The sequence below is a fragment of the Lepidochelys kempii genome, chromosome 15 (genome assembly GCF_965140285.1).
Source record: "Lepidochelys kempii isolate rLepKem1 chromosome 15, rLepKem1.hap1, whole genome shotgun sequence".
NCBI lineage: Eukaryota > Metazoa > Chordata > Testudines > Cheloniidae > Lepidochelys > Lepidochelys kempii.
In genome coordinates, this window is record NC_136394.1 from 6,347,485 (window position 1) to 6,631,284 (window position 283,800).

At 47.6% G+C, this 283,800-nt stretch overlaps 7 protein-coding genes and 1 long non-coding RNA gene across 24 annotated transcripts; 3 read left to right on the plus strand and 5 right to left on the minus strand.

Moving 5' to 3' along the window:
• Window positions 1-5,604: 5,604 nt before the first annotated feature.
• On the minus strand, window positions 5,605-17,921 carry DRC10 (dynein regulatory complex subunit 10). 4 transcript variants are annotated; one of them, XM_073312403.1, is made up of 5 exons: window positions 17,742-17,921; window positions 16,234-16,988; window positions 11,344-11,577; window positions 9,793-9,864; window positions 5,605-8,558 (listed from the first exon to the last, which is right to left on the minus strand). In XM_073312403.1, the coding sequence occupies exons 2-5, from the start codon at window positions 16,954-16,956 to the stop codon at window positions 8,286-8,288; spliced, it is 1,302 nt and encodes a 433-aa protein (XP_073168504.1). In that variant the 5' UTR covers window positions 16,957-16,988; window positions 17,742-17,921; the 3' UTR covers window positions 5,605-8,285. The 4 variants fall into 4 exon arrangements, with proteins under 4 accessions (XP_073168504.1, XP_073168500.1, XP_073168503.1 ...); XM_073312399.1 differs by having other exon boundaries at window positions 16,234-17,107; XM_073312402.1 differs by having other exon boundaries at window positions 17,108-17,921.
• A 306-nt stretch (window positions 17,922-18,227) lies between these two features.
• Window positions 18,228-88,012, plus strand: TPCN1 (two pore segment channel 1). 6 transcript variants are annotated; one of them, XM_073312388.2, is made up of 28 exons: window positions 18,228-18,429; window positions 19,342-19,499; window positions 48,715-48,839; window positions 51,920-52,096; window positions 53,392-53,505; window positions 54,058-54,188; window positions 54,791-54,879; window positions 56,390-56,424; window positions 57,322-57,380; window positions 58,212-58,311; window positions 59,497-59,613; window positions 60,311-60,435; window positions 62,137-62,185; window positions 62,411-62,474; window positions 64,111-64,155; window positions 65,280-65,336; window positions 65,426-65,479; window positions 70,115-70,187; window positions 70,565-70,672; window positions 73,370-73,441; window positions 74,476-74,565; window positions 75,095-75,210; window positions 76,167-76,213; window positions 78,324-78,392; window positions 78,850-78,934; window positions 81,183-81,319; window positions 82,562-82,642; window positions 84,979-88,012. In XM_073312388.2, the coding sequence occupies exons 2-28, from the start codon at window positions 19,400-19,402 to the stop codon at window positions 85,093-85,095; spliced, it is 2,436 nt and encodes an 811-aa protein (XP_073168489.1). In that variant the 5' UTR covers window positions 18,228-18,429; window positions 19,342-19,399; the 3' UTR covers window positions 85,096-88,012. The 6 variants fall into 6 exon arrangements, 5 of the variants coding, with proteins under 5 accessions (XP_073168489.1, XP_073168488.1, XP_073168490.1 ...); XM_073312387.2 differs by lacking the exon at window positions 18,228-18,429 and having other exon boundaries at window positions 18,445-19,499; XM_073312389.2 differs by lacking the exons at window positions 18,228-18,429; window positions 70,565-70,672 and having other exon boundaries at window positions 18,445-19,499.
• A 1,022-nt stretch (window positions 88,013-89,034) lies between these two features.
• Window positions 89,035-106,534, minus strand: SLC8B1 (solute carrier family 8 member B1). 6 transcript variants are annotated; one of them, XM_073312394.2, is made up of 15 exons: window positions 104,657-106,533; window positions 100,404-100,556; window positions 99,978-100,030; window positions 99,202-99,260; window positions 97,677-97,781; window positions 96,928-97,095; window positions 96,627-96,734; window positions 96,451-96,513; window positions 95,870-96,000; window positions 94,831-94,972; window positions 93,820-93,941; window positions 93,215-93,368; window positions 92,109-92,189; window positions 90,632-90,696; window positions 89,035-90,139 (listed from the first exon to the last, which is right to left on the minus strand). In XM_073312394.2, the coding sequence occupies exons 1-15, from the start codon at window positions 104,855-104,857 to the stop codon at window positions 89,942-89,944; spliced, it is 1,803 nt and encodes a 600-aa protein (XP_073168495.1). In that variant the 5' UTR covers window positions 104,858-106,533; the 3' UTR covers window positions 89,035-89,941. The 6 variants fall into 6 exon arrangements, 3 of the variants coding, with proteins under 3 accessions (XP_073168495.1, XP_073168494.1, XP_073168496.1); XR_012155007.2 differs by lacking the exon at window positions 90,632-90,696 and having other exon boundaries at window positions 90,057-90,139; window positions 91,025-92,189; XR_012155009.2 differs by lacking the exon at window positions 90,632-90,696 and having other exon boundaries at window positions 90,123-90,139; window positions 91,677-92,189.
• Window positions 106,535-109,761: 3,227 nt separating this feature from the next.
• LOC140898524 (uncharacterized) lies at window positions 109,762-117,518 on the minus strand. Its single transcript, XR_012155010.2, has 3 exons — window positions 117,437-117,518; window positions 114,557-114,616; window positions 109,762-114,022 (listed from the first exon to the last, which is right to left on the minus strand). It is a non-coding gene; the product is annotated as an uncharacterized LOC140898524 (long non-coding RNA).
• On the plus strand, window positions 116,985-132,190 carry PLBD2 (phospholipase B domain containing 2). 2 transcript variants are annotated; one of them, XM_073312396.2, is made up of 12 exons: window positions 116,986-117,393; window positions 122,129-122,222; window positions 122,723-122,878; window positions 123,590-123,690; window positions 125,041-125,255; window positions 125,651-125,745; window positions 126,114-126,274; window positions 127,496-127,591; window positions 128,234-128,305; window positions 129,048-129,200; window positions 130,173-130,335; window positions 130,658-132,190. In XM_073312396.2, exons 1-12 carry the CDS (start codon window positions 117,173-117,175, stop codon window positions 130,823-130,825), a joined length of 1,695 nt encoding a protein of 564 aa, XP_073168497.2. In that variant the 5' UTR covers window positions 116,986-117,172; the 3' UTR covers window positions 130,826-132,190. The 2 variants fall into 2 exon arrangements, with proteins under 2 accessions (XP_073168498.2, XP_073168497.2); XM_073312397.2 differs by lacking the exon at window positions 127,496-127,591 and having other exon boundaries at window positions 116,985-117,393.
• Window positions 132,191-135,279: 3,089 nt separating this feature from the next.
• Window positions 135,280-149,179, minus strand: LOC140898523 (L-serine dehydratase/L-threonine deaminase). 2 transcript variants are annotated; one of them, XM_073312406.2, is made up of 8 exons: window positions 148,820-149,179; window positions 145,071-145,231; window positions 144,260-144,299; window positions 143,591-143,730; window positions 143,294-143,385; window positions 142,093-142,320; window positions 141,213-141,337; window positions 135,280-136,302 (listed from the first exon to the last, which is right to left on the minus strand). In XM_073312406.2, the coding sequence occupies exons 2-8, from the start codon at window positions 145,221-145,223 to the stop codon at window positions 136,274-136,276; spliced, it is 807 nt and encodes a 268-aa protein (XP_073168507.1). In that variant the 5' UTR covers window positions 145,224-145,231; window positions 148,820-149,179; the 3' UTR covers window positions 135,280-136,273. The 2 variants fall into 2 exon arrangements, with proteins under 2 accessions (XP_073168507.1, XP_073168506.1); XM_073312405.2 differs by lacking the exon at window positions 135,280-136,302 and adding an exon at window positions 137,464-139,026 and having other exon boundaries at window positions 148,820-149,176.
• Window positions 149,180-159,528: 10,349 nt separating this feature from the next.
• Window positions 159,529-185,048, plus strand: LOC140898691 (serine dehydratase-like). Of its 2 annotated transcripts, XM_073312874.2 has the most exons (9): window positions 159,540-160,245; window positions 163,209-163,305; window positions 168,646-168,831; window positions 169,310-169,349; window positions 170,551-170,690; window positions 173,192-173,280; window positions 175,804-176,031; window positions 180,736-180,860; window positions 181,661-182,048. In XM_073312874.2, exons 1-9 carry the CDS (start codon window positions 160,085-160,087, stop codon window positions 181,852-181,854), a joined length of 1,260 nt encoding a protein of 419 aa, XP_073168975.1. In that variant the 5' UTR covers window positions 159,540-160,084; the 3' UTR covers window positions 181,855-182,048. The 2 variants fall into 2 exon arrangements, with proteins under 2 accessions (XP_073168976.1, XP_073168975.1); XM_073312875.2 differs by lacking the exons at window positions 180,736-180,860; window positions 181,661-182,048 and adding an exon at window positions 184,735-185,048 and having other exon boundaries at window positions 159,529-160,245.
• A 19,025-nt stretch (window positions 185,049-204,073) lies between these two features.
• Window positions 204,074-217,785, minus strand: LHX5 (LIM homeobox 5). The gene is made up of 5 exons (XM_073312572.2): window positions 217,613-217,785; window positions 214,756-214,979; window positions 212,546-212,823; window positions 209,591-209,756; window positions 204,074-205,304 (listed from the first exon to the last, which is right to left on the minus strand). The coding sequence occupies exons 1-5, from the start codon at window positions 217,783-217,785 to the stop codon at window positions 204,937-204,939; spliced, it is 1,209 nt and encodes a 402-aa protein (XP_073168673.2). The 3' UTR covers window positions 204,074-204,936.
• Between the last annotated feature and the right edge of the window lie 66,015 nt (window positions 217,786-283,800).

A 283,800-nucleotide genomic window follows, 5' to 3' on the forward strand; every position in this document is an offset into this window, starting at 1 on the left:
GGTCTTACTATCTCCTGCTCTATGGATTTTTTATAATCCCCTGAAATGTGGGTTTTTTTTTAATTCCTCTTGATATATGGATTGATTTGACTCCTTCTGGATATAGGTTTTTTTTTCATTGATATATGGCTTTTATTACTTCCCAATGATATACAGGTTTATTTATTCCCCTTTCATATAGGGGTTCATTGTATCCCCTGATATATGGGATCTTTTATTGAGATGCTAAAACATCATTTTTACCACATCTGCAAGAGGCTAGTGGGTCAAGCAACCATTTGCACATAAAACAGGAAGCTTTTCACAAGACCAACCAAGTCACTGCACATGCTGCATCTGCTGCCACATGGGAAGAACCGTAACTCCTGATGTGGTACTTAAATGTAAAGAGAAGAACCTTTTTACCAATTCTGCAAGAGGTGGAGGAAAGGGAATTTGAACCTATGGTTACATACAACTTTGCAAACAGCAAATGTTCCCACTAGTCAATGGTATCCCTAGCTCGGGGTAGTGCACACAGACCATGTACATCAGGGAATCCCCTACTCGTACAACACCCACAGTAAGGGATTCCTCCATAGACACACTAACCACCCATTTACACATCCCAATAGAGCAAACGCCCTCTCCACTTCCACAGCAAATTAAATCTTTGACCTCTTGCATACAGAACAAGAACCATACCACTCTGACACCAGCCACCAGACACTCAAGCCATGATTGGATATGTGAGAAGTGTGGTGTTAGTTTTGAGAGTCACTATTAGGCGGGCCACTAGGAGGCACAGTACAAGGAGATGTGCCTGTGTAAACAGGAAATAAAGACATTCACTCAAACCATGATGTCCTGGCTTCCTAGGTCTCTGTAATCACTATCTGGTGGTAGTGTGGGATCAGATGAAGATCCAACAGATCACAGAACACCCCTGTGAAAAGGGAAACAGAAAAACAACCCCTTCATCCCGGCCAGAACAGACAAAAAGCTATACAGAACATGCAGTAAAACACAGAAGAACCTAAAAACAGAGGCCCCAGAGAGAACCATTAAGGGAGTCTAGGCTCAACAGGGTGTCAGGACAGGAGAGTGAGGAACACTGAAGCTAAGACTAGCACTCCAGCAACCCCAGTTTGCCTCTTTAGAGGGTCACACCACCTTGAAACATGCAAAAAGGCAGGGGCAGGAATCTGTAGTCTTAAAATAGTAGAGGCGGTTACTTCTCACCCAGCCTTTTGCTGGTTATAACAGGAAGAACTAAATAAATCATGGCGTCTCTCTCTCTATATATACATACACAAGAGGTTACGGAACGTGTCCGTAAGAGCTGAGCTGGGATGGGAATCTGGGAGTATTGTAAACAAAACAGGAAGCTTTGCCACGAGACCAGCCAAGCCACTATACAATAGAAGTCATCATGGGGCTGTGTAAAATTTGAAAGGAAAAAAGCTGGGAAGAGGGCATCCGTTTTGGTTTTTTTAAAATCACTTCTGAGAGACTGGATCTGAGACTGGTCCCTTGCACATGAATCAGTGGCCTTTCCAGTGGTCCATCAACCAATTGCACCCCGTCCAGTGGCATTCTCACATGGATAGAACTGTGCAACACACACACACAGAGCTTTGAGCCATGACATAAAACCCTACAGACACTGCTGCTGCCCTGTAGGGGTTAGACACATGCAAGAGGTGCACAGACCCTGCCATCCTGTGGTGAGTTAGGGATATAACATCAGTGTCTCTGTGGAAGGGATGCTGCAGGTGGGATGGGCTGTGGGCAGTCAGTTTCTCTGGGAATATGGCTATGTGGGGGATTTGTTTTTTCCATAGACTCATTTATTAGAAGGCCAGAAGGGACCATTGATCACCTAGTCTGAACTTCTACATAACACCAGACCACAGAATTTCCCTGAATTAATTCCTGTTTGAGCAAGAGCATAACTTGTAGAAAAACATCCAATCTCAATTTAAAAATCAGCAATGACAGAGAATGGGATATTCTGAAGCAGGGACCCCTTAGTCTCTCCTTTTGAAGTAGTCCTCTGTGGCTAAATAATTAAAGTCATTAGGAGAGAAAGGAGGAGAGAGTGTGAGAGTGCACAAACACAAGAATAACCTTACAGCGTGGGGGCTAGCACACTGATGTGGGAGACCCAGCATCCAGTTCCCCTGCTCCATTGACTTTTTAAAAATGAGTTATTGTCGCTTTCTGGGGTGTAATACCGACCAGTGAGGAGTTGTCACTGCCTGGCCTGTAACCCTAAGTGCCTCGGAAGGCTCAGTCGCTGTAGCGGCCTTTGTCTGGATGTTCCCAGCCAGACACAAGCCTGCATTGAGTGTCTGTGAGCTAAGCAGCTCTGATTCAACAATTCTCATTCCAGTACATGCCTGCTTGTTTCCCGCCGGCCACACACTGGTTACACCTGGCAAGATGACGCCAACACACTCTGAGTCCCAGATTTTCCCCAAACCATGGACTCTGCAATGTCCAACCATCTCCTGGACCAGAGAGAGAGATTAAGGTTTGTTTGTTCCTTTAAAGATACTGTACCCAGCAGCTTGCCACATCAACTGGAGTGAACATTCACTTTCAATCAAACAGAGCATTGGGTTGGTTTAGATTAAAAGTAAAACGAGTTTATTAACAAAAAGGATAGGATTTTAAGTGAGTTCAAAAAAGAGTTAGAAATGGGCACAAGCAAATAAAATGCTTTCTAGAGGCTGACTTAACAAAACTACAGTCTTATGTTTCTCTTCCCCTCTCTTTATAGTCCAGTGAACCTTGAAAATGGATTCTTCTGAAGGTCACCCCCACACACACACCCAAAGCAAAGTTCATTCAAGCTGTGGGGAAGGTGACATGAAACACAACATAGTGCACCCGCGGAGAGAGGTTCACAGTCAATGAAAACAGCCCCATCCCCTGCGTCACTTCCAAAGGAACCAAGCCCATGTCCACAATCCAATGAGGAACTGATGTCTCCAGAATCAAGGGAACAGTTCCAGGCTGAGCAGAAAGCAGGTAAAAGCCTCCAGTGAGCTTGGACGGCGACACGGAGCAACCCACCACCTCTCAGCTCTTCTAATCGATCCAGGTTTGTTGTAGAAAGAGGACTTTTATTCAAGGAAACTCTCTCTGGTGGTCAAGAGGAGGACTGGCATCCTCAAAGACAGGTAGTAGTTCCAACTAAGTATCGGGCCAAGCTCTTGAGCTTAGCCCACGATCATCCTAGTGGCCATGCTGGGGTGAACAGGACCAAAGACCGTTGTGGGGGCTTCATTCCACTGGGAGGGAATGGGCAAGGACATTTCTACTTATGTCTGGTCTTGTGAGGTTTGCCAAAAAGTGAAAAAAAAACCAAAACCACGTCAAAGCCCCTCTCCAGCCACTCTGCATCATTGAGGTTCCCTTTCAGCAAGTAGCTGTGGATATTTTGGGTCCTTTTCCAAAAAAGACACCCAGAGGAAAGCAGTACATACTGACTTTCATGGATTTTGCCACCCGATGGCCGGAAGCAGTAGCTCTAAGCAACACCAGGGCTAAAAGTGTGTGCCAGGCATTAACAGACATTTTTGCCAGGGTAGGTTGGCCCTCTGACATCCTTACAAATTCGGAAACTAATTTCCTGGCAGGGACCATAAAAAGCCTGTGGGAAGCTCATGGGGTGAACCACTTGGTTGCCACCCCTTACCACCATGAAATAAATGGCCTGGTGAAGAAGTTTAATGAAACTTCGGGGGCCATGATACATAAATTTGTAAATAAGCACTCCAATAATTGGGACCTAGTGTTGCAGCAGTTGCTCTTTGCCTACAAAGCTGTACCACATCCCAGTTTAGGGTTTTCACCGTTTGAACTTGTGTATGGCCACGAGGTTAAGGGGCCATTACAGTTGGTGAAACAGCAATGTGAGGGGTTTACGCCTTCTCCAGGAACTAACATTCTGGACTTTGTAAACAACCTACAAAACACCCTCCAAACCTCTTTAATTCTTGCTAAAGAAAACCTAAAAAATGTTCAAAAAGAGCAAAAAGCCTGGTATGATAAACATGCCAGAAAGCATTCCGTCAAAGTAGGGAACTAGGTCATGGTCTTGAAGGCACTCCAGGCCCATAAAATGGAAGCGTCATGGGAAGGGCCATTCACGGTCCAAGAGCACCCGGAAGCTGTTAACTATCTCATAGCATCCCCCACCTCAAACCTAAAGCCTAAAGTGTACCATGTTAATTCTCTAAAGCCCTTTTATTCCAGAGAATTTGTTAGTGTACAGCCAAGGGAGGAGATGACACTGAGTGGCCTGAAGGTGTCTACTACAAAGAAAATAGTAATGGTGGCGTGGAAGAGGTAAACCTCTCCATAACCCTTGAACGTATGCAGCAACAGCAAATCATGAAGCTGTGCACTAGCTTCGCGCCGATGTTCTCAGCCACCCCAGAACGGATCAAATAGGCATACCACTCCATTGACACAGGTAATGCTTGCCCAATTAGAGCAAAACCTTACTGGGTGTCTCCTCAAGCCAAAACTGCTATAGAACTGGAGATCCATGACATGCTACAGCTGGGTGTAATCCTCCCCTCTAACAGTGCATGGGCATCTCCAGTGGTTCTAGTTACCAACCAAATGGAGAGATACGCTTTTGTGTGGACTACTGTAAGCTGAATGATGTAACTCACCCAAACAACTATCCAATGCCACGCACAGATGAGCTATTGGAGAAACTGGGACGTGCCCAGTTCATCTCTACCTTAAACTTAACCAAGGGGTACTGGCAAGTACTGCTGAATAAATCTGCCAAGATAAGGTCAGCCTTCCTCACCCATGTAGGGCTGTATAAATTTAATGTGCTCCCTTTTGGGCTGCAAAATGCACCCTCCACTTTCCAAAAACTGGTAAATAGTCTCCTAGTGGAATTGGAAAAATCTGCAGTTGCCTACCTTAATGATGTGGCCATCTTTTGTAATTCATGGACAAAACACCTGAAGCATCTAAAAAAAGTCTTTACGTGCACAAGGAAGGCAGGACTAACTGTTAAGGCTAAAAAGTGCCAAATAGGCCTAAACAAAGTAACTTATCTTGAACACCAGGTGGGTCAAAAAACTATCTATCCCCCTACAGACCAAAGTAAATGCTATCCAAAAGTGGCTTGTCCCAAAGTCAAAGAAACGGGTCCAATCCTTCTTAGGCTTGGCCAAATATTACAGGTGATTTGTACCGCACTACAGCCAAATCACCACCCCACTGACAAACCTAACCAAAAAAAACCAAAAACAGCCAAATGCAGTGCAGTGGACTAAACAGTGTCAGAAGGCCTTTAACCAGCTTAAAGCAACACTCATGTCTGACCCAGTGCTAAGGGCCCCAGACTTTAACAAACCCTTCCTAGTAACCACAAATGCGTCCGAGCATGGTATGGAAGCAGTTTTAATGCAGAAAGGACCGAATCAAGAATTCCATCCTGCTGTGTTTCTCAGCAAAAAAAACTGTCTAAGAGGAAAAGCCACTGGTCAATCAGCAAAAAGAAATGCTACGCCATTGTGTATGTGCTAAAAAAGCTATGCCCATACGTTTGGGGGTGGCATTTCCACCTACAAACCGACCATGCTGTGCTAAAGTGGCTTCGTACCGTCAAGAACAATAACAAAAAACTTCTTTGGTGGAGTTTAGCTCTTCAAAATTTTAATTTTAAAATACAACACATTTCAGAAGCTTCTAACAAAGTGGCTTAATGCCCTCTCCCATAAAAGTTTCTCGGAATCAACTGGTTAAAATCGTCCTTAAAATGTAAAAAATATTGTTAGTTTTTATATAATCAGTAGTATATCTAAAGGTGCATGTGTTTTATTAATTCTGTTTTCTCCTAAAGCTCCAGAAAGAAATCACAGCCAGTGTGGAGCAGGCTGTCCAGCACTGTTTATGATTTGGGGGGGCGTGTCAAAAACATACAGCTAAGGGTCGCATAAAATCCCTCCTTTACCTATAAAGGGGTTAAGAAGCTTAAATAACCTGGTTGGCACCTAACCAAAAAAACCAATAAGGGGAGAAGATACTTTCCAATCTGTGGGGGAAGGTTTTTGTTTTGTGTTTCTCTGTGTTCTCTCTCAGTGAGGAACCAGGGCAGGAAAAATACATCTCCTAAAGCCATACCTAAACTAAGCATCTAAAATTACAAATTGTAAGTAATAAAAAAAAAAGTGTTAAATTATCATTTGTTTTAGCTTGTAAATTTTCCCTGTGCTAAAAGGGACATTTATCCCTGTTTTTTGTAACTTTAAAGTTTTGCCAAGAGGGAAATCCTCTGTGTTTTAAATCTAATTACCCTGTAAAGTTACCTTCCATTCTAATTTTACAAACGTGCTTTTTTACTTCTTTTTCTTTATAATAAAGTTCTGTTTTTTAAAAATCTAATTGGTTTTTAGTGTCCTAAAAACCCAAGGGTCTGGTCTGTGCTCACCTGGTTTACCTATTTGGTTGGTAAATTAGTCTCAAGTCTCCCCAGGAAAGGGGCTGAAGGGGCTTGGGGGGATATTTTAGGGAAACAAAAACTCCAAGTGGTCCTTTTCCTAAATCTTTGTCTAACTCACTTGGTGGTGGCAGCAGTACCCATCCAAAAACAAGGATGGATTTGTGCCTTGGGAAAGTTTTTAACCTAAGCTGGTCAAAATAAGCTCAGGGGGGTCTTTCATGTGGGTCCCCAGATCTGTATCCCAAAGTTCAAAGTGGAGAGGGAACCCTAACAGGAGCTGGCCTGGGCTCCACTGGCCTCTGCTCCCCCCGAAATAGAAGTCAAACTACTCCTATGCCCAAGGGTCCCCCCCTCCCCGACATAGAGCCCTGAGTCTCCCTCCTCACCTGGCTGGGCCATGGAGATTTTAACAGCATGTTGGGGGGTGCCTCAGAAAGAAAAAGGTTGACAGCCCCTGCGCTAGATAGCCTTGAGGCAAACTACAAGGGAGCGAGGGTGCACGTGGGGGCTGAACGGAGACTAAAATCTCCCAGTAGAGGTGCAGGGGTGCAGATACACCTACCCATAGGGACACTCATCTCGCAGAGCCATCATTACTGCAGAAAGTGAGTAACTTCCTCTTTTTCTTGTAACCATTCCTGACTTTTATGCCGCATTACTTGTGTTCACTTAAAATCTCTCTTTATAGTTAATAAACTTGTTTTACTGGTTTATCCTAAATCAGTGTGCTTGGAGAATTCCACCTGTGGTAACAAGATTTGTGCATACAATTTCTGTTAATAAAATGACAGACTTTATAGGAGCTTGTATTGTCCAGGCGAGGGCTGGGCAGTATAAGACGTACAGTTCTGGGCAAAGTCTGAGACTGGGAGCATGCTGGGGTCACCCTGCAGTGCAATTCTGGCTAGTGAAAGCCTGAGTGTGACTGGCAGGCTGCAATTGCACACACACATAGCTGGGAGTGACTTACATGCTAGAAGGGGTGTGTGAGCAATCCAGGAGTGCAGGCAACAATAGCAAAGCAGTGTAACACGACCCGCCGGATCGGCAGGTAGCGATTGATCCAGCGGGGATCGATTTATTGCATCTAGTCTAGACGCAATAAATCGACCCCCGACTGCTCTCCCGTCAACTCCTGTACTCCAGCGCCGCAAGAGGCAAAGGCAGAGTTGACTGGGGAGCAGCAGCAGTCGACTCACCGTAGTGAAGACATCCCGGTGAGTAGGTCTAAGTACGTCGACTTCAGCTATGTTATTCAAGTAGCTGAAGTTGCGTAACTTAGATCGATTTCCCCCCCACCCCCAGTGTAGACCAGGGCTAAAGGACACCACAAGTTAGAGGGCAGAGGTGACACAGCTACTACCTAGTCTAGATTGTACTTTGGATATGTCACATGGGACCATTGCTGGGGTCTGTACTGGGAGTGGTGCTGGGGTCAGTGAGAATTTTGCCATTAACCTCAGGAGGAACTGGAGTGGGCCCTAAGTGACTTGTACAAGGTTGCACAGTGCATGTGTGGTAGAGCTGGGGATGGAACCCAGGAGTCCCAGCTCCCAGTCCAGTGCCTTAACTACAAGATCATCCTTCTTCTCTTAAATTCAGACCAAAAGCAATTAAAATATCCCACCTGGAAGTCTAACATGTTGGCTGACATTTATTTATGACAGAATCATTTTTACATGCCAGATTTGTGTATATACAAACCATAGACATCCTGGAGAGGTTGTTTGTCTGGTTGAAGTGAAGACACCCTAGATAGCTGAGGTCCAAAGAGAAATGTCTACAATGCTGGGAAGAGAGAGCAAGGGGAAAGGATGGAACTAATTTATTTCTTGCTCTTCTTGCCTTTTCCCTTCTTCTTTCTCTTTGACTTTAACAGTGACCTGACCAAGTAGCCCTTCCAGAAGGCCTGAATGTGGATGGCAGCACGGACCATGATAGCCAGTTCCCTCTCAGCTCTTTCCTTCTTCTCTTGGGATAGCCTCCTCTCCTCCTTGATCTGGGAATACTCTTGTTCAAGCACAGCATACTTCTTCTTCAGCTCAGCAAGCTGGGCCTTCTCTTCAGTATAGACAGCATCGACTTCCTCATACTCAGTCTGGTAGGACAGCAAACACCAGACTTATAAATGACATTCATAATATCACCCTACATTTAGTATAGGTAGCATTTTTCCAGAAGGGTTCCAAAGAGCTTTACAGACCCTATACGAATAGGGATTGTTTCATCCATCATAAATGCGTGCAGGGTCACTTGCAGCCCTTATTCTTTTCATCTCTTGGGATGGAATTTTCAAAGAGGTCTAAAAGGAGGTGCCCAACTCCAGTGGGAGCTGGGTTCCCAATTCCTTTAAGCTTCTTTAAAAACTGCAGGCATGGTTCCAATTGTTACCATCCATTGCCTTGCAGGCCAGGCAACAATACTCTCAACTTATTAAGCAACTTTTTATCTATGGTATAAACACAATCATCTGGATGATGGTGGTTTATTGTCATTATAACCCATCTGTAGGGATGAAAATAAGCAGTATGGAGATAGCCTGCTTGCATGACAGGGTAAGGGGAATCAGCAACATTTGTGTGTCAGACCTGCCAACCCCAATTTATCAAATTCTGCCTCTGCTCTCATGATGATGGCTTCATGAGCAGCCAGGAACCAGCAGGGCTTGGTGCCACAAGCCATCATGTTCTGAGCTCATTTCTGCTTCCGATTACAAGGTTGACAAGGCAGGGACCTACTATTAAGGCCAATCAGCAACAATTTTCCAGGTCCCTCTCCTTAGGCCCTTGCTTTGCTGTTAACCAAGCACCCTGTCTTGATCTGGATAATGAAGCAAACATCCACTAAAATGCCAGGAACATGAGAGGAAATAGTGGATTCTGGGAGGAGTTAGGCAGTGTGGACGTGATTCTAAGACTGTTAAGCTTAATATGGAAGATAGACGATGGATTTGCTGTCACTCTCCAGACTCTGAACTACTTGACTAACAAGTTAGTAGAGATGTGGAAAGAGCACTTGGTTTGTACACTAGGTGGAGCCAGTAGGGCTGAGGAAACAAACATAACAATTCCATCCAACACACTGAGGAAACAATCATCCAGTGCTAGAACAGGATAGGATTTTGCAGCTGACATGACCCTTCTCAACAATGCCTATACAGCAGAGAGCAGCTGAACACAAAAGCAGGGCAGAAAAATGGTTACTTGCCTGATAGTAACTGTGGTTCTTCTTTGAAATGGCTTGTCTGGGTACATCACATGCACCCCTTGCATGGGATCCACATGGACAAGCCCTCTCGAAGAAGAACCAACTGTCTTGACGACTGAGAGTACCTGTTTTTCTCCCATGTCAGCATCATATTTCTGGATCCAGTTCTCGATTTCCATCTCCACTTTGTATTTCTTCTAAAATAAATGACACAGGAAAAAATGACATTTACAGGCAGCTGAATATAGAAATATAACATGCAGTATGCTGGGATGAAAGGAGCTGTTCATTTGAATCCCAGCAGCTAGTATGCTTGTGATGCCTGCTCCTTTTGGAAAGGTTCTTCAGTCCAAGATGTCTTTGACTCTGGGCCTCTAATGGAGAGCAGACATCATTCACCTATAGAATATGGGCATGCTTGGTCTACAGCAAATGGCTGGGATTCAGTTGCAGCACAGAGAGACTATACTGACTATAATGATGGGTGCGGTTAAAATACAGAAATATTTTGGACTGTTGGAAAATGAGCTAAAAATGACTTAACCTCACTGTTTGGTGGAATCCTAGAGAGTTACTGAACGGTTTCCTTCAAGCTGATGGTACCTGCACTCTGTAGAACCGCTCAGATTTTAAGGCCAGAAGATTATCTAGTCTGACCTCCTGTATATTACAGGGCAGAGAATTTCACACAGTTAAGCTTACCCAGTCACTGTTGAGAGACCCAGTTCCCTATTTGACCACCACCTCTTCTGATGGATGGGATAAGAGCCAGGTTTTTGACAGGCCCTGATGACCAGCTCCTGCCTTCATGTGAGGTGGACTGGCCTATGACTGGTCCAAGTTCTTCACACATGAATTCCTCAATCCAATTAAAACATTGGTCATAGGAGAATAGAGCACATAGGAAGGGAAAGGAGACTTCAGTGGTGAGAAAGTGTGTTCTTTGTCTTCCCCTACTCTCTCAGCATGTATAATTGATTGAGCTGAGCAGCTTTTAACAGAAAGCAGAGAAATGACCTGCAGTGAATTTGAGCTGGATGACAACGCAGGCCTAATAATGGATGGGGCTGCTTGGATTTCATACTGCTTTGTAAACTTTCATTTGACACTGCCCCTACACTATAAAACCTTATTCTACCTTGGACTGTACAGTGTTTTGAAAGACCTAGAGAAGATATATAACGTAAACATCCTTTAAGTAGATGTGTTCTGCCTGCAAATTGGTCTCTGCCCATTTGGACTGAGAACTGATTAGAAAAGAAAAGGTGACGTTTTTTAACGCTATAGATTTTTCCTGCACAATTCTGCCACTCTCCAGCAGGAACATTTTGGGACTATGAATTCTGACTGCTTCATTAACCTACTAGAGCACTATCTCACCTGTGCTATATATTGAAAGTGTTTTCAGAGGCAGGCTGGCATCCAGTATGTACATGTCTGGTGGGAGCTATAGGTGACTACGAATAAGACCCTTTGCTGGTGGGTTGCTGTGATGCTGCTTTCCAGTGAAATCAGTGGTATGTTAGATCATAGCTGATATGCTCAGCAGCACAGCAGATACATTCTGCCAGGAATGTCTGTTAGCAGTTAAGTGGTTAAGGTTAGCAGACAATATGAAGAACTCACAGCACTTTAACAGGTCTGCTTGCTTCTCTAGAACTCCCCTCCCTTGGTACCTTTCTGAGAGCCAGCTCTGAGTCTCTATTGTCTATGATGAGAACATTGAGCTGTGCTCTTAGCTGATGTATATCTTGCTGTATCTTGGCACACTTTCCCTGGGAACTTCGCAGCTCCCCTTTTTGGAGTTTCTCTGCTTCCTGCTTGGTGCGTTGGATGTGGCTTTCAGAGTACTTCTCCAGATGAAGTAAGTGGCTTTTGAGATCCTTGATTGCAGCATTCTTTTTCATAATCTAAACCCAGGAAAAAGAAGCACCATAAGGAACTGCAGGGTAGGTCAAGGGGTTTTCAGATCAAACCTACAGGAGAATTAAGGCTTAGTTACAAAGACACCAGTGTCCTAAAATAAGTAACTGCATTCCAGTGACAGCGAGCACACTGCATTTGCACAGAACTCTGAAATCATTACTGGTGCAACTCCCAATGACTTCAAAGGGAGCAGAGTTAGGCCAATACTGAGGCTCAGTCTACACTAGAGCTTACTACAGTCTAACTTACGTTGTTCAGGGGCGTGAACAATCCACAACCCTGAGCGATGTAAATTACACCATCCTAAGTGCTGGTGTGGACAAGCATAACTACCACCTCTCACAGAGGTGGATTTATTTTGCCAGTTGGAGAGTTCCCTCTGGTTGGCAATGAGTGTCTTCACCAGATGTTCTGCAGCTGCGCCGCTGTAGTGCTTCTAGTGTAGACAAGCGCTGAGTGAAATCCCCACCCTCACTGACTCTTTTGTTGGTAGTTTAGCAGACAGGCCAAGGAGTGAATGGGCAGCACTGAAGAACACTGGCTGTGCATCACAGGGAAGCTGGCACAGCTGCTATCCATGCTGGACATGATCCAAAGCCCTTTGAAGTCAGTGGAAAGACTCCTACTGAATTCAATGAGCTTGGGATCAGGCTTATTGTGCCTGTTCTGTGGCCAGACCGGGCAACTAGTCCTATTGGCTGTCTAGAACAGACGAAAATACATCACAGACAAGTGAAATGTATTTCCTTGCTAGCACTGGGCAAACTGCTAAACTGCACTTAAAAATCATGAGTGTATTGAATTACCAGCATGCCTGACCTGAGCTTGAAAATTAGAACCCATCCCCTGATGCCTCAGTTCCTCTGTAGATACCCCCCATGTGCAAAAAAAGGATGATTATCTTGCCTGACCTACTGCCTTGCTAAGTACACTTTGTCCCCAATCATTCAATTGGACTATTTCCAGTGGACCTTGTGGCTTGTGCAGAGCCCCACTGAAGTTAATGGGGCTCTAAATGCACGCAGGGTCTGCGCACGTGGATCCGATTGCAGGATTGTAGCCTTAAATTGTAAAAGAAAAATAACTAGGTGCTACTCATAATAGATCCCTATCAAATCATCACAGAAATGTACCAATTCAAGCCCAAAAGCTACTCAGCTATGCTTCCCTGCAATGATGATAATGAAAAATCTGACCTATCACTTACCCCACAAATATATTTCTCACTCCAGATGAGTGGTTGGATATACTTTTGCAAGGCTCTATTAACAGATTACACTGGATGTCAGATCATTATGCTGGATTAATAGATTACGCTGGATCTTAACTGGTTTTGGTCTAATTAAAGACTACAAGAGTATTGCTATTTTTATTGTACTCTTAATTAATTTTAAGAGAAAGAGATTAAAATTACTTTTTAATTAATCCCTTCTCTGAGCAATGAGAATCATGAGTGCTGCATAATGAACATCCTCATGTCAAACAGCCTGGCTAGAATAGCTGCTCAATGTTCTTCCTCAGAGCTTGTGTATTTACCTTATATTTGGAAAGTCAAGCAGAAAGAGAAGTGATTTTGGTTGGCATGCACGTGTGTGTGTGTGTGTGTGTTGTCACCCACTGATTGGAATGCAGTAATGGACATTTAGATTGTGGTTTTAAATAGTCACTGTGGAAGTCTTTTGGACAGAAAGGAGTAATTTGGAAACTGCTCCCAGCATTAAAACAAACTAATATACATATATGTTCCAGAAGTTTAGTAGAAATGTTGGGATTTTTCTCCAAGGCCCTTTCCACTTGGTTCCCAAGAAATTAACTCAAATATGGACTCATCACTGAGGGTTTTTTTTAACTGACACACAGCAACACTACGCTGAAGTGATCAAGCTCAAATGCAGTGGGGTAGGTATGGAGGTTTACCACAGCTTCAAAGCACATAATAATAAATCACATTATACACATATTTGAAAACAAACTAACGAATGTGCATTACATTTGACATTGCATCATGATTTATAATTGGCTTACTAATTTTTGTAACCAGCCCCTGTACAGATCCAGAACTGCTAGTAAGCAAAGCTGCAGCTGTAACATAATGACAGGTTTCAGAGTAACAGCCGTGTTAGTCTGTATTCGCAAAAAGAAAAGGAGGACTTGTGGCACCTTAGAGACTAACCAATTTATTTGAGCATAAGCTTTCGTGAGCTACAGCTCACTTCATCGAAAGCTTATGCTCAAATAAATTGGTTAGTCTCTAAGGTGCCACAAGTCCTCCTTTTCTTTTAGCTGTAAACTTATCACACATCACTCTTCTTACTATGTCTTTATCTACTAACTACATGTTGTTTACAAAAAGAAAAGGAGGACTAGTAGCACCTTAGAGACTAACCAATTTATCTGAGCATAAGCTGTAGCTCACGAAAGCTCATGCTCAAATAAATTGGTTAGTCTCTAAGGTGCCACAAGTCCTCCTTTTCTTTTTGCGAATACAGACTAACACGGCTGCTACTCTGAAACATGTTGTTTACAAGCCCACTTGTGAACTTATGCTTTGTCCATTGCTAATCTGTTTCCTTACTTCAGTTTTCTTTCATTGTTTATGCAAGGCCTACAAGATAGACTGGTACTTAGGGTTGCCAGGCATCCGTTTTTGACCGGAATGCCCGGTCAAAACGGGACTCTGGCGACTCCGGTCAGCACCGCTGACCAGGCTGTTAAAAGTGGTTGGTGGTGCAGAGGGGCTAAGACAGGCTCCCTCTGTCTCCCAGAAGAAGCTGGCATGTCCCTATGGCCCCTAGGTGCAGGGCTGATCAGGGAAGCTCCGTGCACTGCCCCCACCCCAAGCACTGGGTCTGCAGCATCAATTGGCTGGGAACCTGAGCCCGCTCCTGCACTCCGAACCTCTCGGCTCCAAGTCTGGAGCCCCCTCCTGCATCCCAAATCCCTCATCCCCGGCCCCACCCCACAGCCTGCACCCCCAGCCGGAGCCCTCACCCCCTCCCATACTCCAACCCCCTGCCCCAACCCGGAGCCCCCTCCTGGACCCTGAACCCCACATTTCTGGCCCTACCCTGGAGCCTGCACCCCCAGCTGGAGACCTCACCCCCTCCTGCACCCCAACTCCCTGCCCCAGTCCAGTGAAAGTGAGTGAGGGTGGAGGAGAGCGAGCGACGGAGGGAGGGGGGATGGAGTGAGTGGGGGTGGGGCCTCGGAGAAGGGGTGGGGTGGGGGCAGGGCCTCTGGGGAGGGGTGGGCAGGGCAGGGCTGGGGCAGGGACTTTTGGTTTTGTGCGATTAGAAAGTTGGCAACCCTACCAATATCCCATATGAAAATGGAAATGACTAGTTAAATAATTAGGGAGGAAGGAATAGTTTGTGTATACGGTAACGATGGACTGGAAGTCAGGAGATCGGGGTTCTTGTCTTGGCTCTGCCCACCAACCTGTAGTGTAATCTGAGCCTCATTTTCCACAGCTGTAAAATGAAGAAACAATACTGCCTCAGAAGAAGATTGTGAGCCTTAGGGCCAGATTCTTGTAGGTATTTTGGGGAATACCCAGGGGTCAAAGTAACTTAAGGGACTTACCGGTACGCAGGACTGGGGTCCTGAGCAAGATTGGCGGGGGGAGCTCAACCAGAATGGGCAGCGGATTGGGCAGAAGGGGCGAGGCCTTTAAATCCCTGGGCCCTTTAAATCACCGCCAGAGCCCTGGGTCTCCTGGCTGCTGCCGCTACCCTGGGGCTCTGGCGGTGATTTAAAGGGCCCCAGGCTCTGCCTGCGTTAGCAACAGCCGGGAGACCCGGGCCCTTTAAATCACCGCCGGAACCCCATGGTAGTGGTAGTGGTGGCTGGGAGCCCCGGGGCTCTGGCGGCGATTTAAAGGGCCCGGGGCTCCGGCCGCTGCCAGGAGCCCAGGGCCTTTTTAAATTGCCAGTTGGGGAAGCTGCCTCCTGCCGGTAGAGTTTACTTTCACCTGAATACCTTTGGGGATGTGGGCCTTAGTTCATTAATGTTCATGAGGTAGAGAGATACTATGATGAAGGCCATAGAAAATGCCTGTAATGAATATGTTAAATAGTGAATGTGGAGTCAGTATTAAAAATGGATTTTTTAAAACAGTTTTTTAGAACTGCCTGTCACTGTTTCACTATCCAGTTACAGGGAATGGTGCTAGTGCTTCTCAGTGAGAGCTGACATTATGGCCGTGACTACGAGGGGCCTTTGTGACTCCTTCTTTGCCACGGTGGCCAATTAGAAGATATAGACCACATATCAGCAGGCCACACGCTGGTTCCCTTATGGATTTGCACAATGCCCTTCCTTTAGCTATGGAATGGTTCAGACACATTGACTAACATGCTTGACTTCACTGTCACTTTAACTTCAATCGCAATTGAGCTGGCCAATGAAGATGGCATCAAAACATGCTAGAACCATGTTTGAAAGCCTCTATCTAAATAGGCAGTGATTCATTTTAATTATATTTAGAATGTAACATCTATTTCTAATTCAGAAAATGTTTTAAGAAATATTTCAGCGACTTCCACTTTATGAGAGGCAACAGATTATATTTTAGTTTACTTGCCTTTCCTTCAATGATCTTCCCCTCTAGCCTGAAATGTTTAGTCTTACTACCACTGTACCTCATCGTCTCGACTCTGGATTGCCGCTGCAAGTTCTGTCTCTAAAGCTGCGATGGTTTCAGTGTTTTTCTTATCCCGGAGGGAGATTTCTTCCATGAATTGAATCTTTTCTTGTTCTTCTAAGGGACTAGTCAGGAGTTTCTCAAACAAGAATCCCCGGAACGCTGAAAGGTTTTTAATAAACATTTCAGCTGATAAATCCCTAGCATAGGCCTCATCTCTCACGGCTTGAGAAGCTAGCGGGTCAGCCTGAAAGAGTCTCAGAATATTTCTGATAGAGCTTTTTACAGCTTGCTGATGCAATTGAAGACGGTGGATTTGTTCCTCAGTTCCTACAAGGTCCCCTCTTCCATCTTCCTGCTTCAGGAGACCTTTGCTTTGAAGCTGGGTAAGTAGCGCTTCCATGTTGTTTGAAAGTTGCTCATGCTCCTTAAAGGTATCCATGAGCTCAGATCCCAGTATAGTGCTTAAGCCATCCAGAAATTCAGTAATGTGAGTGATCAGACTGATCAGTTCTATCTTAAAGATGGTCTCATCCAAAACAGATATGATCCTCTTCGTCTCAACAGTGGTAAGTTTTGAACGACCTGGATCCAAGAGCTTTAGGGGGCTTGTTTTGATCGCTGACTTTTTTGGAGTCTGACTGTTTCCCACGGAGGACTTGCTGCTTGAATCAGTAGACTCATACGGCAACTGAAGCATGGTAGCTACCTCTGTTGCCATGTTCTCAGCCAAATACTTACAAGTTGAGGGTTCTAAAGTGAAAGGGAGCAAAAATCTTCTATATGGGTAGAGTCACAGAGGACATCTCAATCAAACAACATCTAGATCCCCCCAGTGCTTCAACTGCATGCTCTTCTTTTGCAAAACTTACCTTAAAAAAAGTTTGATTTCAGCATTAGCAACACAATATAATTTGGTAAAAATTGAGAATGTTACATTATAGTGGAGCTGTCTCTAGGTTTAAAAGCACATTCAGGATATTGGGTCCTTACACCTAAGACAGCCTGTCTCTGTGTTGGAGGTGAAGCTGTATGTTAAGCCTCGGTGGCACTGAGACAGAGTGATGAGCTATTTGTTCCCCGTGCTGAAAGGTGGAGGGAAAGCTCCTGAGAAGAGACTGGGATGGTGGTGGGGATCCCTGGTTTCTAGGAGATGGGGGGAAGCTCTTCAGTCTCTCGGAGTCTGGATAAAGAGGCTCCCCTGGTCTCTCTGAAGGTGGGTTGAACAGGGGCTTGACTTTCTGAGCACATGGCCAAGTTGGGCTGTGTGTGGGTCTCTCTTGGGGGGGCGCTGGCCTCTCTGGGGGTGGGATCAGACTGTGGCGAGGGGCTCCCCAGTCTCTTTGGAGAGGGAAGCGGGAGAAGGGTGAAAGGGCTTCCCTGTCCTCCTGGGGGTCCCTCAAGGAGCGGGGGGGAGGCTCCCCGGTCTCTGGGGGGGTCGGGCTGGGGATAAGAGGCTTCGGTTGGGGGCCGGGCTCCCCATCTCCCGGGGGAGGTTCTGCTCACATCAAAGCTGCCGCCGCCGCCTCCCTTCCCATCTGTTTTCAGCGTGTCTCTGTTGCTATGTTACCCATTCCCTAACCTTTAACCCCGAACACAGAAGGTGGGGACAGATCCTTACGGATTCTCTCCCCCCTCCGTAACCAATCGCCGCCCTTGCTAGGCACGCTTAGTCCCGCCCCTTCCTTCTCCAGAGAAAGGCGGGGTCTCCAGTATGTGCCTAGCCTTCTGACCAATCAAAAACATCACCGCTCACCTCTACTTTGATGGGCGAGACCTCCGTCCAATGGGAGGACAAAAAGGGAGAAACCCGGATCCCCTTCCATGCACCGCGATAGTTGAAGGGCGGGGCAGAGAGGGTGCCAAGGGGCGATTGGCGGCTCTCTGGGATGGGGGAGCTATCAGAAGGCAGCCTGACGGGTGGTGGCCAATGGGCGGTGCCGGTGGGCGGGGCTTGGCTCGGCTCTCAGTCAGCGGCTGAGTGAGGCGAGTTGTCGCAGCGGCTGGGGGTAGTTTGGCGGGTTCGGTTCTGTCGCTGGACTCGCCGGCTGACGCTCGGGGCTCCCCGGGCGGCGGGGGCGTGAACCTTGGCTCCCACGCGCGGGGCTCGCTTGGGCTGGGCGCGGCGTGAAAAGTGCACAAGGGTCGCCGGGGACGCGCGGGGAGGGCGTCGCTGAGGAGGGGCTCCCGCCAGGTGTGTGTGTGTGTGTGTGTGTGTGTGACGGGGGGGGGGGCCCTGTAGGGCGCGTGCAGGGCGCGTGCAGGGCGCGAGGGAGTTGCTGGGGCTGGTGCGGAGTCAGCTCGGTGGAGGTGATCCCTGTGACTCTCCTCGGCAAGGTGCAAAGTAGCACACCCCACCCCCCGTACCGTGCTGCTGTCTTGCTGGTGCACAGCTACCCGGAAATGCACATTTGCACTTTTTGTCCTGGGAACATGTTACTGTTTGTGTGAGCTGACCCGGCCTTTCCTCTCCCGCAGCCCCAGCCGTCACTGACTTACCCGCAGCCTCAAAAAAAGAAACAAACCGTAACAACGTTGAGGGGCGGCATCATTAGTAAGGCACTTTTAGGGTAACTTCTGGATTCTTCTTAGGAATTCACAAGTGTTGTAGTAGAGGAAAAGTGTGCGTGCACACTCATCGGACTCCAGTTTTCCCATTCCCCCCTTGGAGTTCAGAGCTTTGAGATGGAAGAACAGAATAGTTTTGGATTTGAAGCCATGTGTGAGAGTGTTATATTAACTATATATATGTAGCTCCTGCCTATTCTTTATTATTAATAAACATTGTGGGATTCACCTAGAATTATTTTCCTTCTGTTCTAAATTAAATCATGAGTATTGCAGCTAAGATCATGAGTATTGTGGTTACGGATAAGTAGCTCAAGTTAGATAAAGTTTTTTTGTTTTAATAGCCAGTGGCTGGATATAAGCTTATGTTGTTAGTGCATTTACTGTTCTGCACCACTCTTTGGAAACAGCTTGATAGATTCTTTTTGGCCTGAGATCCCCTGGAAATGGGTGTATCTTTCTACATATTTTTAAGTCTAGAAGATGCACCTGATGGAGGACTTTCTGAGGAATATTTTTGACAAAGTGTTTTTGAAAGGTGAACTACAAAAGACATTATTTAAAGTTCTTGGAAGAGGAGCCTGAAAGGAAATAGAATGGATGATGACGTTCCCCTCATTCTCACTTTGGATGAGAGTGGAAGCAACACTTCAACACCCAACGAGCAGCTGGATCGGGAGGACCTGCCTAATGAAAGTAAGACCACTTTATGTTTCTTTGGAGCACACAGTTTATTTTCAGTTAGCTGCTGTAATTGTGGTTTGAGGGGTAGGTCTCCCACCCCCCTCTCCCCCATCCATAGCGGTTGCTCTGTATTCTTCCTTCTGGAACCTGAAATCTTACCAAAAAAATTAATCACTCGCAGTATTAGGAGTAGCCTCAAAGAAACCTATTAGGAAATTTTTTATTGTTTACTCAAAACTCTCAGAACTTTAGTGAATGTCTTGGGTGATCAAGGAGTAGATTTGGCTTTATATGAGTCTGTGTGTCATGCAGCCTTTGATACTTTCAGGTAATAAATTGGGACTTTCTTGCCCATAAAATGAAGTTTCCATTTCCATATCTCTGCTCCAGAGTCATGCCTTTTCTTGGCACTCACACGATGTGCCATGCCATTGGACCAGGCTGACACAAAGCAGTTACAATCATGTCATTTGACGTTTGCCCAGGAACATAAGGTCCTCATCTGTAGCTGCTGTCTTTATTTTTCACTCTTTTGGTTCCAGTCAGGAAATGGATACCTCTTGATGCACTAAGGAACCTAAATAAAGGATTTAGGAAGCATCTTATCTTAACCATCTAATACACTTTTGAATAAAAATCAGCTCTCTCCCAATTAGCCACAGTTATTTGGTAGCTTAATTGGTTTATGACAGGAAGAAAGAAAAACAACTCACAAAGTCATCACTGTGTATTTAATTTCCTGCTATCTTTAAGCTCTCTTTCATTGTGAGGTGACATCTCCTGTTCCTACATACTTAATCACGACTAACTTTTTTCTCAAATTTCCTATCACCAAATTTATTTCAACAATCACTCCCATTAAATAAAGAAATGTCTTTTGACTTCCACATGAATCCAGGAGGCTGAACAAGTTTTGAGATGCCTCTTCTACTTCTTCTTGCAGTTCAAATAAAGAAATTAATCAGACCAAATAATTGTACTCATAGCTGGGGACCCAGTATTCTAAGCTGTAACAATTTTTTAGTCCCTGGCTTGCAGTCACATCTGTTCCCTTAATTTCCTCTTCCTTTACTCTCCTGAACTCTAACCCTCTGTTCCTGAGTGCATTTTGAGATTTCTCCTTTGGCTAGGCTGCTTGAGTTTTCTTTCTGTAAATCTTGCTTCATTCCTGCTCTGCACAGGTCTGTTGTCGCCACTTAAATTTACTTCCCTGGTTGTTTTTGTTTTGTTTTTTTTTTGCGGGGGAGAGGGGTTGAGTTTTTTTTTTTTTTTTTTTAAAATAGAGGAGATAATGCTGCTTCTGCCTTTTGGCTTGTTTGTATCCCTTCCTGTGACTGACTCCTTTTTTTTGTTTGTTTTTTGTTTTCTCTGGCAGAAGAAAGTATGTATCTGTGGGTCTTAGTGTTAGTTTAAAACCAATAATACTGGAACAAAGCAAAAAATTGAGAATAAGCATTTTATATTAAATAAAAAAATGAAGATACCCCATATTTAATTTTTAAGTGTATAAAACTTTAGGGATGAGTTCTGTGGAACCTACAGGTCCCCCACTCTTCCTGAGAGCTCATACTGTTGTGCTTTAGATGAGACCAATTTTTTTATATTAAAGAAAAACTATTTTAAATTGATTAAAAATAGATAAAATTGATCCATAATTTGCTTTAAAAGCAAACATTAATGCTCCATTCTTGCTATCTGTAGTATGTGCATGGGCTTCTGTACCCATGCAGAATCCCATGAAGTCAGTTGGACTCTGCACATCCTGATTGCAGAGTCTGCGCACTATCGCTTATAGGATCAAGACCTAAGGCATAAAGTCCATGAAGGGCTTGAAAAGTCTGTTTAACCCTGGCAAGTGGGAAGCTTAACCTGATGAGGGAAGGGACTTACATCATCATTTACTGCAGAAAATTTGGTTTTCATTAAAAAAAATATTCTAGCCCCTATGACTGCAAAGAGAATTGTGAAATATGATATAGTCTGGTTTCTCTGAGTCTACAGACCACTCTAGTACCTGCCTTTGCTGCTGCTCAGCTTTTTCCAGTGAGTAGGCCAGTGAAATCAATAACACTAGTTAGTTTCACAGCTGTTCTTCAGAACCCTGTTGATAACTCTAAAGTTGACTAGAGATGTCTGTTTCACTTTATGGATGCTTGGGGAAAGCTGTGAGTAGAAGCAATCACTATTCACAGGGAAAGAGGACCAAAAAAAGGAAAGAGGTCTTTTGTTTCCCTCCTTGTTTTCTGCTCCCTGCTTTCTTTTCAGTCTCTGTCCACCTCCATGAGTGAATTTAGTTCTAGCAACTTTAGCAAAACTAATAGAATTCTGAGGAATTGCATGACAAGGCCTACTTGTCATTGATTCTGATCTCAGATTTCTAAGGGCCTGTCTGTAGTGTAAATACAACCATGTTGGGGGGCTCAATTACTTTATAGTTTGTCTTTCAAAACAGTGGTTCTCAGCCTCTTCTAAATTGGGACTGTCCCATACAATGTAGACAGTAGTCCTGGACGTTCCCACTAACTCAGTGGTTCTCAAATTTTTGTACTGATGACCCCTTTCACATAGCAAGCCTCTTAGTGTGACCCCCCCCCTGTCAAGGTTCCTTCCCCACTCTGAACTCTAGGGTACAGATGTGGGGACCTGCATGAAAAACCCCCTAAGCTTATTTTTACCAGCTTAGGTTAAAACTTTCCCAAGGTACAAACTATTTTACCTTTTGCCCTTGGACTTCATTGCTGCCACCACCAAGCGTCTAACAAATATATAACAGGGAAAGAGCCCGTTTGGAAACGTCTTTCCCCCCAGAATCCTCCCAAACCCTACACCCCCTTTCCTGTGGAAGGTTTGATAAAAATCCTCACCAGTTTGCATCAGTGAACACACACCCAAACCCTTGGATCTTAAGAACAATGAAAAAGCAATCAGGTTCTTAAAAGAAGAGTTTTAATTGAATAAAAAGTAAAAGAATCACCTCCTGTAAAATCAGGATGGTAAATACCTTACTGGGTAATCAGATCCAAAACATAGAGAATCCCTCTAGGCAAAACCTTAAGTTACCAAAAAAAAAATACAAACAGGAATATACATTCCATTCAGCACAGCTTATTTTATCAGCCATTTAAACAAAACAGAATCTAACGCATATCTAGCTAGATTACTTACTAAGTTCTAAGACTCCATTCCTTTTCTGTTCCTGGCAAAAACAACACACAGAGTGAACCTTTGTTTTTCCCCCCAGGCTTTGAAAGTATCTTCTCTCCTCATTGGTCATTTTGGTCATGTGCCAGCGAGGTTATCCTAGCTTCTTAACACTTTACAGGTGAAAGGGTTTTTCCTCTAGCCAGGAGGGATTTTAAAGGTGTTTACCCTTCCCTTTATATTTATGACACCACCCCCAATAAATTAAAAATACTTTTTTATATATTTAACACCATTATAAATGCTGGAGGCAAAGCAGGGTTTGGGGTGGAGGCTTACAGCTCATGACCCCCTGCATGTAATAACCTTGTGACCCCCTGAGGGGTCCTGACCCCCAGTTTGAGAACCCCTGCTCTAACTGTATGGATAGAGCAGGGTGGTTGCAACCTTCTGGCACCTAGCCACAACCTGTAGGTTGAGAACCCTTGTTACAACACTTCAGTTTTACTGTGTAGATGGGATATCTCCATGGTTTGGGAGTATGGGTTAAACCTTGTTATAGTTCTGATCTGTCCCAATGTTGTAGCATAATTCAAGTATGTAGGTGCAACACAGGTGCCATCTACTTTACAACACAGAACCATGGTTTATCTGTTTTAGGCCCTTGTTTAACTCCGTTGTACCTGGGCCTTCAGACGTGGGGGATTTTTTGGTAGTGTTGATAGTCCATAAAAAGTAGACTGCAATATTTTGTAAGTAGCTACATGCCAGTTTTCTCAAAACCATGGTACAAAGCAAAAATCGTAACTTAAATACAGGGGTGTATTTCTTAAAATTGTTGCAGGAGGGGTGGGCAGGAGGGACCCTTTCTTAATTATTAAGAAAATTAAATGAGGAGACAGAAGCTAGATTTCCTTTTTCAAATAAGAATTTAAAGACAAATTATCTCCTGGTCTATTTAATTCTTTAAACACTGAATACAGGAAAACCCTTCTGTGAGGAGTACATAAAAGGTTTATAATGACTGCGATTAAGGAAGGCAGGGTTTTATATTGTACTGAAGTATCATGTCTTCCAGGATGCTATCACTTTTCTGCCTCACCAGATTGTCAGAAGTTTGCAAAGCTGACTAGAATTTTGATCCTAATGGATACAGTAGTGAGGTTTTCCCACAATGCAGACAGCAGTCTGAACAAAAAGAATTGCGAGGCTTGATAGTAAGTTCTTCAAAACTCCAGCAGTCAAAGGAGACTGAGAGGGAGAAAAGTGCTGTCATCACTTGAGTCTGTTGCTTAAAGAAATTATGTTGCCCTTTCCTAGCGCATCTTATTTGAGGAACTCAAAGCGCTGAATAAATGCTAATTAAGCTTCACAACCCCTTTGTGAGTTAAATGAGTGTTGTTACCCTCATTTTACTGTGGGGAAAACTAAGACACGGGAATTAAGTGACCTTATTCAAAGTTACACAGTCAGTCACTAACAGTGGTGGGGAAAAAATAGCCCAGGACCTCCTGACTTTTAGTTCCCTGTTTTAAACACTTTGCTGGCCTAGTGGAAAGAACAGTGGACTGGGGCTCAGAAGATATAGGTTTTATTCTTGCTTCTGCCACTGTCCTAGTGGGTGAAATCGGGCAAGTAACTTCACTACTCTGTGCCTCAGTTTCTCCATTTGTTAAATGGGGATAATGATACTGCTCTCCTTTGTAAAGCATTTTGAGATCTACTGATGAAAAGTGCTATATAAGAGCTCAATATTATCTTAATTTTAAAAATATTCTTCCATCATATCTCAAAATCTGAGAGAGCTTTTTTTATATAAAAGCCACATGTAAAGCCTTGCAAGTATTAAACAGCATCTCTCTTGAGCAGCTTGGAATTATAGGCAATAAATGGTGCATACATATGATTTACCCCCATTTTAGTTCAGGTTCAAGATATACTCTTCTGTGTGGAAATTCCTGTTGCATCAACTAGGAATGCAGGTCCAGTGCATTCAGAGCAGGACATACAGTACCTATGTTATATAGGCAACCATGTTGTACTATGTTACCACAGTACTTCCACACTGGTCTATTTATAGCAAATAGGAAAAGTCATTTTTATACTCTGGTTTGAACAAGAAAAACACTGATTGCTACTGAGGCAAAAATAAATTCTAGTAGACATGTCAGCTGCCACTCTAGGTTTTGAATGAAGCTTCCTGTCTTCAGACAAATGTAATTTTGCAAAAACACTCACACCTTTGCTGAGCCTTTCTAAACTTGGGCTCTACTTAAAGGTGAATCAAAGGAAACTTTAGAAAGCCTGAGCCATTCTGTTCATTTGTAATGGGTGGAAAATAGAGAATTATTACCCAAGCTCACTTCTAAATATGTTCTGGGCCACCCTGAAATTTATGGCATAAGACCTGCCAAGGAGGAAGCTACAGATACTTCACTGTGGTGCACAACCCTCCTGCATGAAGATTATAACCGAGGAACTTTGGATTCATAAGAAGCTGTGCTGCAGTACGCACTTCATGAGTGTTCATCGCAGGCCTCAAAGTATTGGAGAAGGTGCTACCCTTCCATAAGAATATGGAAATAAAGGAGTTCTTTTTATCAAGTACTGTCTGGTCTTAATATTAGAAAAATCCCATCAAGGAATTAGGAGAATGTAATGAGGCTTTCAGCAAAGTTGTCAGACGTGCCGTTCGCTGATGCGCTGTTCAAATAATTCAGAACGTTTTTAGCGTATAATTATGGAAGGGCACATCATGTACAATAAACCAGTTCATTTTGAATAGTCTAACTACGTTGCCACTTGTAGGCACGTGTCCAAAACACTGGGCTAGAATCTAGCCGAGGAATGATTGACATAGTTCTGCTGAAATACACAAGCATTCAGGGATGTGAATATCCACTTGCTGACTCCTATAATCAGCATAAAGCTTGAAGGAACACAAATTTCCTTGTATAAATTCTGGTTCAAGAACATATTTGTGTCATCAGTGAAAGAAAAAGGATTTCCCCCTCATACTTAGCAGGGATACCATATCTGGACAGCTAGTGTCTCTTTCGAAAATATCCTTATTTAATAATGTAACTTGTAGTTCAGCCAATGGATAAGAGTTCCCCAGGTGTGAAATTGCACCACATCCTCTGATGTTCCTAGTGGGAACGAGTAGGCAACAGCTTCTTGGCTCTTTTGGAAATACTATAATCTCCAGCAAACTATCTGTGCTTGTGTTAATACTCTGTTCATTGAGGAAACAGATTCCCTGTCAAGGAGGTCTTTGACTTTGCTGGCTTTGAAAGTAAATGGATACTAAACGTTAGTTTTGTGGAAGACTTAGAAACCTTACCAGGAAACGAAGGTATTGATCCTCCAAATGGCAGTGAGAGATTTAGAAGATGACATTGCAGACTCAGCACACAGATTATGTGGAAATTGATGACTGTGACTAAAGTAATGGGGAAGAAGTGAGGGCAGACAAGGTGGTTGCGTTTGACCTGGTAATTTAAGGGATCTCTGACAGCAGAACCTTAAACTTCCTACATACCATGCAGTATATTCTCCTACAACATGCCTTCTTGTGCCACTGATCTCCTCTTAAATAGCTCCAGTAGTGGTGCTTCAGCTGCTTCATTTGGAGATAAATCATGGCTTGAGCAAAGGACCGGGAACCAGAATTTAGGAGTGCCAACCTCAGTTCTGCCACAGATTCCTTCTTTGACCTAGGATAAGTCACTTTAACCTCTCTGTGCTTCAGTTTTCTCATCAGTAAAATCTGTATTATACCTACCTCACAGTGGGCCTGGGAAGAGTCATTAGTGTTTTATGAAGGACTTATTTTTTTGTAGTGCTGAAGTATTTTTATTTTTCTATTTATTTAAGGGTGAGATTTTTTTTTTTTTTCAAAAGTGCATAGGGCAGTTTGGTGACTAATTCCCATTGACTTTCAATGACCGGTATCAAACTGATAAAAATCTCTTCCCAAACTCACAACTGTACAGTCTGAATGTCTGCTGGGGTTTTTATAATATGCGTCTAGCCCAGATAACTTATAATGGAACTCTTTTTTTTAGAAGAGCAAATTGCTCCTGAAGGAAAGCTGTCTCCAGTATGGCTTCCTAAGACAGTGTCTCAACCTGGGGTTCGTGACCCTAGTGGAGGTCGCAGTGAGGGTTTAGGGGGGTTACAAACAGTCAGCATTAGATAGGTTTGCGGGACTTCTGGCTTTTGCGCTGCTTCCTGCCAGTTTACATGTTTCAACCCTGGGCAGCGGGGCTGAAGCCAAAGGCCGAGCTAAGATAGGGTAGAGGGTCTCAATTTTTTCAAGTAGCGGGGTTGCCAGCATTAAAAGGTTGAGAAACACTGCTCTAGGAGATGGAAATTACAGCAAAAGAAATCAGCACACAAAACGTCAGAGTACTGATTTTTCTCTCAGCACTGTTCCCCTCTCACTGTGATTATTGGTGTGATGTGCCCGTGCCCTGTAAACTCAGATGAAGTCTGGAAAGGTTGATTTCCAACTTGCATTCCATTCAGGAGCTGCTGTGTGTCCTCTGATACTGGAGAATACACAGTTGTGTGCTAGACTCCTAACACATCATCCCCTTGTCTCTGCTTTAGTGAGACAGCAGTGCTTTGGTATGGTTTGGTAATTATGCATACTTGCTGTAGTAAGAGAGAGTAATATTGTTAATCTTTTAAATATATACTCTCTCTTGAATTTACAATGGTGTCCATGCATTACAAAGGCATCCATGGGCAAAAAATAATTAAAAAAAAAAAAAAAAAAAGGTAACCTATGGCCACAGTGCATCGTAACTATAGAAGAGTAATTCAACTTAATCAAGTACTGTGATGGATTGTCTTGCAGTTAGCATGAACGCATTGTGCTTGTCTTGTTTTTTCAGTTGGGGGGGGGCTTGATCTACATTAATTCAGACATTTTGCCTTTCACAGTAGGGCACTTTGTTGAAAAAGAACAGCTGCACTGTTGAATGTAGTATAATTTTCATAAATAACTGTCTTGTCTGTCCCCCAATTGTATTTTGAATGGTCCAATTTCCCCCTGCTCCCCAACCTACTTGTTCTGCACAGAAGTAGGATGGACAAGATAATTTCATGGTGTGTTATACAGGGTTCCATTATTTACTCCTGGGGGAATTCTGCGCCACTGCACAATGCTGAATTTTGCAGAAATTAATGTTGTGTGCGCAGAATTTCCCTTTTTTCCCCAAAGAAATGTGTTGCAGAGCTGTTGGCCGCCATTAGGGGCCACTGGACCTGGCAGAGCCCAGCTCACAAATAGAAGAGAAGGTCAGAGGAAGGGAACTGGAGGGTTCCCCGCAGCTGCAGTTCCCAGCATGCCCTGAAGGAAGGCGGTGGTGACATGCAGGAAACACCGTGCTAGCCCGGGACTCTGTATCAGGCTGTTTCTTCTTCTGGATCCCTGGACTCTGGAGGGAAGGGGCTGTGAGTAGCTGGGCCAGGGGGGACCTGTGGCTGGGCTCTGGGGAATAGGTGGTGTGAGTGTCAGACCCCCCAGCTGGGCTCTGAGGGGTAGGGGGAAGAGAAGCTGGAACTGGGTTGTTGTAGGGGTTTCTTTAACCCTTTACTCCTGGGGAATTTTTGTGTGTGTCTGTATTGCTAGGCATACTTGCTGTCAGGTATTTTGAAATAAGTTACCAAAATTGAAACTGGCATGATTATATAGTGTTTTGACAAATAAAATTTGCAGCATTTGAAAATATTGTATGCTGAATTTTTAATTTTTTGGTGCAGAATTCCCCCAGGAGTAATTATTCTAAAGTAAAACCCTTCTCTTCACCACTCCACCCCCAGAATTATAAACACGTATCCAGTTTTATACACACATAACATAAGTCATTAAGGGTATGACAAATGGGGATTGAAGAATCTGGAAGCCACTCATTTCCCCTTTTGTGTAGAAGTCGACAGTGACCTTGATGCTTTGAGAGAGCCATCTGCATCTTTCTTCAGCACGTCTTCGCTCTGCGTGATACGAGAACAGAAAAACAGGCTAAGTGTTTCCTTCCCGGGCTGATGGCTTGTGTTGAGGGATGCATAGAGACGTGCATATGTATAGTGGTGTCAGAGTATTTGAACAGGTGGTCCTGGAACTATAAAAGGTTTTAAAGAGCTAGAAAACATTCAGACTGTGGTTCTGAAATGACAACAGGAAACCCAACAACAGTTGGAAACAAATAGTTATTAGCTTTTCATGGCTTCCCAGGGAAGTCATCAGTTTGTTTTTCCTCTCTTTTTTTATGGTTCCTGTGGATTTTTAGAGCATTTTAGAAGCAGGATGTTTGGTATGGCCAAGTTTGCTTACTGGCAGATTAAAAAGAACAAAAGCTGAGCATACTGAGTTAACTCATCATAACCAATATGATGCTCCTCAGAACTTCCTTTACCCTTGGTGTCTTCACCGAGGGATCCTGCCTGCTGCCCTCAGCCCCCCCTGTGTTGAAATCCCATTTTATCCATCCGAATGCTTTAAGAAGCGTTGTATAAACTAAACAGCAGCATCTGTGTAGTGGTTAGAGTTCTTGTTGATTGCCTTTTCCTTATTGCCTCTGGGGTTCTAAGCTCACATTCACCAGGAGTAGAATTTATGAGCCAGAACACTCAATTTCTGATCCTCTAAACTGGGGAAAATGGAATGAGTTTGAGGGGTCTCCGTTTTCTCTGACAGGCTCTGGCTTTAGATCTGCACCTTCCAAGGGTTTCCATTTGTTTATAGCATGATTGTGCAATATGTTTTGTATTATAGGATGAACACTTCCTTTTTATTAATCTGAGTAGTTCTTTAGGTACAACTTTATGTGAACTGTGGAGTGGCTCTGGGATTCTATTGGTACGCTACTGAGCATTTGAATGAAAAGCTCAGACTCCCACATGCCATGTAGGAGACATGGGAACTCTTTTCCTTTGGGAAAAAAATAAAATGTATCTGGTTCAACCCCAAGTTGCTCTGCATTGATGGTGGATGACTTCACAAATGACAAGGAGGTGCTCTTACAAACCCAAGATCAAATCCGAATTTTAAGTGGCTTGTGTCAAGGTCATTGGGGAAGAAAAAAACCACTGCTTACTACATGTGAGAGAGCTATGACCTAGTGAAACCTATTGATAACAATGCTTTTATTCTTGCATAAAAGGAAATAAAAAATTATGGACCATATATCAATACAATTAGATATGAGACACTCAGATGATAAGTGCCTTAGAAATATAAACAAAACTAGCCCCAGGTACATGGTTATATGTTACGTGCTTTTGTTTTTTCTGTAAATCATAATCTGGTAATCTCTGCTGTCCTCTGTGAATTTTATGAGAACAAAATGCAGTTTGTGGCATTTACTTTTACCAGCCACAAAACGTGCAGGGGAAAGCTGCATGCAAGAAGATAGCATAACCCATTAAATGAAAGGCATGGAATACATAAATGCTTCTGTGCATTGGGTTAAATGAGGGCGATGCCCATAAAACTGAGACGTGAGCACATAATTCCATATGTAGGAGCAATGAAAAAATCTCCAGGGTCCAGCCATTTTAGTGAGTTTGGCCTCGTCCTATTTCTAAATGCAGATTACATTGCCATTTAAGAGAGAGCCAGACATGTAAGGAGGTAAAGAGAAGCATTATCTCCTCTAGAGCTAATTCCAATCCATCAAATGCAGTCACTGGGCTTCAGAAGGCATAGGACTATGTTGCACTATTTCTAAGCAGGGGGAGAAATCCTCAGAAGAATGGTGGGTCTTAGTAGAATGGTATTTCCCCACACACTCCTGCTTCCTTCATTGACCTGGCAACCCTGTTTGAGGGTATCCATCTTTAGTGCTTTCTTGAATAGTAACTGAAGTATTGAGCCATAGTCTAATCCTGCTTGCTTTATTCATGTAAGTCGTCCCGTTGATGTCGGTGGGATTGCTTGCCTGGGTGAGGTGAGCAGCATTTGGCACCACAGTAGATAATGCACTCACAAATGTGTATCTTGAGGAAGGCCATCCATAGCCAAAATGCTGTCCTCTTCACTTAATGTTCCTACGAGGTGAAACTGCTAAATCGAGTTGATTATTTTATTAATTTGTCAACAGTAAGTCATCACTGAAACTTGAAAGTACTACTCGTATTGGACAGTCACACCTCTTTACTGATGCATGGTTGGGGCAGAGAAGTAGTGTGATGGTCATTCCAGAACAACTGGAAATGTGACAACAAATATTGCAAACTTGCTGAGTGTTACGTGGCCATGTCACTTTATTCTTTAAAAAGAAAAGGAGTACTTGTGGCACCTTAGAGACTAACAAATTTATTTGAGCATAAGCTTTTGTGCATCCGATAAAGTGAGCTGTAGCTCACAAAAGCTTATGCTCAAATAAATTTTCGTCTCTAAGGTGCCACAAGTACTCCTTTTCTTTTTGCGAATACAGACTAACAGGGCTCCTACTCTGAAACCTCACTTTATTCTTTGACTCTGCTTTGCAACCTGCATGTGCATTAAGTGTTCTGCTTTTGGGAAAGTAAAACCAGCTAAAAAACAAACAACATAACAAATGGCGGGGAAAGGGGAAAATTTCTAGTACTGAATGTAAAATAGAAGCTAGGAAACTAGAAAATTGGTAAAGCAAAAAGACACACAGAAATCCATGGCCAGTAAAGTTAAGGATAATATGGACGAGTTTAAGTATATTAGGAACAAAAGGAATGCTAACAGTGGGATTAGTCCGTTATTAAATGGAAATGGTAGAATTTTCATTAATGCTGAAAAGGGAGAAATGTTCAGTAAATATTTCTGTTCTGTATTTGGGGAAAAGTCAGATAATGTATTCAAATCATATGTTGTTCTACTTTTCCATTCCAACAATAACTAAGGATGTTAAAGAGCAGCTATTAAAGGCAGATATTTTTAAATAAGCAGGTTCAGATAACTTTCATCCAGACATTAAAAGAATTGGATGAGAAGCTCTCTGGAATGTTAATGTTGGTGTTTGTGTGTTTTCTCACCCAATATGTCTTGGAACACTGGGGAAGTTCCAGAGGACTGGAAGAAAGCTACTGTTGTGCCCATATTTAAAAAGAGTAAATGGGGTGGCTCAGGTAATTATAGGCCTGTAATCAGGAATGGCTGGTACAGGACTTCTTTATTAATGCCAATATACATGGATTTATGGAAAATAGATCTTGTCAAATTAACCTTATTTTTTTATGCCATTACAAGTTTTGTTAATAAAGAGAATAGTGTTGATGTAATAGACTTCTGTATGGCATTTGACTTGGTAGCATTATGATATCTTGATTAAGAAACTAAAATGATATAAGATCAACATGGCACTGGCTTTTGGCCCTATGTTGTTGAACATCTTTGTCAATGACCTGGAAGGAAAACAAAATCATTACTGATAAAATTTGCAATGATCCAAAGATTGAGGACTGGTAAATAATGAAAAGGACAGGTCACTGATACAGAATAATCTGGGTCACTTGTTAAGCAGGGTGCAAGCAAACAGTATGGATTTCACTATAGCCATATTTAAGGTCATACATCTAGGAACAATGAATGTAGGCCATACTTACAGGATTGGGTACTGTATCCTGGGAATCTGTTGCTCTAGAAAAATACTTGAGGGGCATAGTAGATAATCCGGTGAACACAAGCTCCCAAGGCAATGCTCCCAAAAAGGTGAATGTGATCCTTAGATGCCTGAACTCAGTGCTCCCCAGTTCACGTTACTTCTGTATTTGGCACTGATGTGACCACTACTGGAATACTTTAAACAACAGCATTGGACAGCATTCAAGAAGGATGTTGAAACATTTGAGAGGGTTCAGAGAAAAGCCACAAGAACCACTAAAGGATTGGAAAACCTGTCTTTTATTATAAAAGATTCAAGGAGTTAAATCTGTTTACCTCATCAAAGAGAAAAGTATTGGGTGACTTGATCACAGCTGTAAGTATTTACATGTGGAACCAGAAATTTGGTAATAGAGGGCTCTTCAGACTAGCAGACAAAAGTATAATGAGCCAATGGGTACAAAGCCCTGGCTGGGATGATTTAACTGGGAATTGGTCCTGCTTTGAGCAGGGGGTTGGACTAGATGACCTTCTGGGGTCCCTTCCAACCCTGATATTCTATGATTCTAAGTTGAAGTTTGACAACTTCAGACTAGAAATAGCGTGACTGTTTTTTTAACAGTGATGGCAATTAACCATTAGAACAATTTATCAAGAGCTATTGTGGATTCTCTATCACTAGCAATTTTTACATCAAGATTGGATGGTTTTTCTAAATTATATGCTTTAGCAACCACAGATAAGCAGAAGTTAATTCAGGGAAGTCCTATTACCAGAGTCACACAAGAGGTCAGATTAGATGTTTATAATCCCTCATGACCTAAAAACAATTTATAAATCTTGCAGTTGTGGGTGAGCCTCTGGAAGACAGAATCTTTACTCCCTGTTAAATCTTGTTGGAGCTGCTCTTATGCGGTTCCTCTTTATTTTCCTTAAGCAGCAGTTTAGTGAGACAAGAAGTCAGGGATTCTCCTTATTCCTTTGTATGCAGCCTCATGAGATATTAGCAACTTCTCTTCTCCAGTTCTGCCAGAGTAGAGAAGGAAGAGGAGGTGATAATTGCTGTGTTCCACAAGTATTTGCACTCCGGAACATATTTTTAATACCACAGAGCTTTATCACTATAATTAAGGGTTTCAGAGTAGCAGCAGTGTTAGTCTGTATTGGCAAAAAGAAAAGGAGGACTTGTGGCACCTTAGAGACTAACAAATTTATTTGAGCATAAGCTTTCGTGGGCTACAGCTCACTTCATTGGATGTATTCAGTGGAAAATACAGTGGGGAGATTTATATACATAGAGAACATGAAACAATGGGTGTTACCATACATACTGTAAAGAGAGGTTTCAGAGTAACAGCCGTGTTAGTCTGTATTCGCAAAAAGAAAAGGAGTACTTGTGGCACCTTAGAGACTAACCAATTTATTTGAGCATGAGCTTTTGTGAGCTACAGCTCATGCTCAAATAAATTGGTTAGTCTCTAAGGTGCCACAAGTACTCCTTTTCTTTTTACTGTAAAGAGAGTGATCACTTAAGGTGAACTATTACCAGGGGGAGAGCGGGGGTAGGGGGGGAACCTTTTGTAGTGATAATCAAGATGGGCCATTTCCAGCAGTTGACAAGAATGTGTGAGGAACAGTGTGGGTGGGGGGGAAATACACAAAGTAAAACTATTTCCCCATGTTTAATGACACATCCACTCCCAGTCTTTATTCAAGCCTAAATTAATGGTGTCCAGTTTGCAAATTAATTCCAATTCAACAGTCTCTCACTGGAGCCTGTTTTTGAAGTTTTTTGTTGAAGAATTGCAACTTTTAGGTCTGTAATCAAGTGACCAAGAGATTGAAGTGTTCTCCGACTGGCTTATGAATGTTATAATTCTTGACATCTGATTTGTGTCCATTTATTCTTTTACATAGAGACTGTCCAGTTTGACCAATGTACATGCCAGAGGGGCATGCTTTGTAAAATTGAGTTTCGCTAGCAAAGAGATCATTTATAAACAGGTTCTTTTGGATTCAGTTTTTACTGATTAATGCAGATTTCCCCACAAAATTTTCAAATTTCAGATTTTTCCAGTCTCTATTTTTCTACATTTCTTTTTTCATTGCCAGTTTTGGATTACCTCTTTCTGATTTCATCTTAAGAAATAGTCAGTGCTGACATCTGAAAGCATTACATTAGAAGTGAGCAACACAACTGGAGAGAATATCTAACATTCATTTTAACTTACTGTAGTAAAGACATACAGTAGTTAGGGGATTCAGATACGGTCTTTCTGGATTCCTGTCTGATGCCTATTAAAAACTCTGTTCATGCATTCTTTGACTCACCCTTCTGCATTTGCACCATTAGAGGGAGCTTGCCTTTCTCCTACTGAATTCGGTAGGTTAGCTATATGCTTAAGTAGTAGTCTTGGAAACATGGATCTTACAACTTAAGTTGATTATTCCCCCCCCCCCCCCCCAACCCCGTTGGAAACAAATTTGCAAACCCTGCCTTCACCTCAGGAGTTAAGATTAGTCAGTTGTAAGAATTTATGTATGTATTTTTGATGTGGTATCAGAGGCCTAATAGGATTACATAAGCATACTACCATTCGAAAGAACAGACAAAATGACCATCAAAATCACTTTGTGGAGACTAATTTATTTTTTATTGTGGTTTGAGGGTTCTCCTTTTTGCAGGATTGATTTTGATCTTTTATGGCAAAATAAAGGATCTGAAACTTACAGTAGTTTGGGATTTTAAATATATGCAAAAAGGATCTAGTTTGTGTTTTTTGCACCCCAACATGTAGAAATAAGTGGGGCTCTGTATCTTGCTAGTCAGAATCCCCTGAATTAAAACAACATGACTTCAGCAACTGGAGCAGTGCAGAAAGAAGCAGGTACTTCATCATCAGACTTTGGATGTAAGAGTATTGAAATCTGCCCCTTCTTATACTAGTTAATCTCCTGTGTGATGTTACATCCAGAAAGCCTCTGTGTAGGAATTGAATGCCAAACTGGAAAAGGTTCTGTGGAAAAGGGCTAGGTATGTGACTCTTCCAGTGTGGCTCTGTGAAGGCAATATAGATGGAAAGCGAGAGCTACTGGTGATAAGTAACCTATTTTTTTTTTAATGGGATGCAATCTTTCATAAATTGTCTCCTATAATTTTGCTGACTGCCCAGTTTTGATCCCAGGAAAATCGGATCACTGTTGAATTTTCAGACACACACACACCCTAGATTCACAGGAGCCATGCGGGGCATATAGAAACGCTTTCCCTCCTTCATACTTTATATACCAACTATGAATGAACTCAGCGGCTCTCAAACTGTAATATGTGTATACCAGTGGTCCATAGAAAGCTTCTGATTGGTCCATGGAGCAGCTTCTGTCATAGTGAAGCATCAGTCAGAGTTCAGCCAATGATGCCTGGGGATAGTAGTAGTCTAGGACTCTTCAGGATTTCCAGAGGTGTTTTGGACCAGCTAAATGAAAGAGGGAAAGCGTTTCTGTATGCCTCGCATGGCTCCTGTGAATCTAGGGGGTGTGTGTCTGAAAATTCAACAGTGATCAGCTTTTCCTGGGATCAAAACTGGGCAGTCAGCAAAATTACAAGAGACAAACCACAGAGTGACTCAGAGAGAGTGAGGGAGCAGGCAACAAGTTGGGATTCTGTATTAATAAGCATCAGTGCAGCACGCAAAATGAGGCAACAAACAGCACAGATGCATAAGGGGGGTGTACGTGTCTTAATGCAGTGGTTCTCAAACTTTTGTATTAGTGACCCCTTTCACACAGCAAGCCTCTAAGGGCCCCCTCCTTCTTATAAATTAAAAAACCAAACATTTTTATCTATTTAACACCATTATAAATGCTAGATGCAAAGTGGGGTTTGAGGTGGAGGCTGGCAGCTCGCAATCTCCCATGTAATAACTTCACAACCCTCTGAGGGGTCCCAAACCTCAGTTTGAGAACCCCTATCTTAATGCAATAACTGAGGTTGCTTGGTTAAGTTTTTATTTTCATCTTTGCTCTTTTATGCTGTCCTTTCCGTTGGTTTTTCATGTGAAAATGCACTGTACTTGCCACAGGGAAATGGGTTTGGATAGGAGATGGTTTGTAAGAAGATCTTTCTTACGTTTTTCATCATTTGAAATTGTTTACAAGTCATTAAACTGTTAATTTAATATTAAGATGTAACGTGTATATCAGATAATGTGGTATCTCCTACTGCAATAGTGCACTAGGAACACTGTTGTACCAAAAATGAGAATTGTCTTTGGTTCCCTAAACATGTTAATGTTAGCATACCAATATTTTAAGTGTGTGTAGCACAAACATTACCACAGATACCATAGACGTATCTAGTCAAACAGCGCAGTTTCTGTTTGTGTTGTGTTTGAAATGAGGAGTTAGGCAGCATGGTTTATAAAAGAGGTGATAATATATTTAAAATAGCTTTCCATGCTGGGGAGGGGGTCTGTTAATCCTTCAGCATGTGTATTCAACTCCCATTTAAAATTTTCGTAATCCAGTCGTTTGGATGTTAACTTGAGTGTGCCTCATGTTGAGGTAATTGTACTGTGGACTAAATACTGAGGCAGAAGGCGAGGCTGCTTTATAGTCCTGGTTACAGTTGTTAACAGGAAGTATCATCCAGTTGTTCTATGCTAAAATATCTGAAAATTTAAATATTTTTGGGACAGCTGCATTGAAAGAGACACTGAGGTGACTGTATTATTTTGTTGTCTATAGAGGGTGTGGGGAGTAGCTAATGAGAGAGCAGGGATTTACATACTTTGTGGCTGCTAACAATTGTGATTGGCTGAAACCAACCATTCTTTTTAATGACACAGTGTCTGCATATCAGGCTAACCGTTCAAGTCAACCTATTATTTCTCTTGAAACAGAGTGGCATGACAGTGACTGTCATTGGGGACACACTGTATGTTCTGGGCACTGAAATTATAATAGTAAGCTGTTTAGGCTACTCTGGAGACTTTAAAAAAAAAATCCCTGCTCCAGAGGGGTGCCATGCATGCTTATTGCACTTATTATTTAAGGTGCTCAACCCATAGGATTCAGGTACCAATATATGAATTTAAAGTACATCAGGTCTTCTCACATGGCTCTCATCCCCTGCCTCCCAGTAACAAAGCCACTGGCTCAAAAAACCAAACCAATAAAAAACCTCAGGTGACTTGCTTCCCATAGTGCCCAGCCATTATTGTTCCTCCGTCATCTGGTATGAGAGAGCGAGCCTGCAGGACAGTGGTATGAGAGTGCTGATATGTTCCCTGTAGGTAGCAGGGTTTGGGTTCAGCTTGATCTCTGAGAGTGACTTCTACCTTCGTGGGTCTTACCTGTTTGGAGCTGGGTACCATCAGCCACACGCAGTATTCCTGTCAAATGCAGTTGCCACAATGAGTGGGAAAGAGGATGTGTGCAATAGGCCATTTCTGTACTGTTGGGGCTCTAGTATATGCAGAGCTTTAAATATGAGGTCCAAAATCTTGAAATTAGATGTAAAATTTAACTGGCAGTCAAACATGTGAAGCACTGGTGAGTTGTGCTCTCATTGGCGCGCACTACCTATACGATGGTCAACTAAATGTCAAATTGGCAGTGCTTTCCAGATGGGTTTCAGTGTTATCTCCCACAGGGTGAGACTAGTCTTGAAATGTCAGAAGTATAGACTATCATGACTCAGTCAAAATCTGAGAAGGGCGGGTGCAGTCTCTAAGCCGGAGAGTCCAGGAGCAGAGATAAGTCCATCAAGATCAATGTTGGCATTTGGAAGGTAGACTTCTTCATGATGCTGATGTGACTTCATCACTCCTGATGCTTCTTCCTTTCAACAGCCATCACCTCTGTTTTTTCCTGGATTGAACTCTTCTTTTATTCAGGTCTCTACTTCAGGCTTTGGGGTAGAAGGGCATCTCTACTGTTTTGAATTTAAGAAGGTTAATTCACTACAGTCCCATACTTTCTTGCAGTATCCTTCTGTTCAAGCACATGTGATGTCACTGGAAGGACCAGTAGTGCTGATCCCTCTACTGGTAAGGGCTTTCAGAGAAGAACTGTCTCTGACCTCTCTCTGAAGGAAATGAATGAAGCCTGCCTAATGCAACCACATCCATCCTTACCAGGCCATCAGGGGAGATAAGGCCACCAGTAGAGCCAACAGCATTAGCCAGGATGTATGAACTTTGTCCTTAGCCACAAGGAGATTGCCCATCGGAACAGCCAGTGCTGTCTTTGTGCCTAACTGCAAGGGTTCCAAGATAGAGAAGAAAATTCAGGTGTTTCTGGAATTGTTTCCCTACTTGAGTGACTGTCATTTAGTGCTGCTGGATGCTGCCCTCCCTCAGTGAAGCACTCCTGATCTGTCTGCAGCTGATTTAGACAACCAAATATTCCAACATGATGGAGGAATGGTGGGCCAAAGTAGATAACTGAGCACTGGCAAATGGTAACAATGTAAACACGGAAGATAAACCTCAGATTGAATGGAATTTTTAAGTGGGCGTATGTACGGAGAATGGTAGGTTAGATAGCAATCAAAAGCCCTGTTAAGGCACACCTCAGTGGTGCCCCTAGGACAGGGGTTGGCAACCTGTGGCACGCGAGCCGATTTGTAATTGCACGCTGCTGCCTCCCGGGTCCCAGCAGCTGGCCCCGCCTAGCCCGCTGCCGAACCCAGGCCGGCAGCGGGCTGAGCGGGGCCATCGGCCAGGACCCTGGCAGGCAGCAGCGTGCCATTAAAAATCCTGCCTGCCCTCGCCCGCTCTTCTCTGCCCCCAGCCCCTTCCCTCAGCATGCTGGGTTCCTGCCCCTCCTCCTCTCCTTCCCTGTTGCCAATCAACTGATGGCCCTTGCGAGGGAGGGGGAGAAGCGGAGCCCCAGCGCGCTCGCTGCTCTGGGGAGGAGGCGGAGATGAGGTATGGGTGAGGACTTGGGGAGCAGGGTTGGAATCAGGGCATATCCCCTCCAGCCCCCTGTCTGTGAGCTGCTCTAGGCAGGGGGCTGGGAGCACCCCCACAACCCTAGCCCACACCCCCAGCCCTCTGCCCTGACCCCTGCACCCCGTTCACACACACCCCAGCCTCTTGCCTTGCACCCCTCACGACTCCAGCCCTCACTCCAGCACCCACACACATACCCAGCCCCCCATGCCCTGACTCCTGCACCCCCTCACATGCCCCCAGCCCTCTGCCCTGACTCCTGCACCACCTCATATACCCAGCCCCCTCACACCCCATGCCCTGACTCTTGCACCTTGCACATTCGCACCCCCACCCTGAGCACCAAACGGGAGCTCCATCACCTCCCCCACCCCTACCACATTCCCCCTTGCACCAAATGGGAGCTGCCCCGGTAAGCACTCCACACCCAAACCTCCTGCCCCAACCCTGAGCCCCCTCCCTCATTCTAGCTCCTGGCCAGACCCTACACCCCAACCCCCCAGCCTGTTCCTTCACCCCCAGCCCTGTGCTCAGTGCACTCCCACCCTCAGCTCAGTGCAGAGAGAGAGGAAGAGAATGGGCTAGAACCAGGGAGAAGGTAGGTACCTATTCTATGTGGGCAGGGCCAGGATCCCAGACCACCAGTGGGCCGGCAGCCGGGACCCGGGCCGGCAGCCGGGACCCGGGCCGGCAGCGTAAGATCAGCATTTTAATTTAATTTTAAATGAAGCTTCTTAAACATTTTGAAAACCTTGTTTACTGTACATACGACAATAGCTTAGTTATATATAGACTTCTAAAAAATGTTAAATGTATTACTGGCACGTGAAACCTTAAATTAAAACTCGGCACACCACTTCTGAAAGGTTGCTGACCCCTGCCCTAAGGGGTGGCCTTACTGAGTGGCCTTAATTCATAGCCAGGGTTTGTAGTTAGCTGGGGAGCGAACTAGAAGCAGCTAAGGCTATTTTGCTTCAACACCTTAAATGGTATATTACACCCAGAAAAGAGAAAACCACAGGGGAAGTGGTAAGCAGAAGCCAGGCATGGAGCTCTGGGGAAATATGAGAGAGACTCTGTATGGTTTGTATTATAACTTTATATTTATCAGTTTGCTCATTGTGGAGAGGAGGGGTTTAGAGAAAAACAAACCACCCTACATCAAAGAAATGCAGTTGAAGACTTTTGCCAAATTGATATCAACTTGGATTGAAATCCAGAATGGGGAAGGAGATTTGTCCCAACCCACAGGGGGACTTCCTTGTTCATTGCTCCACTCCTGGTTCTGTCATATGGACCAGCATACTTACTGCTGGTTTACACATGGCCTTGTGCTGGCATTGATCCATTTCTGAAAGCAGCGTACCTCTTACCCAAATCTCAGTGGCAGAAGTTGCTTACACTGCTGACCAATAGTTTTCTTTCTCTCGTGGCAGGGAACTTTGTTTAATAAAAGGAGCTGTTTGGCATGAGGAAAGTTTTCTTATTTGTGTCCTTCCTTTCTGTCTAATTTTTTTTTATTTTTAATGATGGCATATGGAAGCTATTTACACTGGAGCATGCTGTGCTCTGGTGAATGAAAATGTTGGAATCCCTGCAGTATCATTCTGGATGCCTTGTGTAAGCAGACCAGCTGGCTTTTATTTATTTATTTATTTTTATTAAGGGAACTTCTGTGATAAGTTACATCAGTGTGGAGGAAATATTACCATTTGTGTGAGAAGTTCAGCTGGTTTATTTCTTTGCCCCCTTTGTACTATGAACTTCACAAAAAAATTGCAAATGTTTTTGGTTGGGAGAGAGGGTTCTTTACATTGATCACTTAGCACTTTGCAGAAAGTACACTTGTGGGGGTGAGCAGATTCTGATGTGTGCCAAGAAAAGAAGGGGAAAGTGCAAATGAGTCATTGCTTTATAATTAGAATTAATTTAAGAAACTCTTCATCCAGTGGCTAAGCCTTCTGAAAAATCAAAGCATCCTGTTTCTGGTATGGTGGGGATGAACTTTTAACTGAGGCCTTGAGCCACTGTCCACATGGGAACAAGTTGTTTTATTTGTGGGTTTTGTTTTGCAGAGAGTAAAAGGGAATCTAGTTTGTTTAGCTTTTGTTAAAACCTTGAGTAAGCTCTGAAGGTGAAAAGAAACTTTCAGACAACAGAGAGGGGAGAACTTAAGTTGTTTGACTCTTCTCCATCTGCCTACTTCCATCTCCAAATATCCTGCATCTGCATCCTGAGGCAAAGGCTGACATGCAGTGGTGGAGGCAGCCTGCTATCCACTTGGAAAATTGCTAGAGTCCCGTGGAGAGATCCTCTTATCTGACTGAGCCTGACACGAATGGTAAATGCCGTTGGGGCTGTTCCACAGCATGGTCTGAGCAGAGTGAAGAGTTGCATTAGTCTGTGTCATTGTTATCGGGGGAGCAGCTGAGGAAATAACCTTACCTGGATGGCTGCCAAGCAAGAGTCAGAGAGTCACATTTTAAATTTATTATTATTTTAGACAGATGATACTAGTGCCTTTGGATTCTAGATCAACCTTCTGGAACCCAATGGGAATAAACAGATAGAGTAAATGGAGTTCTGCAATGGGACGCTTCACTAATCAGTTTTCCAGTCTATGTGAGACTAGCATGGAGATGTTTGTTTGGGCAGAGAGAATCCATAGCAGTCTCCAAAGTTTTTGTTTCTGACTCATGGCTCTGAGACCTGTTGTGGTATTTGCACTTGTTCCCCCAGGAACATCTCATTTGTATTTCAGCAGTGAGCATCTTGTGTATGAAATGTTGGAAAAGTTTTTGTTTACCCAAGTGCTGCCTTTTCTTTCCATTCAAAATGTTGGTGTGATTCCATTCAAGGAAAGGTTTCTCTTTCAAAAAAGCATTATTTTAGAGATTAAAGGAAAAGCTTCTAATGCTATAAACCTGTGGCTAAATTGATCTGACCTTAAGTTTTAATGCTCTTAAATGTTGTGGGTATTATCAAGTTTTGGTGGTGGTGAAATATTTTTGAAAAAGAGAAATGAAATAAATCAGTTCTGATATTTTGAAAGCCTTCCAGTCGTTTTAGGACTTGCATCAAACTGAACAAGTCTGAGTGAGTGGATGATCAATGGCTCCATGTCTAGTTGGCAGCCGGTGTCAAGTGGAGTGCCCCAGGCGTCGGTCCTGGGGCCGGTTTTGTTCAATATCTTCATAAATGATCTGGAGAATGGTGTGGATTGCACTCTCAGCAAATTTGCGGACGATACTAAACTGGGAGGAGTGGTAGATATGCTGGAGGGCAGGGATAGGATACAGAGGGACCTAGACAAATTGGAGGATTGGGCCAAAAGAAATCTGATGAGGTTCAATAAGGATAAGTGCAGGGTCCTGCACTTAGGACGGAAGAACCCAATGCACAGCTACAGACTAGGGACCGAATGGCTAGGCAGCAGTTCTGCGGAAAAGGACCTAGGGGTGACAGTGGACAAGAAGCTGGATCTGAGTCAGCAGTGTGCCCTTGTTGCCAAGAAGGCAAATGGCATTTTGGGATGTATAAGTAGGGGCATAGCAAGCAGATCGAGGGACGTGATCATCCCCCTCTATTCGACATTGGTGAGGCCTCATCTGGAGTACTGTGTCCAGTTTTGGGCCCCACACCACAAGAAGGATGTGGATAAATTGGAGAGAGTCCAGCGAAGGGCAACAAAAATGATTAGGGGTCTGGAACACATGACTTATGAGGAGAGGCTGAGGGAACTGGGATTGTTTAGTCTGCAGAAGAGAAGAATGAGGGGGGATTTGATAGGTGCTTTCAACTACCTGAGAGGTGGTTCCAGAGAGGATGGTTCTAGACTATTCTCAGTGGTAGAAGATGACAGGACAAGGAGTAATGGTCTCAAGTTGCAGTGGGGGAGGTTTAGGTTGGATATTAGGAAAAACTTTTTCACTAGGAGCGTGGTGAAACACTGGAATGCGTTACCTAGGGAGGTGGTAGAATCTCCTTCCTTAGACGTTTTTAAGGTCAGGCTTGACAAAGCCCTGGCTGGGATGATTTAATTGGGGATTGGTCCTGCTTTGAGCAGGAGGTTGGACTAGATGACCTCCTGAGGTCCTTTCCAACCCTGATATTCTATGATTCTATGAGGCACCTGGACACAAGCCCAAACTGCAGTTGGCCCACGTGTCCTGGTGATATTTCACGGTGGTGGCAAATAAGAACGGTATTAATTTACCTGTCTTCAGAAAGTAGCCATGTCCCCTCAGCCAGTTGATACCAGCAGTTAAGAGGATTCCTGCAGCTCACCCACTACCCTCAGTTCCAGGTCAATTTTTATAGCTTCTCAGAGGTCCCTTTTTATTCCTAACATCCTGCCATAGGTAAAATGGACGTTTATTGCTAATGTGTTCATTTTTGAGTTTCTACTTCTGTTAATATTTTGTTGGCAGGATATATTTTCAGAAATTTTGTCCTTACAGGTGTTAAGCAAATTATAATAATATATTTAGCAAAGACCTATATTAATGCAGGGTTAGGATTATGAATTTAAACACTTAAGAAATGCAGAAGTAGTAGGTGCCAGTTACAAAACTGTGTAGTTAAGGTAACAAACTAGGGTGGAAATGGCCCACCTTGATTATCATACACATTGTAAGGAGAGTGGTCACTTTAGATAAGCTATTACCAGCAGGAGAGTGGGGTGGGGGGAGGTATTTTTTCATGCTTTGTGCGTATAAAAAGATCTTCTACACTTTCCACAGTATGCATCTGATGAAGTGAGCTGTAGCTCACGAAAGCTTATGCTCAAATTGGTTAGTCTCTAAGGTGCCAGAAGTACTCCTCTTCTTTTAGGTTTCCATTATAATTCTCAAAAAGAACAGGAGTACTTCTGGCACCTTAGAGACTAACCAATTTATTTGAGCATAAGCTTTCGTGGACGAAAACCCACTTCATCGGATGCATGCAGTGGAAAATACAGTAGGAAGATATACACAGAGAACATGAAACAATGGGTGTTATCCTATGCACTATAATGAGAGTGATCAGTTAAGGTGAGCTATTACCGGGGACGGGGGGGGGGGGGGGGGGGAACCTTTTTGTAGTGATAATGAAGATGGGCCATTTCCAGCAGTTGACAAGAACATGTGAGGAAGGAGATGGGAAATAAACATGGGGAAATAGTTTTACTTTGTGTAATGACACATCCACTCGGTCTTTACTCAAGCCTAATTTAATGGTGTCCAGTTTGCTAATTAATTCCAATTCAGCAGTCTCTTGCTGGAGTCTGTTTGTGAAGTTTTTTTGTTGTAATAATGCGACTTTTAGGTCTGTAATCGAGTGACCAGGGAGATTGAAGTGTTCTCCAAGCCAGGAACCTATCCTTGCAACAAGGCCCGTTGCCAGCTGTGTCCACATATCTATTCAGGGGACACCATCATAGGATCTAATCACATCAGCCACACTATCAGAGGCTCATTCACCTGCACATCTACCAATGTGATATATGCCATCATGTGCCAGCAATGCCCCTCTGCCATGTACATTGGCCAAACTGGACAGTCTCTACATAAAAGAATAAATGGACACAAATCAGACGTCAAGAATTATAACATTCAAAAACCAGTCGGAGAACACTTCAATCTCCCTGGTCACTCAATTACAGACCTAAAATTTGCAATTCTTCAACAAAAAAACTTCAAAAACAGGCTCCAGTGAGAGACTGTTGAATTGGAATTAATTTGCAAACTGGACACCATTAATTTAGGCTTGAATAAAGACTGGGAGTGGATGTGTCATTAAACATGGGGAAATAGTTTTACTTTGTGTATTTCCCCCCCACCCACACTGTTCCTCACACATTCTTGTCAACTGCTGGAAATGGCCCATCTTGATTATCACTACAAAAGGTTTTTTTTCTCTCTCCTGTTGGTAATAGCTCACTTTAACTGATCACTCTCGTTATAGTGCGTAGGATAACACCCATTGTTTCATGTTCTCTCTGTGTGTGTGTGTGTGTGTGTATAAAAGATATGATCTTCCTACTGTATTTTCCACTGCATGCATCCGATGAAGGGGGTTTTCGTCCGCAAAAGCTTATGCTCGAATACATTTTTTAGTCTCTAAGGTGCCACAAGTCCTCCTGTTCTTTTTGCGGATACAGACTAACACAGCTGCTACTCTGAAACCTGTCATTATAAACCTGTTTCCTTTGCATGCTGATAACTTTTCTAAACATTTCACCATTCTGGGCTTGAAATTTCCATTTTAGTCTGTGCTCCAAGAGAGAGGGGTGGGTGGGTGAAACTGGGGAAAAAACCCTTCATTCATTTGGGTCATGGGATGAAGTTTGGACCTTATGCTGGGCAGAGTTCCCAATGAGGTCTTTGCTTTGTTTGGGCTGGGGATTTGAAAATATAAAGTTTTTTATATTGACTGAAAAATGTATATGTGGTGAGAGGTGAGCATATACTGATGAAACCATGGTCCCTTTGTAATTCCACTAAACATTCTCTCTGACCAGGATACTTCGAGGCTTCTGCTGTCAGCCTAAAATTTACATAAGGGAGTTCACGTCTCCTTGAAATATGCACGCACAATCCTTTTAAAAATAATAATTAACCAGATCCCACATTTAAAGGTCTCTCTGAAATTTTTGCAGATTATAATCTTTCATTTAAAAAAATGCTGCACCTGTTATGCGGATAAATAAAAGACTTTGGGCTTCAGCATTCTGTAGCATTGCATTCACAGAGGCTTCAGTGGAGGAGAGGATTAAATAGTCACCAAATTCATCCACATCTTGAAAAAGAAAAAGAATAGATAGACAGACTGACTGACTGAACATTGCATGTTTAGATCACTTTGAAGTCTGGGATCCAAAGCTCTTTATGGTCACTCTGCAGCTGTGTTTATGTTCATTTGATTCCGGGTTAGAATGCAGTTGTCATGCTGCACTGACACAAGGGCTGTCAGTCCCTTGCATGCCATATCCTTTCAGGCAGCTACTTTCAATGACTTCTCCTTGGTGTGCTCCAGAATATTTGTCAGGTCTACCCCGGTGCTTCCAGAGGGATACTACAGGAACTGAATCTTCAGTTTATGGGGTTATTCTGGCATTTGAGAAGGACGTTGCTGCAAAGTGCCTCAGCAAATCTGCATGAACGTTATAGCAAGGAGAGAAGAAATGAAAGCACAGTCACAATTTCCCCTTACCCCCAGATAAGGTCTCATAATTCACAGTCTATTCTGGTCAATTTCATGGCCATAGGATTTGAAAATTAGTTAATTGCATGGTTTAAGATGCTTACATCTGAAATTTCAGGGTGTTGTAACCATGGGGGTCCTGACCCAAAAGAGGGTCATGGGGTGGAGGGTGTCCAAAAGCTGTTGTAGAGGGGTCGCGGGATTGCCACCATCACTTCTCTGCTGCCTTCAGATGTGGAATCTCAAGGCAGCCTCCTCCCACCCCTGGAGTTTCCTGTGGCCACAGGAAGTTGCTGGAGGTTTAAGTGGGTCTGATATCCCCCGTGCTGGGAGCACCCCTGCCAAGAGTTCCTAGCTGCTAGCCCCAGCTAGGGTGAGTTGGGACAGGACTTGCTCTTCCCCTGCGTGGCCGCTCTCTGGAGGAGATCAGACCTACCTACACCTCTGGCAACCTCTTGGGCTGCTGCCTAGTCCCAGAGCTTTCTGCAGCTTCAGGAAGTACCTGGAGATGGGTCTGATCTCCCTCAAAGTGCGGCCATGCTGGGGAAGAGCAAGTCCTGTCCCTCCCCAGCCCAGCTGGGATTAGCAGCTAGGAGCCCCTGGCTGGGGCACTCCCAGCAGCATTGGGAAGATCAGACCCACTTCCGGCAACTTTCTGCAGCTTGGGTAGGTATCCAGAGGTGGGTCTGATCTCCTCCCTGGAGTGGCTGTGCAGGGGAAGAGTAAGTCCCATCCCTTCCCAGCCCAGAGGGGACTAGCAGCTGGAGCAGGGGGCATGGTAGGAACCCTTCACTTGGCACACACCCCAGCCCTGTCCCTCCCTTACAATAGCTAGATTTCACAAGGGAGGTCTGATTTCATGGTCCGTGACACTTTTTCCACAGCCGTGAATTTGGTAGGGCCCTACTCATAACACAGAGATTAAGAACTGCTGCATAGCAACTTTGAAACAACAGGACTGGGGCTTTTGTAGAGGAAAATCCTTCTACTTCCCATGCTGGGACTCAGCAAAACTATTTTTATGTGTACCTCTGTAAGAAAACTACCAAGGAGGAAGAATGCCCTTGTAGTTAAAGCATAGGACTGGAACTCGGAAGAACTGGGTTCATGTCTTTGTTTTGCCATGGCCTTCCTGTATGACCTTGGGTGAGTTATTTAGGCCTAACGTTTAAAAAAGGTGACGTGAATTTTTGGTATCTCTTGTTTTGGGTATCCAAACCTTAAAGGAACCTAATTTTCAAAAAGTATTGACTGAGTAGCCACCATTCACCTGGACATCTGCGATCACTGATTACTTTTGAAAAATTAAGTTTTAGCCTCTCTGTGCTTCCGTTCCCATCTGTAAAACTGGGATAATGATCCTTTTGGACGTGGGGGTATTGTCTTTGTGGTCGTGCAGTTACATCCTCAATGTCAGCAAATATTTGGTTTTCACACATGCCCACTGACAATGTCACTGTCATAGGAAGTTTGCTGTGTAGTGTCCCATAACTTGTTTCCTTGCTTTTTAGGATTTGAATTGGGGGAAAATATTGCAGTTATCCCTAATACCCTTTTTTATACAAGGATTTTTGTCTACGGAATCTTAAACAAATGATAGAGCACTCTTCGTTTCTGTGCTTCTTTAGAGATTAAAAAGACCCCAAAAGTTTTAAAGTAACCTAGGACATAAAGATAGACAATTAACTTTCTCTCTTAGGCTATAAGATGGGGATATTGATATTTACTTGTATTGCAGGAGTGTTGTGCAGATGAATTAATGACTACAGAGCACTCTGAAAATATAATGCTGTCTATAATGTTAAGTATTATGATTTAGTTTCTGTTGCTTGCTGTAACCCGTTACTCTTTCTGAGTCTTCCCTAGTATTCGGTCTAAAAAGAAAGTTTTGCGGTATTTTTGTTTTGTTTTTTCTGGGTTGTATGCCCCCAAAGAGGCTTTCAGAAGTTTGTCATCTCCTCTTAATTTGTTTCTCTTGATGGTAGAGGTATGAACCTGAAAGCATTAATATCATGAACCAAGAGACCTTCTTATGTTAAATGGGCAGGTGACTCTGTTTTGATTATTATAAGATGCTCATGTTCAAACATTCAGAAGTTCTTAACTGCTGAGTTCAAGAGTGCTGATCATAACATGCTAGTTTTTGAAAGCTGCTTCTTGGGAAGAATCGATTAGCCAGTGTCTACATTGTCACTTGGTATTCAGGTGTCACTTGATGCTTGTCACTTGTCTTACTACATGATACTTGACCTGCTTGTGTTCCAGAAAAGGCTGGTGCATTCTCCCTGATCAAACTGGGCCTACTTAATTGTACATACCTCTCTCTTTCTCTCTCTGTCCTGTCCTATGGATACAGATGGAGGCAGCTATGACCTTGTTAATGATGTGTCTAGCCCAGCAACAGGGGACTACCATTCTCAGCAAAGATCTGCCAGACACAACTGGGAAATGAACTACCAAGAGGCAGCAATCTACCTCCAGGTGAGGCCTGCTATTCAGTGTTGTGGTAGAAGTATCCACCCTGTGTTTGAAATTGCTCATCAAGGGCTTGTGAACAGGGGAGTAACCCTTTGACGTGTAAATTGGTAACGTGGACTTTTAAATCATGATCATTATTAAATATAGAAAACTGCATTTGTGAAGTTTCCTGGTTGCAGGGTTGATTCTCTAAATGGGAGTGTCTCCTTACTGTTAAAAAAAAAAAAAAGATGAGGACTTGGGAGATTTAGGTTCTATTCCTAACTGTGCCAGACTCACTGTGTGATCTTGAGCAAATCATTCAACCTCATTCAAGTCTAATGTGAACTCATGTTTATAATGGAAGTTCACAGAGTTAATACATTGTCTGATTATGGCACATACAGTAGGCTAAGCCCTCCAGATCGAAGAATTATTCTTCTTGCTGTCTTGACCAATTACCATGTTGATGATGTCCTTGAAATGAAGTAGACATAACTTAAATAGCACTCAGATTGTTTATCCAAATTAGCAGCTTCAGGCTAGAGTTTGCTATCTGAATAAGAGGGCTTAGCTGCCCAAGAATGTCTTGAATTGCATCCGATGAAGTGAGCTGTAGCTCACGAACGCTTATGCTCAAATAAATTGGTTAGTCTCTAAGGTGCCACAAGTACTCCTTTTCTTTTTGCGAATACAGACTAACATGGCTGCTACTCTGAAACTTGAATTGGTTAGTTACCAAAAGACAAAATTTGGCTCTTTTTTTCATTCTGTAAGTTTGTTTGGGTCACGCCTGGATAAGAATGCCCTACTGATGTAAAGCTAGCTCTGTCTCTGAGTGGGAGCTTGAGTTTAATCTGGGTTAGGTTTTTTCTGTCCTGTTTGCAATGTGGATCACCGAACTGACTGTTATATATAAGTTAAACAGAACATAAGCTTGAACTTAACTATTGAGAATTGCCTCTTTTCTTGTGAGATGATTAAATGGAACAAAGTTGTTACATAAGAATGGCCATACTGGGTCAGACCAAATGTCTGTCTAGCCCAGTATCCTGTCTTCTGTCAGTGGCCAATGCCAAGTGCCCCAGAGGGAATGAACAGAACAGGTAATCATCAAGTGATCCATTCCTGTCGCCCATTCCCAGCTTCTGGCAAACAGAGGCTAGGGACACATTCCCTGCCAATCCTGGCTAATTGCTGGACCTATCATCCATGAGTTTGTCTATTTCTGTTTAGAACCCTGTTACAGTCTTGGCCTTCACAACATCCTCTGGTACAGAGTTCCACAGGTTGACTGTGCGTTGTGTGAAGAAATACCTCCTTTTGTTAGTTTTAAACCTGATGCCTGTTAATTTCATTTGGTGACCCCTAGTTCTTGTGTTTATGAGAAGGAGTAAATAATACTTCCTTATTTACTTTCTCCACACCAGTCAAGATTATGTAGACCTCAGTCATATCCTCCCTTAGTCGTCTCTTTTCCAAGCTGAAAAGTCCTAGTCTTGTTAATCTCTCCTCATATGGCAGCCATTCCATATCCCTAATAATTTTTGTTGCCCTTTTCTGCACCTTTTCCAATTCCATTATATCTTTTTTGAGATGGGGCAACCACATCTGCACACAGTATTCAAGGTGTGGGTGTACCATGAATTTATATAGAGGCAATATGATATTTTCTGTCTTATTCACTATCCCTTTCTTGATGATACCCAACATTCTGTTCGCTTATTTGACTGCCGCTGCACATTGAGTGGATGTTTTCCTGAACTATCCACAATGACTCCAAGATCTCTTTCTTGAGTGGTAACAGCTAATTTAGACCCCCATCTTTTTATATGTATAGTTGGGATTGTTAGCTCACATTTATAGTGTGGATCACCTCTTAATGGAAAAACTGTCTTGTGGACCTGACCTCACTTCCCACTCTTGACCACAAGTACCAGCCTCCCATCCATAATTGCTTAATATCCTCATAGTAACTGCAGCAATTGCTTGCCTTACCTAGAAATGTAATGTTAGAGATGTACTTAACTGTCCCAGTTGGAAAAAACTAGCCAGCACCAAGTGACATCTTCAGACAAACCAGCAAGTGCTCTGCAGGTCACCACTGGTCCACAGTGAGAACCTCTAGCTTAAACAATAGAAGTGGCTGTTTGATGGTCCTATATTGAAAGACTGAGACCTATTTAAACGTAAGCTCATTGGTACCAGAGCAGTCTTTTCCTTACGAGCTAAAGTAGTAGTAAAGCCACTGTTGTAAATCATTTGCAAGCAAACTGTTGGAGTGTTGAGCATTTATGCTCAAATAAATTGGTTAGTCTCTAAGGTACCACAAGTACTCCTTTTCTTTTTGCGAATACAGACTAACACGGCTGCTACTGTGAAACCTGAACTTTTATGTTAAGATCCTGAAGCAAGAGGGAATGACACATCAGCATATAGACTGCCTTAATTTTTCATGATCTCCAGCTTCCCACATTCCTTTCCAGAATGTACTGGACAGTATTTGTGTTCTACAAAAGGATTTTCCTTGCACAGTCATTTTGCAAGGTCAAGATAAGAAACCATGACTGTTAAGCTCAGGGCCAGCTGGTTATCTGAGTTCTTTAGAGTTCTGTCATGGAGAAGTTGATCAGTTTGATGTGGGAAGTCACAAATGTGGAAATAATTAAAAATAAACAACATCCCAGAGTTTTTCAAGTGCTAGCTAAATTTCTTTGGCTATCCTGCAAAATGACCTGGGCACTTCCTTTTCCTAAGAAACTAATAGCTTTCTAAGTTGGAAGCTCACAGCTGTTAATGTAATCTGTACTACTGAAATATACACACAGAAAAAAGTGGGTTTGCTTTGTGTATAATATATGCCATGTCACCTAGTGGTTAGAGCATTGCCTCGGGATCCAGAGCTTCTGAGTTCTAGTCCTATTTCTGCCACTTGGAGAAGACACTTAACCACTCAATGAATCAGCTTACCAGTCTGTAAAATGGGAATAACACTACTTCCCCCACAGGGCAGTTATGAAACTAACTTGATGTATGTAAGATCAGATGGAAGGTGCTCTTGTAGTGTAAAACATTACTAATGTTGCTGCTATTATTTTCTATAGGAAGGAGAAAACAATGATAAATTCCTCACCCACCCCAAGAATGCCAAAGCACTGGCTGCCTACCTCTTTGTACACAATCACCTTTTCTACCTAATGGAGCTGACCACGGCACTGCTGCTCCTGCTGCTGTCCCTCTGCGAGGCCCCTGCTGTCCCCATTCTTCGCCTTGGCATCTATGTATGTAGTTCAGTCACAGAATGATGATGTGAGTGGATGGGCACAGAGAAAGAAGGCATCAGCACCAGAAATACTATGTGGTTTGTTTAAGGGCATGGGGGGAGCAGAAGCAGTGTTGTTTTCACTGGATGTGGAGAGATCAGGGTCCCTCAGGTCAACAATCAAGACACGACATATGTATGATGCTTTTAAGGGTCACCATCATCCCAGACCTATACTACCCATGATGTATTCAAACTGAATCATTAGCAGCTCTTAGAATGCGAACATTTCAGATCCTTGTCTCCTGGCATGTTTGAGAATAGCGTTCTAATCCCAGCTCTTGCTCAGATTCCTCCTGTGATGTGGACAAGTAGCTGAAGCTCTGTGCCTCAGTTTCCCAAGGTTTATAATGGATATAAAGATATTTACCTTGCTTCTCCGTATTTGTGAGAATTAATTTTAAAGTGCTTTGAAGCTTTATGGTTAGATTTTTTCAAAGGCCCAGCCTCCCTTTCTGTGAGTGTAGTGTGTTTGCAAAAATGAATTATGAGTGCAAATCAGAGGGTTTGTGTCACTACCTCTTTGTGGCTACAGATCAGATAGTGAGAAGTGCAAACACTCTGATTTGTGAGTGCAGCTTGCACCTGCAAACAGAGAAGCTGACCCGAATAATTAAGTGCTAAGGGTTATTACCATGGTTGTTCAGGGTTCTATTTCTGATCATCCATTACTTTTTCATATATGCAAGCTCTTTTTCCATCCAGCTCTTATTCCCGTACTGCATTGTGGGGTATATGCAGACTTGGATCTTTCAAAAAGAGCCATTACTGAGTTACAGATTTGCAAAAAGTGTACTGAGGTAATTACATGGAAATAAATACTTACCATACATCAGTTGCTCATCAAAAATTGCAAAATCGTTTTCACTGAATCTTTTATCACACATTGTTTCTGGGATAAAACCAAAAAATAAAATTTCAATCAAAAGTAAGCCTTTTTAGAGAAAGTGCTAAGTGATGTGAGGCTGGATTTTTCCAGTGTTCAGCAGCTGTTGTCAATTAATGCTGAACATTAATTTAACCCTTAGAATATTAGTGCCAGGCTAACTTTAAGAATGTTTAAAAGACAGAGGACTGTTTGTTCTGATGTTTTCAATATATATTCAGGTCTTCTATCTCTGTAGGAAAAGCCTGACTGCTACAAAGCAGAGGTTTGTTACAGAAGCCACAAGCTTCTTGAGACGGGAGGGTAAAACCCTGGTTTCTGGAACCAGTGAAAATGAGAGGTTAAATTTATTGGTGGTCTGATTGCAGATCCACGCCACCCTGGAGCTCTTTGCATTAGTGGTTGTGGTCTTTGAACTTTCCATGAAGATGAGATGGATGGGCTTCTACACCTATATCAGACACAAAAGAACCATGGTTAAGGTAAGCTGCCTGCCCCACTGCCTGTCTTTTTCTTCAGTATTCTTTCTCCTTCAGTGTCTTCTGTAACCACAGAACCAGAAGAAATATTGGGCTATTAAATATAGGGCATTTATTGAGTTGTCTCCCAACTTCCATCTGATATTACGTGAGCTATTGTCCATGTCTGAATTTTGGGGTTCTTTTCACTTCCTTAAAATCTTTTTCCCTGGTTATTAGTCACAAAACACTAGAACACAACTGGTATCCATGTGTACTGTCTATGAACTCGTACCACTCTGGATACACTTCCACAACTTCTGTTTCCTTCACTCTCCGAACGCTATTCCATTGCCTGGCTGTTAAGAAATGGCATAAGAGTAATGCCAGCCATGCTTTCTATGTCTGTGCCTAAACACTACAACTCTGCTCTTTTGCTTTTCTTTATACTGTCTGTCAAATGTACAGTTCAGCCAACATTACTAATCAGGAACAGGGAGGGAAGAAGAGGAAGTTACCTTTGTAATGCTGATCACTTCCTTTTTTTTTTTTTTTTTTTTCTCCCTCCTCTTGCAGACCTGTGTGCTGTTAGTGCAGTTTGTAGAAGCAATAGTGGTTTTGGTGCGTCAGACCTCGCACGTCAGGATAACAAGAGCTTTGCGGTGTATCTTCTTGGTGGACTGTCGCTACTGTGGAGCGGTCAGAAGGTGACTGGCTACCTGGCCGGCTGGCTACCTGGCCGGCTGGCTGATTCCTGCAGTTATGGCTGAGAAAGAGATCAAACTAAAGCTTTGTGGTTGTCCAGGCTTTTTTCATAGAGACTTCATATTTACCCTGGAGATTTGTAAGAGTGCAGAATTGTAGCAAGGCAGTCTCAGAAATGTTACTGTATCTTAGAATTCTCTTGTTTTGGCCCTATTGGGAGGCTGTATGTCTTAACCCTGCAGAAAGAAATTGACACAGTGAAACTAGTATCACGTGTTACCTGAAAGCTGACTGCAAAGAAACTAAATATGGCTTGGAAAATTACTTGATGTTCTGGGGACCATGTAGCATTGTACTGCTGCATGGGAGACCTGGGTCTAGGGAATGAGTTTGAGATTCTTATTTCTCAGAGCTAACAGAACTTCACAATGTGCTAGAAATCCTGAGCATTCCATTCCCAATCATTGAAGTGAGAGATGGAAAAAGACTGACTAGATTCTCCAGTTTATCTGCTTGCCAATGTAGAACTGAGCCATCCTCACTTTCTGGTGCACATGCACAGGTTTCAGTTTAAAGTATGGAGTAAATGTTTCCTCCTTTTCAGAAATCTGCGGCAGATCTTCCAGTCTCTCCCTCCCTTCATTGACATCCTCCTCCTCCTCCTTTTCTTCATGGTGATCTTTGCCATCCTAGGTAAGTTGCCTTTGTGTAAGGTTAAGCTGTCTGCTTTCTTGTATGGTACCTTGCAATAATTATTGTCCATGTGCCACAAAAGAGCAAGGGGAATGTAAAGCTGATTGGACGTAAGATGTTTTGACAGGCTCTTCACTTCCTTTCTGTCTGATTCATTTCATAATTAGCTGGGAGGTGAGGACAGGTGAAGAGTTGGAAAACATAGGAATTAGGGATTTCAGCCCCGTAAGGTAACATCACGAGTGACAAGGGAAATAAGTAACTTTGCCAAAAGGAGTTCTTGTATGCTTTGTGTGCGACTTCCAAGTTCTGCTTAATCAACTTCAGTCTGCAAGTTCAATTTAAACTTCTGAAAATTACTGTCTGTACTGTGCCTTGTACAATACCATCCTCGGAGAGTATCAGAATTTGCTTTCCGGAGGGGTCATTTGAAAGTGTGTTGATAAGTACAAGGAGTCTACAGTATTGGAACTGGCACTGTGTAACATATACAATACCTTTTCACCTTCATGGTATTAGAAAACTTAACAGTTGCGTGACTAAGTATGCCAAGGATGGTGAACTTTTGGCATGCAATGCCTCTTCTGCAAAACAGTCACTGCCCAGCCTAAGGGCCAGCCAGCGTGTCCAAGCTTACGGCTTGCCAGGTCTTCAGTCAAATCATGGGACTTTGTGAAATGAGAGAACGCTCTCTGGGTCTCTTGACCCTTTGTAGCACCAGCTGGGAAAGGATATGAAAGTAGAGGGGATCTTCAACTATGGGAGCAGGTGCCAAATCTTTGGACTGAAGAACCTCTTGCTGTTTTGGAGAAGGAGAGAGAGGAGGGGAGAAAAGGGAATAAGAAAAGCAGGAAGGAGAAGGAGAGGAAGCAGAGGTTTGAGAAAGGGAAGAGAGAATAAAACCAATCAAGATGGAATAAAATCACTAATGAAAGGGGACAAGAGGAAAGGAATGGCAGATCAGGAAAAAAGGATTCACAAACCCAAATCCTGCTCTCTTCTGCAGAAGCATGTTAGTGAGGCTGGAGACAAGGGCATGGGACACCTTTTTCTCTCCCTCAACCACCTTCTTCCCTGATGTCCTCTGTCCGTCATCTTCCATGCTGCTCCTTATGTTTAGAACAGTGTTCCAGATTAATCTGGGGTGGGGACCGTGGGCCTGATTCTCACACCTTCTTGTCCTTTACAATTGTATAAAAATGTGTGTACAATGCTACCAAATTAGGATTCCCCACTCACTTGAACCCATTTAACATAGGTATAAATGCTGATACAAGGTGCCTGTGCAATGGAGAATGAGATCCTATATCTTCATCCTCTCTAAAGCACTGCGCACATGCATTATGCTGCATACAGATATTAAATAATAACAGAGTATTTAGCTGATGATCTGAAGTTTCATAGCCATGATTTGAGGACAGGGACTCTTCGTTATTCTGTTGCTTGAAATTAATGTCCTTTTTTTTTTTTTGTTTTTCCCCCTTCCCATTTTCTCCTTCCATTTCTTTAGGTTTTTATCTGTTTTCCTCTAACCACTCAGATCCCGTAAGTAAACAACAAATACTTCAGACTTCGCTTTTTAAGACCCATTTGGTCATCTTGAAAACCAAATTCAAATAGTATATATAAGGTATAGATATAGTTTTTCTCCTGAATGGATTGTCTCTGGTTTTTAACTGGAGTTAGCACTAAGAAGGGCAGAGGGCCATGACTGACCATTTATTTTTGTAACGTAGTTAACCAAGGATCAGAACCAATGGGAAATAGTAAATGGTCCCCCCCTCAATGTCAGGAGATCCAAAAGGGGACATTACATTTGTCACCCCTCTTCTTGATGTCTCAGTCCAATCAGGGCCATCCAAATCTCCCACTACCCACAACTGCATCTATAGTGCAGTGCACCACACCTGTGGGCTGGCATATAAATGTCCTTGATGTACTTTGCTGCTCTGCTATTAGTGCTTCTGCCTGGATAGGTAAGTGAATATACCCAATAAAGAGTTGTGATCCCAGCACAGCTGCTGGCAACCTCTTGTGATACACCAAAACTTCTTGTGATACACTTGATCACAGATCTAAGGAAAATAGTACTTTTCCATCCCAAGTGGGAGGCAGTTGGGTCTGCAGTGAAAGAGTGGTATAAGAAATCCTATTCTCGTCCTCCCAACTTATGCTGGCCTTACTGCTCAACAGCCACAGGTTCCAGCTGCCAAGTCTGACCACAGGGTGATAAAAGTATTGGGAGTAACCTACAGGAATGTTCAGACAAGCTTTCATTTTTTAACTTTTGACATGCCACACCTTTCTGTTTGCCTACAGAAGGGGCATGCAATTACATGTCAAGAACTACTAAGAAAGGTCAGGAAATTAGTTAATTAGTTAAGGAATTATAACCTTGACAGTGTCAATGTGGGGCTGGTTTGTATTTGTTTTCTCTTTCAGTATTTCAGTACCTTAGAGAACAGCCTTGTGAATCTCTTCGTTCTTCTGACCACTTCAAAGTAAGTCCATGCTTCCTTATACTTTCCCTTCCCATCATCTATGGGGAAAAAGTCTCACAGCAAATCTTTTATTTGTGAAACCTCTGGGGCTGCAGATGTGACCTCTTCTTTGTAGCATGAGAGCGATGTTTCCCGGTGGGGAACCTGTACTTCATTGCAGCCTAATGTGCAATGACCTGCCCCGAAGGAACTGCTGTAGTTCACCATTAAGTATTATGAAGCCACTAAAGGGGAAGGATGGTCTCACTGTTAAGGAACAGGTCTAAGAATACAGAGGTCTGAGTTATGCTCCTTTGTCTGGCACTAACACATTATACAGGCATGGGAAAGTCACTTCACCTCTCTCTGCCTCTTTTTCCCATCTGTAAAATGGGGATAATGATGCTTGTGCATTTTCTAGGATGATTGTGAGGATTAATTAACTTGAAATCCTTGGAATAAGATCTCTGTAGAACTGCAAAATATTACTGTTGATTAAAACATAAATAAACCATAGATACTTTGTAAGTCCCTGTTGCCCATCAAACTTTTGGGATGTTTAGGGATACATAATCTTCACTGCATTTCAAACGCTTGCAGCTAATGTATACGCAAAAGACTAAGTCTAATATACAGACTAACACGGCTGCTACTCTGAAAGGTAATGTATAGGTTCATAATCTGTATATTGTGTATAGCTACTTAGTCTGCATAACTATATGAGGATGGTGATTTGTGTATGCATATACACAGTTCCTGTACATAGTATGATCATCTAGTCAGTGTGAAATGCTGCATGAATGAGACTATTGTGATTGCTAATAAGTTGGCTTGTATGTTTTGGGGGGGCAGTTTCCCTGATGTGATGATGCCATCTTACTCCCAGAATCCCTGGTCCTGTGTCTTCTTCATAGTATACCTCTCCATTGAGCTCTACTTCATTATGAATTTGGTAAGTTTCTTACTGCAGCTGGGACTCCCCTTCCTCTCATTTTGATATTGCAGTAGAGTTCTTCACCTGTCGCAATGGTTTGGTAATAGAGTGCCTGTTCTCTTTTGTGTTATAATGATTTCTTAACAGGGTCTATCTGATTAAAAACAATTATACCTGTAACAAGGTCTCTTTGGTAATGTTCAGCCATCTTTGCAATCTCTCGTAACAACACTGCAATGACCTCTTCAGGGATTTTTGATCATTTAAGATGTCACATCGGTGGTCTGCTCATTGTGATAAGGCCCCTTTTGAAATCTCTTGTCATAACGGGGGTATCGGGATCCCTATTGGAATTATCACCTAGTAATAGCATTTTAATATCTTAACCAACCTGGAACCCTTTTAAATTGCCAATCAGAGTCTGAAATGGTTAAAACTGGTAACTCTGACAGGACTTTAATTGTAGCAGCACTAACATTAGCTCTGCAATCCATGTATACGTCCTCATATGTCACCTACACATAGTTAGATCTCCTTAGTGGGTGCTTGTTTATAGGTGTGTCTGCGTATTGAAAGATTTAAATAGGGAGCACAGCTGTAGCCATAGAATAGCATGAGTCTATTAATTCAGTCGCAACTGGAGCTTTCAGGCTCACTTTGGCTTGTCCAAACCAATACAAGGCTCGGGAAATCCATCTACAGAAGCTGTATGCTGTATTACCTTGCAACACTATCTATTGATGAATACTGATGTCATTACATCTGGGCCTTATAGAAGCTAGCCAGTTGAGGGTATACTTGACAAAGCTTCAGTTGAAGGTATAACGGCAGAAAGTAGCCCTCTTTCCCCTCTTCTTCTGAGCTTACTGTCCTGGTATGAACAGGCATTGTACAAACTTTTTTATGTGACTCTCATTAATGATGATAGGAGCAGTGTAGCCAAATACCTATGCACCATTTTAAAAATGTAACTGTGGGTGTGTGCTCTTGTTAATCCTTTGGTGTCCAGGTTGCTTAGAGATTCTTATTAACTCTACTATACCCTGTATTAGCACAGCACCTAGCAAAATCCATACTGCTGGCATCTATTGTGCCTCTCTGTGGTGCTTATTCATAAGTGTCCAGATGCAATGTAGCATAAGAGGCCATATGCTGTAGCAATCAAAGCCTGACTTCCTCTTTGTCTCATCTGTTTCTTTTCAGCTTCTTGCTGTGGTGTTTGACACTTTCAGTGATATTGAAAAGAGGAAGTTCAAGTCCCTGCTGCTGCACAAACGCACAGCCATACAACATGCCTACCGCCTGCTTGTCAGCAAGCAGGTAGGGAATATTCTGTGTATGTGCAAGAAATACCCAGCCTGTGTCACTGGAACCGGTTACTGACGCCCACCAGTAGCTCATCGGAAGACACTGAGTGTTTAAAGAGGTGGTGTCCCACCAGCAGTAATTGATGACAAAGTTCAGTGTGATCAGAAACCTGAAGGATTCAATAGATAGAGGATGGCTAAGTGACAACTAGCAGGAATGTTAAGCCTATAAATATATTTTGCAGATTGTACAGAACCAGGGAGAAAAGGAATGATTTAGCATAGTGAATTGAGGGTATAACGAAGAGTAATGGAATGAAATTCAAAAGGGAAAGCCATAGGTTAAGTATCAGTAAAAGTATCCTGGCAGTGAGCTCTGTTAGACAGTGGAACAGTTTTCCAAGGGAAGTGGTGGAAGACCTAATACTTGGCACTTAAACTGAACAGAACTTCAGTGCAAGATTGTTCTATGTTCTTCCACTAATCAGGAGATCAAGTAGAGGAGCTAATCCCAGGAGACTTTCCCTATATCTAGGTTCTAGAGTAATAAGTGAGTGTGTGCCTTCTAGAGGTGGTAGTAACAGCACCTTATCCTGACATTTAAATCTTGCTTAGAAGCAGTCCTAAGAGAGAGTTAAATACAGTGGCCTATATGTTCCTATGCTTCCTCCTACAGCATCACTTATGGCAACCCCTTTCTGTGTTTCTAGAGACCATCTGGTATCTCCTTCAAGCAGTTTGAAGGGCTCATGCGGTTTTATACGCCTCGGATGTGCGCCAGAGAGCGTTATCTCACTTTCAAAGCACTGAATCAAAGCAATACAGCTTTAGTCAGGTAGGAGCTGGTGCTGTAACCGAGAAAAGGGGTGGCATTTTACAGGATTCATGACACTCTGGGTCCATACCATATGTCAGAGGGAATGGTGTGGATTATGAAGGAAAATCAATCCCAGAATACAGGCTTAGATGCAGCCTGGGGTCGGGGAACACTTCTGGGATTCTTGCCTTCTTAGGCTATTGGAGGTGAACTTGGGCTTGGAAGGGGCGTCAAAGTGATAATCCCCTGCTGCTTTATGATCTGCTCCTTGATGACTGGCTTTCTCTTCTGCCCTGTTGGAGAGACAATACTGCGATGACAGCCATTAAGCAGAGGGAGATAGGTGAATGACAGAGGTCCTTGGAATAAAAGAGTGGGGAAACAGAGGACCCTATTTGGACATGAGACACCCAAAGAAAGGAGAACTTCTGCACATGCAATGCAACTTTAGCTTAACGCTTTCCCAGGTAACCAGCAATTGGTTATGTCCCCTGGCATTTCACTAAAGCACCACTCTCCTGGAGTTCCTAAAAAGACTGCAGAACCCTGCATTAAAATTCAGAGTAATTATTGCTGAATCATGCTGTTGGGTGAGTCCAGTTAACTCCAACCTGGGTATAAAGAGATGAGTGTGTCTTTGGGCGAGAGAGACCTAGAATGATAGGACAAGGAAACCCCGAAGGGAAACTCCGGGCATAGCTAAGCTTGGGGTGAAATCTTTGCATGATGCTAATCTGGTGGTAGATAATGGTTTTCATTTCCCAATAAAGCTAAACCCCCAGGAAGGGAGTGAATCTGGATGCTAGTTCAGCATCTGTGTGCTCTGTTGAGGATGGGGTAGGTACCAAGAGTCAGATTGTTCAAAGTGTTTAGGTGCCTAAAGGTGCAACTAGGTACCAAGTAAGATTTTTTCAAATCTGCGTCTTTAGGCATCTAAACACCTTTAAAAATCTGGCCCAAGCTGATTGTCAGTCGTTTTCATTTCATATGCTTACAGGGTTCTCTTATCTCATGTCTTTGCACCAGTTTTATTGTTGCTCAAAAGTTTAAAACTACCTTTTTAAAACAACCAACCAAAACCAAGCAGGAAAGGAATAGTTAGTAGTAAATGAGGAATTAAAATGTACTTCCAGGATGGTTCAAGTCCAATTATTTGTAAATGGCATTTTACAAACCGCACAACTGATCACCCAGCTATCAACCATGAGGCTTATGTAAACCTTAATATCGGTGATATCTTACTGTATTTATTTATATGCATGTAGTACATGCAAGTAAACACTGTACCCCTAAGACCTTACAATATAAGTGGAAATTCTGATTCCATTGAAGTCCATAGCAAAACTCTCCTTGAGTTCAGTGGAGCCGAGATTTCACCCTAAGACTGTATCAGTCTTTGTCAGGCCTTGCTGCAGAAACGTGGTAGTCTTTACTCTCTCCTAAGGCTCACTTGCATTTAAGAAAACCTGAGACACAAACAATGGAATAGCTGAACGTTGATTTTTTCATATAGTTTGAACAAGGAGTTAACAAGAGAAATTAAGGGGACTTCTCCTGAAAAGAAGGTCTGGCATGGAAAATGTTCCCCCATCCCACAATCAGGGGACACAGTTAGGCACTTGATACACTTAAATAGTGAAACATTTGGTACCCATGATGGCAAAATCCAAATACCACAGAGATTTTGATCTGATTCACCCTTTTATCTTTCTCTTACAGCCTACAGGATTTCTACAATTTCTATGAAGTTGTTGGCTTAAAATGGAAGGCAAGTGTTAACTGGAAGAGAGTGTGAGGAGAGAAGGGGATGAGGACTGGAGGGAAGTTGGAGGTGAAAGAGAAGGTGGAGGAGAAATAAAGACTATGTGGAACAAGACCAAAATGACACGGGGAGAAGATGGGTCTTGTTCCTTTCTCTTATGGATGTAATTTTGACCTACTTAGATAAATCTCTGCTCATACCTCCCACTGATCAGGTCTGTTCCACTTCCAGGCAAAACGAAACCGCGAGCACTGGTTTGATGACCTTCCACGGACAGCGTTTCTTATATTTAAAGGTAATTTGCTCTACAGATCACTTGACGATTACCCTGTTCTGTTCATTCCCTTTGAAGCATCTGGCATTGGCCGTTGTCTGATGACGGGATACTGGACTAAATGGACTATTGGTCTGACCCAGTTTGGCCGTTCTTATGTTTTAAATTCTACATGTGCAGAAGCATGTACCTGTTGGAAAATCATCTCTTTTCAAAAAAAAAAAAAAAAAAGGCCTTCTGAAAGAACACATTCTCTCTACAGTACCCCAAGCGTAAATACAGTAACAGTCTAAATGTTCCAGATAAACTGCTGAGATGGGCACAGTCGCTAACTGCCGATCCACTCAAAGGGCACAGAGCAGCAGCCGTGTTAGTCTGTATCCACAAAATGAAAAGGAGGACTTGTGGCACCTTAGAGACTAACCAATTTATTTGAGCATAAGCTTTTATGAGCTACAGCTCACTTCATCGGATGCATTCAGTGAGCTATTATTAATAATAATAGCTCACCTTACCTGATCACTCTCGTTAGTGTGTATGGTAACACCCATTGTTTCATGTTCTCTGTGTATATAAATCTCCCCACTGTATTTTCCACTGAATGCATCTGAGGAAGTGAGTTGTAGCTCACAAAAGCTTATGCTCAAATAAATTTGTTAGACTCTAAGGTGCCACAAGTCCTCCTTTTCATTTTTCAAAGGCACAGTGTTCTGGCCTGTTGGAGGACATCTGTTACACAAATATATATTCTGTGCACTGACCCGGAAACCAACTAGATAAAATAAGGAAAGCTTCTTAGCAAATACCTTGTAATAGACTAAGTCTTGAGCCCACCCATTGCTGGATTCATCTTCTGGTACAGCATGCAGGAGAGTCTGATGCAGCGCTCCAGCTTGCTGGGGCTGGCCGGGTCTAGGAGATTCGTTTGTCAGTATCCAAGGCTGCAGCTCTCCTCCAACAGTAGCTGGCTGTGGAGTGGATTTGCAGTCTCCCAGGGGTTGCTGGTCTTCATAATCTCAGGTGGATGCAGCATTTGCACAGAGCATGTGCAGCTGCTGTAAAGGAGAAAATAGAGGTTATAATGTGGCCTAGATACAGCCTTAAATGTAATATACCCTCTACATGCCATTATTGCAAATGTTCCAGTTTTTCTTTACCAGTTTGTATCCCTGGATAATTTTTTTTTAATATATATGTATATGTTAGTGAGGGACAACTAGCCTGAACCAAGGATAGTGCAGGCAGCTACTGGTACAAGATCCCTATGCAGCTGTGCTAATGCACTTTAGCCCCACATTAGGACACTTCCACTGTTCCAGGACTGGGCAGTGACTGACATCTCCATTTGAACTGTGCACTAGTTTCAAGATGTGGGCAAATTTTGGAACTGCAGTAGAGTGAGAACTGTCACATCACTGTCACTTGAGTTGTGGGTCAGGATTTGAAGTCAAGGCATAAGAAGTGAAAGACATGTAAGTGCACTATTGCCCACTGTGCTACCTATACCCCGTACTGAGAATGAATATGAAAAATGAGCCCAGTTAATGTCAGGGAGGTTATTGAATAGATATGGAGGAAGAAGAGGGAGTATTTGAGTTTATTTTTAAGTATTTTTTGTAACGAACATCTATTCGTAATATTTCCCTTCTTCATACAGGCATTAACATTCTGGTGAAGTCCCGAGCATTCCAGTATGCCATGTGTAAGTGTGAAAAACAAAATCTCATGATTTTACGTACTCGGCTTTCTTTGTTCTTCAGGGCAGGGATTCTCTCTCTGTGTTTGTACGCTGCCTAGTGCAATGGCACCAGATCTCTGATTGGAGACACAATGCACATAATAATTCCTGTGCTTGTCTGCAATCAGGGAAGGAGTTCTTGTATCTGTGCGTGTAGGATTCTTATAAGGACTAGTTTATACATTACTTTGAAGTGTGTTTTATGGGACTGGTTTCTTCAGAAGCTGGCTATTGCACCCTCTGAAATGCAACAGGATGTGTGATTACACTTCACATGGTTTCAGTTTTGACACTGCAGCTGAGGATGTTAATGCAAGAACCTGACTTGACACACAATGCTCCCATGGTTTGCTGTACTTCAGAAAGTGCAAACAGCTTAATTCCAAGGGGTATTGCTTGGAATTTGTACTGAACAGAGCTGTCAAGTTTCTCTAGAGAGGAGGGCAAGTTTGACTCCTGGTCCCATTTGTTATGCTAATCTCTAATTTTGATTGATTTTTATTCTGTAAGGAAGTGCCCTTTTTGCTGATTATGATGGTAGAATGAAGGGAGAAAAAAGGAGTGAAGGGGAGATTTCCTACATCTTGGATCCTCTGTGTCGCAATGCCTTAATGGTGGGCGCTACAAGAAGGCCTGTAGGAGCTTTGTGACGGTGCTGTATCCTTCCTGCATTGTAACTGACCTAGGAGCTATATACAGTCCTGGAACAATTCTGCAAAGATGGAAAAAAACTGGAATATTGAAGTAATACTAGGGCAATGTAGGGAATAATGTACCAGGAAAAATAACTGCATGTCAGACTGAGATTCAACAATACACTTTTTCTTCCGAGGATCTCAAAGCATTTTATATAGGTGGATAAATTATTATACTAATTTTATATACTGGGAAACTGAAGCATAGAATGTAGAGGGCTTTACCAGTGAATGGGATGTGTAACCTTGGGAGAGCTGGAAACAGAGCTTGGCTCTTCTGATGCCTAGTCCTGTGCCCTAACCATTAGCCCACACTGCCTGCCTAAAGGTTTAGAAGATTAACATCTGATTATCCAGCAACTTTTGATTGCAGCAGTGTATTTTGTTTTCCAGATACTGTGGTAGCTGTGAATGGGATCTGGATTCTAATTCAAACCTTCATGCTGCAAGGTAGGTGCATGGTTCATGGTTCATTTCTTGACTTGTCTTCCATAAGTTTGATCAGCCCTCTGAGAAGGTGCTGTTTCTGTGCCTTGCAGGTGGGAACTTCTTCCCCAGAGATGTCCCGTGGAGTTATATTGTCTTCCTCACGAGTAAGTTGCTGTGCCAGACCAGCACTGCCTTGTTCCATTACATCTGGGAAAGGGTATATTGGGGCTTCTCAGTTGCGCATTTTTAGTCATTCAAGGTATTAAAGGATCCATTTCCTTGGAAGCCATTTTTCTCAGTGCTTGGGATCTGTAAAGATTTTATTGGCCTTGCTTGCTTGTAAGAAATGCGTCTGGTGACCTTGGTGCTGAAGAGGGAACTTCTTGCACCCCTGCTATCTATGTAATGAGATGCATCTAAATGGGAATGTAGTTCTGACTCAGCCCTTAGTAACATTGCCCCAAAACCACACACACATCTGGTCTTCCATTTTCACCCCAACCGTAAACTGTTGGACATTTACTGACACCCGTCCACAAACACAACTCACATTACTGTCAGTGCAGACTGGATACATTGCATAGCCCTCTTGGTAGAATTATCATATTGAAAGCGTATCTCAAACCAAGACCCTATTTATTTCCTGCTCTGTTAATTGTTATTTTGTGGAATCCTCCTCCTTCCTTTATTTTCACCTGGAAGCTCCTTCCATTCTCCTCCATTGTACTGCCCTTCCCTAACTTTGACTCTGAGCTGTCCTCCTTCCATTTTGGAGGTGGTGTCTCTTTTGAGCCTATCAGCACCACTTCAAAGAAATCAGAGGGGCTCTTGAGAGATCCGTATACTGCTGTCCCTCCCACAGAGGCTGTCTTTCTAGTACTCCTGAAAAGAACAAGTCAAGAGTGAGCCTGATCATAGATCCCTACATGCCAGTGTGTTGCTCGGCCATGGAACTCATTACTTTTCCAAGTTAGTTCATCCTCCCCTATAGGTCGTGGTTGTTTTTCACTGCTGCTGCTGAGCAATTCTACTGAACAGAGCTAAAGCTGACAAATGCAATAAAGGTGACTTTGGGAGAAACCAAATACACGTTTGCTAACCTCTCACTTAACAGCATGGAGAGCTCTTTGGCTACAGTTGCCAGCAGAGGAGTTATCAGAAAAGTTGGAGTTAGAGAAAATGTCCATTCTTTGTTTTATTAAGATGTGGTGACTTATTTTTGTTTTCCCTGTGGCTGTCCTAATTAGTGACATCACATAAAGTCAGAAAACTAAATATTGACAAATTTTATAGGGCTTGTATGCTAATGCAAGAAGTCTAAATACTAACAGGGGTGAACTTGAGTGCCTGGTATTAAATGCGGATATTAATAGAATAGGCAAACAGAAATTTGCTGGAACAATGATAATCAATGGGGGACACAATACTAGGGTACAAAATATATAGCAATGACAGAGTAGGTTGTGCTGGGGTGAGTGGCACTGTATGTGAAAGAAAGCATGGAGTCAAATATAGTAAAAATCTTAAATGAGTCAGACAGTACCATAGAATTTTTGTGGATAGAAATTCCATGCTTGAATAATAGAGTATAGCAGTCGGAATATACTACTGACAATCTGACCAGGATGGTGACTCTGATTGTGAAATATTCAGGGAGGTTAGAGAGGCTACAAAAACAGAAAACCCAATAATAATGGGGGATTTCATTTATCCCCATAGTGACTGGGTTCATGTCACCTCAGGATTGGGTGCAGAGATAAAATTTCTAGACGCTATTAATGACTGCTTCTTGGAGCAGCTAGTTCTGGAACCCACAATGGGAGAGGCAATTCTTGGTTTAGTCCTAAGTGAGCACAGCATCTGGTCCAAGAGGTGAATATAACTGAACCACTCGGTAATAATGACTATAATGTAATTAAATTTAACATCCTTGTTGGGAGGAAAATTCCAGAGAAACCCACCACACTCGCATTTAACTTCAAAAAGGAGAACTAAACAAAAATGAAGCTAGTTAAATGGAAATTAAAAGGAACAGTAAAAAGAGTGAGCTGCCTGTAAGCTGCATGGAAGCTTTTTTAAAATACCATAATAGAGGATCAAACTAAATGCGGTTCCTCCCCCCCACCCCAAAAAAAAAGGTTACAGGACCAAGAAATGCCACCGTGGCTAAAGAACATACTAAAAGAGGTGGTTAGAGACAAAAAGACATCTTTTAAAAGTTGGAAGGCAAATCCTACTGAGAAAAATAAAGGAGTATAAACTCTGGCAAGTCAAGTGTAAAAGTATAATTAGGCGGGCCAAGAAAGAACTTGAAGAGCAGCTGGTTTTTGCTAACAGCAAAAAATTCTTTAAGTACATTAGAAGCAGGAAGCCTGCCAACAAGGGCCACTGGATGATTGAGGGCCACTGGACAATCTAGGTGCTAAAGGCGCAGTCAAGGAAGACAAGTCTGTTGCAGAGAAGCTAAATAAATTTTTTTTGCATCGGTCTTCACTGCAAAGGATGCAAGGGGGATTCCTAAACCTGAGCAGTTCTTTTTAGGTGACAGATCTGAGGAACTGTCCCAGATTGTGGTGTCTATAGAGGACATTTTGGAAGAAATTGATAAATTAAACAGTAATAAGTCACCAGGACCAGATAGGTTACATACCACAGTTAGTATTTCTGCAATTTCACATTTGAGTTCCTTCAGAACTGTTGGGTGAATCCTATCACTTAAATTAGCCTCTGTAGCAGGTGACTGGCAGATAGCTAATGTAATGCTGATTGATTGATTTTTGATTTATTTTTAAGGCTCCAAAGGCAATTTCAGGCCAATGAGCCTAATTTCAGTGCTAGGCAAATTGGCTGAAACTATAGTAAAGAACAGAATGATCAGACACATAAATGAACACAATATGTTGGGGAAGAGTCCACACAACTTTTGTAAAGGGAAATCATGCTTTACCAATCTTAGAATTCTTTGAGGGTGTTAGCAAACATGGACAAGGTTGACCTAGTGGATGTAGTATACTTGGACTTTCAGAAAGCCTTTGACAAGGTCCCTCACCAAAGGCTCTTAAGCAAAATGGGCAGTAATGGGGTAAGAGGTAAGGTCCTCTCATGATCAGTAACTAGCTAAAATACAGGACACAAGAGTAGGAATAAATGGTCAGTTTTCATAGTGGAGAAATAGAAATAGCAGGTTCTCCCAAGGATCTGTACTAGGACCAGCTCTGTTCAACATATCCATAAATGATCTAAAAAAAGGGGTAAACAGTGAGGTGGCAAAGTTTGCAGATGACACACAATTATTCAAGATAGTTAAGTCCAAAGCTGACTGCGAAGAGTTACAAAGGGATCTCACAAACCTGGATAATTGAGACACAAAATGGCAGATGAAATTCAGTGTTGATTAAATGCAAAGTAATGCACCCTGGAAAACATAATCCCAACTACACATGAAAAATGATGGGGTCTAAATTTTCTTTTACCACTCAAGAAAGAGATCTTGGAGTCATTGTGGGTAGTCCTCTGAAAATATCTTCTCAATGTGCAGTAGCAGTCAAAAAGCTAACAGATGTTAGGAGCCATTAGAAAAGAGCTAGGTAATGAGACAGAAAATACCATAATGCCACCATATAAATCCATAGTATGCCCACACCTTGAATATTGTATGCAATTCTGGTCACGCCCTCTCAAAAAAGATATATTGGAAATGAAAAAAGTACAGGATAGGGGAACAAAAATGATCAGGGTTATGGAATATTTTCTGTATGAGGAGAGATTAAAAAGACTGGGACTGTTCAGTTTAGAAAAGATTTATGGGGGAGATGATAGAAGTCTATAAAATCATGAATGGTGTGGAGAAAGTCAATAAGGAAGTGTTATTTACCCTTTCACATAACACGTGACTCCGGGTCACCCAATGAAATTAATAGGCATAAAGTTTAAAACAAGTACCTCTTCACAGAATTCACAGTCAACCTGTGAAACTTGTTGCCAGGGGATGTTGTGAAAGCCAAAAATAGAACTGGATTCAAAAAAGAATTCAATAAGCTCAGGGAGGATAGGTCCATCAGTGGCTCTTAGCCAAGATGGTTAGGTACACAACCCCTTGCTCTGGATGTCCATAAACCTCTGACTGCCAGAAGCTGGAGATGGATCACTCAATAAATTGCCCTGTTTTGTTCATTCACTCTGAAGTATCTGGTCTGGCCATTGTTGGACGACAGGATACTGGGCTAGATGGATCACTGGTCTGACCAAGTATGGCCATTTTTATGTTTTTATTCCCAGATATATAGAAATACTTTGATCACTGAACTGTTGCCTGATGTCCTAATGTTCTACTAATTCAAGAACTTCACAAAGTGCCATCTTGGCAGTGTATGAAACCAGCAGCCTTCCTTCACTCTGTTTGAAAATATCTCCCATGGTCCCATGAGCTTGTATATATGATTCTTTATACATTCCATTGAGGCTAAATTGGGCAAGTAAGTGGGAGTGAGTATGTGCCCTGAAGTTCCTCCTGATGACTGACTAACCTTTCTTTAAGGCATTCACTCTTGTCCAAATGTTTGGCACAGTAGCTAAGTTGAACTCCATTCAGCAGCAGTGGGGAGAGATCACCACCCAAGTACAAGGAGAAGTTGGGAAGTGGGGTCCACTTAGCATCCCCTTGAGGATAAACATGAAGGAAGGGAATGGGAGCCTATTAAACCTACAGTCAACAAACCTAAGAGTTCAAGCTGTACATATGGAATGGTTATGGTGGGGCTCATTTAAGGGTTGATATTAGATGCTCTCTTGTTTTGCAGTCTATGGGGTAGAGCTGCTCCTGAAAACCACTGGCCTGGGACCCATTGAGTATCTGTCTTCTGGATGGAATCTGTAAGTGTGCCTCTTGTGAACAGTGAATGGGGGCTGGAGGCATAACACCCAGAGCTGTTGTGCTATCCTGCACTGTGACAGTGTCACTTGAGCAGTCTGAATTTGAATCAGTTGAACTTGGTGGGGATCTACTGAGAGAGAACTCAGAATTACAGGATTTGAGGGACATGGTGATAGTTGCTGGGATATAGTTGCCTTCTTTCAAAAACAGCCTTAGGCTGATAGGTTAGAAAACTTCATTTCAATGGAGGTTCTTCAGACAATTCCAGTACCCCTCCACCTTTCCCTTTGTCGTCTTTTGAACTAGAGTGCCAGGAGCACTCTGCCCCTCGCAAGGCTAAACCGGGCCATTTCTGCTCTCCCTCTTCCTTTTCCAGCTTTGATTTTTCAGTCACCTTGTTTGCATTTCTGGGTCTCCTGGCGCTGGCATTTAACATGGAACCATTCTACTTCATCGTTGTCCTGCGACCCCTTCAACTGCTGAGGTGAGACAGAAAAGGCATATGGGGAATGGGAAAATAGCCAAAGCAGCAGAGCTAGGGAGACTTGTTTTTCTTCCAACCCAATCAAGAGCTCATCTCATTGGCAGGATCCAACTGGGAGGGTTGCATGGGTACATGACCATATCAGAAAGGAAGTGGAAACCTCTCTGGGTAATGAGATTATCTTGAGTTATCAGAATTAATTATGACAAACTTTGGAAGGGATATTAAAGCTCATGCTTCAGGGTTTAACCCAGCCTCTGTTAGAATCCAGGGTGGGATGTGATGTGGGGGCAGATTATCTCACATCTGCTTCTGTAGGGGTTCTTATACCTGTCTCTGAAATACCTGTTGCTGGCCACTGTTGTTCAGGATCCTGGGCTAAACAGACCTGAGGTCTGATCCCGTCTTTCAGTTCCTGTGTTCCTATGTGCAGAGTGCTGTAGCTCCCAGAAATGCCAATCACTGAGGCAAATTGTTGTCTACTGGTTAGAGCAGGTTGCATGAGTTCTCTTCCCAGTTCTGATACTTGCAGTGACTCCTTGGTCAGGTAATTTATCTTCTGTCCCTCAGTAAAACGGGTATGATAATGTCTGCCTCAGAAGGTTTTTGTAAAGATTCATTCATCTTTGTAGAGTGCTTTGAGATCATCAAATGGAAGTTCTATAGAAGACAAAGTATTCTTTTACTAAAGATGAACTAATACCTAGTTCTCATATAGCACTTTTCATCAGTAGATCTCAAAATGCTTTACGGAGAAGGTCAGTATTGTATTATCCCCATTTTACAGATGGGCAAACTAAGGCCCAAAGAGGAGACATACTTGCCCAAGGTCAACCAGGAAACCTGTCAGAGCTGGGAATAGAACCTGGGTCCCAGTTCAGTTCTCTATCCACTAGGTCATACTGTCTAGGATCCCCACTTGCTAATGGAGCACATGTGATGATTTAAACAATTGGGTTAATTACATTTTAAAAGAAACCATTTTCTCCTTTACTCATCTGCCAAAGCCTGCACTCGGAAGTCTGTTTTTCCTCTTGTATTGGTTGATGTGTGAGGAATGCAGCTTTCTCCCATTGATTGTTGCAGGGGAAAAAACAGAACTGAATTTGTGTCTTGGTAAGTGAGCGCACCTTTAGAATGTGTTCTGTAAATTCCAAGCATACAGGTGTTAATGATGTAGGAGCTCGCCATTTATAAATGTAATTTATTTATGTATGATGCTTTATAGGTAAAACACTATCCTTATCCTGAGAAGCATAATCCTGCAAACACTTATTCATACAGCTTGTCCTTCCTCACATGAGACAGAGGGGCTTACCCACAGGAGTAAAGACTATTTGAGTAAATATGGTCTGGATCAGGAACTGGGAGTCCTTACCTCTCCACGTTTTAATGTGTCTAAAGTCTAAGTATCCCAACCAAGTGAAGGGAAGCAGTGTGTGGTGGAAAATTAACCACTCATTGTTTTAGGAATCAGAATTGCCTGAGGCTTTTTATTTTATGCGAGCATATATGCAAGGAGAGTCAGCATAGCTGCACGCAGGGTGGCAAGTGGCTCTGCTTTCCATACACTTCAACGAACTTATATAGGGTTTTCACTGGCATTTTGAACAATACACCTCTGCATGGGTACTTTTCCAACAGACCCTACCAATTATGCCTTATAAGGACAATATCCTACGTATTGCATCAATAAGCAACTTTTCTAGGTTGAGCAAGCTTTGAGGTTAAACAATAGGCCAAGTGCGGTTGACTGTAGGCCATGGGTTGTATATTGCAATATTGCAGTCAGGGGTTTTTTAAGCAGAACCGGTTGGATAGTCAGGGGCTTTTAGAAATTGCACTGCTGTCATAGCATCTCTTGGCCACCCACACAGTCAGACTGGTCAAAGTTCGGCTAGCTTGACCAAAGTCCAGGCCCACTCAATTTTGCCTCCACAAGTGTAACCTAGTGGATAGAGGATTGATACTTGGGAGATCTGTGTCTGAGTCTGTCACTGACTTACTGTGTGACCTGGGCAAGTCATTTCCTCTGCCCCGTGCCTCAGTTTCCCCATATGTTAAATAGGGATAATGATACAGACCTCCTGTGTGAAGTGCTTTGAGATCTAGTGATGAAAAGAGCAGTGTCCCACTCCACCTCTGGGGAAATTATTGGTGAATAATGGAAGTGCAAAACAATTCATAGATTCCAAGGCCAGAAGGGAACATTGTGATCATCTAGTCTGACCTCCTGTATAACACAGGCCATAGAAATTCCCCCAAAATAATTCTTAGAGCAGATCTCTTAGGAAACATCCAGTCTTGATTTAAAAGTTGGCAGTGGTGGAGAATCCACCACGATCTTTGGTAAGTTGTTCCAATGATTAATTACCCTCACTGTTTTAAAAAAAAATTATGCTGTATTTCAGATCCAAATTTGTCTAGCTTCAACTTCCAGCCATTGGATCATGTTATATCTTTTCCTTCTATCAGTACTCCTCTGTCTAAATGCAGGTGCACAGTCCCCAGATTCTCATTTAGTAGCATCACAGCGAGGAATGCCTCCATATGGACCCTGGCTGTGCCTGTATTCAAAATGCTTCTCTCGAGGCTTTGTTTTGCTGCTACATGCTACTTGTCTTTATGCGGCTAATAACAAAACAGGAAGGAAGTGTCTTCATGTAAGTAACCACTGGCTTTTCGTCCCTTCTTCAGGCTCTTTAAATTGAAGAAGCGCTACAGGAATGTCCTGGACACAATGTTTGAGTTATTCCCTAGGATGGCAAGGTATTGCACAGCCCTCCTTGGAGGGGGAAAAATGGGCAACATCCCAAAGGAGCGTGTACTAATATGACACTGCCATTTCCAGGGTAATGAATACCTGGGCTGGGGTCACGGTAGGAGCGATCACTTTTTTCTTTCTTTGCAGTGCAGCACAAAGAAATACATAGAGAGTTCTCTAGCACACTAGGCCTAGCACCTGATGCACAGTAACCCCTTTGTGCTGAGCACAGGGGCAACCCCACTTTGGAACTTGTTTGGTTTTTAAGAAATGATGTTTTTTGTGCAAAGAAAGTTTCACAAAGAAGATATATATACCCAGTGTTGCCTCATGTCCTTGGTACAATAGGGGACCCAGATGGGTTACAATTATTTCAAAATGATGTGGAATGCCCGTTTAATTCGTCACTGAGATAAGTAGCCATTGTCAGTCTATGACATCACAGTATCTTATTCCCCTGCTGCAAAACTAGCTAGGTGTTCAGACATGTTAACGAACTATCCTTATTCTTGAAGCTGTTCTGACATCACTGCTGATGGTCAAGGAAACAAAGAGGATACAGCTATGTTGGCTTGTGCTTCATTAGAGAAACTGGGTGGTGGGGTCCTACACTGGGGTTTACGGTAGATGGTAGAGATGGAAAACTGCTTAGAGAACAGCCAGTCTGAGTGACTTTGCTTTTTTCTCTGTCCTACCAATTGGCGAATAACAGAATTAGGCTACGTCCACACTGCGCTCCTTACAACGGTGCAGCTGTGCTGTTTCAGCCACACTGTTGTTAGGCACGCAGTTTAGCCGCTCTTTGTCACCAGGACAAATGCTCTCCTGACGACGATATCAGATCACCCCAAACAAGGGGGGATAGCGTCATCGGCCGGAGAGCATCTCCCACCGACAAAGCGCTGTCCACACTGGTGTGTTTCATCGTTAAAACTTCTGTCGTTCAGGGGTTGTTTTTTTCACACTCTAGAGGGACAAAAGTTTTAACAATGAAGGTGCAGTGTAGACAAGGTCTTACTTTTGTTTCTCTTTCCTCCAGCCTGGGCTTAACCCTACTTATCTTCTACTACTCCTTCGCCATTGTCGGCATGGAATTCTTCTCTGGGGTTGTCTACCCAAATTGCTGCAAGTAAGTACCCAGCAACCACCTTCCTCTGAAACAGCCTTGTTAATAGCCTGGTTCAATGCCAAGCCAGGAGCATCGTGTGTCATATCTGTATTTTCCTATCAAGAAAAGGCCAGTGGATGTGTGTTTACGAAGAGTGGTTGTTCTGAACTGAGATTCACCGTAAAAGGGAGACTTATCACTTCTCTTGCTGAGACTCAGTGCAATGATCTTTACTTACAGTTTGAGAAGGGAGAGGGGTAGTATTGTGCTGCTGGGTATTTGAATCGCTGCCTGAAGCAGCTGGGCTGGGCTGGTTGCTCTATAATGGCACCACAGCAAAGCCCCCATGTAATAGGTATGATGCTGCAGTGCCCTTGCCTGGGGGGTACCACTTTAGAGAATGGCATTCAAAATGCAACAAGTGTTGGCAAGAAGGAAAAATAGCCTCCCTGCCCACAGGTCTCTCAGCATGCCTGTGTCTGTCAGCACCTGGAGCGTTGCACATCTTTCCAGAGCACCTCTCATTGTATGTTCTGGCTTCTCTAATCAGCACGAGTACAGTTGCAGATGCCTATCGCTGGGTGAATCACACGGTTGGAAACAAGACAGTGGTGGAAGAAGGTTACTATTATCTCAACAACTTTGACAACATTTTGAACAGCTTTGGTAAGAGGAATATTTACATCTTGGTTCTTATCTTAATTGTTGTAATACTCCTCGCATCTACTGCTGCTGATTGCAGAATGACCCTGTGTGAATCTGGTGCTTCTGTAGGGGTGAGACTCTTAACATAGCTTGCATAAACACCTGCCCATGCTTCCTTCTAGTCCCCAGAATTCTACCAATGCATGTCAGCCCTGGTCCTCAGTACCCCTTCCCATTCTAACCCTGCCACCTGCAAGTGGCTCTGCCAAGTGACCTGTAACACCCCTGCTCTGGATCCCTAATCCTACTTATACTGTACACCTCAAACCTGCAGCAGTATCGTTCTGCTGTCCTGGGTTCTGCTGTCCTGGGTTCTGCTGCTGGCTAAGAGAATCCAACTGTGTGGTGATTTTACAAGGTAAACATATCCTGGAGACAAGCATGAAACCTGCCGACTTGTTTTGACATGTGATCTGAACCAGTTTTGAATCCATGTTTCCAGAGATGAATAAAGAGAGCAACTCCACTATCCTGCTGAGCCTCTAACACTGATCTTGTCACTCTGTTGTTTTTTTTTTTTTTCTGACTTTAAACATGAGTCTGGCCTGCTGGAGGAGGAGGAGGATGATAGTGGTGATTTTTCTTTTTTTTTTCTTTGTGGATCTCTCAAGAGTGTTGCTTAGTGTGGCCTGGTATGGCAGACTCTGTGCTCTTTGTTATACCATTATAACACTAGAGTCACTCCATTGTCATCAGTAGGGTGACTTCAGATTAACTGTGGTATGACTGAGAGTAGAATCTGTCTTCTGTCATCAGCACTCAAGTATTTCAGTCTCTGTTGGCTATCCTGAATGAGGTATCTTATGAAGAAAGTGGGAGAAAGCACATAATAGGGGAAACAGAGGAATTGAAATGACTTTGAAACTGGTCAGGCTGGCTAAAGCACTTCTTGTTTTGTCCTTTCTGTCTCCATACAGTTACGCTGTTTGAGTTGACAGTTGTCAATGATTGGTACATCATCATGGTATGTAGATCTCGGGGTACTTAAATGTATTCTTGTGTATACCACAGAATTCTTGCCAGCAAGGTAAAGAAGTATGGGCTGGATGAATGGATTATAAGGTGGATACAAAGCTGGCTAGATCGTCGGGCTCAACGGGTAGTGATCAATGGCTCCATGTCTAGTTGGCAGCCGGTATCAAGTGGAGTGCCCCAAGGGTCAGTCCTAGGGCCTGTTTTGTTCAATATCTTCATTAATGATCTGGATGATGGTGTGGACTGCACCCACAGTAAGTTTGCAGATGACACTGAACTGGGAGGAGTGGTAGATACGCTGGAGGGTAGGGATAGGATACAGAGGGACCTAGACAAATTAGAGGATTGGGCCAAAAGAACTGATGAGGTTCAACAAGGACAAATGCAGAGTCCTGTACTTAGGATGGAAGAATCCCATGCACCGCTACAGACTAGGGACCGAATGGCTAGGCAGCAGTTCTGCAGAAAAGGACCTAGGGGTTACAGTGGACAAGAAGCTGGATCTGAGACAACAGTGTGCCCTTGTTGCCAAGAAGGCCAATGACATTTTGGGATGTATAAGTAGGGGCATTGCCAGCAGATCGAGGGACGTGATTGTTCCCCTCTATTCGACATTGGTGAGGCCTCATCTGGAGTACTGTGTCCAGTTTTGGGCCCTGTACTACGAGAAGGATGTGAAAAAATTGGAAAACGTCCAGCAGAGGGCAACACAAATGATTAGGGGACTGGAACACATGACTTATGAGGAGAGGATGAGGGAACTGGGATTGTTTAGTCTGCAGAAGAGAAGAATGAGGGGGGTTTTGATAGCTGCTTTCAACTACCCGAAAGGGGGTTCCAAGGAGGATGGATCTAGACTGTTCTCAGTGGTAGCAGATGACAGAACGAGGAGTAATGGTCTCAAGTTGCAGTGGGGGAGGTTTAAGGTTACATATTAGGAAAATCTTTTTCACTAGGAGGGTGGTGAAGCACTGGAGTGTGTTACCTAGGGAGGTGGTGGAATCTCCTTCCTTAGAAGTTTTTAAGGTCAGACTTGACAAAGCCCTGTCTGGGATGATTTAGTTGGGGATTGGTCCTGCTTTGAGCAGGGGTTTGGACTAGATGACCTCCTGAGGTCCCTTCCAACCCTGATATTCTATGATTCTATAGTCAGCACCAGGGTTTTGTCATCAATTCTTAATCACTCTGCAGCGCAAGATTCTCTTTAACACAGATTCTTTTTCATCACTCTGATGGAAAGTGGGTAACTTTTGGCTGACATGGATGGGATGAGAGGGTGGCACTGTTAGCTGCCTGCCAGGAGCTGTCCTCCCCAGTAACATCACTCAGATATTCTGACAGACAGGTTGCCACTGGCTGGCTCTGCGCTGTACCTTTTGGCTGTTATACAGCATGTGACAGCTATTGAGCAATTCTGAATGGTTTAGGGAGAAGATGGAAGGTTCTGAATGCTGCCCTTTTACCTCATGTATTTCTCAATTAGGTTTCTCATCAGTCGTCTTATTTCTTCTCTCCTCCTCCCTGTCTCCTCTTTCTCCCCCTACCCCCATCCTCCCACCTTGCTATGTATGGTTGAATGGCAGCCATTCTCTGTAATGCTACGCAGGAAATCTGCACTAGGAATAACCTCAGGATCCTTGATCTAATTAATTCTGAATGCAGCATGACAGACCTGTTGTACCTTTGGTGTAAGGGTGTTAGTGCCCTCACTCTTCAAGCACTTCTGTACTATAGCTTGTTGTCGCAGGCACTATGCTGTATATTGGTAGCTAGATATGTAGCGAGATAGCTATCTCTACGCTTTTCTGTAGCACTCGTCACCATTGTGTGAGTATTTACACATCAAAGTAATATATGGGAATCTGTGTTCAATCCTTTAGGGGAAGGGCTTCTGGCCCAGGGGCCAGCTGGGGCTTTGAGTATGGTAGAGGCAGTCCCTGGGGTTAGATACGTGAGGTGCACTACTTGTCCTGTATTTCATGAGGTACCGATTTATATTTGGGGGTGGGGAGGCGTGCTGCTTTGTCTGCTCTCAAGGGGACTAATGCAGCTTCCCTCCTCTTTGCCTGCCACTGAACTCCTGCCTCTCTTGTCCCTAGGAAGGGGTGACCTCACAAACCTCTCACTGGAGCCGCCTCTACTTCATGATCTTCTATATTGTGACCATGGTAGGTCCTCAGTGCACTTTTGATGGAAAATCTCTAAATGCCAGCAGCAGTCTTGCTATGCTCTAGTGGAAGAATCCGCAGCCAATTAGGGACGTTCTCTTTATGAAACGTAGCTCAGAACGACGCATGTGTCCAAATCACTTTTACTGGCTTTGATATGGCAAGAACTACAAGTGTTGCCAGAGTAGACTCATTATTATGTAGCTGAATGTGAGTTATAGTGGTGTGTAGTGATAACTCCATCTTGTCATACCGCCCATTCCCAGTTCACTGGCAGGCTGTTACACAAACACATCACCTAGACTCATGGATTAGGATTTGTACACTCCCTCTGCTGAAAGGAGGGGTGAGGGGAAGCAGCAAGAATTCAGGTGCAGTTCAATTAGAACCAGACTTGGAAGGATGCTGCAGTTACAAACCCTGTGACGCTCTCTACTCATTCTGGCTCCCTTCCCAGGTGGTGATGACGATCATTGTGGCCTTTATACTGGAGGCTTTTGTGTTCCGCATGAACTACACCCGAAAGAACCAAGGTTCAGAAGGTCAGTGCCAGGCCTGGCCAGCCTGCTGGTCTGTATAACTTTGCTCCCAAAGTCTGGCTTGTGTGTATGAGAGAAAACAACTGAACAGGAAAGGCCTGATTTTATAACCTCCTCACGTGCACCCACAATTCTGTAGTTGCAAATAACGGCAGTTACAACTGCTGCCATTGGATATCCAGCTATCTGAGCTGGGTGTAATCGGGTAGCTTGATATTTAAATACAGCAACTGCAGTTATTTGATTTAAATATCAAGCTACCCGATTACACCCAGCTCAGATAGCTGGATATCCAATGGCAGCAGTTGTAACTGCGGTTATTTGCATTCCCAATTGAGTGCGCACAAAATAGGCTATGAGGTGTAGATCCTTTTTTTAAAAATCAGACCTTTTGGCCCCAAACATCCTCGGAACTAGAAAAACCCTCCCAATCCAACATACCTGCCATCACCTTATTGATTGTTCTTTTCTAACTTGTTGATAAGATGTGGCTCCTCTTGCCATCTCCCAGTCTGAAGAGCTTAACACAGTCTCCCACAGTATTCTTGCCAGCAAGTTGAAGTAGTATGGGCTGGATGAATGGACTATAAGGTGGATAGAAAGCTGGCTACATTGTCGGGCTCAATGGGTAGTGATCAATGACTCCAAGTCTAATTGGCAGCCGGTATCAAGCGGAGTGCCCCAAGAGTCAGTCCTCGGGCGAGTTTTGTTCAATATCGTCGTTAATGATCTGGAGGATGTTGTGGACTGCACCCTCAGTAAGTTTGCAGATGACACTAAACTGGGAGCAGATGTAGATATGCTGGAGGGTAGGGATAGGATACAGAGGGACCTAGACAAATTAGAGGATTGGGCCAAAAGAAATCTGATGAGGTTCAATAAGGATAAGTGCAGGGTCCTGCACTTAGGACGGAAGAATCCCATGCACCGCTACAGACTAGGGACCGAATGGCTAGGCAGCAGTTCTGCAGAAAAGGACCTAGGGGTTACAGTGGACGAGAAGCTGGATCTGAATCAACAGTGTGCCCTTGTTGCCAAGAAGACCAATGGCATTTTGGGATGTATAAGTAGGGGCATTGCCAGCAGATTGAGGGACGTGATCATTCCCCTCTATTCGACATTGGTGAGGCCTCATCTGGAGTACTGTGTGCCGTTTTGGGCCCCACACTACAAGAAGGATGTGAAAAAATTGGAAAACGTCCAGCAGAGGGCAACACAAATGATTAGGGGACTGGAACACATGATTTATGAGGAGAGGCTGAGGGAACTGGGATTGTTTAGTCTGCAGAAGAGAAGAATGAGAGGGGATTTGATAGCTGCTTTCAACTACCCGAAAGGTGGTTCCAAAGAGGATGGATCTAGACTGTTCTCAGTGGTAGCAGATGACAGAACGAGGGGTTATGGTCTCAAGTTGCAGTGGAGGAGCTTTAGGTTGGATATTAGGAAAAACTTTTTCAGTAGGAGGGTGGTGAAACACTGGAATGCGTTACCTAGGGAGGTGGTGGAATCTCCTTCCTTAGAAGTTTTTAAGGTCAGTCTTGACAAAGCCCTGTCTGGGATGATTTAGTTGGGGATTGGCCCTGCTTTGAGCAGGGGGTTGGACTAGATGACCTCCTGAGGTCCCTTCCAACCCTGATATTCTGTGATTCTATATGCCTCTAAAGGAATAAGTCAACACCTTGACTGGCCCTGTTTGTTCCTGTACAGCCAGCTTTGTGCTATGAAGCTTCAGAAGAGTCTCACAAAAATGATGAAAGGATTGGGGAGCAAGCCTTATAGTGATAGTCTCAGGGAGTTTGATGTATTTAGTGTAATAAGAGAAGGCCAAGGGTTTACTTGATTATGGTTTACAAGTACCTACACGGGCAACAACAATTTGATGATGGGTTCTTCAGTCTAACAGACAAAGATATAACAAGATCCAGTGGCTGGAAACTGAAGCTAGGGAAACTTTTAACAGTGAGGGTAATTAGCCATTGGAACAATTTACCAAGGATTGTGATGGATTCTCCCTCATTGGCAGGTTTTAAATAAAGATTGGATCTTTTTTCTAAAAGATACGCTCTAGTTCAAACAAGAATTAATTCAGGGAAGTTCTCTAGCCTATGCTATATGGGTGGTCAGTCTAGATGATCACAGTGGTCCCTTCTGACTTTATAATCTCTGAAAACCCCGTTAGGATTATTGCCCTTGCTGATTAAAACTGTGACTCCCAATGTCTTCTCCTTGTTTTCTTTCCCTCCCTCTGAAGAAGACAATGGCATTGTCCTGGAGAAGGAGATCTCCAAGGAGGAAATGGCAGGTGTAATTGAGCTCTTCAGACGGAATTGTGCTGCCTCTGAAACTGCTCCGCTGCAGAAGGTCGTTGCACAAATGGACAAATATGAGGTACGGAGAGAAGCTGGGATTCAGGCCACAATGCCTGCACTTCTGTGGTGCAACATCCTGGGTCACAGCTGTGGGATTTAAAGGAGCTCTTCTGCTATGGTGCAGAGAAAGCCAAGGGCATATGTGGAAAGAGGCTCTTGTTAGAATCTGCTCTGTTGAAGGGACTCTGGATTGGTGCCCTGCAGATGAGCACTTAAAACTCATTGCACTGAAGAAACTGCAGTTGAATTCCCAGGGCACTGGCCTGAATTCCCACTGTATTCCTGAGATTAAGACCTATCTCACCATACAGAATAAACATTGCTAAGAGGCATCCTGGCCAGCTCACCCCACTGGAAGGAGCATTCTGGTTTTTGAGAGTTCCTAATACTGCAGTTACTGTCCTATAATTCACCTGTGCTGCCCAGTCTGTTTTCTACCTGACCCACTACTGTACAGCTGTCCATACAGTTCTGAAGCATTGTGCCATAATATAACTGTCAGTTCCAAGTTTCAAGCTTACTTCTCTGAAGATGATGGCAATTACTTTTACCACTGGTATCACAAAAGGGATATTGTAAAGCCTGAAAATGAAGATACCTTGAAAACTGTCCCACGCTGTAGCTCTTCCCTTCGAGAGCTCTGTGTCTCATGATGCTGGGAAACTTTAAACTGATTTTTGTAATAGCTGGAATTTGCCCCTTCCATCCCACCCCTCGAATTGTAGACACCAAACTTGCTGTACTAGATGACAGCACGTTTGTATCAGTTGGCTTACTGTGTCTCTCATTGCTTGGGTATTGAAATGTTGAGCAATTGTACACATAGAAAAAATTCAGAACTGGAATCTTGAAGGTTACATCTGCCAAAGAGGCAGTTTTCAAGATATTAAGTCTAAAAATGGCTCTAACCTCAACCATGTCCATTTAAAGAAACATCTAAATAACTGTTTAAATAAGAAAGTTAAACCAGTAACTGTAAGGATATTCTTAATACTCCTCAATTATAAATAACCCAAAATGATCCCACAGTAACTTAGGCTGTTACTCTCTGCTTGTGTGAGTTGAAACTAACAAGACCCCTTGAGTAACCTGGCGGGTATAGGTGAAATGAGGAAAGTTTAGTTAGGCACAGTCTCCCTCAGGAAGCTTGGGTTCTCATCTCACCACTGATCTAGCTGTCACCTAGTGGGGCAGGGAGTTGTTGGAGGACCTGGGTTCTTTTTCCCATTTTATTAATATCTCTATACTTTTGTCTTCTCAGCAAACATCGATGCTGTTTCTGGGACGGAGATCAAGGACCAAAAGTGACTTAAGCATGAAAATGTACGAGGAGGAGATACAGGTAGGAAACATCGAGTTGCAAACGTCCTCATAAGTTTCTGATTAGTAATGGACATTTTCCATTGGTTAGAATGTTTAATCATTCTTTAAATGTTGGGAGTCTGCCACCCAGAAGAACCAGACAGCCAGATGCTCTGCAGAATATATAGTATTTAAAGGGCATCTCACAATATTCATAACCTCTTACATTTATGTAGCCCCTTAAAGGCCAAAGTGCTTCACAAACTGGTGCATGCCACTGAAATGAAGTGCTCTCCAGGGTGAAACGCAACACATATTTACCAGTGCCATCAACACCACCTGGCAGTTCAGGGCAGGAGGTGAAAAATAAGGATTAGAAACACCTAAACTGTGTCTACACTACGCAGCTTACAGTGGCACAGCTGCTGGTGCAGATGCTCTAAACTGATGGGAGAGAGTTCTCTCATCGACTTAATTACTCCATTATGCAATTACTTAATTACCGCGAGTGGCAGGAGAAGCTCTCCCGCCAAAACAGCACTGTCTACACCGACGCTTAGGTCGGTATAATTTATGTCACTCGAGGGTGGCTTATTCACACCTCTGAGTGACACAAATTATACCAACGTAGGCTGTAGTGTAAACATAGACCTAGATTAACTGATTAAGCAGTTCCTGCTAATATCCTTCAAACATAGGAGGTCTCTGCTGCAAAGGACAGTTGTTTTCATGCTTCTGTCTTTACCAATTTCTTTCTTGTCAGTTATTAGTCTTATTTACTCCATTGAATAGCACCGTGATAGGGTACCCTTGTCCATCTCAGATGGACAGACCATGGTCTTCATGGTTATGGAGGCTGAACTCCCCTCTTTACCCTGAGGTGCTCCTACCATGCCAATCCTGAGCATATTGGTGAAGAAACCCCCGCAGTCAGTCTGTTGAGCTGTGGGCATAGACTATTATACCACTTGAGCCAGTGGGGGTGGCATCATCCTTCCTTCTCTTGAGCCTGCCCTCCCCTGCCCAACCACTCCTGGGTCAGTCGGAGGGGGCTCACTAATGAGCAGTGCAAACTGTAGGTGCACTTCCCCCATTTTATTTCCTTGGAGGCTTAGTATGAAATCACAGGGCTGACTGGAAAACAAGCATTCCATTTGATGAAAAATTAACAGTTTGAAATGGGTAACAAATGTTGATCTAAACAAAGACCTTTCAGAAACGAGAGAGCAAGAGACTGACCATGCGCTCCAAGCTAGCTAATAGCGGTGTGATTAGGGCATCTCCATGTTCAAGGTCCTGCCCTGCCTGATTGAGCAAGGACTTGAACCTGGATCTCTCATGTCCCAGGTGAGCGCCCAAACCACCGGGCAACTAGCTGTTCCGAGGGTGTTTGGGCACTCGCTCTCCCCAGTGGAAGTTTAGGCGAAACCAAAACATTTCCACAAAATTTTGGTTTCAACAAAAGCCTTTTGCTGAAAAGCTGCTGACTCGCTCTAAACATGAGGAGCCTTTTCAAACACTGGTAAGCTCATTAATACATAGACCAAAGGAACTGATCAGGTCACTGGAACATCCCATGCTGTGCACTGAGGAGTGCACCAGAAAAATCCCTCTCTGGAGGGAAGGGGCCTTTAACTCCACAGGAATTTGTCATGACTAATTTGATGATGATGGATACCAAAGGAGTTAATCTCTGCATCTTTCTGGTGTCCCTTCTGTTGCTAGCAGTGGGATGACCTGTGGCTCCCACAATGAGTGTAACCCTGGAGCTATTCTTTAATGTTGGTCAGAATCTGCTGAGACTCTTCTAGTTTATAGTGAGTGAAATGACCAGTCTGTCCTTAGCAAATGAATCTTAAATGACTGCAAAGGAGGCATGTCACTGAAAGATTAAACGTCCTCACCAGGATTTCCCAGTGCATCCTGCTGTAGCAAACTGCATATGAAGTGATGGGGTGATAGTTAATGCTTTGGACCCAGGAGCTGAGAGCTCAGTGCTTCCATCCTGCAAATGTTACAGCAATGCTCTAGTTAACCCTTTCCTGACAGCAGCTCCAGTTGTATCCAAACTTCACAGTGGAGGAAAAACAGATGTTTATAGAAGCCTGAAAAGAGACAACTAACTAAGCCCTCGCCATTTACTACTGCCAAAGCATCTGAGATGTATTGCACCCCTGGGTTCTCTTGTGTTTCACAGGGAATCATAGAATCATAGAATATCAGGGTTGGAAGGGACCCCAGAAGGTCATCTAGTCCAACCCCCAAGGGGGAAGGGGGAGAGGGTGGCTGTTCAGGACAACGAGAGGGGCATGGGGGAGAATAGAATGGTATGGTGAAGAGACTTCTCTCATTGGGTATGTTCTTCCCTCTGTTCAGGAGTGGTATGAAGAGCATTCCAGAAAAGAAGAGTATCAGTGGCAAGAAGATGTCTTCCCATCCGGCAACCCCATGCCATCCTCGGGCCTCAGGCAGCGCTCACAGACAGTTATCTAGGCCAAGCTAATGCAAATCATCTTTCTATGCAATAACCCCATAGTATTATTTTATAATGTATATAGATATATTCAGTATATCAATCAAATTTGGAGTTTAAACATCTCTTCCCCTGGAACACATCATGAGTTGCTTTGAATAAATGAAAAGCAAAGACCCAGAGGACTCAAAATAGGACTGCTGGAACCAAAAAATAAATATATAACTCTTCAGCAAGACCCTATGCTGCAACTGTAACTAATGAGCATCTAGTACAGAATACTCAGTTGTTCTTCCTGGCCTATGCTTCCCCGACACGGGCCTACAACTAGTCTTACCAGTCGGAAGCCATGGGTGAGGGATATTTAATCCTTTGGAAGAAGGAAATAATACTGAACCCACCTGCTAATATTGAAGTCCGGTACTTAAAATATATTTTCTTTAACCCATTAATTCTTAAGTAAAAGGATCAGGGGGCAAGTTTGTATTTCCCTCCCCATCTAGTATCCAGCAAGATGGGCTTGGATGAGAAGTTACCACTTTAATCTAAACCCATTCTGCCTCTTCCTAACTACCTAGGCTTATTGATGGTTCTAGAGACACTCCCAAGAGCGGTTTCATTCCTGAATAGCTCATTCAACCTCTTAAATCTGTTCTTTGGAGGAAGGCTGTTGGACTGAGCTCCAGTAATTCTGTGGATCCTTACTAAAAGTTATGAGACTTGACAGAGTTTGGGAGCAATGCCCTTGCTGAAGCGATCAGAGTTCAGTACTGATGTCTGTGCTACGCAGTGTCTGTGCTATGCAGGCTGGGAGCCATTTGACAAATCCCAAAACTCCGGCGATCTGATAGTAGGTGAGATGCAAATTCCACAGGATGGTGATTCTGAGCCTTTGTCATTCCACCCTCCAGTTTATAAGCGGAAGATCTTTGCCTGGTATGAGAATGAGACGGGCTTCTGCAGCACAAGGTTGGTGACTGAGCTTCATGTGGGGCTGCGTTGAGAAGTGCTGGGGAGGCATGTGTGCATATGCATGCACACCTCTGTGCAATCACCACCTGGGTAATGTCGCCTTTGCTTTCCCAGTCAGGTTGACGTGACCTAGGGTGACCAGATGTCCCGATTTTATAGCGATGGTCCCGATTTTGGGGTCTTTTTTTTATATAGGCTCCTATTACCACCCACACCCTGTCCCGATTTTTCACATTTGCTGTTTGGTCACCCTAACATGACCACAAGGGAACTTTTCTCCTTGTTTGCCTTCTCTCTGGCAAAAACTTTGCCAGCTCTGGGAACCACTAATTTAGGAATCAGGGCCAGTTTGGGAAGTTTTTCTAATGGCAGAACTGAACTTAGAGATGTGGAAAACAACTCTTCCATCCGCCTGCCCTTCTGTATCATACATAGAGGCAGCCTCTGTTCTCTGCTCTGTCACTAACCTGTTCCGTGACCATGGACAAGGTCACTTAATCTCTCAGTGCTTCTGTTTCCACACAATGGGAGGAACGAAGCTCGCTTGCGTAAAGCACGCCAAGGTCTGTGGATGGAAAGTGCTAAGTATTATAAAAGCATGTAGTCACGGCACATGTGCATTGGCAGATCAAAGGAGAGGTTGCCATGGCATCTTACCTTTGAAATTTGCTGTCACCAATGGGTGCGCCCCTCTAAATGAAGGTGAGAGCTTTTGGGAATCCTGTTGGCAATCTGCACTCCAAAACTATTGCATAGGAGACTGCCTCCCTCCTAAAGCAGACGGCATTAATCCTAAGGTAATACCCCCTTGTCCTTGGAGTTATAGACCCACTGTGAAGGACCATATTGCACTAGAGAAGGGAAGGGAAAGAGTTTCTACAGCTGGCTGCACTGTTCATTTAGGAGCTGCTTTGTCATTCCCATTATGGCCTGTGATGAGATTTTTCAAAAGCATCTTAGTCTTAAGAGCCCAGTTCCCGATGATTTAAGTCTCACATGCTTTTGACAGCCTCCCCCTTGATGGAAGTGGTTCAGAGAGGTCTGACTAAGTGAAGGAGATGGTAGTCACCATGCCTGCATCCACTGCATGCTACTTGTCCTCACTGCTGCATTATGGAATTCATCGGATACTCAGATGAAACACTCTGCTTCCTTTTTGTGTGCAATGGGCTCCATAGTTATGACGTGACACCTGAGCCCTGCCGAGCTTCCCTCTTGAGAAATGGCAGCCATTTTCCAAATTGTGTATATCACATCCAGGACACTCCCTAATGAGCAGCACTGGAAAGAGCACATCTGTTGTTGCTTCTACGCATGGAATCCTAGCTCTGGTGTTTCACTCTACACTAATCTCTAGATGCTGCAAAAGCACAACTTCTATTAATTGCTGGCAGGATGGAAAGCCCCAGGATTGTAAGGGTTTAAAACAAATGCAGCTGTTAGGGAAGTAAAAAAAGATGATTTTCAAAGCCATCATTCAGGCCTTTTTGCACTTCTGGGGGGCAGGGGGACTATATAAAGGGGGCATGAACCTGCAGAACATGGAGTGGAGTTTTCAAGAGCGCCCTCATGTGATGAAGCGTGCACAGGATTGCTGAAAGACTAAAAGTCCTACTCTGCCTTCTGTGGTTTTATTGCTGAGATTTTGATCTGGCCTGAAATATGCACTGTATTTTTTTTTAAACTGAGGTGGTTTGTAGAGGTTACTTTTTCCAAATGACTTAACAGTCACAAGGGAAAAAAAAGTTCGAGTACGGGGCATCCCCTTCCAATTGTCCTCCCCATCCCTGTCTTAGACATTGACTTACCGTAACTACAAAGACAATCATTTTGTAGGGATAAGGGAGGAAACGCTGCAGGATTTTGTATGCTGGTGGTTTGTTTATAAGTAACTTTATGGACATGTCTGTACAACAGCATGTAGATTTTCTGGCACATTAATAAAAACATCCTCTGCTACATAGACAGCTGCCTCTGCTGCTCTTTCCTGTGTCTGTTTCAATAACCAGTTGGTTTGTGGGTGAGCTATTGCCAAACTGAGAGGATCCCTGTCCTCCTTAGATTGCAGTCACTAGGCCCCACTCTAAAAGCTGCCATAAACTTCTGCAGCGATACATTTGAAATGCGAAGTGACCCTAGGATTTTGTAAACTGGCTGCTCCCTTCCTCCAACCCATGAGTTGTCCCTTGTGGTCTAGAGTGAAATTTTCAGAAGTGCCTAGATTCCATTTTTGTATGTGACTTAGGAGCCCACGTCTCACTGACTTTCAGTGTGATTTAAGATCTTAAGTGCCTGTCACTTTTGAAAATGGGCTTTTTCAAATATCACTTTTAGATGGTTTTTACATCTTGTGCAGATTTGGCACCTGAGAACAATCCCTTAGAATGTTGCAGTTCAATTTTCTGGGCATTTGAAGCTGCCACAACTCCAACCCTTAAGCAGGGTACTTTTATTCATGTTCCCCACTATTTCCTCTCCCCTCGTGCTGTCTCCACTCCTTGGGTTGCCTGTGTGTTGATGGATAAGTTTATTTCACCAGGCTTCTTGCCATCCCTGTTGCACAAGGCCCAGTGACTAACCCTTGTGGTCACTCAGTCCAAGCACAGTGCTGACACAGGATTAAAGAAAGCCATGACAATGCAATTTCCTAGGAAACCAGGAGGATTGTTTTCTTCTTTAATGGCAAACTAATCCACACGAGTGACTGCTGTTCAGGGGCCCTTCACTACTGAAGGGAGACTATTGCTACTTCCCATCAGCACTAGAGCAAGTTAAATGTACTCACAGCACAGCTGGGTATGGTACAAGATTCTGCCACAGCGCTGCTTCATTTGCCTTCCCTGTGTATGTCATTCCTGCTGCAGCCCCTGTAGTGATGTATTTCCCCACTGCTCCATGGATGGACAGATGAACTATAATAGCTCCTGTGAGCCCCAGTCATGGACCACGATCCCACTACGCTAGGCGCTGCACAAAGAGTCACTAGGCAGAGATCACTGAACATTTTATTTTGTAACCCTTCCATAAAGCATCTGAGCCTAACCTAGGTTTCCAGAGGCTAAAAGGGTACATCTCAAAGCCACTGGAGCACTGAGAAGTCTTTCAAAGCTGCACTGAAACAGTAATTTCACGGAGTCGCTTTATTGTGCCATGAACAATGATCACTTGTCCTGGGGGGAGGCTAAAAAACCTGCCCATAACCCCCCTTTCTGTGCAGCTGCAAAATGCCTCTTAAGGCAGCAGGGATTTAAACTGATCCCCATTTAAAATGCAGTGCAAAGCCTTCCTTTGAAACCAATCTTTCTTTAATTAACAACCCCCCCATCCTCCATTCTAAATCTAAATAATCCCTTTCCTTAAAAAAATCAATTGGAAGTTAATACTGGCAGTGGAGTCCCAGGAACAACGTCCCGGCAGCCCTGGGTTGAGCTCTCATTTGGCTGGGTAGCCCCTGGGCTAGAGGCTGTATAAACCAAACAGCAATGTAGCCTCAACTCCTGCTGCACCAGTTTCCATTCCTGGGGTGGCAGGGTCACGGGAACCTTAGCATACAGGATCCAAAGCACGCGCCCTCCAGGTGGGAAGTTCCAACTGTCCTAATGCCTTCAGCGTAGAGAAATGGCCATGTTTCCAGAGGTGTGCTCACCAGGAAGGGAGCTGTCTCCCTCACCTACCAGTGGCATGTCCTTCAGTGATTCACTGGGAATAGAACTGGCCCAGCCAGCGAATGTGGAAAGTCTCAAGCCAGTTGCTTGCCTGCATCTGGCTGTCGCACCATCACCTTTTGCCCCTTCACAATCAGCAGGTTGGTCCAAGCCCTGCAGCTCGTCAACTCGCTCCCACCATTCTCGCCAGAGGTGCTAAGAAACAAGATGGCGTCCGACAGCAATGCCATCAGAGGGTGGTGAGCCGGATCACCTTGAACTCCGTCAGCAAAGCTACTGTGAGGAAGGCCAGGTAGTAGAGGAGGAGGCAGACACCGTACCCTTGGCCCAGCTGGAAGCACTGAGCTGGCACTAATATGAAAGAAAACACCAGGCTCAGCCCCAGTGCTCCAGCCAGAATCCAGACCAGAAGACCATCCAGCTCCAGCTGAGAAATGAAAGGCAAGAGTTAATTTTTAGTGCCACATGGTTACTTCAGGGGCCAGTACATCAATACAGTGCATCAGCCCTCTGGGTTTCTATACCACCAGCTAACCTTGTACAACCAGGAGCCGCCCGCCAGAAGTAGGTGCCCTCATGAGACTCCAAAAACAGGGGTCCCGAAGTAAATCCTAAAAGGGCCAGGATAATCCTGGTCTCCAATGAGGGGCCCGCTGCTCTGACTCTAAATGTGGAAATGGTCTCTCCCTCCTCTCTCAGCTGTGTCTGCACCCACAGCTCCCCCATAAAGCAATGGGTGTTCACCCCAGTGTACGGCTACGCGGGAAAATTCAGCGCGACCATTTCCCACCACAGTAGCCGAAGCTGTAGCATGGACACTGGTGGTGTGAAGCCAGTGCATCTGAGCAGGGGAGTAGAAACAAGGCAAGCCCGCTCCCGGCGCACAGGAGAGCACGGAGTCCGAGAGAGCCAGCCCTACCTTTATCACCAGCTGGCCGCTTGTCATCTGCAGCAGACAGCCCAGTCCCACTCCCACCAGCATGTCTGTGGCTAGGCTCAGGGGAAACCCCGCACGAAACGGAATTAGACACTAGGGGGAAAAAGTGGGCCCACAAACAGCTGGATTGTCTGGTGAGAAATGGGCCTGACCAGCCTAACCTGGCGAAGGAGGGAAGGAACAGACAGCTGAGCCCTGTCTGCACTGATTCCCTGGAGAAAGGGCTTGTTTCCCCACAGAGTCCTACAGGCCAGGGCCTGCAAATGGCTCAGAGTCCTAGCTACAGGCTGGCTGCACCCCAGCTCTCAGCTGTTACAATGATGGGGGACCCTACAACTGCTCAGTTCATCTCTCAGGTAGGAGTAAAAAGGGCACCTCTAGTGCTGAGTCCGGATGGCTCCTCCTGGGGTGCACAAGTTCCTCCCCTGGGCAAATGGGCTCTGCTGAGCCTGGGTTTTCCTTTCCTAGCCAGAATCCCTGATCGCAGGGGGGCTGCCTCATGGAAGGCTGCGAACAAAAGCAGATGCTGAATGTGTATCTTTCAGCACAGCTAGGGGAAGCAGTGTGTAGACCCATAAACTGGGGAAGCCTAGGGTCTGGGTGCCAGGAACTCCTGGGGTCTAATCCTGCTCCTGGCACTAATTTGCAATGTGGCTTGAGCCAAGTCTGTCTGTCTCTCTCTCCCCTCCCCCCACCGTTTTTCCATCTCTGCAGTATGTCCACTGCTGCCTACTGGCCATGGGTACTGCGAGAGTTAACAGTCTGTGTGAAAACTGGAAGTTCTAAGTCCAACTTAATCTGTGGTTTACGATTGGCTCAGTTTGTGACTGTTGAGCAGGGATGGCAGGTGGGTCATTGCACTAAAAATCAAAGCTCAGCCCATGCTAACACCAGGCAGAGTTCATGTAAGTTTCCTCGGCACAGTTCTGCCAACATGCCTCAATCGTACGTCCCCAAGGCTCCTTCCTAACCTAGTCTTCACTGGAAACAAAGCTCGTGCATCTAGCCGCCCTACCCACAATCACACCTCCTGTGAGGGGTCCTGGACCAAGTGTAGTTGCGTGGGACTTCTATACATGTCAGCATGCAGAGCTACAAACTCCTAGGAGATGAGCGTGGGGTCTGCACCAGTCCGTGATCCTGACCCCTGTAGCTACAGAGCTAGATGGAAAAGAAACAGGGAGTTGTAAACTGTTGTGCAGAGGAAAATCCCTAGGTACAAGTTTAACACCTAGCTTTTATCAGCTCTCAAAGCGCTTTGCAAAGGAGGTCAGTATTGTTATCCCTGTTTTACGGATGGGGAAATAGAGGCACAGAGACTTGTCCAAAGTCATTCAGCAGGTCAGTGACAGCTGTGGACAGAACCCAGGATTCCTGAGGCCCAGTCCAGAGCTCCATCCACTAGGCCATTCTGCCTGATTTAGCAATTGCCCAAAGGAGCTCAAGCTTGAAAGGATACTGAAGATGATCCCCCCAAAGCAAGCGGAGAAGGCCATGCGGGGGTATCCGTGCCGTGCCATGGTGAGGTCCGAGAAAGTGTCTGCAATAGAAGAACAACGAACATTGTCTGCATGCCCCAGTGTTGCAGATGGCAACCTCTAAGCTCATGAGACCCAGTGCGAGGAAGGCTCAATCTCTAGAAGTGGGCTTCTCCTGAGGTGTCCCTAAGTGGGATTTGGATGTGGCATAGATGTTTTTGTGGTTAAGGACTGACCCTCCTCAGTTATGCACTTCCCAGCCATGCTACACAGAGGTGGGTATGTATCCAAACCTGCATTGGCAAAGTCCTGGGGGAGATGAAGCTCTCACCTCCTGGTTTAGATGCAGGTTGCACCAGCAAACCCTGACTCTTGTACCTGAATTGACGCAACCTGCTGGGAATGGAGCCCTAGCACCTCCGTGGAGACAAGCAGAGGACACAGGCTAACAACTAAATGATCTGCAGCACTGAAAGCTGCTTCCCTGCCATAACCTCCTGCTGGAAATGCCACTATGTGGCTACCGCCATCAAGAGCAGCGAGATCAATACAATGGCAAAGTCCTGGATCTCCCAATACATGGCAGCCTTCATACCCTGCAGCACAATATGCACTACGGGGAACCGGTCGCATGCTACAGCTGTGGTTAAACAAGATTGAAAGGGCGGGAGTAACCCTAGAGTGGGGAGTGTGGCAATGAAGCCTTCCTACCTTAAACACAAGTGACCCCTCTCCTCCTGAACTGGAGCTAGGCTGTAGGGGGCAGGGCTGAAGGGGACGCCACGTGTGTGCAAATTAGCTGGCGGCTGCTCTTGGTGTAACGGTGGCAATGGAAGCCACAAAAATATTGCCACTGGGAGGCATGAATTCCAGGCTTAACCCACCATATCCTCTTGCTGGAGAACAGGGGGGTGTGCTGCCAAGGTCGCTGCACTGGGGTTTGGACACAGCTGACTACAAGTCGGACCCAGATTAAAGTTTCTGCTGCTTGGCCTGCTCCTGGCTCCAGAACCAGCAAATCCTGGCCAGGACCAGCCAGCCTGTGCTGGGCAATCCCCCTCTCTGCTGCACATGTGGATCCACTCACCGCCAATGCTGTTCCCCCAGGCCAGCAGCGTCAGGCCCAGCACAGTGTTGCTCAGCTGGAAGACCACACCCAAGGTCTGCAGGACATTGACCACCTCTGTGGCGACTGTGTTAATCCACAGGGCACTGACCAAGAAACCCAGGAAGGTGAACACCTGCCAGGAGAGAGAGAGAGAGCAGGGCCACAGTGTGAGATCAGTGCCTCCAGGGTGTGCGGAAGAGCCTCCAGGCAGCTCTGTAATGCCCTCCTCACCCCAGCACTGGGGAATAGCCTGGCTCCCTCCCTCCCTCTCAATGGGCAGTTTACCAGCTAGCACTGACTTGCAGTCAGGCTGGGGTCCAGTCCCAGCCTGGCTTTCTCTACAGGCAGCCACAACACAAGCCCAGCTCCAGGCACGCAGTCTGTGGCTCTTCCCAGACGTGGGCTGGGTGGAGAGGGGCAGATGGGCATGGGTAGGGTCCTTGTGGACACAGAGCTGAAGGGCAGATGGGGGACGGTGTCCCTGCAGCCACAGAGCTAAAGGGTGGGGAGGAGTGTCCCCCCTCAGCCACAGAGCTGACTGTCAGGGTGGGGCGGATGGAGGCTGTGATGCCAGGGGTCCTTACACAGTGATACTTGGGTGGTTCCTCATTCTTTGTAGTGCAGAAGACAATAGCAGCCAGGAAAGCACCAATCAGGAGTCCCAGGCCCCAGACTGGGAAGACCCCCTGGATTTTATACAGCCCATCTGCACAGGAGTGGGGAGAGAGAAAGCCACGATGAGGATCAGCATGTCCCAGTGCTGGGAAAGCCAACTGCCCCTCAGAGACCATGGTGGGACCCACCGAGAACCCAAGGAAGAAAGCGGGGTCTCAGTCCTCCGCTCAGCTCAAGGACAAGCTGCCCAGGGGTTCCACGCCTCTGGACTTGTGGCTGGTCAGAATCCTTCGTACAAGTTAAATTAGCCTAAGAGCTTATTCTGGTCCCCCAGGGGCAATTCTGCTGGCGAGGACTGCCAGAGCACAGTGCGCTTCCCTCACCCCACCTCTTCCCCCAACACCTCCTGCATGGGTGGGGGTGGTCAGAGCAGCTGCAGCAAAGCCAAACATACCAGCAGGTGAGGATTTCCCCCAGCACTGAAATGCAGCCACCTCTGGGTGTGTTGGTGTGGTGGGAGGAATGGTGCTGATAGAAACAGTACACAACTATACTGGATTGGGGACATCATGGGTTAAAACCTCTCATCTTGAACTTTTTTTCTTTTTTCCCCTGCTCCGGCAAACAGCTTCTGCTCTCCTAGCAGCCCCTGGCACAATGCTCAGTTCCTCTAGCTCAGAACCGAGAAAGACCAAGCGGCACCCGGCAGAAGCTGAGACTCGAGAGGTTCTGTAACTGATCTAACCCATCTTCCTCCTGCCCACCCCATCCACATGAGAGGGAAGTGAGCCCAGCCTAGACTTCCTGAGCGATCATTCCAGCGGCCTTGGCCCCAGACACGTGGTACAGCTGCTGAGCTTTCTCCCTTTGATTTCCGCTGCAAAGCCAGGCGAGCTGCACCGCCTACAGCTATGGAATGCCCACCCATGGGACTAGGGCTCTGCCATGGGGGTACTGCTGGGAGCATGCTAGGTTCTTACAGGCTCCAGATTTCAACGTGAGGATGCAGACCAAAGGGCTGGTGATCAGGTGCAGGCAGTTGAGAGGTCTCTTCCAGTTGTGGTCCTCCTGATCGGGATCCACCACAGGCACCGTGAGCAGCATCACAAACTCCACTGGCATCTGGGAAGAGACCGCCCCCAAGGAGGCAGCTTACATGGGGTTGAACTTTCAGGTGAGCTTTAGAGAGCAGCCTTCTCCACGTGGACCCCAGCCTCACAGAACTCCCACTCTCCAAAGCCGGAGGTTTGTGGGGTGAGCTCTCATGTGGCCCCAGCAGATCTCCACAGAAACGGTGGCCAACATTTTCAAAGGCAGATCCCTGCCAGCCTAGTGCTGGCCTGTTCTCGGGGAGGGGGGGCCTCCCTTTTTGAAAACAGGCCATTTTACAGAGGTGCCCAACCATGGATTTTGGCTGCCTCCCTTTAAGTACCTAAGTTTCACTGTTTGAGCCACGACTTCTGCACTTGGTCTTCACCTGCCTGGAGAATTCTCTCAGCTAAGAGTAGTTTGAAGAGCTCAGTGCAGCCCTGGGGGACCTGGCCAGGCTCCTGTCGAGTGACGTAGATACTTTGCCGGCGAATGGGGAGTGAGGCCCTAGAAAGCGATTGGTGAAGTGATGGGAGCCAGGAGCCTTTCACTTCTATCCCCAGTTCACATCCAGGCCAGCTCCGAGAGATTTGTCTACTGGACCAGCAATCCCATGTTAATGTCCAGCAGACACAGGGTATGCTGCTCTGAGGATGCATCATAGCAGGCTCCTGACAGCTAGCCAGATTGCTCGAGCATCCAACCTTCACAAGCTGCACTCTGAGAGGTTGGTCCCCTCCCTGTGCTGAAGGGAGACCTAGGATGATTCTCTGCCCACATTGGGAGTGGGCTGGCAGAACGAGAGAGGGGACCTGTTGTGTCCGCAGCAGGGACGTTCTGCTTCTCTGGGTGTCCCATGTCTACTGCACCCCAAGCCCAGCCTCCTGCCCCACACGCTAGAGGAGTAATGAGGGGCTACAACTAAGGCACCTTGAAAACCTTGAGGAATCTCCAGTAGCAGGATTTCCTCCTCCACTTCCTGCGATCCAGAGGGTTCACGGACTTGGTCAGGATCTGTAGTGTCCCCTCCTCGGAGGGGAGCAGGGGCCGGTATTCCTCCTCTGCAAGAGAGGCGCAAAGGCTGAGCTCGGTTGGGTTTCTTTAGCTTCAGAGACTACAGGGACCCTCGGCGCTAAGCTGGAGCTGCTCCCTATATCATACCCGGGTCTGTGACTGCACCAGCTCCCCTGGGAGTCTCTTCTTCTGCCCAAAGTTTGCCAATGGGAGCTGTGCGTGCTCAGACCCTTTGAGGACACAGGTGTAGGTGCCAATTCTTCAGCCCAGCTCTGGCCTGGGACCACTCTGGCCTGACACACAAGGATAATCCATTCTCCCTGTTCACCAAGCCCCAGGCTTCCCAGTGATTGATCACAAGCATGGCCGGCCGGGGAGCCACTGAAGTCACAGAGATGCTCATGACCCACTTGGCCAACTCATAACGATGGAGGTGAACAATGCTGAGCATGTCCCCGCTGGCCCCTGCAGCCCCAGCTAGCCAGGAAAAGACCTACCGTACTCCCTACTGTGAATGCTGGAGGAGGGGGACTCCTCATCTTCTGGGTCGGACACATGCTCTGGAGGAGACGAGAGAATAGGGAGGTGGGTATGTTTGAAGGAGCTCGAGAGCGTGAGTGGTTTGTGGGGACCTAAGAGGCCTGATGAGTCCCCTGCATAGCAGCTCCCTTACCTGGCTGTCCAGAGCCAGCAGTGGACAACCCTTCCCCACGCTGTCTCCTGTGAATCCAGGTGCAGATCACAACTGTTAGAACGTAGAAGATGTACAGCCCGAGGTAGCCTGGCCAGAGGGTGAGAGAGGGGGGGAAATAGCTTCACTTTCAGCCTCCCCTGCCCATGCAGCCCCCCTCAGCCATGAGATCTCACTCTCCACCAGCTGCCCCTTGCACTCATCAAAAGCGCTCCCACTGGTGGTGGTGATGGCCACAGGCTCTCTGCCCGCCAGATCTGCCTGCTGCAGGCCGGTGACTTACTCAGCGCCCCCGCCAGGGTGATCCTCCGGAAGTACAGCATTGTGAAGGTCAGGAACACGGCCACCATGTAGAAGACAGTGTCCCTGAGGAACGGCCTGGAGGCCACCGTGAAGGGCTTGAGCAGGGCGATCCCGCCAGCCACCACTGTGGTCACAAACACGCCTGCGCCTGTGAACACAATCAGGGCCAAGTCAGCACCACTGGACAGCTGGCAGGAGACCCTCTTCCACCCGGCTCCCTGGCACTAAACCGCTGGCTACCTCCTGCTGCACTGGCAAGTTTGTGTGTGGGCAGCTGGAGAATGGAACACACCTGGCATCAAGCCCAGGATGGAGGGACTGGGTTGCAAAGCCACGACGGAGTTCCTGCTGCCTCAGGGGACCAGACCTGTCCAAGTGAAGAGCTGACAAGCACTCTGACCCTACAGCACCACCTGCTGGCCACGCCCTGCATCAGCACCAACAATGACCTCAGGAGGTTATCCCGCTTAGTAGAGAGTGGAGCTGGCGGGACAAAAGTAGGGACACCATGCCCAATGCATAAGGATAGTCTATGCTGAGATGCTCGGGGCGAGGGAGAGTTGGTTAGCAAGGCACCATGCAGCAGGCTGGTGCTATGAAATCATCGGGCCTGGAACGGACCCAGGGAAAGTACCCCAGGAAGGAAGCTAGGCCATGGGCAGTAGAGGGTGGAGATGTGCATGGAGAGGGACTGGGGGTCCTTGAGGAGTAGGAGGTGCTGGTCCATACCAAAGAGGGCGCCGATAGCCAGCCCGGCAGTCCGGGGGTCAGAGAAAGCCACCACCGCACTGAAGACATCAGGTGCTCCGTTCCCAAAGGCCAGGAAGGTGACACCATGGAGACAAGAACGTCAAGGAATCATAGAAGATTAGGGTTGGAAGAGACCTCAGGAGGTTACCTAGTCCAACCCCCTGTTCAAAGCAGGACCAACACCAACTAAATCATCCCAGCCAGGGTTTTGTCAAGCTGGGTCTTAAAAACCTCTAAGGATGGAGATTCCACTACCTCCCTAGGTGACCCATTCCAGTGCTTCACCACACTTCTAGTGGAAGTGTTTTCTAATATCCAACCTAGACCTCCCGCACTCCACTTGAGACCATTACTCCTTGTTCTGTCATCTGCCACCACTAACAGCTGAGCTCTATCCTCTTTGGACCCTCCCTTCAGGTAGTTGAAAGCTGCCATCAAATCCCCCCTCACTTTTCTGCAGACTAAATAACGCCAGGAAGGGCTGTCACTTCATTGTCTCCAATCTTTTCCCCTCCCTCGCTCCCACCATGTGCAGATCAGCAGGCCCCGGGCACACAGGGAGTTGCATTGAGGACAGCTCTGCTGCCTGCTCCAGCAATCCGGGCCCTTCCTGAGCAATGCCCATGGGGGGAGGCAATCTAGTCTAGCGTGCAGCACAGTGGACTGGGAACTAGGAGCTCTAGGTTGCACGCCCCATGCTGTCACTGGCCGACTGGGTGACACCGGGCAAGTGACTTCTGTGCCTCAGTTATCCCTTCTGTAAACTGGGGATAATGCTGCAGCCCTCCTTTGGGAAACGTATCTCTGGATGGAAGCTGCAACAGAAGTGCAGGGGACTGGAGCGTGACACTGCCACAGCGATCAGAGCTGCACAGCCCCTGGCCTGGCTCTACATGAGAGTCTGGAAAGCGCTGCCCTAGCTCTGCTTCCATGGGAGTCCAGGGCAAAACTCAACCCTGGCTTCAAAGGGAGCAAAGCTAGAGTCAGACCGGCACTGAGGCCTTTTGCAAATCCCCTGCCCCCTTACGATCTCTTGGCCGTAGATCTCTGAACTCTTTGCACAGGATGGTGAACAGCAGCAAAGACTTCATTGCACCTGGACTCCTAGAGGCCACCCACTCTTACATACCAGCTCCTGGCTCACAGGTTAGTCCTTGGCCTAGCCCAGGTAATGAAGGTTAATGTTCTAATGGGCTCCCCCCAAACAATCATTTCCATGGCTTGGAAAATTTATCAAACAGCTCTTTGGCCAGGTGGCCCCTTCCAGCACAGCCCTGGCACGAATGCCCCCCTCACCCATAACACAGCAGAGCCAGGGCTGGTCTCCCACTACCTCCCTCTCTGTCCGTTCCCAGCACATTTCACTTCCTCAGGCGCTTCCCCCACGTTCTTGCAGTTGCTCTGTGGTTGAAGCTGGCCCTCACTGGTTTCCCTCCCCCCAGCCCACAGAAAGATCAATTCTCCTAGCCTTTGTGCCCCTGGGAGTGGGGTGAGCGGAAGGATACTGCTACGTTGTGGGCCAGTCTCAGATTGGTGGAGATCGCAGATAAGTTGGGGCAAAAGCTGGAAAGAGAAGGCAAATGCAGGTCCAATAGAATGATTCACAAGTCCTGGAGCCACCGTGGGGACAATCCAGTCTGTTCAGCAACGAGTGAAGGCCAAGGCTTGTCACAGGCAGGCGCTGGTTACCCTGGCTCCAGCCAGTGAGGGGTAAACAAGGTGCTGGAGAAAGCTCCTGTGCCCCAGTGCATAGACTCCCGTGCTGCTACTCCAGTACCAGCCTCCCTCCACCCCCAGCTCTGCTGATGCCCCTCAGTCCTAACCTGCAGCCCCCTGGCATTGCCGCCTTGCAGCTTAAGTGCACACCAACAGGCCCGAGGGTCCTCAACAGAGCCCATCAACCTCATTTGGACTGTGACTTAGTTTAAGGGCCCACATCTCCGTAGGTGACTGCTGACAGAGCAGGAGGTCAGACACTGCCAGCAGAGCACGGATCTGAAATCCCTCTCTCAGGCAGACAGAGGCACACCAAAGGGGGCCATGCCTGGGAAATGAGGGTTTGAGGCAGCTCTTGCCACTACTGCATCCAGGATAGGGGTTGCAGGGAGCATAACCACACTGCTGGCCACTAGAACGGGTCAGTTTCTAGCCCTGCTCGGGCCTTAATGTTGGCTAGACAGAGAAGTGAAGCTGTCCGGACTGCGCGAGGCTGGGGGGAGTTCTCTGCCCGCAGCACCCCGCTCCCTCTTAGGGGAGGAACCGGGCCGAGCAGCTACTCACAATTTCTCAGCTGTCACTCCGAGGATGAGAAACAGATACAGCAGCCAGAGCACCTGCAATAAGCCAACGGCGAATTAGCAAAGGGCAGGACAGGGGCAAAGATGAAACTCAGGGACTTCTGAGTAATCCCCCCAAAACAGCAGCAGGAGAAAAGGTGGGCAGGGAGACGCTACTGATGTTCGACACTTAGCTGGACCCAGCCTCTCCTTGTGACTCTCCCTGCTCACCCCTGGGTGTCCATAGGACGAGAGGGCAAGGTCCCACCATGGTGTGTAATGCCCTGCCTGTCTGTAACACTCGCCACCTCCTTGCCAGTTGGTGAGTCACTTCCTCCCTCCAGATCTCCCTTCACAACCTTCCCTCAATCCCTCCCTGCAGGGCCTCCCCCTCTCTATCCCCCCGTCCCCCCAGCGCGAAGATCCTTACGTATAAGGTCACCACCAGTGGCAGCAGGGCCGAGGGGAAGACGCAGAAGATCCCGTCCAGGTAGTTGAGGAAGCCACTGTCCATTTGGCAGTCCGGGTTGGTCTGGATGAAGTGGCACCACTCAGAGCTGTTCCGGGTCCGCACTTCCCGGCACTGACAACAGAGAAGGAGTCATGAGTCAATTGCCAGCCACACGCTCTGGAAAGCCAGCGTGCAGCTGAGGCCTACCCTCAAAAGCAGGCTGGCTGGCTGCCTGGGCACTCTGAGCTGGTAGGCAAATGGCTGCAGGATGGTGTTTGTTGCCCTGTAGCATTATGCTCATTAAGAGGCAGCATAGCCTAGTGGGTATGGTACTGGCTTGTGGGCTCAGGAGACCTGGGTTCTATTCCTGGCTCTGATTCTAACCTGCTGCGTGACTTTGAGCAAGTCACTTCCTCTTTCTGTGCCTCAGTTTCCCCACCTGTAAAATGGGGATAATGATAGCGGCTTCTTTTGTTAAGTGCTTTGATTTCTAGGGCAGAGGGGAGTGAACCTGGGACCTCTGAATCTTAACCCATGAGCCTCTGCTGCTGGTATGACGTATTATTTGTATTATCGTAGTGCCTAGGAGCTGTCCCAGTCATGGATCAGGACTCCCTTGAGCTAGGTGCTGTACACACGCAGAAAGGAAAGACAATCCCCGTAGGGGGACAGAACACCACCCTGAGTGGGTGTTGGTCATACATATGCCAGAGAAAGGAACCAGGTCTGTAACTAGGCAACGGGAGGAACTGAGCTGCACTCAGGTTCCCCGACATCGTGGTATTTCTAGGGCAGACTGGTCCTGATGAGACTTTTTCACCCTCCGAGCTCCCGTTTGGGTAGAGGAATTTCTTAAATTCTTCCAGCACTGGCCTCGTAGGGTCATTACACACACCCACGCTCTCTCTCTGAGGGACTGTTGTGCCAGCCAGAACACACTGAGTGTCTCTGGGGCAGCCCTTTGGGCAACACCAGGTAGGGGCAGGGCATGTTCCTCGCTCTTCGCATGTCAGTGGAGAGTGTGAACACGGGGAATGCTGGGGTGTTTTTGCCTATCCTGGAGCATGCAATGCCCCTTTGGAATACAATGAGCGACTAAGGGGAAGCCAGAACTTTGACATTGTGACATGAGTGCAGTCTGCCTGGCTTCTGGTGTTTTAACCACCCTGCCACCTAGAGACCTGCTGGGTTAGAAAGTCCTCAATGTAGACAAGATAATCCAGGCAGAGCTGTGTTTAGAGCCTGCATCCAGCCAGAAACTCCTGCACAAAGATAAAGGTGACCGGGGCGTTAACCTCCCAGCCTCCTTATTCACCATTTAAATACAATTCCAGCATCCTTAATCATCTGATCCCATCTCAGAAACACCCAGCTGATGTGCGGGGTTAGGCAGGCCCAGCACTGCCTGGCCTGACTGCACTCCCACACGTGCGGGGAGCAGCCAGTCACATATCGGTTTGATTCATTCATAAGTTATAGGGTTGCTGCAGTCCTGAGGACTAAGGGCAGAAACCAAGCCACCTGGTTCAGTCAAAATGGGGCAGAAGGCCTAAAAGTGAGTCACCACGGCGACTGGGTCTGCACTGGCAGTCTGCTATTACAGGGTAATACTTTGCTCTTACTTAGCTCCTCCCATCAGTAGATCCCAAAGGTTAGTATCTTTATTCCCACTTTACAGATGGGGAAACAGACAGCTGGCCTCCACTATAAAATTAGATCGACCCAGCTCCCTCACTTGGGGGAAGAAGGGGTTCACATCCTTGAGTGATGTAGTTACACTGGCCTAACCCTTGGTGTAAGCAGTGTTCAGATGGCAGAAGAATTCTTTCATTGACCTAGCTACCCCCTCCACTGGAGGTGGATTAACCACAGCGACCGGAGCACCCCTCCCTTCTAGGCAGGGAATGTTTACACAGAAGTGCTGCAGCTGTAGCATTTCAAATGTACATAAGCCCTGAGCCACAGAGGGGAACTGACTTGCCCAAGGTCACTCAGCAGGTCAGAGCCAAGAACAGAACCCAGGTCTCCCGCATCACAGCCCTCTATCCACTTTGCCACCCGCAGCGAGGTCAGCACCACTGGGCTTTGAACCCCTGGTTTTATCGTTTCAAACCTTACATTTGGCCCTGTAAGCCATCCTCTGTGGCTTTATAGAGCTGCATGAATCTTGGTGTCTTTGGTCATGGCAGGGAGACCTAGGGAAGACTAAAGAAAGTACACGCCCGGTCCGCTCTGCCTCATGCCCATCACCACAAAGGAAGAACTGCACTGATTTGTTTTCAGCTGCTGAGTTAAGCTGCTCTGGGGAGGGAAGGCTGCCTACAGTCAGTAAGTCCTGAGCTAGTGCTAGATGCTAATGAACTGAATCAAACTGGATAGCCCAAGGTAACTGTCAGAAGAGATCAAGCTCCCAGGAATTCCCATAAGTCTGTGGATGCTGCTGGCATCCTTTCCAAGTCTTTCCTCATCAGAGAGGCCAGGATGAATGCACAGCTCTCTCCCTCTCTGCTCCACAAGGACAGTTTCTGCTGGGGATCTTCAAAAACCATCAGGAGCCATCAGCCGTAAGGCGATGGATGGATTTCTAGCCATGTGCTCAGCCAGCAAGACCAAGAGTTTGCAGAATGCCATCCTGCCACAGCACCGCTTTAAAAGGGGCAGTGGTCTTGCAAATCCGGAGAGCTAGACTCGGATCTGTGCTTTCCAGTGGCATAAAGCGTTTGTCTCGGGCCTGGCTCTGTCTTGAGATAAGAAACTTTAATCCCGTCAGTTTGATTACTATCTTCCTTCCATGTTAACACCCTAGGGATTACAGCAGTGGGTGTTCTAGGAACCCCCAGATATAGAAACTAATGCTCCATACCCTCCAAAAGCAGCATGTAACCCCAGCCTTTACAATTGCTTTTACTAATGCTACCCTGGATCTCCCCGAGTCGGATTGTCTTGAAAATTGCCACATGTGCATGTGGATTTTACCACATTTGGAAAAATCCTGTGCTTGACAGAACGCTGGTGGTAACTTTAGCTACCCCCACCGCCGATAACGGAGGAACAGCGTTCACTTCCGCTCACCAGCAGTTTCAGAGCAACTTCCTGACAAAAAGCACATGGAAAGACTGTGGCAAAAGGCCCTGGCTTGCCAAACAAGCATTAAAAAAACAAAACGAAACAGGATCAGCAAATTTCTGCAACTGATAGCCTTGGACCAGTGTGGGGGGAGGGGCTGGATACACAGCCCCTAGAGCCCTAGACTACCTGCCCCAGCACTGGCCAGCCTGGGGAATTCATAACGCTGTAATTCATGGAGATGTATTCCTATGACCAGGTTAATGATGGCTAACGCCAAAGCATTAATGTGCTGTTGGGAAGCAATTGCATTGCTCCCCAGCAGCCTGTCTCAATCATTTCCTCTCCTTAATGGCATAATATTACACCGCACTCTAACAAATCGGTAAATGGAACCTCTGCTTGGCTGGCTGCTCCCTGGGTCTGACATCAATATGGTGAATCAGTAGGGAGTGCCTAAAAACACTGTGACTGAATCAAGCAGGACAGGTAAATATGTTAATGAGCTTTGACCAGAACCAGCTTTCCTTCCCTCCAGGCCTCTCTACACGGGCATTGTGTGCAGGGGCAGGTCACTCACCCTTCCCTTGTATCCTATCACTCATTTATTTACAAGCATGAACATTGACCTCACTTCTCTTATTAATACAGATGTGATACATGCAGTGCCCAGTCAGTATCCTGCCGGCTCACTTGCCCATGACAACTTCTGGATAGGTGCAGGCACAAATGTCTTTCCTCAATTTGTCTTCGAACTGCAAATGCTGCCCTTGCTTCCAGATAATCTCTCCTAGTCTCTGCAATCCAAGTGCAGCACGGCTGATGCACCAGGATAATAATACCAGCTCTTAGCTAGTGCTTTCCATCCGTATATCTCAGAGCACTTTACAAACAGGTCAGGTTTTAGAGACCCAGTGAAGACCTGTAAAAGTCCCACCCCTATGTTTTGCTGGGGCAATTTCGTCCTCTGGAGGAGACACATTAGGTACCACAGGGAGGGATGTATTATACATGCACTAGAAGTTATTCTCCGCTGAGGCTCTGCTGATTTACACCAGCTTAGAATCTGGCCCCAGATCTTTAACATCCTGAGGAAGTTTTCTAACACTTTTCTAGTGCTCTGTCAATGTGAACTATCCCTGTACCCAAACATCTCAGATACTTACATCTACAGGCCTGCCCTGGTGCTTGGCATCCCGGATGCCATCAGACTCCCTCCGGATTTCCAATAGGGGGGGCATTCGGCTCCCAACACCCCGTGATCGTGGTGATCCAGCGTCAGGTCCTGAAGTACCAGCACCGCAGCTCAGCATCCAAAGCACACCCAGAATGCAGAAAGCCCTCCCACTCGCAGGCCACAGGGCCATCCCGATGCAGCGTGTGGGTTCACTGCACCTCGTTCTCACCCTAAAGCCAGACCCTTGGGTTAGGACACCTCAGCTTCTCTTCCTGGATCAGTTGCCGCCAACATCTGTTTCCTTGGGTGTCTCGGTTTGTTTGGTAAATTTTGCAAGCTGGGACGTTTCAGCCGTTGATGGAAATAGAGAAGTAACACAGGGGCTAATGAATGTTTTTTACTGCTGCAATGCCTGGGATTCTTTTATGCACCGCTTTCCTTGCGGAAAGAAAAAAGGCAAAGAAACTAACGTAGGCAGAGCTCCTTAACTCCACTTTCAGCATCCATGCAAGAGCCAAAGATGAACAAATACAAACACAGGGAAGTTTTTTGTTTTTTTCTAAATACTACAGCAGAAGTAAAACAGGCAGAATGTCCTCACCATCAAACCAACACTGTCTTTTCCACAGCATGCCAGGAAAGGCAGCTGGCTCCTGTCTGAACAGCACCAGGATCCTTTTGCAGGAACACAGAGCGGGCTGGGGGGGCGGAGTCACAGCCTGGCTTCCCTGCCTTGTTCCTTCTCATTTGAAGTTGGCAGCGACTGGGGCTTCGGCACCTTGCAGCACAGGGGAGTGCTGTCGGGCTGGGTGTTTATATACAGGCTGCAGAACGCCTCAGGGAGGCGAAGGATTAAAAGGAAAAATCTGGTCCTTCCAGCTTGAAAGGTGTCATCAAAGCCTATGGGATTTTCTTCCTTTCCAGGGCTTGCCAAATCCCACCCTCAGCACGCCGGGGAGTAAACAAGGCTGGGGGGGAGGGGGGCGGCGGCGGTTGTTTCAACCATCCATGACCCAAGTCGCCCCCACTTCAGGATAAAACTTGGATATTGCAAAAGCTGAACCGGGCCACCCCTGAGCTCACTGGCTTTGGAGCCTGGGCCGCGGCCACGAGGGCACCCGGCCCGGGGAAGCTCTGGCACGTTTAAGCCAGGCCATAAACTTTGCAAATACGAACCCCCAGGACAGGAGCGAGCCTCCCTCCCTGCAATGGACTTCGCTTCCCCCCGCAGAGGCGGCTCCCAGGGGCGAGCTTTCAATCCCTGCACGCTGGCTTCCTGCGAGGGGCCGGTGGTTGGCCTGCGGCGGCTGAGCTGGGCTAATATGTGTCCAGGCGGCTCATTCCCCGCGAGCAAACAAGCAGCTACCCCCTCCGCCTCTTTCCTCCCCAGACTCTGCCAGGGCCAGCCTCTCTTAAAGAGACAGGCTCCTTTTTCCCCTTGAACAGACTGAGATTTTCCTCTCGCTTGGTGTCGCCCCCCCAGATCTCCACAAGGACTTTGAACAGAAATATTTGGGGGGAGTCATGCATCTGGAATTTAATAACGTTCCTCTTTACGCCTCCCCCATTCCTCTTCTAATAATCACCTTAGCCACCTCAGCCTGCTTCACAAAGGTGGGTCAATATCAACATCCTCCTTCTCATGAGGAAACTGAGGCACAGAGAGGGGCACTGGTGACAGCAGGTAGGTAGCCAGTGACAGAGCTGGGGATGGCATTTGAGCAGATTGGAGATGCACAGGGAACAGTTTTCCCATCCAGTCACATTTCTGAGATTTTGGAAATTTTTCCCATCCCAACATGGGACGAAATATCTAAATTTTGAAAATTTTCATAGACTGAAAATCCCCCCCAAAAAGTTGGTTCAGGTCAATCCAAATGTTTTGTTTGGATTTCAACCATTTTTTTTTAAATACTATAATTAGTTTACAGTTTGAATCAGAATGTTGTTTCAAACTGGAAAACTGAAAATTTTCATGTAGAAAATGTTGAAACGGGACATTCCAATGATTTTGAAGCTTTTTATTTTTCAAACATTCTTCAAGTTGAGAAATTTGTCAGGACTGACCATTGCCCACGAAAGGTTTTGGTTTTGGCAAACTGGCTTTGCCGATGAAAAATTCCCAACTGGCTCTCGCCCTGAGCTTGCAAATGGACAATGGGACTGCTCATTTGAGTAGTTAACGCACTTGCAGGATCAGGGCCTCTCCTACTATACCGGGTCATATTTTAATGAAACCTTACAGTAAACAGAACCTGCTCATAAGGGACTCATAGTGAAACTCCTTTGTTAGGAAGTTAGAATAAAAACCCAGGCTTGCTTCATTGCACTGCAAGGAGCAAATTGCAGCTCTGCTTTGAGGGAAGCTGTGCAAGGAAAAGTCCTGTCAACACTACCCCTACAGATGAGCCAGGAGGGCTTGCTTACAAGATGCTTGAAAGCTACATAGCCAAGATCAAGCTGCAGTCAAACCCTTAAGAGTCCAGGCTTTATTAGCCCGATCATGGCAGTCCAGCGAGGCCCAGTCTATGCTACGGCTTTTAACTGAATTGCATCCAGGATCCGTTCTTGTTGCCGTGACAGAGGAAGGGGGTCTAGGAGGACTCCACCATAGCACATGGTAGGGCAGTTATATTGGAGTGCCTTGCCTCCAGCCTGATTGAATCCCTGAGGCCTCAGCCCATCCCAGCTTGCCCAAGCATGGTGGGTGGCTGCCTCTATATGTGTATACACCAGTATATGCAGTACATTCTATGATTATCCTGATATTCTATGATTCTATTCTATGATTCATTCCCCATATTAATTACCTGTAGGAGTCCCAGTGACGGCCCAAGGCCCCATTGTGCTAGGCGCTGCACATAGCCACAGATCGATACAGCTTTATGGAGATATACAAGGGGCTGCTAAGCTGTGGAATATGTGTGGTGTTCAGGATCCACTCCGGGCACAATGTGCTTGAACAAAATCCTCTTTCTTCAGTGATCCAGTTCCCATGCCTCTGCATAACAGAACATGGGCTTCGGCAGCACCCTTCTCCCCACATTTCCCAGCTAGGAAACTAAACCACAGTTCTCAAGACCCCAGTATGAAATAGGAAGGAAGATTTGGCGTGTCTCATTGAAATGCACTCAAGAAGCCCTGGAAAGACTGCCTAAAAATGCATCCAACATGAGAGTGTCTCCGTGTAAAGGGCAGGCAGGGGGGATGGGTGGGATAATGCCAGTTGGCAGCCAAGCATTTCCTTAATCCGCACCTTTGTCAGGCCAATAAAGTTACTGACACTGAAAACTGTAGAGCCCTTCTGTGAGTCAGCCCTGGTTCCCATCCTCATTCCCCCTTGGAGCTGTACACTCCTTTCTCCCTTGGGCCAATTTCCTGCTCTCCCCAGTCCTTCAGCTTGTGGAATTTTCACTTGGCTTGCTTTGCACTGCTTTAAGGGCTCTCTGCTTCTGGCTCTGCTGTCTCCCTGAACTCTAGAGGGTGTGGCTGTCAATGTGCGGGGACAGCCTGTCTGAACTAGAGAGGGGTTGTGATTAAGTGTTGTTGTCGCCTGGTCATTAATACATGCCTCTCCCTATCCCCCTCCACCCCTCACACAGTGCCCTAGTTTTCACAGGTCTGGAGCACATTGAAGAAGCCTGGAATTACTCCAGATAAAATGCAGCATAGTCTCCTAGTGCTGCAGCTCCTCACTTCTTCCTGCATCCAGGTCTGGGTTGGGCAGCCCAGTCCGTTCCTTTGCCCACTAAGGGCAGTAAAATGCTAAATGATAAGTCCCCAAACTCTACTGTGACCCCTAACCTGGGCAGTCACTTGCAGCTAGAATTCCAGATGACTTAGGGGTACAACAGTGCATGCAATCTGTGGGCACGATTTACTACGTGGCTAATTTGCAAGCACAATTACTGTGACCAGATGTGCAAATCAGATCATTTCACAGGATTCTGATCATTTGTGCATCCAATTTGCAAGCTGCTTAGGAACACAGGACTGGAAGGGGCCTCCCTGGGTCATCAAATTCAGTCCCCTGCTAGGGCAGGCAACCACATCATGTGCTCAGGCTTGATAGCTGCCCGTGCAAATAAGACCTGTCACGGCAGACACATTCTGCATCTGTGGCTCCATGCATTCTGTGACAGGGTATCCATTAAGCCTTAGGGGGACGAGAAGACCCTGCTTCAGGGAGGATGGTGTGAGCACAAGCTTAGAAAACGGCCAAAACTGGAAGAGAGGAGGTAGTCCCAGGGACTTAGCAGTGGGATGGAACATTGTCACTTTAGAGGCCAGGGATGAGGAGCCCTGTAGTGCAGGGTGGGAGCAGGACTCCCCAACCTTCCAGCCAACTGGGCGAGGCTTTCAGAAGGATCGTACCATATATGCCACCTTCCCTCTGAAAAGAGTGCACAGGGATGGAGGAAGGAAGGCTGAGCCAGGAGGCTAAACTGCTGCTGAGCAGGAGAAGGGGTCCATGGAAGGCAGGAGCGTTGGTGATGGGTGTGAACTATGGTGCTGCTATGGTGGACTTAGCGTTTGGGACACTGAGGATTATTTTGAATTACTTTGGGCTACTGACCTGAGAGAGAGCCCTGCGAGAGCCTATACTGCACTCTCAGGGACCCCCAAAGAGATGGGGGGGGCGGGGCGGGGAGGCCTGCGGAAACACCTCTGTCCACAAGGGGGTGCCTGACAAATGGCCACTCCGTAATGCCTACGTTTGAAAATCTGGCTCTGGGTGGGCTGTCCTGGCTTCTGACAGATAGACAATGTCACCATCTATTAAACTTTAGCGATAGCTGGATAGCTTGGCTCCAAGCGTGGGGGGTGAGGGGGGTGGATCTGAGTCCACCAGTGCACATCACAGCTTACAGAGACTTTGCCTGTCTGCATGAGGCTTTGTATCCGTATAGCTACACTGGAGTGGCTATAAATGGGATGCTCTCTGGCTGATTGTGTGAATCATGGCTAGGGAGACCAGATGTCCCGATTTTAGAGGGGTCTTTTTCTTAGATAGGCTCCTATTACCCCCACCCCCGTCCCGATTTTTCACTCTTGCTTTCTGGTCACCCTAACCATGGCCTCTTTGACTATCACACAACTAGCAATCCAAAGGCCTCCTTCCAGCTGAAACCAGGTCAGCAGCACATCCCTGCCACTTTCCGCTCTTCCAACTTCCCCAACGTGCCTCCAACTTCAGCACACGTTCTGCTCTTCCAACTGCCCCAGTAACGCTGTGTCTGCAAACCTGAGAGGTGCTGAACTGAGCCTCCGTGACAGTCACATGCAGGATACACACGCACCTGGTGCAGCCACCGGATAGGGGCCTCCACCAACTGGTTAAACCTAGTGCCCCACTCAACCCATCGCGTGCGATTCTTCCCTGAGGACGGTAAGTAGAGCTTATCCAGATCCTTCCAGGACAATTTGGGATGATTCCAACGTTGGCTCTGAAGTTCTTATGAATCAAGACTGACAGAGATGCCCACACCAGGAGGAAGCATTTTCCAGCAGTTAGAGCAGGGGACAGAAAGTCAGGACACTGGGTTCCATTCCTACCTCTGGGGAGCAGCAGCAACCCCAAGGGATTGGAACAAAGTTTAAGGGCATGGTGATGACAAGGGGCCATCACTGATTGTGTCTTCAGCCCCTTTATAGAGCAAATGGGTGGAGCTGGGGCAGAGGCGCTATTAGCTAAATGTTAATGACTATCATTGATGTCAGGCCTATCGGCCCCAGTTACATTGTGCTAGGTGCTGTATGGACACAGGACAAAAAGACAGCTCACATGGAGAGTCACGGGTTTCTGGGAGCTCCTTACATCAGGCACTGAGACTTGATGGTGAGGTGCCTGGCAAGGTTTGCATTGCATCGGCATCCACACAGCAGCCACTAACGCCTTCTCCTGTCATGCACTAGGCTCAGCATAAATTCTGGGATGGTTTTGCATGAAAGGTCACAACCCAAGCCCTGGTTGCTGTTCTACTCGGGTTCATGTACTACACTCATCCCCGTGATAGCTGAACCCCGGAGACCATGCTATCAGGATATTACACATTGGGCTGCTTAGGCCATACCAAACAAACAAGAGGGCATGTGACAATGCCTGTAGAGACCTTTGCTTTAGAATGGTCCATAGCAAGTATTGGACCCAGCCATCTATCTCCTGTTCAGGGGCAGAGGCGGGGATGGGGTGGCATGTTCTTTATGAGCTGATTCACCCCAAATGGCACCTTCTTTTTCTTCCACATAACAAGGCAGAAGGTCTTCAGCCAAAGGCACCAATTCAGGGATCTTCCAGCAAGAGGCACTGCAGTCATCTCTGGCCCTGCCCCTCCTTCCTTGGCAACCAAACCTAAACCATCTTGCATCTCCAGCCTGCCCTATTCCCACCTCCCCAGTCTGGGAAGAAGATCGTCCACCACAATTGATTCTCCTGCTTTGCCAGCGTGAGGCCAAGTCATTGTGCTTGGCTTTGATTTTGTGCTTCCTGCTTCCTCCCCCGCCCAGTGCTCACGGGACAACACTGATCAGATAAGAGACCTCTCAGCCCAGCCAAGGGAGCTGATAGTGGGAAAACAGAAGCCTGACTGTTGGCGACATGGACTAGGTGACCTTCTGGGGTCCCTTCCAACCCTGATATTCTATGATTCTATGATATTCTATGACATAAGAGCCTTAAGAGCTTAAAGGGTCAGTTTCCCACCTTGTTAAACTGCCCACTAAAATCACATGCCTTTAAGGGGAAAAACTGAGCAAAGAATGAACCCAGCCACCCTGGGGCACTGGGTTTGTTGTGTTCAGGAAAGTTACAAATGCCTTTGCCGTACAGCTCAAGCCTCCTTGAGAGCTCAGAACTGCAAAAATGTGCCCTGGTGCCCATCAGAGAGAGCTCACAGCAGGATCGCCAACCACTGACGTGATTTCAAAGCAACACCCCTTGCTCCATGCCACGGGCATCACAAGGCAATGTCAGGAAAGCTTTCTCCATGCTATGCAGTTCTCACCCCAGGAAAGAGGCACAGATTTTGTGCAATATTTCCTGTTCCTGGGCAGCTGGACTGGGACTCAGGACACCTGGTTCTATTGCCACTGACACAGGCAATTTGCCCCTCTCTGGGCCTGTCTGTTTCCCCTCCCACCTTCTGTCTGACTTGTCTCTTTAGACTGTAAGCGCTCCAGGGCAGGGACTGTCCAACGCTGTATGCTAGCACAGTGGGATCTCTATTTTAAATGGGGCCTTTAGGAGCTTCTGGAATAGAAATAACAAATACTAATAAGGCTCATTAAAAATAGGCTAGCAGGCCTGAAGGGGCAGGATATGACCTAGGAGTCTGAGGATAACTGGAGTTGAACTAGAACAGTGATTCTCCATCAGGGGTACGCAGAGCTCTTCCAGGGGGTACATCAACTCATCCCGATATTTGCCTAGTTTTACAACAGGCTACAGGAAAAGCACTAGAACAGTTAGTACAAACTAAAATTTCATATGGACATTGGCTTGTTTATACGGCTCTATTATACTATACATTGAAATGTAAGGACAATACTTATATTTCAATTTTATAATTACTATTTTATAGTATTTTGGTGTGCTGTCCCAGCTCTGCTGGTATTAATTTAGTAACGTAAAGCATTTTTTATTACTTTATATTAACTTTATTTTAAAACTTTGCTATGTGGTAATAAGGAAAGCCCATGTCTCAAATATTAGTTAGTGCTTAGGATAGAAGCAAAGCCTGCATTTTTGTTGCTTGGCAACCATATCTTTAAGAAAGTTAGGCGTAATTCCAGCTGTTGCATTTCCGAAGGGTTAAAATAAATAATTTATGGGATTTATTTAAAGTAAAATTTTTCCCTTGTTTTCTCTTTGTTGTTTTGTTCGGTTTTCAATTGTTTTATATTCTGGAGGTTTTTGTAAAAACTATAACTTTAAACTTTTAAAACAAAGAGAGAGAGCAGACGTGAGGAGAAGTGGGGGAAGGGGATGAAGAGCAACCTAGGAAGGCAGGGAGACCTGAGCCAAGAGAGATTAACTGTATTAAGGTGTGTTAAAATACAGGCAGCAGCTGCAAGTTTAGCAAACTGAGAAAGGATGTAAAGGAAAACTTAACCGATATGTAGAAATATTTGAGAAAGAAGGGTCTATTTGTAGCTGGGAACGTGCAGTGTGGTTCCGTGGGACAAAGCAGTTTGGAACTTGCACCCCAGGTTTTTATAGTAATAGTGTGCTGTGACACTTCTGTATTTTTATGACCGATTTTGTAAGCCAGTCATTTTTAAGTGAGGTGAAACGTGGGGGTCTGCAAGGCAAATCAGACTCCTGAAAGGGGGACAGTCGTCTAGAAAGGCTGAGAGCCACTGGACTAGAAGGTGAGGAGAGCAAGGTCTTAAAGGGCCAGTGTACTTCCAAGGGACCTCCTGAGGCCAGGGAGTGGGGCTGAGCTCCCATGAACCCTCTTTGGCTTCTGTAACAAAAGCCTGACATTTTTTGTTTTGCTTTCTCAAGTGCCTATACCAATGGCAGCTGCATGGGGAGGGACGCAGCTCTCAGACAACCAGGTCCCAAACGACTGAGGGCTTTAAAACCATTCCACTTGGAAACATACTGGAACCAATGCAGATCCCAGAGCCAACGCATGCTGGCGTGGGCAGTGTTTGTACTGAGTCCATCCAGCAGGGGGCCCTGGAAACCCCATCTCAGCTGCATGTGAGTCAGAGAGCGAAGGTCACAAGTCATCAACTGTCCTGAAGCACCAAGTGTCTCCCCGGAGTGGATACAGTCTCTGCATGTTTTTTGTTACAGTTGGCAGGGCTGGTTCAAGCAAATCTCGGGCGCTCTTCAAACCACCCGATCGCACTGCAGTGGCAGGAGCCAAGATCAATCATGGGGTAAAACACAGCCCTATTGAAGTCAAGGGCAAAACTCCCTCTGTTTTTTTAAATAGAGCCAGGATTTCATCTATTGTGCCACCCTCCCTGCCCAAACTGCTCTGCCAGGGCTGCTTGGAGTACTTGGTACGTATCACCTGGACCCCCACCTGGACCCTCCATGGTATCACCCCATCAGCACAAAGCCGCTTGTACGCCATGCCTTGTAGCACTGGATCTAGGTAATAAAACCACCCGTTCTCTGGTGGGTGAATCTCCCATTACCTGTGGGCCTTCTTGCGGCTGACCTGGCTCTGATCCGTGCGCTTGTACTGCATCCCTGCCCAGTCTGGACCTTTCGGACCCACTCACATTCATCCTTACACCATGCCCATCGTACCCATTGAGATATTCCCTCAGTTGCAGAGTTGTCTTGCTCAGGGGCTCAGAGATTGGACTGTCTTTAAATGTCATGGAATCTGCTGATCTGCAAAGAAGCCAAGAACCAACCCTGATGACAAGGAACAGCCCACCTGTAGGACAGCCTTGCCCCTCGGTCCCTGGCAACTCAACTCTGCCACTGGCTTCTCCCTGCTTGGCCTGCTCTGTTGCCAACCCCAAATGGTCAAAAATCACGTGTGGGGCTCACCAACAATCACAAGATTGCCTTTAAAAGCGTGAGATTATGTAAAAATACTAGATTTGCTGTTCTTTCATTTCCCCTCTGCTCTTTGAGCCAATAGGGGGCACCTGGGTCCAGGGGCGAGATGTCTAATAAGCTGGGGAAGGCTGTGCCTCCCCAAACACCCCCGCATGACCCCACCCATGCTACTCCCTGAAGCCCCCTCCTGCTTGCCCTGCTCCTGGTGCACTGGGACTGAGGCGGGTGGGGGGCTGGCGACCACGGGGCTGGGGGCTCCGGGCTCCAGTTGTGGAAGGGGGCAGCTGGTGATTCACCCGCCGCCCATGCTGGGGCCACATTTTGAAGCTTTCTCCACAGCCACGAGGGCTAGAAACTTACTTTTGCTTTAAGAACAAAGGCTGAAATCATCACACTTCCACTTGACTCCAGGAGCTGGGGCTTTAAGGAAAACAATAATGATCATTAGACTCATGACAGAATCATGAGAGTTGGCAACACTGGCACCCAGTTTCCCTGCAGTTGTGCTTGGTGCAGCAGAGAGACAGGGTGAGTGAGGTCATATCTTTTATTGGATCAACCTGGGTTGATGAGGGAGACAAGCTTTGGAGCTACACAGAGCTCTTCTTCAGCTCTGGGAAACTAACTCAGAGTGTCACAGATAGTTTAGCATAAGTAGTTAATACACATTTCGAGGGACCATTCAAGATAAAGTGTCCCATTAACACCCCTGTCATAGGGAGAAAAGGAAGGGTGGGGAGAAGCAGCTGTTGGGGTTATTAGTGGGTTACAGATTGTTCTACTAAGCCATGAATCCAGCGTGTCTATTTGATCCGTGATTTGTAGTGTCTAGCCAAGTTATGAATTTAAGCTCCCAGGTTCGTCTTTTGAAGGTGTTGTGCAGGTTTCCTTTGAGGATGCGACCGGATAGGTCAGATGTAGAGTGATTGCTTTGTGAAAAAAGTGTTCCCCCACAGGTGATAGGAGAAGATCTTGGAGAAGAGAAGACTGAGAGGGGACATAACAGTTTTCAAATACATAAAAGGTTGTTACAAGGAGGAGTGAGTTTAACGTCTGAGAACAGGACAAGATGCAATGGGCTTAAATTGCAGCAAGGGCGGTTTACGTTGGACATTAGGAAACACTTCCTGTCAGGGTGGTTAAGCACAGGAATAAATTGCCTAGGGACGCTGCGGAATCTCCATCATTGGGGATTTTTAAGAGCAGGTTAGACAAACACCTGTCAGGGATGGTCTAGAAGACAATACTTAGTCCTGCCTTGAGTGCAGGGAACTGGACTAGACACCTCTCGAGCTCCCTATGAGTCTATGTGTCTGTCTTTTATCATTTCCCTTTGTGAGTTCATTTGAGAGCATCATGATTATCTGGTATCACCAACACAGTTGTTATTGGGGCATTTAGGGCACTGGATGAGGTACACCACAGGTTGCGATCTCTTGAAAGATGTGAATGGGGATGTTGATCATCGGAGCAGTAGAAAGATGTCTGCAGGTTTTGCATCTGTTGTTCTGGCAGGGTCTGGTGCCGCTTTGAGTTGGGGTGTCCTGGTCTATGGGGAGCTTGCGTCAGATGAGGTACTTCAGGGGTTGTTTGAAGGTCAGAAGACAAGGCTTTCAGGATGGGGTCCCCATGGAGGATGGGGTGCTGGTGTTTGATGACACCCGCACTGGGGCCCATGCACTGGAAGATGATGTCTGTGGGGGTGCAGTTGGAAGTGCAGCATGCAGAGGCAGCATGCCAGCCTAACACAGCCCTGCCCGGCATTCGTTCAGCACATGGGGCTCTCTGGCCCTCATTCTCCCTGGCACGTACTTCAGGAGGCGAGGGTCGCTTTACCGCCCACTGCTCGGTCCTACCTCGACCAGGTTCTGCGGGACAGCGCCCGCCGCACACCCTACACCCAGGCCCTCTGGACCGTCTCATCAGGCCCCTGCCCCGTGGACCCACCTGGCCATCCTGCCCCTTCACCGTGAGCCGGCTGCACAAATTGCAGCTGGCTCATTTCCGGATCGCACCAAGGAAACAGCTGTACACACTCATGCTCCACACCCTTCACGTCCTCACCCTCGTGTCCTGCCTTGACACGAAGTGGCGGGACCTCCTGCCACCTCTGGAGGGTGAGAAATCCCGGTGGGCCGGCCTATATTCCACCCTGGTCCCAAAGCCCGCCTGGGGTATCAGTTGGTGGCTCCTTCATGGAGCTGTGAGCGTGGGCCTGTTCTTGCCGCGGTTCACCCCCGTCCTAGACACCTGCCCTTTCTGCAGCGTGAGGGAAACCCTGGCGCACGTGAATCTGGAGTGTGCCAGGTTGCAGCCCCTATTCTGGCTCCTCTTAGATATCCTATTGCATTTTTGGCTGCACTTTTCCCCTCACCTCCTTATCTACACACTCCCTATCCGTGTCCCCACAAAGTTGTGGGACTTCCTCGTCAACCTACTCCTAGCACTGGCCAAAGTGGCCATCTACAAGACCAGGGAGAGGAGGTTGGCCAATGGGGTCTCCTGTGACTGTGGGGCCTATTCCCGATCCTCCATCTGCTCGCGAATCCGGGGGGAGTTCCTCTGGGCAGCGTCCGCTGCCTCCCTTGACGCCTTCGAGGAGCAGCGGGCGCTGCCCGGGGTTCTCTGCTCGGCTTCCCCGACCGGTTCCCTTTGTTTAGCCCATGACCGCACTCCCCTCCCTGTTATACCTTCAGCTGCCCCCGGCGGTTAATTGAGATCCGGACCTTGCGGCTCCTCCCCTTAGGCTGGGGGAGGGTCCTTTAGCGGTGGGCGGGCGATCCCCAGGGGCCAGCCCTGCCTGGTGTCCACCGCTCCGGGGCCTCTGCCAGCTCCTCCCCCGCTCGCCCCAGGCGCCGCGCTTAAGGGGCCGGGTGGCTTTAAGAGGGGCGCCCCAGCCCCGCCCCAGCCGCCCGTCCCGGCTCCCGCAGAGCTGCGTGGCGGAGCAGGCCGGCGGCTGCAGCAGGGGCTGGGGCAATGGCAATGGCAATGAGCGCCCGCCGCCGCCCCCGCCCGCCCCTGGCCCTGCTGCTGCTGCTCCTGGGCCTCCTGCCGCCCGCCCGGCCCCTCTCCGGGCCCGAGACGCGCCGCAGCTCGGTGCTGCTGGACCCCGCCTCGGGCCAGCTGCGGATCGTGCCGGGCTGGGACCCCGCCGCCGTCGCCTGGGCCAACCTCACCGACCGGATCCAAGACACGGGGTAGGGGGGCCCCGCGTGGGGGGCTGGGGGGGTGTATACATACACTAGGTCCCGATCCTGCGCCGGGCCAGTCCCGATCCGGCGGATCCCGGGGACGGCGGGCGAGCTCAGACCCGGCTGCTGGGAGCGAGCGAGCCTGGGTTGGGGTCTCCATTGCCGATGGGTGGGGGGCTCCCTCGCCGCTCTCGAGACTGGGGTGCGGCAGGGCGCGAGGGTCGGGTCCTGGAGCTGCCCTGCCTGGGTGAGTTTCTGCTCAGGGGCTGTTTTGGCTGGTTTCTCTGGCCCTCTTCCATCTCCCCCCCCCCCCCCGCCCCGCCCTGTCCTCACAAAAACATCTGTCAACAAGATCTAACTGTATCTTTTCTCCTCACCCTTTCACTTCTGCTATTCAGTGACGCTGGAGTGCCCCTAACCAGGGGCTCATGCCATTTCTGCCGCTTCTGCAGCATCAGGCGTGTTTGCGCCACCTTCTTGCAGTCCGGTAGCCAGGGCCTTTTGTTCCAGTCTCGATGGCCCCACACGCATATGATTTCATTTTCCATTGCGGTTATTGCATTCCACTTGTTGCAAAACCCTTTGCAAATTGCTGGCGGAGGAGAAATCCCCTCTTGCTGTTAAAGGGGGAGTAATGCGGCATGTCTAGCATCCGTGCAGTTTCACCCTTGAGATCACTTTGTGTATGTCTACCTAGTATAGAATCATGGAAAATCAGGGTTGGAAGGGACCTCAGGAGGTCATCTAGTCCAACCCCCTGCTCAAAGCAGGACCAATCCCCAATTAAATCATCCCAGCCAGGGCTATGTCAAGCCTGACCTTAAAAACGTCTAAGGAAGGAGATTCCACCACCTCCCTAGGTAACGCATTCCAGTGTTTCACCACCCTCCTACTGAAAACGTTTTTCCTAATATCCATCCTAAATCTCCCCCACTGCAACTTGAGACCATTACTCCTTGTTCTGTCATCTGCTACCACTGAGAATAGTCTAGAGCCATCCTCTTTGGAACCCCCTTTCAGATAGTTGAAAGCAGCTATCAAATCCCCCCTCATTCTTCTCTTCCGCAGACTAAACAATCCCAGTTCCCTCAGCCTCTCCTCATAGGGATAGTAGCTGGGATGGTGCTTTCCGGTGTAGGTAGATGCGGGCCCTCGCTGCGCTGGAGCAAATGAGCTAGCAATTGCAGTGTGGCTGGAGTGGCGCAGGCGGTGGCTTTGGCTAGCCGCCCAAATACAGTGCCTGGATCCCTTGCGACCCTTGCAGTGCATTCTCGCTCCGCTAGTCCAAGCTGCCTCCAGTGCCACACTGCTACCTTCAGTGCACTGGCTGGAGCAGAACGAAAGGCACTGTCTACCTGCAGTAGGAAGGATCCTGCCAGCTGCGGTGTGGGTAAGGCCTTGCGGGCACTTTCCATCCACATGCATGCTTAGATGGGGGTGTGCACATCCCTCTGCGTTGCTTGTGAAAGGGACACTGTTGAGTGGCTCTTCCTCCTTGTGTTTTGGACATTATTACTCCCCTTGCCCTAGCATCAAGAGGCTCCACTTAGGATTGAGCCTGTCTTAAAGCTTTATGCTGCTGCCCAACACCTGGAGCCCCACTGTGCCGGGTGCTGTACAAGCACATGTTAAGCAACAGCCCATGCCCTGAAGAGCTTATGATCTAGAACAGTGCTTCTCAACCAGGGGTACGTGTACTCCTGGGGCTACGCAGAGGTCTTCCAGGGGGCACATCAACTCGTGTAGAGATTTGCCTGGTTGTACAACAGGCTACATAAAAAGCACTAGTGAAGTCAGTACAAACTAAAATTTAATACGGACAACGACTTGTTTATACTGCTCTATGTACTATACCCAAATGTAAGTACAATATTTATAGTCCAAGTGGTTTATTTTATACTATGGTAAATATGAGACCCTCAGCAATTTCTCAGTAATAGTGTGCTGCGACACTTCTGTATTTTTATGCCCAGTTTTGAAGGGAAGTAGCTTTTTAGTGAGGTGAAACGTGGGGGTCTGCAAGACCAATCAGACTCCTGAAAGGGGTACAGTCGTCTGGAAAGGTTGAGAGCCACTGGTCCGGAATAAGAGTCTGAAAGGGGATGGGGTAAAGATATATAACTATATTGCCATGATGATTATTTTGAAACTGAAGCTGCTTCAGCTTTTCTCCTCAATTTGAAATAACTGAGTACAGGAAAGAAGCAGCCGCCTTTTTGGTACAATCATTGCTCTCAAAACTCTGGTTCTGCTTATGCTAGTATCAGACCCCTGTTGCTGCGTAGTGCCTCTTATTCAGGGAACCTCTTAAAAAAAAGAACAGGAGTACTTGTGGCACCTTAGAGACTAACACATTTATTTGAGCATGAGCTTTTGTGAGCTACAGCTCACTTCATCGGATGCATTCAGCTGTAGCTCACGAAAGCTCATGCTCAAATAAATGTGTTAGTCTCTAAGGTGCCACAAGCACTCCTGTTCTTTTTGCAGATACAGACTAACACAGCTGCTACTAGGGAACCTCTGTCATTCCAGCGCCTGGCAGGTTTTGAGTGAGCATCACTAATTAGCCACGGGTGTTTGTCTGAAGTGCATTATGGGACATCAGCTAGCTGAGCAGAGTCACAGTGTGGGTCTAGCAGAGCAGCAGGCTGCAGACAATAAATGCCCCTTCAGTGCAATTAGCATGGTTACGGAGGCAAGAGGCTACTTCTCATCTTCTGGGTTAGGCTGGACATGTTGGGCAGTTCCCTCTCCCAGGTCAAAAACTGGCCCAGAGAGCAATAAATACCTGCATTTCACTAGCCCACCCCAAGCCTGTCATTGGTGGCATTTTCCTTCACCCCGTGTAGTAGAAATAGTTGTGATGCTTCACCATGCGCAGGTAAAGAGCAATCCCGCTGTGCCTCGGCTGAGCTGTCTTATTTCAGGTTTAAGCAAAGCAATAAACACAGTCTCTTTAGATGAGAGAACAGTCCCTGTTGCTAATCCCAGGTATTCAGAAGTCATGTTAAACCCTCCAAAAAATCACGAGTGGCATAAAAATCATGAGATTTAAAAATAATAATAATAATAAATAACTTTAGGGTTCTTTTTATTTGTCTTCTGGTGTCGTAGCCCTGAGGCTGTCACATTTTCAAGCTTTTCTCTGCAACTGTGAGGCCTGGAAACTTACCTTTTAAAATAAATAAATAAAATAAAGCGGAGACTCTCATGATCATGTGACTCCAGGAGCTTGGGCTTCACAAAGAGCACCCAGTGTTGTTGGAGTTGGCAGTACTGCATTTGTTGCTCCCTCTGGAACTGTCTGCAGCATGCAGTGACCGCTGTCTCCCAGCAGCAGCCACTCTGCTGTGTTTAGATGTAATGGTGATGTACCTAGGTCAGTTGGAAGAAGGAAGTTTGGATGCTGGTTGTGGCAGGGGTGTGGCATTCAGGTCTGATTTGCTGTGTGACCTTGGTCAAGCCTCTTCTGTGTACCTAATACTGGAGGGGTTAAGGTGCGCCTAGCACTCGGAAATACTTAGCGCCAGTAAGGCCTGGATGAGTATTGTGCTATCGAGTCACCAGTAATGGGATCCTGCTGATTACCAAGTGGAATCCCATTTAGGGTTGACTCCCCCCCCAGTAGGGGAAGCTCACAGCACCAGTGCCCCTGCGGTACCTGTCCTAGGGGCCCTCTGTCTCCAGGGCAGTCCAGCTGGCACCAGTGCTGTTTCTTTTAGAAGTCACTCTCCATTGGGCGGGGCCCGTTAGCCAGCCGCAGTGGAGCAGTGCATTATCTTGGTGTGAATATCTGTCTGCTTGAGCCAATCGGAGTTGCTGACTCCCTCCTGCACTGACCTTCAGTATTGCTTACTGATCTCAGCAGGGCTGACTCTGGGGCGTGAGCTCTTGGCCCTGTTCTGTAGGCCGGGCTGAGAGGCAGGAGGCTCCAAAGTGATCGAATGAGCTTTGGGCGGGGGGGAGCTGCTGTCCGCTCTCCAAAGTGACCCAGTAGCTCTGTGGGTACTGAACGTCCCAGGTGCTGCTGCCTGGTGGGTTTCATTTGCTGTCAGAGGCTGATCCACCCGTGACCTATCCGGGGACTGGAGAACTGTGCCGCAAAGGGGTGCCTATGAGACAGATGGCCCTGAGCCAGCTGCCAAAGGCCCTGCTCCCTTGTATCTCCGCTGGCCCCTGTGGAGCGCCCCCCAGAATAGACAACCTCTGTCCACTGCTAATCTTGGGGGGAGGGGTTGAATTAGCAAAGGTTTGTGTCCCTTCCAACCCTGATATTTGACGATTCGAAGTGCAGAGTAGTGTGTGTGGAAGACCCTGCAGTGCTGGATGCCATGGTAACGCCAGTACCTATGTAAGGGACAATGGTTGTGCAGATCCTTTAAGGGAGAGCAGAAGCTTGTCTGGTCCCCCGTCCTCTTCTGTTTCCCCTTGATGTCCCCCTTATGGAGAAAGACCCTGGTAAGCACCTCCCCTGGCTCCAGGGTGTCTTTAGCCCCAGCTGTGTGGTGGCACAGGGATTCTTGGGAGCAGCTCCAGACGGCAAACAACAGAGAGGCCCAGAGAGTAGTTTGCTTTGTCTGACTGGAGCCTTTATCTGAAGGACGCTTCAGATAAAGTAAGATACAAACACAGCCCCCAGGGAGCCCGGGTGGAGGGAGTGCATTGCCATGGGCCGCATGGGGACTTTCCATTGTGTGTGATCTTTCCCCTGGTCGTTCAGTGTCCTCTTTGCTTGGTGCAGGTGGTCCTTCCTGGAGTTGGCCACCAGCGAGAAGTACAATGACAGCCTGCAGGCCTATGCTGCAGGACTGGCCGAAGCCTCTGTGTCTGAGCAGGTAAATGCTGGTGCATGGCAGGGGACAGTCAGACCCGCAGATCCTGGAGCTCTGCTAGAGTTGGTCTGCAGAGCCCCCTTGTGTCCCAGTCCTAGGCTCCCCCCACCCTGCTATGCCACTGGACTTCAATCTAGACTCAGGCTCAGTTTAGTCCATTCCTGGGCCTCTCCGATCCGTGGTGCTGCACGTTAATGGCTCACTTGTGCCCAGTGGAGGCGAGGCTGAGATTCTCAAGCTCGTTTCACTTATGAGCTAAGCTTGGCCTAGACTGAAGCCTGTGGAAACACAGGGTGACTGGGGTTGCCTATCTGCGCTCCCCCCCGTTCGGCTTGTCCCTAGCTCTCCAGCCATCCAATCGGAGATGCCTTAGCGAGGAAAGCCTGACTTTACCCAGAGGTGATGGAGAACTCGAGGACATTAAGTGGATAGAAAGGGGTGAGCAGGCTGGCTCTTCAGATTGGCCTGTCCCATTGTTACACTGTGCCCCCTTCTTCCTCCAGCTCATCTACATGCACTGGATGAACACCATGGTGGGCTATTGCGGCCCCTTTAAATACCAGACTGTCTACTGCGAGAAGCTGAAGAGCTACATTGAGACCAACCTGGCCTGGATGGAGGAGCAAATGGAGAAAGGAGATCTGGAGTACTGGTACCAGGTGGGTGTGTGCTGCTAGGCGGCAGTGCCTTGCGTATATATGGTGTGCTGGTGAAGTTAACCCAGGAGTCCTGGCCAAATTCCAGCTGGGGTGAGTAGATCCGTCTTTTGTAACTTTCATCTTTGGAGCTTCAGTTCCCCTCCTACAGGACCTTATCTGGGCAGCATGGTCTGGGTAGCTCTGTATGTGCATGAGGATGGATTTGGGGGCAAGCCATAGAGAGCTTGATCCGTCGCTGAGTTCTCACTTGGTCCAGGTTTTGGAGTGGTAGCTGTGTTAGTGTGTATGAGCAAAAACAACTAGGAGTCCTTGTGGTACCTTGGAGACTAACACATTTATTTGAGCATGTGCTTTCATGGGCTAAAACCCACTTCATCAGATGCATGGAGTGAAAAATACAGTAAGCAGTATATACACATAGCACATGAAAAGATGGGGGTTGCCTTACCAAGTGGGGGGGTCAGTGCTAATGAGGCCAATTCAATTGAGGTGGAAGTGGCCTATTCTCAACAGTTGACAATAAGAGGTGAATATCAAGAGAGGGAAGATTACTTTTGTAGTGCTAATGAGGCCAATGCAGTCAAGGTGCACAGTTGGCCATTTCCAACAGTTGATAAGTCACACCATGTGGGGTGAGATCTCAGACCCTGGCCTGCTCGCCAGTGCCTGTGCATGGGGGGCCTCACCATGTGCCTGTCCCTCCACCGACAGGTGCGTCTGGCTCTGCTGCAGCTCAAGGGCCTGGAGGATGGTTATAACGGGCGAGTGGCTTTCCCGACTGGACGGTTCTCAGTCGCCCCGTTTGGCTTCCTGTAAGTCCCTTTGGGCATGAGGGTGGGAGCTGGGTGATTGGACTTAACCCTGGCGGTCCTGGCTGATGGCAGGAACAAAGGGGAACTGGAGAGATGGGGTGGAGTGAATGGGGCAGGTCCAGCACAGTGGGGCTGGGGGAAGCAGATGGGTGTTGGCCTGGTACGTGCTCAGCAGCTGCAGTTCACTGGTGGCTGTAGGGAGGAGCTGGGGCTGCATCCCATAGGCATGCAGCAAAGGGACGCTGTAGGTTTTAGGGACCCATTATTACCCGCATTTTACAGAGGGAAACTGAGGCACAGAAAGGTGCTGTAATTTGGTCATCTAGTGAGTCGGCAACAGCACTGGCAGTAGAACCAGGAGCTCTGACTCCGTGCTTCTGCTCTGAGCTCTAGATAGCTTCCCCACCACATGATCTTTAAAATACAGCGTCCTGGTTGGATATGGTGACTTGTTGCTGTACCCCCTGTCTCTGCAGAACCCCCAGCCCCCATCTGCTTAGCTTGCTGACCCCCCCAGTGTGCCCTGGCTCTTGTTTGCCCTGCAGATCCAAGGTTGCTGAAGAAGCGTGAGGCCAGATTTGCTACTGCCTCACATATTGCGTGCTGGGTTCTGAAAGCAGGCCCCTCCTGGTCAACCTGTCTCCATGCCTCAGTTTCCCCATCTGTAAACCAGGGAGAGGAGTTGCCTCCTCCCAAGGTGCTGAGAACAGCTTGTTAATGTTAGCATGATGCTTTGGTGACTTCTTTGGGCCGACTCCCCAGCATGGAGAGGACCTCCCGTTTTAATTAAAATATAATGCAGTCCAGCAGCTCTTTAGAGTACCTCTGCCCGGACCCTCTTAGCCCTTCCTACCCACAATGCATTTATACCCACACAGCAGGGCAGATTGCTCCCAAATACATATATGCTCCAGCCTTGGTCTCTAACAGCGTACTGTTTCATTAGCCTCTGAGGCTGAGGCAAGGCCTGAGTCACTGAAGCCAAAGGTTGGAAGTTCTGCCCCCCATGCCCTGTGTCTGCAGTTGCGTCAGGCTGCAGTTTTATGGCAGTCACTAGGCTTGCAGCTTATCCATGGTCAGATAAGGGAGTCCTGGCTGCAGGGAGAACCTGTGGGGACAAAGAAGGGATCATTACGGCCATCACATGCAAATGGCCAGGATCAGGAGGGTAGAGTTTCCTGCTTCCTCCAGCCTGGGGAGTGGGCATAGCTGAGGTAACCAATAGCAGGATTCCAGCCAAGGTGAGGGTAGGTGGCCCGAGGGTCTGCTCTGCTTTGGCAAATCCAGGGGCCTCCATCTAAGCTGCCTGGGATTGTTATGAGCCCATGTGTCTCTGTTTCCCCCCTCCAGCTTGTTCCAGCTGGGTGGGGACCTGGAGGACCTGGAATCAGCCTTGAACAGAACGGAAAGGAAGCACACACTGGGCTCAGGGTCTTGCTCCGTGCTCATCAAACTGCTGCCGGGGAACCAGGAGCTCTTGGTCTCCCATGACACCTGGAATACTTACCAGTCCATGCTGCGCATCATCAAGAAATACATGCTGCCCTTCCGGACCTCAGCCCACAGTGCGTAATGCGGGCGGGGGCCTGGGAGATAGCTGTGTGGGCTGTTGCCAGGATTGGTGCTCCTTAGCCCGGGGCAGGAGGAGGGAGGGCAGGACGAGGGGGTGATAAGACAGCAGCAGTAAGCATGTATGTGCCTCCCAGGAAGCGGGATTGGCTGTCCCATGGGAAGGGCAAGAGAGGTAGCCACCAGACTCGAGCTTCCAAAGCCCACTAAGATGGTGTGTAAGCTTCCCTGCTCCTTATGCAAAGAGAGAGGGGTCCTGCTCCCCCTGCCGCTGGATCTTGCTGCCACTCCTGGGGTGGAGTTTGCTGTGGGAAGCTGGCAGGGCCCGTCTCTGGAGGTGATGGGGTGTGGCGGCTGCACCCCGATGGCTCCCTGCCATTTGCTTCCCCAGGTGACGACATGATCTCGGGGCACATCCAGACATTCTCGTCCTATCCCGGCACCATCTTCTCAGGAGACGACTTCTACATCTTGAGCAGTGGCTTGGTGAGCAGCTGCTGCCTGGATCCTCCTCCCCTGCCTTCCCTCCCCCATGTTCTAGCTGTCCCTGGGTTCTGCCAGCCAGGGGTTGAGTCTCCTGTCCCACTGCTGCTTTGGGATTCAAGGGGGTTGTATGCAGCAGGGCCCTGGGTCACTGTCTACACCAGGAATCCTATCATCTCAGTGCAGAACCCAAATCTTCCTCTGCCTATGTACTGCTCTACTACTGCACTCTTCACGTGGGCAATGGGGCAGGTTGCCCCTCCAGTTCTGCCTATGTCACTCTCCTGCACCATTGCCAGGAGCCCAGGTCTGGCCTCTGTTAGGTCACACGCACCCTTACCTGGGTTTGCTTATGACTCTGTACCCTGCAGGTGACTTTGGAAACCACCATTGGAAACAGCAATGCTGCCTTGTGGAAGTACATCCATCCGGAAGGGAGTGTCCTGGAGTGGCTGAGAAATATAGTGGCAAACCGGCTAGCCAGGAGCGGGGCCGAGTGGGCTGCCATCTTCCAGCAGTTCAACAGTGGCACGTAAGTCAACTAGCAGTCATCCAGACCGTCCTTTGTGTCCCCCTCTCCCCTCCCTTTGGCAGCGATGGGATGGGTGAGTTCAGTCAAGCAGGAAGATCTAACCTGTCTCTGACGTCCAGTTATTGCACAAGGCACTCTGTGGTGATGGCACAATATCATGGGACATCACAGTGACCTTGTGACATGCTTTGGCCGTGTGGTGTTGCATGTTAGTTAATGTGTTGTGTTTTGTCACATTGCATGATGTCAGTGGCACTGAGACCAAGCAGCAAAGTTTAGGGAGTCTCTCCTCTTATACAGACAGAAGCGGCTTCTGGTTTTGAAGGAGGAGGACCCGAGTTCCATCTCTGTTGTTGCTTTGAAACTCGGGCTCTGTGAGGTGGCCAGGGACAGTCGGGAGGTCCTAGTCACCATGGATTTGTAACAATAACTGCGTCCATTGCTCCTGCCACAGGGAAGTTTGCTTGGCTCTCAGAGCCACCTGCAGGCATTGCTTATGGAACAACAACTTCTGATGTGTCTGCAGTGTGTTCTGAAACCAGCCCCAAGTGATGTCCGGACCTGACATGGCGAGGGGATGAGAAGTGGGGGCGAATGAGTGAAAATTCCAGAGTAGGAGGGAATCTTTGTTTGAAACCTTGACCTGTGTTCAGTTTTGATCCTCACTTTGGTGTCAGTTTGTCCACTGCAGTCACGTGAGAGTTGCCTACACTGTAGCCACACAGAGATCCTTCAAACCGGAGCATAACAATGGCCATTCTGGGTCAGACCAATGGTCCATCTAGCCCAGTATCCTGTCCCTGACTGTGGCCAGTCCCAGGTGCTTCAGAGGGAATGAACAGAACAGGACAATTATTGAGTGATCGACTGTCATCCAGTCCCAGCTTCTGGCAGTCTGAGGTTTAGGGACAGCCAGAGCAAGGGGATGCGCCCTTCACCGTCTTGGCTAACAGCCATTGATGGATCTGTCCTCCATGAACTTATCTGATTCTTTTTTGAACCCAGTTGTACTTTGAGCCTTCACAACACACCCTGGCAACAAGGTCCACAGGTTGACTGTGTACATTTATTAACAGTAAGGAAATCACACACCAAAGAGTATAGTTACCTTGAGTAGCCACATGGTGGCAGCGTAAGTACACCAGGACAATTACTTGACATTTACTACCATGGTGCGAGGGCACTGAACTCCAAACGCGTCCCCTCTCGTCTCTTGTCCAGGTACAACAACCAGTGGATGATTGTAGATTATAACACCTTCCTGCCAGGCAAAGCTGGCCTCCAGCAGGGGGTGCTCACGGTGCTGGAGCAGATCCCGTAAGTGCCTTCAAAAGGGAACATCCAGCTGTAATGTTATCAAGCTGTGAACTCGCTCCTTCTCCTAGGCCTCCTCATGGGCTCTGGAGAGCGATACGGTGATGCCGGGTTTGTTACAGCTCCACCCGCTGATATGGAGTCTGTTGCCCCTGTTTAGCTGTGACACTTGTGTTTACAGCACAGCCTTGACTGGCTGAGACCTCCCCTGTTGCTCGGAGACGAGGTCACATTCCTTGTCTTTAATGCTGAGGCTGTCGCCTGGATAGAGGGGTGGCGGGGTTTGATGGAGGTCTGGCTGCCCCTGACCGGGCTCCCCTGCAGGGTTGTGGTTCAATCGTTCTAGGCACTGAGTGGGTGGGTGAGATTCTGTGGCCTGCGTTGTGCAGGTGGTCAGACTAGATGATCATAATGGTCCCTTCTGACCTTGGTATCTATGAATCAAACACGGAAGCCCTGCTGAGCCAGAGGACCTTGGGGGAGCCAGCTGGCTGCCTGTGCTTGGGGCAGCTGCTCATTGGATCTGGCCCCCTGATTGTCTGGCTTTTTGGTTATCCAAGATGGAGGCCGCACTCCTGCTTTCCCAGCATGCAATCTGCTTCCCGTTTGTGTTCCGGTCTCTCATGCCCTCTCTCTCTCTCTCAGGGGGCTGGTGGTCGTGGCTGACAAAACAGAGGAGCTGTACCAGAAGGGGTACTGGGCCAGTTACAATGTGCCGTAAGGAGGTTCTCCTCTCTCTCCATTCCAGCCCCTTAGCTTCGGGCATCTTACTCTGCAGGGGGGGTCAGCTGGGTGAACAGGCACCCAACCCCTGGTGCCATCTTGCCCACTGTGGGGTGGTCTTCCAACCACAGTGAGGGCCTGATCCAAACCCCGTTGGGCTTATGAGGAGCATTCTCCTCTGCCCCCCAGCCAGCTGGGGCTGGGAGTGATGTGCTCTCAGGGAGCTGTGCTGCCTGGTTCCAGAAGGGGGCAGCATTCAGCTGTTAAGAGGGACTCCGCCTTTAATTGCTGGCTGGGGTTGGCATGGGGTGGGCTTGGCAGCTGGGTGAGAACCAGGTGGAAATTCCCCTTTAGAAAGGGCCTTGCCCTGATAGGCTGTTCTAATAACATCTTGCTGAGTGGGTCTCAGAGCGCTTTACCGCCTGTGATTTCTCCTCACGACCTCCCTGAGGCAGGGTAGGGCTGTTATCCCCCTTCTATAGGTGGGAAACCGAGGCACAGAGAGGCTAAGTGACTTGCCTCCAGTCACGCTGGAGGTCTGGGACAGAGCAGGGAGCTGAACCTCCAAGTCCGAGGCAAGTGCTCCTAACCACCAAGCCATCCATTACCTTCCCCCATCCCTTTGGCACCTGGCCCGGCCTCTCTGGGGTGGGGGTGGGATTCCTTGAGGCACATGTACAAAGGCAGGAGGGGTCTCTGCTCAACCTGGGTGTTACTCCCTCCCCCACATCCCCAGGTACTTTGAGCAGATCTTCAATGCTAGTGGCCAGCTGGAGCTGGTGAAGAAATACGGCGACTGGTTCACCTACGACAAAAGCCCCCGGGCCCAGATCTTCAGGCGCAATCAGACGCTCGTCCAAGACATGGACTCCATGATCCAGCTCATGAGGTGAGGGCTTCTCTGTGTGGAGAGGGAGCTTAACGACGTCTAGTCCCGGGAGGGCTGTATCACTCGTAGGAAGAGCGGACCTCAAAACACAAGTGCTCCACGCCCTCCGGCACCTTGGCCTGGGAAAAGGTGTGCGAGGGAGACCGGCACAGATCAGGGAGTCAAGCTGTGTGTTTGCGTGGGGGCAGAGGGAGAGTGTTAAGGGCTCTGTTATTGTAGGGTTGCCCCTTATCCTGATGTCGACAAGGCAGCTGTGCGTGTTTGGAACGCTAACTGTGGGTCCTGGAGCATCCTTGGAGCTGATGCGCTGTCACTGCGTCTCGACAACGTGTGGTGTCACGGCAGTGATCGTGTCATGGCATGATGAGGCACTATGGCTATTGTCTGGATGGAGCCAGCCCGTCCTCTTGGTCAGGCTGGGGGACAGCTGGGGCAGGTGCAGTTACACAGAGAGGTGGCCTCAAAAAGCCAGATCAGGAGCACCCTTCAGCGTGGAGATGTTCGGATCCTGAGGGTTTCCTGAGGATTGTCTCTAGTTACCAGGCTAAATTCTCAGCGCTTTCCTCCCCTGGGGCTGATCGCTTGATCGCCCCGACCACAATCTCCGCTTCCCTCTGCCCCCTAATCCAGCAAGATCTAACCTCGGCACGAGCGAGGGCTGAGGTTAGATCCCACCTCCATAGCTCCAGGAGCCTGATCCAACGCTCACTGAAGGTAATGAGACTCTGTCCTGACAACGCTGGCTTTTTGGTCAGGCTCTGAGGGCAGCTGCTACAGTGACGAGCCTGGTGTAAGAGCCTAGACAGAGCAGAATAGCTCCCCTCCATCCCTGGTTCAAACCCAGCCTAGGGTCTTCCCCCTCCCTTCCAGTGCAGAGCTGCCCCAGTGGCTCATCCAGGCGTACACCAGGTGGGGCCCAGCTCCTCACCCCTTGGGGCTGCTTCCGTTGAACGTGTTCATGCTGCTTCTCAGGTTCAACAACTTCCTGAAGGACCCACTGTCCCGGTGCCAGGGCTGCGACCCGCCCCAGAACGCCGAAAACGCCATCGCCGCCAGGTCCGATCTGAACCCTGCCAACGGGACCTACCCCTTTGCCGCACTGCGCCAGCGGTCGCACGGAGGCACGGATATGAAGGTGAGGGCCGCAGGGGGAGGTGATGGGTGAGCGCACGCTCCTGCAGAGGGGAAGCCTACTGCAGCTTTGGCTAACAGATCCAGAAGAGCTGCTCTGACGGTGGATCCAGAGGTTGTCGGTTCGATCCCTGCTGCTGACAATTTAGGTCTGGGGGCGTGGCATTATAATCTATATATGTGTGTGCGCTCCAGCTTCGTGGACTCAGCCCAGCTCAAGTGTTTCTGCCTGTCTTGTCCCCCGGAGGTCATCTGGCAGGACCTGTGCCAGAGATGCTCCCGCTGAGTCTGCGGAAATCGTCAGACGCTGGGTTTTCTCTCCCTAGATCACATCCTATGCGATGGCCAAGGGCTACAGCCTGATTGCCGCCTGCGGGCCCACCTGGGACGATGTCCCCCCTTTTCAGTGGAGCACCTCTCCCTACAGCAACCTGCTTCACATGGGGCACCCCGACCTCTGGAAGTTCCCCCCCATCAAGATCTGGTGGGACTGAAGTGGAGACTGGATCCCCTGGCTCATGTGGTCGAATGAGTTGGAGCAGGGGTGCTGATGGTGTGTCTCATCTCCCTCTCTGTCTCCGTATAGTCTGGACTCTGGTCTATCCCCTGTGGGGCTGCTCCATCCCCAGCAGCAGTTCCCCTGAGAAATAAGGGAAGAATGTATCTCTTTTCACGGGGAACAGAGGGGATACCTGGGATGGGGGTGAAATGACAGAGGGGGCAGCATGATGATTTTGAGTACAGTGCAGCTACTAAAATTTAGCCCTGTTGTAAGTGGCTGAAGCTCAGTGAAGCCGATGGCCATTGCACCTGCTTCTGCCAGACCTTGGTTTGGCCCACTGGACGTAACTTGTCATTTTGCTGCATTATCTTAGCTTGCAAACTGGCTTCTCGCCCTCTGAACAAACTGTGATGCTCCCCAGAAGCTAGGGGAACCCCAGCCTCTTCTCCTGCCCCCCAGCTCCCCTCCTTTCCTGCCCCGCTGGTTGTTCGGTTACTGTTACTCCCGCCTCCGAAGACCAGAGCTGCCACCAGGTCCCACCGCAAGGAGGAGCTGCCTGCTGGGAGGGTGAAGCTGGGCCCCCCCGGGCTGCCAACTCCTGTGCTGGTCACCAAGGCGGTGACCCACGGGAAGGAGCACTATCGTTCTCGGTAGTGGAGTCGGAGCTATCACCGCTGAAGGTAATGCACAGAGGCAGGTTTGCCTCTCCATCCCCTAACCCTCAGTGCTGGACCTTGGGGGTGCGTCGTCCCAGCTGGTGTCTGGCAGCCCCAGGAAGATCCCTGGCAAAGTGCCCCCTCCTTCGCTGCATCTCTCTGCACTGCACTCCAGTGCCTGGGGGTGACGGCCCGTGCTGCCTTTGAATCTTCCACTGCTGTGTGATGCACCTGAGCCACAGGTGATGCCCTTGCCCCTTGCTTTGCTGCCTCTATCCCAAAGGAAAAGCCCCGCAGGCTGCACGCAGGGTGCAGCCTCAACCTGAAATCTCTCTGCTTTTGTGCCTGCTGCCTCCTGAGGCCTGGACCCACAGCGTGCCACGGGCATGTGGCTTGTGCATGTGAGGAAGTTTTTGCCTGTTAAAGGGAAATGGAGCAGGGTTAGTCTGGAGGCCACCAGGGCAGACCTCACTCCCCTTGAAAAGTGACAACAAGGAAGGCTTAAAGCCAGGCTCAGATGCTGCAGATGCCCCTGGCTCCCTGAGCGCAGGTGTTCTCACCCCCTTGGCTTAGCTGCCAGCTGGCCTCAAGTGGAGCTGCAGCACAGGGCTTGTTCTGTGGCCCTACTGCAAACTCCAGAGTTCTGGGCTCATGTGCAAATGAGATTAAAAGAGCTGTTTGGCTTGGTTTTAGTAATAAAACTTGCTGAGTTGTTTCTTGCCTGGATCTCGTGCTGAGAGGAGGCGGGTTGGGGTTTCAGCTGGCGTGAAGACTCCTAGATTGGTAAGGCCCAAAGGGACCATTCTGACCATCCAGCCTGACCTTGTATTGCACGGGCTGGAGAACTTCACCCCAGGATTCCTGCTCCAGGCCCTTAATGTCTGGCTGAGCTCGTGTATGGGGCGCAGAAGATCTCCCGTGAGGTTGCTTTTCCAGCTTGCAGCAAGGGCTCCTCGCTTCTGTCTGCTACACCTTCCTCACACCATCACAACCCCCCCAGCCCTCTCTGGCGTGAGCATGAGGAAGCCCCTGAATATGCATCACTCAGCCCCTCCCCTTACACCAAGCTCTGATGCTCTTACTGCTAACACAGTTGGGTGCATCCATGAAAGCAGCAATTCAGCACAACAGGGTCAGTGGGTCCATGCTGCTCAACTGCCAGAACATGATGGGATGGAAAAGCTGGCCAGCTGCTGGGGCCAGGGGCAAGAGATGGGGTGGGTGCATTTTGGGATAGCCATACAGTGTGATGTGGGAGGCCTGGCTAACCCATCTCAGAGACTCAGTCCCATGGTGGCTGCAGATGAACTGTGTTAAAAGCCGACTGCTGCCCGAGGGCTGTTTTGGGGCCAGGGCCAAAGCATGAATCATAGAATATCAGGGTTGGAAGGGACCTCAGGAGGTCATCTAGTCCAACCCTCTGCTCAAAGCAGGACCAATCCCCAACTAAAGCATCCCAGCCAGGGCTTTGTCAAGCCTGACCTTAAAAACTTCTAAGGAAGGAGATTCCACCACCTCCCTAGGTAACACAGTCCAGGGTTCACCACCCTCCTAATGAAAAAGTTTTTCCTAATATCCAACCTAAATCTCCCCCACTGCAACTTGAGACCATTACTCCTTGTTCTGTCAAAACATGGCATGGTATGGCCATAAGGTGTGTGGGGCGGCAACTGTGTTCCAGCCTTCATGCCTACCTGTAGCATCGAGCCTCATCTGCCCAGCTGAGCTACTGGGACTACTTTGGAGAAGAGCAAGGAATGCCGCAGGGGTTGTGCACTAGCCTGCAACTTAGAGACCTGCATTCAGTTCCCTGTTCCAGCACAAACTTCCTGTGTGGCCTTGGGAAAGTGAGGAAGCTGCTCTGTGCCTCAGTTTTCTCATCTCTGCGATGGGTATAATAGCCCTGCCCTACTTCTCAGGGGTAGTATGAAGATAAATACCTTTAAAGACAAGGAGGTATTCGGTGATGGGAGACCTGTAAGTACCAGAGCTAGAGAGATGGTAACGGGCCCAATAGTGATATTTCTAGTGGTCATAAAATGATTGCAAAGTCCTCTCAATCTAGGTGCCTTGATCTGCTCTGGCAGGCATTGAGCAGTTGGGAGTAATCACTTTGTTGGTTTGGAATTAATTGGCTAATGTTTGTAAAGTGTGTTGAAGGTTTTTATAAAGGGCTCACCAAGGGCTAAGTCCATCTGGCTCCACAGAGCAACTAGATCGTAGGGGAGAGATTTCCTTTTAGGGGCTTTCAATTTTGTCTAATTAGCTGCCCCCTCTGGCTTAGATTCTTGGATTAGGACATGGGGCAGACAAGTGGCAACGTATTCATCATGCCCTTCAGAAGCCCCTCCATAAATTCATTCCACGCTAAAGGATCCGCACCCTCTAAATGTCTCATCTTTGGTATCCTCTTTCTACACATGGGAACATATGGGAAGAAACAATATGAATATCTTTCATTGGACTAACTTCTGTTGCTAAAGAGACATGTTTTATGTATCATAGTCTCTATGCTGCTAACTGTTGAGGGAGATTCAGCACAAGTGGTAGAGAATTGTCAAGTTTTTGTCTTGCCGGTTTTTGCTGGAGGACTCCTTGGAGGTCTTGGGGATCAAGGCTGTGGGCCTGATTCTCGTCTTACTTACCCTGGTGTGACTTCATTTCTCTTGACAGATGTGTGGTGAGAGGAGAATCCAGCCTTGGGAGCCTTCTCAGCCTTTGACTGAAAGGACAAGGTGCTGAGTCTCTAAGAGAAAAATCTCTTCCCCTTCCCCACGTGCACATGTCTGTGTTGAATAGTTGGCAACAGACAGGGAGTTTTATTCGTACTCTTCCCTCCTCAGTTAGGACCTGATCCATGGTCTAAGACTCCCATGGGCTTGGGTCCTTTTCTTGTATGGCAACCCTTCCAACTGCTCCATAGCAAGTCACTTCACCCCCTGTGCCTCGGTTTCCCCATCTGTAAAATGAGGCTAATGATGCTAACCTCCTTTGTAAAGTGCTATGAGATATTAAAGGCACATTCTTCAACAGTGCCTCTCAAAGAACAAACCTGGCTGGCCTGCAGTGAAATATTCCATATGTGGCCTTTTGGGCATGGTGCAGACAGCTGGAAAGGCAGCAGGCATCCAATCCCAGGTGCTGCCCAGCAGCGGGTCTCCTTGGGCTGGAACCAGCACTTCCTGCAAGGGGGCTGGTTGATCGATGGGAAGGGGAGGAGGGTCAGGGGCTCCTTGCTTGTGTGGTGTGAGCACAGAAATGCCTCAGGCCCTGGGACTTAGCCAAGCTGTTGTGGGCCCTGCCAGTGTCAGACAGTGGGTTAAGAAGTGCAGGGAAGGGACAGACTCGTTTGTTCAGCTGGGCTCAGATACCCCCTTCACCTAAACCTGTTAGGATGGAACTTACCTCCCTAGCTCTGACTACCCCCAGCTCTCGTCTTGTCTTTTTGGAGGGGTGGGGGGATTTCAGGCCTCAGCAGATGACCCCCAAAAGAACCCCCCTGCCCTTCCAACCCTCCTGGATCCAGCGCAGACCCTTGTGCCTCTCCGGCTAAAGCACCAGCTTCCTACCTCGAACCCCACCAAGGCCTCAGCTGTTTACCAGTGTCTTTCCGTGCAGCAGTGTGTGCTGCCAGCAGCCCTCAATGCAGAATAGCTAGGGGGGGCTCTTGTTTTTCAGTGCACCTTCTAGTTTTAAACAAAAACGGTTTTGTTTTGTTTTTTGACTGAATAAACATTTTTTAGTGAAATATTTTCATTTTGGTAAATGTTACCGCATTTTGGTGAAAAATTCGAAACTGAATGTGGAATTTCTTTTATTGTGAGGGGGGATGTTTAGGGTTTTATGTCAAAATATCAATTTTTCTGAAACCCAAACATTTGTACAGAAAATTGAAATATTTTCAGGGTTTGTTTGGTTTTTTTTAACTGAAAAATTTTCATGGGCCCGTTAAGAAAACAAGGGATTTTTTTGGTGTTTTGGCAAAATAACTTGCGTTTTCTACCCTGCGTTATTTCTCACCCTTCAATGGTCTCGCCTTGGTCAGCCCTTCAGGCTGGGTGGGGGGTGAGGGACACCCCAGCTGCGCGAGCGTTTGTTCAGACTCCCTGTCTGTCTACGTATCTATCCAGAGTACCTATACAGGGAAAAGAAACTCGACAGTAGCTAGAGGACTCCCAGGCTAGCGGACAAAGGCATAACAAGCTCCAATGGCTGGAAGCTGAAGTTAGAGAACTTCAGCAAGAAATGAGGGGCAGTTTTTTATCACGGAGATTAATTCACCACTGGAACAATTTACCATGTGTTGTAGTGGATTCTCCATCCCTGGAGTTTTTTTAAATCAAGATGAGATGTTTTTTCTAAAGATCTGCCTTTGTTCAAACAAGAATTAATTCAAGAGCAACCCGTGGCCTGTTACACAGGAGGTCTGACTAGATGTTCACAATAATCCCGTATAATCGCTGCAGCAAAGTATGGTACTTCACATGGTGAGGGGGGCCAGTTACTTGAGCACCTTACAATGTGTAACATATTTATCTGTACAGCCCCTCGCTGATCTGGCACTAGAAACCCCTGGGTTTGGATTCCAAAGTCACAGGTTCAACCCCCATGCTGACAACCCACCCAATGGCATCAGCTTACGCTAATGCCATGAGAGTCCATTGCTGTCAACCCAAATGGCATGTCAATACAGTTTCCTCCTCTGGAAACCCCAAGAGACCTCTGCAGAGAACTCCTTCGTGGGCCAGTCTGTGGCAGAATGGATGTAGGGTAGATGAGGAATCTCAGTGCCTGCTTTCAAATCCAGCAGCAGCTGAGCAAGAAAAGGGGGAGAGAGGTGGGGTCACAGAGAGCTTGTCAATCTCTTTCCTCCCTAGAAGGAATTCCCCCCCCCCCCCGGATTCTTGAAAACGTAAAATGGAAGAGGACAGGACAATTTTCACCTTAGCCATAAGAGCCCAGCACAGGGATAGCAGTTTCAAAGACATCACCCAGCATTCCCAGACAGACATCTCTGTTTGACTGAGCAGAATGGGTTGATTTCAAGGGGATTAAAAAGGGAAAGATCATAGGGGTCTTAAAAAACCCTCCTTTACAGATCAGTGCTAATCTTAGTATATGTAATGCCATCAAATCAGTGGGATTGCTAACATGTCTTGGCTCTTATTTATGCTGTTTGTTTCCTCCTGGTTTCTATTTCTCATCAAGAATCTAAATAGATGTGTGTGTCTTGTTCACATGCCAGCTGGAGGCTGCCAGAAACCAGCTACTCCCCCTAACATTGCAGGACTTGCGAAGAGGGAAGTAGAGGAGCCAGCTACACTGGCTCTGTGCCAATGGGGACTGTCTTACAGTGGGGGTGGGGGGGAAATTGGACTTCTCTTCCCTTTGTCCCACCAGAGCAGCACAAAAGGTGCAGATCAGGACCCAGAATTACCCCCCTAAATTATAAACTATGGTCCCTTGACCTTGTGTGTCACAATATATTCAGCCTTCAGGCTGCAAAAGTGGGGAACCACTGACTTAGAGGATAAAAACCTACTACTGCTGACAGCTAATGGAGCTACTCCCTTAACTCAAGTGGCAGGGGCCTGTGCTTTGGTACAAAAGTTTCTGGATTCAAACCCTACGGAAAAGAGTTGTTACATTTCCACAGCAGAGAGGGAGGGTGGTCCAGGGGTTAGGGTATCTGCTAGCAATCTGAGTTCCATTTCTTGCTCTGCCACAGACTTTCTGGATGACCTTGGGCAAGTCATTTATCTCTCTCTGTCTCAGAGCTCTATGTGTACAATGGGGTAACAGCCCTGCCCTGCTTCACAGGGGTAGTATGAGGCGCTCAGGTTTTCCAAGTAGTAAAGGTGAGATAAAATCACAAGATGGTGACACTGGGGCAGCCTTGCAACCCGGGCAGAAAATGGCTGCGCAGCTTCGTCTGGAAACAAACGAGAGACGCAGCCTTATAGAAATACTGAATTTTTTTTACGTGCAAAAAGTTAAATAGTGGACACTATTAGAAAAGCCAGCATGTTAGGGCGTGCTGAATTCTGGTTACAACATCCAATATTCACGCCTCAGACTAATCTCACGTTACACAAAACCTTCCCCGACACCTGCAGCCTGCAGCGTAGGCAGTGAAGTGACAGATGTAGCTCCAGAGAGATTGGCCCAGCCTGCTCTCTGCCCCCATGCGGAGAGGTCCAGGCTGGTGAGACAGGGATGCTAAACCAGAGGGCACAAGGGACCTCCCCAGAAGGCATGGGCTGTGCAACCACTAGGCGAGGAATTCCAGTGGTATTCTATACCAGCTCAAGCTTTCATCAAGGTAAGGATCAGCCCACTGATGCAGGCCAGACCAGACCAACCCAGCGGCTGATCTAGTTTGGTAGCCTGTCTCCTGGCTATGCCGAAACAGAGCTACAGTCCATCCAGGGCTAGGAGCTCACCTCTGAGAATCTCTCAAATCTATGGTGGGATGGGACCTCGAGCCCAGCCCCCTGCTCTGAGTCAGGACCAAGTAAACCTAGCCCACCCCTGAGTGGTGTTCATCCAACCTGCCTTAAAAGCCTCCATTGGAAGCCTATTCCAGAGCTTAACTGTCCTTAGAGTTAGAAAGTCTTTCCTAATATCTAACCTAAATCTCCCTCCCTGCAGATTAAGCTCAGTTCTTCTTGTCCTACTGCCAGTGGACACGAACAGTGATCACGGCCTTTTATAACGGTGCTGAACATACCTGAAGACTGCGATCAGGTCCCCGACTCCCCCCAAGTCTTCAGACTAAACATGCCCCAGTGTTGCAGAAGGTGTCAGTTACACAGCATGGCCTGGTGATCAGGGCAGTGGATAAGGAGCTAGGAGACCTGGGTTTATGCCTGACTCAGCTGTGTGACCTTGGACAAAGTCACTTCCTCTCTCCGGGCCTCTTTCCCATCCTTTGTCGGGCTAGATTGGGTCTGTCTCTCGCTGCGCATCTGTGCAGTACCTGGCACAACGGGGCCCTGATCTCAGGGCAGGCCTGAAGGGGCTGCTGGAACTGATGTTGATAATAATGCACAGCGTTGTGTGGAGGTGTGTGCCTTGGGGGAGAGCCTTCCTGCCGGCTGGCTGGTGACAAACCCATGCCTGGAAGTTGTAGGCAGGTTGGGAGTCCTAGATTTAGCCTCAGCCTGTGTGATCCAGCGTTTGAGGCAACGTGATGTGACCACAAGTTAGAAATGCGCATCATTGCTGATGTGTGGACTGTTAAAACCAGCATCCCACACTTAAAATAAGGCCCTGGATAAAACTCCAGAGCTCTTCCTCCCTCCCCCCCCGGGTGGTGCCTTGCCAGCCTAGGCCGCCATGACGTTCTGGATGCCCAGCTGCTCCTTGAGGCGCTGCAGCTGGGCCAGCGTGATGTTGTTGCCCCCACACACGATGATCACCAGGGAGCCCAGGGCATGGCCCAGTTTCCCCTCTGCCTGCAGCTTCTGCACCACGCCGCTGTAGATGGCAGCCAGCGCCGCCCCACAGGCTGGCTCCACCAGGATCTTCTCGTCGTCTGCATGGGGGGGAGGGAGGAGAGATGGGGGAGGGGCTAGCTGGTGGTCACTCGCCTATCACACATCCGCTCGGGGCAGGAGGCCTCAGCTAGCAGGGGTGGGGGGGTGACACAGAGCTGGCTGCCCCGGGTGGTGAGCTCACTGCTGGCCCATGAATGGGGAGGGGTCCCTGGTTCATGGACTCAGTTGCACTCACTATCTGTTTCAAGGTGCCAATTGGGGGGAAAAGTTGGCCTTGATCCATGACAGCTCTCTGAGGAAGGGCCAGTGGAGAGAACAAGCCACAAACGGGCTGGAAAAACTTGTGGTGGGCTCACTCTTCCCTACCGAGGGCAAAGCTTGGAGAGAACGACCTGTTTGATCATGGTCAAAGCAGCCGCTGCTCTCCCCTGCATTCAGGGACACACAGGGCCTAACTGACTACCCCCTGGGATAATGAGAACATCAGGGGTGCTCTCACTCGCTCTCTGTCAGATTCCCCTCCTCCGCACCATGAGTGAAACAGGCCGTTTCTGAGAGAGGAAGCAGGGAGGGGATAGGGTCAGCGCATGGAGGTAGCTTTACATTAGCCTGTCAGGGACTTGGGGACAGCTGTGGCTCTAGGGAACACAGCGGGTTGCAGGAGAGGAGTTCTCATTGGCAGTCACAGGATGCATTGTCCCTTTAAGAGGCAGGGGAACCAGTTTGGAGGGAGGGATAGCTCAGTGGTTTGAGCATTGGCCTGCTAAACCCAGGGTTGTGAGTTCAATCCTTGAGGGGGCCATTTGGGTCAAAAATTGGGGATTGGTCCTGCTTTGAGCAGGGGGTTGGACTAGATGACCTCCTGAGGTCCCTTCCAACCCTGATATTCTATGATTCCCTGTGCAGCTTCTCAGTGGGGCCAATTTAGCCTATTCTATGATTCCCTGTGCAGCTTCTCAGTGGGGCCAATTTAGCCTATCTGGTGCAACTTCAATTGGTGGCATGTCCCAGCTGGGTGGGGCCAGGCGTGCTTTCTATAAAGAGGACCCAGGCTGAGAGAAGGTCTCTGCTGGCCCTCTCTGGTGTTAGAGAGACAGATGTGCCTAGAGCAAAGGCCTGGGTGGCAGTGGGCAGAAAGAATCTCAGAGGAAAGCCCCAGGGGTGGGTAATTATTTGGGGCTCAGGATTAAAAGCCAATGCATGGGAAGGACTATTTAAAAGCTTCAATTGTCAGGGGGACTGGGAATGGGAGAATCCGGTGCTCCTGCACATCAGGAAGGGGAGTGGCCCAAGATTTAGGAAGGATCTGGAGAAGCAGTCCCATGTGAAATTTTTGTTAAGAGTATGGTTTGGGCTGGGAGAGGGCCCCTGTAACCCAACCTGGCCAGTGGGTTTTAAAACACCCTGTCATCTGTGGGGGAACACTTTTCACAAAGTGATCACTCTATAGATGACCTCTCAGCACTCCTCATCAAAGGAAACCTGCACAACCCTTTCAAAAGGTGAGCTGGGAAGCTTAAATTCAGAACTTTGCTAGATACTAAAAATCATGGACTAAACAGACACACTAGATTTATGGCTTATTACAGCAATCTGTAACCTGCTAACAACGCCCCCCAGCTGCCTTCTCTCCCTTCCTCCCGTGCTTGGAAGGGTGTTAATGGGCCACCTTATGTTGAATGGTCCCCTGAAATAGGTGTTAACTACTTATGCTAAACAATCTGTTCCAACTTGTATTTAGTTCTGACACTTGTTCCCCAGACCTGAAGAAGAGCTGTGTCTGTGTAGCTCGAAAGCTTGTCTCTCTCACCAACAGAAGCTGGTCTAATGAAAGCTATGACCTCACCCACCTTGTCTCTCTAGTCTAGTGGGCTCTATAATGATTTGTGAGACCTGCAGGGATGTGTACCTGCCACTAGGAGGCAGCAGGAGGCCTTGACCTATTACAGGCACAATCTGGTGCTGGGACTGCACCTGCTTGGGGGTGGGCAGAAGGGAGATGGTCAGCCATTGTGTGTGAATGAATTGGCATATGAATGGGACACAGACAGTCCTTGCCATGCTGTATGACTAGAACCCCTGGCCATGGTCAGCGGGGCTATTTTAAATGTTTCTATTCACCTTTGGGGAGCAGCAGTGTCTTGGGAAAAAAGGACTCTCCTTTGGCATGTTGCTGTCTGTGAGTGTGGGGGGCCTCACGCTCAGGGAGGGGCCTGTTACGTACCCACAAATTTTTCAATGGCCATGACTGCCTCCTGGTCCGTGACGACCTCTGAGAAGACTGGGTGCTCTCGGGCCAGCTTCAACGTCTCCGCTCCCACCGTCTTTGCCCCAAGTGTCTTTGCGACGCTGCAGCCAGGAAAGGAGAAGAGGAAAGAGACACGTCAGCTGGTGATAAGGGAGTCCCCACAGCATACCCTTGTGACGTCAGCGCTCCCTATCCCTGCGAGCATGCAGGCAGCCAGTTTTTTTCAAGCAGGGCCCTGTGGGATCTTGGGGTGGAGTCTCCACTGACCCCCACGTTCCCCTTGCCAGAGCAGGGATCCCTGAATTCATGCTGCATCTCTCTGTGCTGCTACCACATCTGGGTAGCACTGAGCAATCCTTTGTTCAAGCATCTTCCCTTGCCCCCTGTCTTTGATTGGGCAGACAGCCCTTTCAGGTTCTTCCTTGCTGTCATCAGGTGTGTGTGGCATGAGTTACCTCCTGGTGAAGCCTGGTTCCTACCTCTCCCTAGAGCACAAAGGAGCTTAATTTTGTAGATCTGGGCTTAATTTTGTAGATCAAGTGCTTACTCCCATCTGCAGTGCCCAGAGAACTTTGCCCCCGGCTGCCCCTGTGGGGCAGCATTGTTGTGCTATGCACAGGAGGGGGCTGGGTGGAAGAACCCCATGGGAGGAGTAAGCTAAACCAAAATAGCATCCAAGACATGTAGGCTGCAGAGTAGAGAACAGGGAGGGGATTCATGAGCCTGCCGCCTCAATTCTCTCCTCCATCAGACCCCAAGCTGTGGTTCTGCCCAGCCCACCCCAAGCCATGGCTCCTCTCCCTTAACATCAGGTCACAGGCCGAGCGCTCTGATTCGTCCTCCTCCCCTCACTCACCTGGTGATTTCTGGCAGTGTCACCAGCTGTCCAGCAGCCATGGCAGCATTCAGGCTGTGCGCCCCTTTGGTCTCCATGGCAACAATGGGCACATCCTCCCAGCCCACCTCACGGAGACCCTGGACCACTCCGCACAGCATCCCGCCGCCTCCCACAGACAGGGCCAGCGCCCCAGGCTTGGAGTCCAAGTGTTCCTTCAGCTCCTTCACTATGGACGTGTGGCCTTCCCTACAAGGAGATAGCAAGAGAGATTGGGACCAGGGGAAGGGAAGGCCATGGCTAGAGATGACCCGAGATCAACAGTCCTGACCACGTTTCTCTATAAGAGCCTGGAAAATACAGGTCTTGATTTTTTCAGCAACACCAGTGTCATCCCACTGAGTTCAGTGGAGTTACTCTTGGTTCACTCCAACATCAGAGAAGCTGGGTCTCCCCCCAGTCTGGGATACTTTGGTTTAGCAGCCTGAGACAATTTCAGCTTTGAAAGGCTGCACTCCAGAGTCAGGCTGCATCTTGCTGCCTATGGGGATGAGTGACACCTCAGAACAGGCCCAGGTGTGAGAACTAGAAGGCAAGGGGTTGTGTGGACAAGCAGGCTGAGGTCCCGCCTCTGATCAGGATAGGAGGACCCCTCTAGGTCTTCCCAGCTATAGGACTTTCTAAAGCACTTGTCATAATGGTACTGAGACACAGCTGTTGTTTCTAGGGCAGGGGTGGGGCGTATCAGTGCAGTGGTGCTGGTGAAGCCCAGGTCTGAACGAACATGGAAATGGTCATGGATTCCCTTTCTTATGTCCTTTAGCTCCCAACCCAGGTTCAATGCACAGCTATCCAGGCTAGGCTGGTGGTAGCAGCTTCTGTGGATGTACTGACTTTAGAAATTCACCATGTGGTGCATGTGGTCAATAGATGCTCACGCTCTGTCCAGCAAACTTCATGCTGGATCCCATGCCTGGTGCGCCAAGAGATGGTGGCCACACTAATGCAGTCCAAGCAGAGAGTGGACTTCTGCCACAGCACCACCTCTTGTTAGATAGTCCACCCCTTTGTGTGCAACACAGAATGACCTTGTTGGGGCTGCATGCAGTCGGATTTAATCTTGGCCCATGGTTACTCAGGCTAGCAGGGATGTTAATAGGCAGCAATGGCTAAAACAAAGCCTTCCAGCCTCTGGTGTCCCCCTCTCCCTCAGGCCACATACCAGATGAGGGGATCATCGAAAGGAGGCACATAGACCCAGCCAGGGTTGTTCTTCACCAGCTCCTTGGCTTGTTCTATGGTCTCATCCAGCATCTGCAGAGAAGAGACGTTTTATTAGCCACTCACAGTGGCTTATGGACAGAACCATGAACCTCACAGCCCGTGGGGCAGCTCCCTCTGCAGATCTGTCCCAGTCCTGGCTCTGGGACATGGTGGGAGAAGATAGTGAGGCTCTCACCCCAGGCAGGCAGTCTGCTCTCTTTTGTATACCCCCTTACCCAGACATGCACATACCTACCTCTCCCACAATGCAGACAGTGGCCCCCTCGTCCTTCAGCCGCTCGATGGTGAAAGCTGGCGTGGACGTGGGCACGAGGATGGTGGCTGGGATGCCCAGTTTCCTGGCAGAGTAGGCAGCTGCCAGGCCAGCATTGCCACCTAAAAGCAACCACATCGGGCCTCATGGTTTCCTGCATCCCACCATGCAGTAGAAGTCACGGTGCTGCCTCTGGTGCCTCCCAAAGCAGTGTGTCCCTCTGCCATCTTCTCGTTCTGCCCTCCCCAAGCCTTGGGGCTGCCCAGGAGTTTCAGGAGGCGTGGGAATCTTGCAGCACCCCAACAGGTAGACAGTGTCAGGGTGTGGTGGGGAGGATTGTTCCGTCCCAGGAACTCAACATTGCATTTCCCATGTGACCAAAGATGTCTAAAGCCCTGTTGCCACCCTCGCATGACCCACACCAATACCATCACTGGGGCTCCTCTTCCCTTGGCAATAGTCCCACCGCTAGCAGCACCAGCCAGCAGGGGCAGCCTGGATTTCGATCCCTGGGCATCCTTGTGGGCATTATTTACATCCGGGCACAAGGAGAGGAGCCAGTGCCCGTGAGTTTCTGGGGCAATTTGGGCTTAGGTGTGACACAGCCACCAGCCACCTCAGGGAGCCAGGGCCTGGGTTGGTGTATCTCACCTGAGGAGCATACGAAGCGTTCACAGCCTCTTTCCGCCCACTGTGGAGACAAAGCAAGAGGAAGGAGTGAGTGGGAGCGAACGTGGCCGCAGCCGGTAACCACACGAGAGCGGCTCCTCTCTCGGCAGCCTAGCCCCTCCAACCCCTTTGATATTTCAGGTCATTCTCCCTGGGGGCTCCTTTTATGCCTCTTGTCGGCCCCTTCTGTAGAGCCCTGCGTCGCCATCAAAGCCGCCATGACCACGCAAGGCCAGGCAACAGCCTCCCTTCTGCTCCCGCAGCCCCAGTAATGTGGAGCCTCAGCAATTTCCACCCTCCTCTTTCAGTCTGAGAGCAGACGGTTAGGTGGGTGCACACCCAGGATCAGGTACCCGCTATGGGACTGCTGTAGTCTGCTGCTCAACCGCAGTCAGTCGGACGCATTGAAGAGATGTAGGGAGCATAGCTAGTGTCCCCTCCAGGTGGGCACAGGAATCCAGGCCAGGTTCTTCCCCTCCTAGGGGTTACACCAGAGTCCGTTCCAGGTAGGTACAGAAATCCAGGCCAGGTTATCCTCAGTCACCCCTAGTTAGAGGTCAGGCTTCCAATGAGTCAATGCTCCCTACAGTATATTGGATTGCTGCAGAGAATGCCCAAACTGGACTGCTGTGCCTGCTGCAAATGGATCCCAGATTCCCAGCTACCCCCTGTCTCTCCACCCTCTCCCACCCCCAACCCCCACCAGCAATGGCCCATTCCAGCTTGGCTCTGCAATCTTCTCCCCCCACCAGTCGAACACTCAGCCCTTGCCATGGCCGCTCAGAGTCAGTACCGTTTTACAGAGGTGGCCGATGCCCCGAATTTTAAAGGAGCCCGTGGGCTGAGCATTGTCCAGCTTCAGGTAGACATTGGTGCCAGCCACCTTGGAGAGCGGGACGCTGTCCCTCAGGGGGGTATTCACATGCAGGCTCCTGACAGAAGTCATGCTGGGCTCTGAGGGAATAAGGGAAATAAGACCCATCATCAGGACCCTGGGTATTCTGTGGGTTTACTGTGGAACCCACCTCTTGCTATGCTCTTGCTATGCTCTTATGCTCCAGGGTCTCAGCTCCCATTTTATAGGGGTGTGAGCTGCCCATTCGTTTCAACAAACCATTAACTCTGAAGGCTAATAATGGCTCAAGTGTCAGGGTGGTTAACTGTTTCACTGCTGATCATTTCAGCTAATTTATTTATGCCTCACCTCCAAATTACCTCCTCCCCAGGCATAAAAAGCCTCAGCTCCCCCTATCCAGCTGTTTCCAGCTTCTCCCTTCTCCCAGGTGGACAATGCAAAAAAATCTGTGTCACAATGAAAGTGTGGAACCAACATCAAATAAACGGATTTAATCTAAGACAAATGGGGGGAGGGAGGTTTGCTGACCTGAGTGACTCATTCATTTCCCTATTTAATTAATTAAGCCCCATCCATATTCTAAACGCAGTGAAGCAGCCACATAGTTACCAGGCTGACTCACAAGTGCTACAGCAACCAGGGGATCTTGGTGCAGAATCTACACTCCACTTGCCCTGGGGTACATGGGTCCCTGCCTAAAATGTCACCCTCCCAAGGCTCTCTCTGGCCACCTCTATCCAACCGTCGTGGCCTCAGGTCCATCCACTCCCTGTTCTCAGCTCTTGGTGTAGATCTGGTCCCCTCTGTGCTCCCCAGCTGCAGGCCATGCTGGACTGTGTCTGCCGGATTTGTCCGAGTCCCATTCTCTCTGTAGATTTTCACATTAAAAACTTCCTTTGCCCCTTAGCTTATGGCTCCCTTTGGCTAAATGCTTTGTGTCCCTGTGTGTGAAAGATGTCATCCAGGATGAACTGCACTGGGGGGAATGGGATATGGAGCCTTTCAGCTTGAGGGGCCAAATCCAGACCTGGCCTGAGTGCCACTCCCATGTGACCCCAGGTCAGTCAGTAGAGTATATCCTGAGCCTCATCATTCATTTATGTCTTTCTTCCACTCCTGTCCTGTTTTCCACGTGGCCTGCTAGGCCATGGCTGCCATGTTTCTGCCCTCACTCACCCACCCTTCGATTCTCTCCTCAAAACACGGCGAGGCCGATAAACCCAACTTTCCCCCTCAATGATAGGTAGTAAATGACACCCCCAAAACAGACCATGAACCTAATAGGATGCCTGTGTAACATCCCCACCACAGGCCATCAGCAGGGCTGCAAATTGGGGCCTCCAGGAGCATAAAAAGTCCTTGCTGCTGCCACTTGAGTTAGAGGAGCTTAACAGTGGTAGTGGGCTTTTATCCTCTACATGGACCAGCCACTAGAGGGGGACCTGGCATACTCAAGCACTGCCCCCCTATCCCTTGTCTTTCTGTATGTCTGGAAGGTAGGTTCTTTAGAGGGCAAAGACCTCCCTTCATTTTTGTCTACAATCTCCGTAGAATGCACAGAATTGATATATCAGTGGAGCTGGTCAAAAAATGTTAAGTTTTTTTTCTTCCATGGTGGGGGGGGGGGGGTGAAATTGAAATTGTTTTCATTTTGTGCTCATTTTTTCCACAGAATTTTAGGGATTTTTATAACTATATAAAAATACTTTTGGGGTTTTCTCCCCCTTTTTGCTTTTTCCTCTCCCTGCCTCCAAAAGAAACACATAAATGTTTCTCAGTTTTCTTTGAAAAATTTCAGCCAAACAAAAAAAATTTGATTTGGTCAAAACGCCATTGTTTGTTGCGGGGTGGCGGGGGTGAGGGGAAAGTTGTCATTTTAAAAAAAAATTTTTACCAACTCCATGAATCATTGATTATTAGTAAACAGTAGATCTGGCCAGCAATATGGTTTTCCTGGTCTGTGAAAGCTTTTGCGATATCAAAAAATTTTCCCTTCCCAAATCAAGACAAAAAGTCAAACTTGAAAATTAACACAAATTTGAAACCTGAAACAAATTTTGGTTCTGGTCAATTTACATGTTTTGTTCCAATTCTGACCATTTTTTTTTACTTCTAATTAGCTTAAAAGTTGAAACAAAGTTATTCTGAGTGGGCAAACTGGGATTTTTTTATTTAGAACATGTTGAAATGAAACATTTTGGCAATTTTGAAACTTTGTTTACAAAAATTTCAGTTGAAAAATTTCTCAAGACTGACCTTTTCCCAGAAAAAGTTTCAGTTTTGACAAATCAGCATTTTCAGGTGGAAAGATGTTTTGGTGAAAAATTCCCAACCAGCTGCAGTGATCCTGTGTAGCATTCCCACCTAGCTATGTGTGGAATGACGTAGGGGTTTTTGTCCCGTTCCGTCACTAGAGCCCATCACCCTAGCTGGGCCTAGTTCACATCTAGGCAGAGGACTGACCGTACCATGGTTCTGAACTCCTGTCTCGTCCCAGAAGTGGAGGCAGAGGCGCAGTGTTGGACCATGTGTGTGTGAAACGAACCCTGCTACTGCCCAAGCATCTGTCTTGTGACGTGAGGCCAACCGGGGGACTTCATTCTGAGCCCATGAATTGTGGCTCCATGGACATGCACAAGGCAAAGATCCTGCTACTAACTCAGGGACAGCCTATTTGCAGGGGGGACACCATCTCTGAGCTGAAGGAGATCCCCCCCACCACGCTGCAATGCTGCTGGAAACCCTTCTTTTAGCTCTGGGCCTTAACTCAGTGCCATCCCATTTACAGGTGATCCCTCTGGAGAATCATTTGTCAGGGGAAATACACAAACAGATCATCTCTGTGAAGGCAAATGGCTTGGCACGTGTGGCTGGGACACGGGGGGGGTGGGGAGCGAAGAGCTACACCATTGCCCCACAGCATCTGCTCTGGCCATCCAGCTGACTGTGGCTCCAAAGTGAGTCCTTGGTTAGACAGGCAATGGCAGAGATGCAGGGACTTGTGAGTTAAAAGCTGGAAAAGGAAGGGAGGAAAGGGGAGGGGTCCCCAGAAATCCAGCAGGGAAACAGACATTCTTTGGAATCCTGTTTATTGCTGTTAAAAGTGTGCAGAGCACCATGGAGATGCTGACTCCACATAGGTTTGAGCAGCTACCTAGCATGTCACAGGAACCCGATCAGTAATTACTGGACTTGCACTGAACAAAACAGTTAAGGGCCAGTTTTGTGCAGAAGTGGCCACTTATTCTGGCCCAAAAGACATCTCAGGTCAGGCACCAAAGAAACCGAGACAATCAAAAAATCAGTGGCCAGTTTTGAAAAGGATTGTCCTTCGTCTTCAAAGATCTTCAGCTGCTAAGATGATGAAAGCAGAATAGGTAAGTAGGAGCACTTCAGAAACCTTCCCTAATTCATCTCACCAAACCTCACTTCTGAAGCTTTAATTCAGCCTTCCAACAGCCCTGCGAGCCAGGGAAATGCTGTTATCATTGATGTGTAGATGGGGAAACTGAGGCATGGAGTGATGAAGTCACTTGCCCACGACCCTGGAAGGAGTCAGTGTCAGAGCTGGGATTAGAACACAAGTGCTCCCAGCCCTGAGCTCCGACCACTCCTTCCTATGTATTTATTAGTAACAGATAATAATCTCATTGTGTGCTGGGAAAGGAAGAAAGTGAGGCACTTACCGGTTAGCGTTAAGGCAGAGCTAATGTATGCTCTGATGGCTTATAGCTGCAGCTGTTCAGTGCAGGAGTGAGCAAGGCTGCCGGTCTCCTGTGGTCCCTTCTCAGCAGCTAGGGTAATCTGTGGAGTCACTGTCTCATTGGAGGATGCTAGTCCCTTGGCAAGTTTTATAGGCCCATGGTTTTTGCTTGGTGGCCAATTGGGGAATGGGGCACCCCCCCACACCTCCTTGCCTCTGATGTCATTCCCCTCCCCTGCTCAGCAGAGAGATTCCAGCTAAAGGGGAACCAGCAGCAACAATACCGAAAGGGAAGAGAGGTCAGGGAGGGAGAATTCTTCAGGCTCTTTGCAAAAGGAAAAGAGCTTATTTCAGGCGCTCCCATGCCAAAAGGAGGGTGACGCACACTGGGAAGGGACATTGCTCAGACAAAGGTTCCTTGAGTCAGATGTTTCTGAGCCGGCTCAAACCAGGCTGAAGAGCCAGGTCTGGAATTATGATTAGGGGGAAAGACAGGGGGGCCCTTTTGCTTTCACAAGGCCAGCCAGTCCTCTTGCTTTCTCAGAGAAATGCACGCAAGGGACTGGAACAGATGAAGGGAGTCCATAAACGGGACCACTGTTTATCCAAACCTGGCTTACTTTTATTCTCTCTCTTCTACCCCCATCTTTCTCTCACTCCCACTTCCCCATGAGACTTTGGAACGTTTGCATCTCTATAGTTAGCTACCTTTTAAGAGGCAGTGTCATGAAATGATTAAATGGGGTAGGGGGGGAGGGGAGGAGGAGAGGCAGGACTCCAGGGTTCTATTTACTCTTGATTTTGTGTGATCAGGGACAAGTCAGTTAGCTTTGCTGGGCCTCCTCCCTCCATCTACCAGCACCTCCGAACTATTTCAAATTAGAAATAACAATAATAATCTCCGTTCATTCCCAGCCTGTAGAAGCAATAGCTGGATTGGTTTGGTATTCTGTTTGGGGAGGGAGGTGATCTAGACAGTGCGAGTGTGCTGAGTAGGAAGAACACACTGAGGGAAAGCTAAGTCAGAGAGAATTTTTTGAATTTAGTTCTCAAAATGGTGAGCCTGGGGTCTCTTGTGGCAGAGAGTTCCAAAGTCTATGTTCCAGTTCTTCTGAAAGTTTTGTCTCCTGCATGCCGAGCCTCCCCATATACATTCACAGTTGTGTAATTCTGGAGGGACGTAGCTGTTCTGTGTAGTTGTGATTGTGGTGTTACTCAGGTAGCCTGGGCCAGTCACAGGGATGGCGCTGAGAATGAGGACAGAAGTCTTGCCTTGGACTCGCTATTCAATGGGGACATGGTACAGAGAGCAGACACAGGAGGGGACAGGCACATGACCTAGCCAGGGGGCTGCTGCATTTTGTTCCAGTTGGTGCTTTTTCAGGGTGTGTTGTAGACCTAGAGGGCCGGAGCCTACTCTCACTTATACCACTCTGAGCCTAGTGTCTACCAGTGACTTCCATGAAGATTCACTTCTAATTGACACCGGTGTATGGGACGAGAATCTGGCCCAGTGTGTTGCAATACACATGCCTACATGTCACAAGTGTATGATTCACCATGGGCAGGTCTCTGCCAATGGGTTGGGATGCAGTCTATGGGTCAGTGGCAGCTGGAAGTGGGTGTTTCGGGCACTCTTTGAGTAGCTAACAGCACTGGCAAGTCCAAAGAGATCATAAGGCCGCAGAAGGATTAAGCAGTGTGAGGGCAGGTGCCCTCGATGGCGGAGAATGTTGCAGGCTATTATTATTTGCGTTACCATAGTGCCAGCCACAGACCAGTACCTCACTGTGCCAGGCGCTGTACAGGCACAGAACAGAAAGGTGATCCCTGCTCCAAGGAGGAGGCAAGTTCTTCAAAGCACTTCTCTCTTCATACCGACATCCCCTCGGTCTCGCCTGCATTTGGCCTTAGCCAGCTGCTCTTCATCCGGGGGCTGAATTTGGCTGAGCACTGAGGGAGGGCAGAGATGGGGCCATCGATATCCAGGAGTGCTGCATACTGCCTCCTGCCAGCACTGCAGCCCTGAGCATCTCCCCCCATGGCCTCCTGCAGGAGGCGACTGGCAACGGGGCTGGGATTGGAGCCCCACAGCTGAGGGCTGTGCAGGTGGTGGACCAGTTGCCTACTTGGGCTGCGAGTCCTGAGCTGTTGATTGGTCCTTCCACTCACCGTTGCGGCTTTTGGGGGGTGAGGAATATCCAGTGATTGGCAGAATCAAATGCAAACGTTATTCAACTGGATCAACCTTCTCCACCCTGAATTCTGTACACCTTAACATGTCCCATTGTGTCATTGTCCGGGCTTGAGCAGTAACAACCCCCCCAGGGAAACTGCCCCTCGCACAGCCCGAAACCCTCTTGGACATAGTGAAAAGCCAGAAATAGAATGAGAGTCCCCCATTGCTCCTGGGCTCGGGGATTCCAGGCCGCGGGGCCACTTCAGAGTTGCGTTAGGCCTCTGCCCTATAAGCCTCTGCTGATTGGGACGCTGAACTGCATTTCAGGAGGCCTCCGCTTTATCTCGCTGTGAGCAGGAGAACGGGGTCTGCCAGCAAAGCCGATCCCCTAGCTCGTGCCCCATTGGTTATCTCCATGCCGCTGCCCTGTCGGCTGACGCTGCTTTGCTCCAGGTTTGCTGTGCTGCTGTGGAGTTTGTGGTTCTCAAAGATGGCTGGGGTGCTTTGCTTTCCCCCCAAAGCTGCTGCGAATCAACCTGCAGCAGAAGAGCTGTATTATCCCCTAGGGGAGGGGAATACCCAGCTTGAGGCAACAGACAACAGGGGTGAGGTGACTTGCCAGGGGCACCTAATATCTGTGGCAGACAGAGGTAAAGAATCTGGACTTCCCGATGCCCAGCTCTGAACTTTAACCACAAGACAATGCTTCCCCCCCTACTGTGCTCACCCCCCCCCCCACCTACAGTAGCTCTGCCAATCTACCCCAGCCCACAGCCCCCCTGCTGCTATTCCTGTCCTGGGTCCCCCACTGCTGATGCCTCTCAAGCTCAGACTCTGCTCCAGTCCTAGACCCGCCAGAGCAGGATGAGAGTGTAGGTCTCCAGGACTGAGCTACTCATGCCCCGGGACCCCCAAGTCTTTAATAGCCGGGCCCGAATTCTCAGTGCATGAATGGATAAAGAGCAGAGCACCTGGAGAGACTGTTCCAGTGAACGGGCCTTAATTGCGCTGTAGCTTTAAACTATGAGGGGGAGGCAGTGGATCCCATGGGTGGCTGCAATGCAAGCCAAGAGTGAAACCTGGCCCGTTTCTTCAGATGCAGGGCACCTGCCATCGGTTGCTGCCCAGGGTGAGTATCTGGCTTAGTTACCGTGGGCAGCTGGCACCCTCAAGCCATATCCTTCCTGCTGATCTGTTCAGACGGGAGAAGGGGATTACGGCGCCTGCAGGGGCTGGACTGTGTGGAGGGGACTGAGGAGTTAGGAGGCAAAGGAAAGAATGGGCAGTGGGGATGTTGGACGGACAAGTGGGGATGTTTCATTTCTAATTCGTCCCTCAACCCCAAGGAGGAGCACACACCCTCCTTCCCCCCGCCAGGGCCAGCTTAGAAAAGGCGGCCCTGGGGAAGTCAGGGGTTCTCACCCAGCTGATGGAGTGTGATCATTCTGCTCATGCACCATGGGGCAAAGTGCGAGCTGCTGACTGGGGGCCCCCCCAAGGACTCGGGGTCTCTTTCCCTTTATTGCACCTCTCCCCAGCTTTCTGTTTAACGGTCAACCTCCATCTACTCTCTTCCCCTGCTTCCACACCTAACATTTCCTCCGCTCTCACCTCTCCCTGCAGGACTGACCCCCATCCCCAGCTAGCATGGCAGAGCAGTCGAATGCCAGGTGTTGCCCTCTGACCATTGTGCCTTACAGCTGGAGTGGGGGTGGAGGGGAAGCAGGGGCTGCTGGATTTGTTTGTGCCAGCCTCGCTCTCCCTTGGCAACTGGGCTAAGAGAATAAAAGCTCAGCAGGAAACCTGCCCTGAGCCATGGGCTGAGAGCGCGGAGCTCCCTCCGTCTGCTGGGAAATGCAGGAACAAGGAGACAAGCGATGTCATTTCCTAAGGGATCTTGCACTAAACAGCTTAGACAAATATTTGCTCCTGGCCCTGGGCTGGTCCAAAGGTTTTCCCTCGGACTTCAGCAGGAGCAGGTTGGGAGTCAGTACTCTGAGCTGTCACACACTTTTGACCTCTTAGTACCTTGGGATCTGTCCAAGCTCCTTGGGCGGGCGGGGAGGGGAAGTTAAGGTAGCCTGTGCCTCACAGAGAAATAAACCAGGCAGTGGGAAGCAGCTGTGAACTTTAATGGTGATTATTAGTGTGTTATCAAGGAAACTACGGATTTTTAATGTGGGCAAAGCAACATATTTGCCCCTAGCTTCATTGGCAGAAATGACTGATCTGTTTTAGCTGAAACTTTAAAAAAAAATAAAAATCAGCTTGTGGCAAACACCTGATGTGAAAAATTTCATTAAAGTTTGGTGAGTTGTAAGCAACTGAAAACAGGGGCTTACAATGGAAAGTGCTGGGCAACCTTAACTATAGGTGGTGTTGTGCTACCTATAATAGAAATGCACAAGAGCTGAAGAAGGACGTTAATGATTGTGGGGGGTCATAGGTGTATATTTTTCCCTGGGGGTGCTCCGCCCTTGCTCCACCGCCTCCCCAAGGCCCTGCCCTCACTCCACCTCTTTCTGCCACTGCTCAGCCCCCTCCCTAAGGCTCTCGCCCAGCCCCCGCTCACTGCTCTCCACCTTCCCCAAGCTCCTCCCCCAGCCGCCAAACAGCTGGGGCTGGTGGATGCTAAGCACCCACTATTTTCTTCCATGAGTGCTCCAGCCCCGGAGCACCCACGGAGTCAGCGCCCATGGTGGGAGGATTCCTGCCTGAGAGTTGGAGGAGCATGGCTGATTGTGGCGCTATCAACAGGGACAAACTGAAAAGCAAAACAAAGCCCCAATAAGGGTAGCTCAGAGGCAACAGAAAGTATTGCTGGCCTGAGAAGAGAGACAGTAAACACCGCTGTGAATAAGATGGAATGGCCCATCTACATCAGAGTGGTTTGGATTTCTATTTACTGCCATAATGTGGCTTGGTATCTGGGTATCGGAGCACGGGTTCTCCCGGAGTGGGGCTCGTGCCCAGTGGAGTAATGCTGCGGGGGAGCAGTAACTCTTTGTTGTCCATGGTGGTGGGAGTTAAAACTCAGGTGGAGCTCTTCAGAAAGACAAGGGCATAACCCCTGTCATCTGGCCTGATCCAGTGAAAGGGGTTCAGATTTCAAGCTGCACAGCCTGGTGGAGGTGTTTGAGTGCACAGGCATGGTCCCACTTCTGTCTACCTCATGGCTTTGAGACACCTTGGGTGCTCATATGCAGAAAAAAGATAGTCTTGTGGTTTAGGTGCCCGGCTAGATGCCAGAAAATGTGGTCCCACAGCTCAGGGTTGGGTGGCTCACAGAGACCTCTGCTATTTGGGGATGGGGGTCTTCTTGGAGTCCATGGTCACCTGAATGCCTTCCAAATGGTCCACGATGTAGTGGGGTGTAGTGGCCTCCCTGGCAAAAAATCCAGTGCCCTGTAGTAAGCAAATGTCCCGGGAGGTCTTATTTTGTCCCTAGTGTTTTTATAATTCTGCCTCAACTCCCCGGCTTTGGCCTGGTACAGGGTGCATCCCTGCATTTGTGCTTGTAGCTGCTCGTAGAGCTTGGCATTTCGGTGACTCCTGTTCAGATGTAACCGTGCAGAAGCACAGGGCATGGTCACTATAATATACTCTGGGCATGTGTACCAGCCTGGAGCTGGAATCTCAAAGGTGTATGCCAGGATTTAAACCAGGAGGTGCCATCTGGTCAAGATGAGCAGAGGAGGGCACCCAGGTAAAGGGAGGGGCTGTTTCAATGTGCAATGCAGTATGGGATAGCTGGGGGAGGCCGGCCTGAAGCTGTATAGTTTATCCAAAATAGGGGTGGGTTCACAGGAACCGTAGCCTGGTACAACTCATTCTGAAATAGCATTATGCTGCCTTTCAAAGCAGATTGATTAAAGCGGGCTAAGACTCCAAATAAACTGAAAACAGTACTTTGTATGTGAATGTGAGGCAGTTTATGCTGTGTAAACTAAAGTTACAGGGGCAAAACTTCCCCATGTAGACAAGCCCCTATACAACACTTGATTTATAACACATACATGAACACAGGTGCTGACATACGTGTAGTTGCACATGTTAACATACATGTGCTGACATACACAGACTCATCCATGCACAAATGATCACACACATATATATCCACACACATGCATATAGGCCCTCATGTGCTTGCAAACATGTACACATAACACAGTCATGTAAATATACATGCACACAAATGTGCGCATACATATATGCACAAACACATGATGGTATAAATATATGTAGACACAAATGAACAAAATGCACATTCATGCACACATATAACCACCAGCTTGCGCTCTGTGTATGCCCACACACGCACTACCTACATACACACGTGCCCACATGTGTGCGCACAAGTAACATATATGCACATGCGTACAACTGCTGGCACACATGTATGCACACAAATGCACAAGCATCTTTTACTTTATAAGACGACGGACTGTTCGTGTGCATGTCTGATCAGTCTGAAAATCTTAATGTTCTGTTTGAGGTATATGACAACCACAGGCCAAAACCATGAGTGCTATGGCTGCAAAGATAATTACCCCTCCCGTCCTTTGCAGCTCAGGAAATCTGGATGTACACAGCCTGATGCACTGGGCCTGATTCTAAAATGCAGCTCTTGTATAATCCAAGTACACTTGTGTGTATGGTGCAGACTGAAGCATTAATGTGCAAATAAATAACCTGCACCTAGACCCTGGCTATACTGTACATTATTCCTCCCTCCCTGATTCAGCCCTGCCCCTCCAGCTGTCGGTCGTACCCTGACGCAGTGTTGAGATTGTGTGGTGCTCTTGTTTTGTTCACGCTTCACAAAGCAGAGCAGAGCCTGTGTCTTTGGCTGCTGAGCTGATGCCCTTAACTTGCCTTTTGTTGGGAATGCCTGCAGCTGGGGGCCTGGAAGTGGATTTAGGGACCCTGCAGTTTGGCAGCATTCAGAGCTAAATTTCCAAAACTCAGTTCTTAAGCGGCACCAGCAAATTATGCATCTGCTTGTACATATTGCTGAGCAACTCCATGTTAGCTGGCATGGATACATGTGGCTTTTTCATGAATGTTTGCACAGGTGGAAGTGTGCACACGCATTTCCCTGCATTTTTGCATGTGCACACAAATGCAGGTTTTGCGCACCAAGGTCTCTGGCATACGGATGCCTGTGGGGTTTGCACACATGGGCTCTCCCTTTGCCGTTGTGAATGCACATGCACCACACCCCCGTTAGGGATTTTAGTTTATTTATGTGCAGCAAACATTCCGGAGATATCGGATGGGAGGCACCTGCTGAGTTCCTGAACATATTGGGAAGTGCATCCCACTGTCTAAATAGTCCCATGTATGTTAATAGAACAACAGCTGGACAGCAGGAAGGATGGAGACCCAGCCATGAAGGGGTTAAAGTTCCTGGAATTGTGGAGGAAATTCTTTGGTGCTGCATGGCTGTTTGGTGCATGCCTGGCAAAGTAGCTAGGGTTACCGTGGCATGAGGACTGGAGAATACTGTGATGCCTTGACAGGGAATGCCATCTATTTATCCATGGAGCAAAATAATACGGTTGCAATTGTCTGTCACTGCAGCACGATGCCACAACGTTTGCTTACTCATACGGCAATTTTGCATCATGATGCTGTGAAGATGAATCCTAGCTTAGTGTCACAAGCTCCAAACTAAACCCAGAGCTTTATTCACTTTCTGGCAAAGGTTGGTTTGCAGGAATTAGGCCAGACTGTGGAAATCAGGAGTGGCCCTTGGATTGCAGGGGGGACAGCTACATGGATCACACCTGGCTGCTGAGGCATTGTCAAACTGAAATCTGGTTCATTTCACAAAATTAGTTCAAAGTAGTTTCTGGTGCTACATCTGCCCCCAAAGCAATCCCTTCCTCTGTGCTAATTGTGTGTTTATAGCCATATTTTTCTGTTTTCCCTCTCCCCTGCTGCTGCATGAAAGACCCACACAAACAGGCGAAGAAATGGAGGGTGTAAAAAAGCACCTAAGTATCTTAGGAAATGAAATCCCATTTTCAAAAGTGACTTGGGCATTTGTTTTTATAATGTATTATTTGCAATTATAGGACCCTAAGTCTCCCTGAAAGTCCTGAGGGCCAGATTTTTAAAGGTATTTAGGCATCAAAAGATCCAGATCAGTGCCTAGTGGATATTCCAAAGCAGCTGGGTGCCAAACTCCCATTGATTTAAAAGCTTTAAAAAAACTCACTTAGGTGCCTATCTGCATCTTTAGGCACCTTGTGACGCTGTATGGAATATGTGGAACGCATTATGATATTCATAGAATCGTAGAATCATAGAATATCAGGGTTGGAAGGGACCTCAGGAGGTCATCTAGTACAAACCCCTGCTCAAAGCAGGACCAATCCCCAACTAAATCATCGCACCCAGGGCTTTGTCAAGCCTGACCTTAAAAATATCTAAGGAAGGAGATTCCACCACCTCCCTAGGTAACGCATTCCAGTGTTTCACCACCCTCTTAGTGAAAAAGTTTTTCCTAATATCCAATCTAAACCTCCCCCACTGCAACTTGAGACCATTACTCCTCGTTCTGTCATCTGCTACCACTGAGAACAGTCTAGATCCATCCTCTCTGGAACCACCTCTCAGGTAGTTGAAAGCAGCTATCAAATCCCCCCTCATTCTTCTCTTCCGCAGACTAAACAATCCCAGTTCCCTCAGCCCCTCCTCATAAGTCATGTGTTCCAGTCCCCTAATCATTTTTGTTGCCCTCCGCTGGACTCTTTCCAATTTTTCCACATCCTTCTTGTAGTGTGGGGCCCAAAACTGGACACAGTACTCCAGATGAGGCCTCATCAATGTCAAATAGAGGGGAACGATCACGTCCCTCGATCTGCTGGCAATGCCCCTACATATACATCCCAAAATGCCATTGGCCTTCTTGGCAACAAGGGCACACTGTTGACTCAGATCCAGCTTCTCGTCCACTGTAACCCCTAGGTCCTTTTCTGCAGAACTGCTGCCTAGCCATTCGGTGCCTAGTCTGTAGCGGTGCATGGGATTCTTCCGTCCTAAGTGCAGGACTCTGCGCTTGTCCTTGTTGAACCTCAGCAGATTTCTTTTGGCCCAATCCTCTAATCTGTCTAGGGCCCTCTGTATCCTATCCCTACCCTCCAGCGTATCTACCTCTCCTCCCAGTTTAGTGTCATCTGCAAACTTGCTGAGGGTGCAATCCACCCCATCCTCCAGATCATTTATGAAGATATTGAACAAAACCGGCCCAAGGACCGACCCTTGGGGCACTCCACTTGATACTGGCTGCCGACTAGACATGGAGCCATTGATCACTACCCATTGATCCTGACAATCTAGCCAACTTTCTATCCACCTTATAGTCCATTCATCCAGCCCATACTTCTTTAACTTGCTGGCAAGAATACTGTGGGAGACCATGTCAAAAGCTTTGCTAAAGTCAAGGAACAACACATCCACCACTTTCCCCTCATCCACAGAGCCAGTTATCTTGTCATAGAAGGCAATTAGATTAGTCAGGCATGACTTGCCCTTGGTGAATCCATGCTGACTGTTCCTGATCACTTTCCTCTCCTCTAAGTGCTTCAGAATTGATTCCTTGAGGACCTTCTCCATGATTTTTCCAGGGACTGAGGTGAGGCCGACTGGCCTGTAGTTCCCAGAATCCTCCTTCTTCCCTTTTTTAAAGATGGGCACTACATTAGCCTTTTTCCAGTCATCCGAGACTTCCCCCGATCGCCATGAGTTTTCAAAGATAATGGCCAATGGCTCTGCAATCACATCCGCCAACTCCTTTAGCACTCTCGGATGCAGCGCATCTGACCCCTTGGACTTGTGCTCATCCAGCTTTTCTAAATAGTCCCGAACCACTTCTTTCTCCACAGAAGGCTGATCACCTCCTCCCCATGCTGTGCTGCCCAGTGCGGTAGTCTGGGAGCTGACCTTGTTCGTGAAGACAGAGGCAAAAAAAGTATTGAGTACATTAGATTTTTCCACATCCTCTGTCACTAGGTTGCCTCCCTCATTCAGTAAGGGGCTCACACTTTCCTTGGCTTTCTTCTTGTTGCTAACATATCTGAAGAAACCCTTCTTGTTACTCTTAACATGTCTTGCTAGCTGCAACTCCAGGTGTGATTTGGCCTTCCTGATTTCACTCCTGCATGCCCAAGCAATATTTTTATACTCTTCCCTGGTCATTTGTCCAATCTTCCACTTCTTGTAAGCTTTTTTTTGTGTTTAAGATCAGCAAGGATTTCACTGTTAAGCCAAGCTGGTTGCCTGCCATATTTACTATTCTTTCAATTATTAGTACCAATATTATAAAATTCCAGTGAATTGTGCTAGATATGCCATGTAAGGTATCTATAAAGATGTTATGATTTGCCAAGTATGATAATCTTGTTTGCATCACCTTTGTTATAGATATGTATGGTATATCTGTATTTCCAAACTTGTGCTGTGCATCTGGGTGACATCTCCGGACAGATTGGCATCAGCACTGCCTAGCCTGTTCGATGGCCCATCAAGGATCATCAACTATACAATTGATCCTGTGGCATTACTCCCCATATTCTTCATAGAAATATTGTTATGATCTGAGTATGGCATGACTAAGATATGTTTTATGCAAGATGTGTCATGTGAGGTATCATTGGAAAGGTTATGATTTACTGATATGATTATCCTATTTGTAAGCAGGTATCATTTCTGTACCCGAAGTTCGGAATATGGACTATGTATCAATTACAAAAGTGCTTGCACCTGGGGAACACCCACCAGACAATAGGCAATCAGCCTGGATGGGCCATTAGAACTCTGAAGATACTAATCTCCCACCTTCCTGAGAAGCTTCTTGGGTGCTCCTTTGACACTGCAGGGTCACCTGATCATGTCACCTAGTATAGAATACCATCTTGATCTGCTGGTATTTTTCCACTGGAAGGGGGTGAGCATCAAACTAGGAAACAAAGGATTCCCGCCATATGCAAATCCTATTTAAGACTGGGGAGTGAGTTAATTTTGGGTCTTCTCCACTGCCTCTCCGCCCAAGAAGGAAGACTGATGAAAACACCTGAAGAAACAAAGGAACTAACCTGGGGGTGGCAGGGGCTGAGCCCAGGCGAAAAAGGTCAGCCTGTGAAAGGAATCCCTGGAGAGTTAAGCTGCAAGTGGTGCAGTTTACCTTCAAGAAACTCTGCAACCTTCACAAAACAACACTTAGGGTGAGAATTTGCTACTATTGACCAGTTAATTTAGTGTATTAAGCTTAGTTTGTGTGTTTGTTTTATTTGCTCAGTGATCTGCTTTGATCTGGATGCAGTGATCTGCTTTGATTTGGGGGGGGGCAGGGATAGCTCAGTGGTTTGAGCATTGGCCTGCTAAACCCAGGGTTGTGAGTTCAATCCTTGAGGGGGCCATTTAGGGATCTGGGGCAAAAATTGGGGATTGGTCCTGCTTTGAGCAGGGGGTTGGACTAGATGACCTCCTGAGGTCCCTTCCAACCCTGATATTCTATGATTCTATGATCTGTTGCTATCCCTTATAATCACTTAAAATGTATCCTTTGTAGTTAATAAACTTGTTTTGTTTTCTAAAACCCAGCTTGTGCGAATCATAACGGGATGGGGGTGGGGGAGCTGTGCATATCTTCCTCCACATTGAGGGAGGGAGAAAATTTCATGAGCTTGTGCTGTACAGATCTCTGTACAGCGCAAGACAATATAATTTGGGGTTTGCACTCCAGAGGGTGTGTGCACTTGAGTGCAGGGCAATTCCCAAGCTGAGTCTTCCCACACAGAGCTGATTGCAGACTCTGTGTGATTCTACAGCTGGGTGTGTCCCTACCAGTGTGTGCGTAGGCAGCAGGACAGGGTGAGGGAACCCGGGCTGGCGGAACAGGCGGGCTCAGTGGAACCCCAGTACATCAGGTGGCAAAGACCCATTAAGAGAAGGCAAGGGATGTAGGGACATGCCTACGGACACAACTCTAAGGCTTTTCCATGCCATGTGCTGTGAAGCTTGTGTTTGGGAGGACAAGGGAAGTACAAGCCACATTGGCAAAGGATATAAAAAGGCAGCTGCATCATCTCCATTTTGTCTTCACTCCTGCTTCTTACCTCTGGAGGAACTTTTCTACAAACTGAAGCTCTAAACAAAGGAATGAATGACCCATCCCAGCTGTTGATGTGTTCCAGAGAGACTTTCAAGCCAGCAAACTCAACAATACTGCTAAGAACCTGATCTATGGTCTTTGTAGTCTCTGTATGTATCTAAGTGCTTTATCATTTACCAGCTGTTTTCTTGTTCTTTCTTTTTTAGACACAAAAAGATTGGCTAGCAGTGTGGTATTTTGGGTACGAGCCAACCTAATATTGACAGCCTTTTGGGGTTCAGAAGAATACTTTGTATTCAAATAACTTCTCACTGTACTGGACCTAGGTGCTGATTGGGAACCAGAGAACTGGAATGCAATAAAGGGGGCTTTGTGATTTACATAAGAACATAAGAAGGGCCCTAGTGGGTCAGATCAAAGGTCCATCAAGCTCAGTATCCTGTCCTCTGACAGTGGCCAATGGCAGGTGCCTCAAAGGGAATGAACAGAACACGTTATCATCAAGTGATCCATGCCCTGTCACCCAATCCCAGCTTCTGGCAAACAGAGGCTATGGACACCATTCCTGCCCATCCTGGCTAATAGCCATTGATGGACCTATCTTCCATGAATCTATCTAGCTCCCTTTTGAACCCCATTATAGTATTGGCCTTCACAACACCCTCTGGCAAGGAGTTCCAGATGTTGACAGTGTGTTGAATGAAAAAACACTTTCTTGTGTTTGTTTTAAACTTGCTACCTCTTAATTTCATTTGGTGGCCCCTTGTTCTTGTATTATACAATCATAGAATCATAGAATCTCAGGGTTGGAAGGGACCCCAGAAGGTCATCTAGTCCAACCCCCTGCTCGAAGCAGGACCAATTCCCAGTTAAATCATCCCAGCCAGGGCTTTGTCAAGCCTGACCTTAAAAACCTCTAAGGAAGGAGATTCTACCACCTCCCTAGGTAATGCATTCCAGTGTTTTATGAGAAGGAGTAAATAACACTTCCTAATTTACTTTCTCTATACCACTCATTTCTATACCTCTATCATATCCCCCCTTAGTCGCCTCTTTTCCAAGCTGAAAAGTCCCAGTCTTGTTAATCTCTCCTCATATGGAAGCCGTTCTATACCCCTAATCATTTTTTGTTTTGCCCTTTTCTGAACCTTTTCCAATTCCAATATATCTTTTCAGAGATGGGGAGACCACATCTGCACACGCTATTCAAGGTGTGGGCGTACCATGGATTTATGTAGAGGCAATATGATATTTTCTGTCTTATTCACTATCCCTTTCTTGATGATTCCCAACATTCTGTTCACTTTTTTGACTGCCGCTGCACATTGAATGCGTGTTTTCAGAGAACTATCCACAATGACTCCAAGATCTCTTTCTTGTGTGGTAAGAATTACCACAAATATACATTGTATATGTATAGTTGGGATTATGTTTTCCAATGTGCATTACTTTGCATTTATCAACATTAAATTTTATCTGCTATTTTGTTGCCCAGTCTCCCAGTTTTGTGAGATCCTTTTGTAGCTCTTCGCAGTCTGGCTGGGACTTAACTAACTTTCTTTTTCTTTTCTTCTTTTCTTTTTTTTTTTTTTTGCTTCTTGATAACCAGCGTGGGGGGGATCAGAAACACAATTTGTGACATGTTGGTGAGTTTAACTTCAGTGTTAACCACCAGTTTTGGGAGAATCTGCTCTCCTTTTTTGCAGCCTGCCTTGACCTTGGCATTTTCAGTGACGGCTGCCCCAGAGTTACACACCTAATAATTAGAAAAACGTGGCCCCAAATCACTTGTGGAAATGGGACTTTGGCAGCTTAATCACTCTGGTGCTTTTGAAAATGTTACCCTGACTAAACAGTGAAACTGACAGCATGCAAAACGCCAAGTAAATAGACTGGCGAATAGAGTGTAATCTGTTGTTCTTCTCTAATCTCGTCCAGTTCTGTTTTATTCGGCGATGTTTGCAACAAGAGCCAGTGAAACATTTTCTGGGCGGAAGTGGGCTCGTCAAGATGACGCCTCATTAACTCCCTTTCCCCGCCTCCATTTCTTAAACTTTGCTCTGCTGTTTGCAGTTTGGAATCACCGGCTCCTCCCCATCTGTATGTGTGGGGAAGGGCATCGCCTTTCGGGCCTGGGGCAAGGAGGCAAGAGATCCCAGCCAGAAACAAGGTAAATATTCCAAATATGAAGCAGATGGCAGGCCTGTCACTATGCAACCCAACTGACAGGCAAAGCTGCTAAGGACATTGCTAAGAGGGCTGGGGAGAGGTGAGGTCAGGGAGCCAGTCCTGTCCTTGCATGCAGGGGGTGTGTCTGACTCTAAAGGGATTTGCTAAGGACACAGCCTTGTTCTTTCAGGGAGATAATATTTTCAGTTTAGGCTGAGATTATCTGTTTATACCTGTTAACCCTTGAATGAGTCTGATGCACTTCCCTAAGTGCATGTAGGTCGTGCATATGTGCCAGGATCACACTCCATGTCAGTAAATAATAAATGAGCGAGTGAACTCTGTTCTCTTTCTTCAGCCCTCGGGCTAGTCAAGCCTTTGACAACTGGTCAAAGGTTCTGATCTCAAGAATTCCCCATTTCTGAAGGCCACGCTGACCGCAGCCTCCCTCGATCGCTGGGTGACGTTGGTTGAACCTGTGCGGCTAGCAATGGCCATCTTTTAGCTTTCCCACGCGTGTGCTCTCTGAAGCAAACTGCCCGGGGACTATGAAGAGCAGCTCCTGAATGGATCAGGAGAAAGGATCCAACTTGGATTCAGACAGGCCCAGATCCTCACAGATATTTAGGCATTTACCTACCTTTGAGGATTAGGGCCCAAGAATCTTCCGAAGGAAAGGGCAGGGCAGACGGGTGGGGAATTGGTGCCCTGTTCTGCAGCAGTGCTGTCACCCTCAGTAATGTGTTTAATATCTCTGGTGCTGGGCTAGATAGACAGACAGATTTCTGATTCTCAAGGTGCATCAAAGGGGCTTGCTTGGGGTCTGACTCTCAGTTATAATAATGCCCCCGGTGCCCTCTTGGCAGCATAAAGGGGCAAGGAATGAAACACCCCCTTGTGCAGAGGTTCTCCTTCGTTGATGTGGAACTAGCATGAGAGCTCTGCAATGACCCTACTTCCAGCTCCTGCCATAGAGGGCATGTTCGGGACAGAAAGGGAGCATGGCTGATGTGCACTGTACTACTCTCTGCTTCCATAGGAGGCAAATCCTAAATCAGAGCAACTCTGAGGCTGCTCTAACTTACACCAGGGACTGGAAAGTGTCCTGCGGAGCCCCCTCAAAATATGTATGGTTAAAGGAACCACAAAGATGGTTACAATCTCTTTTGCCCACCTCATTCCTGTCCCCAGAGTAGGCACGGACAAACTGAGCCTCAGGTCCCCAGCATCTAACAGAGAGGCAGCTGGCTAGCTATGAACCGGATGAAAGTGAGGTGACAGGGAAAGTGCCAGGAGAAATTGCAGAGATTGTAGCAGTGCCCATGGTTGACAAGGTGCATCTATTGCTTGTCTCCGAGGTTTGGCACTTTGTTCCATCCCCGGCTGCTGCTGGATTCCCAGCTTGTGGCTGCTATATATGTTTCCTATTATCTGCACTTAGCACAGAGGTTGAGTCCTTTCCTTTGGTAGTGGGAGCTTGCCACACTTAGTCTTCCTTAGGTTTTGTTCCTTCCTGTCTCCATCATTGCCAGGGGTTCTTTGTGAGGCTGCACATCTGAACCACTTGGAAATTGCTGTTAGCACAGAACACAGTAGCTGTGATTAGCAGGGCCTGGTGGAGGGAGCCCACGACACCCACCCTCTGAGATCTGCTGAGTGATTTCTGGGGCAAGCCTAAAGTGCCGGGTCTGATCCTTAAGGCCCTAAATGTCCCAGCTGTTGGAGAGATCTCCCTGGCCGGTAGTGAGGCAGTTAGTATCCGTGGAAGTAGAACTGGCACCCGGGCACGCTCTGTGCAGGATGCACGGATCTGGAATTCACTTCCTTCCTGCATTTGCTAAGCCTGATGCTGATGATGCTCAGGAGGCACCTGATTGTCCCCCAGCAGGGAAAGGCAAATCACTGGGATGGGTGGGCTGATGAGGAGACAGAGGCAGGAAGTGCTGTCTGTCTGTCATAGAAGATTAGGGTTGGAAGAGACCTCAGGAGGTCATCTAGTCCAATCCTGGGCTGAAAGCAGGGCCAACCCCAACTAAATCATCCGAGCCAGGGCTTTGTGAAGCCTGACCTTAAAAACCTCTAAGGAAGGAGATTCCACCACCTCCCTAGGTAACGCATTCCAGTGTTTTACCACCCTCCTCGTGAAATAGTGTTTCCTAATATCTAACCTAGACCTCCCCCACTGCAACTTGAGACCATTACTCCTTGTTTTGTCATCTGCCACCACTGAGAATAGCCAAGCTCCATCTTCTTTGGAACCCCCCTTCAGGTAGTTGAAGGCTGCTATCAAATCCCCCCTCACTCTTCTCTTCTGTAGACTAAATAATTCCAGTTCCCTCAGCCTCTCCTTGTAAATCATGTGCCCCAGTCCCCTAATAATTTTTGTTGCCCTCCGCTGGACTCTCTCCAATTTGTTCACATCCTTTCTGTAGTGGGGGGCCCAAAACTGGACACAGTACTCCAGATGAGGCCTCACCAGTGCCGAATAGAGGGGAATGACCACGTCCCTCGATCTGCTGGTAATGCTCCTACTAATGCAGCCCAATATGCTGTTAGCCTTCTTGGCAACAAGGGCACACTGTTGACATATTCAGCTTCTCATCCACTGTAATCCCCAAGTCCTTTTCTGCAGAACTGCTGCTTAGCCAGTCGGTCCCCAGCCTGTAGCGGCGCATGGGATTCTTCTGTCCTAAATGCAGGACTCTGCATTTGTCCTTGTTGAACCTCATCAGATTTCTTTTGGCCCAAGCCTCCAATTTGTCTAGGTCCCTCTGTATCCTATCCCTACCCTCCAGCATATCTACCACTCCTCCCAGTTTAGTGTCATCCGCGAACGTGCTGAGGGTGCAATCCACACCATCCTTCAGATCATTAATGAAGATATTGAACAAAACCGACCCCTGGGGCACTTGTCTTGATACCAGCTGCTATGCTGGGAAAGTAGCTGGAGAGTCTCTTTTTTGTTTGTTTCAGAGTAACAGCCGTGTTAGTCTGTATTTGCAAAAAGAAAAGGAGTACTTGTGGCACCTTAGAGACTAACCAATTTATTAGAGCATAAGTTTTCGTGAGCTACAGCTCACTTCATCGGATGCTGTAGCTCACGAACGCTTATGCTCTAATAAATTGGTTAGTCTCTAAGGTGCCACAAGTACTCCTTTTTTTTGTTTTGTTTGTGAGATACCCAGAGTTTAAACTGGCGTGGCTGATACATTGATATTGATTTGGAAGTCTCCATTTCTTGTTTTTTTAACTTTCGGTCCCATTTCTTGTTCATGTGCTAGACAGAGCTTTTGATCTCTGGGTAAAGGGTTCAGAGCCACATTCCAGTCACCAGTGACATGAGTTGGCTGGGTCTCTGAGCAGCATAGGAATCCCGCTCCTGAAGGTCTACAAAACAAGCAGTGGTGTTTTTCTACCTCCCACCAAACCCCCAGCCATGGATAAGCCCCTCCCTGCTGGAAATTAGGGGATGGGTCATCATCTATGGGAAGAACTTGCTTTAGGATGTGGTGGATTCTTTGAGCCTTGAAACCTTTAAATCAGACTGGATATCGTTCTGAGAGAGATGCTGTAACTCATATAGAAGTTATGGGCTTGATGCAAAAATTACTGCATGAGGTTCTCTGGCCTGTGCTGTACAGGAGGTCAGATTAGATGAGCATAGTTGTGCCTTTCTGGCCTTAACAGCTATGAATTTATTAATCTGATATTTTTCTTTTTGTTGAAAACTGAATTTGTTGAAAACCAGTTTGAAGGGAAATTTTTCAGCCAGCACTTCTCATAAATGCAACCACTGTTTCGTTTATAATTAGTATCATTTTCCCCCAGTAACTCCGAAAAGTACATAGCATGGCCAGTTTGAACAGGGAAAGGTAATATCACAGTACAGACCCATTGGTCATCTGGGCATATAACAACATTAAATAAAAAGGAAAATTTAAGAAAAATACAAGGAAAGAACACAGGCCTGATCCTCTGCTGGTGTAAATCAGCGTAGTACAATGGAAGTCAATGGATCTCTCCTGATTTATATTAGCCAAATGTCTGGTCCAATGTGAGTAAAGAAAGCCAAGAAATAACGTATTCACTATTGATGTCAGCACAGTTATCCAGAGTAACTGCAATAAATAATTATTAAATGTTCTTTTCCCCCCCAAAATAGAAGAATTTTATTTTACATTTTATATTGTAATAAGCAGACTAGTGTCCAGGTGTCACCACTGTCTTCTACTGCATGATATCAAAATTGCTAACGGTGTGTCATATGTCCGATACTGCTTTTCCTAAAGGAGAGTCTCCTTGAATTTTAGCTCAAATGGGAGGAGGTTCTGCTTCTGGAGCAAGAATACCTGGGTTCTGTTAATTACTAGGCAAATGGCAGAGCATTTCTCAAGCAGTTTGTTCGTGACACATCCGGTTTTGTGGCGCTGTCATTTTTTTTTTTTTAAACAAGAATTTAGATGCAAAAGCCAGGCAAATCACTGAAGGCCATGCTGTTACAATGATAGCAATTTGACTCAAATACAGAGGCCCTTTTTCACTCAAAATAGCTCACTCTTGGCATTTTTGCACAAAAAATAGGGGGGGGGGTTTCAATTTGGCGATGAACTGCACAAATGTTCTAATTTCAAGGCATTCAGATGTCCTTGAAAATAGCTTGCAAGGCATATCCTTCCCTTGGAGCCAGATCCTGCAACTTTAATCCATGCAAAGAGACCCTCTCCTAGGTCTTGACTTTTATTTTTCCCCGGCGGTGCTCCACCCCCACTCCACCCCGAGATCCTTCCCCCACAGCACCGCTTCCTCCAAGGCCCTGCCCTTGCTCCACCTCTTCCCGCCCCCACTCTGCCCCCACCCCTCAGTCCCCTGCCCACTGCCTCCACCCTCCCGCAAGCACCTCCTGCCAGCTGCCGCAGAGCTGATTGGCGGCCCTGCCGAACAGCTGGGGCTGGTGGGTGCTGAGCACACACTATTTTTTTTTCCATGGGTGCTTGTGCCCCGGAGCCCCCACAGAGTCAGCGCCTATGGACACTCTGAAGAATGGAACAACACCTCTGTGCAAGGACAAAGCCCTTGTTTTGTGGTACTGGTCATTTTGCACCTACCTACTTGGTTCCCTGGGCAGAGAGAGCAGATTTTGGCCTCTTAGATTTTCCCTGCACCCTTATCCATGTGTGGCATGAAAGGCTGGATTCCTTCACTTACTCCAGTGCAAATCCAGGTTCGTTCCAATAACTGCCAATCAGTGGAAATGCTCCAGGTTTAACTGAGAGTAGGATTTGGCCTCTGGTATCTTTTGCCTTATCTCATTGCCTTGGGACGTGCCTTGTCTGTACTTTAGGTGTTTCCTTTGACACCAATGGCAGCTCAGTTGGACAGAGATGGGAGAGGGTTCCACATCCTCACTCCTGTGCTGGAAAGCACGGCCCTGTCAAAGGCTGCAGGCACTAGGGTCTACATGAAGCTGGAGAATGTCCAACCTACCGGCTCGTTCAAGATTCGGGGGATTAGCTACTTCTGTCAGGAGGTGAGCCCAGCATTGGGACGTTAGCCCTTGCTCTTCTGATGTTTTGAGGCACTTGGTGACTGACACAGTGTGCCATGAGTATGCCCAGAAGAAGGATGTGTGCATTTTTGTGTGTGGGTAGGGTGGTGCAAAATGCATTGGTGTGGGCGTAGTGGTGCAGAATGCATTGGTGTGGGTATGTGTTGCAAAATGCACTTGTATGTGCTTGCAAAATGGTGTGGAAACATTAGTGTATATGTGTGTGCAGTATGGGTGCAATATACATTGGTGTGTGTACATGGTGGTGCAAATAACGTGTGCATATGGCACAGAATGCATTCGAGTGTGGGTGTCGTCCAAATTGTACAACTGCCGTTGCAGTATTATAGCTGTAATTTTATCACTAATTTTACCTCCAAACGGTCTTGGCTGATGTACAGGACCAGCCCTGAGAAGTGAGTTAAGTGAATTCCAAGCTCTACTTTCTCTTTGGTTTCAGGCTGCCAAGAAGGGCTGCAAACATTTTGTTTGTTCAACAGGTAAATTTACTTCAAACTATTCTTCTCCCTTGGGCTACTTAGCAAGAAAGGGCCATTCTGCTCCATCACCGTATCCTTGGAAAGGTGACCCAGGCGTTCCCTGGGATGCCGATGCAGATGTCTTTAAAGCATAGGGGAAGTGGGACATCAGCTCTCGCCCTGCCAAGGCCCAGGTGAGGGCATCTGGCCTTTCAAATCCAGGCCAGAGAAGACACATTTGGGACTCAGCCAGGAACCCAAGGAGAGGGGAGCAGTGTGAAATGATGCAGTGGATCATTTCTGGGCATAATGTTTGTGTCTTGAGGCAGTCTCATGACTCAATGTTTCTAGCCTCAGCAGTAAACAGAGAGCAGCAGGTCTGGAGGTACAGAGGGAAGGAGAAACGGCTAGTCATCTGAAGGGTGGAAAGCCAGACATTCACCCTCTCAGCTGCACTAGCCACCATGCTCCCTGCACTCGAGTTCACTCTGACTGCAGGATATATTGGGGGTGCATGGGGGCTTGGCCTGTATCGGTGGGTCCATATTACACTGCACCTGGCATGATCTTGCTCATTCCAAAGTCCAGTGGATAGGGAGTCTGTAAATCCAAGTGTGGAAATAGCCCCAAAGAGGCTGCGGGTTATTCTATGCTGTGTGTTGGCGAACAGGTCTTACAATCCTACTCTCCCTTTGACTTCCGGCCTGGTCTCTGCCAGGGAGAGCAGGAACCTGCTACTGAAGGGGGCTGGGGCTTAGAGCCCACTCCAGGTTGACACATCAAGGCTCTTTTATCTGAATTGCTTGGTCCAGATTCTGTCGCAGGTTGGAGCCATTGAGGCTGGTGCCACTCACTGCACATTTCTGTATCCGCCTGGGTGCCTGTCTCCACACGCCCGCTTCCAGCTCTGCCCCGGAAGCCAGTAGGGGCAGTGATTGATGCTGTGATCTTTGTGACAAGGGAGCAGTGTGGACTAGCATGCTGTGATTTAGGGTCCCCTCCATGGTGGGGGGGCTTCACCCAAGCCCCAGATCCAAATAGCCCTCATCTGCAGTGTGTTCCGAATCCATGCGAGGACCCAGATGTGGAGACCTGGGTCTGTTTCTGATTCATTGGGTGGGGCCCAAATCCAGAGCCTGCTGGATCATTGTTCCATTGCCACGCTGGGGAGTCCCCAAGCCCCCACTGTTGTTCACCGATTCCTGTCTCCTTGTCCCTACAGGGGGGAATGCTGGCTTCGCCACGGCCTATGCTGCCAAGAAGCTGGGGATCCCTGCTACCATCATAGTGCCAACGAACACCCCTCAGGCCACAGTGCAGAAGTTGGAAGAGCAGGGGACGGAGGTGGAGGTCTTTGGGAAGGTACCCGTTGTCACGGATCCACAGGGTCTGTTCTGTGCCCCAGCCTGTAACCAGTCCCGTGGGAGTGACCCCTTTAGCAGGCCAGACCCCAAGGACCTAGGGCAGGTCCATGGAGTCCATGACACCAAAACTGGGCCTTTGGGCACCAGCAATCTCTGTCTCTCTCCGTGGCTCCCTGCAGCTGAGCCAGACTCTGGCTGGAGGCTTGTATCAGGCCCCTTTGGGGCGCCATGCTCCCAGGGAGTATTTGCAGCAACAGCAGGCAGCCTTTCCCAGACACGGTAACAATTTCTTAGTCACCTGGCCTCCAGAATCCGAAAGTCCTTCGGTTAGCATGGAGAGGCAAAGCTTCAGGAACCATCTTGGCTCTCTCTGTCCCTTTGTCTGTCAGTGCCAGGTGAGAACTCCTGCGTGTCTGTGGGCTCAGCTCTTACCCCAGACACCTTTCAGTCCATTGTCCTCAGCCTGCAGGTCCAGGCTGAGTTCCTATGTTCTGCCTGCTGGACCTTGCCGTCGCTACCTGGCAGTGGTTCAGACATTGGGGTTCCCGTTGGCTTCCCAGATCCTCCATTGATTTGCGTTGATTCTAGCTAGTTCTCAGCGACCAGGTCGCATCACTCCAGAGAGCCACGTGACGCTAACCCCTTGTGTCTCCCGGTCTGCCCACCAGCAGCGTTTGAACCCCTCTGCGCTCACTGGCTCGCAATCCCAAAGTGACAGGGAGAGTCATATGGATACGTAGCGGGGCGCTCACCCGCTTCTGCCCTGAAGCCCTGGGAGAGGGCTGAGGCTGCAAGAGGGCTGCTGCTAGGGAAAGCAACCAGCCTCGGCTGATTGGGGAAACAGCCACAGCTGCAGCCACACCCTAATCAGGGCCCAGCTGGCCTTTATAAGACGGCAGCGGGCTAGGAGGATACAGTCTCTCTCTGGATGTTGAGAGGGAGGGGTCTGACTGCTGGGAGCTGAGCAGGATACCTAAAGTGGAGCAGGGCTGGGGAAAGGCCAGAGGAGCTGGGGAGCTCTGGCCTGAGAAACCCCCAGGCTGCAGGCCTTGATAAAGCCCTTGGAAAAGAGTACTGGGGTTGCAGAGGGTAGCTCAAGGGTAGGCAGAAGAAGCAGGTCCAGACCCTCCTTGCTGATGATGAGTGGCAATTATACTGCAGTCCACTGCAGGGAGTGGAGGCTAGATGGTGCCTGGCAGTAGCCAAAGACTGAGGTGAGGTGGGGATAGAGGGTGTGGGTTCCCTGGGGGGAGACCCAGATCTCTGGGGGTACTGCCAGGGGGCAGCACCCTGGTGTGAAAGGGGCACTGGGGCCTGGGAGGGACTCGGGGAGGCCCAGCAGCAGCAAGTGGGACACTGGCCTGCAGAGGGTGCTCTGGAGGCTGGAAACACTAACTACCTGGATGACCAGCAGGAGGTGCTGCAAGCGTGAGTCCTGCCCCACTACAGGATAGTTCATAAAAACAGTACAGAAAATTCCCACATTGATCACTTCTGTGCCCTGGGAATGGGGGAAAACAGCACCTGGCAAACCCCTGCAGAATGGCAGTGGGTAGTAAAACTGCTAGAGGCCAGCAATGTGCACCAGTGGGGTTCTGGGATAGCTCCGTCTGGATCAGAACCTCCCCAAGGGTTCATCTCCAGCTCCTTGTTTTTACTCTGCCTGGTGTTTCACTTGCCGTACATTACCAATGGGTGGCTAGTAAAAATGTGTATCCTGGTGAATTCTACTGATCTGAATGGCCTGGGGGAGATCTGACACCCTTGGATAACAGGGGACATTCGGACCAACAGAAGTGCATGCCTGGCAACTCTCTCCTGCGGTTGCTTCCCCTCTCCCAGCTTCCCCTTCCAACCTGCAGCTCTGCTGCCTTAATGCTCATTACTCACCAGGGCTGGGTTGTGGGGAGGACACAGGCTGTTAGAAGAATTGAAATTCAGATAAACAGGCGTTACCTGTGTACTGAGGTGACAAAAGGAGCTGAATTCCAGCCTCATTCACCCTCTGGCACACAACCCCGTGCAGGTCATTGGGGAACAGGGCTGAATGCAAGATTTGGCCGGGTGTGTCATTTCTTGTCCCTGCAAGGTCCAATGCACACAAACATGCTCACAGAGCTGGAGGCCTCATTCTCCTCGCACACACAGACACAAACACACACCAGAACAAACATACAGATGCACACACTAAAAATCACTGGGCCTGATTCTCTTCTTCCCCCAGTTTTCCATCAGTGTAACTCCATTGCACTGGATGGGCTCCTGTCTCACCCTGACAGGAGAGGGTAACCAGGACCTGGTGCGTAGCCTCCCCTGACCAGCCAGGCCCCATTGGGCTTGGCACTGCACATACATATAAAGGCAAGATGGTCTGTCCCACAGAGCATGCAGTCTAAGTGGTGGGCAGCCCATTCCTGGGCAGCCAGGGTAGCGAGGGCTGGCTGAAGCTGGCAGTGGCAGGCAGGTCACGTATCCTTCCCTGCATCATTTTGTCGGTAGGTCTGGGATGATGCCTACGTAAAAGCCCTGGCGTTAGCGGAGACTGAAGGCTGGGTCAATGTCCATCCCTTCGACCATCCTTTGATCTGGTGAGAGATTAGAGCTTTGGCCCTTATACCGTTTTGTCTCTTCAGGCCTGGGGCCTCACCACACCCGCCCCTGCCCCTGCTCCCTGAGGCCCATGCCTGGGGCCTTGCTGGGATCCCCCCCCCCAGGGGCCCGCACCTGGGGCCTTGCCACCCCTCCACCCCCAATTTCTGTGTCTCCCTCTTTCTTCCTTTTACAAAGCCAATGCCCTGCTCATAGCTGGGGCTGCTGTTTGTGTAATCAGGCTGCAGAGGGTTTGCCCTGTGCTGCTTTGGGGGATGTGTGTGTCCCCTCTCCCACTGCACGGTTTCTCAGTCAGCTTCCAGGGGGTTATTGCCGATCGGCCCCCGTTTGACTGACCTCAGGCTCCGGCAGGATCCATGTGATGAGATGAGCAAGGAGCCAGGCAGGGTGCAGAAGAGATGGCACTGGGGGGAGAGAACTGCACAAGGTTGCTGGGTTCTCCAGGTTCCAGCTGCTCCCGGTGGACTCTGTGCAGTGGGAGTGTGGGTGGGTCAAGCTCTTTTGTCCTCCCTTTGGACTGAGCTGGCAAGCGTATGGTCGCAGCCCAGCTCCAGAGCACGGAGCTGCTCATCAGACCAGATCTCTGCTCTCTGGGGCCGCTGTCGGGCCAGGCAGGGCTGGATTAACCTTTTATGGGCCCAATGCCCAAGATATTTGTGTGCCCCTATAGAAGCAATGGAGCCTGGCGTCGGGGGGTTGATCCCTGGAGCGAGGGGCTGGCCAGGGGCAACGGCATAGCACGGGTGGCCCCTCTCCGCCCAGCCCAGTGCGAGGGCACTATTTACAAACCAGCAGTTGCCAGACACACAACGGTCCACCCGGCCCTGTGCTGTCAGCATGCCCCATGCCATGCCACACAACCCCCAACACCAGAACCCCCCACCCCGATGCCCTGTGGCCAGAGCTCCCCGGACCTGGTGTGCCCAGCACCCCCACCAGATCCTGCCACAAATGCACAGTGCCCTGCATAACACCACCCCTGCCCGCAGCCCCCACAGAACCCTCACTCCCTAGTGCCCCAACACACACAGATTTTCCCCACCCCCTCACAGCCCAGCACCCCACACAGAACCCCCACTCCCTAGTGCCCCAACACACACAGATTTTCCCCACTCCCTCACAGCCCAGCACCCCACACAGAACCCCCACTCCCTCACAGCCCAGCACCCCACACAGAACCCCCACTCCCTAGTGCCCCAACACACACAGATTTTCCCCACCCCCTCACAGCCCAGCACCCCACACAGAACCCCCACTCCCTAGTGCCCCAACACACAGATCTTTCCCACTCCCTCACAGCCCAGCACCCCTCTCCCCAGGCCCTCCAGAGACCCACTCCCCCAAGGTCTGCTGCCCGGTTACACTCTGGGAGGCAACTGTATCTGCTGGGCTGAGCTGGTTCCAGGGTGGGGAATCGCCCCGGCCCCTCGGGAGTGATGCGATCAGCCAGGCCAGCGCCTGCCCCGGCCGGGCTCCGTCAGGACCCACTTGCCTTAAGGGGCCCAGGCAACCCCCCCACCCCACCCCACTGTTCCCCTTCCCAAACTGACCGAGGCTGGCCAGGCTTCTGCACCAGTCCCAGGTGGCTCAGCTCCGGGGAGACAGGTGGGGCCCCACAGGTGGTGGGAAGCAGAGACTGCCCGGAGCCGGAGGTGCCCTGGGGTCCAGTCAGGGGGCAGAGAGAAGCCGGAGGGGAGGCCAGGAGATGGAGAGGAGCCCTCGGCCGACTGGCAGGCAGACAGAGAGGAGCAAGTGGTGGGTGGTGGGGGGAGCCAGCGGGCAGGTGGGGTCTCAGAGGACAGTGCAAGCAGAGCAGGACAGGGCCCCTTCTGAGCGTGGGCCCGGTTCCATGGTGCCACTTGTGCCATTGTAAACCTGGCACTGGGGCCAGGAGGCTAGTCTTTGAATGCCACCAGCTGGGGGTTTCCACGGGGAATTTGCTGGGCCTGGCCTGCCTGCCTGGTGTCCAGCTGCCGGTGCCGGTCGTTCCAGTGTCTCTCTGCGCCTGAGCAGTGGGAGAACGTGACCTGGCCGTCTGTGCAGCGGGTGTTCCACGCATGGCTGGCACGGCAGAGCGGAGGCGGGCAGCGCTGTAGTGATGTCAGACTTGATAGGCAGGGTGTGGCTAAGCCCGGAAATCCTGCAACTGCTCTGATGGGGAGCCTCAGGAGAAGAGACATTTGGGGAGCCCCTCATCCCCTCCACCCCCAGGTTGTGCCTGTGCATCTATCCATCCCTCCTCTCATGGTCCCAAGCCGCCTCCTCACTTCTCTGCTACCTCCAAGATTCTTGCCACCACATGGCCCACCTGGCAGCCTGTGTCCTGACCAGCCTCCCTCTGGAACTGCAGCTAGGTCTGCCTGGGACTAGAGGGCTGGGACTAAAGCTGCCCAGCCATGTGCCCATTGTCAGACCCTGGCACGGCAGGGATGTGTCATACTGAAGTGCCCATTGATTAGTTTCTCACAGCCGGTTTGCTGTCCCCACTCTCATTCCCACAGGCAAGGCCATGCCAGCATGGTTAGGGAGCTGAAGGATTTGCTCGGCCACAAGCCAGGAGCCATCATCCTGGCGGTGGGCGGTGGAGGGCTGCTGGCTGGAGTGGTGGCCGGCCTGCAGGACGTGGGCTGGCAGGATGTACCCATCATTGCTGTGGAAACCAAAGGAGCTGATAGCTTCAATGCAGCGCTCAGGGCTGGGAGATTGGTCACCCTGCCGGAGATAACCAGGTGAGGGTGAGTGTGGCAGAGACATGGGGGAATTGATTGCAAAGGGGGCTCTGCAGGGGGGGGAGGGAGGGTTTTCAGGGGGTGCGGGTAAGGGAGGGGCTCAGGGGGTGTGTGGGCGGGGGGGATCTGTAAGGGGTGTGGGTAGGGTAGGGGAGGGGCTCAGAGGGGGTGCGGGCAGGGGAGTGGGGATCTGAGGATATTATTATTATTTAATTGCCTTGCAACGGCATGTCGAGGCCTTGGCCAGGTGGAGCCCCGTTGCGCTAGGTGCTGTACAAACTCATTACAATGACAGGGAAGGGAAATGGCAGGCGCATGCGACGTACAAGTGGGTGGGTGGGGAAGGGAGGAAGTGGGACCAATAATAGTCGAGCTAGTGCTTTAGAAGAGGCGCGGCCCTAACCCAATGTGGTGGAGGAGGGGCTGTCACCCCGTTCCGCCCCTCCCTGCCCACACCTCTTGGCCCATGCCCCTCACTCACTCTCCTGTGGGGAGTTTCCAGCTGGTATCAGCTGCTGGACTGACCACTCTGGAGGCTGGAATCCTCTGCTTGGCTTTCAAATAGGAAATTCAAGGCCAGGCTTCCCTTCCCCACCTCCGACTGATGCAGCACACCCTTGCTTTGGAGGAACCCGCTCTAGGGGTGCGAACTTTTGCTGAATCACAGGCCTGGTTTTGTTGGGAACCTGCCTGGTTCCCTGCCAGCTTGCCTGGCTGGGTGCTGCGGTGCCCTGCCACGCAGGCTGCCCTGGGGCTGGAGAGACCCTGGGATTCCAGGATCTGCAGCTCTGGGGCAGCCCTGCCATGCTAGGCTACCCTAGTCCCACCCTCCCTCTGTGAATGATCTTCCCACCCTGAACTCCCTTGATTTATGAATGCCAGCAGCCGGCCAGGGACCTGTGCCCCCTGTCTGGCAGTTCAAGCCGGAAAAAGCTAGAAATCAGGACGGATCCTATCTCTGTCCAGGGCCCAACTTAAGAAGTGAGGGCGGTCCTGCTTTCAGACAGCAGTGACCTCCTCATTGTCTGGGCCTGGCGTGGCCTCTCAGGTACTGAGCTGGCCAGAAACCCGCTAAGATGATTTGGAAGCAGGGTGTTTTCCCAGGGATCTGGGGAGCTAATACCGTGTCCTCAGCTGAAATGAGCAAAGGAGATACCGAAACACAGGAACCCTCCGTAGCTTCGCTGGAGGCTGTTTCCTGAACTCCTGTAAGACTTTCTCTGCCATGAATTTTGTCCATGAGGATCTGATCGAGCTGACTAGTCAGACAGTCTTCCCTCTTAGGGCTGGGGTTTCCAGAGCAGGGTAAGCCTGTTAGGAGAGGAAGGATGGGCCAGTGGTTTGGGTGTAGCCTCAGGCTGGGGAGACAGAGGGTCTGTTCCCTCCTTTGCTGCAGACTTTGTGTGACCACGAGCAAGTCTCTTATCCTCTGTGTGCCTCAGTTCCCCACCTGGACAATGGGGAGAAGTTTCAGAGTAACAGCCATGTTAGTCTGTATTCGCAAAAAGAAAAGGAGTACTTGTGGCACCTTAGAGACTAACCAATTTATTTGAGCATAAGCTTTCGTGAGCTACAGCTCACTTCATCGGATGCATACTGTGGAAAGTACAGAAGATCTTTTTATACACACAAACCATGAAAAACATGTTTACCACTACAAAAGGTTTTCTCTCCCCCCCCGCCCAAACCCACTCTCCTGTTGGTAATAGCTTATCTAAAGTGATCACTCTCCTTACAATGTGTATGATAATCAAGGTGGGCCATTTCCAGCACAAATCCAGGGTTTAACAAGAACGTCTGGGGAGAGGAAAAAACAAGGGGAAATAGGTTACCTTGCATAATGACTTAGCCACTCCCAGTTTCTATTCAAGCCTAAGTTAATTGTACCCAGTTTGCAAATGAATTCCAATTCAACAGTCTGGAGTCTGGTTTTGAAGTTTTTCTGTTGTAATATTGCAACTTTCATGTCTGTAATCGCGTGACCAGAGAGATTGAAGTGTTCTCCAACTGGTTTATGAATGTTATAATTCTTGACATCTGATTTGTGTCCATTTATTCTTTTACCTAGAGACTGCCCAGTTTGACCAATGTACATGGCAGAGAGGCATTGCTGGCACATGATGGCATATATCACATTGGTAGATGTGCAGGTGAACGAGCCTCTGATAGTGTGGCTGATGTGATTAGGCCCTGTGATGGTGTCCCCTGAATAGATATGTGGGCACAGTTGGCAACGGGCTTTGTTGCAAGGATAAGTTCCTGGGTTAGTGGTTCTGTTGTGTGGTATGTGGTTGTTGGTGAGTATTTGCTTCAGGTTGCGGGGCTGTCTGTAGGCAAGGACTGGCCTGTCTCCCAAGATTTGTGAGAGTGTTGGGTCATCCTTCAGGATAGGTTGTAGATCCTTAATAATGCGTTGGAGAGGTTTTAGTGGGGGGCTGAAGGTGACAGCTAGTGGCGTTCTGTTATTTTCTTTGTTGGGCCTGTCCTGTAGTAGGTGACTTCTGGGAACGCTTCTGGCTCTATCAATCTGTTTCTTTACTTCCGCAGGTGGGTATTGTAGTTGTAAGAATGCTTGATAGAGATCTTGTAGGTGTCTGCCTCTGTCTGAGGGGTTGGAGCAAATGCGGTTGTATCGCAGAGCTTGGCTGTAGACGATAGATCGTGTGGTGTGGTCAGGGTGAAAGCTGGAGGCATGTAGGTAGGAATAGCGGTCAGTAGGTTTCCGGTATAGGGTGGTGGTTATGTGACCATCGTTTATTAGTACTGTAGTGTCCAGGAAGTGGATCTCTTGTGTGGACTGGACCAGGCTGAGGTTGATGGTGGGATGGAAATTGTTGAAATCATGGTGGAATTCCTCAAGGGCTTCTTTTCTATTGGTCCAGATGATGAAGATGTCATCAGTGTACCGCAAGTAGAGTAGGGGCGTTAGGGGACGAGAGCTGAGGAAGCGTTGTTCTAAGTCAGCCATAAAAATGTTGGCATACTGTGGGGCCATGCGGGTACCCATAGCAGTGCCGCTGATTTGAAGGTATACATTGTCCCCAAATGTAAAATAGTTATGGGTAAGGACAAAGTCACAAAGTTCAGCCACCAGGTTAGCCGTGACTCTATCGGGGATAGTGTTCCTGATGGCTTGTAGTCCATCTTTGTGTGGAATGTTGGTGTAGAGGGCTTCTACATCCATAGTGGCCAGGATGGTGTTATCAGGAAGATCACCGATGGATTGTAGTTTCCTCAGGAAGTCAGTGGTGTCTCAAAGGTAGCTGGGAGTGCTGGTAGCGTAGGGCCTGAGGAGGGAGTCTACATAGCCAGACAATCCTGCTGTCAGGGTGCCAATGCCTGAGATGATGGGGCGTGCAGGATTTCCAGGTTTATGGATCTTGGGTAGCAGATAGAATATCCCTGCTCGGGGTTCTAGTGGTGTGTCTGTGCAGATTTGATCTTGTGCTTTTTCAGGGAGTTTCTTGAGCAAATGCTGTAGTTTCTTTTGGTAACTCTCAGTGGGATCAGAGGGTAATGGCTTGTAGAAAGTGGTGTTGGAGAGCTGCCGAGCAGCCTCTTGTTCATATTCTGACCTATTCATGATGACAACAGCACCTCCTTTGTCAGCCTTTTTGATTATGATGTCAGAGTTGTTTCTGAGGCTGTGGATGGCATTGTGTTCTGCACGGCTGAGGTGGTGGGGCAAGTGATGCTGCTTTTCCACAATTTCAGCCCGTGCACGTCGGCGGAAGCACTCTATGTAGAAGTCCAGTTTGCTGTCTCGACCTTCAGGAGGAGTCCACCTAGAATCCTTCTTTTTGTAGTGTTGGTAGGGAGGTGTCCGTGGATTAGTATGTTGTTCAGAGGTGGGGAGAAGAGTATTGCCCAGGGCTGGTGTAAAGACAGATCCATTGAAGCTCATGAGGTGCTTGGACACTACAGTAGAGGGACTGTGGAAATATCTTTGAAAGCTAGGAGCCCAACTCTGTAGGCTTCTTTGGGAATCCCAGCCTTGGACTTCAAAGGCCACCTGTGACCATCCCTTTGCTCTGGATGAAATGATCGGACAATGCTCTAGTTTGCTGCAGTCAGGGCGATACAATCAGGTCCTGTCTAGGGTGCAAGCTCTGCAAGCTCTTTTAACACGCTCTGGAGAACACCATATTGAAAGGCTTTTATAGGTGGGACATAGATTGGGCTGCTGCTCATGCTCTGGGTCTGCAGCAGCATAGCAATCATTGCAGAGTTCCAGCACCTTCCACCTCTAGGGGCACTGGAGTTGAATCCAGCCTGAGTCACTAATGACTGCAAATTCTTACTGTGTCTGTTGACCCTTTGGTGGCTCTTGTGTGCAATGAGTTGGCAGGCCTCAGTCCAGGGCTCCACATCACCAAAACCCAGCAACACTGTTGGCCACCTTGGGGGCAATCCCAGCAGAGAGGCAAAAGACTGGATGGGCCATGGAGACCAAACTCCCACCTTGTAACCTTGTGATGGTTTCCTCCTACTCAAGGCTGAGGCTCATTGGTGGGGCTCACAGCTGTCCCGTGCTGTCTGGTCAATGTTGTTCCACAACGGCTGCCAGCCTAGAACCCTGCACCACCACAAAGTCCTAGCTGCAGAGATCAAGAGGTGAATTTCTCCCCACCCTCTGGCCTGGGGTGGATTTCCCAGCTCAGAGTGCTAATGGGGGCTCGCTCTCTTTTGCTCTCCATTTCCCAGCGTGGCCAAATGCTTAGGAGCCAAGACGGTGTCTGCCCGGGCACTGGAATGTGCCAGCGAATGCCAGGTCATCTCACAGCTGGTGGACGATGTGGAAGCAGTCCAAGCTGTGGAGCTGTTCCTGGGTAAGTCCTGCAGACGCTGGGTGCTGATGCTTCTCTGTGGCTGACTACAGTGAGCCAACAGCACCACCCAATGCCTATCAGAGGTGCTTCATGCTCCAACTTCTTTCTTTTTGATAAGGAAATTGTTGACCCTTGGTTTCTACCAGTTCTCTGCGAAATAGGAACTAAGGTTTAGTTAGCATTTTTCTGTCAAACAGGGACTGGGGAAATCGGCTCTAGGGATCAGAGGTACTGACAGACCCATCTGTGTTACAGTTATAGCCGTGCCATGCAATTACAGCCCCGCTGTGTTCCAAATAGAAAAGGAGGACTTGTGGCACCTTAGAGACTAACCAATTTATTTTTAATAAAAGTCCTCCTTTTCTTTTTGCGAATACAGACTAACACGGCTGTTCCTCTGAAACCTGTGTTCCAAATGTATCCTAATAATGTATATTTGGTTTCACCCGAGAAGAGGGGTCCAAACTACAGCCAATAAAGGACTTGTGCCATAGGCCTGAAGAAATTAGGTGTTCCTCAACTGGCTTGGAGCACAATTTAATGGGAGGGAATTTGAACATTAGTGGACAGGTCAAGCGGGTCACGTATGCAGTATACCAGCTTAGGCTGAAAGCACAAGGGCTAGTCTCCAATTAGTGCCTAAAGTCATTCCTCCCTCTAGTGGCTTCCCCCTGTGAGGGTAACAGCCTACTGCCAGTGCATAGCGGAGTTCCTCCTTTAGCTCATGTGATGGAAGTTTCTGCTTTTGAGCATGAAGGATCTTTCTTTCTTTCTTTCTCCTTTGTGCCGGCATTGCCCAGATGATGAGCGGCTGCTGGTCCAGCCCGCCTGCGGAGCCCCTCTGGCCTTACTCTACACGGGTCGGGTTCAACAGCTGCAGCGGGAAGGGCTCTTGAGCCCGGACCTGGACTCCATTGTCGTCATCGTGTGCGGAGGAAGCAGCATCCAAATGGCTGGGCTCCAGGCCCTGAAAACCCAGCTGGGCATGAAATGACTGCAGATGCCGACCCCAAGATGGCGTATGGGGCAGGGGTGCATGGGATCCTATGGAGACACTAATAATTCATATCACTGGGTTTTTGTTAGTGGCATCTAATGGAATTCAAACCAGTTTATAGAATAAATATCAAAAAGAAAAGGAGGACTTGTGGCACCTTAGAGACTAACCAATTTATTTGAGCATGAGCTTTCGTGAGCTACAGCTCACTTCATCGGATGCATGCCGTGGAAACTGCAGCAGACTTTATTTATACACAGAGAATATGAAAAAATACCTCCTCCCACCCCACTGTCCTGCTGGTAATAGCTTATCTAAAGTGATCATCAGGTGGGCCATTTCCAGCACAAATCCAGGTTTTCTCACCCTCCACCCCCCACACAAATTCACTCTCCTGCTGGTGATAGCCCATCCAAAGTAACAACTCTTTACACAGTGTGCATGATAATAAAGTTGGGCCATTTCCTGCACAAATCCAGGTTCTCTCACCCCCCTCCCAAAAACCACACACAAAAACTCACTATCCTGCTGGTAATAGCTCATCCAAAGTGACCATTCTCCCTACAATGTGCATAATTAAGGTGGGCTATTTCCAGCACAAATCCAGGTTTTCTCACATCCCCCCCACCCCCATACACACACAAATTCACTCTCCTGCTGGTAATAGCTCATCCAAACTGACCACTCTCCAAGTTTAAATCCAAGTTAAACCAGAACATCTGGGGGGGGGGTAGGAAAAAACAAGAGGAAATAGGCTACCTTGCATAATGACTTAGCCACTCCCAGTCTCTATTTAAGCCTAAATTAATAGTATCCAATTTGCAAATGAATTCCAATTCAGCAGTTTCTCGCTGGAGTCTGGATTTGAAGTTTTTTTGTTTTAAGATAGCGACCTTCATGTCTGTGATTGCGTGACCAGAGAGATTGAAGTGTTCTCCGACTGGTTTATGAATGTTATAATTCTTGACATCTGATTTGTGTCCATTTATTCTTTTACGTAGAGACTGTCCAGTTTGACCAATGTACATGGCAGAGGGGCATTGCTGGCACATGATGGCATATATCACATTGGTGGATGTGCAGGTATACGAGCCTCTGATAGTGTGGCTGATGTTATTAGGCCCTGTGATGGTGTCCCCTGAATAGATATGTGGGCACAATTGGCAACGGGTTTAGTTGCAAGGATAAGTTCCTGGATTAGTGGTTCTGCTGTGTGGTATGTGGTTGTTGGTGAGTATTTGCTTCAGGTTGCGGGGCTGTCTGTAGGCAAGGACTGGCCTGTCTCCCAAGATTTGTGAGAGTGTTGGGTCATCCTTTAGGATAGGTTGTAGATCCTTAATAATGCGTTGGAGGGGTTTTAGTTGGGGGCTGAAGGTGACGGCTAGTGGCGTTCTGTTATTTTCTTTGTTGGGCCTGTCCTGTAGTAGGTAACTTCTGGGAACTCTTCTGGCTCTATCAATCTGTTTCTTTACTTCAGCAGGTGGGTATTGTAGTTGTAAGAGAGCTTGACAGAGATCTTGTAGGTGTTTGTCTCTGTCTGAGGGGTTGGAGCAAATGCGGTTGTATCGCAGAGCTTGGCTGTAGACGATGGATCGTGTGGTGTGGTCAGGGTGAAAGCTGGAGGCATGCAGGTAGGAATAGCGGTCAGTAGATTTCCGGTATAGGGTGGTGTTTATGTGACCATTGTTTATTAGCACTGTAGTGTCCAGGAAGTGGATCTCTTGTGTGGACTGGACCAGGCTGAGGTTGGTGGTGGGATGGAAATTGTTGAAATCATGGTGGAATTCCTCAAGGGCTTCTTTTCCATGGGTCCAGATGATGAAGATGTCATCAATATAGCGCAAGTAGAGTAGTAATGGTCACTTTGGATGAGCTATTACCAGCAGGATAGTGAGTTTGTGTGTGTGGTTTTTGGGAGGGGGGTGAGGGGGTGAGAGAACCTGGATTTGTGCAGGAAATGACCCAACTTTATTATCATGCACATTGTGTAAAGAGTTGTCACTTTGGATGGGCTATCACCAGCAGGAGAGTGAATTTGTGCGGGGGGGGGGGGGTGGAGGGTGAGAAAACCTGGATATGTGCTGGAAATGGCCCACCTGATGATCACTTTAGATAAGCTATTACCAGCAGGACAGTGGGGTGGGAGGAGGTATTTTTTCATATTCTCTGTGTATAAATAAAGTCTGCTGCAGTTTCCACGGCATGCATCCGATGAAGTGAGCTGTAGCTCACGAAAGCTTATGCTCAAATTGGTTAGTCTCTAAGGTGCCACAAGTACTCCTTTTCTTTTTGCGAATACAGACTAACACGGCTGTTACTCTGAAACCAATAAATATCAAGCTACTCTTATGGCTTGGATCCTGCGCTTACCACTGACTGCGTTAATGCTGCTGGGCATGGCTGCCGTGTCCTGGGTAAGAATGAAGGAGGAGTCAGCCGAACAACGTTGGTTCTCTGAGCTGTGGCAGTCTGTGCCATTTGGGAAGGTACTTTAGGACACTCATTAGAGCTAGGCAAGTTAGGGATTGTGACTATCCATCACTGTGGTTTTAACCCATCTTTCTCAGTGTGAATCGTTCACGACTGACCCTGATTTCTTTTATTCACGGCGGTTTATTTGCTGAATAATTCTCAGACAATGGGGCAAAATGTTCATGTCAGCTCTTCGTTATTTGCGGTTGGTCACCAGTCATAACAGAGTTGTTTCTGCTTCCTGATTGGATGACTGAAACTTGTTTAGCTAGCAAATAAAGGAAAGTGAGTGACGGATTCCGCATAGCGCTCTTCACAGGCCAAATGCTCAGATGAATAAATATTTGTGCTAAAAATCTGTGAAACCCTTCTGGCTTCATGATCATTTTCATGAATACTCAACAGCACACTTGGGAGAAAGGAAGTCTTTGTTAAAGCTCTAACATCCCTTCCTGCTCAACTAAGGTGTCAGATCTGACAATACCCATCTCTGAGACCATCCAAGGAGTTCTCCAGCAAAACAGGCCTAGCTATTCCAGGTACTGTGTTGCCCATTCTGATGATTTTATTGTAAGTCTCATGATATTTGGTGCTTTTCTTTAGAGCTGTCAATTAATCACAGTTAACTCACACAATTAACTCAAAAAAATTAATCGTGATTAAAAAAATTAATCATACTGTTAAACAATAGAATAACAATTGAAATTTATTAAATATTTTGGATGCTTTTCTACATTTTCAAATATAGTAGTTTCAGTTACAACACAGAATACAAAGTGTACCATGCTCACTTTATATTATTTTTATTACAAATATTTGCACTGTAAAAATGATAAAGAAATAGTGTTTTTCAATTCACCTTATACACGTACTATAATGCAATATCTTTATCATGAAAGTGCAACTTACAAATTTTGGAGTTTGCAACACTGCTTATATTTCTAAGCTAGAAAAAAATCCTTTAAAAACAAAAGCCTTTCAGGGCTGAGAAAGGAGCAAAAGGAGCAGGACTCAAACAAATTTAAACAGAATCCTTTGTGGTTCTCCTTAAAATCCACCAAAACTTTGGAATGTCCCCTGGACACGTCGTCGTCTTCCGCCAAACTCCCCTAAATGGCCTTCTCTCTTAAGCCTCACCCACTCTGTATCCTCCAAGGTACTCCTTGATCTCCTGTTCCTTGCCACTGTTCTCTCAACCCTCCGCATAGATGCACACGGCCTGATTTTTCAGAGGTGCTTGGTGTTCGCAGCTCCCACTGTCTTTAACTAGAGGAGTGGGAGCTCAGCATCTCTGAAAATCAGACCTGTAGGGTTTTCCCACTGCTACACTGGGTCCCCGCAGCCTGCTGGGCCCAGATCCCAAGGAATCTGCCTTATACACTCCCCTGAGGTCACAGTAGATTCTGGAGAGAAGAAACAAGCATCTGATGCAAGGAAATTATGATTTCAGTCCACAAGGGGGCAGCAGAGTCTCTCCGACCTGGAAGTTCCATACCTGCAGAGCACACAGCTGAGCTCCGCTCAGCAGTTCAAAGAGCAGAAATTTGCCCTGAGTATGAAAAAGTAAATGAAGAAATTAAGGGTAACTAGGGCGGGTGGCCAGTTCACATCCACTTTTTATATTTGTCTTGGGAATAATTAAAAGAGAGACAAGGTGGGTGCGGCAATATCCTTTATTGAACCAGCTTCTGTTTGAGCTTCTCTCTCCCCATCTTGTCTCCACATCCTGGGACCGACCTGGCTACAACACCACTGCAAACAATCGGGAATAATCAGACGTGCTTTTAACATATTTCCAAACTCAATCATCATAATAATGCTTTGCACCTTTGTTGCTTTTGCATGAACTTCGCAAACACTGATTAAGGCATCCAGCCATCTGCTAGGTGGGCAAGTCTCACTGTCCCTTCTTAAAGAGGAAATGGAGGCACAGCAGGGTTACAAGAAGTCTGTGTGGTAGAGTGAAGAATCAGACTCAAGAGTCCTGACTCCTGGGGTCTGTTTACACAGCAATGTGAGCCCGGGCTCAAGCCTAACCCCCGTTGAAGCCACACACCAATTGTGTTAATGTAGTACTCAGATCTAGGGTCCCAGAGCCCTGAAGGGATGGAGGATCTGGGCCTGTGTTAAAGTGGAACCTAGGGTCCAAGCCCTGTTGCTTTCCTGTATGCACGTGGTCTCAGCTTGATGGGTCGCACCAGTCCTCCGGATGTATCCCTGAGTTCCTTGGGGGCAATTTCCTTAGTTCTCTCTATGCCAACAATTTGGGGTGCAGTTTGTTGCACTCTATTGCAGATGGCAGCAGCTCCGATCAGCGTTAACGACCTACCTTCTGCTGAAAGCCAGACTGCAGGTAGGTTACCTGCCGCATTTGCAATGGAGACTGATCAGAGACTCTTTGCAAAGAGAGCTGCTTCCCGGTCACAAGAGCACTGCACATGGCCTGCCCAGGCAGTCCCATGGAGGGCAGGGCAGGGGGGAAGGGGAGTGGGGACCAAGCAGCTGCCCTGCTGGGAGGGGGAGCGGCTGAGCTCCCAACTCAGCATGGATGTGGGGGCTGATCCCCAGCCCCTGCCCATCCCTGGGACTGTGTGTGCAGGGGTGCTGGGGTAGCAAGCACTGTAAGGGCAATGAGTGGGAGTCAGCCCCCAAACCTCCCAGCAGCCTCCCACGGGATCAGCTGCTGCTGTGCAGAGCTTGCCCAGCAGGGATCAATGCTGGCCAGCGGGAGGTGGCTCATGGCTGCCAGGATGTTGGGGGTCATCCATCCCCTGGCTGTGCTGAGCTGGGGGCTCTGCTGCTGTCTCTCCCTGCAGGGCAGCCAGTTGGTCCTGGGCCCCCTATCCTCCCGGGGGCTGTGTGTGCTGAGGCAGCTTGCGCTGTCAGGCTGGTGAGTGCGTGCCAGCCCCAAACTCCCCCATGCCTCCCAGGGATCCCTTAGCCCTGTCTCTCAGGCTGTGGTAGGGGCAGGGAGAAGGGATCCTGGAGGGTGGGGCTGGAGCACACTGCACCCCAAGCCCTGGGGATGCACTTCACTCTGCGGCCAGGAGCAGCCAGCATGTGTTTTCCTTTGAAACCTGCCTTTTATGGCAAACTTCAAAACAAACTGACAAAAATAAATTAAAAAAACCCAACCAACCAAACCCCCTTCACTGACCAGCCTATGTTAAAACTCAGAATTGCACAGTTTAATTTTACTAGTTTCCCAGCCCTGGAGCCTGATGAGCTAATTATCCTCAGGCCAGGCTCACCCGGGCATTGTTCAGCCAGCGTGACTCCACCTAGGCTGCAGAGCCCAGTTCTCAGGTTAGATGGGAGTTCAGTATAAAGCCTTCTCGTGACTGCGACAGCCATCAAAGGAGCTCATTATGTGGTGTACGGACTCATGGGCTCCTCAGGGGGCACCCGTGTCCCATCAATAGCGCCACTGCAGTTAGGAACCAGGGCGAGCAGTAGAGTTTTCACACAGTGCAACACGTTCCTAGGGCTAGAGAGTCAGCGCTTGGGGTGGGGGCGCCAGGCACTCGGGGGTAGGGTTACTTTGACTCGGGTCTGTGCACTGCAGTGTGGATGCCGGGGCCTTAGCTTTGAGCATGAATTAGCAAATCCTTAACCTAGGGTTACAATGCAGTGTAGACGCTCAAGCCCAGGGTTCCCTGACCCTGGTCAGCTGACCTGACTCCCACTAACTCTAGGCTTACACTGCTGTGTAGACATACCCCACATCTTCCCTAATGGCTAGCCCACCCTTTCAAAAATGTTGATATAGGTATATCTACCTCTCTAGTATACAGACAGTTGCAAATGCTCGTTCCTGTGCTGGATCAAGCGAAGCCTGCTGTGATATTGACCTCCTGGTGACGTGCGTTGAGACCAGCGGATAAAAAGCACTATACAAGAGCTAGGTGCTAGTGTGACACTTACTTCATCTGCCCTCTCTCGAAGCAGCACTGAAGACATGAGCATGGCAGCCCTAGATCGACAGCGTGAACAAGACAGATTTGAGACTGGGCCGTGCTGGCACCGCCAAACAAGTCAACGTGATAGCGTGGGTAAAATGACAGCAGCTGCCTGACCGCTTTCACCCCTAGCCCGTCCTCCCGGTGGGGCAATGTACCAGCGAGGGCACTGATGGCAGTGAGTCTCAGAGCCTGGGTCAACTGACTCAGGCTTGTGGGGCTCGCATAGCGGGGTAAAAATAGCAGTGTAGAGGTAGTCTATAGGCAGATTGCGGGCCAAATCTGGGCCACCAGACGCTTTTGAATGGACCATATATTATTGTTGTTATTTTTGTATTATTTTTGCTGGAGCCTAGCCCTTGGCTGTACCTTGATGAAGAAATTTGGACCTTGACAAAAAATAGTTGCTTACCCCTGTGTGGATGTTCCTGCTGGGGCTCTGAGCCCCACCTCCCTCACCGGGTTTCAGAGCTCAGGCTCCAGCCAGAGCAGGAACGTCTACGCTGCTAGTCAGTTGACCCAGGCTCTGAGACTTGCTGCTGTGGGGTCTCTCTGTGCTTGATAGCCCTGCCTTACTGCACAGGAGATGGTGAGGCTAAATACACTAAAGCTAAGGAGACATTCAGAGATTATGGCAGTGTAGACAAGGACACAGAGGTTGTCCTTCCACAGCAGGGTTGAGGCATGTTGGGGAGGGGGACAAGCCTGCACAACTGTTTTCCCTGGACTCTCTTTGCTAGAGGCCCTCAGCCTTCAGGCCTGTCAATAGGGGTGGGGTTCAAATCCCAACTAGGCGTGGTACAGAGTTTAAATTCTATTGCTCCTTTGATTTAACCCCTTCTAGTTTCCTCATTTTGACCCTCTGATCTGCACCTGTTTGTTCATTCCCCCACCCCCATACTCAGCTGAGTCTGTGGCCCCTGCCCCCGTAGCTTCAGTGGGCTTCACTCACCATTCCTAGTCACCAAGTTGGCTGGCACTTGCCACCAGCACGAGTGGCTTTGTGGCCTGGTCGGTCCACTAGGAGCCCACAGAGGCTGCTAAACAGCACTGGAGATTTGGCCTGCATCCCCGACGAAAGGGCCTGGTGCTCACAAACCATCCAGCTCCCCTTCCACAACTGGCTTTAAAGCCACCTCTGATTTCTGTGGAAATAGGCCAGCCTAGCAGAACCAACCTCCTGGTTAAGCAGTTCCTGGCACAATGGGCAAACCTGGCACGTGTCCGTCTGAGTGTTGTGCAGTTAGCGGCTGATGCCAGGACGGCTTGTTGTTCCAAGGTATAAAAATAACTAATCCCTGCTCCCCTCTGCGAGTTCTCGTCTCCTGGATCTTTGCCTTTCCCGGATGAGTCACGCCGCAGCTCCTCTCACCTGTTCGCTAGGCCTTCATTCCCCCATTGTTTGCTGTGTGAAACCTTGGGCCCTGCAACAGCTGTTCTCAGCTGTCTTCTGTTTATGGAGCTCACGTACAGGAGCACAGGGAGCCCCATCTTTATTGCCTCTCCCATCCACCTGAGACAACAGATGCCGTTTTCACATGACAGAAAGAGCGGGGGAGCGGGGCATGGGGCTTCTGGAGGAGGTAGGTTGGTGGGAGACCAACTCTCCCATTCTCAGGCCGGGGAAAGGGGCGGGGGTGTGAATCAGCAAAGCTCTGCAGAGGGTGGACTCTTTTGAAAACAAGGCTGGTGCAAGAGGCTTGTGTGGGATGCTGCTGGCTCACCCTTCCCAGCATCCTTTGCCTTCTCCTGAAGAACTTGGCCTATTGGTTTGTTCTAGCCATCGTCTCTTTCACGTTTTAACTGGCATTTCTATTGGTAATTTTCATTGGCTGCCGGTAATTACCAAGGATCCAGTGCTGCATAACTGGTGAGTGGTGTGTGAGCCTGTTGCCTAGAAATAGGGGAGATGTTCAGATGCCCGCTAAACCTCTCCCTTAAAACTCATATAGAGATACATGAATAATTAGCAAGGCCAATTTTCCTCAGTAACTTTCCACAGCTCGACTTACTCCCTCTCCCTCTCCCCATTCACCTATCGGCCTTTAAGATCATGGAGGACGTCCATGTGTCCATGCTTCTCTTGGTAAGTGATTTGCCATAACGAAATATATGGGGCCACACGCTCAGCTGGTGTAAACTGGCATCACGCCACGGGCTTCAGTGAGTCTGTTGACGGGGCTCTGGCATGTTGTTGGGTGAATTAATACGATGTTATGGTTACACATTTCATCCAGGTGTATCCCGCACACTTTATGGTTTTGATGCAACATATAACTTGTCAATTAGTGCATGGTCGAGGGGTTAGAGTAGGAGACTTGCGTTCCATTCCTGACTCGGCCACTGACCTGCTGTGTCATTTCCAAGCTCAGCCTTTCTCTATCTTGTCTATTTCGACTGTGAGTTCTTCGGGGCATGGACTGACTCACGATGTGTATGTACAGCTCCTAGCTCAGTGGGCACTGATCTCAGCTAGGGGCTTCTAAGCACTACCATCATATAAATACTATGTTTTACAGCCTGTCTGTCTAGCTAATGTATATGCATGGAAATCATAGAATCATAGGGCTGGAAGGGACCTTGAGAGGTCATCTAGTCCAGTCCCCTGCATTAATGGCAGGACTTAGTATTATCTAGACCATTCCCTTGTTCTATGCATAGCTCACCGAGCCACTCACTGAAAAGCAGCTACCTCTGGGGTGGATTGTATAAGCTGTTTTATAGCACCGCGCAATGGGTGTGGAACTGTTTAGGACAAGAACACAGCATTTCACATCTGTCAATGAGTGAAGCCTCCCGTTAGCTCGTTGAACAAAGTAAGTATCATTAGTCTCATTTTAGAGGTGGGGAAACTGAGGTACGGTAAGATGTTACTTTTGCCCATGATCACACCGCAAGTCAGTGGTGCAGCCAAGAGCGGGACTCAGCTCTCCTGGGAGTTAACCAAACCTCCCCCCCCCCGCCCCCCAGCTGCTGACTTCCCATGGTAGGAACAGGCAGTGTGCCGGCTTGCCTGACCAGGGTTTTTCCATTGAGTCTGACTGACTCCCACTGGGGGATGTATCTGGGCCCTTTTTTGGAGCTATCAGCTCTCCAGCCCTAGCATAATTCCAACTGAATACAACTCTACGGCCTCACCTAGGCCTGCGGCAGGGGAGACCTTTAGGTGGTATTTCTACGCTGCAGCTGGAAGTGTGATTTCATTCATAGAATCATAGAATATCAGGGTTGGAAGGGACCTCAGGAGGTCATCTAGTCCAACCCCCTGCTCAAAGCAGGACCAATTTCCAATTTTTGCCCCAGATCCCTAAATGGCCCCCTCAAGGATTGAACTCACAACCCTGGGTTTAGCAGGCCAATGCTCAAACCACTGAGCTATCCCTCCCCCCATGCGCTAGGCTGAATCAAGCTAGGGTGTTAAAAATAGTACCATGGTGGCGGCATGGACGGTGGCTCAGGCTAGTTGCCCAAATACTATGCCAGCCCAGATCTGTGCGTGGGCGACTAGCCTGTGCCATGGTGGCCACATGCGAGCTTGACCAGAACTAGTGTGTATACGTCTACCCAAGCTGGGAATTGCACCTCCCAGCTGCTGTGTAGCTGTATTGTGGGAGAGGCCTGCAGCCCCTTACAGACACAGTGCTCTGCATCATAGGCCCAGAACCTCAAGCAAAGACCCCAAGGCAGGCTCTTAGAGGCTTGTTTGTTCCTTCAAATAGTCCCTCTGGCCCCGCAGCTCCCCACCAAGCCCCCCTGAACTCAGTGGAGTTCCCAGTCTAGCACACCAGTCAAAGCAATGTCATCCCATGCACAGCCAGTGACTGTGGTGCTGGCTTGAGTGCCACAGTGAGTATTATTGTTTATTATTCTTCATATTTCTCCTCAGTCAGATTGTTTAGACTGCAGCTCCGTGCGTTCATTAGCCGGCCCTCCTTCTCACTTTAATTACTTGGCTACTGTCTTTCTGCATTTTTATTATAATTATTATTAATTATTATACTCTTCTCCCACTTGTTCTGTGCAGGCTCTGGTCAGAAGAGAACAACACATAGAGACCTGCTTGTTACAGCGATTTATTGGCTGAATTCATGAGCAGTATTTCAAACACACCCGTATTCTCCCCCGCATCACACAGACACCCGCCTGTCACCATGCAGCGGACACCCAGACCCCCCTCTGACCATATGCACACCAACACATACTCACTAATCACACACACACACAAACATACAGCCAACCCTCTATCCATATTTGCACATACAGATTCACAGACACGTGGAACAAACTATGCATACGCACACAGAGACGTGCCCATTTGCTATGCCGGTGTGCACACACCCCCCCCAGCCATGTACACAAGCATACACACTGTAAAACATTCTAAACACACAGAGCTGCTGATCACACACACTCTGACACATCTGTGTACACAAACATATGCACTCACACACAGAAACATTCTCAACAACGCCCATCACTCTCTCTCACACACACTCACAAACACCTCCCCCCTCTGATCACACACTTATACTGACACATCTTCTATGCACACAAACAGATACAGTCTAAACACACACACACACACACACACATACAGAGCCAACCCCTCTACCCAGGCATGCACACAGCCTCCTCTCTACCCAGGCCTGGACCACCCGCCCGACCCCAGGTTTGGCTCAGTCCCGGTAAGCTGCAGTGTGACAATCCCTAGACTGTTTAAGCAAAGGCCACACCTCAAAGAGCCATCGAGGTGCTGCCAAGTGTGGCCTGTTTTCCAGGAGTCCTGCCTATATCAGGATTCCGCGGGCCAGTCGGCTTGTCCTGCGGTGGGGAGCACAGCCGATTCCTGGTATCGGGGCTGGCTGGCACATGACAGCAGCGTGCATGCTCCCTAGCTGGGGGACAAACCCTGCCCCTCTGTCAGCCTGTGGCCTTCTCCCCGGCACTTTGGCTGGCTGCAATTCCTGTGCCCCTGGGTGATATTGTGACAGGTCGTGACAGTCGATTGCCCTGCTGCTTAAGCAGCCTCTTTCTGCTTGGTTACACCTGCTGGCCGTAGCCCCTGTGGGCCCAGTCCTGAAAGGGGTGAGCTCCTTCAACTGCCACTGAAATCAGGGGGCCAAATCCGGAGTCCTTTATTGGGACCTGACGCCCATCGGAGTTTGCTGAGCCCCTTTGGGTTTGGCCGCTTAGTATTTCAGGGCCCTCTGCACTAGGCATGTTTGGGCCCAATGAGAGGATTTGTTTGGGGGCATTGGTTATTTAATAAAGTTAAACTGGTCACGTGGCAAGTTCCCACCCATTATAACTCCCTCATTCCCCTTTCTCTGTCTTTCCATCACTTTTCCTTCTTCAGTTTTTCTCTGCAGCTGGAATCCACCATTTTCCTATCATAGTTCATATAATCCTTTCCCCCACTCACCACTTCTTTTCTGATTTGGCCTTTCTCTACTTTGTCTCTGCTGGCTGCTCTCACCAATGGTCTCCTTTCATCATTATCTTTCCTCTCCCTCCTTCATTCCCTTCATTTCCCCCTCTGCTAAGAGCCATTTGCCCCAGATCGTATATTTGGGTCAATCTACTGAAGACATTGAGCTTCAGTGAAGCTAGACCTATTTACAACAGTTGAGGTCCTGGCCTACAGCTCCAAACCCTACTTTGGTCCCTCAAAGACCTTTTGACTCAAACAATTAACCAGAATCCAGGGTCCTGTGGATTGTGTCTGTTAGGAGGGGAAATTGATATTGAGTCAGTTATTTCGTTGATGCAATCCTGTTTAGAGAATGTACAAAGTTCTGTTTCCATGAACGCCAGAGGAATCAGACAACAGGAGACAGTTTCTTTGCTCGAGTTACAGGCCTCTTTTAGCCAGCACTTTGCCCAAAAGTTCTCTCCCTTAGCTTTTTCTCAGTGTCACACTGCCAGTGCTTCTTTGGCTGTGTCTGAAACTTCCTGGATGCCTTCTCTTTCTCTTTCTGTAGGGTTTCTAGCCCTCTGTTACTCACACACCATGCATGTGTCTGCTAAGGACTCTTGTACCAGTCATAGTGGCCACAGGTGATGGTTTTGCACCAGGCGTCATGTAGCAAAGTTCCCAGCTCTGGCTCTTTATTGACAAACAAGCCTGCACAAAACAATACCCAGTGAAAACCCTCCGCTCACACGTGCCTTCGCTTTGGGTGGTGACGTGCTTGCATTTTGGGTAGATACTTCTATTGTTTCACCTGGTTGGTTCCATAAAGGAGCTTAATGGCTTCTTGCAACTGTCTTAAGAGAAGGGGAGTGGTTAAATCCAGCCCGTAACAACACCTTCTCCATCTCTTCCACATACTCGCCCTGTGTGCCTCGGTGTATGGATCTTGCAGATACTCTAACGGTGGGTGATAAGGTGTATCCAAAAGGGCAGTGGGCGACGGAGTGAATCCACAGGTGTCACGCTCCACGTGCAGGCTAATTAACAACAGCAGATATCCTCCACCCTCAAAGGAGGTTTTGGTGGGGCTGTATGCATGTAATTGTGACATGCATTTAATGCTCAGTGAGGATGATATTAAAGCTGCTAAGTGCTTATATACTCTAGGCATGATAGGAAACCTAAGTTAGATACCAGCTAGGTTAGATATTCTACCATTATTGTTTTTTGCTGTTATTGTTAGGACTGTCCCTCTGCATTAGTGCAAATAGAGAGAGGACAGATGGTCTTGTATCTAAGGCACTGGGCTCGGAATACCTGACATCTATATTTGTCTCTGCCAAAGACTTCCTATGTGACCCTGGTCATGCTGCTTACCCTCTTTCTGTCACAGTTCCCATCTGTAAAATGGGGATCATAATATTTCCTTGTCTGTTTTGACTATTTCGATTGTAAGGTTTCCAGGGCAGGAATGTCACAGTGGATTCTCCATCACTCACAGTCTTTATGTCAAGACTGGGTGTCTTTCTAAAAGAGATTCTGTAGAACAGAAGTTATGGGCTTGATGAAAAAAAACCATCAGGTGGGGTTCTCTGGCCCATATTGTACAGGAGGTCAGACTAAATGGTCTTCATCGTCCTTCTGGCCCTGAAATCTATGATTCTCTTGTTATGTTTATGCCCAGCGCCTACCACAATGGAGGCCTCAGTCTCAGTCAGCGCCTCCAGCCTGTAGTAATACAAATAATAAACAGCAACAACAGCTGTAGATTCCAGGCTGTTGTCCATGAGAGATGAGAGAGCTGCTGTCAGATCTGGAGGTGAAAGATCACAAGAGGTGGCTGTCCAGGGCAGACCTCTCAGAGCTGAATAACAAGAGGAGCAATCTACTATGTCTTCTTTTTTTGAATGATGCTGATTTTGTTGGGGGCCTAGTTTGCAACCCCCACTAAAGGATCTTTTCTACTTTATTTCCTTTCTTCCCCACCCTGATAAATGTTACTGGTCAGGCAACCCCAGGAGATATTTTCTGGAGGATGAAACCCCATAAATCAAAACTCTGCTGCTCCATAGTGGGCAATATCTTATGTAAAAAGGTGTTTCCATGGAGCGCCAAAGGCTGGAGAATCCTATTACAAGGCGTGCCATTAATTATAAGAAGTCAACCCAACTTACTCCAGCAATTTTTTATCTTAAGTCCAAAAACTGATTATTTTCTACCTTCCACAATCCTTCCCCTTCCAAAAAAGCAGAAAATAACATAAATGTTTCAGAACAAATGTAAAAACTTTCTCTTAAAAACAACATTGCGAACTCTCATCTGGATCAGTGGATGGCATGAGTTTACCATACATCACTTTTTATTGGGTAGGATCCTACACCTCAGGTCGTTAGCACTTTTAATTGCTAGCAGTGGAATGATGTCATAACAATGAGGCTCATTTGAAATTTTCAAAGGCCTTTGCTTTCAAGAGACATAATGGGGCCATGCCTAAAAAACTGGTTATTGCTCAGAAGACCTGGAGTCTAGCCTCAGTTCTGTCACTGCTGTGCTGTATGACTTGGGCAATTCATTTCACCAGGCTGTTTCTCCTCCTACTCTTGGGTATTCAATTTGCAAGCTCTTCAGGGCAGGAAGTGTCTCTAACGATCTGGAACAATGGGCCATGATCTCAACCCTTGTTGCTAGAGTCTGCTATGAGGTAGCAATGTTTCCCATTGAAACCACACACCTATTTAAAGTTAAGCAAATGCAGAAGTGTCTGTAGGATGGGGCACAATGCTCTATTTTGCAGCTGGGGAAACTGACGCAGAGAGGTCAAGTGCTTTGCCCCAAATCATCTGCCAATACAACAGAAATTCTGTGCTTAGAACCAAGGAGTCTTGACTTCCACTGTGCACCAGGGAAGGCAAGCTGGGGCACGCTCCCCCTCCCCCATCCCAAATTAGTTCGGGCAGAGAGATCCTCTGGCTGGGGCAGGAGATGACAGTGACTCCAGCCCTGGGGCTGCGGGGCGAGATCCAGCTCCTCCAGCTGCTGGGGTGAGAGCCACCTCCACCGGCGCCGGGACCACCAGCTGTTGGGGGGACAGCCAGCTCCTCCACCCCGGGGGACACAGAAAGTGCCCCTCCAAAAGCACCCAAATTTTTATTCCCGTGCATGCCCCTGCTCCCTACTCTACTCTAACCACTAGTCCGCACCCTTGCTTCAGAAACTGACATCAGCATTATTGATTGGCAGTGCGTTTTCCATGATCCTCTGACGAAGTACCCAGAGCCCTTCAGGGTGGGCTGCAAACTATGCTGGAAGGCTTGATACACTCCGATTCAAGTTGAAGTCCAATGGAATTGAGGGTGTTTGGCCCCTTGCTAGATCAGGCTCTATATTAATTATTACCTATGTAACCCTTCTGCCCGTCAGAGTTGGCAGCAACAAGGGCCGGGTTCAATATCTAGGGGATCCATTCGAATAACACAATGCAAACCGGCTCGAGCCCCCACCCAGTGACCTGGGACAAATATATACCACCCCCGCTGGGTGCCTCCAAGAGGCGATACTTCCCCTCTCGCAAGCACCTAGTCTGAGTGTAGCAAAAAGCCTTTTAATAACAGAGAGAAACAATGTGGCATTATGTTGGGGAAACACCACCAACAGGATTCGTAACACAACCCATGAGCAAAAAAACCCACCCCAAGCAAATTGGGGCATGCCCTTTCCCTCTGGTTCTTGAGTCCAGCAACCCCAAATCACTCAAAATCCCAAAAGTCCAATGACCCAAAACTCTCTGTCCCTGGTCAGGGCAGCCCCAGAGTTCAAAAGTTTATCTGCAGAGCTTTACCTCCCAACCTGGGTGGAGATGGGGGGGGGGGGAGAGAGGTAAGGGGCACCTTACATGATCTGAAGCTGACCGCCCCACAGCTCCACAGGCCTTCGCTCCACCCCGCCAGCCACCCCACGAACTGCTCCGCTCTGCGGCCCACCAGCAGCTCCCGCCGTCCCACAAACTGCTCCGCATCCCACCAGCAGCTCCCGCCGTCCCACAAACTGCTCCGCATCCCACCAGCAGCTCCCGCCGTCCCACAAACTGCTCTGCATCCCATCAGCAGCTCCCGCCGTCCTATGAGCTGCTCCACCAGCCTGTCCACAAGGCACTCCAGCCCTCCCGCAAACTGCTCCACACTATATCTTCAGGCTCCCCCACTGCTTAACACAACGCTCAGTGATTTCAGCTCTTAGGCAGGTTTCAGAGTAGCAGCCGTGTTAGTCTGTATTTGCAAAAAAAAAGGAGGACTTGTGGCACCTTAGAGATTAACCAATTTATTAGAGCATAAGCTTTCATGAGCTACAGTTCAGCTTGTAGTAGGGGAGCCTCACTGCTGGTGCACTGTTAGTTCAAAGTGAGCTCAGCAGCCTGTAACTAGACTCCTAATGGAATCAAAATTAGCTCTGATATTCCACAGTGGAGAGAGGATACAGTGCAATTAGCATGTAAGGCCCTCACCTAGGGAGCCCATACCACCAAATATTAATACTTGTCCCCAGTCTCTTTCTCAATTCACAGAGTTTTGGAATCCATGACCCTTGCTTCGCGAGTGCTACTCAGTTGATGGCGAGTCCCTCCATCATAACAAAAGGCCAAGTACAGTTCCAAGCACAGTTCCCATAATCAGGGTAATAACAATTTATTCTTCCTGCCCCAATAACAGAGACACTGGGGATCCCACAGCAGCCAAAGTGACCATTTGGGCAGCTATGGCCTCATTCTAGGCTGGGTGGATGTGCCTATGCAAATGAGATCGGCCCCTGAAGTTCTTTTCCACAACTTGCCACACCTCACCACCAGATGTCAGGGTGGAGCTCATCCTGACACTGCTTACATCTGTTATTATTATTGTTGTTGTTGTGCCACGGTGCCATATGTGGACGTATTCTGTAGGTTCTGTTTGCGGCATACACACAGAGAAGTTAGAGAAAAACATCAGCACTCTTGCTGGAAGGCTACAGCGTAATGCTACTTTATTTCTTTACATGCAGAACAAGAACCCCAAAACAGAGACAGCCAAGCAGGCTATGCTGTAAAAAATAGACACATTCTCCTCACCACACTTTACCCTGGCTGCAAACTGACCGCTGTTAGTGCTAGGCCAGATCGCATCCTTCCTTGCAGAGCCACTTGCCTGCAAGCAGGACCAGGAGACCCCCTGAGAATTTAAAGCGATAGAGCACAATTTTAACAGAGTTCTCAGTACACCACACTGTATCAACAGGAAATGCAGTGGTACGTGCAACCCCGTGCTGTGGATATCCCTAGACCTCTGACTGCCAGAAGCTGGGACTGGATGACATGGGATGGATCACTCTATAACTGCCCTGTACTGGTCATTCCCTCTGAAGCATCTGGCACTGGCCACTGTCGGAAGACAGGATACTGGGCTAGGTGGACCATTTGTCTGACCCAATATGGCTGTTCTTATGGTGTGAAACATGGCTGCCACTGCCTGCAGTTTTCCATGCGGGGCTGGTAGGGCTGGGGGTCGGCAACAATCCATTCCTCCCCTTTCTCTGACAGGATGGCAAAACCCCTGTTTGCAATCTGAGGCCAACCTGGGATGCTAAGGCAAAAAGATCTGGTGCAGCCTATCTGATTTACTACAGCAAATTCTTTCCCAGGTGTCTGGCTAAGCACGACCTTATGTGTGTTCATGAACTGGAGCCCTACTGATTCTCTAGCTGGAGTATGGAGTGGGCAAGGGAAAGGAGTAAGGCTGGCGATGGGGACTGCGACAGAGGTGCAAATAAGCAGCTCCAGTAATTGCAACGAAGCTGGTGTCAATTTCCCATTTTGCTTAAAAATCACTTGAAATTGGGAAGCTCATCTTGGTTCTCTAGAATAAAAATAAATAAATAAAAATTTTAAAATAACAAAATAAAAATCCGACGTTCTGTCACAACCTAATAAACCAGGAAGGAACCTTGATCCTCTGCTTTATAATCACCATATGAGTGCTCTGAAAAAGTTATTAACAACTTCTTAAACTTGCCTCAGTCCCCTTATAAAAATTCCTATTACCCTAATAAAACAAACAACATTAAAAAGGGGAACAAGCTCAATTTAACCCTGAGCCAAGACTGGTGCAGTCCAATGAGTAAGATCCTCAGTGGGTGTAAATTGGTGTAGCTCCAGAGATGTCAATAGGGTGATGCAGACACGCTAGCTGAGGATCTGGTTCTACAATGTTTATCCTGCTAGCAAGAGTGGCTTGCTTCCCTGGCATGGACTGCTGAGGGCGTGTGTGGTTGGGAACCCCATAGCTATGCCATGGTATAGGAGTCAGGCGCACCTGGAAACTTGTTCAGGGGTAAGGCCATAGTTACACTACCATAAAACTGGGGGTAGGCCACTGGGAAATTAGGCCACTGGGTTCTACTCTCAGGTCTCCTATTGACCCACCCAATCATGCCTCCATCTTGTGCCTCAGTTTCCCTACCTGTAAAACTGGGATAATGCCACTCACCCAGCTGAGAATCTAGAATAGACCAGTACTGCCTAAAAGCAAAGCATTAGCCAAACTAGGAGTGAGAACACAATCTCATTCCTCAGGAATCCCGTAGGTTTCAGTTCATCATTAGAATGGCTCATTTACAATGATAGGTAACCCAGTTGTTAAAAATCTTTAATGGTATAGGAAGGATAAATTCCATCACTTGGCTGAACAGAGAAAATATGCAGAGAAGTGACTGGGTTTTCATAAATCACTAGTGCATGGTGGTACAATCGAGTTAGGACTTAAAATTCAGGTCAGGAGATAGGTAGTCTCATAATCCACCAAGGGAAGGTAATTTATTCTGTTTATATCTTTTTACTGCAAGCCAAGGGGAAAAAAAACTCCACAATGATTTTGCATTTTAAATATTAGTTCAGAGCTGCCGCCTTCCTTGGACTTTATTTATTTATATCTCTGGGAAGAAAAAAAAAAAAAAGAGGTGAGAATCTTTAGCTGTTTGGCAGCAGGGCTGTGTGAGTGATACGGGCTGGAATCAATATAGTTTAACTGCCACATCTTATTAAGAATTACAGCTCTGTGCAAGGCAGGATAAATAAAACACACAGATTCTGGGCTTTAAAGGCTTGCACCTAGGCCAGCTGTCTTAGAACTGTCCTTGTTTTGTTAAAGTGACCCCCTGCTTTGCAGGCCTCTGAAGTCATCTGACAGATTAGAGGGGGAAATGGGAGGATGAAAGTAAAGAGGTAGGTGGGGAGGTATATGGGTGGAGTGGGTGGAGCAATAGATAGATAATAATGAAAGAGCAGGAAAGAAGAGAAGAAGACAATAAGAAAGAAAGAAAGAAAGAAAGAAAGAAAGAAAGAAAGAAAGAAAGAAAGAAAGAAAGAAAGAAAGAAAGAAAGAAAGAAAGAAAGAAAGGTCATAGTGGGTCAGACCAAAGTTCCATCTAGCCCAGTATCCTGTCTTCTGACAGTGGCCAATCTGGCAGTGCTCCAGAAGGAATGAACAGAACAGGAAATCATCAAGTGATCCATCCTGTTGCCCATTCCCAGCTTCTGGCAAAGAGAGGCTGGGGACACCATCCCTGCCCATCCTGGTTAATAGCCATTGATGGACCAAAACTAAACTCGATGAGGACAGCCACAATCAGATGCCTGGTTCGTGCCCTGACGCTCCAGCTCCAGAATAGTGTGGATGGGAAATGGTCACCCTGGCTCTGCATTGTGGCAAAGCTCTGGTCTCCTCTCCTTGATCTGGGGGGGTCTCTTTTCAAGTCAGGATAGTGGACCCCGGAGAGTCTTCTGGGCTCTGCTGAGCCAGGGAGACTTTCCACTGATTTCAGTGGGCACTGGGTCAGGCCCTAAGGGAAGTCACCAGTTTGGGGTTCCTGTGAGAAAGCCAGCCCATCATAAAACGGGGAGAAGGCCCCAGCGAAGGGACTGAGGGGCCAGCGAGGCCTTGTGGTCGGCAGTTGCCATGTTGGCCCTAGGCTAGGAGACAGACAAGGTGGGTAAGGCTGTATCTTTTACTGGACCAACTGCTGTTGGTGAGAGATGTGGGCCCAAGGAAAAATGTTACCTCACCCAGCGGGTCCCGTGATTATCTCACAGTGGCAGGGGCTATTTCCAGAGTGAGGGGCAGCTGGGCTGCCCTGAAGAGAAGGATCCTTTAACAGCGCTGGATACACAAGAACCACACGCCCTTAGACGTTGGGCAGGGGAGGATCAGGGACGGTTCCTGGCTACTGCAAGTTAGCTACACCTCAACACAAGGCCTCCTCCCCAACCGCCCCATCATCACCTTCCCTGCCTGTACCCCAGACAACGAGCAGCGCACAACAGCAGCACCATTCGGTTTCTCCAGCAATGACGGGGCTGCTGACTATATCACCTCCCCCGACACCCACAGAGCGGGAGCTGTGCTTCCTTGAGCAATCCCACAGCAGTATGGGCCATCACCAGTCCTGGGCCCCCTGCTCCAGCCCGGAGAAGGTATTTTTCACCCACACTGAAAGGGAGCATGAGCCATGTAAAAAGGTCTCAGTCTCTGCCCTCTTTCCCCTGCCCCTTTTCCTTGGCACAATGGGTTTAGCTCAGGGGGGTTAACAAACAACTGCAAGAAAGATCCAGCAGCATCAACAAGCTAAGCGCTGGTTCTGGGGCTTTCACCTGTTGTTTCCCAGGTGACCCCCGTCTTCTCCCACCATCTTGGGCTGAGAGGCTAACGTCAGCAGCCTTTGGAGCCAGCGCCAGCCTTTCCCATACCTCTGCTCTGATGACGCACCCATAGTTTGAAATCAACATGTGTCTCACAGCCCCCATTCTACCCCCGAAAGCCTCACTCCTAACACCCCCATGGGCAGCACTTGCTTCTTAGCAGAGAGAGGCCTTGTTTGCATGGGGGTGATTAAAAAAAAAAAACAGGGCAATTATTTCCAGAATTGTAAAGTAGCATCGAAAAGAAAACAGGGGTGTGTGTGTGCCTCTGGCTGTGTGTCTAGTTGTGCATCTGTGTCAGTCGCGTTTGTACGTGTGTGTGACAAGATTATGGGTATAAAACAATTGAATTACATCCTTCAGCTATTCATGCTGAGAAACTGAGGTCTGTCTCTCTCTCTCACACACACACACACACTTTTAAACCAATCATTGCAGACAATTTTATTTTAACAAAACTGATCACCTAGCTAGTTATAGCGATAAAGCTGCTTAGCGCTGAGGCAAACAGAGTAGTTACAGAATCCCATAGCTGCTGTTCTACTGATTCCGCCCTTGCTGGCTGGGCTGCACTGTGTACAATTCCGCCCTCTCCGAACGGGCTTTCTTCTTCTCTCGGGCTGCTGCTGCAGGAGGAGGAGAGAAATGTGGCTGCCTAATTAAAATTGTCTCACTCCGTCTCTTTTCTTGGGCTATTGTGACAAGTGCGGCACTCACTTGGTAAATCATAAATTTCTGGGTAGGGTTGGAGACTTGTTTGGGGGGGGTGGGGGTGGTTTGCAGAGAAGATGAAAAGATAATCAAAACATCCATTATCACTCTTTGCCTGTGTTGTGTATGCATTGACCTCAAGCTAGTATGAATTTCAAGAGGCAAAAACAAACTGAAAGCAACCCCTCCTTGAATCTCACGGTGGCTCGATCCAAAGCCCACTGATGAAGCCAATGAAAGTCTTTCGGTCCCTTGACTCGGATGGGCTTGGCAGTTTGACGAAAGCCTGGCAAACCTCTCTGAGGGAAGATGACTTGGCATTGGAGCCTGGCATTGGAGCTCTCCTGACTCACAAGGGTTTTAATGGGCCTGCAGAAATTGGGTACTTCCGTGAGTAAGGGCTACTCAGCTGAGTCAGGACTGCAAGATTAAACCCCTGATGTCATAGACACTTCTTGCCGAATGCTGGAGGGGGGCTATAATAACACTAACCAATAAATACCTCTGACACTGGGCAGCACCATTACAGTACATTGTAAAGAAGAGCGCTCGCTGCACAATATTTCAGCTGCACTGTCTCGTGCCAGAGTTTTTCCAACAATGTCAAGAAGCTAAAGCTATTGTGGCAGAATTTTTTAAACCCCAGTTGCTTCTTTCCTTTTCTTAAAAAAAGGGACCAGGTAAATGAGGATTAGTTAACTAACAGGCCTTGTATTCACTCTGAACGACACGAGCTAGTCACGCTGCCACCAGCTGCAAGAGGCAGTGGTGAAAGGAAATCCACAAGGCTTTTGAAAAACAATTTCTTTTCTTTTTAAAAATTATTAGCCTTTTAAATTTTTTTAAGCAAACCTCTTTCCTGTCACTCCCCTCTCACCCCCCCCTTAAGAATATAAAAATGTTGGAGCATTAGTTGACTAAAGTACAATAAATAACCAGTAAACACAAAAACATACTTTATTTGTTTCTTCTTTATACAAAATAAAGAAACTAGAAGCAAAAACTATAATACATCCTTCAATCCGTGTGGCCTCCAATAAACTTTTGGGTTTGAAGTGGTGTTTGCCAGAGACATTCGGACTTGGATCGCTTTTTTATTGGTAGTTTTAGTTATATTTCTGCCCAGTGGAAAACAAAACAAACCCCAAGATTCTCCAAACATTAAAGTTCCACAGTCCTGGAAAGCTAAACCAGAACTAACCACCAGGGGTCGCCTTGTCATCAGTGAAGGTTTTCTTTTGCAAGACACACCAATTCCCATTCCCACCTCCATCACCACAAAACGAACCTTCTAATTAAAAAAAAGTGGATTATGAGGGGGTTCCCCCCTTTCCAGATTAAGATTAAAAAGATGCAATTCTGGATTGAAGAAAGAAAGAAAGAAAGAAAGAAAGAAAGAAAGAAAGAAAGAAAGAAAGAAAGAAAGAAAGAAAAGCCCCCCCCGCCCCCGAAAAGTAGGCAGTCCAGTCAATCAGGAAATCTGTGATCCAGTCCACTTCAGCTTTGGTCCAAGAGATGCTGCTTCAGATCCTTGCAGAGGTTAGTCAGCATTGGCACGTTTCGGCAGCCGTGCCTGCTCACACGTGGCGAGGAAAAAAGACACTGAGTGCGGGGATCCCCCGCGGCCTGTGTCCTGTGGCTTGGGGTGGGGGTGGGACTCCGGAGAATTTTGGCATCAGTGTCAGGCGGCCGGTTTTGGTTCCTGGTGTCTTAGCCGGGGCTGGGACGAGGAGGCTGGATCTGCCTGGGGCAGAGGGAGCCGGGGGTCCCCAGCACCCCCACACCCTCTGGCTGGGTCAGCCCTACCACACCGCTGCCTCGTTCAGCTCCTGGTTTGGATGCGAGAGGGGGCCGCTGTACCCGCTGTTGCTGGACATGGAGAAAGGGGGGCTGGGGCCGCCGCTGAAGACCTCGCCGGGAATGGGGTGCAGCGAGCCGGTCAGGCCCGGCTCGGGGCTCGGGGTGTCAGGGTGCGAGATCATGTCGGTGTACCTTTGGTTTTCAGAGGAGTGGTGTCCGGGGAGCGGCGGCTCCAGGGGCCCCAGGGGCGTGGAGCCGGGCCCTGAGGTTGGAAGGTAGCTGGAGTCTGCTGGGGACTGGGCTTGCGAGGGAGGCCCGTGGGGGAAAAAATCGTAGTTCCCGCCTGGCCCGTAGTAGTCTCCTTGGTAATCTGGAGCAGGGGAGAGAGAGGAGGGTGAGGCGGGGCCAGGGCGCTCCAGAGCCTTCCCGGCCCAGCTGAAGCCAGACTCCCCCAGCGCAGAGCCCGAGGGTTTTCCGGGACTGGCCGGAGCTAGCGCCTCCCACCCCCAGGAGCGGCTGCGAATTGTCTGCGCGTAGGGCCACACAGCCCCGGGGGCCAGGTGCGCACCTCTCTCCCCGCTGCCGGTACCCAACACACGCGCAAAGGCGGTCAAGGGGTCCGGGTACAGCAACGCGGAGAGGGGCAGGCCTTTGCAGCCGCCTGGCCCGTCGCTTTTGCTCCACCACAGAAGAGCAGCTCATGCAAGTGAGCTTTCAGGGTCCGGCATTTATTTGCTGGCTGCGTCTTTCACTGCCTGTCCCCACCCTAAGCCGAAGGACACCGATTTCCAGATCCTGTGACAAAAACCAGGGAGGGATTGGTTCAAACGCGTTACTGGGGTCCCACAATTATCCAGCTCAATTGTCCAACGGGCGAGCAAGGTCTAGGATCAGAACCCGGGACATTTTTATCAGCTACAGAGATTTGTATCTGACACTTGCGCGCTTTTTTCGGAAGCCACCAAGCTGCAGAATATCCCACTTTCATCACGTGCAAAAGAACAGAATAAACAGATTCCTAACCGGGCACTAGTGACTGTAACCGTTAATAACCCCAACGTCTTCCACTAACCAGATAAAGCGGAAATGCTTTCAGAGGAGATAGAATTATAACAACACGTCTAATAAATATTTTCCGGAGGGAAATGGGATTAGGTTGTAATGTTTAAAAGGTTTTGCTTCAAATAAGTGGGAGCGGATGGAAAAAACAGTGTATTTAAGTCGATGAACCCCCCTAAGTAATATCGACATTGATTGCGCTTTCATCCTGACAAGCAACCTTCCCCCAGCACCCCCCAGAACAACAGCATCGCAGTCGGAATCTTTGAAAATAGCGGAAGTCTCTGGAAAGCCGCGAAATCCTGGACAGGATTAGAAACCTGGTGGGGGGGGGGGAGGGGAGGAGAAACTGAACGCGCTGAATTTCTTCCCAAACCTAAAAACAAAATAGTCTCCATAATTGTAACTGACCAAAAATTAATAAAAAGAACTAGAAAAGGTGTCACTGTCTATAGCGCTCTGTTAAAAAACAAAACAAAACAAAACAAAACAAAACTACCCTCACAACTCCAGGGAGATCTTTCTCTCTAGATACAGGAGGAGGATGAGAGAGAGAGAGAGAGAGAGAGAGAGAGAGAGAGAGAGAGAGAGATTGTGTAAATGGCTGGATGGAAAAAAATCTCTTATTTAGCTGGCACAGAAGGAAAGAACAGGAGGATTTTCCCCCCGCTCAGCAATGGCAGGGTTGCAAGGGAGGGGTCATTTTTCTAAGCCCCCAGCTCACGCAGCAGCCAGGCAGGCTGGCAACCCCCAGCTAGGGCTAGCTCCAACTTTCAGCGCCCCCCCCCATCCCAAGCTGCCTTCAGTGGCGGGGCAATGACCCCCCTACACACCCGCACCCCAACAGGCACCGCTAGGGAGAGATCGGCCCCTGCGTGTCGTGAAGGGGCCGAATTTCGAGGGGCCACATGGCCCGAGCGGGGAGGGGAAGGAGCCGACAAGGGGGAGAAAACAACTAGCAAACACGCAGGGCCCGGCCCCTGTGATAGTGACCTTCCATATGCTCCGGGAGCTCGGAGGTAATTGGAACAAATGCCGTCTGAAAGAGGTACAAAAGGGGGCAGCTGGAGCTTTGTTCCCGGGCACACACGCGGGGGGGCGGGGGCTGAGTGGGAGCGGGGCTCTGTTCATTCAGACAGCTTCATCACAATGCCCCTTTCTTACTTGCTGCAGGGGTGCAAACTTGGCCAAGGACCGGACGGAATCTCTAACAGGGGGATTAGAGGAGATCTCGACAAGCTGAGCTCGCATTCAGGGCGAGGGAGGGCGGGGGGATGTGGGCGGCTGCGGGGGTGGGGGGGGCGACGACCTTTCAAACAGATGCCACAGGAAGGGTGGCAAAGTCATGGCAACCGGCCCTCACCTTCCCTCCTACCCGCTGCCTTGGCCAGTTGGGTCCTTAGCTCTTTGGTTTCTGGGCGAGAATGATCCGTGATCGGTATCTCCGGGCCAATGAGCAGCGGGGGCGAGAGAGAGAGAGAGAGAGAGAGAGATGGAAAGAAAGTGAAGGAAAGATGAAGGGTTGGAAGGATGGAAAGAAGGAAAGAGGAAGGGATGGAAAGAGAAAATGATGGAGGAATGGAAAGAAAGAAAAAAGGATGGAGGAATGGGAAGAAAGAAAAAAGGATGGAGGGATGGAAAGAAGGAGAGAGGAAGGGATGGAGGGATGGAAAGAGGAAGGGATGGAGGGATGGGAAGAAGGAAAGTTTGGGAATATGTTGTATTCAAACTCCTCGAACCCAGCGAGATTCCATTACAGCCTGGGGCTGGGGCTGCCGGGCCCCTCTGAACTCCGAGCGCCTTGGGCGGGTTTGTGGACGCGCTAGCCGAGCCCCGCGGCAATGAACTCACAGCATCCCCGGGTTTCGCTGCTGGGGAGCAGCGGCAGAGGCAGGGCAGCCCCCTGCCTTTCCCGTGTTACTTTCTGTACAAATGATGCTTCCTTTAAAAAACCCACCCAGTCTCTGTAAGGGCAGGAGCGCGCTCCATCTGCCATGCGATGTATTTCTAAGGGAGGGACTGGGAGACGAGGGAATCCCCTTCTGCCTCAAAAGCCAAATCGACACAACCACACCCCCCAGCCCCTCACCGCGCCTCTCCTCTGGCCAGGAAACAGCCCCCAAGCCGCAGGGAAGGTATCTTTCTCCTCCTGTCTGTGAGGTGGGTTTCATGACCATTTGCCAGCTGTGCGTCTAAATCCGGAGCGTTTACTCCTGGGAGTAAACTTTATTCAGGCGACGAGTCCTACAGAGCCAGAATCTGGGGTCGGTTACACCGGTGTGAATCCGGATTCACACCAGGGGTAACTGAGGTCAGAATCCGGCCCCTGGCTGTGGACAGGACAGGAGTAAGGTAACCGGCAGGACCGCGCGCCGGAGCAGTAAATTTACCCCCAGTAGTAAAGTTTGGAGGATCGAGCCCTACAGCATCACAGCGGGAGTTTCTCTATGGCGCCCCGCGCAGCTCCTGTGAACTCCGGAACCCTTCACGTACGGGACGGAGAGGGACTTTAACTGGAGATTAACTCTTTCCTTTCTCTCGGGAATCCCAGATTGCATCAGCAGCGCATGGGTGCGATCTAACCCCTAGGGGCACGAGAGGCGGCAAAGTCCCCCAAAGACCGCATCTCTTCCTGTCTATGTACAATCGCCGAGTAGAAGGAGACACACCCGGGAAGCACGGCTCCCCGACTTCTCCCGGCTGCGGAGCTCCCGGAAATAGGACAAGGGCCTACGCGCCGGGGTTTGCTCCACTCAGGCGATCTTCAGGGCACAGAAGGTAACAATTTTACCAGACCCACAAATTCCTTCCCCCCCCGCCGCACCCAGCCAGGAAAGGCGGTAACAATGAAGAGAATCCGGAGCTAACACTTTGGAAGGAAGTGGCGTGAACCGGATTGGGAGAAAGCACCAAGACCTTCCCTTAAAGACAAACTCCAGAGTCTTACGGCCAGTTAATACAGAACGCAAGTAGCGGGCTCTCTCGTTTAAAAGACACAATGAAATGCTATAAAATGTAATACACTTCAGAGCCTTAATTTCTAAAGGTGGCAAAAGAAAGAATAAAAAGAAACGAGAAAGAAAGAACAAATGAACAAAAGAAAGAAAGAACAGTGATCAAATAGAAAAGAACGAACAAATAAATCGATTAACAGGGGAGAAAAATGAAAGAAGGAACAGTGATCAAATACAAAAATGAACAAATGAATTGATGAACAAGAAAAAAGAAAGATGAAAGAATGAACAATGATCAAATAAAATGAACAAATGAATGAACAAGAAAGATAGAAAAATGGAAAGAAAGAAAAATGAAGAAGAACAATAATCAAATACAAATGAACAAATGAATGGATGAACAAGAAAGAAAAGAAAGAAAGAACTATAATCAAATAAAAATGAATGAAAGAAAGAAAGACAAAGAAAAGTGAAGGAATGAAAAATGATCAAGAAGAAAGAAAGAATGAAAGAAAGAAAAAGAAAGATTCCTCCAGCCTTAATTTGTTTGCTCTGGGATCTGTGTTTGTTTTGTTTTTACAATGTTTGAATACAAAGAGTGTTAGGAGGTCATCCAGGAAGTGATCCATAAAATGCTCATTACCTCCATAATAAGAGTAAGGGGTAGAACCCAACATTTCAGATTCATCCAGCCTGCCTCCCAGAGGGCGCATGCGCCGAGGACTCCTGAAGAAGGCATGCCTCCTGGCCCCCAGCGCGCTCAGCTGTTTCATTCTCCTCTCTTTGGACCTTCGATTCTGGAACCAAACCTGCGGGCAAATTAAACAACATCAGCAACGTGGTGACAACATCCCCCACCCAGCCCCCCAGCTCCCGCCAGCTGCCTCCCAAGGCCCCGTCAAGCCACACGGGCGCTTTGGAGAGGCCGGCGCAAGAGCTCTGATCTGCCTGCTTTTAACGGGCCTGGCCTGTCTCCTGCACTACGTGTCTGCCCCAGGGCGGCCGCGGTCTCCAGACTAATCGACTAACGCACGGACTGGTCTCTGCGATGTAGGGGCGCATAGATCTGCTGCGGTACACACGTATACAGCCAGACCAGGAAGCTGGTGGTGTTAATAGGATGCCAGCTAAGAAACGGGTTCCCTTCACATGATCGCCTCAAGATGTTCCAAGTTTCTCCTGCAGGATTTGCCAGATGAAGGCAGCAGCAAGTCACATCCTCCCCCCCGCCAACTCCCAGCTGACAGGCTCCCCGAAGATCCACTTTCCCATTCTTTGGACAAGCTGAATACTTTCTGGACCCTTTACAAGAGGCAGGCGAAGAGGCTCTGAAGAAAAATGAAGAGAAACTTCCAACCGGGGGATTAAACTCTGCAGTTTAGCCAGTGGAGCAGATTGGCTTTGAATTAAAAAGAAGAGGAAAGTTGCGAATGAACTCTGAGAACCATCCAAGAGTGAAGGATTTTTGCACACCCTTGGAGAGGTTTATAATGAAGTGTGCTTCCTACCCCCCCTCCTCTAAAGCCGAGAAGACATATTCATAAAGGCAATTAAAGGGACTTTTCAAACTGCAAACAGTTGTGGGGGTGCCTGCTTTCCTAATCTAGCTATCCACCCATCGACAGAAACGTAGAGCAATACAGAGTGTATGGAGACAGATAGAAATGTATAGCGATAAATGAGAACACGGAGAATATGTACAGCGCCCGATGCTAAAGCGGGAGGTGGGGGGCAAGACAGGCATTCTTGGACATTTTCCCATCTTGCAGATTTCAGAGGTGAAATACAGAACACTCCATCCCCCCTTTTGTTTGGTCTGGAACAATTTTTTTTTACACGCTCAACACTATATATTTGCCAACAGTACGGCAAAAACGCCTTTGAAAGTATTACTTCAGCAGTAGCAAGAGACCCGAACATTCTTCTCTGGTTTACCTCAATCTATGTCTCTGTTTTGGGACTTGTTTTGATTCCTCCCCAATTTCCTCTTTAATATAAATGTGCAGATTCTCTTAACCAACACTGTGAATAAATCTTGTTGCAAAATGTCAAGACAGACAGCTCTCGGGTTGACCCAGTTTAAAGGACTGATGTTAATTTCTTCTCTAGAACCCCCTTTGCTTTGCAACTTTTTTATGATTTTCACTTTTAATTTATGATTAGTGGATTTTTGGGCGGGGACCGTTCTGAACTCTTTTCCGCTGACTGGCTTAGCCTGAAAGTCCCACCAGGCAAATACAGGATAAAGAGATTTTAATGAAGAACTGACATTGCTTCAAATAAGTAAGCAGGGAACTGAACGAAGGTTGAGGCATCTGGTTGACATCGTGTTTGGAAGAACTTGCCATCAGGTATTGGATGGAGATGTAATAATCCGGCCTGCTGGATTTTGCATCCAGCACCAGATACAGCCTATAGACCCGGAGTCTACTGGGGACTGCTTGATCGTTTTTTGTTTTTGGCTAACATGGCCTCCATTTGGGTTGGCATCATCTCCCACTGATGTCAACCGGAGCCTTTTCATTGACCTCAATGGGAGCTGAGTCAGTTCTTTAGAGAACTTGGGTCTGATCCGAAGCTCACTGAAATCGATGGGAGTCGATCCACTTTGGATAACTCACTCAAAGCGCTGCCCAGAGTGCGTGGGGGGCTCAAACCCGCACGGGAAAGGCTGAGTCCCAAACTCCAGGCCTGGGTTGGTCAGCACGTCTGCAGATCCACGTCTGGCGTAAGGGCCAGGTCCAAAGGACTGGAGCCTTTCCATCGAGTTCAGTGGGCTCCGGAGGGGGCGCTAAGCACACCAATGCTTGAGACTGAGTGCTGGCTTTCGCCTGAGGACTCTTCAGATGAAGAAAACAATTATATAACTAGAGAGCTTTCAAAACAAAATCTCTGATCATCATCGCTAGTACTAACAGTGGCCAATTATTAGAACTGTTATCATAATATTGACAAGAGGAAATTGTCCTCTTGGTTAGGCGAGAGGAAGAGTTCAGTATCTAGAGAACACCACAAGAGGGACAGCAAGAATTGAGCAGTGGCGTGGGAGTGAGGGGTCCTAAGTTCGAGTTCCAGCTTTGCCACATGGATGAACCTTTGCAAATCACTTCGCTGCCTTGTGCCTCAGTTTCCCCATCTATAAAGTGGGGGCTTACCACATTCGTAAAGCCTCTTAAAGGGGTATGTATAATTATTACCAAGGGGAGATATTCATGGCAAAGATCTACTTGGCCTCGCCTTTGTTAATATATGCCAATTTCCTCCGACACTTTGGCATCTTGCCAGAACCCTTTTCTTTAAATATCAGAATTTTCTGTCCCCCTCCTCCCCCTCCCACTTCTCACAGCCCTGAAGTGGGACTGCTGAGTTTGGGACGTCACAGTCATCTCCATGGCGACAGGCTGTGATGTAACAAAAGTAGGTGGCTGGGAGCTGGACCCCAAGGGATCCAAAGAGGGAAGCAGGAATGACTCGGATACGTGCTCGCCCCACCTGGTTAAGCAGATGGCGATGCTATGGGCGGTCACTCTAGTCCCTGTTTTTGATCCTTTCTCCTATGCTCTGCTATGACACCTCTTGTAGCTGCGCTTGTCTGTACCTGGATCACTCTCATGTTGAGCCCTGTCTCCTGGGCCAGCTGTTCCCGGATGTGCCTGGTAGGTTTGGGGGTAGCAGCAAAGGCAGCCTTGAGAGTCTCCAGTTGCTTGGCTTTAATTGTAGTCCGAGGTCCCCTCCTCTTGGTGCCCGAGTTCTGTTCCTCGTTCTCGTTGTTGGTGGTCTCTTTGTCCGAGGAGGTGGAGTTGTCTGTTTCCTTTGTATCATCCTGCATGGGGTCCTGAAGATCCGGGGACAAACTTCTGTCTGTACAGGAGGACACTGCAAGGGAGAGGCAGAGGGAGATGGATGACTCTGGGCAGAGACGGGACCTTCACCCCCACTGTCCCTCCCGGGGAGGGGGGGGGTTGAACTTCTTTGGAGGCTAGATCCTCCTAACTCTCTGCGCTAATTTAACACGAATCAATCACTCCCAGTGAACACCACGAAGAGTTAATGAGGGGTCTGAATTAGCAGCAACATGGGCTCATCGGGCTATGTGGCAACAGGGAAACACAACACCCCCGGCCTTTTCTGCCACTCGGGCAGGCAGAGGGTGTGACTCCGGTGTGAAACCTCTGGCTTCGGTGGCGTCGCATCGGATTTACGACAGGGTGACTGGATCCGGATGGCAGATTTGCAACCCATTGGCATAGAGGGTGCTGTCCAAGGCTCCCACACTGGGGAAGGAAGCGCTTTCGTTTGGACCAGCTGAGCGTTTTCCTTTAAGACACAAATCGAGCCATAGCTGGGGAATAAGAACCCCTGCCACAAAGCCTTGGCTGTAACCACCGGGGCTCGGGGATTTCATTCACCGCCTTGGCCCTGGCTCATCCCCCCACGCTTCGGAGCCAGCAAAACCCTGACCCTGGGATCGGAAATAGGCCAGCTGCCCGCCTCCCCCGCTCCCAAACAGGCCCCTAATGTGAAGACCGCCGGGCAACCTCTGCTCGCCTGGCTCAGAGCAGCGCCCAAGGGAGCCGCCTGGCAAGATCCAGCCGCAGGTATGACCCCAGGGAAGGGGGTGAGCACAGGCCACAGGCATAGACCGCTGTGCCAGTGAGGACCCGATCCCGCTGCCCTGATGCCGAGACAGCTTCCAAGGAAGTCAAACGGGAGTTCCGCCTCTGCCTAAAGAGAGGAGCATCGGGCCCACAACGCGTGCTCCTGTGAATGCGAATAGCCTGCACTGCTCACACACGCCGCAATGAGACACAGACACAGCAGACTAACAGAGCGGGGGAGCTGGGGCATTCCATCCATTGCGTTTTATGAGGGGCTCTGACAGAGAAAGGAAGGAAAATCTGAGGATCTGTGTGTGATTCTAGGGGAAAGGAAGGCAGTTTATCAGTAGAGGGAGAAAGTGGAAGGCCTCAGGCACTGTTAGCCCCATGGCAGTGAAGGGATCGCTCCCCTGAGCGAGGGTTGGGCGCTTGGGGCCTTGTCTGGAGTCTCTTCGCACATAAGGAAGCCGGGAAAATATCCCAAGCCATGGGGATTTTTTAAAGATCGCAGAGCGTGGATGGCGTTTAGGGGAAGGTAATGTTCGTAGCCCAAATCAAACAGGAACCCGGAAAAACAGCTGTCTCCCCAAACTGCCACATCCCCCTTCCCGGGTCTGGTCACATGTTCCCAGCTGGGTCTGTAAATGTAATTGACAGCGGTCGCTTTGCCCCAGCGCCTGCTGAATGTGCGGCCTGGATTTTTTTTAAGTGGAAAAATCTCTTCGCTCTTCACTTCCAACCCTGGCTTTACCCTGCATCCTCCTCCCACTCCAGCCCCTTCCCCCCAGCCCCTCCCCCCAGGTTTTAGTCCACTTTTCTGCTCTCCCTCCACCCTCTCCGAACCGTCCGTATTTTGAGAAATAGGAAAAAAAGAAAAGGGGGAGGGGACCCAGATATATGTATAAAGATCGAAAATAATAAATCGGTAAAGGATCCCCCCCAATACACCCACACTTGTGGGTATCGGACAGCGATAGCTCAGGTTGTATCTGATGCCAGAGCGTGTGTGTGTGTGAGAGAGAGAGAGAGAGAGGCCCAGCCAATACAAAAAAGACTTCAAAACCCTTCTTGTTTTCTAGAATTTGCAGTTTTCTAGAATTTGCTGTTGGAATAAGAAACTAAAATCCCCTCCCGGATGCGTTTTAAATTCACACCTATGCTAGGCCTCTACGGTCCCACCCCCGGTTAGAGGCTGGCGGAGGCTCCGTACCTGAGTTGAGGCTCCCTTCCTTTAGGCTGGGCGAGTTCAAATAGTCCTCTTTGCAAACGAATTTGTTTTCGTCTATGATATAAAGTTCCTCTCCGGTGGAGAGCTGTTTGTTGCAAACCATGCACGTGAAACAGTTCAGGTGAAAGACTTTGTTTCGGGCTTTCCTGACGAGGTCGCTTGGAGAGATGCCTTGGGAGCAGCCTGCGCATTTGGTACCGAACCGCCTAAAACCGGAGCGAGCGAGAGAGAGAGAGAGAGAGAGGATGAAAGTAAATACCCGGGTGCTTAGCGGCCCGGCCTCCCAGTCCCCTATAAGTGCATCCCCCCAACTGCAGGCGCGTGGGTGGAGGGGGTGGGGAGATGAGGCCATGAAAGCGATTGCCTGGATTCCGACAATGAAAGGAAAGCGGATTTGGTCGCCAACAAAATGCGTGCGCAAAATGATTCCTCTGGCGGCGAGCAAAACGCGTCTCCAGTAGCCCAAGAGAGGACTCGCGTTTACTTGTGAATGATCGCCCAGCACCGAGTGCCCTTGTTTGACTCCATACAAATGGACACCCCCCTCACCCGCACTTCAATAGTTCCGTCTCCATGGGAAATATTCTGGGGTGTCTGTTTTGTTTGATCCCTCCCTTATCTCCGGCAGGTAGAAAGTGTCCTCGGCATTACAGCATTTGCTCAACTCGCTTTTGCTCAGACACGGCGCGGAGGAAGGGAAAAATCCTTCTCTTTGGGCCGCCCAAGTTGGGAGGCGAAGGGGCAATTTTCGGAGCTGTATTTTGGGGCAGACATGCATTGGTAGCTAGATCGCAGCTCAGAATAAGGCGAGGGAAGTGGACCAGGTTTTTATACATGCGCGTGAATGCCTGTGATGCAGATGGGCCGCTTTAAGGAGCGGCCACGGTTCGGTGTAAAAAATAACGATCCGCTTTGGTTTTGCGGGATTTATGGAGCAATTTTTACACCCCACTGTATCCACCAGAAAGCTGCAGAGCGTTTGCATCCTTTTTCAGGCTGCATTTCGCGAGGACATAGGAGGTAATCAATGGATTTTCCCTCACAGTCATAATTCCTATGAATATTCCTGTTCTCTTCCATGAGGTCACATCTCAGTTAGTAAATATCTAACCGGGACACTTTGGTTGTTAGAGGGGTGGTTAGTTCCAAAAGAGAAACACAGAGGGCTGCTTATTTAATTCAAAATACAAGTGGGGCTAGGGGATATGAGGATCCTAAAAAGGTCTCCCCCTTCCCCAATAAAACAACCCACACACCAGTGCTGAAAATGGGTCTAGTTTTGATCTCCTTTTATTCTGCATTCCAGCCCCCTCCCCGATTGATTGAATGATTGATTATTATTAATTATTATTATTATTATTCATTGCAGAAAGGGAATATTTTTCCTAGGGAATGATCTATATCAAGCAACAGAATCGTATCTGTTTTTCAAAGCAGGTAATTTAGTTTCCACTTTGGGGTGTTGATTCGGGCTCCCTAGAGGTTTGAGGGCTAGTGGAAGTGGGGTGGACGATGGGGGAGAAGGTGAGGAATAAAACTGTTTTTTCCCCTCCCTTGTTTAAACACAACTTCTAACAGCTTCACTTTCCATGACGTTGATTTAGTGAAAGCATTAGAAGTCATAAGTCATTTTTTTGTCTTATCCTGGAGCATAATTGGCTCATCTGCACCTTATCAAAAATCATTAAAGGCATTTAAGGAGTTGCAGCGTGAGGGGTGCTGAATGCAAAGGGGCCGTTAAAGGTAGTTTACATGTGTAAAGGCGAGTGTGACACTTAACCTATTCAAATTCACCTTCATTAGGGCCTACCGGACTAGGAAAACTGCCGTCTCCCTCCACTCTGTATTAATCATCCCCTGAGCTTTTCACCCTTTAGCTAAACAAATGCCCACATTTACCTCAGTTACAGCCAGAAACAAAAGGCCAGGCGATATTTAGGGCGATTTTACATTTTCAATGAGTTCATTTGTTGATTTAAAAGAAAAGGGGGGGAGGGAGGGGAGGGGACGGGACAGGACAAGTTTGCTCTGCGCACGTATAGCCAATTAGACCACAAAGCCTTGCTCCTAACCCTTGCTAGGAACTTTAGTGTGCTTTTGAGAATTCCCAGTTCAGGCAGGAATGTTGGGGCAAAGGAGTTTGGTGATGTCCCCCCATATTCCGCTCTCTGGCCTCTCTGCACTTGAGTTCTGATTTACGCTCTGTCTCTCCGCAATACAAGTAGCTTTGTTTTTAAAGCCCCGGGGCATTCGAAAATCAGTTTTCTGTTGAGAGAAGTTTTATTCTTCTGTACTCCGGAATGATTTTTTTTAAAGTAACCTACAAACCCATACTCTCTCGCCTGGCGTGCGATCCGCTCGGATCTGGCTCAACCGTGTGCATATACCTACATTAAAAGCATTCGAATCGGGTTACAGAGCGAACAAGGAGCGTGGAGCCCCCCCCCCCCAGTTCTAGGATCTTCCCTTCTGTACAGAAAACTCTGAGGAATATCGCAAAAGGAGGAAATTGACAATAGGGACAACAAGACGCCTGCGGATTTTAAAAAAATCACTGAAACCGACCTGGCCGTGCGGCTAATAAATGGATCCCCCCCCCCCCAGGCACATATAGGGTTCCTTTGGGGAATTGGAGTGGCATATAGATCTGACTCCTTCTGCAGCATCGGGAGTCCACAGCGACCGATGGAGGAGACGCCAGCAAGGTGCCAATTACAGAACGCGCTCAGCTTAGTGGCTAGGACGCTAGGCAAAGCGCAGAAGCAGGGTATCGCTCTGTAACCTTGCCCCGCTATGCTAGCCAAGCAGGCGGGGAAGGGTTCCTCCTTGCGGGACTTACCTGAAAAAGTCATTTTTGCAATAAAGCTTGCCTTCCCTGGAGAAGCATTTCTCCGTCAGGTTGCACTTGCATTCGCAGCACTGGACACATTTAATGTGCCATGCCCTGTCCAACACGTTCAGCAGAAACCTGTCCAGGATGGGCCGCTCGCAGCCTGCACAATGCACCATCATGACCTCCGCAGAGGAAGGCGAGACCAGCAAAATAAAGCAGAATGCAACCCCCACCCCGCCGCCGAAAGCGATCGCAAGGGGGGGAAACGGAAAACAACACTGTCAGCTTCTTGCCTTCTTCTCCTGGGCGTCCTGAGGGCAGGCAAAAAGTGTCGCGTGGACTTCCCAGACCCCCCCCCACTCTTCCCCCACGCCCCCCACACCTCTCCCAGCAGGTTCAATGTGGGGAAGCCAAGCAAAGATATCCTGGTGGGGTGACTTGCCCGGTGCCTTTCAATTTAGCAGCATCTCGGCCTGGAGCAGCATCAGTGCCTCTGTGGAAGCAGCCGGTCCACGAAAGGGATTAATAATAACACATAACAATCATAATAATCATAAAAAGCCAGGAGCCCGGTGTTCCTACGTGTAGATGGCTGGTTGGGACTTTTCTCCACTTTCACGCTGTTCCCATCTTCAGCTTTGTCTCCCAGTTTAGTAATTCGCGCATCCTTATTCAGATTTGGTGACGTCTCGCGGAACGTAGAGAGGCCGAGGGCCAATGAGAAGGCGGTGGCCATGGCAACCTCTTAATTTATAGCATATCTAAATTGGCTCCAGCCTTGTGCTTGGCACAGAGGGAAAAAAACAAGGCAGCACTATTGTTGAGTAGTAGGTTTTACCTGGTGCGGGGGCTAAGTAAGTATTTACCTTTATTTTGTTTGCAGGGGTGGGTGGGTGCAGATTTACTTTTTGCGGTGGGGGGAGGGTTAATATTTTATCTTTCTCTTCTTGGGGCGCTGGGGGGAATGAGACTTCAGAGAGGTCACTGCACCTGCAAAACCAGCTCTGTTTCGCCTCCGTGTCAACAGAAAGCCAGTGAAAGCAGCTAATGGCCTCTTTGCATAAGCAGAAAAGGTGGAAATTCTGGTTCTTTTGTCAAGTGATCTCCATGAATCCAAATTTAAAAAAGAGAAAAGCCAAAGGACCCCGATCTAGGGGGTGTTTAGGCCACTGGCATGCTGAGGGGAGTGCCCCCCAGGAGAAGGCAGGTTCAGACTATGTCTTGGGATGAAAAGTTATCTGTCTTGTACTTCTCAGATATTAAGGTAATTGACCCCCCGGCGAGCTAGTTGGCCTTTGTTATACAGATGGGCTGGGGGGAGCATTTTAAAAAAAGGGTTTACTTTGAGTAATTTACAACATCTTTAAAGCCAGAGTCAACATGAGAATGAAGGGAGGAGAACCAGGAAAGCAAACCCCCTTTGGAAAGGGAGAGCCTTTTTGTTCTTGTGCTGCTGTATATGATTTTTCTCTTTAATTGCAGGTCCTGCGGACTTTTAAATGACCCAGTCACCTTTGCGCAAGGTGATGGCTCGAACGAATTTACCTTTTTAAAGAAATGTTCTAGAGCTGAAAATATGTCCGAGTTAAAATAAAAGTTGTTGTCTTCAACTGCTACTCTGGGAGAGATGGATGGATGGATGGATGGATGGATAGATAGATAGATGGATGGATAAGAAGTTATAGCAATAGATAGATGATAAGATGTTGATAGCTCATCTATCTAGCAATTAGATAAATGAGAGGGTATAGCAATGGATAAAATAGATTAGATGATAAAATGTTATTGATAGATGATCTAGCTAGCAACAGATAGATTAGAAGGTGTAGCTCCAGATTAACTGGGTAGACAGACAGAAAATTAAATAGATAAGAATGTATAACAACAGTGAAGAATGTATATAGCTGGTTAGGTAGATTGGAACGTATGGGGAGGAGATATTGGAAGGTACAGCAATCGATATATGATAGATAAGAATAAATGGCAATAGATAGATTAGTGGGTGTAGCCATAGATGGATAGATAGAAATACAGTTAAACAGATACAAATGCATAACAATAGTGCAGAACCTCAAAATGGGATTTTCTCTAAAAGCTCTGCTCTGGGAATTATTTTGAGGGAAGTTCTCGGCCTGTTACACAGGAGGTCAAACTAGATGTTCACAGTGGTCCCTTCTGGCCTTGGAATCTATGAATCTATCCCTGTGCAGGGATAGATAGATAGAGAGATAGATCGGGCTCCCTAGAGATAGGTGAATCTGTATAGCTATAGATAGATCAGTACATTTCACTTAGCATCGTTGGATTAATGTACTTGTTGAACCTAATAAATCTAATATTTGCAAATGTTTCAGTAAGAGCGCTTTTCAAGTGTGTAAATCCGAGTTTTGGAGACAGGTATTTCAATTAATCCATCCACAATGCCTTAGTGAGCGAGGCCGGCTGCAGCTGGCCTGCTAAACAAGGGGGGACGGTTTGTTTGCAGGATGTGGTTGTTGTTGTTACTTAGGTGTGTGTGTGTGTGGGGGGGTTTGGGAAGGCCGATCCCCGGCTTCCTCCTCCTTTTGTCATGTGAGGGACAAATGACAACTCTGGCACAATAGATTAAGTTATAAGGTTCTCTTGCTCTGTCCCCCCCGCCCCCATTCCCACCCCTCTAGAAGGGGAGGGCTGGACAAGTGTTTCACAAAGCGTTTGTTAATGGGAAAGTACCCAAATGTTTAGTTAGTCATTTCATTAAGTCTGGTAACGAAGAGAACACTTAGACACCAATGCGGAGAGCTGCATTTTTTCCGGAGCCTTGTGGGGTGAGGAGAGGGTGAGGGGCGCAGCTTAAAAGCAGCTCCGAGGAATCCTGCTATAAATAAAATAACCTCTCTCCCAAGCGCCGGAACCCCACCAGCAAACGGGGGCCGCTAGAAATCCAGGTAGATGTGCGGAGAGAAGCCCTTCTTCCGTCAGCGGCATCGCTGGCTCAAGGATCTAAGAGACATAGTTTCCCTTTCACACTTACTAAAAATCTTTCTTCGAGGGAAAAATAATTGACTTGAAGTTTAGTGATACCCTCCCTCTTTTACAAAAAGGAAAGGGGAAATTAAAAAACCCTGAGAGTCTTTCCAGCCTTCTTCTATGACAGCAGCCTGGCAACCATTTGTACGCACAGAGGTTTCTTGTTGTTCGCTGATTTTCTTGTATGCATTTTTTTTTAAGTCGGGAGACCAAAAGCGTTTTTGGTTCCTTCTTGGGGCTTTAAAAACCTGGATTTCATGAATCTTTTGCACTAGTTAATATGTCAATAGGGAAATTCCCCATTGTAGCGGAGAGGTACCCCTGGTAGGCTAAATAAAAGTCAATATCCATTAATGGTCTCCGTTCCATACAAAAACAAACTGATCATTCACCAGAGCAAACAGCAGAGTCTGAAATTCACAAAAAGGGTAACATTCTCTGGAGGGAGGAGGAGAGAAAAATCTGAGGAAATATTTTTACAACGGTTAGGTCAAAATATTATATCTCCGGGCAACACGAAAATTACTGTGTTTTTTTGGTTTTGGTTTTTGCTTTGGAATGGAACAGTTCTTTCCGGAATATGAGTCAAACGTGTGAATATTTAAAACACACACACACACACCCACACACCCACACCCACACACACACACCCACACCCCCCTTGGTCTGTTTGCTTCATTGTTTATGTACATATACAATATTTACTAATATATAATTTATAGACATATGTAGTCTAAACCCGCGGCTATTACACATTTGTACACCCTATACTATATACATAGTCACACACATTTTCTATCTTATCTAATATAACACTTATACCAATTCTTCATATTTATTTGCCCACGGGTAATATTCGAACGCTTATACCTGCGCACGCCTCCCTCCCACGCCAGTTGTGATCACACAACATAGTCACCACGTTTCACACACCAGCCCGCTCCTGGACAGCTACTCCACGTTCTAGCCATGTATCCACCCCGAGAATTTATTTTACCAGCGTTTGCACATAGACGCGAGCAGGAGGGACCGCGAAAGCGAAGCCAGCGGCTACTTTGCAAGGTCCGAGATATGCTCAGGGTCTGGGAGTGCGTTCATTTACCACGAAATAATTCATATTGATTTTCTTATGATCGGACCCCTTCCCCCTCAAGGAAACACACTCGGGGAAGAATCGTAATTGTCGTCTTTGGTATGCTGTAGGTGACCCCTCACACAGAGAAGTTTAACTCCCGTGGACACATCCAGGGACATTAAAAACATAAATGAAAGGAGGCGGATTGATTTCGGTTTCTCATGAACACTGGCCACAAACGAACTAGGCTGAAAAATTCCCCCCGAGCAGCGCGTCCGGAGCACGGCGTGTGGCTGGCATGGCCCCACCCGGCGTTCCTGCGAAAGGGGAGCCGCCGGTGCTGGGAGTTTCATAGGGTCTGAACCAAAGAAAGTGGGGGCCGGTCTGCATTCGGCACTACAGAGACTGTGGAAGAATAACTGACCCGTGCTTAAATTGCCAGTGTATAAAAGGAGAAGTGCCATTATACAGCTCGTCTTAGCTACAGCTAGAAGGTGCACAAGTATAATGCACATCTGTAACCGTCTAGTCACACATCCGAGGTACATTTCAGCCTGTATTCATCAGACTGCATATTTTATAATTCTCTCTCTATAATTTTAATATATTATATATATTTTCTGATGAACACAGGCAGAAATGAACAGCAGAGATGTGTGTATAGACGGGTATGTATGTACATTTGCATTTCAGATTATATATGTTCTGTGTTCTTGCACCTATTATATACAAACACATGCCTACATCCTTATATGCACACTATGTTGACCTATGTTGAATTCCTTTGTATCTTTGCGTGTGTAGGTGTCTATGTATCAATATAGAGGAAGACTCAAATAACAGAACTACGGGCCTAGAATAGTGCAAATAGGGTTTTGTCTCTGTAAAGACCACATGCTATATACAGATTGATACAACCAATATGACACCCACACACAGTATCTTCTCTCTCTCTCTCACACACACACACATGTTCTTTCGTGTCTCCTTTCAGCGCAGTAAACATGTCCTCTACAGGTCCCGGGTCCATTTCCTGTATGTCACCTGGTATTTATTTTGACTGGTAATGTGGAGAATAAATATGCAGTCACTCTAGCCTGGGCAATCAGCACCTGCAACTAGCAGATAACAACCGTCATTTGGCTCTGTGGCTTTCCACCAGCCCCCCCACCCCCTCCCCCACCCCAACTGCTTTCCTCAGCAAACCCTTCTTCTCCATTAGCTTTGGGGAAAGGGGGTTGCTTTCTCTTTCTTAAATCTCCCAAGTTCTACTGCAAACCAAAACACCAGCAAGAACTATTAGGCACATTACCCCTATGCTAAGCGTGGTGACAGATGGTTGTTCAGGCAACATAATGTCCTCCTATATGTAACTAATAAACCTATTGTGTCTTAACAGGGTAATGCATGGAGAAGCAGTGTCACTTATACAAGATGGTGATGGAATTTACTATATAAAAAAATCCCCTTTCAAGAGTAAAGTGTATCAACATTACAACACAACAGACGGCAGAGGGATAAGTAAAACAGACAAAAGACAAACAAGATAATAATCTGTTTCCAATCAGTTAAGCCCTGTAGAATTTGTAATATGCAGTTTGCATATTCCCCCTTGTGTTTGTAATTAATTATCTATCTGTTAGGATGCTCCGCAGACGAGTTTGTTGATATTTCATAGTTTTGTTTTGTTTTTTTTGGTCGTGGTTCATCATCATCGTTGGTCTATCTTCGCCGTGTTACTTGAAACAGCTGGGGGTTGATTGTGTCCGGGGGAGTGTTATTCTGAAGACAGCTCCCCTTGAACAACTGGAAGGTTTAAAACACTATTTTAAAAAAAACCGAGAGACGGATTCCCCCATTTTGCATTGAAATTTCATTTGCTCTTTCTTGCAAAAGTGGCTTCCGTTCAAGCACTGGGATAGCGGCCCGGAAGAGGGTGATGCGAAAGCGACTCGAAATCGCTGGTTCTGTGCTAGCCCCCCCGCCCCCCCTTGCGTCACGAGAGATGCAAGACATTTTTTGCATGATTTTCATCATTAAAATCTCCTCCTTTCCCCTGGTAAAGGGACGGTGCAGTTTTTAACATTAAACAAACCCAGCAAGAATCTCGTGGCTGGGCTATAGGCGCTTTCTGAGTGGCTGCGTTACAAATTGTAAATTTAAATTGCTCACAGGATTCATTACCTCCTGCGTTTGATTTCAGCCAGCCGTGAAAAATTGTACTGGTCTACCACTGAGAAAGGGTTTGCTGCAAAGAGCCGGAGTCTAATCACCAGCGCTCTCTCTCCAACAAAAGTGTAATTATTTTGTTTTGGGTGTAAATATAACCCATGGTACAAAAAAGACAAACCCCCAACAGCGTCTGAATGCATTACAGGAGCGTTTAAAGAGATCTGCCCTCAATTAATACCAAGGTTAAAGGAAAGGCAGCTGGGGAATTTGGAACTTCAGGGCACCCCCTATATACATATATACACCCCCCCAACAAAACACTGCACAACGCCGAAATAACAGAGCGCACTCACTTCCACACACACTCAAAGTAATAACACTGCTTGCCTCCCCCCCAAATATCCATACATACAAAACAACACTGCACGCCCAATCTCACACACATACATGCCGAACAAAACATACAGATATGCACACACGCAAAATAAAACAATTCCACTGCGCACACAAACATACTAACATGACTACACTACACCACAGAAAGTAATAAAAATGCGCAACCCCCTGCGTGCACCCGGAAAAATCAATTACACCACACTCACAAACAGAGCAAGATAACACATCTTCACAAACACACAAATAATAACTGCACGCACACCACTCATGCACAAACATACCAAAATGACACCACACACCCACAAGAAAATAACCCACCTTAAATGCACACTTATGCAAAACAAAATAATTGCACTGCCCCCCCATTATTGCAACACACACATGTGCAAACACAAAACAAGATAATTATACTGCACGCAACACACCCGTGTTTTTGCACAGGGTGGGGCATATGTATGTATAAATGTGTAGGTCTAAAGGTAGCGTTTAGATTACTAATTTACAGCAAAATATTATAACAGATATTTGCAATTAAACATCTGTACAGAGTGACCGCTTTCTCTCAGGGTGTGTACATACACACGTTGGTAAGATCTCTGTGCCCAACCCAGGGCATGTGTGTTTCCTATGGTGTCTCTCTATAGACTAAATGCAAATACAACCAGGGCTAATATTTGATAAGAATCTGGAAGCCCATTAGCCATTTGGAGCTGGGCAGGTCTGCAGTGCTAGGAGACTTTCTCCTGCAACCTCTAAATGCCAATCCGAATTTCTTTCTTGGCATCTTCCGTTCTGGTTTTTTTTAAATTTCACTAGTGCCAGGAAAAAGGGTGCGCGGGGGGGACGGGGACCAAATCAAGTACATTAAATCCTGGTAATTAATTGTCTCATTAAATGGGCATTTCTTTCACCTACAGAATGAATGTGCTACCGAGACAAAAAGGAGGGGGGCTCATTTTCCCTGTCCTTTATCTTTCTCTTCGAGCGGCAGCGGGCTCTCCCGCAGAGTGTCTCGGAGGAAGTTATGGAAAATGAAGGTAACCAACTAAGCTCTAAACAGGACTTTGAAAGGCGCAGGGCTGAATTACTAGCGCGAGGGAGAGACAGACCAAATCCAATCAATGCCGTTTAAAGAAGAAAACCAGAAGGGCGAGGCACCGACCCTCAGCGCGCCATGGCTTTCCCGGTGTTTTATCACCGGTGTAAAAATCACCTGCACATTAATGCTGGGCTCCCTTTCAGATAAACAGCTCGCCTGGATCTTTGAGAGACGCTGCTCCCCGGCACGCTTCGTTTGCTCCTCCGGGGTGGCTGGGTTCGGATTTAAGCAGCGGGTGTATCCGGAGGCTCTGGGGGGGCGGGGGGGGAAGGAACACAAGCGGTATTTTAGGGTGATTTTCAGTTACTTACTTTGAAGCTGTCTCTCTCTCTCTGTCACACACACACACACAGAGGAGTAATACATGTACTCGGTGGGCCAGATCTTTCAGCCTTCCCTCTCTCCCCAAATCCACCCCACAGTGGTTGGACGGATGTAAACATAGTGCCGTTGCCCAGATATATTCTATAGGGCATGTCACCGAGAGGAAAAACGTATAGATCCCTTAATACGGATCCTGTTGTCATGATATTCGTTATTGTGTATCCGTCTATAACCAGGCGTGTGTAGAACATGCATGTGTGTTATACAGAGTAGTGTATAGGTGTATACACAAACAGAACTATACACAGCTGTCACTCGATTCGATTTAGTGACAACTCCTCATAGCAATCAGGCCACAACACGCCTGTTTCTCCTAAAGGCCCCCGCTTTGGAGGTGTTTAAAAGGGCGGAGGCCCCCTGGATTGGCTTTCCCAAGGAACCAGGCCGGGTTCCTGGAGCACTGCCTTCATTTGACCCGGAGCTGCCGTGCCCTGCCAGCCCCAAGAAGCGAGCTTTGGGAGTATGTTATTCTCCCCTGTCCGTCCCCGTGCGCTGCACAACGCGCTCCTGACACATTTACCTGAGCGCCCCCCTCGCAGCGAGCCCCGGGCTTTGCTTCCAGGCTGCGGGCTAGGAGAGTGGCGACCGCGCCTTCCCCAAGCCTGCGTCTAGGAGACCTGGCAGCGCCAATCGCCCGATCCAAAGCCTAGTCAAGGGGAATCTTTCAGCTGACTTCAATGGATCAGGCCCTGAGTTCGGAGCAGGGAGCCAAAGGAGGCCCTGGACTGGGAAACTGTCTGGGATCCCCAGCCTCCAGCCAGTGCGCGTTTTCTTATAGGAAGGGTATTTTGAACAGTTGATTTTGAATTGTATTTTTGCATGGCACTTCGCCGCACCTTGCCCACACCCAGCACTTACGGAGCCTAGTGTCCGGGTTAATTTCCAATGCAGCCCGATTAAGCGGTAGCCCGCAAAACACGCCTGCTAGTGCAGTTTCTGATGCCCAAATTCTTTCACTTTCCAGCCTCTTGTCAACGGCTCACAGCACAGAGGACAGCCGTGCTGCTCCCTGCTACCGTGTGGCCGGGCGTGGGCTGCTCTGCCGTTGAAGGAGAACCGACCACAGGCTGGATCTTGTTTCGATGCGTGGACCTGATCTTGAACAAAGATTTGCGCTTGAGTTTTCTGGTGTGTGCGAGTGTGAGTGAGTGTCCTTTACATAAAGCTAACAAAGGCAAACGAACACTTACCATCCTGCATTATTATTAAATAATAATAATAATAATTAATTATTATTATTATTATTTTATTTTAGCATTTGTGTTTCAGTGAAATAAAAGATCGCGATGCTGGTATAAAAAGCGTGGCTGGGAAGAAAGACAGAAGCCCTTGAAAACTTCAGCAGCAGGAGGAAAACAGCCCAGGGCATAACTGTTCTGTCTCTGCTAACATGGGGGAGGGTTTGCAGAGTTTGTTGATCCAAATTTTGGTTGCAGCCCTCTTCTCTTATATCCCCTTGTTAGTTTAATTGCCCTTTTGAATGACTCGTACTTTGGTGGAGAAATTCTCTCTGTGTGTGTCTCTCTGTATTTGCGGCTAATGATTGCCTGTTGATGTAGCGAGCAATGCCCTCATTTGCCTTTGTTTAGAAAGTGTTAAAAGGGAAATCTGCATTAGAAAGCTCGCTGCATCCACAGCTCAGCACAAGGCGGGGAAGCCCCACACCTGGGAGCTGGGCCCGCAGGGGGAGAGAAGGAAAAGCAGGGATCGGGGTAGCGGGTTTTTAAAAGTAATTTCCAGTATCTTTGGAAGTGACCTGAGCCGATGGGGACGGAGGGCGGTGTGTGTGTGTGGGGGGGTGTCTTGTGAAACTTTAATCTCCTGCCTCCTAGATCTACCCCAGGGGCTTGAGAGGGCAACACTCTGGTCCCGTTAGTGAAAGGGTGGGGCCAATCAAAGTGCGTGTGTGTGTGTGTGTGTGTGGGGGGGGGGGTTCCTCGCGGAGAACAAAACGCTCTTGTTGTCAGGTCCAGATTCCGTCTGCGGAATCTAAAGCCGGTCCTTTCCCAACGCGGCCCAGGACAGACGGGAAAGGAAACAAATCCCGACTCTGCTCTTCGCTACGTTCCGCTGCCGGGGTTGGAGACTGTTGTGGGGACAAAGGCTGAGTTGTCACGGTCACACACACTCCTGCGCCGGTGGAGAGGTCTGGTGTCTGGGGTTAATTTCTACGGGGATGAAATGATATGGCTGGAAGGGTTCACGACAGCCTGGCGGGGAAACTTGTGTCCGCCAAGAAAATGCGCACACCTCTCTCTTCCTAAACTTTATTTTAGATCGTTGTTTTTTTAAATAGTCTTTCTACTCAGTTACGGAAAGTCCCACATTTTTCCTTTGGGTACGATTCAGGAGCAGTCGATAGTGTTGGGTTTTATTTTAAAAGATGCACTTTTCCTTCGTTATTTATCTCCACACCTCACTCCTCAATCCGATTTGCACGGGGGGGAAAATGAACGCTATTTTTTGGAAGGCTGTCCAGCTTTTTGGTGCTAAAAATTAAACGCACTTTAAAACCAAGAAGTGTGAACCTCCTTCTTTGTTGGCTCACACAGCTGATAAATATACGGGCGTCTCTCTCCAGCGCACGGTTTTAGTTGGAAATGCTGTTAAAAGATTTAACTTAAGACCTTAGAAAAATATTTTATATTTTCCCCCAATAGGGTAACTTAAAGGAAAATAAAATTTTAAATTACTTGTTTTTATTGTTTAGATTTGGGTTTTTTAAACCCTCACGTTAAGCTAAGAAGGTTTATTTAGCTGTTCCGGGGGGCGAAGGAACTGGCAAGAAGAAAAAAAGCAGAAACATAAAATAACATTTACAGAGGTCTATAATTTAAATATCTGGTTTGTCTTGAAGCCTGAATCTGAAAGAGATCTAATAATTATTTCTTTCATCCCGGCTAACCTGGTGAAGATGCTTGCTATGCCTGGCGGACAGTGCACCTTAAAGGAAAGAAATAATCTGATTTCTCTCGGCCCTCCCTCTCTCTCCCCCTAAAAAGAGGTTGGCGAAGGGGGTGGAGAGTCCCACATCTTCCCCAGAGAGCAGCGCGCACAGCACGGTCTCTTCACATCGCTTTGTACTCTGTGAAATCCTGGCGCAAGAAGACAATGGAGAGTTCGCTGCGGACCGAAGCACCCGGGAGCTGGCCAGGGTGCTGAAAGCTCGATGCATCTAGAATGGGTTACTCATCGTTACAAACTTCCTTCCTCCTTTCCCCAGAACCAAACACTGATCCCGCGCAGATCTTCCCCGTCTTTCTCACTCCTCTCGCAAAGAGCTAGATTTGCAGTAACATAGTGCAAAGCAACCACAAATATGATCATATCATTATAAGTCGCAGCACTCAGATAGGACTTTATATCTTCCACGCGCTGAATAAACATTAACTAATTAATTACAAAGAGCGAACTCGCAGCTTTTCTACTATAAATTGTCAGTTGCAGGCACCGGTTCTATTTCTCGGTGCAGAAAAGGTTTGATCGTTATGCTATTTTTCTCACCAGCTGTGATTAAAAATAATAAACAAGCTCTACGTAATATAGCTAAACCCGCTAAACACAGCATATCAATTTCCAAGGGTTATTTTTTCAGAGATTTCTAATGGACACAAGAAACCTTCTCTCCCCGCCAAAACAAGGTTGTATCTGAGACCTAAGAAGGAGAAGCACCCCTGTCTTTATTGGGTGAAACAGTTAAAAATAATCCACGTGTTTCGAGTTGGATTGTTACATACAAAGAAATTGCAAGCCTGGTTTATTTAACTCTTTCTGGAGACGGTTGCGGTGTTGGTTTAATGAGAAAGAAAGAAAGAAAGAAAGAAAGAAAGAAAGAAAGAAAGAAAGAAAGAAAGAAAGAAAGAAAGAAAGAAAGAAAGAAAGAAAGAAAGTTCTCTTGAGTTCCTTCTTTCTAACTCAACTATCACACACACAAAAATGTAGTTAAACGATTTCTCTGTCTCTCTCTCTCTGTCTTTCAGACCCCACCGACCTAACAACCCAGCTTACCCTTTCACACACAAGCACACGTTCATCAATGTGCTCTGATTTTAAAGCAACACAATTAAACAACTAGCTCAAGTGGGCAGGCTGGACTCGTTTGCATCGTGGGGGCAGAACTAACGAGAGAAAAAAACAAGCTTAACTTAATTTTAAATTTCACTTTCCTTTCTGATCTCGAATTGAAGCCCTAACCTCGGGGAAAGACAGGGAGATCAGAAGTCCCAGCAAACGTTAACGATTTGCAATAGAGCTTGTCTAGAAAGCAAGGCAAGGGTCATCCTGATCCAGTCAGATCTAAAGCCTCCGAGGGGCTAGCCAGTGATCTGGCTATTGCAAGCCGGACAGTCAGGAGGCAACACAATCGGTGTCATATACAAACAGGGCTTCAAGGATATCAATTTGCATAGCCTGCTGCCCTTTGCTGGAGTTGTGCCATTTACACCTCTTCGTACAGCTTTGGTGTGACAGTCAGAGATGAGAGAGAAACCAGGCGGCCATATCCCACTGGGATAAATATCACATTTCTGTTAAAAAAGAGCGAGCCAGCTCCCACCCGCGGAAGCGACTATCAAACAATGCTTTGAACAGAAGTGAAGTTCAGCGACAGTCTGAGCAAAGCGGGAGACTTCAAAGTTCCCAGACTTTCCACGAGATTAAAGAACTCTGATAATTTCTCTGCAGAAGACTCCCAGTTTGGCCTGGATTTGGTGTCTTTCATTCATCCCGCCCCCCCGCTCACAGACACACTTTTCTCTCAACCCCACCAGTCCAGGCGACCTTCCTTCTGAAATGAGTCCCCGCAGAGCCCATCCTCCGCTGCCGGCGCCTTGTCTGCCCCTGTTTGTAAGACAGGCGTTTTCCTCTGAAGAATCACCCCAAACCTCTCCATCTTTCAGCGCTCCCAGAGCTGGAGGGAACGGAGAGATCCCTCCCTGAATTCAGACTGAACGGTGCTTTCGGTCATCTGGTTCAGGAGAGCGCGGCGCGGTGTGTGCGCTGGAAGCGAATTGCGCCGGGAAAGTCACCCTGGGGTGGCCCCCGTTGCTACCAGTGCCCTGTGCGATCGAATCGGATCCGAACAAAATACCAGCAGCCACTTTTCCTATGCATGCGAAGGCTCTCCCCTCCCCCAACTTTTCTCTTGCTTATTCATTAGCTGGTATGAGCGGGGAACACCTGCCCGATCGCGGATTCCCCACGACACACGTTTGGCTTGGTTTCCTGCCTCTGCCCCAGCCCCCAAGAAATGAATGTCTGCAGAGTTCTCTCCCTAGCTGAAACTGTACCGCTGATGCCTGCACTTATGGTAGGCCTCCTCTCTATACACCTGCCATTGCATGGAGGGGCCATGTAGTGAGGAGGCCGAGTTAACTATCCATCCTCATATGTGCCCTCTCTCTCCTTTGCCATATGTACCTTGCCTTCCTCCTGCCATGTTCATTCCTATGATCGTTTCTGCGGTGAACGGCAGGGTAGAAGTCCCCCTCAGAAACATGCAACATTGCGGAAGGTAATCAAATCCAAACACGTAGGCAAACCTGCTCCTCTCGGCTTATAGCTTCCAGTCCCTGTGCATCTATATTTAAGGGCATACCTCTCTAGCTGCTCCTTTTGAGCACTGGAGTGTGGCCCGAACGATTCCTGATGGGCGTCTGTGCTCCTCTCCTGCACTAATTCACCCAGCAGCTGGTGAATAAATGTTTGCTGAGATAGTTTTGCCTTTCCCATTTCCAAGGGAGGTTTTAGCAACATTTGCTCCGTTAGAGAATCAAGACTAAAAATCAAGGAGTAATAGGCTGTAAAAAACAATCCCCTGCCTCCCACAGGCTCTCGGTTCCCTTGCTGGGAGCCTTCTAATCCTGCTCCAACCTCAGCTAAACATCCCCTCTTCCCTGACACCTTAACTGGGGTTCAGAGAGGTAGTGGGATTCTGGGGCCACCTACTATGCTAGTTATAAGCCAAGCAAGAGGTAACATTTCAAATCAGGTTCTGATCTCAGTTACAATGAGGAATAATAAAGCTACTCCAGATTTACACCAGATTTAAATGAGCTCAGAACTGGTCCCTATATGTTAAAAGCAGAATTTACACAGTATCTTATTGTGCTGATGAGAGAGGAATTTTCACATTTTGGAAGGGAGGGGTCTAGCTCCCCCCTAGGGTAAGTGGGTTCAGCATCAATAGATTCATAGATTTCAATAGAGATGAACTTATTAAGACCAGATGCGAATTTGGCCCAATCAAAGACACTGTGGGCTTGACCCCAAAACCCACTGATATCAATGGGTTAGGGTTAGGCTTAAGACTTTCACTGACCTCAGAGAGGTTTGGATCCAGTCTTACATGAAGTATGGGCCCAATCCTGCAAACCCATATTTACACAAGTGGTCCTTCCCTGTGCAAGTAGTTCCAATGAAATGGCTAGGACTACTCACTTAAGTAAGATAATTGAGGTGAGTCAGAATTAGCAGGATTGGGCCCTTAAGGTGTGTTTTAGTATAATGTTATAAAATACGGTATTTTCAGTGCAATGATGAGTAGACACACACACATCAGGCCATCATAGCATGTTAACAGTACAAGGCAGATAACTAGATGGGCCCTTACAGGTTGCATGGCCTCCTTCAGTCCTGAAATATTATGATGGGCCAGATCCTTCAAACCCATGTTCATATGAATGGTTCTGATTCTCACAATAAAAGAGTGCTTTAATGGCAAAATTTAGTTATCACCATGTCTTTACTTTATAACAGTAGGACAGTATTCAAAGGGATGAGCAAAAGAAACAAAGACTATTAAAATGAGCAAGGGCTTGTAGGACCAGCTCCTGTGTTGTTACATTACTGTTAGCAAAGGACACTGTGGTCAGCTTCCTATAGGGGCTCATATAAGCCTGATGACTAGATTTACATAGAAAACCTGACCCTAAACCGGAACCCTCTCTTAGTATCAAAAGACTTTACAGACACACAGGAGTCTCAATCCAAAATAAAGTGTGAGACAAACTTTTCCACAAGTAAACCGGCATGAGAAAACAAAAAAGAGCCCTCTAAATCCTGGATCTGAACTTGCCCCTTTAAAGTCAATTGGATCTGCAGTCCCAATCTTTTCAATCTCTCTCTATGAGGAGCCTTTTCCATGCCTCTAATTATTCTGGTCAACTGTCTCTGAACCCAGGATTTGTCTAATTGTGTCTGTTTGTCTGCAGACTCAGGAAAACAGCACCCAATTGGGTTGTATTCAGAATTTATTTTTTTCAGAGCCATAAGGGATAAAAACCAATTGTTTTAGGGAAATGAAAGCTCGGCTGCTACAGAAACCAGTGGGGCTAGCAGAGAAATCCTGGTCTGGTGTGCGGAACAGGTGTATCATTGAGTCTGATTCAAACTGACATCTGGCTGTCTCCAAAGCATTGCTCTGTGTGCTGCAAATGTATATGAACATTAGTATGCATTGGCTCAATATGGATCTATTATACCAAATGCTTATGAGAACTAGGTGTTGCACAGGATCAGCTGCTGCTTTTTAAACCCCAGAAAGTCAGTAGATTAATAGATTCCAAGGCCAGAAGGGACCATTCTGATCACCTAGTTTGGCATCCTGCATAATGCAGTCCACAGAACCTCACCCAATAATTTCTGTATCAAGCCCATAACTTCTACATGAGCTATAGTTATATTTTAGAAAGATATCCAGTGTTGACTTAAAGATTGCATGTGATGGAGAATCCACCATTCCTAGGTAAATTGTTCCAATGGTCACCCTCACTGTTTTAAAAACATTGTACTTTATTTCTAGCCTAAATTTGTCTAGCTTCTGCTTCCAACCGTTCTGCTTTTTTTCTTCCTAGATTAAAGAGTTGTCTACTCTCAGACAAATGTTTAAACCATCATTTTAAAGAAGAGATTACGAAAAAGAAAGGGAAGAATCTATATTATGGAATCATGCAGTCCAAATGTTATTGCATAAAAAAGTTAGATAAAAAATTATTTGTAAATCACAGCGTTGGGTGCAAATATCTAGAACTCATTGTTTTGAGCATCCTTTGACAATAGCTTTACAGTATAGGTAAGGTATTTGTTTCAGAAAATTGGTAACTATTTTTGTAGCAAGGGCTGAGAATTCATAAAGAGGTAATTTGGTTTATAAAAAGTTTCTTTCAAAACAGGACAAAATATTTCATTTGTTAAAACACAGAAATAAAAGTACAAAAAACCAAACACATTTCGTAAAAGTTTCTAAAAGCAACCTAATAAACATGTTCAGCAGATAGAGGAGAAACATAAAACTGGTCACGCCCACCGTTGCTCCTAATGATGTAAATGACAAAAGTCCTGCTGACTAATGGTCTGGGATCAGGCCCAGAATTTCCCCAGAGAAAGTTTTTTTTAATTCCAATCTACAAGTGGAAATAAAGTTTGTCTCTCAATAAAAAGAAAAGGAGTACTTGTGGCACCTTAGAGACTAACCAATTTATTTGAGCATGAGCTTTCGTGAGCTACAGCTCACTTCATCAGATGTTTACCGTGGAAACTGCAGCAGACTTTATATACACACAGAAATCATGAAATCATGAAATCTGTGTGTATATAAAGTCTGCTGCAGTTTCCACGGTAAACATCTGATGAAGTGAGCTGTAGCTCACGAAAGCTCATGCTCAAATAAATTGGTTAGTCTCTAAGGTGCCACAAGTACTCCTTTTCTTTTTGCGAATACAGACTAACACGGCTGTTCCTCTGAAACCTGTCTCTCAATAAAGTTTGTCTTTCATCCAGCACTGGTAAATACATAGAACCAGACATATCCCCACCTCACTGCATTCTTTTAGCAAGGAGAAGTGGTACAGAAAGGTTGCCTTAATCAGAAAGATGGTTATGTCTGATCCACAATTCATGGTGAAATCAATAAGTCTTTTAAGTGTAGATTTATGACAGGATTAAGCTCTGGGTAAAAAACTGTACCTACTTACTCAACATACCTGCTCCCTGGGTATCTTTGAGCCTATCTAGACATGGCTTCCATCAGCATAGTATTTGACACCATCACAATTTTCCTATCAGGCAGAGTAACTCCATTGCACAGCTTAGGGAATGGAGGCAGAGAGAGAGAGAGAGAGATATCAAGTGACTTGTAGATGGGGCACATAGGTAGCCTGTTGCAGAAAGGAACTGAGCCCCACTCTGCAGCCCCCTCTAATACCACAACCTCTTTCCTTAGCTGACATTGCTGGTGAAAACCAATTTTTACTTGATCTTTTTGAATAATACAGCAAGTGATTCATGAATAAGAGCAGCGAGTTCATTTTGCTGCTATTGGTGGGGTTGTATTACCTGTGAGCATGCAGAGGGCCACTGAGTATTCATGAAATTGCTCCTGGATCCCCAAAGTTTCCAAATTTTTTAGCACAATTGACCAGAATATTCATCTGAACGTTCCTCCCACAAAGTGTGATATTTGTCATTTGCCACTTATTCATTAATCCCTTGCTTAGAAAGTTTCCATCATCCAGCGATGAAATTATATCCTATGACTTAGGTGACCTCTTATGCAACACAAATAGTGAACAGAGAAGAGTGGAAGTGAACATTGTGCAAGCAATCTATACACTGACATCTGTCTGTGTGAAGAACACTGAGGACAAATCAATTATTAGCAAAATTTAGGGTTGGTCTGTGAGTGATTCGCAAACAGAAGAAAAGTCAATAATCAAAAATGTTATTTGTAGGGAATAATATGATGAGCCAACAACACAGTGATAGGAGAGTGAGTGGGGGGCCTATCCCACCTCATGACAAACACACAGAATAACCTGCTCTGCCATTCATCAACAAAAATAACAGATAATTGCAATATCTTTTTATTACTGATGGCAAAAAGAGCAGGAAAAATAAGGGAAGCAGGACTCAGCCCAATAAGGACTCAGATTCCCCCCAAAACTTAGGGCCTGGTCTTGCTCCCTTTGAAATCAGGAGAAAAACATCAGAGGAATGGAAAGAAGGAATGAACCAGGGAGTGGCTGATGCAGATGCAGCTATGTCAGTGCAAGAATGCTTCTGTTGACCTAGCTCCCCACGCTCAGGGAGGTGGTGTTCCTACACGGATGGGAAAATCCGATGGGGTTAGCGCGGCATAGCTACAGCAATGAGGCTTTGCCAGGCTAGTCCCTTTTTAGCTCTCTTGCACAAAGCCCAGTTGCAAGAGACCCCCTCTGCCAATAAGTTTATGATCTAAATTGATAGGGGAAGTATTATTGTCCCCATTTTACAGATGGGAACTGAGGTCTAGAGAGATGGAGGCCGAGGTTATACAGGACTGTGGTAGAGCCAGGCACTGAACCTCACTTTCTGGATCACTCAGCTTGCGTTTCCATCACAAGACTGTTCTTCCTGAGCACAGGATGTAGAATGAGTAACATGCCCACAACTGCCTGCTGGTGAATCTCCGGCATGACCTGCCAGCGCCCCCTATTTGTGTCTCTCCATGCCTGGTCTGTCCCCTTGGTATCAAAATACCTTCTCCTGGGCCAAGATGAGACTGTAATAGGGGGCTCTCTGAGAGTGTCCCCAGTGTACACTATGCTATCCCCACCTGGAGTGAATAGCCTCTTCTTTTTCTGCTGTTATGCTGAATCCCTGGCTGCCTTTCTATTCCATTGCTTTGCTAATGTCATGGCAGAAATACCCCTCAGCTCTCATCATCTCTGACAATGAGGAGAGGAAATGAAAAAAGATTATTTAGTATCATTCTTTCCCTGTGCTAGACACGCCATGTATGAAATGCTTTCAAATAAGGGGGATGAAGCACAGAACCACAGAAATTAGAGACAGAAACGACCTGTTAGGTCAGCTAGTCCATTTCTCTGCCAATGCAGGATAGCTTCTGAGTACTGTATATTCTCTAGGACTCTGTCCAGTCAAACAACTTCAGGAAAAGGGTTTCAATGAAGTCCTTTGAGGGACAATTGTATTCTGCAAGGGCAGAGTATGTCATCATTACTCACCCTGGTGAGGAGTTACTTATTGGCGTAGCCGTTCTGAAGCCACTGTAACTAGTCATGTGAGCAAGTGCTCACCAAGGTGCATAACGATTGCACAATCTGACCCTCAGGGACACCACTGTTAGCAAGTGTTTCTTGATATGCAGCATCAGGTTAAATGCTGCCCTTGATGTCAGCTGACTGAAGCCAGCTGAGTTGCGTCTTGCTTGCACAGGAACCATTGTGCTTAATTTCGTATCATTCGCCCTAGCTATAGTCGCCCCCTTTGGACCTCTCTAAACAGTTCCTCTCCTACTGTAGTGTTTATGGACCTGATCCAAAGCCCATGGAAGACAATAGCATCAAGCTTTGGCTCAGGGCCTGTATCCTTGTACCATGGGCTCTTCCACTATAAAAGACCATTCCCCAAATTGCCTTTTAAAATGTTTCCAAGTGTGGAGGGGGATAAGAAGAGACAGAACAAAACACACGAATTTCCAAGTTTGGTTCCTAAAGTTAAACATCTAACTCCAGATTTAGGCACTTGAACAATCAGCCTGTTTTTCAGAGGAGCTGAGCAATTGCAGTGCCAACGGAAAGCCAAGTGTGACAGAGTAACCTGTATTCACACCCCATACACTATTGTAGTAATGTTTGTACAACATAGGCCTTGGGAGGCACCATTTAAAACTCTTAATTTGCTGATCAATAACATCACATCACAATGCACGTAACAGCATTATAGGGGAAGTTATAAACAAGCTGAAATCAGTATGCTTTCCAGGGAAGTCTGGGGAGTGGCCAAACCAGCTCCTTAGAGACAAAGGGCAAGCTGACACTGCAGCCAGGTGTAAACAAGGCTGACGGACCATTACCTACTAAGTGGCCATTCTTTGGGAGATAAAGAGGCAGGGGCAAAAAACCCCCAAACTCCAAGGCTTTGTCTAGACTATCATTTTTATTGGTAAAACTTTTGTAGGGCAGGGGAGTGAAAATATACACCCCCCTGACTGACATAAGTTTCACTGACAAAAGTGTCCCTGTGGACAGTGCCATGTCAGTGAGAAGAAAAGGAGGACTTGTGGCACCTTAGAGACTAACCAATTTATTTGAGCATAAGCTTTCGTGAGCTACAGCTCACTTCATCGGATGAAGTGATGCTCTCCTGCTGACGTAGCTACTGCCGCTCATTGGGGGCAGTTTAATTATGCTGGCAGGAGAGTTCCCTCCCGCCGGCATAAAGTGGCTACTCAAGAGACCTTACAGCGCTACAGCTGTGCTGCCACAAGGTTCATAGTGTAGACGTAGCCAAAGGAAGCAGCCATTTAACTCTGGGGAGGGAGTCTTGACCAAAAAAATATGACCAGTAAAACTGCTGAAAGCATGTGGTGAGAAAACTTTGCTTTGAATCTAATGTGGTTTGTTAAGTTAGGCACCAGCCGCATTTTATCTTTATTTTTTGCATAACCATTTCTGACTTTTCTGCCTCATGACTTGTACTCACTTGAAATCTCTTTGTAGTTTTATTGTTTTATCTAATCCAGTGTGTTCAATTGAACTGTCTGGGTAACTCCATTTGGGGTAACAAGTTGTGTGCATATTATTCCCTTAAAGGAATAACAGACTCAATGTATTTGTCTTGTCCAGGAGAGGGCTGGGCAGCACAGGACATACATTTCAGGGGGAAGAAGGAGAAATCTGGGACTGGGAGTGTGTTGGGGTCACTGTATGGTAATCTTTAAGGCTGGTAAGAACCAAGGTGTGGCTGGACATAGACACACAGCTGGGAATGATCTTCATGCTGGAGACTGTGAGCAGACCTGGTTGGAGGCTACAGCAGCAAGCCATTGTAAATGGCACCCTGGCTTAGAGGGCAGGGGTGACACAGCTACTCATTGGCCTGGATTGTACCCTGGTATGTCACACCAGGACATGGGTTTAGATGCTTAGTGCTCAATCCTGCAAGGTGCTGAGTACTCTGATCCCAATGCAGCAATGCATGTGCTTCAGGTACATGACTAATCCCATTGAATTCAGGGGGGCTCCTCATCCACTTACAGGAAAGTACAGCATTTGGCAGGATTGGGCTCTTCATGAAAAAAAACCAACCAACTTTGAAAATGGTGGTTTCCGTGCATCATTGTTATATGGTCCATCAGTGGGTCAGACACTGGAATGGAACTCAGGAGCCCTGGGACCTGTCATCTGCTTGGCCACCGACCTCCTGGGTAACCTTCGGCCAGTCACTTCCCCTCTCTATGCCTGTATCCCCTTTCACCTGTTATCGACCTTTTCTATTCAGCCTGTAAGTTTTTCGGGGCAAGGACCGTCTCTCACTATGTGTTTGCACAGCTCCTAGCATGGTCTCATTTGGGGCTTCTAGGCAAATACCAAATAATTAATTATAACTAAATTATTAATTAAACATTTAGAGCCAGGCCCTCAGCTGACGTAAGCCATTCACTGAACTCAGTGGAGGTATGTCCCACTCCCTCAACTGAACACCCCAGCCCCTGGCAATCTGAGAAAAATAAAAATGCACTCAACTATTTCACCCACAAAACAGTGAGTTCCTTTGAAAACTGCCTCTAGGGCCTTTTGTTCTGTATGGAAAATTTAATTGCATATTGCAAAGTAAAGCTAGTTCGAAGGATCTGAGGAGGGGGCACGTGAACAAGGGCAAACCAGCAATGCTTGTCCCATAGAAAATTCCTCCTCTCACCTCCACTCAACCATCAGAGAGTTAGTGAAGAGGATGAAGAAATGGGGGGGTGGAAGGGGAGAGGGAGGGGGGGACAACATAACATCTGTTCAAGAGAGGACACATACAAGCCAGTCAATGTTCAAAGGAACCTCACAAATGAATACAGAGTCACAGTCATCTTAACTTTCTCCCTGCGAGTTTCTGTGAAACCTCTTTTTTTGGGTCAGACATCGAGAACTAGAGAAAGTTGCTTCGTGTGGGAGGCAGCCAAGATGGACGTTTCTAATTCACAGGCAGGCAGGGAGAATGCCCCTCTCTCCCAGATCCAGCACTGCTGGCAATTAAATATCTGCTGATGCTCGGCTAGAAATGGCAGGTCAAAAATACCAAAACCAACCCCAACCCCCCAAAAAACCCAACCACACGGGAGGTGGCTATTTTAAAGAGACAGCGTCACAAAGTTCAACCCCTACCTGCAAACCTCTCACCTGCCCGCTTAAGTGGGAGGTGTAGTTATAACATCCAAGGCTCAATCCAACCCATTCCTCTTGAAGTCAATGGCAAGACTTCCATTGACTTTGACTGAAAGCAGGATTGGCCCCCTCTGACTTTAGTCCTTCTGTATGATCAAGATTCTACCTTGCTCTCATTCTACTAGGCAATATCAGAGAAGGGAGGAGGCATATTTGGCAGAAGGGCTTAGCTAGAGAAGGGGAGGATTGGGGGAAAGGGAGAGAGAGAAGAGCAAACACAGGTCCATTAATCTGCAGTTAGTCTGCCTTTTCTGTTAGGAAGATGAACTTGATGAGTTAATTAAGCCACAGCCTGTAAAACCAGTTTATTTGCATAGCAAACTCCTGGGCCAGTGTGCTGCGAGCAAGCCTGTACGTGCAGACAATTCTAGGGAAATTAGAGCCTCATTAATATGCTAATCTGGTTGCAGGCCTGGAACGAGTTTTGGGTTTGTGGTGCTTGGGGGTGGTGGGTGTTTGGTTGCCTAGCAACCCTCTTCTCCAGGTAACCCTTCTCTGGCTTGCCCTTGATATCCCCAAAGGATTGTGAGGTGGAAAAGAGGTACGCAGGAAAAGAAGCATTCTGTTGTCACAGTACAGTGAGCAAAGTGAAAGGCAAACACACAGAGGCCAGGGTGCATGAACGCATGAGCACGCACACAGAGCATTCCGCACGCACAAGAATGCATCAAACATGTCAGTATATACAGTGTCCACCTCTCTGTTATGCACATACAACTAATATACACTCCCCCGCTCGCCCCGGACAGACAAGTGTTCATCATCACAAAACATGCCCCAGGCACACGCCAGTTTGCATATGCTGGTTATATCCACAGGCCCCAATGAGGTAATTTGTGTTCACATAGGAGGCAAATTCCCAGAGTCATCCACCCCACTGCACCTCGGCTGGTAAATCTGTGGGAAGGGCCCCTATGCTATGCTTGCCTGTAGCTGCAAACACACATCTCTGTCTCTGCCAGCCACTCACCCTGAACAACCAAGGCTCCAAGGGTCTCCATCCTACCTCCCTATTAACCCAGTTGCACCATATTTTATAGTTGCTTCCTCTGCACTCATTTGCAGTTGCCCTGTTTCGCCATCCTTGCTCCTCCCCTGGGAGATGTAATTGTCCTTTTCCCCAGCTCCTGCTGTTTCCCCATCATTCCTGCACACACGCTTCTCGGCTCAGCTCTGCCATCCTACTTGGATCACACTGCACCATACTGAAGGCCATCCTCTCTTCTGTCTCTCCCACAGTACTCTTGCAACCCACTGGTCCTGATCCACCAAGGATAGGAATGCATTACAGCTCCAGCTACAGAGCCTTAGCTCTTTTCCCACGTATGTGATGGCTACACTACTGGGACTTGAACCAGAGGACCTCCTGAGATAAGAGCTTAAGCAGCTACAGCTTTAGGTAAACAGCCAGGCTTCCTATGAATGGGCTGTAACAGATTCATGCCTTGTGCTGATGAGGCCCAAAGTGGGACCTGTATCACTCACTCAGCAGTGGGTTACACTAGCACTTTACCATAGCAGTCCAGCTCCCACCTGTTTTTGCCCTAACTCTCGTTAATAGTTCTCACATAGACGGTCTCCATGACCTGGAACTAGAGGGAACCATGACACATCTCTCATGTACAAAGACTTCCTTTCGCAAAAGGTCATCTTGCTTTCCTGAGCATTAAGAACACAAGAACATAAGGTCCTCCACTCTCCCCCTCCTAACAGGGGACACTCTTTATGGGGAATCCAACTTCCCGTCTCATACAGCTCTGTCCCCCAGGGTCATTCAAACCTTTCTTGGGACACCTGATTTAATAGCAGTGCTGTGTGTGAGCAGATGGAGACTTTTACTCTGGAGCCATTGTCGGAGCCTCCGTAATGAGGTGAGGTGCATGTCGTTATGTTCAGATCACACACACAGAACAGTCAGGTAAAGACAAACATTCTGGTGGAAAGCTTGCAATGTAACACTACTGTGTTTCCTGGGGTTCAGAATGAGAACACACAAGAATCCAAAACCAGAGAAAACAGCCTGTTCCCTGAGGCAGAGACGCACAATGCACCGCGCTTTGCTTTAAACTGAGTTTTTCAAGACTGACTTTGCTACAGCGCCGCCTAGCCTGCAAGCAGGACCTGGAAACCCCCTTCCCCCCCTTGCTCTTACAGTGATCGCGTTAAATTCCAGCACCATCCTCAGTACACCATATATGAATGCTTCTATTCACTCCAATGAAGATTTTTTAAAAGCTGGGCCTTTTCACACTCAGTTTTAATTGCATCTGCCATTTTCCTCCTGCAACTATTTGTGAGTGCAACCCAGGTCACGGGGAGGTCTAAATGGGTGCACTCTGGTAGTTATTATAGGTCTAAATTACCCCAGCTGCACCGATGAAAAACAGGGGAAGCACAAAGGCAAGATATGTTGAGGGTCAGGCTGAAAATGAGACTTTGAGTACAGACTGAGTAAAGACTTCAGGATTGGGTCTCTCTCTCGCAGTCTCCATAGCTAATCTCTAAACTCTTGCTAATTCTTATAGTTGCCTCTCAACGAAAGATGATGATCTTGTGGTTAAGATGTTCAGCTTGGACTCAGCAGAGCTGAGTTCAATTCCTAGCTTTGCCACAACCTTGCTGGATGACCTTGGGCAAGTCCCTTAATCTCTCTGTGCCTCAGCTCCCCCTCTGCAAAATGGGGATAATAACCCTGCTTTGTTTATTTCAATTTTAAGCTCCTTGGGATGGGGACTCACATACTAGGTGATTGTCCAGTGCCTAGTAGAGTGAGGCTTATAAATGCTATTGTAGTATGAATAAATATGAATCATCTCAATTGATTATGTTACAATGCAATACAAATGCCCTGATAGTCTCATATTTTAAACAAGCAGTAAGTTCTCATGACTAACATCGAATCACAGAAATGTAGGGCTGGAAGGCCCCTCGAGATGTCATCATGTCCAGCCCTCTGCAGTGAGGCAGGAAGTACACCTAGACCACCCCTGACAGGAGTTTGCCCAACCGTTCTTTAACACCTCCACTGATGGGGATTCCACACCCTCCCTTGGAAGCCCGCTCCAGAGCTTATCTCCTTGCTGACAAGAATCTCGACTGATCTGAAGTCAGCCCGTGAGGCCTACTTTAAAGAAGGCTGGCTGTCCAGATCCGAGCCGAGCACCCTGACACTTCAACATGAGACGGGCATAGCTTGTGAGGCAGCTACTTACACTGGCTTTCTCATAAATAGGGGACGTTCATCTTCAGCACTGTCAATCCGTTAACCTTCATGAGCTCAAATATTTATTATTCATATTACCCCAAAACGTGTTAAAAGGATGAAAAAGAGGAGTTAATGTGCCAGCTCTTGCATCCACCTTTTAGCTTATTACAGTGCTAAAGCAGTATTAACATTTAGCGTATATGAGCTCTGCTTCTCTCATGCCTGAGGCCATGGGGTTTAAGCCAGTGCTGAAGTTAATAGTGAATGCTGGTTAGGAAAAGCCTATTATCTCATAAAGTTGGAATTTCACTTGGATAGTAGCCATTGGCTCTCTCTCTGATCCAGATGCAGTTCCATTCTCTCAACCCATTTATCTTTTCATCGCTCTCCCTCTCTTTCATTCAGACTCACTCTCTCTCATGCACACATATATTCAAATGGGAAACAGCAATAGAGGGAAAAAGTAGTGTTTTCCTTCTAAATATGAATGAATTAAAGAGCATCATTTTCACCAGAAGATAATTGGCTCAATCTGTGGCCAAGAAACCTCATACCAGTGACATCTTGGTATGATTCTAGGAGTGCTGCTGTAAATATTTCATCAGCTGGGACATGTTCCATCTGCCATCAACCCACCGTAGTGTTAGAGGCACTCAGCTTCTAGAGGTATCATCATTTACAACCTGGGCATACTGAGTGACCCAGCATCCTTGTGTTGATTAAGGTTGTATCCTCATAACCTGAGCATCTTCTGTCAACTGAGGGGAATGACTTGAGTGTAAAGTACTGTTAAGACGATTGTTGTTTTTGCCCTGAACTTGCTCTAGCATCAGTTCAGGAGGCTTTATATTCATAGAGGTTCTGCCCTTCATACCATATATATATACATATATATATATATATATATATATATATATATATGCTCCGCTCATCCATACTCCCTCAACTAACCATTGTAACAGGAGATGCTCTTCCAGTCACAAGCTCTGCTATCTATCTATCTTGTCCAAATCATTCAGCTGCCCTAGACTACAACTGGCTCTTGGAGACTACGTGGAATTGACAGGGATATTCTCCACAATCTATACATACAGCATGACTGTCCATGGTGTTTCCTATTGTCTAAATCTAATATATTAGTGCCCCAGGGAATCTTATGAGGCTGTTTGTTTCCTTTTCAGGAAGATGGCTATGTTATTCCTTGGGCCCTGTGGCAAAGACCTCTTCACCTCGGAAGAAATGCTGCCTTTCAGTCCTCTTTATATTGACAATTGACTTGGTTCTGCAGTGTACGAAATTCTGTAACCAAGCTGGTCGGAAACAAGCTACCTAATTAGTTAAGTCTATACAGTGCCCTTTATGTGCACTCATCAAGACTGGTGGACAAATATTGGACATTATAAATGATCTGCTTTCTGAAGACAATAGATTTCCCATTTTGGAGGAAAAATACCCACTAATTCTGGGACTATACAGTAAGAAATTCAAAGAAGAGACACAAAAAGGATTGAGGGGTTGGAAGGACTGATGTAAGAAGGCAAATTACAAGCTCTAAAAACATTGGGCCAGGTCTTTAGCTGGTATAAATTAGTGTGGCTTGGTTGAAGTCCATGGATCTATACCAGTTGAGGATCTGGCCGCAACAATTAGTTAAGAGTGGACTAAAGGGGGCATGATAATCACCTAACAAACATTTGTAGGGTGTAAACCCAAAGGAGAGAGAGGAATTTGTTTGGGACAGTTCAAGGAATAATGAGCTAAACTGAGCAAAGGGAAATTTTAGATTTTTTTTTCAGGGGGGTTGGGGGGGGACGGCAGGGGAAGGCTTTCTCAGCAGGTGGGCCATGACTGTAGAATTTGCACCTACCAGAGAGCTGAAGCCCAATCTTCTCACCCTTGGAAAGGCTGCAAGACTCACCTGTGTAGGTATTCCCTTAAAAGAGTTAGGGAGTCACCAGGACAATGTCCCCTTGGTTACCACCTGAATCTGATACCTCCTTACTGTGCCACTACTCATACTAAGTAAGACCTCACTTCTAGACTACTGCAGTCAGCTTCAGTGAGCCTACTCCTGTGAGCAAGTGCAAGTAGCAGGCTCACAGCCTAGCCCACTATTAACATCAGGACAACCTTAGTAGCAGTGAGATGTACTGGGGCAAGGCATATTGTCCCAGGGGAAGGGGTGGAAGCATCATTGCTTAAGACAGCCTGGAGAAAACATTGCATGAAAGCCATTGTAGGGAACAGACCTTTTCCAGCAGAGAAATAGACTAGATGGGAATGAATAGATCTTTCCCATTTTCGATTCCAGGCATTCTGTAACTTGTTTTGAGACAGCTAAAGAAAAATATAAAATCTTTGTTGCTTTTACAATTCACCCCTTACCACAGACACCACAGCAACTTTAGCAGCTCCTGGGTGGAGCTGGGGAAATGACTAGACAGGGAAAGAAACGTTATCCTTTAAGAAATATTTCATCTGTTTTTTGTCCTCTGACTTGTCAGCAGCGAGATGGAGATATTGATGGTGAAGCAGGGTGATTGACAGACTTAGGTATTGATGAATGGATTGCTGTAGGTTTTTTTTAAATCTGACAGCTGTTTCACAGCATGACCAGAGGCAGGGGCTGTGGAGAAGGACAAACGGCTATCCAGCTGCTCAGATAGTTTGGTGCTGGGACCTGTATCTCTAGAGGGAGGGAGGGGCAGTGTTGTATAGTGTGTAGCATGTGAGCCTCAGCCTTAGCACACCTGGGTTCTGTTCCTGGCTCTATTCCACTGTGTGACATGAGACTCTGGCTGTTGATCTAGGGAAGGGGAAGCAAATTCTAGATTCAAGGCCCGCACACTAAAAGGGTTCTTCCACTTGGCCCTTCCCAGTTTAAATCAGGGGACTGATAGCACAAGTGGCTCAGCTGGTCTCCACTGCAGTGGAAACACATGGCACCACTACAGGTACCATAACATGGCCTATCATTGCATATGCATGGAGGGGCACCACTAAGGAAGCTCGGGTCACATACTCATCTCTCTCCCAAGCTGAGATATTTTAGGATGGAAACAGGCTGAGGAGACATCTATGGGTCTGCTCCATCTACAGAGCCAGCACAGTCATGCCCTGTAGTGTTTTCAGTGACGGTGTGGAAGGTCTTAGATCAGCACTGATTCTGAGTGGGGATACAGCCCGGAGACAGCAGGGGAAGCTTCTCCCTCATGCTGTCCCAGGCAACAGGCCTAAACCTGACCAGGAAAGGCCACATCTAGTAGGAGAGGGGACTTCAATGGTGATGGCCTAATCAATTCTTCCAACAGTGAGGCCAATCTATGGCATTGGCTTTGTGATGTGGAGAACTCGCTGTTAGGAACAGCGCTGAGAGCACTGGCTTCATTTCACCTAGGCCATCAGATGGCAGCGACTTCCAGTCACTACCAAGAAGACTTTGATTTGGCCTGATGACCCAGAGATAAGTCTGTAAATCTCATTCACCAATCCCCGGAAGCCCCATGGTAAGGATATGTTAAAGATTTTCATACCATTTGGCCTTATAGCTGTATTTAGTAGTTTGTGTCCAATGGAATTCAACCTTGTGAACTAGGCCGACATTAGGGCCTATGTATCACTTAAGTCCTTCAAAGAGGACTTAAAGCAACATGTAGGCCATGTGCTGTCTTCTCTGCACAAGATGAATTTCACCCTCAGTGAAAACAATTTGTCTCTCAACTCCATCTGTCCCCAGTCCTTCCTCTGGGTCATTTGGTGCCTCTTGGAATGTTGTGTTTTGACTGCCAGGTGAGCACCTGGCTAAGGGGATAGGGCAAAAATGTTATTTAAAAAGATATAAGCCACCCTCACTACATTTGCTGAAGCTTGGATTTGGTGTGGTGGTAAATTCCTTCAGGGATCTTCCCCCAATGCAATAGTGGTGTGTCTCCAGGCTTGCCCAAGAGAACGCAATGCTTGTGAGAGAGGAAGGAACTGAACCCTCATCACCTAACACTCTTCCTTTCCTGGAGCTCTCATTTCCCAGTGGCCATAGGCAACTGCCCCCTTCCCCACAGATACAGGTATATAGATTGCTAGCTGTGGTCTAGTGTTGGATCCTGGGGCATATGACATAGCAGGAGTCAGAGCTGAAGGGCAGAAAGGGCCACCAGATTGTCTATCTAATTTCCTGCCTATCATAGGCCACTAACCCTCACCTGGTTACCTCTGCTTTGAGCCCAATGTCCTGGTTTAGACTAAAGTACAGCATTGGACCCCTCTTGAGCACATGAGGTTTCCTTCATAAAAATGCATGCTGGAGCTAGAGGAAGGTCCAGTGGCCTCATTATAAAGCCGATTTAGATTTTTCCTGAGGATTAAGGGCCTTTGTATAGGAGGCAGGATTCCCCTGGAGAAAGAGCAATATTAACTGGCAGGCAAACAGACTGAGAACTCCAGGCATTTTGTGGATGATGTTCATATTTCCCAAACAGTTGGCTGTAACACCACCGGCTAGCCCCTTAAATCCATTCACGTCGTGGAGGGGACTTTGTGAATCACTCGGTCTATGGCTGCTGCCGTCGCCCTCCCAGTCTGTGCAGCTATTTCAATACTGAGCCAATCACCCTTCCCCCTCCTCTCTGCTTAATCTATGGGAAGACGACCAAGACGGAAAAGCCAGGCTCGCTTTGGCAAGCACCTCTCCCACCATTGCCAAGCCGCGAACCCCGAATCCAAGGCTGCTTGGCTCAGAGGCTCAGTGGCGCGCCTCACCCTTTGACGAATCCTGGCGTTTGCAAAGTTATTATACCTCATTATGAATGGGATTTTAATCTACTGTAAATAGTCCTACCATTATAGTGTCATAAGAAGCAATTAGCCCCCCTCCCTTGCTTCTATGCATGAGGGGCAGGCTTTAATATCACTGAACTGCAAGGGCCTGCTGTGGCTTCAGCACACGTATGTGAAATAAGAGGTAGCACTATTGGATTAACCCTTTCAGTGCTGGCAAAATTCACCCCCATTCTAAAACTTCCCTAGGATGTCACCAAAGCAATATGAATATTTTGGGGCCGACTCAGGGATCTGTTGGGCTGTGCACTTCAGCATTGCGGGCAGTCTTCTTCCCTAGGGTGGATGCAGTTCAAGCAGTTGATAAATTGTGGCTTCTCCAACATTGCCTTTAACCTGGTCACAAAGGGGATTATCGGCTGCAGGGTTGAGAGGCATCCGGAGGCCAGTCCCTTGCTTGCTGCTTAAGGCCTCGGGGCAATTATTTCCAATCTCAGCGAAGCTTTCCTCCTTTGTGACCTGGAGGAAATTTCTGGGTGGAGCTGGTGTGCTTCACATGGTTATAAATGAATCCGACCCTGTCTCGGGGACTGTGTCAGCTGAAGCTCGGGAGGGGGAGCTGGTGGGGGTGCGTCAGGAAGGTTCCCATTGTGTAATGCCGCATTATTAATAGCAACCCACGCTGATGGGGTTTGACTGCCCCTCAAGCAGCTGAGAAATAGAATTCTTTCCCCCTCTCCAAACCGCTGCTGCAGAGAGCCAAGGTTGCTCTTTCCCCCATTAATTTGCATTAGGGTGGAGACTAGAGGCCCGTTGTGCTAGGAGCTGTGCACACACCCTGACAAACAGTCCCTGCCTCAAGAGCTTGTAACCCATGTAGACTAAGTGCGCATCGATGCTTTGAACTGGGGGCGTGATTCCCGGCTCGAGCAGACAGGGCTGTGCCAGCTCTGATCGAGCCAGTGTTCTAGAACCAGAGCGTAGCTGCAAGGGGGGAGCCGCCCCAGGACCATCCTGTCTGAGACACTAGGTGTGTACTAAGGGCAGCTAGCCCCTCCCACTGCGTGTGCCACCCTGGCTTCGCTGCTATTATTTGCTCACTAGCTTGAGCAGAACTTGCCTGTATATGTCTCCTCCAGCTGGAATTGACACCTCTACCTCAACCTGTAAACCAGGGGTTCTCAAACTGGGGGTCAGGAGCCCTCAGGGGGTCATGAGGTTATTACATGGGGGGTTGCGAGTGGTCAGCCTCCACCCCAAACACTGCTTTGCCTCCAGCATTTATAATGGTGTTAAATATATTAAAAAGTGTTTTTAATTTATGAGGGGGGTTGCACGCAGAAGATTGCTATGTGAAAGGGGTCACCAGTACAAAAGTTTGAGAATCACTGCTGTAGACGTGCCCTAAGAGGGGGAAGGGAATGACTCACCCAAGGTCACACAGTAGAGCCAACAATGGACCCAGATCTGCCAGTGCCTACACCACTAACCCCGTCTTCCCAGCGCCTGCTTTCTTTCTACAAAAGTGAATTTTAATGCCCGTGACTAGACACGACTTGTGCCCACAATGGCAGGAGCGTAACAGATACGTAGTCACATTGCTTAAGGCACTACAGGAAGGTGCTCAGATACTGCAAGATGAGCATCCTAGAAGAACCTATCTAGGACAGGTTTCAGAGTAGCAGCTGTGTTAGTCTGTATCCGCAAAAAGAAAAGGAGGACTTGTGGCACCTTAGAGACTAACAAATTTATTTGAGCATAAGCTTTTGTGAGCTACAGCTCACTTCATTGGGTGCATTCAGTGGAAAATACAGTGGGGAGATTTATATACACAGAGAACATGAAACAATGGGTGTTTCCATACACACTGTAACAAGAGTGATCAGGTAAGGTGAGCTATTACTAGCAGGAGAGTGGGGGGGGTAGGGGTGGGAACCTTTTGTAGTGATAATCAAGGTGGGCCATTTCCAGCAGTTGACAAGAACGTCTGAGGAACAGTTGGGGGGGGGGGAAAGACATGGGGAAATAGTTTTATTTTGTGTAATGACCCATCCACTCCCAGTCTTTATTCAAGCCTAAATTAATTGTATCCAGTTTGCAAATTAATTCCAATTCAGCAGTCTCTCATTGGAGTCTGGTTTTGAAGTTTTTTTGTTGAAGAATTGCAACTTTTAGCTCTGTAAGCAAGTGACCAAAGAGATTGAAGTGTTCTCCGACTGGTTTTTGAATGTTATAATTCTTGACGTCTGATTTGTGTCCATTTATTCTTTTATGTAGAGATTGTCCAGTTTGACCAATGTACATGGCAGAGGGGCATTGCTGGTACATGATGGCATATATCACATTGGTAGATGTGCAGGTGAACGAGCCTCTGATAGTGTCACTGATGTGATTAGGCCCTGTGATGGTGTCCCCTGAATAGATATGTGGGCACAGTTGGCAGCGGGCTTTGTTGCAAGGATAGGTTCCTGGGTTAGTGGTTCTGTTGTGTGGTATGTGGTTGCTGGTGAGTATTTGCTTCAGGTTGGGGGGCTGTCTGTAAGCGAGGACTGGCCTGTCTCCCAAGATCTGTGAGAGTGATGGGTTGTCCTTCAGGATAGGTTGTAGATCTTTGATGATGCATTGGAGAGGTTTTAGTTGGGGGCTGAAGGTGATGGCTAGTGGTATTCTGTTACTTTCTTTGTTGGGCCTGTCCTGTAGTAGGTAACTTCTGGATACTCTTCTGGCTCTGTCAATCTGTTTCTTCACTTCAGCAGGTGGGTAGTGTAGTGTAAGAACGCTTGATAGAGACCTTGTAGGTGTTTGTCTCTGTCTGAGGGGTTGGAGCAAATGCGGTTGTATCGTAGAGCTTGGCTGTAGACAATGGATCGTGTGGTATGATCTGGGTGAAAGCTGGAGGCATGTAGGTAGGTATAGCGGTCAGTAGGTTTCCGGTATAGGGTGGTGTTTATGTGCATCACTCTGCTGGATACGTCTCAATGCTTCAGCTTTATGCGTCACATAAACACCACCCTATACCGGAAAACTACTGACCGCTATTCCTACCTACATGCCTCCAGCTTTCATCCAGACCACACCACACGGTCCATTGTCTACAGCCAAGCTCTGCGATACAACCGCATTTGCTCCAACCCCTCAGACAGAGACAAACACCTACAAGGTCTCTATCAAGCATTCTTACAACTACAATACCCATCTCTCCTGAGAGTAATAGCTCACCTTACCTGATCACTCTGGTTACAGTGTGTATGGTAACACCCATTGTTTCCTGTTCTCTGTGTATATAAATCTCCCCACTGTATTTTCCACTGAATGCATCTGATGAAGTGAGTTGTGGCCCACGAAAGCTCACGCTCAGACAAATTGGTGAGTCTCTAAGGTGCCCCAAGTCCCCCTGCTCTGTCTAGGACAGAATGCAACCAGCCCTGCCAGTGCTTCTCCAGCCTGCCCTGGAAGCGAAAGGCCAATTCAGCGTCTATGATCATTTCATTCTTGGGATTCGCTAGGTGCAGATTACTACCAATAGGGGCAGGTAGCTTTTTTTCCTCTTTGGGCCATGCAATCTCTACCCATGTGAATAGCAGCCCCATTGAAATCAACTTGCAAAGGATCAGGCCCCAATACCTTCCCAATCCTTTCTCTCACACATCAAAGACAAACAGGCTGCCTTTTAATTACCTGAAACTTCTCCTGGGCGATTGTGCCAGCTGTTTTCACACTGCCTGCAGGGGTTTTGGTGACTTATGCTTGAAGGTAACTGAAAAGTAGCCAAATCCTGCAACAAAGCCTCAGGGTTCCTCTACACTCTGTAACGCTTAGTGAAGACATTACCTACGCCGATAGCGTAAGTACTCCATTTCCCCGAGAGGCGGCAGCCATGTTGATGGAAGAAGCCCTTTCATTGACATAGCACTGTCTACACTGGGGGTTAGGTTGATGCAACTACGTCGCTCAGTGGGGTGGAAAATCCACCCCCCTGAGCAATGTAGTTATACCAACATGAATGGGAAGCGTAGACCAAGCCTTAGTCCCTGGCTGTGTGCACCTGTATCCAGGGCTCTGTTAATCCAAGAGGTCACGAGAGGCCGTAACATTTGTACGCCAGCTCCATATTCTTAACCCTTTGTTCCCAAAGCACATGACTCACCTCTGTGCCCAGAGCAGTCCATAGAACAACAGGGTCACAGTGATCCCTCTGTTTCTTTACACATAGGCTCCCCTCCTGAGTCCCTACCCTGCCTGTCCTACATCCCCCATTCCCACTAGTGCTTCTTCAAATTCCACCCACACAGTGCAGTCTGTTGCTCTTGCAACATGCATGGTCCTTAGCATGCAGCACCTCCCCTAGGCCAGCTGGTGCAACTAGAGCTGCCAATGGTGTGTGATCTCGCAAGGTGCACCTCCAGGTATTCCTGCCCACTCAGGCACCCTTATTACATTGTTTGCTTGCTTCCAGAGCTAGAGCATCCAAAATCACCTGGCTCACAGCTTGAGGGCTCTGATTGGTTAGGCTCTGACTGACAAAGAAACAAACCCTGAAAGGCTACATGGGTTAACACACAAGTTTCTGACTGCAACATATGTTTAAGTGACACCTGAAATGAACTCAGAGTCCTCCTTCTATTCTTCCGTGGACATTTGTCCACATAACTTGGATGACTGACAGTGGATGGCAAGGTGGAGGAAGGGGACAGAATGCTGGGAGCGACAGGACTGACGGGCACCAGCAGAATGGTGTATGGGCAGGCCAGGGCTGGGAAAGTGGGGAAGATGCAGATGTTTAATAAACACGGATGTTTATTAAAGAGCAGTGTGGGGACTCAGCATTGGAAGAGGGCTGTGTGGGAAGCTTGCATCATGCCTGCCTGTGCTATGCCACGTGCTTGGCAGGCTAGGATTTAAATATTTGCCAGTAGCTCTGTCTACAGCTGGTTGAACAGTCTGGTGCAGTGATCCCAACCTGCCCTTATAATAGTAACAATAATACCTAGCTCTTATATAGCACTTTTCACCAGTACCTGTCGAAGTGCGTTACAAAGGGAGGCCAGTATCATTATCTGCATCATACAGATGGGGAATCTAAGGCATGGATGGGGGGCTGTGACTTGCTCAGAGTCACTCTGTAGGCCAGTGGCAGAACTGGGAACAGAACCCAGGTTTCCTGAGTGCCACTCCACGAGGCAACACTGCCTCCCTAATGGATTTGGGTATCCCAGTAGAGATGACCCCGCCATGCCACACGACATTGGTGAGGCCTCATCTGGAGTACTGCGTCCAGTTTTGGGCCCCACACTACAAGAAGGATGTGGAAAAATTGGAAAATGTCTAGCAGAGGGCAACAAAAATGATTAGGGGACTGGAACATATGACTTATGAGGAGAGGCTGAGGGAACTGGGATTGTTTAGTCTGCGGAAGAGAAGAATGAGGGGGGATTTGATAGCTGCTTTCAACTACCCGAAATGGGGTTCCAAAGAGGATGGCTCTAGACTGTTCTCAGTGGTAGCAGATGACAGAACGAGGAGTAATGGTCTCAAGTTGCAGTGGGGGAGGTTTAGGTTGCATATTAGGAAAAACTTCTTCACTAGGAGGGTGGTGAAACACTGGAATGCCTTACCTAGGGAGGTGGTGGAATCTCCTTCCTTAGAGGTTTTTAAGGTCAGGCTTGACAAAGCCCTGGCTGGGATGATTTAGTTGGGGATTAGGTCCTGCTTTGAGCAGGGGGTTGGACTAGATGACCTCCTGAGGTCCCTTCCAACCCTGATATTCTATGATTCTATGACCCAGAACAGCTTAGAGCCCAGGGCTCACTTTGTTAAACCAGAGGAGAGCATCAGGTGATCTCAGTGGAAGGAGATGGGGGGGAGGGTCATAACTCAAGTCCCAAGCTCCTTGGACACAGTGGCTGGGAGTGCTGTGAAGACTGTCCCTTGGGGAAGGGGAAAGAGCAGGGCTCACCAGCAGCGCGCCCATAGCAGATGGAGTGGGAGCTGTGTCTACAGGAAGGGTTGCTGGGACACATGAGAAGGTGCGTGGTGGAGGCAGGAAGGAGTAAAAGGCCCTGGTGAACAGCACACTCCTACTGTGGGGTCAGCAGCACCAGGCTATGTAAAACCGATGCCCTCTCAAAGGGAAGTAATTTCCAACTCAGATGTGTGGAACCGATGCAGCACCATCTCTCCTCACAAGAGGCACAGCGGTGCTGGTTGCTTGATACTATGGTGCCCCTGGTAACGATATCCCAGTCCCAACTCTGGGCCTGCCTCGCTACTGCCTAGCCTCTACTGCAGCCACTTGTGTAGTTTGAGTGTAAACACCTTGCTCCGATTTGGTGGCATTTTACCTCCACTTTGCACAGTTGTGAATGGCAGCAGGAGATTGTGGAGGGTCTCATGGAGAGCTAGGCAACTTCTTCCTTCCCACCCCACACAGAAAAGGGAGCATGGGCTAATAGTGCGCAGCACTGGGAGTCAGGACTCCTGGGTTCTACTCCTGACTGGCTGGTAACCTTGGGCAAAACCACTTCCATGCCTCAGTTTCCCCCTTTGCAAAATGTGGGTGACATGCTTCAGAAGAGGAGTGTGTAAAGAGCTATATGGTTCTTGCATTACAGGGATTATAGAAAGATGGGACTTACAAAGCTGCCTAGAGTTGGCTTCTCAAATCTCATTAATTTTACGTGGGACCTGGGTATCCAAATCCTTCAGGCAGCTTTGAAAAAAATCTCAGCCAGAAGGCATTATTGTCACTGGGAGCGCCAACATCCATAGGGAGCCAGACCTCTGGCAGTAGCATAGAGTGCACACAAGCAGACAGAAATGGATCAGCCTGGGCCTGATTCTCCTCTCATTTATACTAGCTTTACTCCATTGGCTTCAATGGAGTTGCTTCTGATTTACACAGGATTCAGGCCCTGGGCTGGGACTGGGGACTCCTGGACCCCAGTGTTTGACTCTATGGGGCGGAGATCTCAACACAAAAGCGTACCAGGCAGGGCTGCTATGGGTCCTGGGGTATGTGGGTAAAACAGAATACAAAACCCTGGGTCAGCATCTTTTAAAGCCACAGCAGAATTATTCCAGGCATTTGTGTATGAGACAAATGGTAGAAGGGAGCCCACATATTTCTTGCATCAGGCTAGGAGGAAGGGTGGGGGCTAGAACGAAGAAAGGGCTTAAAAAAAAAAAAGGAGCAGCTTTGTAATTATAGAGTAAGAGGCAGTGATAAAATGATAATGGGAGAGTTTTGACCCGGGTTAACCAGTTCTGCAGAGCTGTGAAATAAATTTAGCAAGAGAGAGAGGACAGGAGGCTCCCAGACTGGGTTACAGCTGAAATGCTGGTTTCACAAACAAGACGTAAATTGGATGCAAACATCTAATTAACCTCCTTGCTTATTTTCATTCAGGAAGGAGACAGATCCCAGTCAGAGCCAATACTATTGCAGTGTCTTGCTTCACTCAAAGAATGGAAGGCGCTGGGCTTTAAATACAATTTGTTTTTTTTTTTCTCTCCATATTCTCTCTCTTGTCTCTACCTGGCTAACTATGTATTTATACTGCATGTAACACTATGGCATCTGTGCTCCTCTCTTCAGCCCATCCATCCTTCCTATCTAACCATCCAACTTTCAACTCTGTAGGTTCTGAGAGCATCTTTCTTTCTTACAAGATCTTGGGAAACCAGGATGCCAAAGGCAGGGGCATCTTTCTTTTTAAAACCCCTTCTCTCTCCCCACCATGTTGGTGGAGGCTGCCGTGTAGCATTTAGCTGGGCTGCACCTCTGTCCTGGAACAGGGGAGAGCGTTGGGGTTTCTCTCCAAGTTCCTCTTGTGTTTAGTTTTAGCTGAGAGTTATTGGCTTGAGTTTCAGTGAGGGGTGGGAGTAGCAATACACATGTTCACGATAAGATTCCCCACCCAGTCAGATCCTCAGCTGGTGTAAATGGATGGCACACCAATGCTACACCAGCTGAGAACCTGGCTCAATATCTTTGAGAAAACAGCAAACCTGGAAAATGACTCTTCCCACCCCCAGGCTAAAGGCTGCTGTTATTATACCACAAGGCTATTTATCAGCTTGAGGTCTAGCGTTCCACATGGATTTTGGAGGTGACCCCCCTATGGCTGTGTTCCCCCCCCACCTCTGCCTTCCCCTCACCCAACCTCTTGTCTTTTTCACCCCACCTCCCTTAAGGGCATTCAGCCAGTGAAAATGGTCCCCAGGCAGCAATGATGAAGATGGATGCATGATTGATTCTCTCAACTCTACCTCCCCCCAGCCCTCCCCGCTTTCCATGCCCTTCTGGCAGAAAATTAAAAGGCTATTTGTTAAAGGGTGAAAGCCCTCAGGTGCGGCCCCCGGCTGGACAATTTGTCTCCATGAAAAGGATACTATTATGAGAAAGGCTGGCTGCAGGAGGAGGGCTGGGGGAGTCTGCCAGGATTGAGAGGAGAGGGAGAAAAGGCTGCCACAGGAGACAATGGCCTTGGCGTGGGGAGGGGGGCAGCAAGCCTGTGATTGCAGGGGCTTGCCATCTCTCTTGGAGGGTCTGTCATCTGGCAGGGGGGAGGTGCATTGTGGGGAGGGAGGGAAGGGAGAGCCATGTGCTCAGACAAGTGGGGCCCGTTCTCTTTTTAGGAGGCCTGCCATGGAGCAGAAGTGTGTCCTGCCAATCCCTGCCTCTCCCCAGCGGAAATGTTGAAAACCACCCTCGTAAAAGAATGAGCTCGCTGTGCGGACAGGCTGCAGCGGGAGGGTGGGTGGGTGGGCAAGGGGGAAAGCAGTCTCGCCTTGCCCGTCCTGGCACCGCCCCCCCCCCACTTGGGGTTCAGTCAATGAGAACACAAAGGGCCGAGGAGCACCAGGGATGTGCCATTCAAACAAATGAAGCTGTTCTCTAGCATCCATTCCCTGAATGAGCTGCCTCAGGGCTCCAGGTCATTCTTTCTATTTCCAGGTGGCTGAGCATTCATGTGCTGAGTCAGCATCTCTTGGGCTATTGCCCTGCCACCCCCATCCCCTCTGCATCATGAGCACTGCCCCAGCAATCTCAAATACCCTCTCTTCACGCTTTGCCAACCCTTCTGCTGCTCTGTGGACGGAGACATCCTTTTGCTGGGGCTTTCAAGCCTCCTGCATATTACTCTTGTCCCACAGCCTTAGTTCGTCTCCAGGCCTTTGGGGCTTCTCCTGTCTCCAGAGGGGAAGGATGCCTTTCCTTCCAACACACATCTATCTATCCCTCCCTCCCCAAATCTCTCCATCCATCTACCTTAGAGTTTTATCCCTCCACCCATCACCATCCTAGCTGGGCAGCTTCCCTGTAAAATAGCAAAGGCCTCAGTGGACATTATGGAGTCTCTGGCATGTCACCTTTGTCAGGCTTGAGGTAGGGTTTTATTTTTCAGCTGACTGGTTGATTTCAGAGTTAGTTTTGTTCGAGGAGGTGGCTTGCATGCAGGAGGCGGTCCATGGCGTGTTGGTCATATGGTGGAAAGGCCTTTTCAAAGATGGTAGCTGTGCAGTGTTTACTAAGGACAGCCTGATGCTGGATTGGCCCAGTTTCCTCTGGAAGATTGTTCCACTGCTGGATCCTTCTGGAGAATGTTTTATCTCCAGCTCTCACCTCCTTCATCCTCGACTTAGTCCCAGGGGTAAGGCCCTTCAGGGCTCCACCTCTTTTTCAAGGATCTAAATCAAATCACCTTCCCCCTACGTGACATTGGCTATTTTCTGTGGTTTTCTAATTATTTTCCTCTTCTGTATTTGAAGAAACACAACATTACGTCTCAGGAGATTTTCTGGACGACCAGGCATGGAGCTCTGAGCTGGGCCAATTCTACGAGTCTGTTGATTTGGAAGTAGGGATGCCAGTGTGAGACAAACCCAATGGAGAATCACTGCTAAGTTATACAGCCCTGGCCTTTTAATACACTGTCTCAGCTGGTGTAAATTAGCAAAATTCCACTGACTTCAGCAGAACTATGCTGATTTACATCAGCGGAGGATCTGGCCCCCTCCCAGAAGGAAACCATTTACCAGTGAATCTCCTGCCCCTCAGCTCCATTTACTGCTCTAAAGCAGCTGGGTGGCTGCTGCTTTCCCAGAAGAGAGCTTATGTCAGTCAGCCCCATGACCCTGGTTGAGCTACCCTTCCTGTTTTGGGAAGGGTTCTCCAAGTTAGACAGAAGACTCCATGATGAGAACAGTGGTTCCTGCCAGCCTTGCTTACACTACACTCTCCCCCTAAAAGTGTCCCACCATTGCTATCACTGGCCTTCATCCGTTCTTTATCCCCATGTCTTTCCAGCTCACGTAGACAGGGTTTGGGTTCCATCTGACCTGAGCTGGCTTTGAAGTGGTGACCATCTCCTGAACCTATGGGCCAGCTCTTTAGTGACTTGTTCATGATTCGAGGGCTGCTGACAGCAGCAGCACCAGAAAATGTGCAGGCTGCGACAAAAACTGTCCAAGTTACAGCTCCCTATATCTCCTCCAGAAATACAGTGAGCAATGTAATCATCACGGGAACTCAAAGTTGGCAACACTGCTTAGGGAAGCCTGAGTGTATCTGTTCTGTTTATCCTGGCTTGAAGATGCCACTCATGTGATCTATGCCCAATGCTAGAAGCTGCTGAGCAAATCCTAGCTGTGCTGACTCCTTCAATTGCTTTTGGCTTCTGATGGGGGATCAGCAACTCTGAAAGTTCTCAGCACATGGCAGGATCGAGCCCTTTCATTCTAGCCTGAGCCCAATGGCTTCCAACTCCAGATAGAAAATCAAGGGGTAAAGGTCATGGTGCACCCAGAAAGAGGAGGTTCAAGCTGAACTTCGTAGATCCCAGTGCATAAGAGAGCGTTACTTATAGGCCAAGCTTACACTACAGAGGAGCATCCAGCTACCAGAAGTGTGGTTTTAACCAGACACATGTTCTCATTGTTATAGGTGGTGGATGTATGAATATACACTCCACGCTTCTGTTTGCCTTTCTTGTATCACTAGCAAGGGAAAAGAAAACAGGAGCTCTAAAAGGAGTACCTCCTCACTCTGCTATAAGAAAAGCTATTGTGTAAGAGCTCCCTGTATGTCCCCATGGGGATACTCTACTCTGCCTGGAGTAATTATTATGAAATAAAAAGTCATTTTTATTCTGGAGTGGAGTGTCCACATGGGGTACTATTCCAGAATATCTTATTCTGCAATAAATATGCTGGTCAATTTCCCCACGCAGACAAGGTCTCTATGGATCCTCCCACAGATAGCAAGGAGGTCGGTGTGCACTTCTGCAAATGGAGGAGTAGCCTCAGCAAGGGGATGACAGGTGCCATGGGGTTAGGCGAGTGTTTGTGGCTGCATCTTGCTTGCCCTGAGAAAAACCCACTTGCTATCTTCCTTTCCATCTCTTCCCCCTGGAAGGGGACTGGTGTTTACTTGCTAAAGCCAGGAAGCATCTGGCAAGCCAGTCCAGACAGAATCCCCCTGAACTTAGCTATGCATTCTAGGAGGGTTTTTTTTTAAACCAATCTAATTAAAAATGTTGGGAGAACATAGAATCATAGAATCTCAGGGTTGGAAGGGACCTCAGGAGGTCATCTAGTCCAACCCCCTGCTCAAAGCAGACCAAACCCCAATTAAATCATCCCAGCCAGGGCTTTATCAAGCCTGACCTTAAAAACCTCTAAGGAAGGAGATTCCACCACCTCCCTAGGTAACGCATTCCAGTGCTTCACCACCCTCCTAGTGAAAATGTTTTTCCTAATATCCAACCTAAACCTCCCCCTCTGCAACTTGAGACCATTACTCCTCGTTCTGTCATCTGCTACCACTGAGATCAGTCTAGATCCATCCTCTTTGGAACCCCCTTTCAGGTAGTTGAAAGCAGCTATCAAATCCCCCCTCATTCTTCTCTTCCGCAGACTAAACAATCCCAGTTCCCTCAGCCTCTCCTCATAAATCATGTGTTCCAGTCCCCTAATCATTTGTGTTGCCCTCTGCTGGACATTTTTCACTTTTTTCACATCCTTCTTGTAGTGTGGGGCCCAAAACTGGACATAGGACTCCAGATGAGGCCTCAGCAATGTCAAATAGAGGAGAATGATCACGTCCCTCGATCTGCTGGCAATGCCCCTACTCATACATCGCAAAATGCCATTGGCCTTCTTGGCAACAAGGGCACACTGTTGACTCATATCCAGCTTCTCGCCCACTGTAACTCCTAGGTTCTTTTCTGCAGAACTGCTGCCTAGTCATTCGGTCCCTAGTCTGTAGCTGTGCATGGGGTTCTTCCGTCCTAAGTGCAGGACTCTGCACTTGTCCTTGTTGAACCTCATCAGATTTCTTTTGGCCCAATCCTCGAATTTGTCTAGGTCCCTCTGTATCCTATCCCTACCCTCCAGCATATCTACCTCTCCTCCCAGATTAGTGTCATAGAATCATAGAATAGAATCATAGAATATCAGGGTTGGAAGGGACCCCAGAAGGTCATCTAGTCCAACCCCCTGCTCAAAGCAGGACCAATTCCCAGTTAAATCATCCCAGCCAGGGCTTGGTCAAGCCTGACCTTAAAAACCTCTAAGGAAGGAGATTCTACCACCTCCCTAGGTAACGCATTCCAGTGTTTCACCACCCTCTTAGTGAAAAAGTTTTTCCTAATATCCAATCTAAACCTCCCCCACTGCAACTTGAGACCATTACTCCTCGTTCTGTCATCTGCTACCATTGAGAACAGTCTAGAGTCATCCTCTTTGGAACCCCCTTTCAGGTAGTTGAAAGCAGCTATCAAATCCCCCCTCATTCTTCTCTTCTGCAGGCTAAACAATCCCAGCTCCCTCAGCCTCTCCTCATAACTCATGTGTTCCAGTCCCCTAATCATTTTTGTTGCCCTTCGCTGGACTCTCTCCAATTTATCCACATCCTTCTTGAAGTGTGGGGCCCAAAACTGGACACAGTACTCCAGATGAGGCCTCACCAATGTCGAATAGAGGGGAACGATCACGTCCCTCGATCTGCTCGCTATGCCCCTACTTATACATCCCAAAATGCCATTGGCCTTCTTGGCAACAAGGGCACACTGTTGACTCAGATCCAGCTTCTCGTCCACTGTCACCCCTAGGTCCTTTTCCGCAGAACTGCTGCCTAGCCATTGGGTCCCTAGTCTGTAGCTGTGCATTGGGTTCTTCCGTCCTAAGTGCAGGACCCTGCACTTATCCTTATTGAACCTCATCAGATTCCTTTTGGCCCAATCTTCCAATTGGTCTAGGTCCTTCTGTATCCTATCCCTCCCCTCCAGCGTATCTACCACTCCTCCCAGTTTAGTATCATCCGCAAATTTGCTGAGAGTGCAATCCACACCATCCTCCAGATCATTTATGAAGATATTGAATAAAACCGGCCCCAGGACCGACCCTTGGGGCACTCCACTTGATACCGGCTGCCAACTAGACATGGAGCCATTGATCACTACCCGTCGAGCCCGACAATCTAGCCAGCTTTCTACCCACCTTATAGTGCATTCATCCAGCCCATACTTCCTTAACTTGCTGACAAGAATACTATGGGAGACCGTGTCAAAAGCTTTGCTAAAGTCAAGAAACAATACATCCACTGCTTTCCCTTCATCCACAGAACCAGTAATCTCATCGTAAAAGGCGATTAGAAGTCATCTGCAAACTTGCTGAGGGTGCAATCCACGCCATCCTCCAGATCATTAATGAAGATATTGAACAAAACTGGCCCCAGGACTGACTGCTTGATGCTGCATTTTACTTTATTTTTGCAGTTTCATGGCAACCAAAAGAACCATCTTGATTCTTTTCTGGATTTCCCCTCCTCCCACTGTCCTGTCTACACTGTAGAGTCTCTTGCTGCTGCACTCCAGTTAGTTGGCACTAGAAGAACTGCTGCCTTTCTAAAAGATGTAACAGCGGATGACTAGCCATTACAGAACATGCTGGCAGGACAGCAAGTTGGGTGATGTCTGAACCAGCATAAATCGTAGGGTCTTGATGCAAGCTATGCAGAATATTAGTATCTCCCCATTACCATGTGGTGGCAGAATAGAGCCCTCAGAGCTTGGATGCTGAGATATTCATAATAAACTCTGTTAGCCTGGGCTCCCCTTGTCTGATGTATCCACATGTTGTCTCATTGTATACCTAGACTGTATGCTCTTAGAAGCAGCATTTGTGTGTGTACAGTGCCTAATAGAATAAAAATAAACAGTTTTTTCCCCATCAACCCACCTCAAAGCACTTTACCAAGGAGGTCAGTAGAATTATCTCCATCTTACAGATGGGGAAACTGAGGCACACAGCAGGGACATGACTTACCTACGGTTATCCAGCAGGCTAACGGTAGGGCTGGGAATAGAACCCAGGTCTCCTGAGTACTAGCCCAATATGCTACCCACTAGGCAACACTGTCTTCATAGTGGGTTTGGGTATTCCCAATAGTATTGATCTGAATTTTCCATATGCGGCAGCAGTGCTCAGAACCCAGAGCTCATTTTGTTAAGACCATTGGGAGCTCTAGGTGAAAACAGGCCACACTTCAATTGAAGAAGAGGGGGGAATCTGAACTCAAGTCCCAAGCTCCCTGGAACAGAGCAGCTGGGAGTACTGCAAAGGCTGCTCCACGAGAAAGGAAAGAAAAGGTGCACAGCAAGTGCTTCAGAACCAGCCCCTGTCAAAGCTAAGATTACCTTCTGAATGCCGTCCCTTTTACTGATGCCCACAGCTTGCATGTGCACAGTGAAGTGCTGTTTGAACTTCCCTCACTGGTCTTCCACATTTCCAGAGAGTTTCAACTCTGGGGGAGCATTTAACTGCTCTATTGTGGCACCCAGGGTATTTTCTTAATTGCTTCTTACCCTTGGTACCATGTGGTGTTCAGTGATCACTCAGGCCTAGCGCCTCAAAGGTATTTGAGCTCCTAACTCCCCTGAAACCTAAAGGAAGTTAGGTGCCTAAATACCTTGGAGGATCTGGGCCTTACTGCTTAAGTGATCTCTTTATTTTGTGTCTAGTTCCACCTGGCTGCACAGGACAGCCAAAGCTTCTGTGGGCCGGTGGAGTCTCACCAGCCCCAGGGAGATTGGTAGATGATCCCTGAGGTGACATGGTCTTCTGGCTAAACCCCATATCCCACAGATTCAAATGTCCCCACAGAAAGTGGGGGGGGGGGGAGGGGAGAAAGGACTCCAGAAAGAATGCAGGAATACTGACAAAAGGGATGTATCCATATTTAGCTTATCATAATTACACCCAGAATCTTTAGGTCCATTCTGCAATAAGTTCTCTTAGCTCTCAGGCAAGAGCAAAATTTGATAGGAAGACAGGTCCCAGTTGGAGGCCAAGTGTTCCCAAACTCAGTACCTTTTTCCCCATCAAAATGATTCCCTCTTCTCCAGCCTCTTTCTGGAGCTGCTTTTTCCCCTTAGCACTCCTTCGGCTTCCCAGTCTTCGCAGTCATTACCTCTCATCTTTCTGGAATGAGCTGGTTCTGACTTGTATAGACCCCAGGCTCCTTCCACTCCCCGCAGCCTCAGAGCACACTGGCTAATTGGAATCAGATGCTTGTTGTTTCCCCCACCCTCATTGTTGTAACTTCATAGTGCTCCTCCAAGTCTCTCTGTCTGGGAAGTTCAGCCCTTAAAGGGACAGCCCTTAATACCACAGTTCCTTTGCCATAAACTCAGCTGACTAGTTTCTCAACAGGGGTAAATCAACATGGCTCCACTGATTTCATTTACACCAGATGAAAATCTATCCCAAAGACTGCAGTTGGAAATGCAGTGTCTGATACCTGATTAGATTTACAAATAACTGCAGCTGATGAGTCCTATTTTCACCCACTTTACAATAATTAAAGTTCTAATCAAAGGTGCTGCATTCCTTCTGTGGGCATCTGCTTTTAAGCACTCAAGGATACCCGGGGGCACGACCAGAAATTCAGTCTGAAATCCCGCAGAAATAGATTACAGCATCAAGTTGAATGATTCAGCACCTCTGATGCTAATGATTTACAGTACTGATTCTCAACTTTTAACTGCCAAAGAGCCACTTGCTCATTGAAAAGAGTTGCAGGGAGCAGCAAAGTGAATGAGATAATATCTTTAGCATGTAAAAATGCAATCACCCACACAACAAAATAAAGGGCAAAATATGAACAAAAGTATTAAGGAAGAAGTTTCCACTAACCTTTATTGGCTACTAATCCACTAACACAAACACAGAGCTAACACACCTGTATGTCAATGTGTTTGTGTCTTTCTTTATGTATATTTAGATCGTAATGTACTAAGAATACATATTCATATATTTAATTTATATCTTTGAGGATAAGACTTTTTTAGACAACAGGCCACATGTAATATTTTATCATGAGCTCTCCAAGAAAAGAAATCTACATGTTCGGCTATGAAAAGCTACACACAGCATTTTCAATACCTGAACCCATGTCTGACCCACCAACACCCAAACACTTGAATCTCTCAGCATCTGAATCCCCACAAACCTAACCCACAGTTCAGCCCCTATCTGAGTTTTTAAACACCCAAACACCATGCAGGACATGTGAAAGCCAAACATCTAAATCTGAACCTGAATCTGCAATACCGTGACTCTCCAGCAGGGGTGTGCACAGGAATTTAAATGTCATTGCTTTTGGAGGGGCACGGCCTGTGACCCCACCCAGGCCCAAGGATCACTGTGCTGCCAATTATTTGGGAGACCCATGCTCCTGCTTGCCCCACCTTGTGCACACCCCTGCTCTCCTGTGACCAAGTCTGATGTGAATCTCCAACAGCTAACGTGAAACCTTGGTCTCCAGCCTCTGAAACTCACAACTCTCTTCAGAGTCCCAGATCTGATGACTTTGCATCAGAAATGTTCCTTGAGTCGTTTGAATGCAGTCTCATTCTTTTACACCTAAGGGATCAGAATGTATAAGGCCATCCCCCTATCCCTTTCAATACCAATCTGGCTTTGTTAAAATAAAATAAATGTTTCCTTTGTTCAGCTGTAGCTAGACTTGATCCCTGACTCTTGTCATAAAATCTCTAGCATGTCCCCGATTCCAAGGTTCTTTTGTTCCCTGTTCTCTGTCAGCACCACTCTCCCTGATTTAACTGATGAGATTTGAGAGGGATGTTCCAGCAGCCCACATCCCAGAGTCTCTTTGACCTGAAACATCCCAGGCCACCATCAAGGTGGAAACCATGAACTGATGCAGCCAGCAGCCAATTCCCCTGGAAGGTTCAGAGAGCCAAGTCATCTGCACCTTACGCAGAAAAAAAAAAAAAAGAAAAAAAAAAGAGAGCAAGAGAGGGACAGGTATCTTCTCAACAAAAGAGAAATTCTTTTGCAAGGGAGAGAAAGAGCAAGGCAGAAAAAAAACAAAAGGGTTCCAGAGAGAGATGAACTCTGCCACTTGGCTCCCGTCTGCAGGTGATAAGATTGATGGCCCTGTAGAGAAAAGCGGGCTGAGTGATAGATAATTTCAAATCAGCAGTAAACATTGCTTGGGACTCATTGCTTTTCTAACAAGTGTGACACTGGTGCAGAGGAGAGATGCTGTATAGATTAGGCAACAGATACAGGAAACAGGCCTTTGCACAGAGAAATTTTGAAATATATGTATGTATGATTAGGGAACTTGAAAGCAAAGCTTGTCAAAAGGGAACAGGAGGTGTTGGAGAGGGCTGAGTGAGGGGGGTTGATACTAGTCCGTTGTCAGATCACATTCAGAGATTCATTTCCTTCTCCCTTTCACCTCCTCATTTCTATTCCTGATTTTCTGGTACCTTGAGCACTGGAGGCCAGTGTGGCATTTTCAAAAGCCCCTTGGTAATTTAGGGCCACGAGTCCCCTTGACTTTCCCTGTAGTCCAAAATCATTTAGGCACTTTCCCAGATTCCTACTTGCTCTGTGGCCCCTTTGGGACAATTAGTCAGCAGGCAAAGGGACCACAGAGTAGGTGTAAGCCCTCCCCCCTGGGGACACCCCACAATGCTTAGGGCTTCTAGGACAGGCCCAGAGCCAGATCTGCTAGCTCTGCCTACCCAGAAGCCCTTGCTGGAGGGCATGCTGATGTCCTGACATGGGTGTGGGGTGGAGCATGCCAGGGAAGGGAGAAGGCATGGTGAGGGTGGTCTCTCAGGGGCTGCGGCAGTAGGGAGTGCAAGTTACATCAGGCTTCAGTATGCCCTAGTCTGTGCCAGGGGCCAAAACAGTCCATATAGCCCTGGCACAACATTCCTCCCTCCAGCCCCTGCACTGGCCCATGAATGAAATTGTGGAGCAGAGAGTGTGTGGGAGAGGTGTACAATAATCCCACATCAAAGACTAGCTGCAGGGCTTCTTCTCTTGAGGTGTTGGAGGGAAGGGACAGCCTCTCACCCATACCTTGCCCCATGTTACTGCCCTGGTGACCATGCCATGACCTGGAACCTGATGCTTTATTAGTCCAGCCCACAGTGCTGGGGCAGCAGCAGTAATGGGTAAGCAAGCGAGAGGCCATTTGTCCTCAGTGATGTGTACAGGCAAACATGGAACTCCTTAGTCTTTCACAAGCACAGGCTCCTGCTCCTTCACTTTGACCTACTGACCCACCCTCCGATCTTGGAAAGCCAAATGGGCAAAGAGGAAAAAGAACAGAGAGAAGGAGAGATGGGGCAAGCAAGGATGGGCTTCTCCTCAGACTGCTCTCCCCCAGTATGGGACAAAGACTAGGGAGATTGTAGGTATGGGGATGACCGCTGCATCTCAGGGTGGAGCTGAGGGCGGTGTCACAGGACAGATACACCCCATTGTAGGGTGTTAGGTCAAGGCGGACAATTAAAGGGGTAGTTGCAGCTCAAGTGGCAAGAGACACTAGGGTGTCCCCTGTCTTCAGGGCCACATGGCCTAGCGGCCCAAGTCAAGGTGGCAGCCCTTGCCTTCAGGGCCTTGGGGAACCAAATACTCCTGCATTCAGGTTCAGTCTCTCACTGCAACAGTCCTGTTCCCTGGGTCACTTCCTACCCTCATGTCCAGTGGCAGTAGTCTCCCAGCATCAGCAATCTCTTCTTTGCTGTCCTTGGAAGTCGACTGGGTGTCCACAGGGGTCTCAGGGTGGCTGGCCCCTGCAGTCTGGGGCTCCAGTAGCTTCCTGACAGGAGCCTGCAACACACAACTGCTCTCCTCCTCAGTCAGCCCAGCCTGAGCTGAGCTGTGCTACTTCCTCTTACACTCTGCCTCCAGTCGGAGCACGCCCAGCAAGGGGGCATGGCCTCTTCAGCCAACAGGGTGTGGTTAATCCTACCTGGGCCAGTGCGGGATAGATGCACCTTGTCACAGGGGGCAAGAGTTATGAAGAGAACCCCTCCTCTGTAGAGTGGAAAGGGCCCTGGGGGTTGGAGGTGTGGAGTCAGAATGCAGTTACCTGAGCTGGGGTTTAGCCAAGTTGTTGCTCTCGCAGAACATGCCCCGGGATCTTTAATGACCACGAGTGAGATTTTCTAGAGCACTCAGCATTGGCCTAACTCTGTTCCCACTGAAGTCAGCACGAACGCGTCCATTGTCTTTGATAGCAGCACAGTTAAACCAATGCCGAGCCCCTTTTGGAAATCTGCACCCTCTCCATGAATGTTGAGCCCTCTATTTGATGTTCCATCTGAAAGAAGAAAGCAGATCCCCTACAAGTCCATAATTCTCCATCGTCTGGGACCTAAACATGGAAACAAGGCCCCAAACAAGACACATAACAAAAGCAAAGACGCCCAGAGTAAATAGTTATTTCCTTTAACACAGTTGTTCTCAATCTTCAGGGTACAGCCTTTGAGGCTGTCCCCAATACTCATCTAGGGGACATGGTTTTAAGTGTGCGGGCCTGTCATTGTCTTGTGATGGGATCCTATTAGTTCATAACAAAATCTTAGTGCTGGTTTAACTCCATCTCCAGTGGGATTGTTGCCTCCTTTGAGGGAAGAGTTTTGGGGACCAGGGGAAGAGTAGCTGGGTACCAAGGTAAAATCATGCGCATTAGCCACTGTGGTAACGATGCTTGATTGCAGCATTGTCTGGGGCGAGTCTCAGTAAATCCAGAGGCGAGTCTCAGTAAATCATAGGAGTCTAAGCCACCATCACTTGCATTTTCTTTTGTCCCCTGGACACATAGGTAATTGTAACGTAGACGTACATACAGATGGAAATAAGTGTATGTGAATTTCAGAGGAAGAATGGTGGCACAGCCAGATTCAGTGATTTGCCTAAGGTCATGCTGGAGGCTGGTAATAGAGTGGAGAACTGAATCCTCATTTTCTGAATGCCAGCCTAGTACCTTGCCCACAAGCCCATCTTTCCTCTACCAGTGGTATGCTTCTCCTAGCTCATAGCGATTGTCGGGGGCTTAATTAATGTGGGTTACACATTCAGTTCATCATTGTGTTTTATAGTGGGGAGAAAACTGTGACCCTAAATAAATGAACAAATAAAACTAGAAAAAATATATAAATAAGCTTACAATGGCTAAAATAGGGGTGAACTTCTGATAAAAAAAAAACAACATTCAAAACTTTGGAAAGTTCCCCTCTCTTCTCTCCAGGCCCCCGCTTCCCCCCCATTCAACAGGGCTTTCCATTATAGCCTAAGATTAATTACCTGCCTCACAGCCTTTTGGGCTTTCCCCATCTGATAAAGTGTGAATAAGGCTGACAGAACCTGCTAAGGGTTTCACAGCTCCTCTGGTTCCCTGCCTCAGAGGGACGGAATGGCTTTCAAGTGGCACCTTTGCTTGACTTATTACCTCTTCCATGTGTCCCAGTCTGAGGCCTGCTGTCAGTTACCACAGCAACCAGCCTCGGCCTAAGTTTCTTCCTAAAAGGGAAAAACAATTCTACCACCCATTCTTGGACGTGAGTTAAAAAAACCTCCCCAAAGCCCAAATTATGACTCACCTAGGATGGGCTTGGGTTATTAACCCTTGGCTAAAGCTGAATTGGGCCAGTGCCTTGACACAAGACTTAGACTATTGACATTGTACTGGCTACTAGAGCAATCAAAGTTTGGTGTGTGGGGAGGTGTGTGCGCATTTATATCTGCAGCAGTTAAAATGTGCACCTGCTATTGTGGTCTGTGTGCTCAGTTGAAAGTCTACCTGCCAAGGTTCCCTTACCTACCATAAAGAGACTGGTGATTTAGTTGTTGGCGCCAACTCACTACATCTGTTCTTGCTTACCATAGGCTCTTTTTAACTGCTCCTTTGGTTGTGCCATGATGGACATGCACACAGGCTGGAGAGCCAGTGGAGATGTCTTGAGGCCCTCTGGCTCACTTTCTTGTTCTGCCATTGTTAGCCAGTCCCAATGGCAGATGTTCTCTGCAGCCACCCCCAGGATATTTGCTTCTTTCATATGTGCATTGTGCAAAATGGGCCAGATCCCAAGGCTGTTCCTATCCCTTACTCCTACTTAACCTCTGGGCCAAATCCTAAAGTCATCACTCATTTTTATCCTGTCCTTATGCAAAAACTCCCCAAAAATTCAATGGGACTTGAGTAAGTTCTGGGCAGGCACCATTGGGTCTTCAGAATTTGGCCCAATGAGGTTGCAGCCTCTCAAAATTTGGCCTATATAGTGTAGCCCTTTGCATTTTCAAAGAAGATTATGAGCATTAATTAGTTAATGATTCCAGTGGGGTGCACTAGAGGGGTGATCCTGTGCCCATTAAAGTCAATGGCAAAATACCCTCTGAGTTGCATGGCTCAGGATCAGGCCCTAAAAGAGCCGATCCCCAAAGGAGTACCAGAGAGGCTGAAGGTCCAAAGGAAGTGTAGAGGATGCGAACATGGGTCCTTTAACTGGTGAAAGAGCAGTGGACTGGAGTGCTGGGACTTTAAACCCTGGCATTGTGGCACATTTGCAAAGCTCTGCTACAGGAGCCTCTGTCCCTGCTTCAACCAGTCTGATGGGCCATGCAAATCCACTGCAGGCTGGCTGCCAGCCAAAACCCCGGGGATTTGGGGAGCTGGAGCTAGAAGTGTCTAGTCATGTCTGCAACGCTCTTCCAAGAGTGAGGTGGCCGGAGGCTCGGGACAGCATCTGAGCTGCTATCCCCAACCGAGAGAGGAACAGCCTGGCATCCGATGGCACGCCACACACCTGCTTTCAAAATGCACCAGGAGGTCCAGGACCTGAAGAAAGAGCATGAGAGAGAAAATGAAACAGAAAGGCGGGACAGAGAAGAGAATATTTCCCTCCTGTTTTCTTCTCTCTTGGCTCCAGCTGCTGTGCCCTTCACGCGTCCTTGACCCCTTTGCAGGGGGGTCAGTATCTCATCTGTATTGCTCACCACAGAAAGCAAGTGACGGCTCCTCATGCATCAGCCCAGCAGTCACGCTGGAGCTTGCATGTCATTTCAATTCATCTTTCTCCAAACACGCCTTGTCACAGTAAGCACCACAGACTGGAGGAGGGAGCGGGAGGCAGAGGCACACGGAGCCAAGGAGGCAGTCAGGAGGAGATGGACAAACTATAGAGGGGAGAGATGGAAGGAGGGATAGGGAGTCATTTAGGCTGTTTATTTACTAAGTGGCATCTCTTCCCTCTACCCCTAGCCCTGACCCCCCCAACTGTATGGCTGCTCTCTGGTTTCAGGAGCATGTCCCAGCTGCGTCCCTCTGTGAGACGACAGAGCCTTCACGTTCCCTTTGTGCCTTAGTATTTAATAGAAAACATTAAATCTACACGGAAAACACACCCAAGGATGAGCGCACCAGCTGCCTGTGTAACTCTGGCCAGGTAAAGGCAGCCAGGGACCAAGCCTTTCCAAAGGCTCAGAGGGAAAGTCTCATTGTTGTACCCTGCAAGGCTAAAGGCAAGCTTCCATCCTAATGGGTGTAGGGATGACTGGAAAGGGTGCCGTGAGGAGCAAGTGGCTGGTCAGAGATGAAGCACATCAGAGAAGCAAAATGAGGCTGTCCCCATAGTTAAAGAACAAGGCGCCATCTCTTCACGCAACACTAATATGATAGCAGATTGGGCTAGACTCCTGCACTTGGCCCACCACCCCCATCCTCCAGCGTGTTACAACTTGGGTGGGTTTTGCCTCGAGACCCAGGACCAAAGCAAGGAGCAGGGGAGGCAGTGTTGTCTAGCAGATAGATCGGGCCCTTACCTGGGAGTAAGGAGAGCAGAGTTCTACTCCCAGCTTTGTGACCTTGGCTAAGCCTCCACCTCACAGCACGTGTTCCCCTCCCACCCTTTCCCTAGAATAGAAGCTCTTGAAGGCGGGGACCTTTTCTTACTCTGGGTTTGTATTATGTCTAGCACCATGAGGCCCTGATCTCAGCTGGAGCGTCTCAGTATTATCACAATACAAATTAATAATAATAAAAAAATCAGTGTTCCAAAACTCGGACACATTCCTGCTCCTTATCAGGTCCTAACGAAGATATCACATGCTCAGGAGACTGGCTGGAACACAAGAATTCTGTTTCATGAAAAATGTTGAGGTTTTAATTTTTTTTCTTCGTTCTGCATTGGAATGAAAATGGGATCGTTCAAAAGTTTTCACAGAAAACCATGATGGAGACTGTGTTCCCTCCACCGAGAATAGCCAATAGCGCCGTGGTTAGGGACGTGAGCTGGGATGTCGAAGGGGCAGGCTGAAACCCTTGCTCTGACCTGGGCAACACAGGGATTTGATCCTGGGTTTCCCTAATCCCAGAGAAGTGCTGTAACCACTGAACTATTGAATATTCTAGACTGGGTCTTTCTATTTCTAGGACCAGAAATTCCATTCTGGACCTGAGCAACTTCCCCAACAACAGTTTCAATGAAACAGATACAGTGGCATTTTCTAACGAAAACACATTACATTGAAATATTCCCAATGAGTGCTAGCTCCATCTCCTGACAAAGCAGTTTCGCTGGGGTGGATGGGGTCCTCTCTTACTTGTTAGTGAATTAAGATGCACAACACAGAGGCAGGTCAATGTTATTATCCCTGTTTTACAGATGGGGAAACTGAGGCACACAGCGAGGCAGGCCAAATGCTTCAAGAGTGGCCTCTGATTTTGGTTGCCTCCTGGTTTTGAAGACACCGTGGCTTGATTTTTAGAAAATGCTGAGCACCCTGCCCTCCAGATGAAGCCAGTGGGTGCCCAGCACCTTTGAAAAGCAGGCCCAAGGGGTCTCAAGTTGGGAGCCCAAAACGAGTGTGTTGGGATCTACAGGCCCGACACTGAACCAGAGTGGGGAACAGAGCAATACTGGGCTAGGGAGGCCCTGCTGCTCAGCAGGTGGAAAGTATGTTTCCTGTGGAAGGATAGCTTAAAAGGACACTGGAAGGCCAGGATAAGGGGGTGGGAACGACCTGTACATGGCACCAGGAAGCCAGGCTGAGGCTGAGAGCTGTGTGGGGAGTAGTCACAGGTCTGAGAAGGCCACTCTAGCAGCAGGGGCTTGGGCTCCCCCCTCTTTGGAAGTTGAAAACCCCAAGAGAATGTCTCACTGAATTAGATGCTGAGAAACTGAGAAGAGTCTGCTCAACCCATGCCTGTGCTCCACACTGAGGCGTTCTAGACTGGTAGGATGTGGCCCAGGCAGTAATGTAATTTGGAGTAGCTCGGTAGCTGGGCTGAACACTTTGAGCGACCCTTAGGGCCCAAGGTTGGGACCTGGAGGAACGAGTGGGCCTGGGTCTGTCCCTCCCCTCTCCCTCTGCTCCTTTGTAGCGATGAGCTCTGAGGGGAGCAATCAGAGCATGAGAGGAAGATTGAGGCCACCTCCCTCAGGGATGACTCTCCCAGCAGAACCTGTAAGGCCATGAGCTGATCACAAGGTCGGCTGATCACTAGACCTTCCCGCTACATGGAGGCACCCTGAATCCTCAGGTACTTTTGAAAACTGACAGCGTGGGCCTCGCCAAGGTCCAAAGAAAGTCAGTGGCAGCAGGAAATGAAACCCAGTTCTTCGTGGCTCTCGCCCCTGTGCCTGGACCCAGACAATGCTGCCTCCCTGAAGACAGAGAATGGATTGCCCTCTGCCAACACTTGAATGCAATTCATACAGCAGGAACATTTTGGGTGGGAGGAAGAGGGCTCTGTCATAAGCCCCATTCAACCACACTAGATTGGATTCACTTTAGAAACTGGTAGCATTGTTTGCTACAAAGAAGAGGCCATTATTGGGTTTCTCTTACCGAAACTTGGCAAGTCCCCTCACAGCAGGAGGAGATGGGCTAGCCCCCGTGTCTCTGAGCTGGGCATGTTGGCAGAATCCGTTATGCAATTTGTCGCTTTTGTCCCCACTGTACAAGTGTCCTGTGGTGAAAGAGAAATTTAATCTTCTGGTTTTCAACTCCATTTACTCTTTGCAGTCCTGGCCTCCGTTCAACGGGATGCTTTGCCATGGCAAAGGCATCTCTGGGTCATGTTTGTTTGTTTTGTTTCCATGTACCCTTTCTAAAAAAAACAACAACCACCCAAACCCCAAGGTTTAGCATCTGCTGAAATAAAAATGAATCAAAACAGAAAGACTTCAGAGCCTAAAGCTAATTAGTTTCTTGCTATTTCATGGGGACAACATTCTATGCAGTGATGTATCAGCATTACAAAGGTATTGAGTCTTAGCCTTTGAGTCGGCTCCGCTCAGAAAAAGAAATGGCAAAAGGAAAAAAAAACAAAAAACAACCCCCCACCCCCAACCAACCAAAATAAACAAACTAACAGCAGTAAAGGAGCATATACACCAAAGGGAAAAAACAAAACAAACCATCAAGTTACTTGTAGGGGAGAAAATTCTTAGGGAATAAAGGAATAAAACATTTGTCTGTGAAAATGAAGCATAGAAAGCAACCATCTGAAGGTGGTAAGGTGCTGAGCCATCACAGTGATGAGTGCAGTATAAATGCATAGAAAGAAAAAGAAAGAAAACACTAGATAGATGAAGGGAGGGAGGGAGAGAAGTGCTCAGATACACAATGATAGGTGCAGTATATATGCATAGTTAGAGGAAAAAAAAAAAAAGAGAGAAAAGCTGTTTGCAGCCCGCTTTTGGAAGGGAAACTAACTTCCCTCTGATTCAATGGGAAGCCCCCTGCTCTCTGGCACCATTGCCACATTCCAGTAGGAATGCAGGCTGTAGGTCATTGTGAGGGACAGAGGGATTTGCATGGCTGGCTGACACTCCGATATTAACCTTGACATTTTGTTTTTGCTGGTGGGGGCAGCCTTCTATGGCTGGTTGAGTGGATTAGAAAGCACACAGCTCACACCCACTCTGCCCACCCTTTGGTCAGTATAGGACATTTCAATGGGCTTGTATTCCAAAATCCTGACTTCAGAACTTTGGCTAAAGCTGCTGGGGCCTTCTTATTTGTGTTTCACCCTATTGGATGCGGTGAGGGTGGGGGTGTCACAAAATAGCCTCCAGGGTCCTTCTTGGCCTTGTTTTGTCTTCCACGAACGCTGAATTGTTAGCCCACATGCCAATGCATCTCTTCTTCCTCTTCCCACTCCCCTACCCAGGTTTGTTTGTTTGTTTCCATAGGGCCAAGTCCTGAGGCCTTTACTGAATCTTTTTGATTCAGTGGAAGGTTTATCAGAGAAACATTTGGCTCTGGTGATGTCAACATTAGGTCTTCTCAGGGATGGGCACATGGGTCCGTCTTCACTATGTCTGGCTCTCAGAGACATCACCCATCTACCTCCTCTTTGGTGGTGTTGCCATTTTTCTTCTGACTTGGTGCCTCCAGGAAAATGGGAAGTAGCAAGCTCTATAGCCTCAGGTCAGGGTTATTGTGAACCCAAACATGACACCCCATCTGAATCATCCAGCTGAGGTCTTCTGGCCTGAGAGACAAGCAGCAGGAGTGGGAATCGTTTCACAGACAAGAACAGAATCGACTGTTCGCTGCAAACTTGAAATGACACTTATGTTTAGAGCTGGTCAAAAATGTTTTCTTCTCCCCAGAAAACTGGACAAAAATTGATTTTCTTTTGTTTTGACTGAAAAATTTCTTGGATTTTTTGTTTTGTTTTTGGCACCTGGAAACTAAAAATGTTTAGTTTTTGGATGCCAAGACCCATTGGGTTTTGACGTTTTACTTGAATTTTTTTTTTTAAAAAGGTGAAATTGTTTTAATAAAAATGTTAATCTCATTGAAAAAAAAAATTCACCAATAAATCCCAACTGAAACAACAATATTTCAATGGACAGTTTCTAACTAGCTGTACTGGTGGTTCAGAAATGTTAATTTCCTTCTTCCTGATTCCATAGGGAAGTGGGTGCCCTCAGTAATGGGCCGGGTTATTATTCCATAACTGCCTACTGCAAATTTTCTTGCGCTTTTCTCTGAAGCAGCTAGAACTTGCCAGTTCTGAAGGCAGATTTCTGGATGAGATGGACCACTAGTCTGAACCAATCTGTATTCAGCATAGCCATCATTTTGATAAACAGCCACATTCTTGGTGTTGATCTGAACTGATCCATGTTGATCCTTCTGAGGTTACTCCACCACTAACCCCTAGAGCTGATCAGAGGATGATTATTCTGTTTCATGAGAACTTTCCAGGTTTCGAGATTTGTTCTCGTTCCACATTGGAACAAAAATGAAACCCATCCACATACTTTTGTTTCAAAAATATATTTGAAAACATCTGTTATTGGATTGACAAGTTTAGGTTTCCAACTTGTGTCTATGGGCTTATCTACATGGTGCAACACTGTGAACCAGTGGGTTATGAATTCTAATGTGCCCCATGTAGACCTGGCTGGTGCGCACTATAAGTTCCCTAGTGTACATTAATGTACTACTGTTTACACCCCTCTGGTGTGCATTACTGTACTGTGTAGACGAACCTTATGTCTCTCTCTCTCTGGTCATAAATGTAAACTTTGTTGAAATCGATACATCTCCGCAAAATGTTTTGGCTTCAATGAAACAACCTATTTCGACCCACTTTTCTAACAACCACCCCAGATGCACCAAAACCCAGATTCACAGTTGCCGTAGCTCAGTAGATGTCACCACACGACAATCTGCCCACTGATCTTTTTCTGATCATGGTGCTAATTCTAAACCCCTGGACATTTTAGTTCCTGGACATTTCAGTTCTTCCCATTTTTAAACGGAGTTCAGGCAAAGAATCCTTCCTGCTGGGCAGTACCACACCCCATCTGCCAAATTATAAATAAATAATCTGCAATCTCAACATATTTTCACCCCACAGGGCTGGGGTAGTGATGAATACACCAGCCATGCTATTGTTCCACCACTAGATAATAACAAATCTTCGATTTCTGGCTGGCCATTACAGCTTTCGCTGACGCTGGGCTATATTTAGACCTGTTAAGAATGTCCCTCTTGAAAGCCTCATGGTGCACTGGAGCGGAAGAATGAAGCTGCCCCGTGCATTCTGATGCCATGAACAGGAGCCGTCAGCCCCCTTAGCTAAGTTGTCAATATCACTGATCAGCTCCAGCATTGATTTTTCTCTCTCTCTCCCTATTTTTCTTTTTCTTGGCTGGGCAAAAGAAATACGGTCTTTATTTGCTGAAAGGGCTGCATGGCCCAGATTTTGCCCTGGGTAAAATTTCCACATGTGCTCTCTCTGGATTGCCTTGCGACCCTTTATTCTGCAGCCAGCACTTGCCGCAACACATCCATGGTGATGCGTGCTGGGAGAGGCTGGGACAGGGTGGCTCCCACAGTCTGTGCTCCTGCACTGTTACCGACACAGTCTGCAGCTAGCATTGGATCTGGGAGCTCCCATGCTGCTAGAGCTCCCATCTACATAATTTCTCCTAGTGATTCTGGCTGGGAAAAGCTGGGGCCATAATATGTGAGCTCACCCAGCCCAGCCATTGATCTTGTGCTATTCCCTACAGGGTCTCCTGCTGGAGGAACCTAGGAGCAGTGTAGCTGGGAGTCCACCGCAGTCACAGCTGGTTCACGGCTGATCTAATCTCAGCTGTTTCCAAGTGGAGCTAGTGTAGGGAGCAACGCAGGAGCAGTAGCCATAACGGAGCTCACTGACGCTTCTCCCAGCAACAATCACTGTAGGAAATGACGTAGGCATCCAGGCCACCCAAATCTGTTACGAACAGCCATCTCCGCAAGTGATGATGCAGGAGTGTTGCCTGTGGGAGAACTCAGGGCGACCCCAGGTCCATCCTATCCCAGCAGGAATCACTGTGGGGAATATTGGAGGAGCACTGGTTGAGGCATAAAGCAATTCACAGAACACACACAATGAAATTTTGCCCACAGTGAAATCTGGGATAGATTGGGACCAGAATAGCTGACTAGGCCTTGTATATTATTCCCTGTAGAGCCTTCTGCTGGCATAGACCGGGACTGAGATAGCTAATCCGTTCTTGCACAATACCTCATAGCAATTCCAATCAGATATGGACTGAACTGAACCACTGAGTCCAAACCCTTCCTCTGAGCTACAGATTGGGATCCAAACTCCCTATCTCTCTGAGGGGATTAACTAAAACCCTGGACTTGACACTTCAAAACTTGAGTGCTGGCGCCCCCCCTGCACCACCACCACCAAAAAAAAAAGTTACTTCCAAATTTGGGGGCTGTTTGGAAGGGATATTTGGATCTGGTCCTTTATAAAGATCTGAAGATGGGTTTTAGCTGAAGTCTCTCTCTTTCATTGCAGCTCAAGGAGCTGTGATCCCCCTAGGGTGGCTGTGGAAAAGATAAGGCTGAAGAGGAGAAGACGTGTTTAAATTTTGGAAATGTTACTTGCGTATACTCTTTCAGCATCATCCTTCCCCCCACCCACTCCCAGTGTGAAATCCAGCTTGAATATTCAGCTGGTACAAAGGAAAAACAACCAAGAAACAAAACCCTGCTGTAAGGAAACCTCAAGTGAGTAATCTCTCCTTCATATGTATCCCAGCATCCTCCTGCCACGAACATTCCTGCTAGCCACCACTTGAATTAGCACCAAAGGATTATGGGACCCACGGTCATTAATCTAGGTGACAAACAGGACTCAGAAGGAATATTTGCACCCCGAAATTGAAAAGATTAGGCCATATTTGTCAAGGATTGGTAGGCTTTATCGCCTCCAGAGCAGATGCTGTTAAATATTCATGAGCTGCATAAGTGGGAGAAGACCTAGCTGGGCCTGATGACTTTCAGCTGTGGAGGGAGAGGAGGAAAGGAGGGGGTGGGGGAGGGCTGGCAGTGGTGGTAGGGGGGAGAGATTTATCTAAACTCTGCAAAGGATGAAAGGTACATGGCAAATGTACCTCTCTCCTGGGGAAGAGATGTTCAGGGAAGGGGAGGGATAGTGGAGTGGGTTAATCCAGGAATACTCTCCTCCATGGGCTGACCTGATTGAACTGTGGGGGCTGGCCTGGGAGAACGACATCCCCCTACCCCCCAGGCTGGAAAATTCATTATCCTCCCCTCACTGCGACCTAGAGCTGGGGCTGGGCTTTGAGGGGGGCCTGATCCCCCCAGACTGGGATGTTCATTACCCTTTCCTGATGCCTGAGTCAGGGATCTGGGACTGTGAGAGGGACTACACACCTGCCCTGGGAAGTTCATTACAATTCCCCCCACAGCCCCCATCCACACAGTGTTCTTGGCTGAGCTCTCCTCAGCACAGCTGAGGTGTAGGAGGGCAAAGGTGCCTCTGAGTCCCCCTTTGCGGCTCCTCTGACCTTGGTGGAGGTTGGTTTGGACTCCTCTAACTTGCTCTAGCTGTAACAGGCTCTCAGCTAAACAAACAGGCCAGGATCTGGCCCTGGGTTTTCGGTCTCCTCCTTAGCCCTTCTCCCCTACAAAGAGCTGAAGGAGTGAATGCCTCCTGCTGCAGAGAGCCCTTGGGCGTGGCCAACAGGGTCTCGCCCTTGCCCGTGACTGACCACCGGAAGTGTCAGCCATGGAGAACGAAGACCGGCAGCATCAGGCCTCTCTCTCTGGTGTAGACTTGTCCAGGGCATCACCTCGACGCTGGATGGTTGCAATGCTCTCAGCCTGAAGACTGCACTAGTGTGTGAGGCAGGCGGGATTTGTCTGTGCATTCCGGGAACATGCACATGGTTTTGAGATCCAAATAAAAGATACCCACCCCCTCCGATAAAAATAGATCAGGGACGCTCATGGCTGAACCTGGGCAGTGGCAGCCGATTCTCTCCTCCGAGATTCTCTTTTTCCCCACAGAGAAACAAAGAAAGAGAAAATAACAGCAGAAAATAAAAGAGGAAGAAAACTGATTGGAAAGCATCTTCTATGCAAGACATACTGTGCGCAAGGGTAGGTTTCTTTTAGATGGTCCCTGTTGGCAGGGGTGGGCACTGGAATGCCATACAGGCACCTTTTCTCTTGGGAGACAAAGTCTTCCAAAGCCTACATCAGGGTAACCCTTTGTGCCTGGGGAAGATACCACATTGGCTTGTCATGCCTTATTGAAATAAGTTCCTAGTCCACCACTGGTTATTTCATCTCTCTCAGTAGCCACAAGATCTAAAATGGACTTTGCGGGGAAGCAAAAGCAGAGGGTGAAATCCTGATGGCACTGAGGTCAGAAGGAGTTTGTCATTGCCTTTGTTTAGGGTGACCAGATGTCCCAATTTTATAGGGACAGTCCTGATATTTGGGGCTTTTTCTTATATAGGTGCCAATAACCTCCTACCCCCGGTCCCGATTTTTCACACTTACTATCTGGTCACCCTAACTTTGTTACGCTAGGATTTCACCCTGAATTTAAAAATGGGGTAGAGGAAGAAGTCAAGGTGTCATTCCCCTCTGCTGTGATATTTCCAGGCCAGAGAGCTCTGTGATATCAATTGATCTATTTCTCTTGGCAGTGATTTCAACAACAGAAATCCATCATTTCCTCAGTGGAGAGGGTTGTGTTATTATTAAAGGTTATGGACAGCAAGCTCTACATTCTCTCCTTTTGCATGAATACCTCAGGAAAGAAGATTCCTCTCAGATCATGCAGCTGAGCAGGGAGATCTCTATTCAGATGGAGAAATTCTTGGATATTAGAAAAGAAGATCTTTGTACATAGTGGGGAGACAGACAGGTGGTGGGTAGGAGCTGAAGTGAGGAAGAGGGAGAATGGGGAGAGGAAAAGGGAAAAGAAGGTGGAAAAAAGGTAGATGGAAAAATTATAAGGGATAGGAAAACAAAGAGAAGAGGCAGATGGTTGAAGGGATGGGCAGAAAGGAGAAAAAATGAAGAAGAGGAAGAGAGAAAAAATGATAAATAGAAAAAAGTAGAGAAGAGAAAATATTGAAGGGATAGGAAAAATGAATAAAGGGAAAGTGAGGCAGAAAAATAGCAGAAAAAGGAATGGGTGGAGTGAAGAAAAAGAAAGAAGGAGTGAAGGATACAGAGAGGGAAGGAAGAGCAAAAAGAGGACAGGAATGAAAAGAACAGGGAGGAGATATTCGTGGCAACTCTCTGTGGTGTCACAAAGTTCTGGCTCCTGGTAAGCCCAAGCAGGAGAAAGAAAGGCCCTATTCTTGCCAATATCCCTCATGAAAAGGGAAACAGGAACTGTGATGAGTCAGCAAGACTGAGTCTAACCAGGGCTTGCTTACGAGCAGAGTGTCACTGGGTTCACTTAAGGCAAGATTTCAAATTGTATTTGCTAAACCAGTGTAGATGACTGTGTGGACCCCCACCCCCGTGCCTTTTTAAGCCAAATCAGGGTGTCCACACAGGGGTTTATTTAATTCCCAGTGCCAATTTGTCTATCGATAAAGCTTCCACCTGCCATTTTACTTTGACACTGGTAGATTTTCTCAAGTGGGCATGGTTTTAGCTGCAAACTGGGATTGTTCTCTGGGGTGTTTTCTGCCCCATCCTCCAGATGCTCCACTGAGGGGCATCCCCCAGTGCCATGCCACTGAGAAGGGGGAAAGACAAGGCTGGCTTTAGGGGTAGTCTACAAACAAGCTGCAATGGCAGCAAGAGGGTGCCAACGGGGGCCAGATTTCTCCCATCAAGAGTTGAAGGCACTCAGAACCTAGGAATATCAAACCTTAAGGGGCTAATCGGAAAAGGTGCAGGGTAGAATGGGGCAAAATTTTTCAAACTTTTTTCTTTTTTGGCCAAAAATGCAGATTCAGGGCCACTGAAACATTTTGAGAGTTTGTGTCGATTTTGCCAAATTGTCGTCCCCCCGCACAATTTTGTATTTAAAAAACCCCAAAATATTCCGGTTAAATGCTTTTGAAATGAAAAGTTTCCATTTTTCAGCTGAAAAGGACTTTTAAAAAAATCCTCTTATTGAATTAAAACAAAACTGAACCATGTTTCAACACTGTGGAAATCAAAACATTTCAGTTTTGAACAAATGAAACACAGAATTCTGCCAGAAACGTTTTTTTTTCAACTTTTTGATTCTTCAGAAATGTCCATTTCTGGGCTGGCCCAAAAGAATCGTTTTCCCTGACTTTTCAAAATTGCCAACAGACTGAAAAATCCATTCTTTGCCCAGCTCTAGTGTAGTCAATCTGTAACTGCCATTAAAGTCAATGGGCCTGATTCTCCACTGCCCTTGGGTTTGTGCAGCTGTTCACATCAATGCACAGTGGGTGAGAGTCATTTCTGGTCTGGTGTAAATCTCTGGGGTAAATAACTGTGCCGGGGGAGTATAAAGGAGACTCAGTGCCTAGCACCATTCAGTAGCTGGCCTCATGGGCGCAGATCCAAAGAAGTGCTGAGGATCCAACCCTGAATATATCCATTCCCAGTGATATCAGAAACAAGAGCCCAAAAGGTGCCACACAGTCAGCTCTGAAATTCTGCCCTTACGCCAACCTGTGAGAGCTGCTTAAAGTTCTGGCTTAAATCTCCATAGCAGGCCTGGGCTTTCTGGCTCGCCTCCCTCCCTCCTGCTTTTCCGCTCTCTCTTTCCCTTGTTCCCCAGATCCCCGTCAGCCTCAGCACAATTTAACATCTTACAGATCTGTCCCTATTTGACAAACAGGTGATTTTGCTAATGAGGAATAAATGAGATCCACAGGATGAGAGAAGGGGAACAGCAGCTGTCGTGAGTGCGGGATGTGCCGGCTTTATTAAAATAATATATGGCCACATGCTTGGTATTAGGAAGCGCAGTTTGAAAACTCCTCTCCCTTCCCATTCTCTCCCCTGACATGTCCTCGACCTGCCACCTCCCTCCTCTCTTTCCATTTCCCCTCTCTGGAACATTTTCCAATCAGCAAATTACTGGCTGGAGAGTCCAGGAACATCCCAGGCCATGCATATGAAATGCATCCCCTTGCACGGTGCTGTGGCTGGCGCTGGGAAAGGGCTGTGGCAGAGAGGTGGGGAGGGCAAGGCTCTCACTTGATGGGAGCTGGTGGGTAATGTGGGAGGATGTTGGGTAGGGCCTGTGAACAATTTGGGGGAGGAGCTAGGACTGGGGGATAATTCCAGCGTGGGGGTGGAGGGAAGGGCTGGTGGATAATTCTGGAGGGTGTTGGGTAGGTTCAGTGGATAACTTGGGGGGAGGTGGGGTTAGGGCAGGTGGGTAATTCTCAGGAGATTGGGTACGCCAAGTGGCTAATTCCAGGAAAGTGTGTGGGGGGGGGAGGGGGGAGTTAAGTCAGGTGGATAATTCTGGAAGGAGGGAATGTGAGGGAAGGGACAAAGGAGAAAGAAATAGAGGGAGAAAGAAAGAAAAGATGACAGCCAGACACGAGGGGATGACTGAGAAACGCGCGGAGAGAGAGGGAGGAAGCGGGAGAGACCGGCGCAGTGGGAAAGAGAAATAAAGCGGCGGGAGGGAGCACGAGGTTCTGATGACAGGGCTGACACACACTGCACTTCATTCTCCCAATGAGGTGAATGAAATGAAAATGTAATGTTGACTTCCCATCTGACAGCTTCTCAGTGCCAATAAGACCTGCCTTATCAGTGCTTGTCAATGTTTACTTCCCGCTGCAGCCGCTCCTCTCCGTGAGCTGCCAGCAGGCCTGCCTGGGAAGGAGGCGGTGGTGGGGTGGGCAGAGCAGGAGCATCGGGAAGCAGGGGAGAGGTGTACATGGGGTGGAAGCTGTGGGGGAATTGAAGGCAGGGGACAGGTGTCCGTGGGGGAGGGGGCAGGGGAAGCAGGCATGAGCTGGTGCATGAGGGGAGGAGGAGGAGTATGGGCAAGTGGGGACAGGTGGTGGGAGTGTGCAGGGCCAGGCAGGAGAGATGGTGGGAGGCGAGGGCACAGGGAGGCCTATGTTGGGGGGAAAGGCAGGAGGAGTGGGATTAGGAGTGGGGGACAGTGGCATAAGAGAAGTGGGGTGTGTGTGGAGAGTATCTGTGGGAGCGAGATAGGATTCACAAGGTGCTGGTGAAGGTGGGAGATAATGAAATTGAAACTCAGCCCATAAATCTTAAAAGGGGCCGAATTTTTCCAGCCATGGGCCCTGGGGGAAGATCGGTGCGACCCAGAAAGCATGAGGGTTAAAATGGTCTAAATGCCTTAATCCTCTTTATCTGTTCCCTCTGCCGGAGAGAGTCAACGTTCCAGGGCCTTATCCAATCAGGAACCAGAACTAACACCATGTGACTTAAGGGACCAATCATGCCTAGCCAACATAGCTCAAATTTTGAATAGTGAGCACTGACTACTTGGGGGTTGTGGTTAATTCTCATGGAGGTAAAACCACCATCACAGAAGACAAATTTGGGGTCAGATTGCCAAGTGCTCAGTATCCAGCAACTGGAGCCAATTTTTCAGAAGAGCTCAGCTCCCATTTAGGCCCTGAAACAAAAAGTCCTCAGCACCCAACACGCTGAGCTCTTTGGAAACCCTGGCCCTTGTTTAGTAAACACGAATAATAAATAAACGTGAGGAAATCATGCTGAGTGAAAGAAGTTACATTTGTGGGGTAAATTCTGAGA

Bases quoted from the DNA above. Each gene is read 5' to 3' on its own strand.
- LHX5 (XM_073312572.2), bottom strand. From the start codon at position 217,785: ATGATGGTGCATTGTGCAGGCTGCGAGCGGCCCATCCTGGACAGGTTT. The intron at 209,757-212,545 runs GTACAGACAAGC...ATTTGCCCGCAG, and splicing joins TCAACATGAGAGTGATCCAG to GTTTGGTTCCAGAATCGAAG. The intron at 205,305-209,590 runs GTAATGAGCATT...CCCCTGCTCCAG, and splicing joins CCCTTACTCTTATTATGGAG to ATTACCAAGGAGACTACTAC.
- PLBD2 (XM_073312396.2), top strand. From the start codon at position 117,173: ATGGCAATGGCAATGAGCGCCCGCCGCCGCCCCCGCCCGCCCCTGGCC. The intron at 122,223-122,722 runs GTAAATGCTGGT...TTCTTCCTCCAG, and splicing joins AAGCCTCTGTGTCTGAGCAG to CTCATCTACATGCACTGGAT. The intron at 125,256-125,650 runs GTGCGTAATGCG...TTGCTTCCCCAG, and splicing joins CTTCCGGACCTCAGCCCACA to GTGACGACATGATCTCGGGG.
- SLC8B1 (XM_073312393.2), bottom strand. From the start codon at position 104,857: ATGGCCCTGTGGCCTGCGAGTGGGAGGGCTTTCTGCATTCTGGGTGTG. The intron at 96,735-96,927 runs GTAAGTCACCGG...CCCTCTGGCCAG, and splicing joins CACCCTGGCGGGGGCGCTGA to GCTACCTCGGGCTGTACATC. The intron at 96,514-96,626 runs GTAAGGGAGCTG...CGTCTCCTCCAG, and splicing joins TGCTGGCTCTGGACAGCCAG to AGCATGTGTCCGACCCAGAA.
- LOC140898523 (XM_073312405.2), bottom strand. From the start codon at position 145,223: ATGACTTCTGTCAGGAGCCTGCATGTGAATACCCCCCTGAGGGACAGC. The intron at 143,731-144,259 runs GTGAGATACACC...GGTTGCTTTTAG, and splicing joins ACGCTTCGTATGCTCCTCAG to GTGGCAATGCTGGCCTGGCA. The intron at 142,321-143,293 runs GTATGTGGCCTG...ATCTCCTTGTAG, and splicing joins TTCGATGATCCCCTCATCTG to GGAAGGCCACACGTCCATAG.
- DRC10 (XM_073312403.1), bottom strand. From the start codon at position 16,956: ATGGCAACAGAGGTAGCTACCATGCTTCAGTTGCCGTATGAGTCTACT. The intron at 9,865-11,343 runs GTACCAAGGGAG...CATTTATTTTAG, and splicing joins CAGAGCTGGCTCTCAGAAAG to AAGAAATACAAAGTGGAGAT. The intron at 8,559-9,792 runs GTACTCTCAGTC...CTGTCCTACCAG, and splicing joins CTGACATGGGAGAAAAACAG to ACTGAGTATGAGGAAGTCGA.
- LOC140898691 (XM_073312874.2), top strand. From the start codon at position 160,085: ATGAAAACACCTGAAGAAACAAAGGAACTAACCTGGGGGTGGCAGGGG. The intron at 176,032-180,735 runs GTGAGGGTGAGT...TCCATTTCCCAG, and splicing joins ACCCTGCCGGAGATAACCAG to CGTGGCCAAATGCTTAGGAG. The intron at 180,861-181,660 runs GTAAGTCCTGCA...GGCATTGCCCAG, and splicing joins AGCTGTGGAGCTGTTCCTGG to ATGATGAGCGGCTGCTGGTC.
- TPCN1 (XM_073312388.2), top strand. From the start codon at position 19,400: ATGGATGATGACGTTCCCCTCATTCTCACTTTGGATGAGAGTGGAAGC. The intron at 74,566-75,094 runs GTAAGTACCCAG...TTCTCTAATCAG, and splicing joins GTCTACCCAAATTGCTGCAA to CACGAGTACAGTTGCAGATG. The intron at 76,214-78,323 runs GTATGTAGATCT...TCTTGTCCCTAG, and splicing joins ATGATTGGTACATCATCATG to GAAGGGGTGACCTCACAAAC.